Raw genomic sequence first — 227,558 nt, 5'->3', positions numbered from 1 at the left:
AATACAACTTCTTTAAGTTGTCCCACTTCTTTTTGGCCTGCAAGGTGGTGACTTTCCCTTGTAGGCCCATCTTCTCAAGAATAGTCCTGATCGCACACAAAAAAATAAGAGAAGAGAGACAACCATGACAACTATGATAATCCCTAAATCCAAAAGTTTTCACAGCAGAACACAAGAGGAATATCGTCTGGACATCACAGGTTCTGTACAGAATGAGGGTTATTGAAACCGTACTCAGATGAATATGATGTGTAAATTGATTTATTCGTGTACCTCCATCCCACATTCGCTGAATTTTTTACCCCGGTGAAGAGGTGATCATTTTCTCCTCGAGTTTTAATAAAGTCTGCCGTTTGCTCTTTGGTCCCTATAAACATATCACAAAAACGATTGGGAAAAATGTAAGCGCCAATGGAAAACCGTGGAACCCACCATACAAGCTAGTTTACGTCCACTTTTTATGAAGATTGTTTAAATAAATATTACAAGTCTATGCAAATTCACAACCCTAACAACATAACCGCTATAAAAATTTAACTTTTGTACCACCAGATTTTCACATACTTACATTTAAAAGTGTATTCGTCTCCCGTATCCTTTTGTGCCGCCATCGTTACGTGAATGAAGTTCTGTGCAATGAATTCTGGGCTGGCAAGCTGTCGAGCTGGTGGGTGACAGACGTCACCGAAAACGTCGAAGCACTTTTGCAAATATGCGATATCTTGACAAACAAAGCAGATATTTGAAGTTTACACACCCACATTCTCGCCTGAAAATATGTTAAAAGTTTATTTTGTGACCCAGAAAGATTAATAAGATAAGATAAGATAAGATAAGATAACCTTTATTAGTCCCACACGTGGGAAATTTGTTTTGTCACAGCAGGAAGTGGACAGTGCAAAAGTTATGACGCAAAAATTAGAATACAATAAGAATAAATACAGTACACAGCTGTACAGAATAGAATAAAATAATATACTATATACAGTAGAATAAAATAGAATAAAAATATACAATAAGATAAAAATAGAATACAAATGCTATATACAACTGAGTAAAAATACAACGATGCCAGAAAAGATTATTGCACTAAGAGTAATTTTAAAACTTAGTAGCGGCCGCCATTAGCCGGGAACTGGAGCTTGGCTGGGCTGCGCTATGAATTCTGGGATATGGTGGGCCACGAAGGACACACCCGACCCATCCTTCAAATTCGGGGAAAAGGAGGACTCGTTTATCGGCTGCATTCGGAGCAGTATATGAATTTGGACAGCCTTCGGCGCGTCGCTGTGACGTAATCGGTCTACAAATGCGGCCTCAGGAGGATGCAGCTCATGAATTTGGACACGACCCCTGTCCCTCCTGCACTTTCTTGCTCATTGTGTCAGATGTTTAGTTACTCCTCGGCCTCCTTTAGCAGTAATGATATCTGTAACAAATGTAGCATATTTGCAGCTCTGGAGGCCAGGATTACTGAATTGGAGACTCGGCTTCGCACCCTTCATTCACCCATAGCTAGCCAGGCCCCTGTAGCTGGTGCAGCCGAAGATAGCATAGGCCCCGCTAGCTGTTCCCCGGCAGACCCCAAGCAGCTGGGGAAAGAGGGCGGCTGGGTGATGGTGAGGAGGAAGCATAGTCCTAAACAGAAGCCCCAGGTACACCACCAACCCGTTCATGTGTCTAACCATTTTTCCCCACTTGGCGACACACCCGCCGGGGGTCAAACTCTGGTAATTGGTGATTCTGTTCTCAGACATGTGAAGCTGGAGACACCGGCAACCATAGTCAATTGTCTTCCAGGGGCCAGAGCAGGCGACATTGAAGGAAATTTAAAACTGCTGGCTAAGGGTAAACGTAAATTCAGTAAAATCATAATTCACGTCGGCAGTAATGACACCCGGTTACGCCAATCGGAGGTCACTAAAATCAATATTGAATCGGTGTGCAACTTTGCCAAAACAATGTCGGACTCTGTAGTTTTCTCTGGTCCCCTCCCCAATCAGACCAGGAGTGACATGTTTAGCCGCATGTTCTCCTTAAACTGCTGGCTGTCTGAGTGGTGTCCCAGAAACGATGTGGGCTTCATAGATAATTGGCAAACCTTCTGGAGGAAACCTGGTCTTGTTAGGAGAGACGGCATCCATCCCACTTTGGATGGAGCAGCTCTCATTTCTAGAAATATGGACAAATTTATTAAACCCCCCAAAATATGACTATCCAGAGTTGGGACCAGGAAGCAGAGTTGCAGTCTTACACGCCTCTCTGCAGCTTCTCTCCTCCTGCTACCCCCCCAAAAACCCATCTCCATAGAGACTGTGTCAGCTTCCAAACAGACAAAAAACAAACTAAAAACCAGCAACAAACAACTTAAACATAAACAATCACAAAGAAAGAACAATACAGTATCCACATCTGAACCAAAGAGTAAAACAGTGAAATGTGGATTATTAAATATTAGGTCTCTCTCCTCCAAGTCTCTGTTAGTACATGACTTAATAATTGATCAACAAATCGATTTACTCTGCCTTACAGAAACCTGGTTGCAGCAGGATGATTATGTTAGTTTAAATGAATCAACACCCCCGAGTCATTCTAACTACCAGAAACCTCGAAGCACAGGCCGAGGGGGCGGTGTGGCAGCAATTTTTCACACCAGCCTATTAATCAACCAAAGACCCAGACAGACTTTTAATTCATTTGAAAGCCTGATGCTTAGCCTCGTCCACCCCAGCTCTGAAACTCAGAAACCAGTCTTACTTGTTATCATCTATCGTCCACCTGGACCTTACACAGAGTTTCTGTCTGATTTCTCAGACTTTATATCTAATTTAGTTCTGAGCTCAGATAAAATAATTATTGTGGGTGATTTTAACATCCATGTAGATGCTAAAAATGACAGCCTCAACATGGCATTTAATCTGTTATTAGACTCAATTGGCTTCTCTCAAAATGTAAAAGAACCCACCCACCACTTTAATCACACTCTAGATCTTGTTTTAACATATGGCATAGAAACTGAACATTTAACAGTGTTTCCTGAAAACCCTCTGCTGTCTGATCATTTCCTGATAACATTTACATTTACAATAATTGATTACACAGCAGTGGGGAGTAGACTTTATCAAAGTAGATGTCTTTCTGAAAGCACTGTAACTAAGTTTAAGAATATAATCCACCCACTGTTATCATCTTCAATGCCCTGTACCAACACAGAGCAGAGCAGCTGATGGGTTTAGATTTTATTATTGTCATTTGTATTAGGAAATATTTAACCATATATTCTTAGAGGTGTATAATCAATTGTGTAGTGATAGGTTGTGTGATCTTTAGCAGGCTACAAAGGCTTGGTGTGTATTCCATACTGGAATGCACACCTACATCCTGGGAGCATGGGAAGAGGTCGTACCTTGTCTTATTGTTTTATGGTAGGATTAACGTAGCTACGTCTGTTCTAGTCTAAGTGCTTTTTGTTTAGATGAACTGCTGGACCTCCTCACCGGGGGGGGGGGGGGGGGGGGGGGGGGGGGTCTACCCTCTTCCTGACCAAGGATGTTTGCTTGTGTGTTTTTATGACCCTTTGATCAGCAGTACCACACACACACACACACACACACACACACACACACACAGTATTCTTTGTTCACATGTATACCTATGTGAGATGCTATATGTTAATGACCCTATGCATATTCATGTAACCACAATAAAAGGAGTGCTATGGGGAGCCTGGCTGAGAGTCTGATGGTGGTCAAGTGGAGGAACGACGCTTGGCTCCAGCCAGGTCTCCCTCATGCATGAGTAAACCAGAGAACTTTGGTGCCTTGTGTCTTGCTTTTTGCTGCGTAGCAGATTGTCCTTAACGTTCCAGCGGATGGGTTCAAGCTACAAACCTATCAGCAGCTATCTGAACGCTACCCCAACAGAGGTCGATCATCTTGTTAATAATTTCACCTCCTCACTACGTACGACTCTGGATACTGTAGCTCCTGTGAAAACTAAGGTCTCTAATCAGAAGTACCTGACTCCGTGGTATAATTCTCAAACACGTAGCCTAAAGCAGATGACTCGTAATCTGGAGAGGAAATGGCGTGTCACAAATTTAGAGGATCATCATTTAGCCAGGAGAAATAGTTTGCTGCTTTATAAGAAAGCCCTCCACAAAGCCAGAACATCTTACTATTCATCACTGATTGAAGAAAATAAGAACAACCCCAGGTTTCTCTTCAGCTCTGTAGCCAGGCTGACAAACAGTCAGAGCTCTGTTGAGCCAACCATCCCTTTAACCTTAACTAGTAATGACTTCATGAACTTCTTCACAAATAAAATTTTTATCATTAGAGAAAAAATTACCAATAATCATCCCACAGATGTAATATTATCTACAGCTACTCTTAGTACCATTGATGTTAAGTTAGACTCTTTTTCTCCAATTGATCTTTCTGAGTTAACTTCAATAATTACTTCCTCCAAACCATCAACGTGTCTTTTAGACCCCATTCCTACAAAACTGCTCAAAGAAGTCCTGCCATTAATTAATTCTTCGATCTTAAATATGATCAACCTATCTCTAATAATCGGCTATGTACCACAGGCCTTCAAGCTGGCTGTAGTTAAACCTTTACTCAAAAAGCATCTCTAGACCCAGCAGTCTTAGCTAATTATAGGCCAATCTCCAACCTTCCTTTATATCAAACATCCTTGAAAGAGTAGTTGTCAAACAGCTAACAGATCATCTGCAGAGGTTTATTTGAAGAGTTTCAGTCAGGTTTCAGAGCTCATCACAGCACAGAAACAGCTTTAGTGAAGGTTACAAATGATCTTCTTATGGCCTCTGACAGTGGACTCATCTCTGTGCTTGTCCTGCTAGACCTCAGTGCAGCGTTCGATACTGTCGACCATAATATCCTATTAGAGTGATTAGAACATGCTGTAGGTATTACAGGTACTGCACTGCAGTGGTTTGTATCATATCTATCTAATAGACTCCAGTTTGTGCATGTAAATGGAGAGTCCTCTTCACACACTGAGGTTAATTATGGAGTTCCACAGGGTTCAGTGCTAGGACCAATTCTGTTTACATTATACATGCTTCCCTTAGGCAGCATCATTAGAAGACATAGCATACATTTTCACTGCTATGCAGATGACACCCAGCTCTATCTGTCCATGAAGCCAGATAACACACACCAATGAGTTAAACTGCAGGAATGTCTTAAAGACATAAAGACCTGGATGGCCGCTAACTTTCTGCTTCTTAATTCAGATCAAACTGAGGTTATTGTACTCGGCCCTGAAAAGCTTAGAAATATGGTATCTAAGCAGATTCTTACTCTGGATGGCATTACCTTGGCCTCCAGTAACGCTGTGAGGAACCTTGGAGTCATGTTTGACCAGGACATGTCCTTCAATGCACATATTAAACAAATATGTAAGACTGCTTTCTTCCATTTGTGCAACATCTCTAAAATTAGAAATATCCTGTCTCAGAGTGACGCTGAAAAACTAGTTGATGCATTTATTACTTCCAGGCTGGACGACTGTAATTCATTATTATCAGGATGTCCAAAAAAACTCCCTGAAAAGCCTTCAGCTAATCCAAAATGCTGCAGCAAGAGTCCTGACAGGGACTAGAAAGACAGAGCAGATTTCTCCTGTTTTGGCTTCCTGTTAAATCCAGAATTCAAAATCCTGCTCCTCACATAAAAGGTCTAAAATAATCAGGCCCCATCTTATCTTAATGACCTTGTAGTACCATATCACCCTATTAGAGCACTTCGCTCTCGATCTGCAGGCCTACTTGTTGTTCCTAGAGTATTTAAAAGTAGAATGGGAGGCAGAGCCTTCAGTTTTCAGGCCCCTCTTCTGTGGAACCAGCTTCCAGTTTGGATTCAGGAGACAGACACTATCTCTACTTTCAAGATTAGGCTTCAAACTTTCCTTTTTGCTAAAGCATATAGTTAGGGCTGGACCAGGTGACCCTGAATCCTCCCTTAGTTATGCTGCAATAGACGTAGGCTGCCGGGGGATTCCCATGATGCATTGAGTTTTTCCTTTCCAGTCACCTTTCTCACTCACTATGTATTACAGGGAGTGCAGAATTATTAGGCAAATGAGTATTTTGTCCACATCATCCTCTTCATGCATGTTGTCTTACTCCAAGCTGTATAGGCTCGAAAGCCTACTACCAATTAAGCATATTAGGTGATGTGCATCTCTGTAATGAGAAGGGGTGTGGTCTAATGACATCAACACCCTATATCAGGTGTGCATAATTATTAGGCAACGTCCTTTCCTTTGGCAAAATAGGTCAAAAGAAGGACTTGACAGGCTCAGAAAAGTCAAAAATAGTGAGATATCTTGCAGAGGGATGCAGCAGTCTCAAAATTGCAAAGCTTCTGAAGCGTGCTCATCGAACAATCAAGCGTTTCATTCAAAATAGTCAACAGGGTCGCAAGAAGCGTGTGGAGAAACCAAGGCGCAAAATAACTGCCCATGAACTGAGAAAAGTCAAGCGTGCAGCTGCCAAGATGCCACTTGCCACCAGTTTGGCCATATTTCAGAGCTGCAACATCACTGGAGTGCCCAAAAGCACAAGGTGTGCAATACTCAGAGACATGGCCAAGGTAAGAAAGGCTGAAAGACGACCACCACTGAACAAGACACACAAGCTGAAACGTCAAGACTGGGCCAAGAAATATCTCAAGACTGGTTTTTCTAAGGTTTTATGGACTGATGAAATGAGAGTGAGTCTTGATGGGCCAGATGGATGGGCCCGTGGCTGGATTGGTAAAGGGCAGAGAGCTCCAGTCTGACTCAGACACCAGCAAGGTGGAGGTGGAGTACTGGTTTGGGCTGGTATCATCAAAGATGAGCTTGTGGGGCCTTTTCGGGTTGAGGATGGAGTCAAGCTCAACTCCCAGTCCTACTGCCAGTTTCTGGAAGACACCTTCTTCAAGCAGTGGTACAGGAAGAAGTCTGCATCCTTCAAGAAAAACATGATTTTCATGCAGGACAATGCTCCATCACACGCGTCCAAGTACTCCACAGCGTGGCTGGCAAGAAAGGGTATAAAAGAAGAAAAACTAATGACATGGCCTCCTCGTTGACCTGATCTGAACCCCATTGAGAACCTGTGGTCCATCATCAAATGTGAGATTTACAAGGAGGGAAAACAGTACACCTCTCTGAACAGTGTCTGGGAGGCTGTGGTTGCTGCTGCACGCAATGTTGATGGTGAACAGATCAAAACACTGACAGAATCCATGGATGGCAGGCTTTTGAGTGTCCTTGCAAAGAAAGGTGGCTATATTGGTCACTGATTTGTTTTTGTTTTGTTTTTGAATGTCAGAAATGTATATTTGTGAATGTGGAGATGTTATATTGGTTTCACTGGTAAAAATAAATAATTGAAATGGGTATATATTTGTTTTTGTTAAGTTGCCTAATAATTATGCACAGTAATAGTCACCTGCACACACAGATATCCCCCTAAAATAGCTAAAACTAAAAACAAACTAAAAACTACTTCCAAGAACATTCAGCTTTGATATTAATGAGTTTCTTGGGTTCATTGAGAACATGGTTGTTGTTCAATAATAACATTATTCCTCAAAAATACAACTTGCCTAATAATTCTGCACTCCCTGTAACAGACCTCTCTGCATTGAATCATATCTGTTATTAACCTCTGTCTCTCTTCCACAGCATGTCTTTATCCTGTCTTCCTTCTCTCACCCCAACCAATCACAGCAGATGGCCCCGCCCCTCCCTGAGCCTGGTTCTGCTGGAGGTTTCTTCCTGTTAAAAGGGAGTTTTTCCTTCCCGCTGTCGCCAAAGTGCTTGCTCATAGAGGGTCATATGATTGTTGGGTTTTTCTCTGTATCTATGAAGCGCCTTGAGGTGACTTTTGTTGTGATTTGGCGCTATATAAATAAAATTGAATTGAATTAAATTGAATTGAATTTTCTCTGCAAAAGCATGCAGTTTCCTGTCAGTACTTTTTGGCACAGACTGTACTCAGAGTTGGGCCTCTCTTATCCATAAAACAATATAATCATCAAATAGGCATTCAGATTATATATTTAAATCCCAACAAGGGACAGACTGGCAGGCCAGAAACTGGCAACAGTGAAGGTGATGGCTTGGCTGAGGGCAGATGTCGGTGGAGGCGATGAGACACATCAGGTGAAAGATGCCCATCAAGGTTTTCTGTACTGTGCAATCTGCACGCCTTGGTACTGACGAGTGCTTGTTTGTGTTACAGCTGCCTTCCCAACAGCTTGAACCAGTCTGATGACTCGTGTTTCTGAAACACTCAGCTCGTCTGGCACCAACAACAATGCCACGTTCAAATTTAAATCACCTTTCTTCCTCATTCTGATGCTCAGTTTCAACCTCAGAAGGTCATCTTCATATATCTGCATACCTAAATGCATTGAACTGCAACCATGCGACTGTCTGTCGTAACAGGCAGCTGAACAGGTGTACCTAAAAGTGTCATAAACACTGTTATCCTGATCTGCTGGAGCCTGTAAAGTACAGTACTGTGATAACAAAGGTGTGTTGCGTTTTCATAGCACAAAGCAGCAATGTGTCGTTGAAATACTCAAAGTGCTCAACACATGTGTTCGCATTTCTCCACAGAAACTGAGACACAGCTTGTACTACCCCCCAAAATAATTATTAAACAGAAAAATGCACCAAGTTTAACAAGAACCTTTTTTCTTGTTTCAGCTGTGTCAAACTGAGCGTGTGCAGAGGCTTTAATAACCTGCCAGCTGTCGTGCTAGGATCATTTAGCATGATTTTTTTCAAATCATCTATCATCTCATTTAACCAGTGGATGTTTTCTTACTTTCAGTGCTGCCAACATGAATTTGCACTTTTGCATACACCCATTCAACTCTTGAACTCTATTGTGCTTTTAATCTGTTACTGGCAGATCCAGTTTGTCACTCCACAAAAAAACTCATTGTCACAGTCTGGCAGAGGCAGACTGTATGTATTATGAAAAGGACCTAAAATGCGGACACCATGAAACAAAAACTTAAATGTTAACAGAAAGCGAGCTGTTTATTAAGGCTGGTGAAAACATTACAAAACAAAAGGCAGAGGAGAAGCTAAACAATAACCTAAACTGGGAGAGCTAAGATAACATAGAAACCCAAAACATGAACCCTAACATGGACACAAAAATACCTAGAGCACAGAACCTGCAAGCATGACACAAAGGACAACAAACGACCTGACAATGACACACTGAAAACAGAGGACTTAAATACACAGGAGGTGATTAGGGGAAGTGGGAACACATGGAGGAACAGCTGACTTACATGAGCCTAATGACAGGACAAGGGAAGTGAAACTAAATACAATGAACAAAGAACACACGACTCCTTCAAAATAAAACAGGAAACATGAGACAGACAGACACATACACTGATATGCACACACTCATCCCCCCTCCCTTTCCAAATGCCTTCGACGCTTATTCCCTTCCGATGCTGCACCCTTTACCCCCCCTGTTGCTTGTCATGTGTTTCTTTGGTGTATTAAGAGTTTTTTCATGTGCAGAGGTGTTTTTTTCTGTTCTCAAACTGATCTCCCTTTTTGTTTTGTCTGGACACTAGACGTCGCACAGCTTCATCATGCAGCTCTTCAGAGCGGTACCGGGCTGATTTGGCTCCTCTGCTACAATAAAATTTGCTTTCACAACAGCTTCACTTTGTGATTTACCAGTTTACCAGCAATGTAAACTGCTGGTAAACTGTTTACCAGCAATGTCTGTAAACATATATTCAGTCTCCCACCGGTGCTGAAAGGCTCTGTTTTCAGAATCAACTTTTCTCTTCGCCATTGTGAGCAGCTAGCTTCGCAATAACTGAAGTTTGACTTGATTGATGCGGGAATGTTCCCAGGTAGCCTAGTGTTCGGCAAAGAAGGCTGCAGCACTGCATTATGGGATCTGTTGTTTGTGTGTTATTAGCACCGCATATTGCCGGGCCATACATAACAGTAATAAAAAATCTATATAAAATGATCTCGCAGGCCGGATATGAATGTATGCCGGGCCGTGTGTTGCCCACGAGCCTTGAGTTTGACACATGTGCTCTAGATGAAGACCCCGCTCAACCTCTCATTTGCATTCCTGAACAAAGGCAGCACCCTCCTGTAAAGCAGCAACCGGAGAAGATGAAATCCGAAATAACTTCGAAATAAATAACTTTGGTCTTCGTGTACAAGCTCTAGTTGGTTTGCTTAGCACCACGGGTGATCAAGGACGGACAGAACTAAATTGTGGCTCCTATGTTGATCGCCTGCTTGAACAGTTGCCTGCAGAGCATTGTAGTCGCTTTAAACGGCATGTTTATAGGAAACAAGGAGAAATGACGTATAACTTACCTTTCTTATCGTGGTTGCAAATGGAGTGCAGGTGTCAACCAAGAAAGGACAGTCCTGTTTCGTCCTTCAGCCAGCCACGAGCTGCCTGTAAGTACACCTCTCCACTTGCAACAATATTACATGGGGCAAATACATCTGATGATCCTGTACAGGCAGCACAACCCATCCTAACGATTAAGGCTACATGTGCTGCTGCTCACCTGAACACCGCATCAGTAAGTGTCCTGAGTTTATTCACAAGACAAAGGATGAGAAAATAAACCGGGTAAAGAGGAACAAACGGTTTTGGCATTGTGCTAGGACTCATCAGGCTGCAAAGTGTGATCTGAGGAAAGCATGTGTCACCTGCATGGGACGACATCTACAGATCCTGTGCGAGGTAAATCAGAGACCTAGAACTGAAATTAATCCTGTAGTGAGGACGTTGTATTTTGATATACTGTTGACTGTCCTACTGTACTATTAAAAGTTGTGAAAGTGCTCCTGTGTAATGGCATATGACATATGCAGTATTTGATGATGGCTCCCAACGTACCATGCTTCTGACATCAGCAGCTCAGCCACCTAACTGGGAAAGCTGAGAATTTGTCACTTAGACCTGTCCGTCAACATGTTGAAACTATTCAGATTTTTTCTGTAAGTTTCAGGATCTCTTCCACTGCACACCCAGAGAAACACCCGTATTCTCTCTCCAAAGGAATTACAAACATCTTCAAGGCATCTCATTATCAGCTGTTAACAAAGCAGCTCGACTACTGCTCATAGGCTCAGATCATACTCGCCTCATCACGCCTACTGCACCAGTTAGCCATGGTCCATATGGCTCTTCTGCTGTGGTCAAAACCTGCTTAGGATGGACACTCCAAGGTCCGATCACAGACTTCCAATCACAGAGCAGTTCAGCGCAAGCCCAGTGTTTGTTCACATCTTTCAGTTCAGGTGTGCTCCAGCACAACCTTGTGTCCGCTATTGGCTCTGAGTCCGTTCAACCACCTCCTACTCTACCATCAACAGTTTCCACATCGTCGCCTGCAGTTCCACCATCACCAGCTCCACCGCCTGTGGCTGCCATTCCCCCACAGGTCAGTGAACCGCCCGGTCCTGCCTCTGCCAAGCCCCGTACACTGGGCCCTGCAAAACTGCCCGATGGTCTGCAGTTATGTACATGCGGCTGCATCCCACAAAGTTGGCATTTGGACCAGCTTCATCGCCACCGCTGGCTACACGATCAGCCCCTGAACTGTTTGGCCTTATCAATTACACCTATCACATGATCTGTCTCCATCCAGAACAAACCAAAGAAGCTGCTGAGAAAAAGCTCTATCGCAAAATCTACTCCATGAGAAAAAAGGATGAGTTCAAGTGCTTCCTCACCTTTTCTCTCAGACACCACCGGAGGTAGGAAAAAAGAAAAGATGATAAGAGGGCAGAGCACATGTGGAAGAGCACAGTGGGTGAGCAAATGGTAAATGGCCTGTATTTGTATAGCGCTTTTCTAGTCCCTAAGGACCCCAAAGCGCTTTACATATCCAGTCATCCACCCATTCACACACACATTCACACACTGGTGATGGCAGCTACATTGTAGCCACAGCCACCCTGGGGCGCACTGACAGAGGCGAGGCTGCCGGACACTGGCGCCACCGGGCCCTCTGACCACCACCAGTAGGCAACGGGTGAAGTGTCTTTGCCCAAGGACACAACGGCCGAGACTGTCCAAGCCGGGGCTCGAACCGGCAACCTTCCGATTACAAGGCGAACTCCCAACTCTTGAGCCACGATCGCCCCGGGGTAGCTCACTGGAATGAGAGGGTGAGTGTATGCCGAATTTTTTTTGACTGTTGTTTCTCACACTAACTTTAACACGAGCGCCCCGGGATTAACCTGGAGGCTATTTTAGGGACTCTCTCCGTGAGTGACGTAGTTAAAGACTGTGCGAGTGGATGTGTTCAGACCTGATTTTAGATAAAATAAAGTATCATTCAAATTCCTCCGCTGTGCAAATTTGGAAAGAAATCTGAATCTTTATTATCTGAAGCATCAGGGAAAAAACCTGCACGCTCCACAGTGTGTGAAAGATGTCTGTGAGGTTGGTGTTCACTGAGTGACAGATTAGTATCAGACTAATGTCATTACACAGGAATGTTGACAGGTGAGATTCACCTGCTGATGTTCTGCCATTGTTCTTCCTGTACATGTCAGCTGAAGGTCTCATAGTGATCTGGGACTGTAAAGGACACAAAATGAAATGTCTCATGGAGGGGGGAGTCAGAGAGGCTGAGATGATCTGAGAGGAGGAGGGAGGGGGGATATACCGGACAGAGGACGATGAAGATGGAGCTGCCAGGCAGGAGGAGAAGAGATAGATGTGAGCGAAGAATCTTGGATGTAGTGAAGGAGGACATGTGGCGGGGTGGAGTGACAGAGGATGATGCTGGGATAGGAGGACAGGAGGAGGTGGAGGCAGATGATCTGCTGTGGTGACCTCTAAAGGGAGCAGGAGGAAGAAGACAACAGGTTTATAGTTTATGGGTTTATGACCAGTGACTTTGCTCACATGCGGGGTCCCTCAAGAGTCCAATCTTGGTCCACCTCTTTTTTTTCCTCTTAGAAGTAGAGGACACGCTTATGTTCCATCCATCTTATCCTTTTCAGGGTGACAGGGGCCTATCCCAGGGCTCCATGGTACACCTGGACAGGTCTCAGGCTGTTGCAGGACTAACACATAGAGACAGACAACCAGTCACACTCACATCTATGAGCAATGTAGAGTTACCAATTACAGCTTTTATTCACATGTCAGTCTAAAACAGCATCAGTGTTGAGAGTCCAGCTAACACAACTTTTAATACTCCTTTTCTATAAATTGATACGTTATCTTAAAATCCTGAAAGAGCCTCAGTTGTGCCAAAAGCCTGATTTAATGAGCAAAAATTTTGGTACATTGATGAACAGCTAGCTTACATCGTATTTCTGATTGTGCTGCTGAATAGTACTGAGCTTCTCAAGATCAGCTGAAGCAAAATGACTTCAGGAAATCAGGGGATGCAGATAAAATGCATTAAGGCTGCCACGCAGACACTGGAGAAACTCAGGTGCTGACCATAGTTCTGACCCAAGAATAAATCCGTGCGTGACTCTACGCAGGAGGTCCATCAGGTTACTGGGAATAGAAAAGTTGTGTGTTTTTTTGTTGGAGTGAAATCATGATTCCTCTTATTCCGAGTCACCCCTCTCACGTCGCCCACATTGGCTTCTTTGCTTTTTCACTGTGTCTGATGTGAGGAAAATCAGGTGAGCTGCAATGTTGGGCGTGTCGTCAGACAGGTGTTGGTGTGGGATGCACCGCAGACAGAGAGGAGGAGGAGAGAGGAAGGTTATTTATGCCTCAGCAGGTCTGGAGGTATTTTACAGCGATGGCTTTCTACAAAGTGATGTGTTTGGCTGCTGGGCTGATGCTCCTGACCCAAGGTAAGAGCTCTCTGCACACACCTGCATCAGGAACGACTCAGAGGGTGAAAACACTCAGGAGCACAGCGCTTCACTTTAAAGTGACACTGCAGGAAAAGGAGGACTGGTGGTTTATTTTAGGTTCACAGATAAACGTGATGATCTGTTTGGTTTGGAAGCAGCTGAGAGGTTTTAACTTCTTTATTTCACCTTAACTTTTGTTGGTTTATTCAGTCAGCTTTGATTGACACACATCATTTATTCATGAGGATCTAAACGTGTGACAAAGGAGGATATCACCTTAACCTGATTAAGCTTAAACATTTCAGATCAATAACTGAGTTCCAGTACATGTACATATATCGTGTTTCAGAGCTCATGATCACATGATATAATAATATAAATGTCATATATAATACATGTTTTATTTAAAAATGTTCTCCTGATTCTTCAGTAGCAGTTTTACTTTCTGTCCTGGTCAATAAAGCTTCATTCAAACTTGGCTGTGATTCAAACCTCTCATAAAAGTTTCTTTATGAGAGGTTTGAATCTTTATGTTTATTAATGATTATTTGATGGTTGTTTATAACTTTAAAACTGCTCTCTGTGCGTATGACCGCTTTCTGCAGCTGCTGTCTTCACTACATGAATCACACTAATGGCATCTGAAAAAGAAACAGAGAGGATTATTTTTAATTTCCTCCAACAATAAAAGTTTGTTTTATAAATATTTGTCAATAAAATTAAAGCTACCCCGTCATTATTTAGTGACATTAAGTGTCGAGTGTCAGATTTAGTAAATATTTTAGATCTGCTTTCATGATCATATCTCAGTCTGCACAATGTGGACTGAAATGTTGTATCACTTTAGTTAAAATTTAAAAAATGTGTGTCTTTAATATTTAATTGGAAATATATTTAAGGGGAAAGCTGGCTGTCTTATTTCTTTAATTCAGTCATTCATGGGATTATTAGCTGCAGCTTAACCGACTGAGACGTTTCAAAAGGATGTTTGATCTCTGAGCTTTGGAGACGTTTTTTAAATGAAAAGTGTGACGGCGTGCGCAGCAGTTTGTCGTGCCAGTTAAAGATGTGATAACAGGTTTCATTCATCATAGCTCAGTGCAGGAAGTGCGTTAGATTCTGAGAAGGTGCCGCATCATTTGTGTCCAAACTACGGTGAGGAAAGACCTTTTCTATGAAATGATGGAGGGTGGAAGATGAAAATACTGTGTGTGCAGCCCAGACCAACACACACACACACACACACACACACACACAGATCAGGAAACTCTTTCGAGACAAACAGCACGATAACGATCCTCTCAGAAATGGAGGTAAAACCAGTCTATAGAACGAAAACATTAACAGTGTAAAAGGTAACCCCGCACACACACACACACACACACACACACACACACACACACACACACACACACACACACACACACACACACACACACACACACACAAACTACCTACAAAGATAGTCTAAGGAGCTTAGAAAGAAAAGCGTCTGGACTTCTTTAAGTTGCTTGAAGACGTTTCACCTTCATCCGAGAAGCTTCTTCAGTTCTAAGGTCAAATGGTGGAGAGTCCCAGATTTAAACCCAGTGGGAGTTTCCCCCCAAAGAGGGACAAAGGACCCCCTGATGATCCTCTACCTAATCACATGAGTTAAGGTGTAAAAACGGGTGTGGGTCCCAATCAGCCAGGGTTTCGGGTGAGCTCATTGTGAAACCTGGCCCCACCCTATCATGTGATTTCCTGAGGTCAGATGGCCCAGGATGTGAGTGGGCGTTAAGGCGTCTGGGGACGCTCCAACTGGTAGAGGATCATCAGGGGGTCCTTTGTCCCTCTGTGGGGGGTTACTCCCACTGGGTTTAAATCTGGGACTCTCCACCATTTGACCTTAGAACTGAAGACGCTTCTCGGATGAAGGTGAAACGTCTTCAAGCAACTCAAAGAAGTCCAGACGCTTTTCTTTCTAAGCTCCTTAGACTATGATGACCTGGATGACTGAGAACATTCACAGACATACCTACAAAGATTGCGTTTAACAGATGGATGAAGCTGCCCACTGGCGTCATTGACTGCTTTGCTCGGTCAATGATTAGTTGGAATTATTGGAATGGAGTCCAGTGGGTGCCGTCATCCGTCTGTTAATGAAGAAATACCACAAATGTAAAACTAATGGAGTAAACAACACATACAGTACATATAAATATATATGAATATGTATACAAGTTGAAAATTTCCCAAAATACATTCAATTAATTAACAGGTGGCAGCATAAACAAAGCTGGTCACATAATCAAGATTTTAAAGGGTCTGTTAGTAGAGTCGCCTCACAGCAGCCGTGCTATTGGTCAGATGATGTCATTAAAATTCTCCAACATGGGGACTGACTCACTGCTACAGCCACTACTGGAGCTTCTGCTGGATGCTTATAGCTAACCACAGACAATCAACTTTCCCACTATTATTAACGACAGTGAACTAATCACAGAACAATGAATGGAGATCTTTTGTTTTAAAATGGTTTGTTTTCTGTGTTTCAGAGTCTGAGTCACAGCTGGATGGTAAGAAAAAGCTTCTTTGTGTAATGATTTAGTTTTATGTGTAATAAATCTTTAGTTTCATATGAATATTAGTTTGTGAGTGAACTGTAGACTCCAGGATCACTGTGTCCTCACTCAGCAGTTTGTAGTGCTGAGAGTTTACAGCTCCTACAGTAATGCTCACTCTGTGTTTTAATGTCGGTCTTCAGTTTGTGGTAAGGCGTCTCTGAACACCAGGATTGTAGGAGGACAGGTGGCCCCTGTTGGCAGCTGGCCCTGGCAGGTCAGTCTGCAAACATCTGGGTCCCACTTCTGTGGAGGATCCCTCATTAACAGTCAGTGGGTGCTGACTGCTGCTCACTGCTTTGAAATGTGAGTAATGAGGCTGAAGCTGCACTCTAAACATGATTTAAGGAAATTATGGAGGGTCCTAATCTGGGGGCTGAGGGTGGTAACAGGATAAATATTTAACAGGGCAGGAAGTCAAACTTTATATATGTTTTCTCGTCTATAACAATTGTAACAACTGTGCACTGTTCGTGTCGCTCCTGATGATCTCAGCAGTACTCCAACCGGTCTGACTGTGAATCTGGGCCTTCAGAGTCTACAGGGATCTAATCCCAATGCAGTGTCTCGGACAGTAACACAGATCATCAAACATCCAAACTACAACTCTGGTACCAACGACAACGACGTCTGCCTCCTGCAGCTCTCCTCACCGGTGACTTTCAGCAGCTACATTTCTCCCGTCTGCCTGGCAGCTTCAGACAGCATCTTCTACAGCGGTGTTAACAGCTGGGTCACCGGCTGGGGCAACATTGGAAGGGGAGGTGGGTCACTGGTTAGAACAGATTAATATTGTCTGAGGATGACAGGAAACAAACAGCTTCTCCAAAGTATCCATAAAGGAGCCTTTGTCTGCTTATTTTATGATTCTGTTGCTGAAGAGAAGCCTAAATGTTTCAGAAACTATGATTTATGAATTTATTCAAGGTTCAAGGTTCTTTATTTGACACATGCATAGTTATACAAGTATAACACACAGTGAAATGTAGCCTGACACGCATCTCGACATGTGCAAAAACTTTAGGGGGGGGTGTAGAGGAAGAATGTATATATATATATATATATATATATATACATTGTGCATGTGCAGTAGTAGCAGCAAGCAGGTGAATTCTGTACATTAATATGAATAGACATCTGACTATTTTACAGGATAGACAATATCAACATATTTAAAATTAAAGGAATTGAAATGTACATTGTGCTTGGGTTTAGTGTCTGGAAGAGTCCTGTCTCAGTCAGTTATAGATGATGTGAGAGGGCGGGTGTGTGTGTTTAGGGCACGGATGGCTTGGGGATAGAAGCTCCTCTTGAGTCTCTCTGTCCTTGCCCGGATGATGAGGAACCTTCTACCAGATTGCAGAAGTTGGAACAGTTTGTTGCCAGGATGGGACGGGTCCTTCAGTATCTGCGCTGCTCTAGTCCGGCATCTCCTGGTGTAGGTGTCCTGAAGCGGGGGGAGAGCAATCCTGCAGCAGCGTTCTGCTGTACGGATCACTCTCTGGAGAGCTTTTTGGTCCTTCACACAGCTGTTCCCAAACCACGATGTCATGTTCTGTGTGAGGATGCTCTCCACAGCGCCTGTATAGAAAATCCTGAGGATCTTTGGAGAGACCCTGAACTTCCTCAGTTGTCGTAGGTGATACAGGCGCTGCCTAGCCTTTTTGGTCTGGACCTGAATGTGGGGAGCCCATGTCAGGTCTGAGGAGATGTGGACACCAAGATACTTGAAGGACTGCACCCTCTCCACTGGAGCTCCATTGATGATAATGGGCTTGTAGTCTCTGTGCTGACCCCTTCTGAAGTCCACCACCAGCTCCTTGGTCTTGCTGACGTTCAGCTGGAGGTGGTTGTCCTGGCACCACGATGCCAGATTCTTCACTTCATCCATGTAGGCCGCCTCATCGTTGTTGGAGATGGCACCCAACACCACTGTGTCGTCAGCAAACTTCACAATGGTGTTGGAGCCGTGGGTGGCCACACAGTCTGAAGTGTAGAGGGAGTAGAGCAGTGGCGAGAGGACACATCCCTGAGGTGCTCCTGTGTTGATGGTGATGCTGTTGGAGAAGCACCTGCCCACCCTCACCACCTGAGTTCTGCCAGTGAGGAAGTCCAACACCCATGCACACAGACGGCTGTTAAGTCCCAGATCCCTCAGCTTTGTGAACAGTCTGCAGGGCACTATTGTGTTAAACGCTGAACTGTAATCAACAAACAGCATTCGCACATAGTTACCCTGTTTCTTGTCCACGTGGCTGAGAGTGGTGTGTAGGACGTGGGCGATGGCATCCTCTGTGGATCTGTTGGATCTGTAGGCGAACTGCAGCGGATCTGTGGTGTCTGGGATGGAGGAGGAGATGATGTTCTTCAGCAGCCTCTCAAACACCTTCATTACTACCGAGGTCAGTGCAACTGGCCGGTAATCGTTCAGGGATGAGGGTTTGCTGTTCTTGGGCACAGGGATGATGGTGGATCTTTTGAAGCATGTGGGGACCACAGACTTCGCCAGGGACTCGTTGAAGATGTAAGTGAACACACCTGCTAGCTGGTCAGCACAGCAGCGCAGCAGACGGCCGGTGTTGCCGCCTGGCCCCGCCGCTTTCCTTGTGTTCACTCTCCTCAGTGCCGCTCGGACGTCACGCTCCGCGATGCTGGTCACCGGTCTCTCGCTGATGACGTCACTGTCCTCGAAAAGTCAAAAATTCACCAAGTTTCTGAGCCAACCTCAAAGGAAATGTTTGTAAAAAAGAAACTGGTCTCATGCAGTTTCGTTTTTGATGATAAACCTGTGCGCGTGGAGGGGAAACAGACTTTATAAACACTAAAAGAAACATGGACTGAATTATTTGGGAAATGTCTGAAGCATCAAAGATAGAGATACGAACCAAATGTCAAAAACACTTTAAAAACTGATTGTGCATATTTTTTTACTTTTAATCAGATTTTTCTGGTGGTTCAATATATACAGCTTTCTGTCATGTGACCACTGAAAGTTGGAAATCCTTTGAGTTAAAACTTATTCACCACCAGAATAAATGCCTGGAAGTGGAACGATGCTTTGTTTACTGTTCAGGTTTCTACCTTTAATCTGTCACACGCTGTTTATTAAACAGATTTTGTTTTTTTACCCCTTCAGTGCCCCTTCCTTCTCCACAAAACCTGATGGAGGTGGAGGTTCCTGTTGTGGGAAACAGGCAGTGTAACTGTAACTATGGAGTGGGATCAATCACTGACAACATGATCTGTGCCGGGTTAAGTGCAGGAGGAAAGGACTCCTGTCAGGTGATTGTTGTTACCTGTGTTTGGCACATTTTCACCTTCTAGAGTTTCTTCTCCTCAGCTAACAGTAAATGTTTCTGCTCTCAAAGGGGGATTCAGGAGGTCCAATGGTGATCAAGCAGAGCGGTCGCTGGATTCAGGCGGGAGTCGTCAGTTTTGGGAATGGTTGCGCCTTGCCTAATTTTCCAGGAGTCTACGCCAGAGTATCCCAGTACCAGACTTGGCTCAACAGCCAGATCTCCTCCAACCAGCCGGGCTTCATGACGTTCACGTCCACTGGGACCAACAGTGACCTCAGTGTCTCCTGCACAGGACTGCCACCAGTGCCAACCACCACACCTACTAACACCACCACCACCACCACCACTACAACCCCCACACTTCCAACAACCACCAATCATCCAACAACCACAACCCCCCCAGCAACCCCCGCCACACCTACAAATACAATACTTCCAACAACCACGCTGCATCTGACCACTGCCCAACGTGAGGACCCATCATGACAATACTTTATTAAAGAAAACATTCTAACCTTGAGTCTATTATACACTACATGAACTTGAACTGATGGGTTCATGTGGTTAAAGTTTTTAAGATTTCTTTGTGTTTGCCTCTGGTTTTGTCCTCAGCTGTAGTCTGTGGACAAGCTCCGAGGAATTCACACATTTTCGGGGGAACCTTGCTTGCGTCTGTGGGCTCGTGGCCGTGGATGGCGAGCCTGCAGAAAAATGGAAATCACGTGTGTGGTGGGACTCTGGTAGCCTTGGACTCTGTGCTGAGTGACGCCAGCTGTTTCTCAAGGTGAGTTGGAGCTGTAGTTTGGCCGGATGATCATACAGTTAATTTGCCTCGGACTAGGAAATATTCAGTAAATCTGAAGGCTGTTTAGATTTTTCAGTCATGATGGCACTCTGGCCCTAATAGGCCACATTTTTTTTCTGTGGTGTACTTCATTTCCTGGTAATTTAATTCTTTAAACTGCATAGATGGTTTAGGTACCATAGTGTACATTTATAAAAGATGACCCCAGTATCTTGGTGAGGCGTGTAATAGGACACACATTAAGAAGTTGCACTAATAATAATAATAATAATAATAATGGATTGCATTTATATAGCGCTTTTCGAGACCCTTAAAGCGCTTTACAATGCCACTATTCATTCACTCTCACATTCACACACTGGTGGAGGCAGCTACAGTTGTAGCCACAGCTGCCCTGGGGCAGACTGGTTAGAAGACGAACTGCCAACTCTTTGAGCCACGACCGCACTAAGCTGTTTCAAGCCAGCATGAAAATAATTACAGGAAAGGATTTAAACAGACACATTTACATGTAAATACATATTAGCCACCTAGCTACACACCTTCCTTGGTTGCTCATAACTTTTCTCTTTTTGGCAGTGCTCTCCCTGGTAGTACTGCAGCTTCTGCACGTGTCTATTACACACTTTGGTGGGATGTTGGTTAAAATTTTTAAAGATCTGCTGGGGATTAGACATTTTTCATGATGCTATTGATTGATAGAGCTCATAGTGAGCAGTAGACTCATTTACTTATTCAAAATCTAATTCAACAGATTTTATTTAATATATATATATATATATATATATATATATATATATATATATATATATATATATATATATATATATGGCGTAAATCTTTTTAAAACTGAACATGTCCTCATTCTTACAACTGATTCAGCGTGTTGTGGTCCATTTCATGGCAGCATTTTCTGGAGACTTCTTTCTCAAACAAACTATGTCTAACCGGTGTTTTGCCAGTGGTTACGGTGGATCGGCAAGCCACACTTTAACCCCTCCCAGCCTTGTTCTTGAGGTAATGTCACACCTGTGGTCATGGATGCTGCTCTGCTCTGCATGGAGTTCATGAAGTTAAATATATACCTCTTTAATTAGAACCAGGCCTGAATGTCACCAGGTTCAAATCTGTAAAACTTGGGTCCCATGAAGTTGAGCGTAAAGGTGTAGATCTTGTTTGAAGCTGATGAAGTTTATGTTTGTGTGCTTCGTTCCTCCCACAGCTCCCCTGTAGCGTCCGAGTGGACTGTCGTGTTGGGGCGTCTGAAGCTAAATGGATCCAACCCCTTTGAGGTGACGCTGAATGTGACAAATATCACTCTGAGCAACACGACCGGGACCAACATAGCCATCCTCCGTCTATCTGCCCAGCCCACCCTGACCGACTACATCCAGCCCATCTGCTTGGACAACGGGAGAACCTTCGCCGAGGGCTTGGCGTGCTGGGCGGCCGGTTGGAGTCCTGGAAGAGGAGGAGGTGAGTCAGCAACATGAAGGCTGACAGAGTTCTGCCCAGACTCTGCACCAGTCCATCTCTCAGATTACACATGTGGACCACTGCACTTACAGTTTCTTTAGTCAAACATCAGGATTTTCTTATCTTTCATGATGTTAGCTGAGGAAGTTATGCAGCAGTTTCAGACCTCGGTGGTAAACTGTGGGAACTCATCATCGAGTGAGAGCATCTGTACAGACGTGTTTGCACTGCAGCAGGTAAATGACTGGATTCTTCTTCTTATAACACTGTCTGCTGACATGTTGTTTAATTTGGATTTAGCTGTTTATTACAGTCACATGTTGAATTTGGATAGTTCATCATCTTGAGTTTCCAGAGTGCTTACAATCTTTAGAAACATGTAAGAAGTTCCAGCTCTGAAATTTCAGTTTTCATTTTTGGCCAGTTAGATTTAATTTAAGAGTGTCTCTGTATCTTTGTTTTAAACCTTTAAAAAACATTATTAGAGGGAAAAACATGGCAACCAAATAATATTAGATATGATTTTCTGATTTTAAATTGAATTCCCGTCTCTTTGTTCAGGGTGATTCTGGCGGCCCGCTGATGTGTAAGCAGGGCGGCTCTTGGTTCCAGGCGGTCGTGTTAACAGCTCCAAGCTCCTCTGCCAGGAGGAGACGAAGCTCAGTCATGACCTTCACCAGAGTGAGCTCCTTTGACTCCTTCCTGACGAAGACGCTGGGGACACTCTTGTCTCCAGCCTCCAACACCACCATCACTAACCCCACCAATGTCTCCGTCACCACCACCACCATGGCCACCACAACTCGCTCGAATTGTTTGTTTGACAGCAGCGAGGGTCGTCCTGCTCACTCCTTCATCTTTGTCTTCATCCATCTCCTCAGCCTCGCCTTTTGTCTCCAGCTCTGCCTTTAGAGAACCCAAACTTGATTCACATGATGTGATGGACACAGATGAATGTGAACAAGCTTGACTTTGAGACTTTACAGGCTTAAAACTTTGTCTGCTAATCTTTGAGTTTATTTGTAACTGGTTATCTAAGAGTTCAGTGGTGAAGCTGTGGAGGATCAAATTGGACGTGAAATTCTACTTGATGAATTATCATCACAATTAGAAGTGGCTGTCAAGTCCGTCTCAGGGCCTTTCTCAGAGCCAGAATTACAGACCATGTACATGCTAACATGGGCACTCCATCGTGGATGTTCAAGGCTTGGGAAATCTTTTTGTAGCCTAAGCCTGCCTTAAATTTCTCAATAACTTTATCCCTGACCTGTCTGGTGTGTTCTTTGGACTTCATGGTGTTGTTGCTCCCAATATTCTCTTAGACAACCTCTGAGCCGTCACAGAGCAGCTGTATTTGTACTGACATTAGGTTACACACAGGTGCACTTTATTTAGTCATTAGCACTCATCAGGCAACGTCTATGTGCAACTGACTGCACTCAGACCAAAGGGGCTGAATAATTACGCACACCCCACTTTGCAGTTATTTATTTGTAGAAAATGTTTGGAATCATGTATGATTTTCGTTCCACTTCTCACGTGTGCACCACTTTGTGTTGGTCTTTCACGTGGAATTCCAATAAAATTGATTCATGTTTGTGGCTGTAATGTGACAAAATGTGGGAAAGTTCAAGGGGGCCGAATACTTTTGTAAGCCACTGTATGTTCTTGGCAGCTGAGACCCCGCTTTACGAAAGGAGTTACAAATTGGAAGAATTTTGAAAAAATAGATGCTAACCCGCACCCAGAAATAAGCGGAGCACCTGAGAACCCGGGCATGCCATTACCAAACTCTGAGATGATATATTCCACCAGATGAAAATTCAGACTTTTTCTGAATTGGGTTATATTTGAGAAAAATATCAAATTCAATACGTCTAAGGCAGGCATCATCAATCTGTGATCTCAGCATGTTAGGATCCTCATAAAAACCATAAAAAAATATTTTTTGCTTATCAACATCAGCGGGCTTCTGCTCTGCATCACTCTTTTTCCTCCATTCAAAGTATGCCATATCATTTGGAAGATTGAACCATGTATAGGGATAGGAAATTTTAATGACAGCCACCTCCCAGGGCCCATCGAGATAGAGATACTGGGCGAGATCCTCACGGAAACTGCTACTCGTGTTATTTTTAAATACATTTAGGCTAGCGTTTGAAGGTAGTGTTACGTAAAAGCCTTGAGACCTGAGAGTCATGTCACCAGCATGAAATGAGGTGGAAGGTTTTTATTTTAGGTTTTTAAGGTCACTGGCTTTAATCCAGCTATTAAACTTTTCAGGCCAGTTTCCCCATTTGACAGGAAATACATTTGCCCCCTCTGTTTACGTTTTGTCAGAATGCTCTCTATATGATACAGCTTACCCACAACCACATTGATTTTCTGTGGCTCATGCTCGTAAAAACCACAGATAATTAGTTCCCCATCGTAATCTTTGATTTTACAAACCGGAGGATCCCTAGGTATGCATTGGTCTATAGTGAATATTTCATCCGTGAAAGTCTGTTCATAGCGTTTATCAAACACACCTCTAACTTGAGACAATCTCACGTGATCTCCCTTTTTAAATTTCGTGAGCTTATTTCTGGAACAAATAGAAAAAGTGCCATACATTCGGCGCCAGCTGCGGTCTCAAGGCTGGAGCCCAACAAAAACACCCTGATAACGACTGTTTAGTCTGTACCTTCTCATTCCATGCAAGGCCACCTGGGTTGGCTGGAAGACTGTTTTTACCTAGCCTGGCAGGGCGAAGGACACTGTCTCAGCTGAACTATGGACACACACACACACATACATATACAGTGATATGCACACACTCATCCCCCCTCCCTTTCCAAATGCCTTCGAATCTTGTTCCCTCCTGAGAACACGGCGAGTCTGAGCCCGCGCTGGAATGGTAGCGCTGGGCAGGATGGCTGCTGTGTTTGCTTCGGATTACTCTTCACCCCCCACCCGACCCTGTGGCTGGTCGCGTGCTCCATAATGTTGTGCTGTGGACATTTATGTGCTTCTTTGTGCAGAGGAGTTTTTTCGTTTTCTGTTCTCATGCTGTCCTCCCAGGAGCCCAGCATGAGCAGAGCTCTCTTTTTTCCTCTTGTACTTTCCCATTGTAGTGTATATTTCAGTGTTTTTCTGTAACGCTACCGATCTCTGACCTGTATCCCCATGTAATGTCTGTGTTGTGTGTGTGCAACCTGCACGTGGCGAATAAAGCTTTGATTGATTGATTGATTGATTGATTAAATACTAGTGGTGTGTTCTCTCAATGTACTTGACTGGGGGAACGATGATGACTGGTAACATCCACATATCTCCAAGTATTTACAGCCGTGAAATATCTGCTCGATGGTGTTACACCCCGGCCTAGGCAACCGGCGTGCAACGCAAGAAAATAAAAATAAGGAAAAGACACACGAGAAAAAAAACACTAAGGCTCTCCACCAAAATCCCAAAACGAAAGTATTGACAAATCCATTCACAGCTATTTACAACAAACTATTTATTTACAACACAGGGGGAGATCGCGACCATGACATACTGAAACACAAGGCTTAAATACATAGAAGGAGCAATCAGGGAATGGACCACAGGAGGGAAACACAGCTGGGGCAAATTAGACCTGACGAGACAAGGAAACGTAAACTGAACACACTGAGATAACACAGACTTTCAAAGTAAAGCAGGAAATACATGACAGTCACGCAAAAAACAAAACACTGACAACACCGAAACGTAACAATGGGCATAAGTGAGGCGGTGGACCCTGAAGACTTGCCGGGTGTCTGGTTTGGAGATTCCCAGGGAGATTCGCGAGGCCCGGGTATGAGTTCCATCCTTGAGGGGATGACGGTGGCGGGGTCGCTGGAGGCAGTGTGGCCACATTTGCCGGCAGGCTCGGGGGAGGCATAGTTTCAGAGCAAGGCTTGAACCAGGCATGAGCAGCAAGGGCTCTGAAGCTTATGTTCAGGTTCATTTATGATCTTAGGTATTTTATTGTGAGTTTTCTCACTTGATTATTAGATTCCCTCTTGTGTCTTTGCCCTGTGTGTCTGTTTATATATGTTGTGTGAGCCCTTGCGTCTTGTTTCCCTCCTTGTGTTCCATTCCAGATAAACACTCCTCTACCTCACTAACCCCCTAAAACGAGTGAACATACAAAACCGTAACAAGTTTATTCTTACTAAGAAACTTGCTTATGTATGTTACATTCTTTGTTGTTACTTTTTCATCTCAATAAACTTGCTGTGTGTTTCAGGTGTGTCAAACTCCGCGTGTGCAAGCGGCTCTTCACTTGCACTTTAATAACCTTTTTTTTGGCAGCCTTTAATAACCTACTTATGTAAACAACGTCTCATACAATCTCTGTTGACCTCATTTGTTTATCATCTATCGTCTCCTTTAACCAGTGGAATTGTTTCATCCTCAGGGCCTCTCCTGGCACTACAAACATGAATCTGCACTTCTGCATACCTGTGAACTCACCTGTGCTTAACTGTTCCTTATTCTGATTCTAATCTTTTAATGGTAGATCCAGTTTGCCGACAGACATGAAAGCATTGTTCCAGGAAATCATCTTTTACATAACAGTTTCCAAAAATACACTGATCACATGATGGCCAGAACAAGCCAAAGAACCTGCTGAGACAAAGGTACTGTGCAGAAGGGAGTATGGCTCTTTAACCCTTTAACAACCTGCTAAACCAAACGGTTGAGAATCATTTTAGGAAGGCATATTTTTTTGACATGTGATAGATGAATGAAATTTAATGTTTGATTTTTTTTTTTTTTAAAGTGCTCCACCAAACGGTTGATTTGTCACTTTATGGTGCTAATGCAAACATTAACCTAAATGTTATTAAAAGCTTATCAAACATCCAGACTACAACTCTGATACCAATGACAGCGACATCTGCCTCCTGCAGCTCTCCTCATCTGTGACTTTCAGCAGCTACATTTCTCCCGTCTGCCTGGCAGCTTCAGACAGCACCTTCTACAGCGGTGTTAACAGCTGGGTCACCGGCTGGGGCAACATAGGAAGTGGAGGTGGGTCATAAAGACACCCGTTCAGTTTTAGAGAAATAATCACTTTAATGCAGGAAACAAGTGTGCTGTCTCACAAGTATCTAGAATAAGCATATTCTTCTATAAGGTTAAGTCTGTGGAGACAATTCAAAACAAGAAAGAAAGATTATGTGTAACCAGTTGGAAACTATATATTAGTCTATTTCAATCAAAATCAATCCTTTTATACAATTTGTGTCTCAGACTTTGTTGGCACATTTCTACATTTACTTTGTTTTACTGCCACCAACTGTCAGCCAGTGGAACAGCACAGGATGAGCCACAGCAGACAGACATGTCCAACCTTTGAGGTGACGTTGAATGTGACAAATATCACTCTGAGCAACACGACCGGGACCAACATAGCCATCCTCCGTCTATCTGCCCAGCCCACCCTGACCGACTACATCCAGCCCATCTGCTTGGACAACGGGAGAACCTTCGCCGAGGGCTTGGCGTGCTGGGCGGCCGGTTGGAGTCCTGGAAGAGGAGGAGGTGAGTCAGCAACATGAAGGCTGACAGAGTTCTGCCCAGACTCTGCACCAGTCCATCTCTCAGATTACACATGTGGACCACTGCACTTACAGTTTCTTTAGTCAAACATCAGGATTTTCTTATCTTTCATGATGTTAGCTGAGGAAGTTATGCAGCAGTTTCAGACCTCGGTGGTAAACTGTGGGAACTCATCATCGAGTGAGAGCATCTGTACAGACGTGTTTGCACTGCAGCAGGTAAATGACTGGATTCTTCTTCTTATAACACTGTCTGCTGACATGTTGTTTAATTTGGATTTAGCTGTTTATTACAGTCACATGTTGAATTTGGATAGTTCATCATCTTGAGTTTCCAGAGTGCTTACAATCTTTAGAAACATGTACAAACATAAAGCAGATCTAGCTTTGAAGTTTCAGTCTTCATTATGGGCCAATTAGATTTCATTTTAAAGAGCTTCTCTATTTTGTGTTATTTTTAAGCCTTTTTACATTTTTTATTAGAGGGAACAACCTGGCACCCAAATAATTCTGAATTTTAAATTTGAACCTTCCCGTCTCTTTGTTCAGGGTGATTCTGGCGGCCCACTGATGTGTAAGCAGGGCGGCTCTTGGTTCCAGGCGGTCGTGTTAACAGCTCCAAGCTCCTCTGCCAGGAGGAGACGAAGCTCAGTCATAACCTTCACCAGAGTGAGCTCCTTTAACTCCTTCCTGACTGAGACCCTTGAGATGCGCTTGGCTCCGGCTTCCAACACCACTGCCAACCCCACCAATGCCCCCATCACTACCTCTACCAGCAGCACCTGTACCGCCACTATGGCCACCACTACAAATGACTCAAATAGTGTGTTTGACACCAGCGGGGGTCGTCCGGCTCAGGCCTACACATTTGCCATCTTCCACCTCCTCAGCCTCTCCCTTTGTCTCCAACTCTTCCTGTAGAGAGTCTGACCTGATTTACATGATGTCGCGGACACAAATGAATGTGAACAAGCCTCGACCTTGAGACTTTCAGTCGTAAAGCTGTGCCTGCAAAAATTTGACTTGATTCTTAACAGGTTATCTAAAGAAAGCTCAGTGTTGAAGCTGTGGAGGATCAAATCATACATTCTGCTGGACGAATCATCAGCACAAACATCTGGAACACCTGATGGAGAGGTTGACGACAAATCTTAGTTAGTGAGCAGAAGTCAGCAAATATCTGCTAAACAGATAAAATGAAATAAAGAATTTACATGTGGAAAACAAATGTTTGATATGAGGGATGAAAGAATAAAAAAAATTGTGGGGTAAACACAAAATGTGTCTGTTTTATTGCTTTGAGATGACGTGGAAATCCTTCCTGTTTGCAGTAGTCCTGGAAACATAAACAGGAGTACAATCCCTGAACATGCTCATGTACATATGGCACTGTGTGCAAACTCAGCTGTAACTTTGTAGCTACTTCCCGAGGAGGGAGGTTTTAGTGGGAGGAGATAAAACAAAAAGAAGCTTCTGTGGTGTAAATGTGGATTTAATAAACCATTCGTCAAAAACAAGGTACTGAAGGAACTTTCAGCAAAACAGACATCAGCTCGGCGTGACCTCAGGCCGTTTCATAAGGCACAAGGTCTCTTTTGGCGTTGATGCTTTTAATCCAAGACCCGCTGCTCAGGGATAATAGCACCGTTTTAGAGACCTACAGTCGACATTATCACAATCCACCAAGGGCGGACCCTGATCAGGAAGGAAGCAAAAACCTGCCCATTCAGTCAGCTCTGTGTGATCCGAGTAAGATCGATGCAGCTACTCAGATGAACACACAGATGGTCCAAAGGCAGTAATTATAGTAAATGTAGAGGAGGATATGTGATGGTGGTGGTGGGTAGTCTCTTAAATTAGCGGAAATTAGTGTATAGAAAAGGCCAGCCAACCATAGTGATTATGGAGCCACATTTACAGAAGAAATATATCAGCATACAGCTGCTGGTTAGCCTATCAGTGGCAAGGCAACCCATTCTCTGGCAATGAAAGAAAAATGTTCAGTCTCAAAAAGTCAAAGAGAAAAAGTCAGTGAATGACTCAGAAGAGAAGGTGTAAGGCCGGTTCTGTGTGTAGCCACCTCCATCTCCGCTGTAAATGCTATAACAAGTATAAAATTAGTTCGGTGGATGAGCACCTCCATCCTCGCCTCCTACTTCATCCTGATCTCGAAGCATAAACAGTTGCAGGTGTCGCAGTCAGGAACCTGGCAGGTACAGGCACAGTCCCACCTGGAGCACTGTAGGAAAGAAAAACACAGCAGCTCAGACAGGAGACTAACTTTCTGGGCAAGGATTTAACGGCAGCACCTGCTGTGTCCTGAAGAACCCGCAGAAACCAACAAGCACGCTTGTGTAGCTTCACCTGTCCCAGCAGGTGAACTTCTCCTGCAGCCAGGAAGTTGTTTTACCCACACACATTCATTATTTTAATTTACCATTATAACCCTGACAATAACACTTAGATCATGAGGCGTGTGGTGATGCATACCTCCTGATTTTATTAATGCAAACCAAACTATACATTTTGCATTAATGATACACTTTGATCAGCTAACACAGCTGACAATCTTGATCATATGTAAGCTCACTTTCTTCACATAAGGCAACAACAAGAAGCAGCTTTTTCTACAGCAGCACAGAGTTCAGAGGTCAGCTGTGGGTTTAACAGCCTGCTGATTCAAATTCTTTGTGGGTTGCAGCATGATATGGAAAATGCAGTGTTGTTTAACATTTACATGATCTGCAAACCTTTGTCAGTCACGGTGGGGCGGTCCAGCACCCGCTGAGGAACCTTTCCTTTCTGGCGACAGCTGACACACAGCTCTGCAGCAAATGTTCACCTCACTGTGAATGGGGTCACTGGCTTCCCAGTTCACAGACATTATCAATACACCATGTCATTACTGATAACATCTGAGATCACCAGGATTAGTGTCTCCAAAGTGGTTTGAGAAAGTGAAGGGTTGCTGGTTTGTCTCCAGTAATCTCATTTGGTTTAGGGGTAGTGGCACCTGATGTGACCACTACAGGAACAGTGAGGCTTCATTTTATTTACGTCAGTTTTTAATCGCTCTGCTTTTAATGACTATCATTGATTTATTTTATATAATTATTCACTGTAAAATGAACCTTCTGCCCACCTCATCAGCATCATTGTTTGAATGTGTCTGAGTGTTTTATCACATTTTACACCAACATTGAGGAGAGTGTTTCCAAACGTGAGCTGATGGTTTCTGTGCCGGAGCTCGTGTGACCGCCAGTGCTGCTGGTTTACTTACAGAAGCCGGAGAGCAGGATTCAGCCAGGAATGGTCCCACAGCCGGCAGGCGGCAGTCGCACATTTCACCCAGTCTGATGCACTGCTCGCACACAGAGAGGTCTGCACAGCATTCACTGCACTCTAAAGAACAGTAGTCCTTAAAGGCACACAGAAATGCAAAAATCTGTCACATGACCTCAGTCAGAATCCTGCTAGACCCCGGACGTCACGCTGTAACCTCAAATACAAGCTTCTTTAAATGCTGAATAAATAACCCTTCCACAGCTGGGTCGGATGATCTTCTCCAGAGTCCAGTCGTCTGTGTTACACTTTATAAACTGCATCTCTCAGAATCAGGGGAACAGTAAAAGTGCATGCCTGCCTGCACAGCCACAACCTGAATAAACCCACAGGGTTAACTACTGCAGCTCAAGCAGACACAGGCATGTTTCTGAGAACTACTGAGATATAAAAGTGTTCATAAGCTGTAAAATGATAACTGCCAGCTTTACAATAGAAACATTTCATGTATATTTTCCTATACCTGCATGAATCCAGCAGAGAATTTTATTATAAGTTCAAAGCTGACAGCACAGTGGGTAAAACACAGCCCATAGAGCAAAGACGGGTCCCTGCAAGGGTCAAACCAAAGCTAAGTACCTCACAGGGAACCATTTCTTAGTTTTCTGGTCTGTAAGAAGCATGAACAGAGCACCAACCTTGAGGCAGTATCGGATCCAGAGCCCAATCCCTAGGACGATCATGTACAGACTCACAGTGATCATCAGCACTGCAGGTAGAGGGATTGCAAGCCTCCAAACAGGCAACACCTGAAGAAGAAGACCAACTGAACATCAAACACAGTCGAGCTGAAGAGGCGTCACACCTGCCGTCCTCTGACAAAAAGTAATGGATTAAGGTTCCTCACCGGCATTGTGTTTTTCTGAAGTCAGAGGAGCCTCGGGAGTGTCTGAGGAAAACACAGAGACTTAAAGTTTCACCAGGACACAGGAAAAACTTTGCGTTATCTTCTGTTTCAGAGAAAATCAGCTGCCAGAAGCACCGCGGCTTGTCCACAAGCATTTCAGAAACCTGTGCTCAGCTCTTCTACGTTTGTGGACACGAGGGTGCTGCCGGAGCCACCCCCATCAGAGAGCCACGCGCACTACAACCACACAGGATTATCTCAGAGGTTTCTGTCGCTTTTCCTCCTAAACCTCTCCACCTGTTAAAATCGGGTCTGCAGCCACGCCCATCAGCTCCAGGTTTGTCCTCAGTGCTTTTTACCAATCTGGAGTGCTTCAGAAACCAATTTAATGGAAGGAAGTCTAACGCTGTTATTAAAGTCTGGCCGTTTCTGAGCTTTGAGTGATGTCCCTGTCTGTTGTTCTGATTCTATCTCATTTACTTTTCTTTTGTTTCCCTCTAAAGGATTCTGGCTGGTTCCTTGTTTACAATACTTCTTTAATGTATTTATTTATTTCACATTATTCTGTCATCTTTAGCTCGTTCTGTGTCGTTAGCTCTGAAACGTTTTTATTCCTGATGAATCCGTTTTGGCAATTACAGTTTAACTGCAGTTACCTGTTAAACTGAAGATGCTGCCGTTAATAAAACCATTTAAAAGCCTGAAACGTTACAGACGTTTTACAACGAAACAAACGACCGGAAGCTCCTCCTGCGCGTTCACGGCGCTCTCGGTAACAAACATGAGCGCGGAGAGTTTCGGTGAACTCACATTTGTCAGGTTTGATCGCTAAATGTGGAAGAAAGCAGTTTCTCTGGACCCACCGCACTGCTACTGCTCAAAAACAAGACAACGCTCGCGCTATGGCGGTGCCTGCGTTACCATGGAGACAGAGGGGAGCCCACCAGGAACAAAAAAGGCGAGCGCGAAAACCGTCCAGCTGTCCACAGCTTTGTTAAAACCGATTATTTTGTTATGAAATTTGTTTCGTGTGGTACAAATCTGACAGATTATGATGATGATTTATGATTAGAATAAAATGCAAATTCTGATTGTGGTTGAAAATTAGGAAAAACTTTTTTTAGATAAGAGAGAGATAAGATTGTGTTGATAGGAGTTATGTGGGTTAGTTCAGCTTCACAACTAGGGGGCTGTCTAAACCAAATTGTGATATATACTGTCTTATATTTACATGCATGGATGTGAGCCACGTTAAAATAAAGAAGCTTGCTCACTACTACTGATGTTTTAGAGGGAGTCTATGGCTGACGAGTGTTCCTGGTTTCCAAAAGAAATGCTTCCAGTTGCATTATGATTTGAAGACTATTTATTACAAACTGAAGATGTAACAGTTATCCAGAACTACCTGTGCACACGGTCAGAAAACCGTGAGACTCCTAACCTCTCTGTCCATGCTCCGCCCCTTCCCTCTTACACAGGGTTTCATGCTACTATCCGATCGTTAAGTGATGACGTGACGAATCCTACTTCCGGGCCTAAAGTAGTCTGCGTTTAATATGGCTTTTGTGTTGTTAACATGTTTAATGTTTTGTATTTTCTTCTATTTAATCTCAAAAAGCTCCTAAAACAGTCAGTGATCACTGTTGACCTCCCTCGGCTTTTATTACCGCTAGGGCTGCCACGATTAGTCGACTAGTCACGATTACGTCGACTATCAAAATCGTCGACGACTGATGTAATAGTCGATGTCTCGTTTGAAGCTTTGTAAGATCACAAAAGACGCAGGAATAAGTAGCAGGATTTAAGAGTGTAATAACGGATTGAAACAGAAGATGGCAGCACTGCATGTACAAGGATGCCAGCTGCCGTTAAACCCCAAAGAAGAAGCTGTGTCCCAGAATTCATAGCGCGGCCCAGCTCAGTTTCCAACAATGGCGGCAGCTAGTTAGTTTTAATATTACTCTTATTATTCTTTCTGGGTCACAAAATAAGCGTTTAACACATTTTCAGGCGGGAATGTAGCTGTGGAAACCTCAAATATCTGCTCAGTTTATCAAAACACCACATATTTTCAAAAGCGCTCCGACGTTTTCGGAGACGTCTGTTACCCACTAGCTCGATAGCTAGCCGGGGGCTAGGCTAACTAGAGCCGTGAGAACACGGACTCCCGGCAAATCGTTTTCAAACCCACTGCCGTCTTTCGCTACTCAGGTTAAACATATGAGTCACTTAGATAACTTAAAAATGTTATTGTTTGGCTTTTTTTTAAAGTATTTTATTTGTTCCTGAGTAAATCTGTTTGGATGAGATTAAAGTTATAGTTTTTACACAGCTGAATAAACGTCAAGCAGACAGCTGATCATCAGAAGTGTGAGATGCTGGAGAATCTACTCTGGTGTCCTGTTATATTTTAGATAGCAAGGAGTTTATTAAACTTCACTGAAACAAACTATCATCTTGTCTTTATTTTTAGTTAGCACATACCTTAAACACTTAAAGCTGTAAGCTAATGATAGTTATATAAGAGCAGATGCTGCTGGTGCAATAAGCTGTACGTTTTACGTCCAATGGATGATGATCTGATTAGTCGAATAATCGCAAAAATAATCGGTGACTAGTCAACTATCAAAATAATCGTTTGTGGCAGCCCTAATTACCGCTAATCATTTATTTAAGCTCAGTTTTTAAAACCTTAGGATGTAACTACAGCCCAGCCCATGCAGCAGTATATGAATGACTAACCTCGTATTGTGGATGGATTATCTCAGTTGTTCTCCTGGCTGAAGTTTGGTCCTTTTACAGCATCCTGCCATGCGATTACATTTGTTCCTGACCACCGAGAACACTCACGTTAACTTTTATCGAGTGGAAAAAAAGTTAGCTTGTTTATATTATGCTAACATAGCTGTGTCGCTAGCGGTCACTTAGCACATCATTATATACCAGCTAGCCAAAGTTCAGTAACCCTACAAACGTCCCTGCTGTTTAGTTTTCTGTCTTCATTTATGCTGGAAGTGATAACAGAGCTGTACGTTTTAATTTGTTTCCAAAACCCCGCAGTCAGGACATGCTATATTGTATTTAGGTAGAAGCTAGCGAGCTAACTTCCTGGTAACTTCTAACTCCGTTAAATGTCATAAATTCCGTTTTCATGGATGCCTGGATGTTAAACTCAATTGTTACACCTGGTAGAGCAGAACGCTGATCATTTTATTAAAGATGAAAGACTTTAGACAGTTTTTCAACTCTCAGTAATGCCATAGTGATCGTTTGATATATGGACCTGCAGCAGAGTTTAGGCCCAGACACGGCTAGTGACGTCAGACTGAATGACCGGATTGCACTTACATACTTAAAGTGAGAGGTACCCCCTTTTAGGTTCCAGTCTCAAAACAGTGACTTAAAATTACTTTATGTAAACACATATATTTTCACATTTATTAATCCTGAAAAAATGTCTTATGTAATGAATCTATGAATTATAAAACAAACATGAACTCAATCGTAAATAAAAATATAAAGCAGACGTCTGGCGCTTACAATAAAATAGAACTTTATTAATCCCTCGGGTGGATTCCTCTGGGAAATTCAGTTTCCAAATAGCACAGCACCAACAGAAGTTACAGAATGTGAGCAGAATATTATATATGTCCACATATATAAATACAGAGACGTGTAAATAAAGAGAATACAAAAGGGATAAATAGAATAAATAGGAATAAGAATACAAGGGAATTGCACATTTCAAGTATTGAAGTCTATTACACCGTTGGTTATTAACAAAAAGTATTGCACTGTGAAGAGGCACTACAGCTTAGTACAGATTAGTTGTCCCCCCCTCCTTTGTCCCCCTGTCTCCCCTCCCCTCCAGAGAGGAGTTGAACAGTCTGATGGCGTGTGGGACAAAGGAGTTTTTAAGTCTGTTGTTTCTTGTCTTTGAAGCAACCTGTCACTGAACAGACTCCTCTGGTTGTTTATGACTGTGTGCAGAGGATGCCCAGCATTGCCCATAATTCTAGCAGTTTTTTAGTGTCCTTTTCTCTGCCACTGTCACCAGAGTGTCCAGCTTCATGCCGACCACAGGGCCAGCCTCCCTGATCAGTTTTTCCAGCCTGGATGAGTCCTTCTTTACTGTGCTGCTCCCCCAGCACACCACAGCATGGAAAAGTACTCCAGCAACCACCGACTGGTAAAACATCCTCAGGAGCTTCCTGCAGATGTTAAAATTTAATTCTAATTTTGATTTTAAGAAGATCAATGAAAGATGAGAAAGAACAGGAATTCTCAGAGAAAAGACAAAAAGCGTCTCTTACTCAGGGGAACACATCGCTGCATCTTTCATGGTGAAGTTGGAGTTTGATAGCACTGAAACCAATAACTCACAAAAATCTTTCAGGGTAATGTTGTTTTACCGTTTGTGTAGTCTACACACTCAACCTTTTGAACAATAATTGAGTAACTGGCATTTTAACTAGGGAATGACTTACACTCGCTTCACTGGCCTCTTCATTAGGTACACCTTGGTAGTCCTGGGCTGGCCCCATTTTTCATATGGAGAGGGGGTCAATTAATTGATACCCAATCAACGACGGCACCAGTGGTTGTGAATTTTTCACTCACTCTGTGTCTACACACCTCTCTGCATTTAATTATTAGTTATTCTTAATCTCTGGCTCTCTTCCACCGTGTGTCTTTGTCCTGTCTTATTCCCCCTTATTCACCCCCAGCCTGGCTGACTGAGCCTGGGTGTGCTCGAGGTTTCTTTCTGTTAAGTTTTCCTTCCCATTATTGCCAAGTGCTTGATGTTACTGTTGTTGTGATTTGGTGCTTTTTAAATGAAATCGAACTGAAAAAAGACTACTCTACCTCACCAATACCTGAAAAATATTAAAGAAAAATATGATTATTAAGTCTGTGAAGGTTCTCAGTCATCCAGGTCATTGTAGTCAAAGGAGCTTGCAAAGAAAAGCGTCTGGACTTCTTTAAGTTGCTTGAAGACGTTTCACCTCTCATCCGAGAAGCTTCTTCAGTTCTAAGGAACTTGGAGTAATTAGGACCCTACACCACCGGGCAGAACATGTTCCCTCTAAGCCTGAAGGAAAAAAGAAGGAACACACACATGTAAAGGAAGCACTCAAAACGTGTGGCTATCCTAAATGGGCGTTCTTAAAGTCACACACACACACAAACTACCTACAAAGATAGTCTAAGGAGCTTGGAAAGAAAAGCGTCTGGACTTCTTTAAGTTGCTTGAAGACGTTTCACCTCTCATCCGAGAAGCTTCTTCAGTTCTAAGGAACTTGGAGTAATTAGGACCCTACACCACCGGGCAGAACATGTTCCCTCTAAGCCTGAAGGGAAAAAGAAGGAACACACACATGTAAAGGAAGCACTCAAAACGTGCGGCTATCCTAAATGGGCGTTCTTAAAGTCAGCAAAGAGGCACAGAAAAGAAGACCAGACACCAGCGAGGGAGGATAAGAAGGACAGACGCAACAACATTGTCATCCCCTATGTAGCCGGTGTATCAGAAATACTTAGGAGAGTTTTCTCCAAGCACGACATCCCGGTGCATTTCAGACCCAGCAACACACTCAGACAGAAACTGGTTCACCCGAAAGACAAAACGCCAAAACACAGACTTAACAATGTGGTGTTTGCTGTACAGTGCAGCATTTTTTATTTATTTTTTATTTTTTTAATGAGTGTACGTGATGTGTTGGTTGTATGTTTGTTGTTTGTTTTGACATACTGCGAATCAATTTCCCATCAGGGACAATAAAGTTACCATTGACCATTGACCATTGACCTCTACATTGGAGAGACCAAACAGCCACTTCACAAGCGCATGGCACAACACAGAAGAGCCACCTCCACAGGACAAGACTCAGCAGTCCATCTGCATCTAAAGGTCAAAGGTCACTCTTTCGAGGATGCCAATGTTCACATTTTGGACAGAGAGGACAGATGGTTTGAAAGAGGAGTGAAAGAAGCCATTTACGTCCACTGTGAGCGACCATCTTTGAACAGAGGCGGGGTTTACGACACCAACTGTCTGCCATCTATAATCCAGTTTTGAGATCCCTTCCCAGACGCCTTAACGCCCACTCACATCCTGGGCCATCTGATCTCAGGAATTCACATGATAAGGTGGGGCCAGGTTTCACAATGAACACACCCGAAACTCTGGCTGATTGGGACCCACACCCAGTTTCACACCTTGGCTCAGGCAATTAGAAGATCATCAGGGGTCCTTTTGTCCCTCTGTGGGGGGAAACTCCCACTAGGTTTATATCTGGGACTCTCCACCATTTGACCTTAGAACTGAAGAAGCTTCTCAGATGAGAGGTGAAACGTCTTCAAGCAACTTAAAGAAGTCCAGACGCTTTTCTTTCCAAGCTCCTTAGACTATCTTTGTAGGTAGTTTGTGTGTGTGTGTGACTTTAAGAACGCCCATTTAGGATAGCCACACGTTTTGAGTGCTTCCTTTACATGTGTGTGTTCCTTCTTTTTTCCTTCAGGCTTAGAGGGAACATGTTCTGCCCGGTGGTGTAGGGTCCTAATTACTCCAAGTTCCTTAGAACTGAAGAAGCTTCTCGGATGAGAGGTGAAACGTCTTCAAGTAACTTAAAGAAGTCCAGACGCTTTTCTTTGCAAGCACCTTTGATTATGATTATTAAGTTTATTCTTACTAAGAATGACAGTGATGGCAATGTTCTGGTTTGCAAAGAAAGGGTGGAGTCTCTGCTCATGTTTTTTTTGTTTCCTGGTTTATTGGTGTCACATTGTTGTCATTTTTCTATCTCAATAAAACTCCTGTGTTTCAGGTGTCTCAACCTGAGCTTGTGCAAGCTCTTCACTTGCTCTGGATTCAAGTCTTTAATAACCTGCTTATTTACAAAAAAGTGTCATAAGATCTATTTTGACCTCTTTGTTTATGACCTTCAGGTCCATTCCTGGCACTACAAACATGAACCTGCACTTCAGCGTGCCTGTAAACATGTTCCCTCTTCTTCTTGTTATCACTTACTGGCAGATCGAGCTTGCTATTTGCTTTCAGAAATAAAATGTTCACATAATGTTACCATTACAGTATTTCATGAGAACCATTTTTTAAAATCCCCCCACCCACCCCAAAACACACACATTTTCAGGGTAGATGTTCAGACTTGAATCACGAAGAATCGTGAAGTCACAGAGCAGGGTTTTTTTCCAAAACAAGTTAAATCAGCTGTTTAATCAAAGGGCTTCTGATGGTTTGTATTTATAAGGAGGAGGAAAATCACAGGTGTCTCAGTTCCATCCAGTATTCCAGTAATCCACACCAGCAAGCACAATGCCACCACCCTGGATCAGCTGAACTGTATTGATATTATCAGTAACACCTAAAAAGATTACAGTATAAATGAGGAAAAAACTGTTTGAACCCACATTATGAACCATTACACTGTTAAGGCTAATTAGTAAGATGTAGCTATGCCAAATCTGCTTGAGATTAGCAGAACAGAGGTAATATGAACACAATATATGTTACGCACACCAGTACTGAAAACTAAAGGCATCACAATTTGCAGAGGCAAATCATGCGGCGAGAGAGAGAGAAGTGGACCCAAGAGCTGGCACTGGTTACCCCGAGTGAGTGTATTTACAAGTGAAGGGTTACAAACAGAAGCAGGGGTGGCATGAACAGAAACTAAGGAAAACCTAAACTGGGAAAACTGAGAAACATGAAACTAAACCTGAAAAGCGAGGAGACTGAGGGTTGAGGTAACACAGGGCATGACAAACAGATGCTCGGACAAAGAGCAGAGATAAACACACACAAAAGGGGTGTCCAAATTCATAGGCTGCATCCTCCTGAGCTCCCGTCCTTCGGGGTCTACATGGGCAGGGGTCCTCAGAAGGTCGGATAGACCGGAAGTAAACGGCTGTGAAATTGGACGGTCGAGCCTTCAGATTTGCGTCACCGCTGTGTCGGTGGAGTTTAATAAACTCGTCCGTCTGCTCCTTGCTGTCTAAAATATAAAAGTACACTGACATATATTCTCGACGTTCTCACACTTCTGTTTAATCAGTTTTCTGTTTGACGTTTATTCAGCTGTGTGAAAATCCCGGAGGAACCCACCCGAGGGATTAATAAAGTTTTATTTTATCTAATCTAATCTAATAACTTTGATCTCAGCCACACTGATTTACTCACGAACAAACAAAGCAAGCCAAAACAATAAAAACACAAACCAGCACAAACGTTCGTCATAAATTTTGTTTGATTCCGTTAATGTGTGTGTGTGTGTGTGGGGGGGGGGGGGGGGGGGCTGTTGACCTCTAGAAATTTTTGTTGATATCTTTAAAGTGAAAGCGGCACAAACAAAAAAATTTGCAGCATAAACCAGCACAAGTGTTTGATACCACTTTTGTTGGATTTGAAGAAGGCGGGGGGCCAACTTCACTCACATCTCTAGTGTGACCCTCGAGCTCCCGGTCAGCTGTCGAGCTGGTGGGTAACAGACGTCTCTGAAAACGTCAGAGCACTTTTGCAAATATGTGATGTCTTGATAAACCGAGCAGATATTTGAAGTTTGCACAGCTACTTTCTCACCTGAAAATATGTTAAAAGTTTATTTTGTGACCCAGAAAGATTAATAAGAGTAATATTAAAACTTAGTAGCTGCCGCCATTGTTGGAAACTGGAATCGGCTGGGCCGCGCTATGAATTCTGGGATATGGTGGACCATGAAGGACACACCCAACCCATCCTTCAAATCCGGGGAAAAGGAGGACGCATTTGTCGGCCGCATTCGGAGGAGTCAATGAATTTGGACAGCCTTCGGCGCGTCGCTGTGATGTAATCGGCCCACAAATGCGGCCTCAGGAGGATGCAGCCCATGAATTTGGACCCCCCCCCCCCCCAAATATACACACACAAGGTAACAAGGAAATGGCACACAGGAGGGAGACACAGCTAAACCTAATTAGACCAATCACTTATTATTTATATAGTATAACCATAGAAAATGTAAATAATCTCTATTGTCTTTGTGACTCAAAGGTGTCTTCTTCATTTCCTTCTGAGAAAATCAGTTTTGTTCTCGTCTGCATAAGGGAAGTAACTGCACTCCTACTGAGCATGTGCAGAGTATTTAATATTGCCCTCAGTCTCCCCATGCCACCTCTACAAAATAAAGAAAACTGGAGCTATCACTGAGAAATAGAAGACTACACTTTCACGTTATATAACTGGCAGTGAACTCAGTTCATTTGTTCATTCGGGGAAACTTGGTGCAGTCTGACCGGTTTATTCCTGGGCAGGCTCATTGTTGGCACTTCCTATTGTGTCAGTCCCGCTGTCACTGCAGATAAATATGAAATGAATCTGTTTCCTTCACAGAACAGATGTGTTTTGTATCTTCATCTTGTGTATCTAGCTCATTCATTCACAAAAACCTGATTCAAATCATATGAAATAAGTGGATTTATCATACTGATGAGAGAAACAACCTGTCTTTGGATGGATGGGTGGAACAGAATCTTTTAACGAACACCAAAATGTTTGCTGTTTTTGTTACATTTTGTGTTTGACATAAAGAAAATAAATAAAGAAACTGATGTTGCTGGGTGATAAAAGTATATCTTTTGTAGAAACTGCAATCTGAGATATGAGACTGCACATTGGTCTCAGGGAGAATTCGATGGCAGTCAGTAGGAAGACTTTAAACATGAAGAAGAGGAAGCAGCTAAAATAAGAGATGGAGAGCTCTGGGTGGTAAGAAAAAGTTACCAGATAGCTGGGAAAGCACTGAGGGAAACATCCAAGAAGGTGTTTGGTGTACTGAAGAAGACTTGGTGTTGGAATGAGGAAGTACAGGAAAGCATTCAGATGAAGAGAGAAGAAGTGGGATAGTCAGGGAGCTGAAGGACATAGACAGGACTGCTGGAAAGGATTAATAAAAAGGTTCAACATTGCTGCCTGGAAGCTGAAATTCCTGGATCAGGTGAGCTGCAGTGAGGTGTTGGGTGTGTCGTCAGACAGGTGTCTGAGAGAGGTGTGCTTAATGCAGACAGAGAGGAGGAGGAGAGAGGAAGGTTATTTATGCCTCAGCAGGTCTGGATGTTTGGATCTTACAGCGATGGCTTTCTACAAAGTGATGTGTTTGGCTGCTGGGCTGATGCTCCTGACCCAAGGTAAGAGCTCTCTGCACACACCTGCATCAGGAACGACTCAGAGGGCCAAAACACTCAGGAGCACAGCGCTTCACTTTAAAGTGACACTGCAGGAAATCCTGGAATTTAAAAATTCACTTTTCGAAGCAGGAGGGAATATCACACTGGGTGGACGAAGGGAAAATAATCAAATTAAGAAAGGCACTGGAAAAATGGAAAAGTGGAATAAAATCTCCCAAAGTCACATAACTGGCAATAACTGCACATCGAAATAAAAACTTTCCCCTCTTAATACCTGAAATTCCTTTTTATGTTCCTTTCAGTTTCTTTTTGGTTACTTCACCATATTTTCTAATATGGGTGGTATTCGTCAACACTTAGGACTTAGAACAGGTATTACAGTGTAAATATGTGGCTCACAGTCCTTTGTAGATTGTACATTCCAACACATTCATCCCAGCACGCAACATACCGACGGCTGTGACAATTCATCCGTATGTTATGCGTTGGGAGGTACGGAGCCCCGCAGGGGACATGGGAGAAAAAAAATTAAGACAGACTTTTGCGAGATCTCACAAAAGTTTTGCGAGAGCTCGCAAAACTAACTCGGGATCTCGCGAAACTTTTTCAAGATCTCGCAAAAGTTGAATTCCAACAATGGCGGCAGCTACTTAGTTGTAATATTACTCTTTCTGGGTCACAAAATACACTTTTAAGATATTTTGAAGCATAATTGTAGCTGTGTAAACGTCAGATATCTGCTCGGTTTACAAAACATCACATATTTGCAAAAGTGCTCCGACGTTTTCGGAGATCTGACACCCACCATCTCGAAGCTGACGGGAGGTCGATACCTACTACAGCCGCGAGGAACACCGCTCTCCCGGCACATCGTGCCTCGACCTCTGGGTCGACTTCGAGTTGGCGGCCTCCGAAGAATGCAGCTAAAATTTTTGCGAGTTTGTTGTTAATTTTTTTTTTCTCCCATGTCCCTTGTGGGGATCCGTAAGGAGGCATGAGAGCGGGTTGGAATGAATCTATAGATGGGTTTTACGTGTGGCATGAAAATCAACCTAATAAAGCATTATGTACTTTTGATCATGAATCACTTTGGAAAACACTTTGTGATAGGGTTCAGGTTGTGGTTAAGGTTGGGGCTGGAATGGACGCTAGAGCCTCTTCCCTAAGCATGTCTTCTATTCGATTCAATTGAGAAACCAGAGTGTTTCATGAGGATGTGGAAAGGTACCTTTTGCACTGCTATGAGACGCCTAACGGCGTGACAAATATGTTGTGAGTTGGATATTCAAAAGTTATTTTTGTTGGTGATAACAAAATCAGAATTTTCTTTATATGTCATCAAATCATCAAAATCTTAAACCTTAGCCCTGCGGTGTAACTAAGATCACCTGGTCCAGCCCTAACTATATGCTTTAGCAAAAAGGAAAGTTTGAAGCCTAATCTTGAAAGTAGAGATAGTGTCTGTCTCCTGAATCCAAACTGGAAGCTGGTTCCACAGAAGAGGGGCCTGAAAACTGAAGGCTCTGCCTCCCATTCTACTTTTAAATACTCTAGGAACAACAAGTAGGCCTGCAGAGCGAGAGCGAAGTGCTCTAATAGGGTGATATGGTACTACAAGGTCATTAAGATAAGATGGGGCCTGATTATTTAAGACCTTGTATGTGAGGAGCAGGATTTTTTTTACGGTTCATTACAGTCGTCCAGCCTGGAAGTAATAAATGCATGAACTAGTTTTTCAGCGTCACTCTGAGACAGGATATTTCTAATGCTTCTCTTGCACATGAATGAAGGAAGTCACTTTATTTGGTACAATTATGTAGGCTTCAGTAAACATAACTTTAAAATACCATAGCAAGAATGTGAAGACATGTTAAGGTTCTCATGACTTATGGATAAATATTACTAATGCATTAGTATCATTACTAATATTTATCCACTCATGGGTCACATGAGAATAATTACTACAGCTGAGGTGATGTTGGACACCTACCTTTGGAAAACTATATTTTGATTGCGTGCATCTGTTTGTGTCGTGTTTGAATGTGAACCTTTAACTGAAGTCAGTGTTGTGTTTCTTTAAATTTCTGTGTCATACTCTCCTCTGACCCTGAGATGGATGAATGAACATAACACTGTCAGCCTCTGCAGTAATGTAGTAGTGGTATTAGTAGAACAACATCCACTGTGTGCACAGGCTGTAAACATTTTTATTTCTGCTCTAACGTTTTAATATGGGAGTCTGTGGGGACTGACTCTCTGCTGGAGCCTCTGCTGGAAGCTTTCAGCTAACCACAGCCAGTCAATTTTACCACTATTGTTTTCTGTGTTTCAGAGTCTGAGTCACAGCTGGATGGTAAGAAAAAGCTTCTTTGTGTAATGATTTAGTTTTATGTGTAATAAATCTTTAGTTTCATATGAATATTAGTTTGTGAGTGAACTGTAGACTCCAGGATCACTGTGTCCTCACTCAGCAGTTTGTAGTGCTGAGAGTTTACAGCTCCTACAGTAATGCTCACTCTGTGTTTTAATGTCGGTCTTCAGTTTGTGGTCAGCCAAAGCTCAACACCAGGATTGTAGGAGGACAGGTGGCCCCTGTTGGCAGCTGGCCCTGGCAGGTCAGTCTGCAAAGATTTGGGTCCCACTTCTGTGGAGGATCCCTCATTAACAGTCAGTGGGTGCTGACTGCTGCTCACTGCTTTCAAACGTGAGTGATGAGGCTGAAGCTGCACTCTAAACATGATTTAGTGGAATAAAGACATTATGAAAACTCCCCATCAGGGGACCAGGGGTGTAACACGATAAATAGCTAACAGGGCAGAAAGTCAAAGATGTCATTTCATTTTAACAATCACAATAACTGTGCATCGTTTCGTTTCCTGATCTCAGCATTACTGCAAGCGGTCTGACTGTGAATCTGGGCCGTCAGAGTCTACGGGGATCTAATCCCAATGCAGTGTCTCGAACAGTAACACAGATCATCAAACATCCAAACTACAACTCTGGTACCAACGACAACGACGTCTGCCTGCTGAGGCTCTCCTCACCGGTGACCTTCAACAACTACATTTCTCCCGTCTGCCTGGCAGCTTCAGACAGCATCTTCTACAGCGGTGTTAACAGCTGGGTCACCGGCTGGGGAAGTACTAGAGAAGGAGGTGGGTCATAAAGACACCAGATTGGTTTTAGAGTAAAGTTGATTATAATGCAGGGAATAAGAGTGCTGTCTCAGAAATATTTAGAGCAATATAATTCTTCTTCTGTGAGCTAAAGAGATTCTGATGACTGCAAACACATTATTTTTAAAATGTTTCATTTTTAAATTTGAATTGTGCCTTCAATAGAAAATAATGGCTAGAACAAACCGTCTGATGCCATCTGTATCTCAACGTCTTGGTATCTTTTCAGGCATCTTGTTGCCATAAATTCTTTGGCCTCTCGTTCAGAGAGGTAATCTTGTATTCTCTGGTTCCAGATGTTCTTCAGCTGTAAGAAGGCTTTTGCTTTGTCTGTTCTCCCAACTTTTAATGACACTCCCAATGTAAGGGAAGGAATCCATGTCTGTGTTACTACTTCTGAGACAGCTATATTTATTTCCATGATCTTGATTTTCTCTTTGCAGATGTTAAGTCTTACTTATGCAGAAACAGCTGCAAGCTTGCTTGTCTTATCTTTTTATTGCCAGGTAGCACTGCCCATCACTTTTCAAGTTTTTCCTGCTTACTGAATACATTTTATATTCAAATGTAAGCAACTTAGAAATGATATGCAGCAAGTCATTGTGTGGTGAGTTGTGTACCAGTCTTCAACAAAAGTCTTCCAACTCTGCCAGGCTCCACTTTGCCTTGTCGCATTTCTCCTTGTTTACAATGTCTTCATGAAACATTTCTCCATGTTGGTCATTGACATTTTTATGTTCATGCATCTATAAATTGTCCTGGCTGGCAAGGCAGGCTATGTGGAGGTGAGGTGAGGACCCGTGCAGGCAGAGGTTGTGATGAGTACGAGCTTTATTTACAAGTGCAGGATTCAACAGGAGCGGAGATAGTAAACACAGGGAACTAAGAAAACTCTAAACCGGGAAACTGATGAAACCAAACTGAAACTTGAATCCAGGGAGAAATCAGAGCTGACGAAACGAGGACGCAAAGACATATGACACATACCTTCAAAGTAAAACAGGAAGTTTGTTTGTGTGTGTGTGTGTGTGTGTGTGTGTGTGCGTGTGTGTGTGTGTGTGTGTGTGTGCGTGCGTGCGTGTGTGTGTGTGTGTGTGTGTGTGCGTGCGTGTGTGCTTGCGTGTGCGCGTGCGTGTGTGTGTGTGTGCGCGCGTGCGTGCGTGCGTGCGTGTGTGCAAGTTACAATTTTTTTTGTTAAGGTCTGTTTACAGATACAAAGCAAAAACTGGACGTGCCCTCGCTTGTGTGTGGGTTTCAACAAGTATGAATTTAGCCCCGATTTTTCTTCCCTTCAGCTGATTGGTCAATGTGATGTCAATCACAAATTTAACAGTCCAGTCAGAGAACAGATGGGTTTGCCGCTTTACTGAGCTTATTACTACAATTTATTTATGACCACAATTTGAGCCCATACAGTTCCACCTTTCCCCTCTAATTCCAGCCACTTACTAAAGTATGGAATACCACATTGGAGCCAGTTGGTCTGCCAGCCTCCCTGGTACTGCCGCCTGAACCCACTATCCCCTCTGCAGTGGAACCACAGACCACACCCTGCCACAGAGCATGTGATAATATTCTGGTGCTTTACAAGAACTACTGTCTGAAGACGGACAGACAAATAAGCTAAATTTTACCATGTGTGATTCACATTACTGTAAATTAGAGGTGTTTTATCCCACCGGCTTGCTCCTGAACAAAGTCAATCCGATACATGTTTCTGTAGTGTTAATGTTATGAAATGGCTGTGGCAGTCAGGATGTAGGACCCAAAATGTTGCAGTTGCAGAAAAAAAACCTCTATAAACAATAAACTTGCAAAAACAAACCCAAACCAGGAACTAATACTAAACACAAAGATACTGGAGACAAGAGACTAGGGACAAGGACCACGGAGGGAAAGAAACGGAGGGAGATCAGGGGCGGTTACCCCTGTACTGGCAGACCGGGGTGGTAGTTCCAATTTTTAGCAAGGGGGACCGGAGGGTGTGTTCCAATTACAGGGGGATCACACTCCTCAGCCTCCCTGGGGAAAGTTTATGCCAGGGTGCTGGAACCTCGGATACAGGAGCAATGCGGTTTTCGTCCTGGTCACGGAACACTGGACCAGCTCTTTATCCTCTCAAGGATACTTGAGGGTGCATAGGTGTTTGCCCAACCAGTCTACATGTGTTTTGTGGACTTGGAGAAGGCATTCGACCGTGTCCCTCAGGGTGTCCTGTGGGGGCTGCTGCGGGAGTATAGGATGTCTGGTCCATTGCTACGGGTCATTCAATCCCTATACAACCGTTGCAAGAGCTTGGTTCGCATAGCCGGCAATAAGTTGGACTCGTTCCCAGTGGGTGATGGGCTTCTCCAGGGCTGCCCTTTGTCACCGATTCTGTTCATAACTTTTATGGATAGAATTTCTAGGTGCAGCCAAGTGGCGAAGGGCTTTCACTTCGGTGGCCTCAGAATCTCAACTATGCTTTCCGCAGATATGTGGTTCTGTTGGCTTCAATGGGTAACGGCCTCCAGCTCGCGCTGGAATGGTTTGCAGCTGAGTGTGAAGCAGCGGAATTGAGGATCAGCACCTCCAAATCTGAGGCCATGGTTCTTATCCGGAAAAGGGTGAAGTGCCCACGCCGGGTCAGAGATGAGTTCCTGCCTCAAGTGGAGGAGTTTGAGTATCTCGGGGTCTCGCTGCATCAGTCCCTCGTGGTGAAGAACGAGCTGAGCTTAAAAGCAAAACTCTCAATTTACCGGTCGATCTACGTCCCTACTCTCACCTATGGTCACGACCGAAAGAATGAGAGAGCGGATACAAACGTTGGAAAGAGCTTCCTCCGAAGGGTGGCTGGCCTCTCCCTTAGAGATAGGGTGAGAAGTTCGGCCATCTGGGAGGGGCTCAGAGTAGAGCCGCTGCTGCTCCACATCGAAAGGAGCCAGCTGAGGTGGTTCGGGAATCTGACAAGGATGCCTCCTGGGCTCCTTATGGGGAGGTGTACCGGGCATGTGCCACCGGGAGGAGGCCCCAGGGCAGACGCACAACACGCTTGAGAGATTATATCTCTCGGCTGGCCTGGGAACGCCTTGGTGTTCCCCCAGAAAAGCTAGAGGAGGTGGCTGGGGAGAGGGAGGTCTGGGCTTCTCTGCTTAGGTATAAAGCGGAAGAAGATGGATGGATGGCTTTTAAAACATGAGGTTATTATAAAATGAGGTTGATACATGAGGAATCGTGGCTACAAGATCATTCTGGTACCAAACTTATGCTGACCACCTATATGTTCCACAAGCAGATAGGACAATAAATGTTGAACTTTTTGAGCAGATTTTTGTTTGATTTTTTTGTCCGTCTCAGTGTCCCTTCCTTCTCCACAAAACCTGATGGAGGTGGAGGTTCCTGTTGTGGGAAACAGGCAGTGTAACTGTGACTATGGAGTGGGATCAATCACTGACAACATGATCTGTGCCGGGTTAAGTGCAGGAGGAAAGGACTCCTGTCAGGTGATTGTTGTTACCTGTGTTTGGCACATTTTCACCTTCTAGAGTTTCTTCTCCTCAGCTAACAGTAAATGTTTCTGCTCTCAAAGGGGGATTCAGGAGGTCCAATGGTGAGCAAGCAGAGCGGTCGCTGGATTCAGGCGGGAGTCGTCAGTTTTGGGGAAGGTTGTGCCAGGCCGAATCTTCCAGGAGTCTACGCCAGAGTATCCCAGTACCAGACCTGGATCAGGACCCAGATCTCCTCCAACCAGCCGGGCTTCATGACGTTCACGTCCACTGGGACCGACAGTGACCTCAGTGTCTCCTGCACAGGACTGACACCAGTGCCAACCACCACCCCTCCAACCACCACCACACCTTCAAACACCACTACCACACCTGCAACCACAATCCCCACCACAACAACCACAGTCCCTGCAACAACCACCAACAGAGCCGCCATCATTACAACAACCACGCGACCTTCGACCACTCCCCACTGTGAGTGTCCATCATGAAAGCACTTTATTAAAAAATGGTTTGGTCTAACCTACCTGACCTCAAGCTGATGGGTTCATGCGGTCCAAGTTTTTAAAATTTCTTTGTGTCTTCCTCTGTTTATTTTTTCAGCACTGGTCTGTGGACAAGCTCCAAGGAATTCTCGCAACATGGGGGGACCCTCAGTGGTGGCTGGTTCGTGGCCGTGGATGGCGAGCCTACAGAAGAATGGAAGTCACGTGTGTGATGGGTCTCTGGTGGCCTTGGACTCAGTGTTGAGCAACGCCAACTGCTTCTCAAGGTCAGTTGAAGTTTGGACAGACAATGATACAGTTCATCCTCTGGGGACTGAGTAAATGACATGACTTTCCCTCCACCACAGTCGTGTTCACGTCCAGTTGACATTGATGACACTGTGCATCAGTCAAATGCTGATTAGTTGACAAAGTGGGCCAGAACCGGAAGAGACAAAGAGACAGTTGAGTTCACAAAAAGAGGCACAAGAAAATCATTAAAGATTTGAAAAAAATGCAGCATAAAGGGTACAGACAGCGGCTGCAGTGGATACTATTCATTGTTTTAAACCTTCAGTTTCACTTCAGCTCTTTGTAGTCTAGAATTCTTCTCCATAGCTGGCTGACAGACCAACAACAGCACAAGCAAAAGTTGTACCACGGACCAGTTGTACCACATATTTACATTTTATGTTGAAACATATTTTCCCTATTTGACAGCAAAGATCTAAGAGGCAGAGCCAATACCAAGATGATTAGCTCAGGTGGAATTTAAAAAATCTGTCTACCGTCCAAAATGGCTGGCTCTGATAATCACTATTAAAAACCTTTACTGGGACAAGACTGGCAGGAATCAAATCACCATCAAGCTCCAACATGATAAAGGGGGGTCCTGTTGTCCCTCTCTGGGGGGGACACTTGAATCTGGGACTTTCCACCATTTGACCTTAGAACTGAAGAAGCTTCTCGGATGAGAGATCTTCAAGCAACTTAAAGAAGTCCAGACACGTTTCTTTCCAAGCTCCTTAGACTACGATGACCTGGATGACTGAGAACCTTCACAGACAACATGAAGAAAAGTTTAGTTTGCAGCTGTTCAACACTGTTTGGATTACAACATGAAAAATCTAAAGTAAAGGTACAGAATTAAATTAAAAGCATAAACATGCAGATGAACAACCACCAATGGTGGTCAAAAAACATGGTGGAGATCTTTTTGAGACTGAACACTCTCTCTTTCCACTGAGTCAAAATTTTGTAAACAAACTTTATTCCACTGTGGATTAATCCACCAGTGAAAACTGTGCCCAAAAGACTGAAAATGTAACCATCCCTTTAAGGAAATGAGCGAGTCTTTAAAAATGAAAACTGAACACAGTCCCAGCAGATCAGATGATCTCAGTGCCAGCCCACATCACCTGATGGTGCCACACTTCCACACTTTCCACACATGTAGCTGCTCAGTCCAACACATGGTTAGCATTTAAGCTGATTCTGTGTTAAAACTAGTCCATGGGTACATTGTCATTTACAGTGCAACCTGATGTGCAGCTCTATAAAGATAAAGCAAGGCTTCGACTCAGATTGTTTTTTTCATCAGCAACATTTTCTGTGACGTGTTTTGTACTTTTTTCAAATTAAATCAAAGAGAAAAACTTCACCATTAACTGATTAGCTCTCTGGGTCTTCTAGTTAAATATATACCTCTTTAATTAGAACCAGGCCTGAATGTCACCAGGTTCAAATCTGTAAAACTTGGGTCCCATGAAGTTGAGTGTAAAGGTGTAGATCTTGTTTGAAGCTGATGAAGTTTATGTTTGTGTGCTTCGTTCCTCCCACAGCTCCCCTGTAGCGTCCGAGTGGACTGTCGTGTTGGGGCGTCTGAAGCTAAATGGATCCAACCCCTTTGAGGTGACGCTGAATGTGACAAATATCACTCTGAGCAACACGACCGGGACCAACATAGCCATCCTCCGTCTATCTGCCCAGCCCACCCTGACCGACTACATCCAGCCCATCTGCTTGGACAACGGGAGAACCTTCGCCGAGGGCTTGGCGTGCTGGGCGGCCGGTTGGAGTCCTGGAAGAGGAGGAGGTGAGTCAGCAACATGAAGGCTGACAGAGTTCTGCCCAGACTCTGCACCAGTCCATCTCTCAGATTACACATGTGGACCACTGCACTTACAGTTTCTTTAGTCAAACATCAGGATTTTCTTATCTTTCATGATGTTAGCTGAGGAAGTTATGCAGCAGTTTCAGACCTCGGTGGTAAACTGTGGGAACTCATCATCGAGTGAGAGCATCTGTACAGACGTGTTTGCACTGCAGCAGGTAAATGACTGGATTCTTCTTCTTATAACACTGTCTGCTGACATGTTGTTTATTCTGGACCGTGGATTTAGCTGCTCATCAGAGCCACGTGATGAATTTGGATAGTTTCATCATTTTCAATTTCCACAGGGCTTACAATGCTTGGAATCTTTATAAACATGTAAGAATTTCCAGCTTTGAAATCTCAGTCTTCATTATGGGCCAATTAGATTTAAGGCTAATTTAATTTAGTGCCATCCATCTTCATCCGCTTTATCCGGAGCCACCTCCTCCAGCTTATCCGGGGGAACACCAAGGCGTTCCCAGGCCAGCCGAGAGATATAATCTCTCCAGCGTGTCCTGGGTCTGCCCCGGGGCCTCCTCCCGGTGGGACATGCCTGGAACACCTCACCCAGGAGGCGCCCAGGGGGCATCCTTGTCAGATGCCCGAACCACCTCAGCTGGCTCCTTTCGATGTGGAGCAGCAGCGGCTCTACTCTGAGCCCCTCCCGGATGGCCGAACTTCTCACCCTATCTGTAAGGGAGAGGCCAGCCAGCCTTCGGAGGAAGCTCATTTCTGCCGCTTGTATCCGCGATCTCGTTCTTTCGGTCACTACCCACAGCTCGTGGCCATAGGTGAGGGTAGGGACGTAGATCGACCGGTAAATTGAGAGCTTCGCTTTTACACTCAGCTCCCTCTTCACCACGACGGACCGGTGCAGCGTCCGCATCACTGCAGCCGCAGCCCCAATCCGTCTGTCAAGAACTCTCCGTCTCTCCAAACTTCTCCCACACCCGAGTTTTTGCTTCAGCCACTTCCCGAGCCGCAATTTAGTGCCTTTGTATGTTTGTTTTAAGCCTAAATTTCTTATTAGAGTGAATGTATTCTGATTATTATTGTTGTTGTTGTTACAACTGTCTAAAATGTTTTTAACACCTAGTTGAATCTGGTCGTTTAGTTATAGGTAGTTAATATAATCTTGGTCCAAGGTTTTCACTGGGCAGGGATAGCTCAGTAGGTAGAGTGGTGGCCCCATGATCGGAAGGTTGGGGGTTCGACTCCACTGAACGGCTACCCTGAGGTACCCCTGAGCAAGGTACCGTCCCTACACACTGCTCCCCGGGCGCTGCATTGGTGGCTGCCCACTGCTTCACTGGGTGAATGGGTTAAATGCAGAGGAACTATTTCCCTATGGGGACTAACACATACACATTACATTACACACATTCTAGTAAACAGAGTGTCTCAAACTCTGAAACACTAACTTTCCTGTCTGTTTGTTCAGGGTGATTCTGGCGGTCCGCTGATGTGTAAGCAGGACGGCTCTTGGTTCCAGGCGGTCGTGTTAACAGCTCCAAGCTCCTCTGCCGGGAGAAGACGAAGCTCAGTCATGACCTTCACCAGACTGAGGACCTTTGACTCCTTCCTGTCTGAGACGGTCAAGTCACTCTTGTCTCCAGCCTTGAATATCACCAGTGCCAACTCCGCCAACCCCACCAATGTCTCCGTCACTACCACTACCAGCAGTACCTACACCACCACAATGGTTACCACTACTACTGACTCGAAAAGCGTGTTCAACAGCAGCGAGGGTCGTCCTGCTCACTCCTTCATCTTTGTCTTCTTCCATCTCCTCAGCTTCGCCTTTTGTCTCCAACTCTGCCTTTAGGAACCCAAACTTGATTCACATGATGTGATGGACACAGATGAATGTGAACAAGCTTCGATGTTGAGACTTTACAGGTTTAGAGCTTTGCCTGTCAATCTTTGATCTGATTCTGCCTTGATTGGATTTCTACAGAGAGCTCAGTAATGATATTCTGGATAATCAAAACAGGCATTCATACATGAAATACTCCTGGATGAATCTTCAGCGCAAACATCATGACCCTCCGACAGAGAGGTCGACTTCAAATCCCAGAGGGCAGTACAGTGCCATCATCCAATCCAATCATTGGAGGGGGTTCTACTGATTACAATGAAAGTATTTTTTTTAATATGCAAATGATTTATGTGCACTATGAGACATTCGTTGTGATGAATTCAGGCTCACGCTGTGCAGCCTGGAGAGTTGAGTTGAGTTCCTTCCACTGAGGAAGTTTTATTTACACAACCTCTGTAATCCCGATTTAGTTAATGAGCATAACACAGTGAGCTGAACAGATCAAATGACATGAAGGAATTACATTTGTCTATATTTAGTGGGGCCTTGTCCTTACACTGACCTCATTATGAGAAACTATAGACATTTAAGAAAAAGCAGATTAATGAAATGTGTTTCTGTACCTCTGAGGGACGACTACCTGGAGCCCAAGATTCAGGCTGGACTGGAAGAAATCCTCTAAATCTTGCACTGAACATAAAAATGTAGCCCAGCAGTTTAAACTTCATGTTTTTCTGAAACTGAACAGATCAGTAGGATATTTATCAGGTTTAGAGAAATATATTTGTGGATTTTTTCAAACACAGAGACAATGACCATCCCTACCTCATGTCCTGGGCCAATGTTAAGCACTTAATGCTCATAGAACCGAACTGTCTTTAAGGGCAGCACACATACTGACCTCTCTCTGGTATTGGATCTGTTATGGTGGCAGTAAAGTGAGTGATTATTGGAGAATGGTTGCAAGCTCTTTCACTGATTCTGCTGAAGTTCTACTTTATAATGTTATTTTTTTATTCTGGTGTAAATATCACTGAGATTAAAAAATGTCCTTTTCATGACTGACATGGGCAATGAAGCAACAAGGGTTTTATTTTAAAAAATGAACACCAGTTATCAGCGTCACATCTGCTAAAGCAGACAGCATGCAGCGACAAGGATGAGTACCCAAATAAGAGAAAGTAACTGATTTAATTGAAGGCGTGCCGTTTATTAAGACAGATCCACAAGAAAGGGAAAAAACATAAGTCTCAAACTAAACAGAGGAATGCCTAAACACAAAATAATAACCAGACCACTACAGAAACCTTGGAAAACATACACAATATATACACCAAGGGTAACGATGGAATCTGGTAAAGAGAAGAACAGAATACACTAACACAGCACACAGAACTATTACAATAAAACAGGAAACCACAGACTCACAAACAGAGGGAGCATGAGATGTAACTGGAAAACGAATAAATAAACATGGAGACAGAATTTAACCTACATAAGGGACATGACACACTCAGAAGGAACAGAACCATGACTAACAGTAAATCAAAGGATGTTAATAATAAAAAACATAACACTTGGTCACCAGACCCAGGGCCATGACCATCGGGTTACGGCTGTCTTTGGACAATGAACATAAAACATAAACACACAATAAAAAGTTTCACACAAATATCCAGATAACATGAAAAAAGATCAAAGCCTAGATTTATCCCATATTTGGGAAATTCTAACTGATCTTCGGAAAGCCTTGGAAAGCTGTTGAGACAGTATACAGCTGAGCATTATTTATTGTAAATAAATACAACTCAAACACACACAGGCCCAACATCAGCAGCTGACTGCAGGGCATGAAAAAGAGTCAAATTACACTTCGTTACGATCACGCACATGAAAATAACACGGAGCAGGTTTAATTTTCTGTCAGTTTTAGTATTTTATTTGATTACTATGTAAACAACGATGTGGGAGAAAGTTAATAAATGTTGGGAAAAACTAAAAAGCCAACACCGTCTTTGTCCTGTGGGAAATAACACAAACTGAATCGTGTGCAGTGTGAAAAGACAGCTTTCAGCGCCCCCTACTGGTGGATTTGTGCACATGCAGTGTTAGGCTTCTTTAATGAGAGAGATTCTGTTAAACTCTTACTCTACAAGGTTGGATGCATCAGTGATGAGCAGCTGGAGGAGAACGGAGCACTTGTGGATAATTCTGTGGAGCTGGGTGGTGCGGCCACAGACCATTTGTTAATTTTACAACATCAGAGGAATTTGACTTTGTCTGTGTTTTAATGTTACACCTGCCTGTTTTACACACCTGAGAGAATTCAGCCTGAAGTTTTAGACTGAGGGTGAAGTATCAGAGGTTATCTGTGACAGAAGGAGAGCAGCAAGAGGGAAGGTTTGAAGATGGCAGTGAGACCTGTTGTGAAGCACTGGAGTTGTGGAGGTCAAGCTAAAGTTAAGATGTTCACTGGCAGTGAGTGGGATGGAAATTCCTCCATCAGTGGGACAATTGAGAATCAAACAGGCTGGGATGGATTGAGCATGTGTAGAGGAGGGAGGGTGGTTAACTTGACAAAAGATGATAAAGATGGAGCTGCCAGGCAGGAGGACAAGAGGAAGACCTCAGAGGTGATGCGGAGGTCGGCCACTCAGGACCAAAATGTTGCTGTTTTTGTGCTTTCTATCAGCTTTTGCGATTTCTGAGCCACATGGACACCAGAACAAGCAGTGTTCAAGTATACAAATAGTAAACACTCCTAAATTACAATCATGATACAAAACCTAACCAGGAACTGCTGCCTTCTGAGTAGGAGGATGTAGGTAACACCATGCTGCAGATGAGCTGCATACAGGGCTGGACTGGGACAAAAAAATCGGCCCGGGCATTTTGACTAGAGACCGGCCGCCATTATAGGAAAAACCATAAAGCCTTTGAATGAAAACAAACGCTGTTGTGACAGTGACATACAATGTTTTCGTGGTATATATGCATCAATCTATCAATCGTTTGTTGTAAGATTCAGATAATTATTTAATAAAAGCTGAAAATTTTAAATGAGAATAACAAAGAAACTGAAAACGGAGATTTTTTTAAAACTCCTTTTTTGCGTTTACGTGTGGACGAGGAATACAGAGTTGGTCACGCAGCGTCAAAGGTATGTGCCTTTATTCACGACACGCTGTGGCCGCGTTATTGTTTACATGAGATGAATTGCAGAATGGCAGATAGAGACAAAATACTGTTACTGTTAATCTGACTGTCTGCAGGTTTTACACGCAGTTACTGTCCCTCCATTTAGAAAGGCAGAGGCGTCACGGTGTGATTATTTTACTGTATGTGTAATAATATTCAACGTTGCTATCAATGCATTTTTCAAAAAATGCCTCTCTGTGCAAAGTGGGTCCAAAAACACCCATATGGAAAAGATATATATAAATCTTATAAAGTTTTTATCTGTCTTGTGTGAAACTTGTATGAAAAGAATACAAGAGTGAAACCACATATAAGATCCCTTGAAAAATTATACAATGAAACTTGTATGTTTTGGATACTTACTAAAAAAAATATATGAAAGTAATGAGAAAGTGGCCACTTTCACGAGTAAATCATATATGTTTTTACTATTTCTTTTCCATATGGGCATGAACAGCTGTGGGATCCTGTTTGTCCGTGGTTTAAACAGCCCAGCGCTGCTCTCGACGCAGGGAAAACCAGTTCTGCAGGAGACCTACCTCGGCACTTGTGCAGGTGAAGCCAAAGGGAAGATTTGCTTCACCATATTTTCCAGTCTTTGGCTGATATATATATACATTCAGCGATGCTTCATCTCCTGCTTTGCATTTCTGTGGGCGCACTGTGCTAGCAGTGTTCAAGCGTTTTGTTTTTTCTCCCCCCCCCCCTCCCTTTCCATACCCCCCCCCCCCCCCCCCCACACACACACACACACACTTTGGGAAGGTCTGAGTTAGACTATTATTAAAAATTCTCTGCTGTGTAAATTTGAAAGGAAAACAGGAACTGAATTATGTAAATCATTGGAAAACAAAAAACGCTGTACACTCCACAGAGTGTGAAAGTTTGGGTGAGGTTGGTGTTCACTGATTGACAGATTAGTATCAGAATAATATCAGCATGCAGGAACGTTGACAGGTGACATTCACCTGATGGTGTTCTGCCGTTGTTCTTCCTGTGCAGGTCAGCTGAAGTCTTCATTATAATCTGGGACTGTAAATTGCGCAAAATTAAATGTTCTGGCCACCTCCGTTATTTTTATGTGGACTTTACTAACTGTAAAAAGTATAATATCACTGCAGATCTAACATCTAAGTGAACAAACGACAGGGCAAATTATAATTGCCACAATGAAACTGAACTACATTTGATTAGGTGACATCAGAAAAACGCACTTCTTACATCGATCTAATGAACGTTAGTAAAAAGTGTCCAAGGGGGGACAGAGGGGTGATTGGAGGAGACTTTAATGGGCATGTAAGTGAAGGAGACAGAAGGAAGAATGTGACTAGCCAGCATTAGATGGTATTCTGTAGTATTACTTTAAAAATCAAGACTAGGAAGCAGCTGAAGGCAAGGACTGAATGCTTGACGTTAAAGAAGGAAGAAGGTTGCACCGAGTTCAGGTTCTGTGTTGTAGGGAACAGATACCAGGTAGCTGGAGAGTGCAGCTGCACTGCTGAGGGAAACTGCCAAGAAGGCGTTTGGTGAATCCTCCACACAGAGGAAAGCGAGCAGGGAGACTTAGTGGTGGAATGAGGACATACAAGAAAGTATACGAAGGAAGAGGCTAATGAAGAAAAAGAAGGGTAATCAGGGAGATGAAGGAAGTAGGCAGGACAAGGTAAATGAAATGAATGAAAGGGAAGGTTTACAAGATGGTAGTGACACCTGCTGTGATGTATGGCTTGGAGACAGTGGCCATGAGAAAAAGGCAGGATCAGAAATGAATCCATCATAGAGACAGCAGAGAGGCAGCGATGGCTCGAGCATGTGCAGAGGATGGAGGGTGGATATACTGGACAAAAGGGTGAAGATGGAGGTGCTGGGCAGGAAGAGAAGAGGAAGATCTCAGAGAAGATTCATGAATGTACTTAAGGAGGACATGCAGAGGGTTGGTGTGACAGAGGAGGATGCTGGGTTTTAGTTTCTGACCCAAACCAAAATCAGGGAGTCCATCAGGGTTTTGGAAATAGAAAAGGTTGCTTTAAGTGAAGTCATGATTGCTCAGCTCCACCTTTTTCATGTCACCCATATTAGATTCTTTGCTTTGTCACTGTATTTCCTGGCAGCTTATCACCTCTTAAGTCCTACTCGAGATTGAGATAAAGACTGAGAGCATTTAGTGTGATGGCTTTTTAGTCAGAAGTCTGATGGCTTTTTGTTTGTGGTCTGACGTTTGAGGCTGAGAATAAATGCACACTGTTAAATATCAACACTTCACTGTTCTTTTGATTCCTCATAGGCATCTGATGGAAGACAACACACTGCTCAGTAGACCATTTTACACTTTATTCTCTCACAAAATCACTTCTACAAGGGAGATGCGTCCTGAATGACACTCTGCGTGGATCTGGTGATGGCGGTGTGCCCCTAACAACAGTGTTACACAGGCATTCAGTAGTCACGTTGCACAGCGCACTCAGAGGTTATTGTCTATTAGCTGCACAACATCTTTTCTCAGCTCTGGCGAGGCTGTGACCTTTCCCTACTCCCTTCCAGTAAATTTCTACTGGCAGATGGTTCCCTGTTATCAACTCCTGCAGACAAGCGTGGGTGAGGGTCTCCAACAATCTACCACTAAAGGACACGTAGTCTAAGGCCTTTATTATCAGGGCCGTGTCCACTTAATACTACGCTATATAATTATATGACACTTATTAATATAAAGCATAGCTTTGAGGCACTGAGTGTGAATGAGTGGATGACTGGGTGTGTAAAGCACTTTGGGGTCCCTAGGGGGGACTAGTAAAAGCGCTACACAAATACAGGCCATTTAACATTTACATTTATATTATTCAGCTTTTAAAATACTTCAGTCTGTAGCAGGATTTTGGTTTCATGATGTAAAATTAATAATTAATTCTAAAAATAAGTTACTCATCAGTAAAAAGGTTGCTGCCTGAAAGCCGAAATTCCTGTTTAATACAACATGTTTGATGTGAGGAAGATCAGGTGACCCGCATTGAAGCGTTGGGTGTGTCGCCAGACAGGAAACTGAGAGGTGTGTTTAATGCAGACAAAAAGGAGGCCAGAGGGAGGGTATTTAAGCCTCAGCAGGTCTGGAGGTTTGGATCTTACAGCGATGGCTTTCTACAAAGTGATGTGTTTGGCTGCTGGGCTGATGCTCCTGACCCAAGGTAAGAGCTCTCTGCACACACCTGCATCAGGTACGACTCAGAGGGCGAAAACACTCAGGAGCACAGCGCTTCACTTTAAAGTGACACTGCAGGAAGTAACACGACAGGAAAAGGAGGACTGGTGGTTTATTTTAGCTTCATCTTTATCTTGATGATGAAAGCTTAAACACAGATTAATATGACGATCTGTTTGGTTTGGGGAGCAGCTGAGAGGCTGAACTGCTTTCCATCAATCAGCGTCTGTATAATAATAATGGATTGGATTTATACAGCGCTTTTCAAGGCACCCAAAGCGCTTTACAATACCACTATTCATTCACTCTCACATTCACACACTGGTGGAGGCAGCTACAGTTGTAGCCACAGCTGCCCTGGGGCAGACTGACAGAAGCCAGGCTGCCATATCGCACCATCGGCCCCTCTGGCCAACACCAGTAGGTGAAGTGTCTTGCCCAAGGACACAACGACCAGGACAGAGAGCCCAGGGATCAAACCAGCGACCTTCCGGTTACAGATGTGCTTCCCAACCAAGGTCGCCCCTGTATCACAGTTATTAGAGCTGCTTTATTTTATTTTAGCTTTGATTCAGTTTTTAACTTTCATTTTCAATTCAATTTATTTTTTGATGATTTAATCAGTCAGTTTTGAGTCATACACAGAGATTTATTCATGAGGGTGTACATGTTTAAAAAAAACTAAAAACGTTTATTAATGATTATTTGATGGTTGTTTATAACTTTTCTATCGAACAATGGAGTAATTGTGGAGAGTGGAAAATGAAAGCAAAACTATAAAAACACTGAGTAGCTGAGATGAGAACACGCACAAACATAAACACACAAAAAGATCAGAAAACTTTAAAGAAAAGAGTTCACTGATCTTTGTCAGAAAACAACTACATGATAACAATCCTCTCAGAAGAGGAAAGCTCGCCAATCGAAAATGATAATGGTGTAAATGGTAACCACATACAAACACACACACAACTAGCTACAGAAATTGCATTTAACAGATGAAGGAAGCGCCCACTGGAGCCTTTGACTGCTTTGCATGGTTAACCACGACTGTAAAACTGGGGAAAACGAAACATAACACATAAATATATGTTAATATTTATATAAAAATATATATAAAGATTCTTCATAATACATTCAATTTATTAACATCTTACTGAAAAATTAGAACACTTGAAATTAACAGGCTGGCTTACTTAGAATAGCACCTTCAAACTAGCCAAATAAAAAAAGCAGAAAACAAACTCTTGGAAATACAGTCAAAAACTAACCACGAATAATAAATGAACTACTTACAGACACATGTGTCCACGGCACAAGCATAAGGAAGCAGCGTACTGGTCACATAATCAAGATTTTAAATGACACCTATTTTTCTGAAAAACAGCACAGTTATCTCAGACTGTATGGAAGCATCACACAGACACATTACTTTCCTGTTCAGTAACACCCAATCAAAATCCTAGAATGTTTCAAATGCAGGTTTGACAGGTTTGTGAGTGTACACTTTATCCAAAACCTAGTGACGGTTTACTCATGTTTACCACCGGGTGGCTGTAGCTCAGGAGGTAGACCAGCTCACCAACTGGTCAGAAGGTTAGTGGTTTGATCCCTGGCTCCTTCAGTCCACATGTCAAGAGTGTGAATGTGTGTGAATGTAGTTAGGAAGCACTCAGTGTAGAGAAAGTGTGTGATTGGGTGAATGTGGTATGTTGTACAGAGCACTTTAAGTAATCCGGGAGAGTAGAAAAATGCTATATAAGAGTCAGTCCATTCACTGTCTGAACATGTGTCATGTTACTTTTGCACTGTTTTGCATATTCTGACACGTGTTGTTATTACATGGCTTGATTAAGGTACACATTATTCTGACATCTGGGGCCAGAGCTGAAACTGGTCAGGGCCAGCACAGTTTGTCTACAACTGGCCCGTGGCTGTGCACAACTTACACATGGCCCACGTATCGCAAACAATGACGGCCCTTTGGTGGTCCAGATCAGGTTTGCCAGAGGTAGTCCACAGATGGGCCAGCACAGGACCACCAGTGTGTCTGCAAATGGCCTTGTGCTGACCCATGTGTGGGCCGTCATTCTTTGCGGTGTATGGGCCAGATCCAGGCCATACCAATTTTGCTATGTGGGTTGGAGGGTCACAGTAACCTCACAGCAGCTGTGTTATTGATCAGATTATGTCATTAAAAATGCTCCAACAGCCCAGAGGTCGAGTTCAGGTAAAGCCAAACAGACAGCTAGCAGCTACAGCCCCTCCCCAAGGGGACTGACTCACTGCTGGATGCTTTTAGCTAACCACAGATATTGACTATTGACTGACCCACTATTATTACAGACAATGAACAAACCACAGACAGATGAATGCAGATTTTTTGTTTAAACATTGTTTGTTTTCTGTGTTTCAGAGTCTGAGTCACAGCTGGGTGGTAAGAAAAAGCTTCTTTGTGTAATGATTTAGTTTTATGTGTAATAAATCTTTAGTTTCATATGAATATTAGTTTGTGAGTGAACTGTAGACTCCAGGATCACTGTGTCCTCACTCAGCAGTTTGTAGTGCTGAGAGTTTACAGCTCCTACAGTAATGCTCACTCTGTGTTTTAATGTCGGTCTTCAGTTTGTGGTCAGCCAAAGCTCAACACCAGGATTGTAGGAGGACAGGTGGCCCCTGTTGGCAGCTGGCCCTGGCAGGTCAGTCTGCAAACATCTGGGTCCCACTTCTGTGGAGGATCCCTCATTAACAGTCAGTGGGTGCTGACTGCTGCTCACTGCTTTCAAACGTGAGTGATGAGGCTGAAGCTGCACTCTAAAGATTATTTAACGAAATTATGGAGGGTCCTAATCTGGGGGAGGGGGGGGGGGGGGTGTAACAGGATCAATATTTACATTTACATATAAAAAAAAATTTAAGTGTTTCTTCATTTTCTGTTGAACACATTGAATTTTCATGTAATGAAATGTGGTATATAAATGAAATGATCACTTGCAAATATTTAACAGGGCAGGAAGTCAAACTTTATATATGTTTTCTCGTCTATAACAATTGTAACAACTGTGTACTGTTCGTGTCGCTCCTGATGATCTCAGCATTACTGCAAGCGGTCTGACTGTGAATCTGGGCCTTCAGAGTCTACAGGGATCTAATCCCAATGCAGTGTCTCGGACAGTAACACAGATCATCAAACATCCAAACTACAACTCTGGTACCAACGACAACGACGTCTGCCTCCTGCAGCTCTCCTCACCGGTGACTTTCAGCAGCTACATTTCTCCCGTCTGCCTGGCAGCTTCAGACAGCATCTTCTACAGCGGTGTTAACAGCTGGGTCACCGGCTGGGGCGATATAGGAAGGGGAGGTGGGTCACTGGTTAGAACAGATTAATATTGTCTGAGGATGACAGGAAACAAACAGCTTCTCCAAAGTATCCATAAAGGAGCCTTTGTCTGCTTATTTTATGATTCTGTTGCTGAAGAGAAGCCTAAATGTTTCAGAAACTATGATTTATGAATTTATAGAAAAGACACCAAGTTTCTGAGCCAACCTCAAAGGAAATGTTTGTAAAAAAGAAACTGGCCTCATGCAGTTTCGTTTTTGATGATAAACCTGTGCGCGTGGAGGGGAAACAGACTTTATAAACACTAAAAGAAACATGGACTGAAATATTTGGAAAATGTCTGAAGCATCAAAGATAGAAATACGAACCAAATGTCAAAAACACTTTAAAAACTGATTGTGCATATTTTTTTACTTTTAATCAGATTTGTCTGGTGGTTCAATATATACAGCTTTCTGTCATGTGACCACTGAAAGTGGGAAATCCTTTGAGTTAAAACTTATTCACCACCAGAATAAATGCCTGGAAGTGGAACGATGCTTTGTTTACTGTTCAGGTTTGTATCTTTAATCTGTCACACGCTGTTTATTAAACAGATTTTTTTTACCCCTTCAGTGTCCCTTCCTTCTCCACAAAACCTGATGGAGGTGGAGGTTCCTGTTGTGGGAAACAGGCAGTGCAACTGTAACTATGGAGTGGGAAGAATCACTGACAACATGATCTGTGCCGGGTTAAGTGCAGGAGGAAAGGACTCCTGTCAGGTGATTGTTGTTACCTGTGTTTGGCACATTTTCACCTTTTACAGATTATTCTTCTTAGTTTTTCAGGTGCACACAGATGCAGTCAGTTCTATTTAACATACCTGATCTGCTAAGAGAGACCATATTGAGCTGTGTGTAATTTACTAATAGAACAGATGCTGTTTTTTTAACTATAACCAGGAAATCATATATGTGGCTCAGTCATGGGGAATGAGACAGGACACAGGAAAGATTCTTGGGTTTTTTATTTTCTGATTGCATTCAGAAAAGCTTAAATTTAACAATAAATCGGGAGAGATCCCACGTTGGGGTCCCATGTTTAACAGAATATAAAGTATACCATATTTTAACAAATTCAAAGGTAGGTTTTGAATTGTCACTAACCCAAAACCAGTGGAAGCAACTGTCAGGACACTTAACCACTGCAGGCATGCACTCACTTAACTTGGCTCACAAAGAACACTGACGTGGAGTCTCACGCAACGATCCCACGCCGAGGAGTGCTCAGCCACACTCTTGAGTAGCTCCCTGATGAGGCTTCGTTAGCTGCAGGTGGGGCCAGCCTCCAGATGGGACACACCCACCAAGCCTACCTGAAACCCTGTGCTCAGCCACACTCACAGATACACCCACTTGCCTATACATACAAGCATGGAGAGCACAAGAACAGCACAGTCCAGCAAACATACATCATATATTATATTGGTCCATAACTGCTCATGGACCCTGGGTCTCTCAGATCCAGGTCACTGACACAAGCTATGCGTTAGGACAAATACACACACACAGGAATCATACAGCAAGCTAGCTCTCACAGTACATGACCATTAAACACACGCACGTGACACATTTCAGAATCTCTGTGGAATGCCTCCCACTCACAGCTCACTGTCTGTGCTCTAGTTTAAGGCAGCTCTTGAAGGGGCAGTATAGAACCAAAAACCCTGATCTAGTCATCACCATGACAGCTCTACAAAAAGACCTCTGAGTCGTACCTCTGGTTATATTCAGGAAAGGTTTCCAAATTCAACATGTGAAGCACAAAGAATAACAAATGTATTTTCGTTGGGAAAGGAACTCACAGAAATGCATAAGCAGTTCATTCCTCTTACATGCCATCTTCTCACTGCACCCCCTTAATAAACCCTGATGGTTCTGTCTAACAGTAAATGTTTCTGCTCTCAAAGGGGGATTCAGGAGGTCCAATGGTGAGCAAGCAGATTGGTCGCTGGATTCAGGCAGGAATCGTCAGTTTTAGGGAAGGTTGTGCCAGGCCGAATCTTCCAGGAGTCTACACCAGAGTATCCAAGTACCAGACCTGGATCACGAGCCAGATCTCCTCCAACCGGCCGGGCTTCATGACGTTCAAGTCTACTGGGACCAACAGTGATCTCAGTGTTACCTGCACAAGACTGCTACCAGTGCCAAACACCACCAATATCACCACCACCACACTTTCAACAACCACTAACCGTCCAACAAACACAACAAGACCTACAAACAACACACTTATAACAACCACCAACCGTCTAACAAACACCACAAGACCTGCAAACACCACACTTCCAACAACTATCAACCGTCCAACAAATACAACCACAACTACGAACACCACACTTATAACAAACACTACAAGATCTACAAACACCACATTTCCAACAAACACCACACTTTCAACAACCACCAACCGTCCAACAAACACCACAAGACCTACAAACACTACACTTCCAACAACTATCAACCGTCCAACAAACACCACTAGCTCTACAAACACCACACTTTCAACAAACACCACACTTTCAACAACCACCGACCGTCCAACAAACACCACAAGATCTACAAACACTACACTTCCAACAACTATCAACCGTCCAACAAATACAACCACAACTACAAACACGACACTTCCAACAACAGCCACCGACCGTCCAACAAACACCACAAGACCTACAAACACTACACTTCCAACAACTATGAACCGTCCAACAAATACAACCACAACTACAAACACCACACTTCCAACAACCACCAACCGTCCAACAAACACTACACTTCCAACAACCACCAACCGTGCAACAAACAGCACAAGACCTACAAATGCCACACTTTCAACAACCACCAACCGTCCAACAAACACCACCACACCTACAAACACCACACTTTCAACAACCACCAACCGTCCAACAAACACCACAAGACCTGCAAACACAACACTTCCAACAACTATCAACCGTCCAACAAATACAACCACAACTACAAACACCACACTTTCAACAGCCACCAACCGTCCAACAAACACCACAAGACCTACAAACACCACACTTCCAACAACTATCAGCCGTCCAACAAATACAACCACAACTACAAACACTACACTTTCAACAACCACCAACCATCCAACAAACACCACAAGACCTACAAACACCACACTTCCAACAACCACCAACCGTCTAACAGACAACACCACACCTACAACCACCAACCGTCCAACAAACACCACCACACCTACAAACACCACACTTTCAACAAACACTACACTTCAGACAACCACCAACCGTCAAACAAACACCACAAGATCTACAAACACTACACTTCCAACAACTATCAACCGTCCAACAAACACCACTAGCTCTACAAACACCACACTTTCAACAAACACCACACTTTCAGCAACCACCGACCGTCCAACAAACACCACAAGATCTACAAACACGACACTTTCAACAACCACCGACCGTCCAACAAACACCACAAGATCTACAAACACTACACTTCCAACAACTATCAACCGTCCAACAAATACAACCACAACTACAAACACCACACTTCCAACAGCCACCGACCGTCCAACAAACACCACAAGACCTACAAACACTACACTTCCAACAACTATGAACCGTCCAACAAATACAACCACAACTACAAACACCACACTTCCAACAACCACCAACCGTCCAACAAACACTACACTTCCAACAACCACCAACCGTGCAACAAACAGCACAAGACCTACAAATGCCGCACTTTCAACAACCACCAACCGTCCAACAAACACCACCACACCTACAAACACCACACTTTCAACAACCACCAACCGTCCAACTAACACCACAAGACCTGCAAACACGACACTTCCAACAACTATCAACCGTCCAACAAATACAACCACAACTACAAACACCACACTTTCAACAGCCACCAACCGTCCAACAAACACCACAAGACCTACAAACACCACACTTCCAACAACTATCAACCGTCCAACAAATACAACCACAACTACAAACACCACACTTTCAACAACCACCAACCATCCAACAAACACCACAAGACCTACAAACACCACACTTCCAACAACCACCAACCGTCTAACAGACAACACCACACCTACAACCACCAACCGTCCAACAAACACCACCACACCTACAAACACCACACTTTCAACAAACACTACACTTCAGACAACCACCAACCGTCAAACAAACACCACAAGATCTACAAACACTACACTTCCAACAACTATCAACCGTCCAACAAACACCACTAGCTCTACAAACACCACACTTTCAACAAACACCACACTTTCAGCAACCACCGACCGTCCAACAAACACCACAAGATCTACAAACACGACACTTCCAACAACTATCAACCGTCCAACAAATACAACCACAACTACAAACACCACACTTCCAACAACCACCGACCGTCCAACAAACACCACAAGACCTACAAACACTACACTTCCAACAACTATGAACCGTCCAACAAATACAACCACAACTACAAACACCACACTTCCAACAACCACCAACCGTCCAACAAACACTACACTTCCAACAACCACCAACCGTGCAACAAACAGCACAAGACCTACAAATGCCACACTTTCAACAACCACCAACCGTCCAACAAACACCACAAGACCTGCAAACACGACACTTCCAACAACTATCAACCGTCTAACAAACACCACCACACCTACAACCACCAACCGTCCAACAAACACTACACTTCCAACAACTATTAACCGTCCAACAAATACAACCACAACTACAAACACCACACTTCCAACAGCCACCAACCATCCCACAAATACCACAAGACCTACAAACACCACACTTCCAACAACTATTAACCGTCCAACAAATACAACCACAACTACAAACACTACACTTTCAACAACCACCAACCATCCAACAAACACCACAAGACCTACAAACACCACACTTCCAACAACCACCAACCGTCCAACAAACACTACACTTCCAACAACCACCAACCGTCCAACAAACACCACCACACCTACAAACACCACACTTTCAACAAACACTACACTTCAGACAACCACCAACCATTCAACAAACACCACAAGACCTACAAACACGACACTTCCAACAACTATCAACCGTCCAACAAATACAACCACAACTACAAACACTACACTTCCAACAACCACCAACCGTCCAACAAACAGCACAAGACCTACAAACACCACACTTTCAACAAACACTACACTTCAGACAACCACCAACCGTCCAACAAACAGCACAAGACCTACAAACACGACACTTCCAACAACTATCAACCGTCCAACAAATACAACCACAACTACGAACACCACACTTATAACAAACACTACAAGATCTACAAACACCACATTTCCAACAAACACCACACTTTCAACAACCACCAACCGTCCAACAAACAGCACAAGACCTACAAACACTACACTTCCAACAACTATCAACCATCCAACAAACACCACTAGCTCTACAAACACCACATTTCCAACAAACACTACACTTCCAACAACTATCAACCGTCCAACAAACACGACACTTTCAACAAACACCACACTTCCAACAGCCACCAACCGTCCAACAAACAGCACAAGACCTACAAACACGACACTTCCAACAACTATCAACCGTCCAACAAATACAACCACAACTACGAACACCACACTTATAACAAACACTACAAGATCTACAAACACCACATTTCCAACAAACACCACACTTTCAACAACCACCAACCGTCCAACAAACAGCACAAGACCTACAAACACTACACTTCCAACAACTATCAACCATCCAACAAACACCACTAGCTCTACAAACACCACATTTCCAACAAACACTACACTTCCAACAACTATCAACCGTCCAACAAACACCACACTTTCAACAAACACCACACTTTCAACAAACACCACACTTTCAACAACCACCAACCGTCCAACAAACACCACAAGATCTACAAACACTACACTTCCAACAACTATCAACCGTCCAACAAACACCACTAGCTCTACAAACAGCACACTTTCAACAAACACCACACTTTCAACAACCACCAACCGTCCAACAAACACCACAAGATCTACAAACACGACACTTCCAACAACTATCAACCGTCCATCAAATACAACCACAACTACAAACAACACACTTCCAACAAACACTACAATTTAAACAACCATCAACCGTCCAACACTGTGAACACCCGGCTTATACTGACGTGCGGCTAATGCATATTTTTTTTCATGCGTTCAAAAACATTTTGCCTGGTAACAGTAGACCAATGAAATTGATAAGTAGTATATATACGGTATATATTTTTACCGGTTGTTAAGAGACGTTGTAATGTTGTTTGTGTACTGTTCCGTAAAAAAACCCATAAGCAATGTAATTTGTGTGTTACTGATACCTACGTATACTTGTAGGTAGTCGTGTTATAGGCACTGTTCGAGGAAAAAAAGCATTTGCAGTATGTATTTTTGTATGTTACCATAACGTTTATGTTACCATGTTTATGTTACCTTACGGATTAAGATCTGGTGCGGCCTGTAGAAGTACAAAATTGATTTTCTTTCTAAAATTAGAGCATGCGGCTTTTAATCAGGTGCGCTCTGTAGTCCGGGAGTTACGGTACAAGTTCGTAATAAAGTGCAAAAAAGGTTAAGATTATAAGTGATGTTTAAGTTAAAAAGTAATAGGCCAAAGGTCAGATTAAAAACAGGTTAAATAGAGATTTACTAAGAACAAGGAAATGATGTATATAAAGATCAAACAAGGAAATAAATCAAGAGCGTGAGTAATGAGAAATTCAAACAGCTTAACCTCCTAAGACGCAAACTCTTCCACAGCATGTATTTTTAATTTCTCTTTGATATTCGGGCATATTGGAGCCTGATGAATGTAAAAACAAAGAACTACCAGATGTTTTTACCTGATCTTTGTTTCTAAGAAAAATGAGAGCCACATATGAGGATATTAACATTTCGATAGAACAGCAGCAGTATAATGTCCTCATAAGCGATTAACAGGCCCTTGTAAATTGAGTATTTTGGTCTAAATAAACTAAAATATGATGTCCACATATGTGCACGCCAGGTCCTAGGAGGTTAAAGTAAAAGGCTAAGTTTTAAAAATAAAATATGGATTAAATAACATGATGGTGAATAATCATTGTCATTGTCACTGTAAGAAGGAGGGAATTCTCCTTTAATAAACACTAGTGGTTCTCAACAGTAAAGAAATAAACACATGATAACCACATAAATAACTACAATCACACGATCAAGGTTTGTTACGGAAGCCAGAGAGTGAAAAATAATTTCTTGAGTAATTGTTTCTGAAGTTAAATTCTAAATTGAACTTCATTTTTGTTTGATAAATGATTAAATGTTTCTGGAAAATTACACTCTAAACTGACCTTTTTTTAATCTGATATTTTAGAAGATAAATATTAAACTGACTCTTATTTTTGTTTGGTAAAAAGTTAACAACTATAGAGTTAACTGCTAATTGGGTTTTGTATTCTGTTTTCTTTAAGTTGATTTCTGATATCAGGAAAAAGCTATAGAATTAACTGGTGTGTTTTCTTTATATATATATATATATATATATATATATATATATATATATAATATATATATATTTGTTTCTGCATTCTGATTTTGAGCTATTTAAATAAAGTTGAATTGAATTGAATTGAATTGAATTGATTTGAATTGAATTGAATTGAATTAACTGATTTTTTTATTAGTTCTTAATCAGTTGATTTCGGGATTCATTTCTGTTATTGATTGATGACAAGTTAACATTCCCCGACCCTAAGGCGCAGGGAACAAACCCTCTCATCCATCGGGAAAAACCCCAACGTACCGGCAGCAAGCCGAGGGGATATTGGAATACCCACCCCAGCCCGCCGCCTCTCACCAGGGGCAACTCCAGACTGAGACAGAGTCCAGCCCCTCTCCAGAAGACTGGTTCCAGAGCCCAAGCCATGCGTAGAGGTGAGCCCGACTATATCTAGCCGGTACCTCTCAACCTCACGCACTAACTCAGGCTCCTTCCCCACCAGACAGGTGACATTCCATGTCCCTGTTGCCAGTCTTGGCAGCCGGGGGTCAGTCCGCCAGGGCCTCCGCTCCTGGCCGCCACCCGGCACACAATGCACCCGACCCCTATGGCGCCTCCTGCGGGTGGTGGGCCTGCGGGAGGATGGGCCCATGTCTCCTCTTCGGGCAGTGCCCGATCGGGCCCCAGACGCATGCCTGGAACACCTCACCCAGGAGGCGCCCAGGGGGCATCCTTGTCAGATGCCCGAACCACCTCAGCTCGGTCCTTTCGATGTGGAGCAGCAGCGGCTCTACTCTGAGCCCCTCCCGGATGGCCGAACTTCTCACCCTATCTCTAAGGGAGAGGCCAGCCACCCTTCGGAGGAAGCTCATTTCTGCCGCTTGTATCCGCGATCTCGTTCTTTCGGTCACTACCCACAGCTCGTGGCCATAGGTGAGGGTAGGGACGTAGATCGACCGGTAAATTGAGAGCTTCGCTTTTACACTCAGCTCCCTCTTCACCACGACGGACCGGTGCAGCGTCCGCATCACTGCAGCTGCAGCACCAATCCGTCTGTCGATCTCCGGCTCCTTTCTCCCATCACTCGCGAACAAGACCCCGAGATACTTGGAGGCTCCCACCCGATGAAGCCAACAGAACCACATATTCCGCAAAATTCAGAGATGAGATTCTGAGGCCACCAAAGCGAAAGCCCTCTGCCACTTGGCTGCGCCTAGAAATCCTGTCAATAAAAATTATGAACAGAACAAAGGGCAGCCTTATTGCCGGCAATGCGAACCAAGCTCTTGCAACGGTTGTATAGGGATCGAATAGCCCGTAGCAATGGGCCAGACACCCCATACTCCCGCAGCACCTCCCACAGGACACCCCGAGGGACACGGTCGAATGCCTTCTCCAAAAAAGAAAAGTAAAGTGTGCGTGTGAGTCCCCATAGGGAAATAGTTCCTCTGCATTTAACCCATTCACCCAGTGAAGCAGTGGGCAGCCACCAATGCAGCGCCCGGGGAGCAGCGTGTAGGGACGGTACCTTGCTCAGGAGTACCTCAGGGTAGCCGTTCAGTGGAGTCGAACCCCCGACCTTCTGATCATGGGGCCACCACTCTACCTACTGAACTATCCCTGCCCCATAAGTCCACAAAACACATGTAGACTGGTTGGGCAAACTCCCATGCACCCTCAAGTATCCTCGAGAGGATAAAGAGCTGGTCCAGTGTTCCGCAACCAGGACGAAAACCGCATTGTTCCTCCTGCATCCGAGGTTCGACTAGCGGACAAACTCTCCTTTCCAGCACCCTGGCATAGACTTTCCCAGGGGGGCTGAGGAGTGTGATTCCCCTGTAGTTGGAACACACCCTCCGGTCCCCCTTCTTAAAGATGGGGACCACCACCCCGGTCTGCCAGTCCACGGGTACTGTCCCTGATCTCCACGCAACATTGCAGAGGCGTTTCAACCAGGACAGCCCTACAACGTCCAGAGCCTTCAGGAACTCGGGGCGGACCTCATCAACACCAGGGGCTCTGCCACCAAGGTGTTGTTTAACTGCCTCAGCGACCTCGCCCCCGGAAATTGGCGGGTCATTCCCCTCATCCCCAGACTCTGCTTCCTCCTCAGAAGACGTGTCAGTGGGATTAAGGAGGTCCTCGAAGTATTCCTTCCACCGCCTGACAATTTTCTCAGTCGACGTCAGCAGCGCTCCGCCAGCACTATACACAGTGCAGGTAGAGCACCGCTTTCCCCTCCCGAGATGCATGTCCCACCGGGAGGAGGCCCCGGGGCAGACCCAGGACACGCTGGAGAGATTATATCTCTCGGCTGGCCTGGGAACGCCTTGGTGTTCCCCCGGATAAGCCGGAGGAGGTGGCTGGGGAGAGGGAGGTCTGGGCCTCTTTGCTTAGGCTGCTGCCCCCGCGACCCGGCCTCGGATAAAGCGGATGAAGATGGATGGATGGATGGATTTTCTTTGATTGATTCCATTCGTTTACGCTTATACTTTTCAGGGTCGCGGGGATGCTGGAGCCTATCCCAGCTTTCATAGGGCGAGAGGCAGGGTACACCCTGGACGGGTCGCCAGTCTGCCACAGGGCTAACACACAGAGACAGACAACCATTCGCACTCATATTCACTCCCGCATTCACACTTATGGGCAATTTGAATTAATCAATTAACCTATCCCCACAAACAGCATCTCTTTGGACTGTGGGAGGAAGCCGGAGTACCCGGAAGGAACCCACGCAAACACGGGGAGAACTCCACACAGAAAGACCCCGGCCTGATGGTGGAATTGAACTCAGGACAGTGCAGCAATGGTGCTAACCACTGTGCTGCCCCTGTTTGTATCTGTTTAATATATAAATAATTGCGTGAGTCAATTGCTAAATTCATTTTCTTTTTTTTTCTTTGATTCTGACATAATTCCTGTTGAGTTGATTGTTAAATTGAATCTTAGTTTTTTGTTTCATTAATTTCTTATCGAGTATTGATACAGATTCTTTTTGGGTTAATTTCTAAATTCATTTTTGACATTGTTGCTTTGATCTTTTATTAGTTTATTACAGTGTGTTTGTTATTATTTACCAACTGGGCTGGACTGTGATTGCTTTAACTCTTTCACATATAGTGGTCACTACAGTTACAGCTATTCAAAGGCTGTTTTCTTGTATTTGTGTCAGTGTTGATGGTATACTTGCAGATAAACCACTACATTGGACACTGATGTGTCACTCCATACCCTGCCACCCACTGGTCAGCCAGTGGACATGTGTAAGTGTAAAAATCTCTTTGCAAAGTATATACAGGGAGTGCAGAATTATTAGGCAAGTTGTATTTTTGAGGAATAATGTTATTATTGAACAACAACCATGTTCTCAATGAACCCAAAAAACTCATTAATATCAAAGCTGAATGTTTGTGGAAGTAGTTTTTAGTTTGTTTTTAGTTTCAGCTATTTTAGGGGGATATCTGTGTGTGCAGGTGACTATTACTGTGCATAATTATTAGGCAACTTAACAAAAAACAAATATATACCCATTTCAATTATTTATTTTTACCAGTGAAACCAATATAACATCTCCACATTCACAAATATACATTTCTGACATTCAAAAACCAAACAAAAACAAATCAGCGACCAATATAGCCACCTTTCTTTGCAAGGACACTCAAAAGCCTGCCATCCATGGATTCTGTCAGTGTTTTGATCTGTTCACCATCAACATTGCGTGCAGCAGCAACCACAGCCTCCCAGACACTGTTCAGAGAGGTGTACTGTTTTCCCTCCTTGTAAATCTCACATTTGATGATGGACCACAGGTTCTCAATGGGGTTCAGATCAGGTGAACAAGGAGGCCATGTCATTAGTTTTTCTTCTTTTATACCCTTTCTTGCCAGCCACGCTGTGGAGTACTTGGACGCGTGTGATGGAGCATTGTCCTGCATGAAAATCATGTTTTTCTTGAAGGATGCAGACTTCTTCCTGTACCACTGCTTGAAGAAGGTGTCTTCCAGAAACTGGCAGTAGGACTGGGAGTTGAGTTTGACTCCATCCTCAACCCGAAAAGGCCCCACAAGCTCATCTTTGATGATACCAGCCCAAACCAGTACTCCACCTCCACCTTGCTGGCGTCTGAGTGGGACTGGAGCTCTCTGCCCTTTACCAATCCAGCCACGGGCCCATCCATCTGGCCCATCAAGACTCACTCTCATTTCATCAGTCCATAAAACCTTAGAAAAACCAGTCTTGAGATATTTCTTGGCCCAGTCTTGACGTTTCAGCTTGTGTGTCTTGTTCAGTGGTGGTCGTCTTTCAGCCTTTCTTACCTTGGCCATGTCTCTGAGTATTGCACACCTTGTGCTTTTGGGCACTCCAGTGATGTTGCAGCTCTGAAATATGGCCAAACTGGTGGCAAGTGGCATCTTGGCAGCTGCACGCTTGACTTTTCTCAGTTCATGGGCAGTTATTTTGCGCCTTGGTTTCTCCACACGCTTCTTGCGACCCTGTTGACTATTTTGAATGAAACGCTTGATTGTTCGATGATCACGCTTCAAAAGCTTTGCAATTTTGAGACTGCTGCATCCCTCTGCAAGATATCTCACTATTTTTGACTTTTCTGAGCCTGTCAAGTCCTTCTTTTGACCCATTTTGCCAAAGGAAAGGACGTTGCCTAATAATTATGCACACCTGATATAGGGTGTTGATGTCATTAGACCACACCCCTTCTCATTACAGAGATGCACATCACCTAATATGCTTCATTGGTAGTAGGCTTTCGAGCCTATACAGCTTGGAGTAAGACAACATGCATGAAGAGGATGATGTGGACAAAATACTCATTTGCCACCTTGAGTGGTCCGCGTTTTCCCACGCAGTGAACAGTGGACGCTAATGTTTTTGTCACTATTTACGGAATCAAACCCAAAGTAAGGTCAGTACTTCCATGATTTAAACGCTGCACACATACTCTCCTGCGCACTCCATATTATCCATTATTGATCTGCACACGTCTGTTACCATGGACGTCGCACACGCTTAAGTCATGACGCACTCTCACAAACAAAATCACGGTTTAGTAATGCAGTAACACAGCGTGCTTATGGGAAAGTAACAGTAATCTAATTACTGTTTCACAATAGTAATGCCTTACCTTACTACTTACTTGAAAAAAGTAATCAGATTACAGTAACACGCTACTTATAACGCGTTACTGCACATTTCTGCTAATGAGAAACTGGTCTAACATAACTACCAGAGAGGATGTAACCACAGGTAAGCAAACTCAAACTGCACAGATGTCAGGAATGAGGAAAGCACACGTATGCTGGGGCTCTGGCCTGAAGGAGATCCCTCCTCCTCTTCCCATATTCCCTTCCATAATTCCTTCCTTCCTCCAGACAAGCTACAAGGAGATTCCATACTGATTCCTCCAACAACAAATCAGGAGATTCCAGTAGGAGAACAGCAGACCAGAAGAAAGAAGAGGATGAGTGAGTCAGACTCTGAGAATCAAAAAGAAGTCAACGACAATGACCAAGGAGGAGGAGGAGACTGTGGCTCTCAGTAAGAAATATTCTAAGAAAACTGAGGGACGTCATCAGTACAAGGGAAAATCAAAACTGACCAAAGAAATTTAAAAAAACAGAGACTGGCTTGCTGAATGCTGAAATAGTGGGACAAATAGAAGAAGAGGACACAACTGGATCAGAGCTGGAGCTGAAAGAAACACATGGTTCACCAGTAACATCAAGAAGCCAGGAGGATAAAAACTGACACAGAGGATGAAATTGATTATCAAGAACTACCTGCATCTATCAGCAGAGGTAGCCATATGCACTAGACCAGACTGGATGGAAAGAAGAGATATCAGTCGCTTGTTGTGCCAGTCCATATGAGAACCAGTTTATCTCAGAGATACAGAAGGACTGGTGAGAAATTGCCATCTTTATCTGCTGGAGCACCAGCCTGGATTTTGACTTTTGAAGATAACACAGAAGGAGAGATACTTGCCATTGGAGACATTTGTGCCTTGCTTTTTCAAACAGAAGGGGTACCCAGTGCACAGAGACTCTTGGAAGGAATTGGGTTTGGCTCTGGAACCCATGATAGCGATTGCCTTGATCCCTTTCAGTAATGCCCTGTGGGAACATATGGAAACCCTGTACCCAGGAATGAAAGATCTAAGGGCATTTAAAGGATTGCCAATGAGACCTTGACTGAATATCTGGACCGGGTAGCCAAACTCTGGGAAAATCCAACAGGAGTGCAGCCTGATAGGACTGAAGCAACCTTACACTTGGCAAGAAATCAGTGTGAAATTGGTTAGCCAAGATCTGCACAAGATTTGCTTGATGGAGTGGTTCAACTGAGTGTTATGACAGATTTCTTATGGAGAGAGCATTTCCAACATCTTGTCAGGAGACACAGAGAGAAGAAGATGAAACAATGAACCAAAAGGCTGTTTAAGCAACAGATTGCAGGAAAGGACTCAGAGGTTAACAAGAACAAAGTTAAAGCTAAAAGATTGGTGGCTGTGTTAGTGGACTTAAAAGAAGAAACACAAAAAGCTGTGGCTGCTGCATTGGCTACACAAGCACAGACTGAGCGTGAACCACAGCTACGACAACAGCAACCAGATCCAGGCCCAAGATCTGTACTGAAAGAGGATGCTTTAGAGGGGAATACAGGCCAGGTGTGGCCTTGGAGCATCCAGATCTCACATTGTATACAGAAACAGGGGTGAAAATCTGCTGTGGTGAGTCAGAGCCATGATGGAGAGACAAATGAAACATTAGTACAAGGAATCATCACACAACCTGCATTAGCTCAGGTGGCAGAAATTGTGGCTCTCACCAAAGCACTACAACTCCCACAAGGAAAAAGAGTAAGCATCTATTCAGCTTCAGTACTTCATGTCAATGGACCTTAATCGGTAAGACTGAGGGTTTGTATTTACAGCCAATACTCCAGTAAAACATAAAGAACAATCGGAAGAACTGTTATGAGCTACCAAGGGAAGTGGCAGTGATGAAATGTAAAGGATATCAAAAGAACCAAACATGGGCGGCAAAGGAGGAAAAGAGGATATCAAGGACAAATGGTTGTTCTGGCAGAAGAATCGCTACCATCACTGACAGAAGATGACATCAAGATAATGCAGCAGCTACAACATCAATAAATGGATGAAGAAAGAAGCAACACAGAACAGTGGATTCTGGAGAGCACATGATAGGATGTTAGTTGTCCCAGCAACATTTTCTCAACTATTGTTAAAATAAGCACTTGGTGCTGCACATGAGAGCAGAAGAACTCACAAGAACATGGAGGGCCTGTGGTGGAAAGCTATGTGATGGAATGCAACACCTGTAATGAACACCACCCAAAGCAGCTGCACCAGTGTTCAAAGGGGAGGTTTCCAATACTGGATGCCTCTTTTAAGGGCATCAAAATTGATTTTACAGACATGAGAGGTGACCAAAGGACAACAAGGATACTGATATCTTCTTGTGATGGTGGGCAAACCAAATGGGATATGAAGTTATGAAGGACCAAGAACCATCAGATCAGACAACGGACCCCACTTTAATAATAAACATCTGGCAGAGGTGGGTTGCCAGGTTTTTCTTTATCCCTTATTTACAAAAGCAGCCGCAAGCCTTTTACCAACACCTTGCCAGTTTCCCTTCCCTCCATCCATCCTTCGCAAAATTTAGCAACATGCTTTCATGGCACCAGGATGCTAGGTCCTTCCCTCATATCCAATCGCACCAGCAAGGTTTTCTACGAACAAGTCGCCAGTTTCCCTTTCCTGTATCCCATATTGGCAAAATGCAGCAGCATGCTTTTGGCAACTGGACGCCAGGTTCTCTTCCTCTATCACTCCTATGCTAATACAGTAGCAAGCTTTGGCACCGAGTTGCCTGGTTCTTCTTTATCCCTCATTCGCATACTCAGCAGCAAGCTTTCTAATATAGAGTTGCCAGTTTCTCTGCATTTATCACAGCAAAAGCAGCAGTGAATCCTTCTACCACTGGGACGCCAGCTTCTCCGCATCTAGACAACTTTTCTAAAAACGATCTTTCAATGCATCAACCCTTCCCAAGCTGCTGCTGTCACTTCTGTTCATTTCCGAAATAAGCACAGTAGTTATCACTACCTTATCTGAAGTAATTAACCAGCTAAGCACCCCCTCTCCATCTTCTACTCAAAGACAAGCTCACGCAAGCCTTACGAACCTCCAAGCCTCACCTCAAATCTCAAAATCCAGCATACTTCTCTGTCAGAGCTTCAGTTCAAAGTCGAGCCATGTCGCTACCTGATCCAGGGTTCCGCTCATTCACCTATTAAGATTCCCATTGTTCTCAATTCCCTTTGACCTCTTCTTCTGCCATTCCTTCCTAATTGTCCGAGCTGATCCACTCCACTCCATGGAATCCTCAACTACCTTATCGAGAGCTGTTCAGCTTCGCTAGCCTTCCACCAGTTATTTTCCTCTGCTCTGGGTGGCGAGGCCACTCGGCGTTCACTTTCCCTACGCTTGCCTCTGTCCTGTTCTCCTTCTCACCCCAACCAGTGAATAAAGGTACAACACATGTCACCAAACATGGCACATACACCTCCCTTCTCGGCCAACAACATGTCCAGGCCCATTCGATTTTGCACTCCCATCAGCGAGGTCGGCCCCAGCTGCTCTGCGAACCCCTCCATGGCGTCTCTGGTTAGGTTAGAGAGTCTCAGCACATTGTAATGGATATAATTAATGCGGTTACCCATATAACTATACTTTCAAACCCTGCAGCTATTTCATCAACTAATTTATATTCATTTGGAGCTAGTGAATTGACAATATAAAGCACCTTGATGTGACTGCTGTTCTGATTTGGTGCTAAAATTTAACTGAAGACTTCTCAACCTCACCAGCCCCCAAATGAGCACATAAACAGATATATACCAAGTTTATTCTCACTAAGAATGACAGTGATGGCAATGTTTGGGATTTCAAAGAAAAGATGGAGCGTCTGTTTTTTCATGTTACATTCTTTGTTCTTATTGTTTAATGTCGATAAACCTGCTGTGTGTTTCAGGTGTGTATAATCAAGCAGCCAATTCCTTGCAGAGCTTTTAATAACCTGCCAGCCTTTTACAAAAACTCTCATACAATCTCTTTTGAATTCATTTGTTTATCATCTATTGTCTCCTTTAACCAGAGGAATTGTTTCATCTTCAGGTCCTCTCCCGGCACAATGACGTTGCACTCCTGCATACCTGTAAACTCACCTGTGCTCTTACTGGTAGATCCAGTTTGCTGACAGACATTAAAGTATTATTCCAGGAAATCATCTTTCACATAATGTTATCATTACAGTGTTTCCTGAGAACCAGTTTTCAAAAATTCACCCTCTCCCTTCCCACACACACAGGAGTGCTTCATGTTTTATTATATTGTTAATTGGTTTTTTTGCACTTATCTCACCTGTGACCTGAATCCTGAAGATAAAGAAGTCACAAAAAATTAAAATCACCTGTTTAGTCAAAGTGTTTCTGCTTGACTGTAATAATAACTAAAGATCCAGAAAATCACAGGTGTCTCAGTTCCACCAGCATTCCAGTAATCCACGACATGAGCATAACACAACAAAGGTATGGTGCGGTATGGTCCATAGGGGCGACCGTGGCTCAGGGGGTTGGGAATCGCATCTGTAACCGGAAGGTTGCCGGTTCGATCCCTGGGCTCTCTGTCCTGGTCGTTGTGTCCTTGGGCAAGACACTTTACCCTACCGCCTACTGGTGTTGGCCAGAGGGGCCGATGGCGCGATATGGCAGCCTCGCTTCTGTCAGTCTGCCCCAGGGCAGCTGTGACTACAACAGTAGCTGCCTCCACCAGTGTGTGAATGTGAGAGTGAATGAATAGTGGTATTGTAAAGCGCTTTGGGTGCCTTGAAAAGCGCTATATAAATCCACTCCATTATTATTATTATTATTATTATTATTATGGTGTCTGTTGGCTGAAGGCTAGCTGGTGCTCCCGTGATTATCCTGAATCAGAAGGATGGTCTTACATCCAGGGACTGAGTTGCAAAAGATGCAGTTTCTCTAATACTCAGTGTGATGGTACATAAGGGTTTCTGCAAAAATGGAAGAAAATAAAACAGAAAATAAAAATAAGATCACAGTACAAATGAGGAAAAACGTCACAGTGTTTGAAGCCACATTATGAACCACCTAAACTGTTCAGGTAGTGAATAACTCGTAAGACGTAGCTACGTCAAATCTGCATCAGCGTAGCAAAACAGAGGCATTATAGACACAATAGATGTGACGCACACCAGCATTAACAAATAAAGGCTTTCACTCAGCCGCTGTTTTTCATGGTCAGCCTGGGAGAAAACCAGTCAGTCAGCTAGGCTACAATCCCCTGACTGGGTGAATTTACCTGAACAGTTTATTTGGTTCATAACGTGGCTTCAAACACTGATGATGATCGCTCGATTCTATAGTCGGTATCTGTAGCCAGTCTTGTCAACGATCTCACTGAGGGGGTTTCGTGCCTTTGCAGAACAGCAGTGGGGACAGAGCATCTCCTTCAATCAGCTGTCCAAGCCTGCAGTGAGTCTTTGTTTGTCACTTTCAAAGGCCTCCGGAATTAAAATAAATAAATAAATAAAAATCCCAGTTATCCAAAGTTTTGGCAGCAGAAAAAAATATTGTACATCCAAAAACAAATTTCCTTATGAGAAAATTAGATTGAACCTTGAGCATCTCTGCATAAGTGAGATAACTGCACTTCACTTCCACAGGCTTACTGAGCATGTGCAGAGGAAATGTAATATTGCCCGCAGTCTCTAGTATTTAGACCACCAGTGTGCCCCCCACCCCTCATATACAAAAAAAGGGGGGGGGGGGTGAGAACTAGGAGACTGTAATTCCACGTTATGTCACTGACGGTGGATGCAGTTCATTTGTTAATTCTAGGAAACCTAATGCAGGCTGACCAGTTAATTCCTGAGCAGGGTTATTGTTGACACTCCCTATTGTGTAAGTCCTGCTGTCAGTGCAGATAAATGAAGCACAGAAAGGACTTTTTCTTTCACAGAACAGATCTGTTGTGTTTCTGTCCTTTATAATCTCTGAGTGAATCATGCAGCACAAACAGAAACTGCTTCTTTAAACAAACCTTCAGTGCTGACATTTGAACTTTACATTCTCAGTCATTAGTCATAATTTCAAAATTAAGAGTTGGGTCATTGTTCTTCTGACGTTATTGTGTTGCTGTTTAAGTTAAGTTTAAAGAAAATGCTGACAATGCTGACAGCTGTCTCCACTCTGTGATTGGTTGTTATCAGAGTTACAGCCGAATAATAAGAGACAGGTTCACTGTTTTTTGACTCGCACATGCTCAAATTTTTAAGAGCAGAATAAATATAAATATTTATAAATAATAAATATATTTATTATTTAGGTTAGAAAAAGCAGAATGAAATATCAAGAAGAAATGCTAAATTGTGAAGTTCAGTTTGTTCAGCATCAGGTTTTCAAGTCCAGTAATTCTGCTGGACAATTAAATTGTGTCTTACGCAGAACCTGCAATCTGAGATGTAAGACTGCACGGTGGCCTCAGGGGAGATTTTGATGGCACTCTGTAGGATGACTATAAAAATCAAGAAGAGGACGCGAAAGACAGAGATGAAGATGAAATGGTGGAAGTTAAAGAAGGCAGAATGTAGCACAGAGTTCAGGTTCTGGTTGGAAGGGAAAAGTTGCCAGATAGCTGGGAAAGCGCTGAGGGAAACATCCAAGAAGGTGTTTGGTGTACTGAAGAGGACTTGGTGTTAGGATGAGGAAGTACAGGAAAGCATTCAAAGGAAGAGGTTAGCAAACAAAAAGTGGGAGAGTCAGGGAGCTGAAGGAAGTAGACCGGACTGCTGGCTGCTAAGAGAGAGGTGGCAAGGATAAAGGAAAAGGCTCACAGTGAACCGTATGTGAGGCTGGACACCAAGGAAGGAGAAAAGGACGTGTACTGATTGACTGGGAGAGAAATCGAGCTGGAAAGGATTAATAAAAAGGTTCAACATTGCTGCCTGGAAGCTGAAATTCCTGGATCAGGTGAGCTGCAGTGAGGTGTTGGGTGTGTCGTCAGACAGGTGTCTGAGAGAGGTGTGCTTAATGCAGACAGAGAGGAGGAGGAGAGAGGAAGGTTATTTATGCCTCAGCAGGTCTGGAGGTTTGGATCTTACAGCGATGGCTTTCTACAAAGTGATGTGTTTGGCTGCTGGGCTGATGCTCCTGACCCAAGGTAAGAGCTCTCTGCACACACCTGCATCAGGTACGACTCAGAGGGTGAAAACACTCAGGAGCACAGCGCTTCACTTTAAAGTGGCACTGCAGGAAAAGGAGGACTGGTGTTGTGCTTTAGCTTCATCTTTATCTTGGTGATGAAAGCTAAAACACAGATTAATGTGACGATCTGTTTGGTTTGGGGAGCAGCTGAGAGGCTGAACTGCTCTCCATCAATCAGCGTCTGTGTCACAGCTGCTTTATTTTATTTTAGCTTTGATTCCGTGTTTAAATTTTATTCCAATTCATATTAAGAACTTGAGACTTATAATGTTTTTATAATGTTAACATATTAAGTCTTAATACTCAAGAAGAGATATTACAGTTCAAATATGTGGCTCACGTCCTTCGTAGATGACATTCAGCTGTTGTTTTTGTTGTGATAAGAAAATTCAGTTTTATTTATATATCATCAAATCACCAACATTTCAGGGCGTGATATGGTACTACAAGGTTATTAAGATAAGATGGGGCCCGATTATTTAAGACCTTGTATGTGAGGAGCAGGATTTTGAATTCAATTCTGGATTTAAGCGGGAGTGTCACGGCCAGCGGAGCTGACTGTGCGAGAACGAGGGCCCAGGTGCGCACACAGAAGGAGACGGAGCGGAGAGTTAAACCAAAGCCAAGCCATTTTATTTTGGCTGATAAATATGAATACAATACAAACTGGGTGACAAACTAAACTGCAACCTACACTGGGAAAACTAAACACGATAACTATGATAACTATGTTTACTGTGACTACCATGAGTGCTATGACATGGTGACACAGACGTTCTGACAAAGACAGAAACGTACACACACACTAAATACACACGAGGGGCGATCAGGGGAAGTGAAACTAAATACAATGAACAAAGAACACCAGACTCTTTCAAAATAAAACAGGAAACATGACGGAGGCAGACGTAATACTGACTTGACAACATGAACAAGGCAGACTGGAACATAAGGGGTGACGACACAACAGGATCTAGATCGACAAGGACTAAAGACTGGACTGGATGACTTAACATAAAAGAATGTCAAAATACAAGGCAACTGAAATCCGAACTAATGGTAGAGACAACAAGAACTTAGCATGTCTTCTACAGTACATGCCAATGATGCAAAATGAACAGAAAATGCTGGGTCCCAGCCCATGACAGGGAGCCAATGAAGGGAAGCCAATACAGGAGAAATCTCTCTCCTTCTAGTCCCTGTCAGGACTCTGGCTGCAGCATTTTGGATTAACTGAAGACTTCCTGATAATAATGAATCACAGTCGTCCAGCCTGGAAGTAATAAATGCATAAAGTTTTTCAGCATCACTCTGAGACAGGATATTTCTAATGCTTATATTGGATATAATATACATGAATGTAAGAAGTCACTTTATTAGATATAATTATGTAGTTAGAACTTAATTACAGAGTATTAGGGCCACATTAGGAAAAAACATTACTGATCATTTTAAGAATAAAGTCGAATTTTCAAGATTAAATTAGAAAATCTATTTTGAAAAAAGTTGAAATGTGGAGATTACACTTGTTTCCAGATAAGATAACCTTTATTAGTCCCACGCGTGGGAAATTTGTTTTGAGGCGATCTGCCATGGTTACCCTCTAAGTTAGTGAAATTGTACTTCAGAATCGGTTTTAGTACCAAGGAAATAATTCTTCTTATAGCTCATAAAGTCAGATGTGGCCATATTTAGACTTTTCGTTACCCTCGTTGTTATCTGTTAAGTGTTACACCCCAGCCCAGGGAACCGGCGTGCGACATAAGGAAAACAAAAATAAGGAAAAATGCCCCCCCACTCCCTGCTCTTAAGGAGGACGAACCAACAAAAAACAGCTACCACGGATTTCACAACAGCCAGTCAGTTTATTGAGTCCCAAAAGGTAGCAGGCATCAGGGTGAGCATGGCCAAAACAACAAACAAAAACTCTAGAAATGAAATGCAGCTGGCTTACCTTCACAGAAAACCCCAAACAAATATTACAGGTGTCTTACCTGCCTCTCTAACCAAAAACAGGAGAAAAGGTTCCCAAAGAAAAATGGCTTCTCACCCCTACAGCTACCGAGTAAAAACAGTATCGACAACTATTTACATCTATATACAACAAACTATTTACAACACGGGGGGAGATCACGACCATGACAAACTGAAACACAGGGCTTAAATACATAGAGCGAGCAATCAGGGAATGGACAACAGGAGGGAAACACAGCTGGGGCAAATCAGAACTGACGAGACAAGGAAGCTTAACCTGAACACACTGAGATAAGACAGACCTTCAAAGTAAAACAGGAAACACATAACAGTCACGCCTAAAACAAAACACTGACAACATCGAATCGTAACATAAGTGATGACGTATCAACCCAACTTTTGGGTCCAATCGTCCACTGCGTTAATTAAGGCTGTTGTCTTTTTAATGTGCTGCGATGCTCTGTATCATGTTTTATTTAATATAAACAAGCCCCTAAAAATAATTCTTGGTCGTTGTAATCATGTAGTAATCATGTGCAGCACGTCCATAAGCTTTAAACTTATGATGTAACTGCAGATCATGTGTTCGTGGACTCCCAGACACCAAAGACTTGAAACCACAGCAGCGCTGTTATTGATCAGATGATGTCTTTAAAAATGCTCCAAAAGGCTTGAATTGCACCAAAAGTCCAGACGTCCAGTTTGAAGACTCAAAATAGCTGAGGTGACACTAACCAAAATGTTTTCCTGTTTTTCAGAGTCTGAGTCACAGCTGAATGGTAAGATAAAGTTTCCTTTTAACTTGTAATGTTTAATACATCATGAGGATGAATATTAGTTTCTGACTGGACTCTAGACTTGCAACGCAGTGAACTCCTGAAATCAGATTACTTTTTACTGCTGTTAGTCCAGGATCACTGTGTCCTCACTCAGCAGTTTGTAGTGCTGAGAGTTTACAGCTCCTACAGTAATGCTCACTCTGTGTTTTAATGTCGGTCTTCAGTTTGTGGTCAGCCAAAGCTCAACACCAGGATTGTAGGAGGACAGGCGGCCCGCGCTGGCAGCTGGCCCTGGCAGGTCAGTCTGCAAAGATCTGGGTCCCACTTCTGTGGAGGATCCCTCATTAACAGTCAGTGGGTGCTGACTGCTGCTCACTGCTTTCAAACGTGAGTAATGAGGCTGAAGCTGCACTCTAAACAAGATTTAAAGAGATTATAAAAGGTTTTAATCAGGGGGTGAGGGTGTAACAGGATAAATATTTAACAGAGTAGGAATCAATAATATCATTTCTTTTTAGCCATCGTAATAACTGCATGCTGTTTTGTGCTCCTTGATGATCTCAGCACCAACCTGAGAGGACTGACTGTGAATCTGGGCCTTCAGAGTCTACAGGGATCCAATCCCAATGCAGTATCTCGAACTGTAACAAAGATCATCAAACATCCAAAATACAACTCTGGTACCTACGACAACGACATCTGCCTCCTGCAGCTCTCCTCACCGGTGACCTTCAACAACTACATTTCTCCCGTCTGCCTGGCAGCTTCAGACAGCATCTTCTACAGCGGTGTTAACAGCTGGGTCACCGGCTGGGGAAGTACTAGAGAAGGAGGTGGGTCATAAAAACACCAGATTACTTTTAGAGTAAAAAATCTCCACACTGAAAGAAATAAGTGTGCTTTCTCAGATGGCTCAGAAATACTTCAAGCAATAAAATTCTTCTGCAAGCTAAAATGTTCTAAATCTGAGTTTGATGACTGGGAACACATTGTTTTTTTAAATGTTTTAAAAGGGCTTAAGTACCCAGTCGAGTAATCCGGGAATTGGAGACAGGAGGGAAGCACAGCTGGGAGGAATTAGACCTAACGAGACAAGGGAAGCAAAATTGGAAACACTGACATGAGACACAGATTTTCAAAGTAAAACAGGAAGCACACAATAGGCACAGACATGACACCTACACTAAACACGAGGGAACAAGAACAAGAACTAAACTCATAGCCAGAATTAAACTGAAACATAGAATAATAACAATCAAAACAGCACAACCAGAGAATCAGAACATAAATCATAGAGAATAATACCAAAATGCAAGAAACTGAAAATGCTGCGTCAAAATGACCCAGAACCGTGATAGAGACCTTCAAATAAGCCATTCCTCTGCAGTTGATCTGTTAGCTGTTTGAGATAAAACAAGCCACTGCAGTCAACAGGCCTGCAAAAGGAGTGCATCCAACCTGCCCACTCACCTCATTTTTTGGCCAATTTTACGTTAGAATCTTTCCAATTTTTGTCTCGCCATGTGAATACTGGTGTTGTTTCTCCATTTCACAGCCAAAGCGTCATTCCCCAGTGTTAAAATATCACTAGACAAGAAAAATATTTTTGATACGGAAGGAATTACAGCCACACAATAATCCTGGTATCAAATGAGGGAGACCTTTCATCGACTTTACTTTTTCTGCTTTATACTTTTTTGCCTTAGCGTCCGCTCCTTCACCCAACCTGATGGAGGTGGAGGTTCCTGTTGTGGGAAACAGGAAGTGTAACTGTAACTATGGAGTGGGATCAATCACTGGCAACATGATCTGTGCCGGGTTAAGTGCAGGAGGAAAGGACTCCTGTCAGGTGATTGTTGTTACCTGTGTTTGGCACATTTTCACCTTCTACAGTTTCTTCTCCTCAGCTAACAGTAAATGTTTCTGCTCTCAAAGGGGGATTCAGGAGGTCCAATGGTGAGCAAGCAGAGCGGTCGCTGGATTCAGGCGGGAGTCGTCAGTTTTGGGGAAGGTTGTGCCAGGCCGAATCTTCCAGGAGTCTACGCCAGAGTATCCCAGTACCAGACTTGGATCAGGACCCAGATCTCCTCCAACCAGCCGGGCTTCATGACGTTCACGTCCACTGGGACCAACAGTGACCTCAGTGTCACCTGCTGAGGACTGCCACCCAGTGGCGGTCCTAGCCTGCTTGGTGCCCCAGGCTAACCTCCCCACACGCACACACAAAACGTGTCAGGTTTTGTATTGTTGATTATCATTTGTGCTTAGAAATATCTACTTATATATTCTTAGAGTTTTATAATTAGTTGTAGATTGGTAGAGGTTTGATCCTTAATAGTCTGCAAACTTTGTGTGCATCCCAGAGCACTCTGGGAGCGTGGGAGAGCTCGTACCTTCTCTTATTGTTTTATGGATTAACGTATCTATGTCTGTTTTAGGCTAAGTGCCTTTTGTTTAGATGAACTGCTGGACTTCCAGACCAGCAGGTTTAGGGAAGTCGTTCATGGGGTCACACACACACACACACACACACACACACACACACACACACACGCACGCACGCACGCACGCACGCACACACAGGCAAGGTACTCTTTGTTTGTATGTAGACATCATATGTTAATGACCCTATGTATATTCATGTAACCTCAATAAAAGAGCAGTGTTACGGGGGAGCGGACGAGAGCGACTGGGGTCAAGCGAAGGAACGGCGCCTGTCCGGTTCTCTCCCGTGCACGAGAAACATGAAGAACTTTGCCTACTCGTGTCTTGCTTTGCTGTGTAATTACATTGTCTTCAACGTTCCAGCGAATAGGTTTAAGCTACAAACCCCTAACCCTGACCTCAGTGTCACCTGCAAAGGACTGCCACCAATGCCAACCACCACCCCTAAAACAACCACAACCACAGTGCCCACAGGACTGAATCGATTTGCTTTCATAAAATCGCCTCTAATATTTATCAGTTGGAGTTAAAGAAATATATTTTGGGGATCTCGGGAACACAGCGGCAATGATCATCCCTCTTGGACTGATTTGAAATATAAAAGAAATTCAAATAACCTTTTGTTGTTTTTTCTTTCTTTTGTTGAGATGAAAAAAGTAGAATCATTTAACATGTTTGTGGATTTGAAATGAGAGCTGGAGTTTGAACTGAACTGTCTTTGTCAGCAGCACACACACCAAGCGCTCGCCGTGTTGCTCGCCTGGTTACGACGATGTTCTCATTAGCACATGGATGCAAGCTCTTTCTCTGATTCTTCTTCTCATTATCGTGATTTCAGTAACCACTTCATAATATTATTGTTTCTTTATCCTGGTGTAAATGTCATGGAGGTTTATAGAGAAAGGCTCCAGCCAGATGGGGGATTCAAACCCAGGCAGCAGTGCTAACGTATTACATCATTACAGCTGAACATTATTTATTATTTATAGTAAATAAATAAAACTCAGAAGCATACAGTCTCAAAAGCAGCAGGTGACCAAAGGAGAGAAGAGAAAGAAGATTCAAATTACACTTATCACAACATCATCACGACACCTAACATAAAGAAATAAAGAGCAGGTCTGATTTTGTGCTTGTTATAACACTTTATTTGATTATTGTCAAAATGTTACTAAATGTTGGGGAAATTAAAAAGCTGAAAGTGCTTGTCCTGTGGACCTCAGGGAAATGACACACACTGTGTGCAGTGTGAAAGCAGATCTTTTAGCACCCCCTCCTGGCAGATACGTGCATGTGCAGAGTGAGACCTTCAAACATAAACTCGTTTCCTGTGGATAAACTAAGAGCAGTGACTGACCAACAAACAGCTGCTGACAGCTGCAGCCTCGGTGTGTCACGACTGTAAGAGAAGCGTAGTTTTGGATCTCGGTGTCGCCGTGCCGGCTTCTTTTATGAACCGCAGAGATGCAGCTTAAACTCTGACTACATGGTTGGACGCATCGGTGATGAGCAGCTGGAGGAGTACGGAGCACCAGTGGATGATTCTCTGGAGCGGTGTGGAGCAGCCACAGACCTTTCGTTAATTTTACACCATCAGAGGAATTGTGACACCTGCCTGTTTTACACACCTGAAAGACTTCAGCCTGTAGTTTTAAATGTTTTAAATTGAGAGTCGAGACAAGTGTCAGAAGTGCTCTGTGACAGAAGGCTCTCGCAAAGATTAAAAAAAACATATCTCTCTATAACAAAATGCAGCCCAAAAGAAAAAGAAAGATTTCTGCTGTGTGGGATCATTTTGATCTTTTCACTGCAAATAAGGTAACTGTTTGTCTGTCGTTGTTTCAGTGTAATCTATCAGAATAGGAACAACAGCAACGTGACCTGCAGTGTAAAATATTTATTTCATGTTATGCAGGTTAAATGTCGCATCTGTTCTGCGGAGCTTTCTTACACAAACAAAAGCACCTCCTCAGTGTTTAGGCGTTACAGAGCCAAACATGAAAATGAGGAGACAAGCACACCGAGAATGAACACAGGTCGGCCTATACAGACACTGAACAGCTTTATTGTCATTTTTCATTAATATGTGTTCTATTATTTTGAAATCAAGCATCTAGGATGACTGTTCTGCACCAGGCAGTCCTGGATTTTATTATAAATGGCTGCCAACCCCTTAGTATTGTGGAGAGTGACGGGTTCTACATTAATGAGAATATGCAGTTGTGCGCATCTGTGTTGGGTGTGAAACACTTTCCACAAAGTCACACTGCAGACAATTTGGCCCAATTCAAAACGGTCATGATGGATGACTGGGCCATCACAAATAAGGTGTCTTCTGACCAACGCAGCACCAAACATGACTGCAGCAACAAGAACTCTCCAAATTCGACTTTCAGTTCACATTGCACACAAACGCAATGTATTAGTCAAGAAATCACGTGATCAAATCCCTGAACTTTCATCCATAAGAGACAAATCTAGACAGATCGTATCATTCTTCAGATCCAGCACTGCAGCCAAAGAAAAGCTTGCTCAAGTGCAGCAGCAGGTGGGACGGCCCGTCTTGAAACTTATCAACGAGGTACCAACACGTTGGAACAGCACATATCAGATGCTGTCACGGCTTCATGATGAGAAAGAAGCAGGCTGGGAATCTGTTGCTTCTCTTCCAACAGATTTAACTCCACTTACGGCTGATGAGTGTGACATCGTAACAGAAGCACTTCTTGTGTTGGTCCCTTTCCACCAGGCTACAGTGGAGTTGTCTGAGGGGAGGTTCAGGATCAAAGGTGATGATGATGAAAATGCTATATTGTGCACTTGAGCAGAACTCTTTACATCTACACACACAAGCAGCCACCCATCTCCATGACCAACTGAGGTGTCGTGTCACAGACACCGCTTCTAATCTGGAGTCATTAAGTGTGTTGACCCTATCAACACTTTTAGACCCCAGATTTAAAACACTCGGATTTCATAGTTCCTCCAAGTGTAGTGAGGAAGTCAATCGCCTGAAAGTGGAGTGTGCTGCAGTAATTGCCTGCACAACATCTGAGCCACAGCCTGGACCTTCATCAGAGCAGTCACCTGTTCCAGGCAAGTTCAGTATTATCAGTTTATTCGTACATTTATTTTGATACTAATGTGTGCTAATTTGGGGTAGATGACAAAAACTAAAACAGCCATGCATTTTTTATTATACCTGTGGCAGCGGCTCAATGGAGAAGTTGGCAGACAACCCAACAACCCAACAGCAGACTCCATTACTGAGGTCCAGCGCTACTTGGCGGAGAGAAACATTCCAAGATCAGAGGATCCTTTAAGGTACTGGAGGAATAGGAAGACATCTTATCCGAACCTTTCCCACCTGGCTTTACAGTTTTTGTACCCCAGCTTCATCTGTGCCCTGTGAGCGTGTTTTCCAAAGCTGGGGAAATGGTGTCAAAAAAATGCAATAGGCTGAATGTAAAAACAACTTATTTTTCTGAATAGAAATTTATAATAAACTCTCCAGTCAATTACATTTAAATGGGTAATATTACATTCACAATACTTTCATTTAAATTTTCACTTAATGTCATTCGCAACATATTTTAAAGATGTCTACAACATTTGAAATGTAAAAGATATAAAATGATTCCATGGAAAGTACCTTACAGTGTATACAAGTATGACTAGGTCATTGAATCAGTGTCTGTTGAGAGTAGGGCTGGGTATCGTCACTGATTTCTAGAATCGATTCAATTCCGATTCACAAGGTCCCGAATCGATTCGATCCACGATTCGATTTAATTCGATTCGATTCGATTTAAATCTGGGAAATTTTGACAGTCAGAAGTATAATTCAGATCAGAACATTTACATATTTTTGTACCTATAAAAAGGAAGCTGACACTCGCAAGACTTTATCCAAGGTGTGAGCATCACAGCAGATGCCTTTGTGTCAAAGTAGCTGAAGATAAAACACAGAAAAACATGAAGGTGATTTTCCTGGCCTGGGATTTTATACAAATATTCTGCAGTACATCAAAAACGAAAGAAAACCATTAATTAATGAACATTACCTCTGAAGTTACAGCGGTTTTATTACAGGTTTTCTTTTCGGAAGAATGTAAAAGGGGAAAAAACAGCGGCCGACAGCCTGTAAACAACAGTAGACTTGTGCGTAACAAGCAAGCGAATAATGAAGAAAGGGAAACTGTTCGAGAGAGAGAGAGGGAGAGGGAGAGAGAGAGAGAGAGAGAGAGAGCTGCGCATCGCAATGGAAGCAAAACAGTAAAAGAGTGAATTCATGACGATGTTTATGTGAAGCGTTTGGATCTTCTTTAGCTGCTGGTTCGGTCAATATTGTTTGGAGAGAGATCAAACTAACAGCTTTAGAATCAGCGCATAAAGGGCGTGAACACAAAGCGCCGACCCGCCGACAGATCAGAATCAGCGAGCTGTCGGCTTTCAGCCCCGACTGTGAGAAAGGCGACATCTAACTGATTCTGATCCGCGGGTCGCGCTGTGTGTTTAAGTCTATGTGCAGAATCCCTGTACCTGCTCTCATTTACTGTTTGGTGGTTCTTGAAATTTTGTGAGATGTCACCAGAGATTCTGGCATTTCGGACAAAATAAATTTATATTAAAAAATCGATTCAGGATTTTAATGAATCGATTTTACGTTATCCAAGCCAGAATCGATTTTAATCGATGAATCGATTATAAAAACCCACCCCTAGTTGAGAGTCTCAAGTAAGTTGCCTGCAATGACATTTAAGGTCCAGCAGGTGTCAGTATGGAGCAAAACAGCAACACTGTCGACAGTATCGAAGTTCGGGGAATGTGCTGAAACGCTTCACGAGGCCTCATCTACACATCACTAGCAAATATGCTTGTTTTTATTAAATACTTTGACGAGTCTACTTTAAACAGCTGTGCAGTTACAGAAATAAAGCACCAAAGTAGCATATCCTTATTTTACACATTAAACATGTCCACAGATGTGTTCTCCACCTCAGAGCTCAAATCTGCTGCAAACTGAAGTAGTAAAAGCACCCACACATGACAGGCTTATCAACTGCAGAAATTTTATTGAACCAAATGTGGAACTTGCAAAACACTCCATCACAGTAGCACAGTGCGACCTGGCCATGGCTTTGTGTTCGTTTTAAACCATTATTATTTCAGCATCACTACATCTGAACTTGTTTATAAATTATTGCATTTCAGGAAATTAATAGATTCAAGTGTCCATAAACCACAGGTTCAGTACCAAATTTGCTGTGGGGCTGAACCAGAAAGCTGGTTGAGGACCAGAGCAGGAAACCCTCACTAATGAATCCCAAAAGAAATGAAACCAGCTTGGACTAAATTTCCCACCCTGGTGTAACTTTGCCATCTGATCACAGTGAACAGACTCCACCTTCCTTACAGGCCTCGCGTCAGTCAAAGTGTGATACTTGGATTGGCAAAGAGAAGAAAATGCACCCAACAAGAAGCCCAAATCTGCTGGATGGTGGTGAAGATGGTCACTTAAATGCTCTCCACTCAGATGGATGTAAACAATGGCAACTTATGAGGCAGGACGAGAGGAGGTAAAGATCTGGAGCTGGCCAACTACAGAAACCCCTTTCTGCTTTTAACAGACATCCTCAGCACCTCCTCCGACCTGCAAACACTGGGACCCTCCTGCACACCCAGCCCCCACCCCGTTCCCCATGACACCACTCGACTCCAAAATATGGAGACTCATCGTTTTATTGAAACACCTTAAGAGTACAAAACAAAAACGTTACATGAGACTGTGCCGCCGTACTGTGGCACAAGACCTAAAAGAAAAAATTTAAAAGGAAATAAACAAAAGGGACGAGGAGGTGGAAGTGTGTGGGAGGGTCATCACCACTCATCCCTGATGTTGTGTGGAGCTGCAGTGGTGTGTCTTTGTGAGAGTGAGCCTGCCCCCTGGTGTTGTAGGGGGGCGGTGGTGTTACAGAGTCCCATGTTTGTTTCAGAGGTAATTCACGTGTTAGCTAACAGGAGCTGGTGGGATTGCAAAGAGGGGAGGGGGGAGGAAGAGCAACAGCAGCACATAGGAGGGGGTAGAGATGTAGCGGGGGTGGGGAGTTTAATGGCCTTTGAGGAGAGGGGGGGTGGGTCGAGAGCAGCTCCTAGAAGCCGTGGACTTTGAGCTGCTCCTCCTTGGCCAAGTCGATCTACAGAAGACAAAGGGATCCAATTACACTCAGCAACTTTGAGAACAAACATCAGGGGCAACATCTGGACGAAGACCTACCTCAATGAGGAACTGGCAGATATTCTTGCGCTGGTCTCCCTGAAGCTGGATCACTTCACCATACTCTGGGTGCTCAATCACTGTCCCATTGCAGGCAAATTTCTGTGGAGACAAAAACATGTCAATCAGCAAAAACGCTGCAGCAGCAACAACCAGAACCACCTCCAAACTCAGAACAAAGCAGCGCTGTGGCTGTACCTTCTTGAAGGCCTTGACTAGCTTCTTCTTGTCATAGTCGGCAGAGATGCCCTGGACAGTGGTGAGGGTCTTCCTCCCGTTCCGCTGTTGGATTCTTATGTGGATGTAGTCCTCTGTCCCGGCTGGGAGGCGGTCATCACCCTTAGTTGCATCAGCAAAGGGGTCTGGAAAGAGCAGAACACAATGGAATTATGAACACATAAGGCTGGCAGCTCACCCGGCTGATTTACATACAGATTGGCTGTCCTGCTGCCAAATCCTGCCCGTGTTTACCACTGGGGGTTCATATTTCAAATGAAGAGCTGCACAGATGCAGCAGGTCGGGCTAGCAAGCTCTTAACCATTGCCAAATAACAGCAGAGTCATGGCAGGGTGACTTCAGCGGCACCACCGAGCCCGCGGTATATCACACCCGAGACATTTATCCGATATTTTAACGCCACCAGTAAATAAACAAAAGAAGAAGAAAAAAAGGCGGCAAAGGTTTCTAAGAAAACAAATATGTAGCTCGAAGCGGCTTTTGGGCCTAATGGCGGCCGTTTTGACGTTAGCAAGGCCGCTAAACAGCGTTTTTCCACAAAGTTAACACATCCGGGCAGACATTTCCCATTTATTTTCTCCAGTTTCACGCTTTATTTTGATCGAATTAGTTAGGTAAAAAGCAGGTAAATGAAACTACGCCACAGGAAATAAGCCTCGGCCCCAAGCTGAAGCTGGACGTTAGCACCGTGAGCTCTCGCCCTTCCCCCACCCTCTGCGACTGCTCTCTTCGATCAAAAACCACTCACCAAAAGTTTGGAGGTTCTGGATAGCGGACATACGATAAGATTTGCTTTCCTTTCGGATAATAACTTGGTCAGCTAGCGGTCCGTCGGCTGCTTTAGACTCTTTTGTTCGTGTCTTCTGAGGTTCTTGGGGACGACACACGGCTCGGCCTCGGCAGCTTTCACAAAATGGAGATCGCGTAAGGTTGGCAGTGCTGGAAAACAACCCTTTATAGCTCCGCCCCGAAACTGGCGTCAGCACGTCTTTGACTAAGAACGGCACGTCGCAGGCAGCCACGCCCAGAACTCTTTCTCAACTTTACCGGAAGGGTGACGTCATGTCGTTAGATTTCAGTCAAATTGGCAACTGGAAAATTACAAATAAACATATAATTATATTTAAAAACGTATACACACACACACACACACAAATATATAATTCGAAAGTGGACATTGGTTGTACACAGATGTTTTGTTTTGGCAGCAACTTAAACAATTGAGTTAAATTAACTCACTTAACTTTAAAACATGAGGCAGTTGTGTTGAATACACCCAAGGTGCTTATATTAATCCAAGAGAGGCCAGTCTCTTTTTTTCAGTTTAGCTTAATAAATAAAATGATTTTTTACGGTTTTGAGTTCTAAAAACTTTAATATTTCTCTCATATTTGTTGTGACTTCAATTTCATTTAATCAGAAATGTTTTTCCTTTGTTTTGTATCTTATTGTCATAGTTAATAAATAGAATTACATTTCTTAGATTATTTCAAGTTGTAGTGTCTTTATTATTCATTCATTAAAATTCTGATTATAATTTGTTCATTTAAAAATAAAATAAATAAATAAAGGATAACATAAGGATAACACCGTAGCTGCCTCCACCAGTGTGTGAATGTGAGAGTGAATGAATAGTGGCATTGTAAAGCGCTTTGGGTGCCTTGAAAAGCGCTATATAAATCCAATCCATTAATAAAGTGCACTTAACTGATCTAAGAGCTGGGAAATCTACTCGACACAGGGGTGGGAAGTGAACTTAAACAAAACCTACATCAGCTCGGTCTCGTTTGGTTGGTTGTAACATTCGTATATGTTGTTTCTTTCACTCCATCCATTGTTGTCTTTTTCTGTATGACTGGATAAATCAGACTACTGTGTCTCCCTCCTCAGAGTATGGATTCTCAGGTATTCAAGTTTGTGAATGTAATAGTTTGACCCTCCTTCCATACTTTCTCTCGTTTTACTTAAACTGCACTGAAATTCAAATTTTATTTTTTATAAAGCCAAAAAGGAGAAGATATCCAAAAGTTAGTAGTATAGTATCCTATAGTTCTTTGATCTAACACTCACTCAGCTGACACATCAGAGCCAACCTGTGGCTCAGTCACCTGTGAACAGGTGGACTGGAGGAGGTGAGGATTGGCGTACTGTGCCCCTCCTTCATTTTTCCTCTTCTGCATATTCTCCTACAGCCAACAGTTTCTACCAGCATCCTGCTGAACAATCGCACCGGAGGTGGTCATTCACCCGCCCGGACTGATCCCATTTGAACAATTTACGATGATGTAAATGAATCCATCAACAATAGAGCCATGTTAGTGCATTCTTCATGTTGAAAAGAAAAACATTTTAGACATACCTATTCCTTTATTAGTAACCCATCTATTTAAGAGATTTAGTCACAGGCCGTATTTCATGTTCCAGCTGCTACAACTCTGGAATTTCCCAACTGTTGGGATGATGCTGGGACAAAATACCACACTTACAATAGTTACTTAAAATGTCTTGCAGTTTTTATCCAAGTCTTCGTCTTTGCTGTGCAGAAATTCACATCCATAACTTTGACTTGTTTGGATTCCTTTGCAAACTAAAACGACAGTGAGGATGACTCCTGTGTGAAATCTCCACACCACACGTACAGCCGAATGATGAGAGGACAACTTTATACACAAAACATCAAATCTTTATTGAAAGTCACATTTGTGTACAAGAGAAAAACCGTGTCTTTGTACAGAAGCCGAGACTGAAGCAGTCGTTAGCGCCGCGGTCACAGGACCAATCAGGAGAACACGGACACGTCGGCGCAACACGCCACCTTAACAGCTAACCAGCAAAACTCAACTGCTACACAACTGCGCCTAGTGCACAAAGAAACACACGAGCAGGGTTAGCATTAAAAAAAGAACAAAGGAGTCAGTGTGTGTCTGTCCTGAAAAGGTTGGAATAACCTGACAAACACTGAGCTGCACAAATGTCTAGTTTGTGTTTTTTTAAATGCGGAAATTCAATGAAAAAGCTAAATAAACACACTGAAAATAAGAAGCTACAGTTCTACAGGGTAAAAGTGTTTCATGTCACTTTATCAGACAAGAAAAGCAGATGGAGGTGCGACAGAAAACAAATGGATGCTTAAAGTATAATTCTGGCTTGGTTCGGGCGGATTTCCGTCACTTTTTCAGAGATTTGGGGATTTAAGGAGCAGCGCTGGACGGCCTGAGCTTCCCTGCAGCTTTGGAACACTTAAAATGACTTGTGTGTGACTCGTATTTTCATTAAAGCCGTCTCATCAATAGAAATGTTGATTTTGTTGATAAGTAGGTAAAGTTTATCTATTAAGCGCTTTTCGCAGACAGGCAGTCACAAAGCGATGTACACGAAGGTTAAAATAAAGAAAACATTAAGTAATTTAAAAAAAAAAGTAGTTTGTGTGTCGCTGAGGAGCTGCTGCAGCTTCCAGGAAACGCAGTAAAGGACTTCACCGTTTTCCTTCTGCTGATTTAAATCACTGTATTTCTTTAAGGTGAGCTCATCTGAGGTGTCACCTGCTGCGTGTAACAGCAGGCCACACCCCCACGCAGACTAAGTCCACATACAGCTGTGAACACAGCCATCTCTGGAATTGCATCAGGAAGTGAAACTGCCGAACCAAACACGCTGCGCTCGTCGTGGAAATGGGCGCCGTCTTTCCACACTACACCAGGCTCCGTTCACAAAAACTGGAATTTTAACTCACAGACACTTTAACCTGCTTTGTGAGTCTTTGGTGTTTTAACAGTGAATTCAGATGCTGATTTAAAGAGCGATCACTGGACTGTGGTGGTTCTGACTGCAGCTCTGGGTTTGAATCTGGACCTGCAGGGAGCTCAGTGTTTGCTCAGGTATAAACGCTTTCCCGTAGCCCCACCCCCAAGAAGATCTACACATAAATTATCCTTTAAGCATTATTTTGTGGGCCTGTATCACAAAGGGAGATTACAGCTAATTTCAAGCTTAAATTAGGTTTTCTGTTATCATAAAGGACAGTTTGGACACAAAGGACAGACCTTTGTGTCCAAACTCAACGAAAAACATCAGATGTATTATTATAGAAGGTTTATTAATATTAGAAACTGAGGCGATTCACCCATCAGGCCTGAGTTTTGTCAGCAATAATAGTACACAATTCATCAGTTCACACATGTGACTGTGTTGCAGTTATGACACCTTTGTGATACAGGCCAGAGAGGAGATGATAATATGAGAGGAGTGGAACATTCTATCTTATGAGCTTTCATTTTTAAATCCAGGTCTGAACACACCATTTAAACCGTAATCGGGACATGAAAAGGAAACAAAATCACAATAAATCAGCGAAAAAAAGGAAATGAACCAAAGCACGGAAGACAAAATAACCTTTCACAGCTGGACTCTGGTGCTTGCGTGGGAGCCGGTCCGGGAGGTCACACGTCTTTAACCGAAACTGTGAATCAAAGAAACATCAGGAATAAAAGTTAAAGAAAGTACCAGCTGACACAGAAAGAAGCATTTTATACGAGGCTGATCAGAAACGTGCAAATTTACACGTAAAATCCAGATCACTGGAGCAGAGATCGTGATCGCCTTCTGTTCATCGAACTCTCATTTTACTCTCTGGCTGTGATCACGCAGAAATATTTGGCGACTTATTTTAGGGTTAGCTACTTTATGCCCATCTGAGAAAAACACAGCACACATGTGGAGGAAGCCCTTGCTCTTATTTTGAAAGTTCGGCACCTGCTTGTGGACCAGCTCGCGGTCGTTGTTGCTCAGCTGCATGAGCTCTGAATATTCTGGACTGCTTTGGACCACAGCAGCTGGTTTTACTCCTTCTTGCAGGCAGCTGGAACCAGCTGGCTCTGGTGCTTCACATCTCATTTTACTTCCCTGCAGGACGTCCTGCTCAGGCCGCTATCTCGAGCTCTGCAGACTTCAATGGCACCGCTTCAGACCACAGCTGCTGTTACCTAATTCTTCTTCTGCTCAAACAAAACCTGCAGCAGCTGGAAAATCATTGAGTTCTCTGAGTCTGCAGAGGATGATGAGGACTGCCAGCAACAGGACAGGATGGACCGGTTAACGAGCGTCCACTGGAGCCGATTATTGCTTTAATATGCATGGCATGAAGTTCAGGTCACAAGTGTGGCGCAGTTCCTTTTGCAAGCACAAGCATGCGTCGCCTGCACAGCTAAGTGTTTGAAGTATCTGCGCAGGAGTAAAACATGAATACTACTGCAGAAGGCGTGGGCGTGCGCACCGTCAAGTACAAACATCTGACTCTCCAGCGAGCCCCTGACTGTGTGGATGAGCACACGAACTTTCAAAATAAGAGCAAGAGTCACCAGATACACCTGGAGAGGCCAGCTCATGTAAAATCACCCTTCTCTATCTAATGTGCACAAATTCAAATGAGGTGGAGCTAAGAGGAAGTGATGCAACCCTTCGAGCACCACAAACCGCCGCTCCTTTGTGCGCAGTCAGAACAGCAGACACACATACCTCAACACCACCAAACCAACACTGACTGCCTCCACCCTGTTGCTGCAGCTCGCCACACACCTTGTACCTGCTCAATCTGCCTCAGCTCAGCTCAAACACCACCTTAGCAAACAGGATACCGCAGCTTGGGGAGGAGAGAATTCCACATTTTGTTTTTTTAAATACACAACTTCTATTACTGAAAAGTTTAGAAACTTTTGTTAGACTGGGAAAAAAAAAATCCCCTGCTGATCATCTGAGGGAAAAATGTGTGTATCTAATAAAATGGCCGCTAACGTTTAAACTCACCTCTACGAGGTTTCATTTCCATTTTCTGCTGCTGACTTTGGCTGGCTTTTAGATCTCGACCTGGACCCTCTCTTGGAGGAAGGGGTGCGGCTTCTGGACCTGGACCTGGATCTGGACCGGGACCTAGACCTGGAAGGAGAGCGCGCCTTGGTCTTCTTGGTCCTGGGAGAGCGGGACTTGGACCTGGAGTAGGACCGGGACCTGGATCTGCTGTAGCGGGACCGGCTTCGAGAAGGCGTGCGGCTCCTGCTGCGGGATCTGCTCCGTCTCCTGCGTCTCGGGCTGGGGGAACAGCTGGATACATTCAGTGGGTTGAGTTACAGTCAAAGAAAAAAACAGCTGGATCTGAACTGAGGAGAACATGAGCTGCAGGGCTGGAGCTACAGTGAGCAGAGCTGGCAGTCAGGAGCCATCTGGTTCTCCTGGTTAGCTCTGAGCCTCCAATCAGCTGGTCTGAAGAAAACTTCCGGTCTTTATTTTAATCAAATAACTCAAATTTCTGGATAATTAAATGCAATCATTGATAAATGGTGGGAGTCTTAATTACAGTGTTGTGGGGAAAGTAAATGATCCACATTCAGTCACGCTCGCTCTGCACACCAGAGATCCGGCCTCTCCTTACCTTCTGCTCCGCCGTCCGCTGTACCTCCGGCTCGGTCCTCCTCCTCGCCGTCCTCCGCCGTAATGGGAGTCGGGGGGTCTGCCGTACCGGGCCATCTGGACCCGCAGCTCCCGCCCGTCCAGCAGCGCGCCGTCCATGGCGTCCATCGCGTCTTCGGCGTCCCGTTTGTCGTGGAACCGAACAAACGCGAAGCCCCGGCTTTCCTTGGTGTAGCGGTCTCGCGGGATGTAGACGTCCCCTACCCGGCCGTACTTCTCAAACACCCGGCGGAGGGCTTCGGGAGAGGTCCGGTACGTTAGATTGTCCACTTTGAGGGAAGTCATGCCGTCGACGTCCGGCGGAGGCCTGCCGTAACTCATGCTGCCTGGCGCGAGAGGCCCGGGAAGCTCCCAGAACAGTCCGGAAAGTAACACAGATTGCGCCTGCGCGGCTCAAAACGCTACGCAGAGACAGAACGGAGCGATTTAAGCAGAATCTCGCGGATCTGGCTCAGTTTACTGCCGCCAAAAACACAGAGCACGCCACAAATTTCTCCGAACCGCGCCGAGCCAGCAGCGACTAGAGCTTCTTCTTCCACGCGGAAAACAAACGGAGTGTAATCCGCTCCCGAGCGCCACGGTGCGGTGATTGCAGTCTTTACACTAAACACGAGGAAACAAAACAAGATGTTTTTATTGGGTCATTCTACGATGTTATGTTCTCTCTGATAACTTAACAACCCTTTTAGTGGAAAGCTACAACTGTAGCTGCCTCCACCAGTGTGTGAATGCGAGAGTGAATGAATAGTGTTATTATAAAGCGCTTTGGGTGCCTTGAAAAGCGCTATATAAATCCAATCCATTATTATTTATGTAGTGAATTATGTTGTTGAAAATTTGATTTCAAACTGTTGTCTAAAACACAAAATAATTCCTGAGAACTTCCAGAATGGCATTTTCTCTTATCTCTCTTATCCCAACTTCCAGAAAAGCAAAGTGCATAAAAAAATAACAAAATAAGTTAAAGTTCACCTTTAATTGTGTTGATATCTCTCTTATAACTGTTTATCAACATCTTTTATATAACAGTAATCACAGGCTGTAAGTATCCCACAACATACATGCAGCCCTGTTACTGAAGCCTGTAAAGAAGAAACAAAACAGTGAGACTACAAAGTCCTGCGCTGACACCAGACGTAACCCAGAGACAGTCCTCTTTGATATATATTAGTTACAACATTTATATGTATATTTATTACTTTTGTAATAGTTTGAGCTAATATAATAAATTGTGTATTTGAGTAAAAATTTAAAAAATCAACAACCCTGAAATTAATAAATACAAAAGCCAGTGTAACTACTGAGAAGTTGGGCTAGGTGCATTTTGAAAGTGTCTGACTCTGATAACAATGTCATTAAAACTGTTTCATTAAAAAAAAAAAAAAAAAAAAGCTTAGCTTTGATGGATATAACTTTTTTTTATTTTCACATTCATAAATGTAAATTTCTAAACAGAAAACCTTATTTCCTTATTTCCTCACCTTTATGATGGACGTCCACAACTTTAATTTAATAAGCCCTAATGAAATTATGTTTTAACACTATCAGACTTCTAATTAAAGACACAGTTAGAACTTCACTAAACTAAACATTAGTTCATTCATTCATGCTTGATACAAAAGCTTCTTCAGTTTTTGCTATTTTCCTCTTGTTTTCTGCTCCCACTCACGCACTTGTCTCTTTTGTGTTTAAGCTCTGATAAGTATGACTGTATTGTATTTATTGTATTAAGTTAATGAGTTTGCACTTTGTTCTTTCTTCGAATAAAGATCTATATTAAAAAATTAAAACAACAACAAAAACTCAGAAGCGCGGTTAGCCCACAGCAGAAGCTTACCTGTGTGTAGAAAAAGCAGTAGGTGCTGATGATGCCACACCTTCAACCGCCACAACCTACTGCTGGCTTCATGCCCCAAATCAAGATGGCGGATGTCGTAAACTGGACAATGTGATGTCCACGTTGCAAACATACAGTTTTTTCGTGCGTGTGTGCGTGCGTGCGTGTGTGTGTGTGTGTGTGTGTGTGTGTGTGTGTGTGTGTGTGTGTGTGTGTGTGTGTGAGAAAAATAATATAAGTATAAATATAAGTATTTTACGAACATTTTATTCTACAGCTCCTCAGACGCCTAATCATTCTTCTGGACGAACTCGAGAGCTCCCCTACAGAACAGGAAACCCAGACGGTTTAAATATAATAGATGTAATATTAAAAAGAAATAAAACGGAAACGGAAACCAAGAGAAACGCCTAGCTCGCGGGTTCCACAAGAGCGGGTTGCGTGAGTTTCTTTCTGCGCATGTGCAAGTTTTTAGCCGTTTCCTTGTAGCAGCGCCTGTTAGCCTGTCAGCTGATTTCACTCACATGACTCTCGTTTTAGTTTCAGGTCAGTCCTGTTTATCGGTGCTGTGAAAGGGCTCCGGGAACCAGCTTTCCACGGCGGAAACATGGTGTTAAAGTTGGTTTAGGATCCGAACGGTGATAATAAATGGCTGCGGGGGTTCCCACGAAGAGCTGACCGACTGAGTGAGGAGAAAAGCGGGCAGGTTAGCTCAGCAGCGTCGGCAGATTTGGTGAGCTGATCACGGCTAATTTTCCGGGCACAACTGCTCTGTAAGCGTGACACTTAAAAAACTAAAAATAGTCTCTTGTCATTGGAAATAGTCTGGAGCATTTCCGCATTATGCATTTCTAGCAACGAGCAGCAGACCGAATCTCGTTTAGAAATGTCTAAATTAAACGCTCTTTCCTATAAAAATAAGATAGCACACAAGTGAGAGCACACAGCTGTGTTCATTCACCCCAGACGGTCTTCTTTATAATTCGGCGTACATCACATCAGTCACACTACACTGCTTTGAAGGCAGTGTTGCTTTTTATCTTAATTTTTTATCAAACAAACGCAGAAAATGGGTGTTTGCGGTAAAACAGGCGGGATTTAAATGTCGCTTAGTTTTATTGCTGTTGACTGATTAAAGCTTCATAGAGACATATTCTGACATGTACTTCTTTTGTTTCTATTCTCAGATGAGCTCTTCACACCAACAGTAGATTATTATTATTATTATTATTATTATTATTATTATTGGTTTTTACTTCCTCTGGGAGTTCAGATAACCTCCAGAATGAGTCCAGAAGGGAAGAAGCTTTTAAACATCATCATCCTCGGTTTCGGCTTTATGTTCATGTTCACAGCCTTTCAGACATGTGGCAATATAGAGGTAAGTTTGTCACTGACCGCACTTCTGTCAAAATTAAGTAAACTTTACATATTATAAGTCATTTTTTCTTTATCTTAACAGCAAACAGTGATCAAGAGCTTCAACAGCACCGAGTTCCACGGGAGCGGATACACGAGGTAAACAAGTGTCGGCTGGTGGCACTTTCTCAAATCGAATCAGTCGCGGCCAGAAAGCGCTGAGGGGTTAATTCAATCTAAGGTTAATCTTATTGAACCGTCAGAGTTTTCAGGAACCTTCCAGAAACCAAGAAGTGAGGAGACCATAATCACCGTCAATTATTTAAAGCTTCCAGCTGATTTTAAACAGTGAAAAGACGTCACATTAAAGTTTAAAACGGAGACGTTTCACTGTTTTTGTTGTTGTTGTTTTAAATCTATACTCATTTCAATTCGGTGCCAGCAGCAGAAAAAAACAGAAAAGCGTTCAGATGTCTGCAGAAGGCTCAAAAAACAACTTTCACCAAAAAAAACAAGCTAATGAAGGAAGTTGTTAACTACCAACCATGTGATTACAACCACATTTCCCATGATGCCGTATGAGTGGATCAAGCAGATCATCCGGAGTTTGTCAGTGTTCTGTGACCAAAGAGTTCAAGAGCATTTAGATGAAGTAGAGGGCTTCGTTAGTACGTAACGTTAACAGAGGCACAGCCTTGAAAACAGCTGATTGGTGGAAAGCACTGCAAGGCCGTCAGCAGGAACCTAAACCGCTCGTTTTTCTTCTGTGCTGGTGGTTTAAAGTTTGGTTTTGTGCACTTCGCGTGGCTTCAAATTTTAAAAATCCATCAATTAAAGCGAGGTGCCTGACTGTGCTCTACCTCTCGCAGCATGGCCATCATCTATGGCGTTTTCTCTGCATCCAACCTCATCGCCCCGTCGGTGGTGGCGGTCATCGGGCCCCAGCTCTCCATGTTCTTCAGCGGGCTTTTGTACAGGTACCTGCACACTCGCATCCACTCTTTTCCACCCCTTCAATAGAAAGCAAACCTCCTAATTCATGCACTGTCGTCTTCCACAGCCTGTACATCGCCATGTTCATCTACCCGTACACCTGGAGCTTCTACACGGCGTCCGTGCTGGTTGGAATAGCAGCAGCAGGTAAAGCAGCAGCATCCCTCTAGCCCTGATATTTGGAAAAGAAGCTTGGTCTGTGCACATATCTGACATTTTGATTTCTGCACTCTAGTGCTGTGGACAGCTCAGGGGAACGTCCTCACCATCAACTCCACGGACAGCACCATTGGAAGAAACAGTGGTATATTCTGGGCGCTGCTGCAGTTCAGGTAAACCTTCAGGAGTACATAGTCAGGATATAAGCGTCGATGACTCCATGTTGTCCCCAGTTCGGTCTAACAGCCAAACCACTGCCGTACTTTCCCATAAACCTCAGAACGTTTCAGATTCTGCTAATTACCACGTCAGCAGGCAGACCATAGACTGTATATAAAAGATGGATGTAGGTTTGGGGTCTGCCTGATGTCCAGCCGGGGGCGACTGTTGTGCCTGTAATAAGAAATCTGATTGGATATAAGCCTTACTGTCACTATGAACAGGTCAGAGGTCACCCAGCTGTACGGGAACCACGGTAACGATGGCGAGCTTTATGGCAGAGCATGTTCAGTGCAGCATGCTGGTAAATATGATACTGTGGTGCTCGTGAACAGCTCTCACCGTGAGTGGCTCACGTGAACAGGAACGGTGGATTCTGAAACTCATGACGCTCTGTGGGAAGTTCAGTCACATGATGATTTCTGTGCACACCTTTTTAAACATCCTCCCTCTCTCTGCAGCTTGTTCTTTGGAAACCTCTACATCTACTGCGCCTGGCACGGACACGTCCACATCACAGGTCTGAATCCAGCCGTTTTCTTTGAGCTCTCTGCCTCACACTTTTATAGCATTAACTTCCTGTGTGGTCGTCTCATGAAAAGCGTCTGACTCATGCTGTTCCTCTCAGACAAGGACCGGCAGACGGTGTTCATCTCTCTGACGGTGATAAGCCTGGTCGGCTGCTTCCTCTTCTTCCTCCTCAGGAAGCCTGATTCTGAATGCTCTTCCTCTGCTGAGGCGACTGAGCCGCTGCTGCAGGAGGAACCCTGCGACAACACCGCAACCAGGTGAGCACTCAGGTGACATTATGGTTTGTGTCTGTGTACGCAGAGGCGTGTGCAGCCTCGTGGGTCAGGCGCTGATTGGATGGAACAGGACGAGGAGCAACAACAGAGCAAAAAAACCCCCAAAAACGCTCAAAGATCACGAGAGACTGCACACGCCGCTGCAGCGGGACTCTCGTTGTTTCAACCTTCAGCTCTGTTAGAGCGCCTCTTCACTGCCCCCTGCTGACAGAAAACAGCTACAACATGCAGACTGTGGTCTGCAGGCGTAGGGCCATCGCTCAAGAATGGAACGGATGTCATTTGGGTGACTGAGTTCAGGAAAAGATGGAGATGTCTCTGCGTGTTGCTTTTTGTTATTAAAGACCTGGAAATGATGCATTTCAACAAAATTCAGTTTTATTTTAAATAATTCTGCTTTTTAAGACTTTATTGTGACAGAACGGTGGACAGGCGGCAGGGAAAGACGCGCAGTAACACCGTTTCTTTTTCGTTTCTTTTTTTTCTTTTTCACCATGACCTACTTCGACTTCCTGGTACCAGGATTTTTTTTTTATAATGCCTGCTCAGCCACTGATTGGTCAGGGAGGGACGTGACTAGAGGAGTCATCAGTGGGGCCATCAAAGCTCCATTTTTAAAAAAGAAAAAAAAATCCAGCAGTGAAGGAAGTGTGTGCACGCGCTGCCCGCCGCCTTCGTGGGCTCTCGTGTTTCATCCTGGGAAAAAGCTGCAGAGCGAGCAGCAGGTGGACCTTTAGCTCGATGTCCTCCATTGTTGCTCGTGTCTCATTGAAATGAGGGCACAGGACTTTCTGCCCACTTTGCCTTAATGACCCAGTTGGAATGGAAAATGAGTGAAATGCAATAGAGCTGAGTCGAGTAGATGCTAGCGGGAAATGACCCTGGTGTGGATTCAGACCCCACCTCTGCATCAGCCTCACCTGCTCCACCCGGCGAGCGTTCACGTGTTTACGGCTGCTACAGAAACACATCTCCCGATGTTACACTCACTGACAAATATATGGAAGCTTTGAGCGTTTTCACTGCTGTCGTTGTGGTTTAAAACACAAACAGGCTGTGATGTGGAGTGGGCGGGTCCGACTGTGAAACTGCAAGCTCATTGGCTCATCACTGTCCAATCACACAGATTGGCTGCACGTTCAAACACGGCCTGGGATGGCTTCACTTCACTTAGACACGAAGCTCTGATCTCAAACAGTGAAATGATTCGTAATTTAAAGAAAATGAGAAAAATGAGGGTATGTAAACTTTTTCTCAGTCATTAATAATTCAGGTGATCAGTGTGCTGCGTGAGTTACAAGTACATTCAAAATTAAAATTGAGATGCGTTTTAAATAAGAGCTCCGTGTATTATGGGAAGTAGATTGTTAATGTTCAGGAAAATTCTTTTTCTTTCTTTCCCCTTAAAAGCTGGATGGGTGCCGTGGTTCTCTGGTCCACGGGAGGAAGGATAATTATTTCAGAGGGACTGTGGAAATGAGACGGGCGACCTTTAACTGTAAACACCATCCTTTGTGGTCTTTTGTGCATTTCTTGGGACACCGTCTCCGGGATACCAAGGCAGCTCAGGAAGGAGGGCCCAAATATAAATATGAACCTTAGAAGGTCGAGGGGCCGAAACTTTCACGGTGACTGTTTAAATGAGCATGATGGACCTCCCCCTCTCTCTCCTCTCTGCAGCTCGGGATGCTCTCACCTCTGCTCTCAGGCGCTCGACGCGTTTGGTGAGTTTCTGAAAAAATACCCTCGCTTTCTCGCTGTAGCTGAAACGTCCCGAGCGGCGTGTTAACCTCTGCCGTCCTGTCTGCAGTCAAATCGTGTAAGCTGTTCATCACCAGAGAAATGCTGCTGCTGGGCGTCTCCATCGGATACACAGGTGGGTGGAGACGAGCTGGGCGAGGAGAGGACGGTCTCCTCCTTTAAGTCACAATCAGATATGTGTTATGAAAATAACTGAATGCAAAAAAGCTGCTCAGTGCACATTTAAACACGACTGATACTGAAGCCCCTCGAACTGACCCGATGCCTGCGGCTCCGTCAGGTTTGGAGCTGACCTTCTACAGCGGCGTGTACGGCACGTGCATTGGCGCCATGATGAGGTTCGGCCAGGATGCGAAGAGTTTGATCGGGATCTCTGGGATCTGCATCGGCGTGGGCGAGATATTAGGTGAGTCATCTTCATTCGTCTGAAGGGAAAACGCCGCAGGGCGAGAACAAGGAGACGAGCTGAGTGTCGGGTCTCTCCGTCAGGTGGTAGCGTGTTCGGGATACTGAACAAACGCATCGGCTTTGGGAGGAACCCCATCGTTCTGCTCGGGTTCGTCACCCACATCATCGCCTTCTACCTGATTTTCCTCAACATCGCCAGCGACGCTCCGCTGGCCCCGGAAGAAGGAACAGATCTGGAGGCCTTCATCACCCCCAGGTAAAGAAAAATCACGTGAGGCGCTGAGGTGTGAGTCATAACGACAAAATTGACTTTTAAAAAAATAATTTGTTATCAAACTAATAAAAAAGGAGAGATGTTGATGAAAAAATATAAAAAGGTTTTAATATATGATTATTGATAAATGTGTGTGCATTTAAAATAAAATCGAAATGACTGAAATAATGCAAATGAATGGTTGTTACCTTTTCACAATAAAAGCCTTGTTCTCTTTCCCCGGAGCCTCCGTTACGAGCCCTCTGACTGTGTTCAGACTTTGGTTTTCTAAACTTATTTAAACGATGCTGTCGGGTTAACGTTACCATTTGTGTGCCTCAGCGTGGGCGTGGCCTTGTTCTGCAGCTTCCTGCTCGGTCTGGGTGACAGCTGCTTCAACACGCAGCTCCTCAGCATCATCGGCTTCATGTTCCACGACAACAGCGCCCCCGCCTTTGCCGTCTTCAAGTTCATCCAGGTGACACAAACGCTGAACAGGAGAGTGTATTGTTTTACAGCTGAGTTTTATTTTGAATTAACCTGTGTTTGTCATTTCCTGTGCAGTCCATCATGGCCGCTCTGGCCTTCTACTACAGTAACTACCTGCTGTTGCACTGGCAGCTGCTCATCCTGGTCGTGGTGGGGTTTCTGGGCACGATAACCTTCTTTAAGGTGGAGCACATGGCCAGCTCCAGCAGGCGGCAGTCGGACTACGACAGTATCTGAGCCGGGCCGGATGACGAGGGCACAGCTGGAGTTTTTTCGCTCTCCACTGCTGGAAAGGAAAAAACCTCGCCCAGGGACGACCGGCCCACAGACTGATGCTAGCTGTGGTACATTTAGATTCTGAACCCGGGACCAAACGCTCCTCCTGATCTCAGCATTTACCCAATTAAATCAAACGGCATGTGTGACGGTGGTGTGCACGCCTCATATACCTCGTTTAGTTTCATAACCAGACTCCTCCTTCTTGTGCACTCGGTCTGTAAATAAACTCTATTCAAGGCAAAGAGAGTAATAATCCCACTGCTCGTGTTGGCGTCACGCTGTTAGTCCTCCTTCAGTGGACCAACTTCCATCTTGACAACAAATTCTGTGAAAAGCCCTCGGTCATCTGTTAGAAACATACAGGAGAGCTCCACGGAAACCACACCCACCTGAGGGGGAAAATGGCGTCCAGATCACTGAGCCAATCACTGAGCAGTTTTAAAAGGTTAAACATATTTGTAGGGTTTTTTCTGGATTTGTTGACAAGAAGAAAAAGGTTTAAGTTAAACGTCTATACTCTATCTGCACAAATCCAGCTCTGGTTACAGCCAAATACTGAAGGGTTGTCACTCATGGGTGTCTCATAAATATTTTCTTCCTTCTAATGTTGGAGTGAAGCGGTCACAGACTGCGATTCACGCCACATGAGGCAGTTTTACTGTTCTCGGCTGTTCGGCTTTAAAATTAAGCCGTTTTTATTTAAAGAGAAACAAAAAGAAGTCACTTCTTCTGGTGTCAGATCCACGTTCACCCCTCGTCTTCTGTTCTTTTACACGACTGGTTTCGCTGTAATGAGATCCGTGTCGTCAAAGTGCATCTCTGCGGTCCAGGAAGCAACTCTGAATCAGGCGTGGCTGACGGCGCTCGGCTCAGACTGCAGAGCAGACGATGTTCTGTTCGTGCCTCTAAGGACAGGAAAAAGTTTTTGTTTTTTTTCTTCCTCATCTTTGCTGCTTTTCTCACCTCTTCGTGTTTAACAAAAAGAAAATAAAGTCAAAAACATGAGAAACAATCATGGGGAGATATCCAGGGTTTTCCTGCATATAGGGGTGAAAAATTTGTCCTTCCACTAAAAGAAAATCACCAAAACTGATTGTTTTTAACAGCTTTTACGCTAGAAAAAAAAAAAAAAAAATGAAATGGCCAATAATAAGAGGACATGCACTTATTAATGTGGTCTAAGGAAATGCAGACTTTTTACACTGACTGTACGTAGAGTGGTCATGCCTACATGTGCAGCTCACTTCCTTAAACCACATTTTAACTCAACCAAATGAACTTCAAAATTTCCCCATTTAATATTAATGATCGGGATTAAAAATATGATTAAACTAAAAGAACACAAATATAACAAACTGTGCCCTCGTTCATCTTTCTACTCGTCATCTGACTCCCCTCTGCCCGTCTTGAACTGAACTTAATCGTTCCTTTGGTTCAGGTTTAGTCAAATGATAAATTCTTGTTTAAAAATAGTTAAAGTGCCACAAAATGAGTCGAAGCAGTTGTGATGTTCTGTTAGATGGTGCAGTGAGTTGGTATAGCCTTTAACCAGTTAAATCATCATGATATATTCTCACTTATGATGGTGGACTGTAGCTCAACACGTGAAAACACTGCCACCTAGTGTCTGCAGCGTGCACAGGGTAATCACAGAAGGTATCTTTATTGAGGTCAAGCCTGTCTGGGCTGCTGCTCAGTGCAGATTCACAGTTTCACTCTGGTTTAAACTGATGTGACGCCAAACAGACACAGCGTGACATTTGAGCCTTAATGCTTTTTGTAATGTTGCCATAGTGACGAGGAGCCACTTCAGACATGCTGTAGTTTCTTTTTTTTTCCTGTTCCAAGTGTCAAACAACGAATGGCCGTACACTATTGTAGTTAATTTATTGCTGGGAGTCGGGTTTGCTCAACTTTGGTTCATGTTGCTACTGCAGTGAACGCAATCAAAGGATAAATAAGGGAAATGTACCAAGATGATGATTTTATACTTGAATGTAATTAAAAATGACACCCAAACTTCTGCCTGCATGTTTTTCTTGTCAATAAAATACTGTTTTCTGCATTCATTGTGTTTACATGGAGAGCTCCACAGCTTTAAAGACGGAAACACGAGATGATCTGAACAGAGCCGTCGGTCACTTCAAACACACCTGGATCCTCACTGACTTTTGAGTTATTTGTGTGTGTGACGCTAAACCAAAGAGAAGCAGTAAGTCAGTCCCCGCAGACTCCTGTGTTAAACCTCTGCAGCAGCAATAATCATGCTTACTGCCTGATACACAAACTGTTCTGGGAGAGAGCTGATGTGTTTCCAAGGGTGATGGAAACTGAAACTCAAGAAAAAAATCTAAAAGAATAAGACATCTGTGAGCTATATCAGCTCTGTGATATGAATGATTTTCACAGTGATTTCAGAGCAGACGGTGATGATGTGAGTCTGTGTTTTTCTTCTCTACTTATAGAGACTTTGGCTGCGAGTTATTTGCCTTCAAATATGTCCTTTTATTGTTCATTTTATTATGATACTCATTAAATAGCTCCCCTGACAAATCCTACCCATGCCACATAAAAGAATACGAAAACCTGATGCAAGTGATTAAATCTCATTTTCAACAAACCAAAAACTCAACAATCAGTTTCTCCGTGGAAGCGAAGTAAAGCTGGAAACTGAAGATAAAAGTGAAGTGTAAACTAAAAACGATTAAAAAAAATAAACTCATCCTAAAATAGTCCCGGACGTGCTTTCGTTTCCATTCGAGAGCTCTCAGAAATCCGCTTTTCCTCAACACAGCCTTAGGGCTGCTTGTTGCCTGGCAACAATCAATGCTACGAGCTTTCCAACGTGGGACTGCCGCGCGACGCGACGTCAAGTAAGAGTAAACGGTCAACACCACATCCGGTTACCGTCTTAACAATAAAAGTATAACTGGTAAATATTGCTGGCAAGATTCACAACAGAGCCGAAAGACGTGGCGCTAATCTGCATATTTATATAATAAAACCGGTCATGTTAGCATGATTAAGATTTTTGTTTCCACAATACGGGTTTTAGTTTGCATTCAAACTTTATTTTGAGAGGTCAGCGTTTGTGCATCCGGCAAATATGGCTAGCTTGTTAAGTGGGGGTTGCTGTTTTCTGTTGAACGTGACGAGATTCCAGCACAAACCCGAGATTACCGCCGCTGGTGGGATGTCTGGCTGAAACACCGGAAAACCGACTCTAGGGAAAGACCACTGACACTTGTAATTGTTTTTATTATAAATACCGGGTCTTGAGTAGCTAAGGTTTGAGCTAACGTTAGCTTCACGGTAACGGTTTAACGGTCCGTCAAACATGTCGGAGGAGGTGAGTCTGTACGACCTGCTGAACCTATCCATCGGGACCCCCCAGAAGTCCTCCGTGAACTTCGGCGCCCTCCACTCGCTGCTCCTCGCCATGCTGAAACAGCTGAATCTCCGGGAGGTGAAGACCCGGTGGAGGGACTCCTCTCCGGGTTATTGGAGCCCTGATCTCACGGCGGCAGAGAAGGAGGTTCAGGTGGAGGTTCAGCCGGACACAGACTTCCAGAATCGGGCAGCGACTCCCTCATGCCCGGGCCCGGTCCCCGACCAGCTGAACCTCCTTTCCCGCATCCAGACATGTGAGGACGGCCTCTCTAAGGTGAAGTACTCAAAGACCACCTTAAAGAAAAACCACCTGTGATCACTGAGAAATACATCAGAATCTGTATGATGATATACAATCAGTGGAAGATTAAATATAAATTCATACACTTCATACATTTAAATGGAGAAACCTTGTGCTCGATGACACTGTGTTCATAAACAAAACAAAATAATAAAACATAAATATTCCTTCACCTGAAGTTAAATGAGCAGGAAGGCAAAGTCACCCACTCAGTGGCTCTGATTCACTCTTAAACAAACCAGTTATCGTTCGTCATGTGTCATCCCAACCACCTGAACACAGAGTTTTCGAAGTAAAGAAAGGTTTGGTGCCCGTTTCCAATAAATCAAATTACCGAGGTTTACCTCAGTGACCTCACAACCAATGGCCACCCAGTAATAACCATGGTTCCCACAGTGTGCTGGGCACCAGTGTAACATCCATAACCTGCAGTCACTGTCCTGTGTTTGATGAATTGTTAGAAATTACTGTCTGCTTAAAAAACAACAGTTCCTCAGTTTATGCTCCTTTTCTGGCAGTGCTGAGAACGCAACTTTATTAACATCTGCAGCGTGGACGTGTAACAGTGATTAACAGGCAGTATGATGTGGTGACACCACACTACTGTCGTGGTCTGCCTGTTGGTACCATGTATTAAACAATCATCACATTTTTGCGCTCTGGGCCGCTTTAACTGCGCTGACACCTGTAAACGTGCGTGCGCCTGATTTCTTTGGTGGTTTTGTCGCCTTTTTTGCATCTTAAAAAGAAAGAAATCCTTGTTTTTCGAGACACCGAACATCAGTGCCAATGCTGTTGCCTGATGTGGTGGGTGATGCAGTAATGTTCAGAGACGAGCTAAAAGACTACATTTGTTTGTTTTTAGTGAATAGGTATTGTTTTCCTGCACAAAGTGAGAATAAAGAAACAATAAAGCGTCAGTAAAGACGACACACTGTAGATAACTATATGACGCTGCCCCTGACCGTGGCCCAGCGACTTCTTCTCTTCTTCCATGTCTGGCTTGCAGTGGTGAACATTTCAGCATATTACTAAGCCGCTGATGATAGAGCAGAGCACAATGGGAGATGGGCGCCACCCTGACATCTCAAATGACCCCGGAGTGTCCCCGTTCAGGTTTCTGCAGAGCTGCCGCCGGCAGATGAGCACATACATCATCATCAGGCCGCCCAGCAACATTTTGATCTTAAAAACGTCATGCAGCGTGGAGGACGTTAAAGGTCGGAGGTGTTTGTGGTTCACACGTTGCTGCCTCCCCCTTCCCCTCCTCCTCCGCCTTGCACTCTCCTCTCTGCGTGATAGGGGGTAATTAGTCCCCTGCAGAGATGCCTCTGGTTGTCAGGGGATGAATAGCTCTCAGGTGAAGAGCGGGACACCGAGCAGGTGCACGGAGGTGCGGCTGAATCATTCATGTCCTCTGTGGGCTCGGCCCGGGTCAGCTGCTGTTTCTGCTGGCGCGCCCTCTTCATCCGGCTGCATGACCTCAGTGTGTTCTCCATGTGAAAGGCCGGACGGCAGGCATCACCCATTAATCTGACAGACAGCTGTTTACCTGAACATGGCTTTTGGTGCATCGGGGTTGGGGGGGGTTCTAGTTAATGAGTGACTGATCTGAACGAGGCTGGAGTGTAACCAGAACACAGACGGAGCTCGGAGCCCTCACAGAACTGTTCCGCCATGTTGGCGAGTCTTTTTCCTAAATCAGTTTGAGAGACATCAGCAGGTTCTCGTTATTTAGAGAAGCGGTTATGAATATTTTGGATATGCAAGTGATAGGACTTCATCTAATGATGATTTCATAATGTTCTCCATTTACTGATTGAGTTTTTGCTTTCTGAACATTTTGGTTGTGCTGAGTTAAAGGCCGCCACTAGCCATAACATAGACTGTAGATAAATGATGGACAAAGCTAATGTGACCTGCTGGTTTTGGTCTCATTTTTGCCAGAAGAGACCATATTTGTTCCAGAGCGAGCAGCGTGGGAGACTGCACAGGAGCATCACACTGACTTGGATACCTGCTGATCAGTGCTCGGTAACATCCAATTAAAATCCTCAAATTTCACCCAAACTGGAGCTCAGACTTGTTGGACTGCACAGCAGCCTTGTTAGCCAAAAGTCATCCCAGAAAGCAGCGAATCAGAGTCTGTGTTTTATACCAAAGCATGAGTGTCGTAAAGCTGAGCAGGTAGCTTTGGTGCTGAAAGCGAACCAAGCAGCGGGAGAGTTTTCCCAAAGCGTAATGAAGAATCCGGATTAGCTGTATGGGAATGTGATTTGTTTTAAAGTGTTCGAACCGTCCCGATGACCCCGGACACAAGGTGAGGCTGCACTCATTAACCAGCTCTGAGTCACTGAGGCCCGAGCCGTGGGGGGTCGCCATGCATCACTCGGCACATTTGACACAAGTTAAACAGCAGCTCGCACACAGCTCAGGAATTTCCTTTGCTTCGGCGTGAAAGGACAGATCGAACCGTGTCCGTTTGCTCTGCAACACACCTCACGCCACCCCCACAGGAAGTGTAAATGACCCGCAGGTCAAAGAGCCGATCATCAACCCAACGCACTTCACGCTACATCCATCAAATTAAATTAAAAAAATAACAACATCAGAGCACATCAGCTTCCCTATTCTGATGATTTCTCTCATTATTGGACAATTATTGTACTACAGCAGTTATTTCATAATGTACGTCACTGCCACACATGGACATCCACAGAAAATGAGTCCAGCATCTTGTACCACTAACCCAGGCATCAGCAACCGCTGCTGTGACAGCGCCAGTATTCATCCAGATCATCCATAATCTATATCTAATCCATACATCAGCACAAATCGCAGGACCAGATGCGAGATAAGAAAGAAAAACCAGTTTTAAAAATCTCCCAGATCAGTGAAACAGCAGAACAGACACGCCCCCACCCACACATCTGACTTCCTGTGACAACTCCTCTGCCAATCGGTGAGCAGAAAACCACCAGGCGTCACCTTTTACACACCTCCAGGATGAGAAGCAGTTTTTTTGTAGTGAAAATGTGCGGCGTACTGATTCGAAGCTGTGTGCTGTGTCTGCAGTCGACGAGGCTGATCCTGGACCTGAACGAGCAGAACGAGCGTCTGAAGGAGCAGATGGAGGAGCTCTGGCAGCAACACGAGGTCGGGCCGTGCACAGCGAAACACACCGCAAACACCACGACCGATCAAACAGCACAAAGAAATAACACTGAAACGTTTTCAAATGATTACAGTCAATTAGAGCAAAAACAAAAAATCACAAACGCTGGGACAGATTCTGTCACCTGCACCGATTCCAAGCTGCTCTGATGAAGCTCCACGTACGGATGCTGCTGACCACAAACCAGATGGTCCCGCTCCTCTTCAGCCCGCAGGACCATCTGGAGTGAGATCGGGCCAAATTCATTAAACATTTTTAATTATGTTTAATTTTTCAAACTTATTCTATGAAACTCTGATCCAGGTTTTATGGAAGTGCTTCTACTTTCAATAATCAGAAATCAAACAGTCAGTCAGAAAACTCAAAGAGCCTGATATACTTTATTTCTACTTTATACTTATTTAGATATACTTTATTTCTACTTTATACTTATTTAAATATACTTTATTTCTACTTTATACTTATTTAGATATACTTTATTTCTACTTTATACTTATTTAGATATACTTAATTTCTACTTTATACTTATTTAGATATACTTTATTTCTACTTTATACTTATTTAGATATACTTAATTTCTACTTTATACTTATTTAAATATACTTAATTTCTACTTTATACTTATTTAGATATACTTTATTTCTACTTTATACTTATTTAGATATACTTTATTTCTACTTTATACTTATTTAGATATACTTAATTTCTACTTTATACTTATTTAAATATACTTAATTTCTACTTTATACTTATTTAGATATACTTAATTTCTACTTTATACTTATTTAGATATACTTAATTTCTACTTTATACTTATTTAGATATACTTAATTTCTACTTTATACTTATTTAAATATACTTAATTTCTACTTTATACTTATTTAGATATACTTAATTTCTACTTTATACTTATTTAGATATACTTAATTTCTACTTTATACTTATTTAGATATACTTTATTTCTACTTTATACTTATTTAGATATACTTTATTTCTACTTTATACTTATTTAGATATACTTTATTTCTACTTTATACTTATTTAAATATACTTTATTTCTACTTTATACTTATTTAGATATACTTTATTTCTACTTTATACTTATTTAGATATACTTTATTTCTACTTTATACTTATTTAGATATACTTTATTTCTACTTTATACTTATTTAGATATACTTTATTTACTACAGAAGTAATATTAGACACATCTTATAACGGCATCACTCAAATAAACAAAATGAAACATTTTAATGTGGTAAAACATGACACACAATAAAGGAGCCCAGTTTAACAGAAAAAATGAAATACGCAGAATAATAAAGCTCCATAAACAAAAAGTAGAATAGAAACCTGCAACTAGAAATAAAACAATAAATAGAAACTGTCAGAAAAAAAGTTCTGGTCTGACTGGATAGATTTATGAATCTGAACCACAGAAAGTTTCTCTGCTGTCCAAAAGTCTCAGTCAATGTTCAGCTGAAGAAAAGAGCTCATCATCATAGCAAATATTTCATGTATGTTTGACTTTTAGTGGCTCTGCAGGGAAACACGCTGATTCTGAGCCACGCCGTATTTTCAGCGTCTTCTCGCCCTCAGGCCTCGGCGATGGAGCTCAGCTGATGCTGGATGTGGATTCGTGGGATGTTCTGATCTCTCCCTCTGTCCTGTGTTCAGATGGTCGGTGACGCTTTGGGGACGGCCGCTCGGGTGGAGAGCTGCTGCCACCGTGTGGACGCTCTGGAGGAAACTGTGGTGAGGGTTTGTCTGAGGGGAGGATGTGACACTGTTTAAACTGTTGGCTACTGGCTTCTGTGTAATAATGTAATTCTGACAGTTTAATGAGGACATGCCCAAACCTCGTGATTTCACTGTTGTTACAGAAATCTCTGAGGGACGCAGTTCTACCCGGCAACAGAGAGGGCGAGACAGAAAAATTCCAGAAGGTGAGAAAGAAACAGAAACTTGTGTTTCATCAGAAACAGACGAGCTTACAGCCAGATGTTTAGAGTCCTAAAGTTATTTTAGTGTCAAGGAAAGCAGCCATGTTTGTGTGCAGAGCCGAGCTGAGGCCTCAGCAGGTGATTATTTATCAAGAAACAAACTTCCCTGCTGTGTTCCTGACCAGCGGTATGGATTCGAGTACAGTGTTGATATTTGTCTGCAGTTTCAGAGTGTTTGTCTCTGACTTCCTCACAGGAGCCTGGAGATTCAGGGGTCGATAATCAGCTCGTGGCAGCCAAACAAACCTCCTCGCCTTCCGGCAGTGACCTCACCGAACCTCCTCAAAGCAGCACACCTCCCTCCTCCCACCCCAACAAGGTCACCGTTGGACCAGCAGCTCCAAGTTCTCCAAATAAATCCGAGTGCTCTTCGGTCCAGTCAGGGCCGCCTCCACAGGCTGGTGTTAAAGCAGACTCTGCTGGTAAACCTCCAGCTTCAGATTCCAACTGCTCCACACCATCCACAGAGGCAGTGGAGGCCCTGAGGAGTGTGAGCCAGCTGCAGGAGAGGCTCGTCCAGGTGGAAGCTCACGTAGCGGTGTTAGAGAAAGGAAAGGCAGACCAGAGTCAGCTGGCTCAGCTCAGAGAGCTCATCGCCACCAAAGGTGACGCCATACAAGCTGTTAGAAAGTCTCTCATGAACACAGCTCTCATTTAAAGTGTTCAGATCACAGTGTGAGATCTGAAGTCATAGCATGAAGAATATATTAGAGCTGCACCAACCTTTGATTTTATTTTATCTTTCTTAAATGTTTTTACAAATTATTTTGTTTAAAAATGTCTTAGCCTCCCAAAAATCTATCAGCAGAATGTGAAGAAACAGCTGCTATGAGTTTGTGCCCGAAACATCTGTTGTTGTGTGGCCACACTTGTGTGTAATGCCTAATTGTACCACAAGGTGGTGCAGTCTTTCTTTAACCTAGTACGTCAGCGAGAGCACTTCTTGAGGGAGCGGGTATAAAGAACACACACATCCCAAAAATGTAACACCCCTCCTGGTAAAACACTGCCCCCAGTGGTAAAAGTTCAAGTAAACTTTTATAGGTATTTACAGTAATTACTGTAATTTATCCTGTAACTATTATTTGTACATATTACAGCTCAAACTTCATGGAATGAATGAGAATTTCAGCACTTTTAGAGCATCTGATTTCTGCTCCCAGACTGCGATGCTGATGTTATGTTGAACATTTAGGTTCCCATGGAGACGCGTTCAGTAACCTGATGGATCAGCTAAATGAGCAGAGAGGTTTGATAGACCGCCTGATGAGCGACCGAGGAAAGGTGAGTAAGAACCAACCGGAACAACCCTCTCCTCCTCAAACATCAGCACAAACGCTGCCGTGTCACTTCCTGTCTGTCTGCTCTGATGGTTAAATTTGTCCGTCTGAAGCTGGACACCTTGGAGGACATGCTCATGAGCCTGATGAGCCCACACAAAGAAAGCGCCTCCGAGGTAACTATCGAGAGGGCGGAGTTACAAGTGTCAGAGAGGGCGGAGTCAGAAGCTTCAGAGAGGGCGGAGTCAGAAGCTTCGGAGAGGGCGGAGCCAGAAGTGTCAGAGAGGGTGAAGTCAAAGGCAGATTCAGAGAGGCTGGAGCAAAAGGAAGCTTCGGAGAGGGCGGAGTTACAAGTGTCGGAGAGGGCGGAGTCAGAGGTTTGCAGAAGAGTGGGTTCAGACAGCGAAGGTTACCGAGAGCTCAGAGAGCAAATATCCCACCTCAGGTAAAGACACACAGGAGGGAGAGCCAGTTTTACATCACCCGACAGAAGTTTTAAAAGGAGCCCTGACCATGAATATACATATACAGCTTCCTGTAGTAACACCAGCTCAGCTATTTTAAGCTCGCTTTAACTGTTTAGAGAAAAAATGGCAAATTTAGGAGAAAAAAGTTTGAAAAATTTCGAAGTCTTGGCTTGAAGCTGAGGGCAGTGAGAGAAGCGTGAACGTGATGTAACTGAGGATGTTACTCAAACTGCCCCTGCAACACGAAGGCAGTCGCAGCTACGGAGGCGAGAGGATCTGTGTATGCGTTTAACTCTGGCCCCGCCCACTTCGCATCACCAGCAGTTATTTCGTCCTTTGCAGCCGGAGTTGTTAAATGTCAGTGTCCTTTAAGACCGAGTTCATCAGCCAAGAGCTCCTGAACCAGCACTCCTGCAGCGCCTCGAGGCGACTGTTGTTGGGATTTGGAGCTTTATAAATAAAAGATTTTTTTACAGCCTAAACGAGGGCGGTGTTGTGGTGACAACGATGATGGCGCCTGACAGAAACTAGACCTAAAACTGTTATTTTATAATGAATTCACAAGAATTCACCGACTTTGTTATCAGGTCGGTTTCATGTTCACGTGTAAACACGATCAGTCTTTCCTGTCACAGAGGAAACACTAGTGGGATGCAGTTTGTAGCATCATTGCGTGCATTTCTGGCCACTTCTTCTTCTGACATCATTTTTTGAGCTGCCTGGAAGAGAATGATCCAACTTGCAGAGAGAAACTCGTTAAACGCGCTGAATCAGGGCTCCTTTTAGTCTTTCGAAACTTGTCAGGAGTTTTATTCACCCGGGTCACTTTAGTCGTTGTGCTTTCATGATGGCGCCCTCGTGTCCAGGACGCGTGTGCAGTGGCTGGAGGAGGACGTGAAGCAGACTCAGTGTGAGGAGAAAGCGGCAGACCAACAGCTACAACGTCAGGTCAGGCAGGAAGTGCTGAAGCTCAGGAGGCAAACTGGCGCCACCTACAGGGAGGGAACGGAACAGCAGCACACGTGTAAATAGCGAAGTCATAATTTAGGAGTTTTGTTATGCTTGGCACATTTGGAAAAAACAATCAGAAAAAATATCAGAAAAGTTGTTTGTTTTGGTCAAGGAGCCGCGTCTTTAGTTTTCGGTGTCAGGTGTTTACCTGTAGGTGGCGTCTGTTTCCTGAATGTCATGCAGGAGACATCATGTAGATTTCCACACTGTAAAAAAAGTCTCGAATGACATTGTGAGTCTGAAAACATTCCAGACAAAGCACGAGCAGAGGAAACAGAGAAACAGTCAAAGATGCCCTGGTGTTTCAGGCGACATGCATCAGCCTAATCTCAGTTCTTTGCCCTCCGACCTCAGCTGGACGACCTGCGGGGAACGCTGGAGGACACAATCTTGTCCTTCACATCTCAGCTGTCCACGAGTCTATGCGATGAGGCCGTGCAGGCGGAGAGTGGTGGTCCGAGCGTCCGTCAGAGCGAAGAGTGGTCAGCTCTGAATGCCAGAACAACAAACATTGGAGAGAAGCTCAGCTTTCTGTTCGAGCACTACCAGCAGCTGCAGGACGCGGTGAACAGACTGATCCAGCAGCAGGGCGGAGCCAGAGAAGGGCCGCCGCAGGACCGAGAGGCAAGCCAGAGCAGGGTGAAGCTAGGGAACATTTCAGATCTGCACGCTGGGTTTAAGAGAGTGCTGAAAACACCTGACTTTGATTTTTACCTTTTAAGGTCACGTCCAAGCTGCTCCTACCTTGGCTGCTGTTTTTAGATCTCTCCATAACTCACAGTCTAAGTACTGTAGGTGGCTAAAAATCTCACAACTTTCCTCATGATGTTCTTCCTCAGACACCACAGGAAGTTCTAGCTGGCTCTTCCTGGTGGACAGATTCGTGACGCTCAACACTGTGAGCGATGCGGTCCTCACCTGAGATGCCGTAAACTGCAGATTGTTGCAGACGCATCAAAAGTCTGCAGGGTTTGAGGTTTTTGATGAAACCGCAGAGCGTGCAGGGTACGAGGTCTGGATGGACTGCCAGGAAGTGATCTAAAAATAGCAGCAGTGGTGGAAGTGGCCCAGAGGTGCTCCAGGAGATGATGTTAAAGGGGAGGTCAAAGTCCTGGAACCTCGTCTGGAAACTAAACGTCACTGCTCCGATATACACAGAATACACCGGGGTTAAGCTGTCTGCAGGAAGATCTCTGATTCCTTCTGTGTGTGTGTGTGTGTGTGTGTGTGTGTGTGTGTGTGTGTGTGTGTGTGTCAGAACGTGGAGCTGGTGAACGGCGTGCAGCAGGCGATGCTGCAGCTTCAGGCCGACTGTAAGAAGCTAAACGAGACGATGAGATCGCTGCACGAAGACAGCAAACGCAAGCAGAGACACATCGAGGTAAAACATGCAGCGCGTTCCTCGTCGCACGTCATTCAGTCTCAGCTACCACAGCATCACACAACAGGAAAAAAACGATGGCGTTATTTTTGTGCCACTATTATGAGCGCACTTAAAAAACATTTGCAGGTGCAAGTGTTGCATTTTGAGGAGAAATTTTGAGCAAAGAAAAGCTATTTCAGTGTTTGCTATTATCCACACACACACACACACACACACACACACACACAGCAGCCCCTCTCGCTCAGTTTTTGCGCTCGCTCGCAATGTGTCGCTCGTGCTCTCAACATTTCTGCCCGTGCGCGCTCAACTCTTTCTCTACACCGTTATATTTGTGCCACAAAACCAGCCAATCACAGACTTGGATGCACAAAAATCTGATTGGTTGTTTTGGTCTCCAATCAGCTCAAAATGACGAAATGCAATATCCCAGAATCCATGTCGTCCAGAACTCAAGCGAGGCAGTGGCAGAGTTTGAAATATTACTCTGTCTGGGTCACAAAATAAACTTTAAGATATGTCTGGACGACATGGATTCTGGGATATTGCATTTCGTCATTTTGAGCTGATTGGAGACCAAAACAACCAATCAGATTTTTGTGCATCCAAGTCTGTGATTGGCTGGTTTTGTGGCACAAATATAACGGTGTAGAAAACCAGCATCTTAATATGAACTGTGATGACACTTTTTACTTTTAATTGAAGGTGTAAATGCACCAAAAAGAAACCAGTGTGAGACCACGCTGTTACTTACTGCTCCACTCAAACATCTCCACCAGAACAAACCGCAGAGGTAGGAGGTGCTGCGCCGTGTGCGACACGTGACGGCAAGAAAGAGTTCTTGAAACAGTCATTTAAGATTCAAACTGCAGGTTGCTCCCGAAACTGCTTTTATCCAAAGAGTTTTTCATCCGTACATATTTTGTCTTTATTGTCATTCTTCTAAAAATGTAAAAGTTGAATTGAACAGCTGAGGAGACGAGCTGACGGACTCTCGTCTCTGCAGGAGCTCTACAAGACGACGGAGGAGCTGGAGGTGAACAAGGCCGACAAGCAGATGGTCGAGAGTGAAATCGTGAGTTGGCTCATTTTAACCTCCCACCTGTGGGAGGAGTCAGACTCACCTGCTTTAGTTTCAGATGTTTGGGTGTGATCTGTCCCTCCATTTCACTGCAGGGCAACCTGCATGTGGCGAATAAAGCCTTGATTGATTGATTGATTGATTGATTGATTGATTGATTGATTGAGACGTGTGTGAGGCGACTGTTTCAGGACACCTGTCGGCCTCCGCCTTCTCGCCGTTGACCTCCCGATTCTCCCTCTGTGCCCGTAGAGAGCAGACAAATCGGCCCTGGAGGGGAAAGTGAGCCGGCTGCAGCTCGACTCGGTGACGGAGCAGCTGAGCGGGATGTTCCACGAGCTGCTGAACAAGGTGACGAGTCAGGAGCAGGACTGGCACAAACTCATGGGCAAGCTCTCCACCGAGATGGAGTGTAAGGTAGGAGAGCCACGCCTGCAAACTCAAACTGATCCGAGATCAGAGGGAAGGGTAATGGGTTTAAATTTAAAAACATATTTTGTCTTTAAATCGTGACGACGTCTCTGCTACAGCTGTGACAGAAGCTGCAGTATTGGAGATTTTACGCTTCGGTCATAACAGGCTGATCCGGGGCGTCACATGTGTGATGTAGGGTTTTCAAATTAACACCACAGGAGCATCTGTTAAAGATCTCAGACTGTCTATATGTCAGCTTGGGTCTCAGACTCCGCCTCTCTGGGAACCATCTCCCCTCACCACACTCCCTGCTGGTGGCTGATGCCCTCAGACGTTGGTGTGTTGGTGGTTCTTGGTGTCTGGGGCTGGGCGCTCATGTATGTACCGACTCACTCCTGGTGGCTGATTGGCGGGGCCTGGCGCCTGTGGCCCGGCTGGGCCCCTTCCAGGGGGTGGGGTGTCCTCAGGCCTCTGGGCCTGAAGCTCAGTCCTCTCTGGCTCAGCTCACTGCTGGCAGAGCCCGCGGGCACGTCACTGCAACACCTCTGGCCTCTGCTCCGTGGCTGCTGGGTGACCTCTTGTTTGGGGCTCTCCTCAGCTCTTCCCAGGAGGGTGGCACGGTTGCCCCCCTGGTGGTCCTCCTTGGGTCCTTGTACTCTGGGGGCCTCTGGATGTCTGGGGCCTGGATCTCCTCCATACCTGGTTCATGCCCTGGGGGACGGGGCTATGGCTCCCCACACTCCCTAGCAGATCGTTGCATGGAAAACCTTTGGAATACAAGCGTGCTGATGCACACAGGTGTTCGCAGACACAAACTACACCTTTCTTGGCTGCTGCCTCAAAGCACATTGTGCGCTGCACTCTAAAAAGTAATTCAGAGGCTTTTAGTAAACATCACTATAAATATAAGTTAGATGAGCCTGATCAAATCTATGAATATCCTTTTAGTAATTATTTGAGTTTGATAAGTTGAAATAAATGTCTAAAACATTAACGTATGTGTTTGTGTTAAATTAAGGTATTTATTTACATTTATCTCAGACAAAAAATTCAGTATGTGGTTCACAGAATACCTTCTTTACATGTGCTTAATATTTTTGTTTAACATTTAATCAAAATATTTGAGAAATATGTATCTATACTCATCAGTATCTTGTACTAAAATCATTAATTATTCAAATCAATATTATTTATTGTAAGAAACTACAACTGAAAAGTAAAACATGATAACGTAGAGTAATTGAGTACCATGAGCCTTTTCCATTGTTTCGTTCATTGTGTTTTTTAAATACTCTGAGCGTTTGTGTTTGCGCTCCTGGTTTGACATTCATCCTTCAGGTATGTGAGGCTTTGAGCTGAAAGGGGAAAGGCTCTTGTCTTTTTAGTGCTTGTTTATTTTGATTTTTTGCCATGTTTATGAAAATAAAATTTTGTTTGGAAAAATGTCTAACATGTGGTCATCTTTCATACATGTATTATGAAAAACACAACTACATATTAGTTTGTCTGGTTTTTCAGACTTAGACTACCAGTGAAATACAATAACATTCATATTTGAATATTTGAATCTTGTAATCAGAAGGTTGCCAGTTCGAGCCCCGGCACCAACAGTCTCGGTCGCCTACTGGTGGTGGTCAGAGGGCCCGGTGGCGCCAGTGTCCGGCAGCCTCGCCTCTGTCAGTGCGCCCCAGGGCGGCTGTGGCTACAGTGTAGCTTGTGAATGTGTGGATGTAGTGTGAAGCACTTTGGGGTCCATAGGGACAAAGTAAAGCGCTGTACAAATACAGGCCAGTTACCATATTTAATATTAAGTACAATTTTGATCACGTTCAGTTTACAATATGAAGTAAATGGAACAAAACTTTGGATTAACTGACATCTATATTTACAGTTACATGACCAAGCATGTCAGTGTTATTTACTCAATTTTTTCATGTTTGTGTAAAACTACAATTATTCATTTCAACTTAATATGTTTAAGCTTTAGTTATTCAATTGATCAAGTATATTGAACAGGTTTGACCGGTTTCCAATCTACTCAATATTTTTAAGTGTAAAAGTGTTGCCTCAAAAATTTTAAGTAAATGTCAGTGTCCATCTTACACAATAACATGTAATATTTAGTATCTACTGTTAGCTACTGTTAGCTAGTTTATTGTGATGGTGCTGTTTTTATTAAGATAAGATAAAACTTTATTAATCCCTCGGGTGGGTTCCTCTGGGAAATTCGGTTTCCAAAAGCACAGCACCGACAGAAGTTACAGAGTAACAGAATATTATACACACACACACACACACACACACACACACACACACACACACATATAAATACAGAGACATATATAAATAAAATATATGAAGGGGATAAATAGAATAAATAGGAATAAAAATAAAAATACAAGTGAATTGCACATTTCAAGTATGGAGTCTATTGCACCGTTGACTATTAACAAAAGTATTGTACAGTGAGGTGAAGAGGCACTACAGCGTAGTTGTTCCCCCCTCCTTTGTCCTCCTGTCTCCCCTCCCTTATTATGTTGCTCTTTGTTGTTTGTTTTCTCCTCTGGTTTTCTTTCTCTCCCTCTCTTTCTTTCATTCTTTCTCCCTGTCCTATCCCCCAGTCATGTCTGTCCCGTCTGTAACAACTGAAAATAAAATAAAATAAATACATAATTATAATAAAGGTCAATCAAATGGACCAATATGGCAAGGCCATGATGATCCACTTGGTAAAGTAAATCCTCTTGGCATCTTTCTTGGCCTTCAGACAACGATTCTGACGGCCAAAGATCCAAACGGGACAAAAAAAAAGATCTGAATCTCAGTGACCTCAAAGTCAAGGTGTTGTTGTTTTTATTAAGAAAACCAAAAGAAGGTGGAAATATTTTTATAATTTACTGGAAACTATGAATGCTAGAAGTTTTCTAGAATTGATTTTAAAATAAGAGTCATGGTTCTGATCTGATGGTTCTGATCTGGTCCCTCTGCAGCTGAACCGGATCGAGCTGGACTCTGTGAAGAAGCAGCTGGAGGATCGCTGGAGGAGCATCCACGAGAAGCTGCAGGCTCAGGCGGCGCCGGAGTACGAGGACGCCGCCGGGATCAGGAAGTGAGAACACTGCACTCTTACACGCAGTACAGCTCACGATCACAGGTGCTTCCAGGAGATCCAATCAGGAGAAAGAGGGCTTTTAGGGAGGGGCTAACAGAGATAGGATGAATTGAAGGATTATTTTGACCTGTCAGTCACGCACAGCTGCTCTGACAGACGATATATGTCCCTAACATTATTATTATTGTTAACATTATTGGCTTTGGTCTGAATGTCATTTGTTGCTAAATGTTCCATAATTAGCGTCTGACTGAAACATCTGCAGACAGTGTTTGTTCAGATTTCGTCTGAATCAGACACGTGAGGTAACAAAGAAGGAGGAGCATTTTTTATGAATGTCTTCAGAACATTTTAAATATGTGCAGCAGGTGAAGGGCTGAGAAGCACTGAAGATTTGTTCTTGTGTTTATTTCCAGACAGCTCGTGGAGAGATTCCACTGCCTCTCCTGCGACCGGCCCATCGTGAAGCACACGCCCGGACCGTGAGTGAACGCCTCTCACAGAGTACGTGACCCAAACCTCTGAGCTGCTGTCTGAACTCCTCCCCTCTCCTACATTTGTACCTTTTCTTTGAGGGTTAAAGGCATCTGGTGACGCTGCCCTCGTTTCCTGCATTCCCCTCGCACAAGTCCATCCGGCCGTTCACCGTTTACACCATGGAGCAGTTACGCCAGCACTACCGGAGGTGAGTTACCTGCACACACATGGTGAGGCTCCTCAGTGTCTTCTGTTCTGATGAGCCCCTGTCACCGCCTCAGCCAGCAGCCAGGCACCAACCGCTGCAGGTACGAGGCAGCTAAGGCGTGCAGGAGCAGGGAGGGGCTTCAGAGGAGCCGCGTCACCGCGTGCAGGCAGATAGAGAGCGTAGAGATGCAGGGACGGCCGCAGCACGGCGATGGCACGAACACAGCGCAAGGCCAGCAGTGAGTCAGGGCAGGGGTGGAGCTTAAAGTCTGCGGTTGCTACAGGGTTAACGTGGAAAGAGCAAGACTGTAATTTCATGCGTTCACTCGATCACTGAGTTTGAACCTCAGTGCTGCCGTTACTGTTCTGCAGCGTTTCTGAGGTGAAGCTACAGAAAATCAGCACGTACATGATGATGACGTCATTAGAGGTCAGTGAGCAGATCTGTGATTTCTGTGTTGATCACCGTTCCATTTCTCTGTCCTCACGCCTCGGGCAGCGAGCGCATATCTGAGCTGACGGATTACGGTCACCTGGCTGCGGCGCGGAGCTGCGGCGGGAGTCACCACACCAACGCTGCAGGCAGCCAGCGCCGTGGCGGCCCGCAGTACACAAAACTCCACGGTGAGGTGGACGGTGCGATGCAGGTACGTCTGAGGAAAACGGGCCTGAAACTGCAGCGAGGTCTTAAAGGTCTGTTTGAGGTTTCACAGTGTGTGTGTGTGTGTGTGTGTGTGTGTGTGTGTGTGTGTGTGTGTGTGTGTGTGTGTGTGTGTGTGTGTGTGTGTGTGTGTGTGTGTGGTGGGTCAGTCGGAGGAGGTGGATATCGTTGGACTGGACGGGCGCATTTACAAAGGGCGCCTGAACGTCCCGGCCTGCAGGAACTCAGAAACTAAACTGCCAACGATCCCCACCAGAGACGGTAAACTCTGAATCCATCACACGTCACTAACGCTGCGTCACGCTCCGAGGGAAAAATACTCACATCTGAATAACACACAGGCTACACAACACAACCCCCAGCAAACACCTGAAGCTCGACTCCAGCAGACGTTTGCACGGAGTTCAAGTTAAAAATTCCAAAAGAAGCAGCCTGACAGCGCTGCTGTGAACACACAACAATGACACCTGGTTGTCATGGTGACTCCAGGTTTGCAGTGCTTGTTCTTCTTCGCTTTGGTCACATGTTCCACCTGCTCCGTGTCTGCAGGCGTGTATAAGAGTAAGGACAAAGCCAAGCCTGCTGCCTCTCCGGAGGTGGGACCCAGCACTCCTCTTCATCCGCCCTGCAGTCCCAGGAGCGCAGCGTGCAGCCGCTCGGGTGAGTCATTCACGCAGGTAAAGGTGTCATCAGTACCAGTTAAAACAAAAGAAGCTAAGAAGGTGAGGAACACCTCGATCTCTTCCCCCGGAGAGTAGCAGGAGGAGGTGGCCGGGGTGAGGGAGGTCTGGGAGTGTCTGTTGTTTCTGCTCCACCTTTAAAGTTTAAACTGAAGTGAATCCTTCTGTGTCGACAGCAGAGCGCCTGAGTGTCTGTTGCTTATTCATCTGATGTCTAAATGTCCTGCAAACACAAACCTGGCTCCTCCTCCTCTCCTTCCTCTCCAGCATCCAGCTGCTCCGGTCGTGATTGGCCCGTCTCGGCTCTGGGCTGTGCGTCTCAGAGCTCCATCGCTCAGGGTTCAGCTGCGGCTGACAGCACCGCAGAGCCTCCAAGCAACGAGCCCCTCAACCTGTAGGGGGCAGCGTCTGCCTCCAGGTTGTGTTTAGTTTGCGAGTGCAGACAGAGGTTCGGGTAACCTCCTCCTGCTTATCGTCCAGACTACACATCCCAGAACCCCCCGTGATGTGGCTCTGTACTTATTTTTTCACTTTGAATATTGTTGTTAACAGATAATAAACTTTAGTGTGAATTTAATCACTTTTTAGAACATCAGATATTAAACATCAAACAGATGTTATTTATCATAAGTGAGCCACGTTTAACGTTTTATCTTAAAGGATCCTTTTGATGTAATTCACAGTAAAACGTCACCGAGTCTGTCTGAACATGGTCTTTGTATGTTTATTTGAAAAACAGAGGATTCCCTCTTAATCAAACCACCTGATCAACTATTGATTACTGAAATAATCAATAGTCTTTAAAAGGCTTCAAGAAGGTCAGGGGAGGTATAGAATTATTTTACCTTTCTTTCACCTCCACACCCATTTACTCACCTTAGCTCGTGTGATTAGATGGGGACAGTCCCATAGGACTTAAAGTCTGGGACTCTCCACCGGTCGCTCTTAGAACTGAAGAAGCTTCTGGAAACTTAAAGACGTCCAGACGCTTTTCTTTCAAAGCTCCTCAGAAAACCTTGTGTGTAGATATATATATATATATGTATGTATATATGTATATATATACATACATATATATATATATATACATGTATATATATATATATATATATATATATATATATATGTATATATATATATATGTATATGTATGTATATGTATATGTATGTATATATATATATATACATATATATATATATGTATGTATATATGTATGTATATATGTATATATGTATGTATATATGTATGTATATATATATATATATATATATATATATATATATATATATATATATATACATACACATATATATATATATATATATATATATATATATATACATACACATATATATATATATATATATATATATATATATATATATATATATACATACACATATATATATATATATATATATATATATATGTGTATGTATATACATACACATATATATATATATATATATATATATGTGTATGTATATATATATATATATATGCCTTCTTGTTCCAGTAGCCCACTGGAACGCCATAACCAAGTGGCCGGCATAGTGTACAGGAACATCTGTGCCGAGTATAACCTGGAAGTCCCGAGGTCAAAATGGGAGATGCCCCCAAGGGTGGTGGAGAATGACCGAGCTAAGATCCTGTGGGACTTCCAGATACAGACGGACAAAATGGTGGTGGCTAACCAACCGGACATAGTGGTGGTAGACAAACAGAAGAAGACGGCCGTAGTGATCGATGTAGCGGTTCCGAATGACAGCAATATCAGGAAGAAGGAACACGAGAAGCTGGAGAAATACCAAGGGCTCAGAGAAGAGCTCGAGAGGATGTGGAGGGTGAAGGTAACGGTGGTCCCCGTGGTAATCGGAGCACTAGGTGCGGTGACTCCCAAGCTAGGCGAGTGGCTCCAGCAGATCCCGGGAACAACATCGGAGATCTCTGTCCAGAAGAGCGCAGTCCTGGGAACAGCTAAGATACTGCGCAGGACCCTCAAGCTCCCAGGCCTCTGGTAGAGGACCCGAGCTTGAAGGATAAACCGCCCGCAGGGGCGTGCTGGGTGTTTATATATACATACACATATATATATATATATATATATATATATATATATATATATATATATATATATATATATATATATATGTGTATGTATATATATATATATATATATATATATGTGTGTATATATATATATATGTATGTATATATATATATATATATATATATATATATATATATATATATATATAGTGAGAAGGATCAGAAACACTGATCTAAACATGCAGAGCTCTCATAAAGCCTCGTGGGCCAGAGAAGAGTTGTGTTGTTGTCGTGTTGATCTGTCAGCGAGACGAGGATGGTAAATGGTGTGTATTTGTATAGCGCTTTACACTATACACAATCATCCACCCATTCACACATTCAGGACTCAGCTGTTGCATCATGTGGGGAATTACATCATCACTACCAGCAGCAAAAGTACTTCCTGTTAACAGGAACACGAGGCCGCGAGCAGGAAGGACACGCTGATGAGTAAATACAAAAGCAGGAGGGAGAGGTGCAGTTACAACTCCTGAAGCTTCCTGTCTTTCAACACATTAGGTCTGTGCTTCAGTCCGACTCCAGGCAGCCTGGAAAACCTGGGAACTCTAAACTGTTTTCCCGTCCTGGAAAACTCCCCAAGTTTATAGATCAGGACCTGAATAAAAAACACTGTAAATACACAATGTAAACATAAAGTCTTTATGAGGGTCAGATTTTTCTTTCCCCTCAGTGATGTTTTACACACATCGTGTCTGAAACCAAACTTTTACTCCCTTCATGCATTAAAGTCTCTGTGCAGAAGCTTTTAACGCAGACTGACTTTGACTTTTTCGTGCTTTCTTTTTAAACTACCAGTCACATGAGTGACTAACTGGGCTTTAAATCCAGGCGTCGTATCAAAGGCGCTGTCAGGTGAGGCTGTGGCATCAGAAGCTGAGTTCAGGTGTCAGCACGTTCAGTGTGATTCAGGAAGCCGGGTCAGTGTTCGTACACGGACATGCTGGCGTTCAGCTCACTCAAGCCTGGGCTGTGGCCCCTGATGTTCTGTTTCCGTTCAGTCGGGGTGCTGGAAGCCAACTGAGATTTCTTTTACATACGTTTATTTTCATTGGCAGCATTTAATATAAACACGTGTCGCCAGTGTAACGTGAGAGAAACTAACATCGGCCATCATCGGTCTCACACCAACCTGCCCTTTCCCTCCTGCTGCCACCCCGTCACTCGTCTCCACCTGGTCTCCAGGTGTTTAAACTCCACCTTCACCGTTCCACCATCTATTCAGTCCTCTTCTCCACCAAACCCACTGAGAATATGCTGTGAATATTTTGTCTTCAGCACCAGTGTGAGCAGACTGTGGTCACTGTAGGCTGACTGCTTCATGATGATATAATGTGGAAAAATGTATTTTATAACTGATCATTTGAAGGTTATGGCTGATGCCTGGCTAAGAGCCCAGCAGGGTTATTAAATGTGGCCAAGCAGGCCTTTAAAGTTCACATCAGTCAAGCGGAGGACGCTGTGAACTCGTCAGACTGGAGCCGCTCCAACAGTAAAAAGTTCCTGAAATCTCGTCCCGTTCGTGTAATGGCATATCCTTCCTTATTTACATGTGTCACATAGCTGCGTTCGCTTCACTTTCAGCAGCGGCTCATTAATCCACGTTACTTTGGTTCTTACTGACTCTTCAGTTTGACACCCGGCCCGACCACATCCTTCCTCAAACTCAAATGCAAAGAAGTACAACCGTCTTTCTTTCGCTCTTACAGTAAAACTAAAATAGGTGTGGCGTGACTAAACACTGCCAAGAAAGACAGAAGAGCCCAGAGGAAGTACACATCAGAAGTTGTTTTATTAAACATATAAATACAAATTTAAACAAAGGAAGTGAAAAAAAAGTTCATGAGCGAAATCTCTAAAACAGAGTCGTGGATCAGAGTCTGTGAGGAAGTGACCAGAGCTAAAAACATCTTTTAATGACCCTTCGATCAGTTTGTAAAGTCCTCGGCTGGATTTGAAAGGCCTAAAATATGTTGCAAAAACAAGAGTAGGAGCAGAGTGGACAGGCCAGTTAATCCACGCTGCGGGAATCTCAAACAGAGCCTCCGAACCCCGCGGATCGTCGGCAACAACAAACCAGGCGGGAGGTCACCTTCCAGCCGCTCCTCATTTGCCTCAACTCCTCCAGAACGAGTTCAGACTGGAAAAAATTTGCCCTGAGGTCAGCGAACGCATCATCAGAGATAAGACTTTTAGGAAAAGGTCTCTTTAAAAGCTTGGACCCTGAAAGGCGTCCACTGACCTCCGCGTTTCACTGTGGAAAAGCTGGCGGCGGCTGTGCGATCCACCAACGACTGAGCCCATAAACCAAAGCTTTGGTGGGTTCAGTCGCAAATGTGAAATTTTGTACTTGGAAAAAATCTGATTTTCCAAGTTTTTTTAAAGCCAAACTTGCGTTTACTGACATGATGGACTGGAAATCATTAAACTTTAAAAGGGATCGATCAGCCGATCATTAGTTGATCTTCAGTCCAAATGTTTCACGCTTAAACTTTTCCAACGACTCAGCTGTAAGACTGTTACATTTACATCTTTAACTCTAAATACTCGGTTACGCTTCCACCAGTGGAGCCGATCGAGGCTCCAACAATCGAACCAGTGTCGATTAAACTGTTAACGATTGATTAAGAATCTGTTCTTAGTTCATTTTAAGCAAATCTCTTCATAAAGTTCAGTTTCAGGGTTAACGCGTGGGCTCCTCAGAGGGTTGGATTTCTGCAGAGACGAACAGCTACAACCTGACACCATCGCATTAACCCAGACGAGTCAAACACGACGTGTTTGACTGTGGCAACAATTTTCCCACCATTTCAGCGCCGCGACGTTCTGCTGAAAGTGTCCTCGCTTTGTAAAAAGGAATTTGGCGTAAACAGCGTTTGGACAGCGTTACGTCACATTAAAGTCTGACAGCGTGCAGGCGTTGCCGTAAAGCTGAGCGTTTAGCCTGTTAGCTCACAGCGCTCGAGTTCCCTCGCATCATTTAAATCTGAGAGTCTCCGATGTCAGAGACCGACACGCCCCTCCTGCAGCGAATAAACGCTGTTCACGAACGGCTGATTGTCAGAACAAAACCTGAAAACTCCTCACTCCTCTTCCTCGTGACGTAAACGCAACTTTATTTTGCTCGCCGTGACGCATGCAGGACTTGTCAAACAGGAAGTCCTGCGGAGTACATTCAGAGCGAGCGCGGGGCCCCGCCCACTCACACAGGTGGAGGTAGGAGCGTTTGGTTGTCTGAAAGGTTGTGTGGAAATTGCCGAGTCGACCTTTAACCTCTCGCAGACACATGGCGGAGGAGCCGACATTAAAAAAAAAATAGAAGCGCTCTCAGAAGTTCAACTGGAATCTTTTTATTTACAACCCAGAAAAGTGGACGCTCGAGTTCTGCTCTCTAATCCGGCTTCACATCAGCAGCTCATTTTTGACCTTCTTCTTCTTCTTCTGTCATTTATTCGCCGCACTCAGCTCATCATCACAGCTGACCCCACCCACAGACGTTGGCGAACATTACTGAGCTCGTCTACATCGGTGCATCTAGATCAGTGCAATGAAAAAATATCAAATCTGCTGCACAATAAAGATCTCAATCCAAACAAAGATATGAAAAAATTTTTTTAAAAAAGGAGGAGATATTTAGGTTTTGTTTTTTTAATTTGTGCCCCGAAGCACTTGCACGCACTGCTCATGAAAGACTGATGTGGCTTCTGGGCATGAACATTGAAAATGATGCATTCCTGCTAATGCCCAACAGGGGGCGACTCTTTTACTTACTGCTCACTTGACCTCTGACCTCAGCTGTACTTTCCTGATAAGTTTATGGTCAAAGTCACTCAGTAAGTCGCCAACTGAATGTTTTAAAACAGGACGTTTCAAATTAATGGGTGATGTCCATCTTTTATATACAGTCTATGATGGTGTTACAGTTTCCATGACAAAACACAAACTTGATGATTTAAGTCCAATTTTTGATTTAAATAGTAAAGAAAAGCCTGAATCATTCTGAAAGAACCTCAGCTGTGCACAAAGGTAACGCTTTGACTGTCAGATGAAGACTGAGGACGTCACGTTCTGTCCAACCTTCTCATATCTGCGGTTTATTTCATCACATCAGCAGATGTGAAAGAATCAGAGCAGGTGTTTAGTTTTATTTATTTGTAAGTGGAATTAAAAATCTGTAGATTCAGGAGGTGGAAACGAGGAATCGTGAAGCAAAGAGAACGACAAAAAAAAAAAAAAAGAATCATTGGACATAAACAAGATTACATTTATTTTAAATTTTCTGCCTCAGGCACAGTTTCTCACTTCCAGCTGTGTTCACATCTGGCAGGTGTGCAGCAAACTCAACATTTTTCCATCCAGCTCAGAAAAACCTCCTTAAACAACTCGGCACTCAGTGAGAAGCACAAACTGGGATCGTCTCTGACATCACGTTAGTGTCTGCAGCCCGGGCGGAAACTTTGTAGCTGACCTGTTGATGCACATCTGTACTCCAAACACACACACGTCTGATTCGTCCTCCTCTTGGTCTGCTGGTTTATTGTCGACTTCCTGTCTGATTTTTTTCTGACAAATGAAAAGAGAGTCTCTAAAAATCACGTCTCATGGCTCCGATCCTCGGTAAGTGCTCTGTTGGGGTTCTGCTCAGAGCGTGGCTGGGTTCAGTTTCTCAGTGTCCTCGGAGACCCTCCAGTGTCGCCCTCCGGCTCGCAGCAAAGCCAAACTGCTCGTGTTCAGTTCAGAGAAACGAGAAACAAGAAATCCTCCCCCCTCCCGCCCCTAAAACCCCAGACCCTCCCGCCCTGCCCGAGCTCACTCAGCCCGCCGCTCAGCCTCATCTCTGTCCATGAAGTGCCGATACAACAGGGGGCTGCTGGGAGCCGTTGGGCTGGGAGACGGGGGGCCACATAGGAGTCTGTTGCATGTGGTGGTAGTGATTGTGATGCATGTGGTGGCCCGTGGGCGATGACGGGGGCAGCCAGGCCGGCTGGTGGCTGGGTGGCGAGGACGCCCAGAAGGAGCCGAATCCCGCCGTGGAGGAGTGAGTCGGTGGAGAGCACGCCATGGACACCTGGGAGGGCCCACTGCCGGAGCCACACTCGGACGCCCGCAGTTTGGAGAACATGGTGATGGCATCGGGGAAGTTGGGTGGCGTGGCGGGGGTGTTTCTGGGAGTGCACATCTGCAGGAAGAGGAGAGAGAGGGAGGATGGTTTCAAAATAAAAGCCTGGAGGACTTGTTGTAAAACTTCAAATGCTTTAATGTGAAGTCAGAAGAAGAAAAACCTGAACTGTAAAGAGTTGGAGCTCTGCTGACACACACACACACACACACACACACACACACACACACACACACACACACACACACACACACACACACACACACACACACACACACACACACACACACACACACACACACACACACACACACAGCGAAGGAAAGTCAAGAGGGCCATTGGATGACCCAGACTTTCTAAGGCTGCTGGAGGCGGAGCCACACATGCTGCTCAATGAAAATAAGATTATTAAACAGCTTCGTTTTAATGAGGTCAGCAGCTGCGAGTCTGCAGACAATAAACCAACACGGTGGAACCAAAACCCGAGCCACGACGACACGCTGGCTGCACCCATATTTATATATTTTTTTTATGTTTATGGTTTACTGGGGGGGCAATAACCGTCTGTTGGCAGGTCGCAGGAACTTCCTGGAGTCTCCACCAGCGCCTGAGATAAAACTGACATTAATTACCCTCCATATGTGGTACAGATGGTTGAACCCGAGTCTCAGGTGCAGACCTTTTAGCCCTTCCCCTTCCTTTTACGGCGTGCGACACGCCCATCTCATGAGGTGATGTTTAGCGACGTCAATTCGGAGCACACCGAAACAAACAGAGTTGCGCCTGCAGCCACAGATCTGTGTCACCAAAACAACAGCGGGATGACCACAGTGACTTTTACGCTGCCTGTTGGAGCTCCGCCTTCTCACATGTTCACGTTGAGCCGGCGAAAGGCCTCCTTCCCGACGTAAACAGCCGGGTGTGTTGTTTCAGCGCTGAGGTGCACGGCGTGCAGAGGCGGTAAACCTGCGGGCATTTTCCTGCTGCTGTTCAGGCCTGATCGGCGTGTTCGTTACAAACGGCCTCGCCTCTGTAGATTTCCCGTGAGCCTCGGAGAACCGGTTCTGTGGTGTGCTGCGTGTTGATGCATCGCACCGATGACGTTGGACCAAGAACAACACCAGCTTGCCGGGCGCCACGTGACCTCACACAGAGCCAAATAATCAAACTTTTACTTACGAGTCAAAAATGATCCTCAGGAACAGGATTGATTGGTTCTTATTAACTCTCTGAGGCGCTGCTGCACGTGCACACACGCTCTCTCATTAATCTCCGAGGCGTCTAAGAAGGAGAAGAAGCCGCTCGGCTGGTTCCCGCGGAGCTTTTTATTTCCTCAAGACTTCAGTGTTATCTTTAATAGTTCATCACTTTACAGACACACGTGGATTCCCATTTCCCCCATACTCCGAAAAACTGTTTGTACTCAAAATATTTTTTACATTTTTCTAAAATATTCCACTAAATTTGTCAATATTTGTTCTTACGGCAAAAAGTCCAAACTCTGCCATTTTCTGAGCCTCAAACAAACTCATTACTTTCACAATAAAGGCTCCACATCGCTGCTCCCTCCTCCTCCTGTGCACCCCGGGAGGAAGTTGGGCAGCTGATGCTCGCTCAGAGCGCTGAGTTGCTTCAGTGCAGATGATGAAGATGATGTCACCCAAAATAACAACAAAGCAGCCTGCTGCCTCAACATGCCCCCCCCTCCCAACGCGTGCACACAAACCAGAGGAGGAGGAATGAAAACAAAACACGCCTGCTGCAGGCGTCCCAGCACGACCGAGGATCAGATCCAGGGAGGCAGAGGCAGGAGATTTAATGAGAAGACACACGCACGCACACACACACACACACACACACACACACACACACACACACACACACACACACACACACACACACACACACACACACACACACACACACACACACACACACACACACACACCTGTCTGCTCACTGTGACGCAGGTCTGCACATTTTCTCTTTATAAGCTGGTAATTATTAAATTACAGGGCTGCAGTTGGAGATTAAACAGTTATTATGGCTGCACACGCCCGTCGTCCTAACAGCGCTCAAACACAAACACAGCGTCTGTGCGAGCAGCTCGCCCTCCACCTTCTGCTGCTCTCTGTGACTAAACCAACCGGCAGATGCAGGAAGAAGGAATGGCGTGGACCATCGAACTGCTTCCTGATGTCTGAACGGCAGCCTGTGGATCGCCACGCTGAACCATCCAACCACAACCACAGAAGACTTTCATAAAATCGTTGTGTTTAGTAACGTTTTCACGCACTTACCATCTGGTGGTGATGCCCGGGGACGTTGGCCTCCTGGAAGAAGGAGCTCAAGGCCGTCTGCAGACAGAAAGAGAGGCAGAAGGACGAGTTACGTTTCCACATGGAGAGCAAGCAGGACGCATTCATTTCCCCCAAAACCTCAGACAGGAAGGGCCGCCCCATACCCCCACCTTTCACCATCGTTAACACAAAGGGCTAAACGTATCATCTCCACGCTGGGACCTGAAACTGAGTCATCAGACCGCAGAGACTCTTTTTTCTGCAGAGCTGCTGGGAGTGAAACCTCGAGGGAGGCGAACAAAAACCAGACTTTCTGTTTCTGAAGAAATGATCTGCAGCTTCCTGCAGAGCTGACAACATTTTTAAAGCCACGGAACGAAAACGAGCTTATTTCACAGCCAAACCACCTGAAGCAGCCGAGGTCATCGCGCCTGGAAGCTTTGATAACATACCCAATAATCACTGAAACAGGAAAACTGATCAGTTATAAAAGGACTGACTTATTTATGATCATGGACTCATGTGTCACATCATTTTTCATTTCCTGTCTCGGGGCATTAACCGCCAGAGACAACCTCACAAAACCCAAAAAGACGTTTAGTTTCATGTTTGCAGAAACACGCTGAAAGTGTTCGGATTTAAGCAGCTGTGGCGCAGAAACACTGGCAGTGAAGTAAGAAACAAAGAGTCTCATCAGCGTCTCCTGTTTCGTCCTGTGTGACATTGAGCTGGGTTGGACTGACTCAAACGCTCGTATCTCTGAAGGTCTGCAAGTTTTCAGAAGACAAAACACGAGCACTTGTCGAACTTTTCCAGCTTTCCCTCACAGCAGCCTGAAATGTAAACAGTGCGTCTCCTGATTGTGCAAACAGGGAAACGAGTTGGCTTCACGTACGCATCGTCTTTGTTGTGAACTCAAACGCACGCTGTGATTGCAGAAGGAGAAACACCGGGCCGACCCAACGCTACAAAACATTTCCCGAGGACCCAGGGGACCCCCCCCCAGCAATGTTGCGGGGGGTGGAGTCATCCCACAGGTGGGAACTGACCAGGAGGGGACCACTTTAGACTTTCCATTCCCAACACTTAAAACTGAGACAGCCAGTTTCTGCACTAAGGACTCGAACGCCTCGGAGCTCCACTGTTCCCAGCATCTTCGACGTGCAGGAACATTAAAACCAGCACAATATTTAACCGTGCATAACAGATAAAAATCACTGAATGTGGTGTTTGCTGAGTTCAATGTCTGCAATAACTGTGGGACTGCAGAGCTCCTGTGGTCTGAACAGGGAGCGTGAGCTTGTTTTGCAGCTCAGTTTCTTCTTTTTTGTTCCCAACACTTGAATGAATGCCGTGCCCTTCCCTCCCCCTCCCCCCAGCCGTGGTTGTTTAACAACAGCGGTGGCGCAGGAATGTCTGCCGTACAACGTGACACCCATCTCAAAGAGCGAAAGTGCTCGGCCGCTATTGTGCAAAGAGCCGCTCTTTGTCTCGTCTCGTTTAATTTTCTGGTTTGTTGCAGGAAACTCCGTAACCTGCGAGTGTCTTTAAAAGTCCTTGCAGAGGGAAAACGGTTCACGGCGGCGTGACGGCTTTTACTTTCACTCTAGTGCCTCATGACCAAGGACAAAAAAAAACAGAAGCTCCAACAGAAAAAGAAACTTCCTCTTTCAGCAAAGGGGCAAACCGGGCGGTTCGACAGGAAGTTAATCAGCAGCTATTTTCACTGTCATTGTAGTAATTTTACAAAAACAGCATGAACACATTTCCTGCTTCGGGCTCCTCACGTGTCACTGTGTTCGCTCAGAACGAGTCAACACTGTACAAACACAGTCAATCAACACAAAACACTCATCTGGACCTGCCAACGTCACTCAGCGCTCAGGTCTGTTTTCAAAAGCTTTCTTTCCCCTCAAACAAACTTCTTCCACCAACTTCGTTACTCCAGTTACTCGTCCACAGGTTAAATCTCAGGATTATTTAAGGTCCGTGCGTCTCTTCTAGGGCTGCCACGATTTGTCGACTAGTCACGATTACGTCGACTATCAAAATCGTCGACGACTGATTTAATAGTCGACGCGTCGTTTGAAGCTTTGTAAGATCACAAAGACGCAGGAATAAGTAGCAGGATTTAAGAGTGTAATAACGGACTGAAACAGAAGATGGCAGCACTGCATGTACAAGGATGTCAGCTGCCGTTAAACCCCGAAGAAGAAGAAGAAGCAGCTGTGTCCCAGAATTCATAGCTAATAAGCCCAGCTTAGTTTCCAACAATGGCGGTAGCTAGTTAGTTTTAATGTTACTCTTATTATTCTTTCTGGGTCACAAAATAAACGTTTAACATATTTTCAGGCGAGAATGTAGCTGTGTAAACCTCAAATATCTGCTCAGTTTATCAAGACACCACATATTTTCAAAAGCGCTCCGACGTTTTTGGAGACGTCTGTTACCCACTAGCTCGATAGCGAGCTGGGGGCTAGGCTCACTAGCGCCGTGAGAACACCGGACTCCCGGCAAATTGTTTTCAAACCCACCGCCGTCTTTCGCGACTCAGGTTAAATATATATGAGTCACTTAGATAAATTAAAAATGTTGTTGTTTGGCTTTTTTTTCTTTTTTTTTTTTTTAAATATTTTATTTGTTCCTGAGTAAATCAGTTTGTCTGAGATTAAAGTTATAGTTTTTACACAGCTGAATAAACGTCAAGCAGACAGCTGATCATCAGAAGTGTGAGATGCTGGAGAATTTACTCCGGTGTCCTGTTATATTTTAGATAGCAAGGAGTTTATTAAACTTTACCGAAACAATCTGCAGATTTCATTAAAATTCAATAAACTGTCATCTTGTCTTTATTTTTAGTTAGCACAGACCTTAAGGAACCGCGTGACCACAGACCTTCAGCCGGCTGTGAAGAGACTAGGGCTGCCACAAACGATTATTTTGATAGTCGACTAGTCACCGATTATTTATGCGATTAGTCGACTAATCAGATCATCATCCATTGGACGTAAAACTACAGCTTATTGCACCAGCAGCATCTGCTCTTATATAACTATCATTAGCTTACAGCTTTAAGTGTTTAACATCATTCAATCTTTCCCCATAAATGTAAACTTTGAAACTTCTACTCTTGGGTCTGTATGATGTCAGTGAGAGGCAAGTGACACAGGCAAGATAAATACAGATTATTTTTGACCTGTGAGTCAGCAGGACATCCAGCGTGAACGTAAACACCTGGACGATTGTTCTAAAAGAGGAAATTGTCCACAGAGACTGAACGAGTTTGTGTATCAGGCTGTAAACCTGTTGATTTCTGCTGGAATGCTCTAACATGGGAGTCTATGGGGACTGACTAACTGCTGGAGCCTCCAGTGGACGTTAGAGGAACTGCAGCTCGATTCTCTTCATTCAGCAAACACCAAAACAAAATAACAGCCTGCTGTGGGGACATGTTAGCGTGGGACTGAGGTCTGACTGCAAGTCCGGCATCTCAGACGCGAGGAACGCCCACATCCTTCACACCAAGGTTGCGCCTCTAACCCGTGCTTCTCCCTCAGCGTTGTCTTCCAGGATTCAGCTGTATTATGTTGTCCAGGTAACGTGAAGGTTAGTAACTCACCCCAGAGACACAACAACACTCCTTAATCCCAGTTTCCAGTCACACAAAGTAGCAGTGCACAGCACTTTTTCCAAATAAACAAGTCAGCCAATCAGAGTCATAACCCCAACTCCTGACAGTACTCCAAACATCACCACCGCCTCCTCCCCTCCCGGTGCAGCACCTGGCTGCAACAGACAGAGGCGTGGAAGCTCAGGTGACCGTTAGCTGTTCAGCAGGTCAATGCTGCGGATGGGTGCGTTTGACGAAATGTCAGATGTTCTGGGAGGTGGTCAAGGAGAAATCATCCACACAAACGCAGACAGATGGGAGCAGAAGTTGTAAACAGGACCTGGGTACACCTAAATCTTTTTTTTTATCCTTTATTTATTTCATTGAATAAGAATAACGTTCACAAATTGCTGTGAGGTGACGCAGCACAGAACCGTAGTGAAACAACTTTTCAGGAATGGCTGATGGACTGCCAATCCTGCCTTATCAGGCTCAGCACAGTCTGTGCATTTCTGCTTTTTAAAGGTGGGCCAAAATAAAAATGTCAGGCTTCTTCCAGCGATCCAGTCTGAGATCATTCAATTAACATTTTGGATCCATGAAAAGGAAAATCCCCAAATCTTAATCCGATCCACAATCTGTGATCGGTGGTTAGAGAGAGGCTGAGGAGGATTTCAAACACGAGTGCGAGTGTGTTTTCTTCATAAGCTGGCGAAAATACAGCGCTCTGTGCTGCAGCACATGAAGGAAACAAGCTCAGGCCTGTTTAGCAATGAAAGAGGAAACCAGTGAGGAGCAGAGGGAGCCTGACTGTCACTTCATAGAAATTTCCAAGTTTGTTGTTCAACAAAATCTGATCAATAGTGGCTACTTTTCATTTTCCAGTGAGCACAGAGCCTTCTGTAATGACTTACAGCTGGCCTGTGTATTTACACTGTACGCTTTGTTGAATTATTAGCCTGACCATCACAGGCCCAGTAAACAGTCACGTCCCCGGCATGCGTATCAGATTAATATCATGGGACCCACTTTCTTCATGAGAGGGGAAAAAGAGGAGAACCAGCAGCTCAACCACGCATTTTATGACTCCCACTAAACACAACGAGCAGCTAAAGGCTCGTCTTCTGTTATCCGCTGGCCTGCCTCGCCCTGTTAGAGGAGGACTTCTCGGCTTTGAATCATAGTTAGAGACACGAGCGCCACGTTGGGAAAACTGCGAAGAAACAGCTCAAACTGACCTCCACCAGCCAGCTTCAACTTCTAATAGGTGTTAATGGCACACGGAGGTCCGTGTATAGGAACAGCTGGAAGGATAATGCATCTTAATCGGTCTATATATAACCGAGAAGCACCGGGATCAATGTCAGGGCGCTTAGCGGGGAGCACGCACGGTCTGACCTCTTTATCCGCTCCGTGAAGCGGACACAAACACGCAGAGAGCCGCTCGCTGTGCTTCCAGAAACTCACACAGGAAACGTGATGAAACGATTGTTTTTGAGCTGGGCAGGGAGGGGCTGATCCATCAGATCACCCCGCGAGCTCTGACGGTAAACAAGCCTGACCTGTAGTTTATGATCTGTGAGTAATGCGAGCGGATGAAAAACAGCGCATCTTATCTTATCAGCATCTTCACGCCAAAATAAACACCGCTCTACTCTAGCCTTACACAGCCCTGGTCCAACCCGAGCGCACTACCGCTCTGCCCGGCTAACAGCAGCTAGCTTAACGGCGAGGCGACGGAGAATGTAAACAAAAAGCATCGAACACCACGTCCTCAGCGCGGCTAGGCGGCTAACGCTAGCCCCGGGAGCGCATGGCAGCGAGGCAGCACGGGAAATCCTCAAAACAATCACCACAGCGAGTTCACGGGTACCTCTTTGTACACCAAATCACGCGTGGGGGTTAATAAAAGGACTCAACGTGTAAATAAACCTCCCACTCACCTCGAACTGCCAGTGGGCCGCCTGGAGGAGCTGCTTCGCCTGATCCGCGGCGCAGCCAGCCGTCAAAACAAACTGGTTTATCATCACTTGGTGCCTCAGTTCTTCCATATTGACCGACATGGCTGCTCCCGCGGCTCCTTTACAGACAAAAACTGCCACCTTTTTTTCTAAAAAATAAAAAAAATGATAATAACTAAACCCGGACCTGAAGGAAGCCCCGCGAACCTTCCGTCCTTCCTGCTCGTCTGTCCGTGAGTCTCCGCAGCAGCAACAACAATGTTTTCATGTCATCGCAACAACAAAGAGCAACGCGTCACTGATTGGACGACTCCACGGCGAGAGAGTACTACAGAGGCGCTGATTGGCTATCGATGAAACGAGTTTAAATTTCTTCGGTGCGCTGGTTTTAAGTGTTAGGACTGTGTCGGTGGGTGGAGTCTTAAATAGGGGTGAGTGAAAACCGTCCACGCCGCCCTCAGTGTTTGTCGAGTAGGGTTACACAAGCGCTTTCATTTGTGTTCGTTACGCTGACGTAATGTTCGATCGGCCAGTTGCCGTAAACTCACAGAGCCGATTGGCTGCTTCCTCACGAGCTTCACACGTGTAAACACTGTAAATATTTTGTTTTATTTTTTGAAACATATCCCGTTCATAGAGTCAACCCGAGAAAGACATAATAAATTAAATACATTTTTAAAATTTAATTTTATAATTTATTTAACTGACTGCCTATATTTTTCTCATATACACCACAAAAACCTGATATATCAAAAATACATTTTAAATTAAATAGGCTACTATAAGGAGTGTGTTACATAATACACGAAGGTTTACTTTGCGTTTGCTTTTGTATTTATCAAAACTGTAATATATACTGTAGTAATATGAAACAACACATTTCGAACACAACCGATTTATTCAGTAATTTGTTTCCACAGTAATGCAGAATATTCATGAGAATTACAGGGTATTTTAAAGATATGTGTTAATTTACAAACGTTTTGATGTAAGAGATTTTTCTGTTATTAGTACATAAAGTCCAGGATTTAAATAATTTAATTGCTTTTATTAATAAATTTTTCATATAAAGAATATTAAATCCATGTTGGAATCCAACTAACTTGAATTTGCCTATTAACAATAATAAGACTCATCCATCCATCTTCATCCGCTTTATCCGGGGCCGGGTCGGGGGGGGCATGAGTAATAATACTGATATGTACGTGTCTGTTATTCATGTATGTCTAGTTTTTCACTACTTTTTCTTTTTCTGACCACATACACATGTCTTAAATGTGTATGCTCCATATAATATGTCATATCCTATAAACGTGACTTACATTGATGTTTTTCTGAAATAAGGAGCTAATAATGAAATTGATTTTGCCTTCACAAACATCTTAGTTGTTGTTGTTATTGGACAATAAACCAAAATTAACATCTCAGGAGCACATCAAAAATAAATCATGCTGCTTTATAAATGATGAAGCATAATCTATTTAAACACTAACGTGACAGCGAGAATGTAAAGAAGGACATGAAACTGATCTTTGTATTGATATCCTGACCCCTTTTCACCACATGAGCTTGCAGAGACGTTTCTAGAAACTTTTAAATGGTGTGGCCCCAGGGTGGCAGACTGTAGTTCCTCCAACATCCACTGTCAAAAAGCTGACCGGACTTCTGTAGCTTTCGTGAGGACATTTGATTTCCCATCCGAGAAGCTTCTTCATTTCTAAAACCAAATGGTGGCATCTCCATCTGTGAACAGTTCAAAGATGGATTTGTAAGTTACAACGCCAACTGTCTGCCACCTACAAAACAGTTTTGAGACCCTTCCCAGGTGCCTCAACCTCCACTCACGTTTTGCATCAGTTGATCTCAATGATGATGGTGTGAGGGAAAGTCTCACAATGGATTCACCCGAAACCTCTGTTGATAATGACCCACGCCCTTTTTTCACACCTTCGCTCATGCTAATAGTGGGTCAACGACCCTCTTAAGGGATAACTCCCATAGACTTTAAACGCCTCCACCATTTGGTTTTAGCACTGAAGATACATTTTGCTTGAGACCCCAAAAGATTCCGTTTTGATTCATGATCAATCGTCCAGGTAAGTAAATCCCCAAAGTTTGATTCTGTTCATCTGGATGTAGAGTTTTCAAACGTTTCGTCACTCATCCAAGTGACTTCTTCCGTCTCGCTACGTCCAGATGAACAGAACCAACAGTGATTCACTTACCTGGATGACTGAGCAGGTAAAATGTCTTCACAGAATTTTAAAAAGTCTTTCCAAGCTCCTTAGATTTCCGTGACCTGGATAACTGAGAACCTACACAGATATATGTGGATGCATCTTACTAACCACTAACTTAGCACTCCAACATCTAACCTAAACATGGTCACTTCTGGCTTCAAAAACCAAGATGGCTGCAGCTAAAACTCTAACACAGAGACTTCAAACATAGAGTCATGTTCCAGAGAATAATTCTGCCAGAGATCAGTAATATCTTCCCCACTCGCTGTCTGAGGAGGGTGCACAGTATCCTGCGGGACCAACATCACCCTGCGCGCCACCTTTTCCACCTGCTGCCCTCAGGGAGAAGGTACAGGTCTATACAGGCCAGAACATCCAGACTGGCCAACAGCCTGTATCCACAGGCTGTGAGGCTCCTGAACTCTCTGCCCCCCTCTCACGGACAATAACCATATCCAACTTCTTAATAGCAATGAACTGGTTTGCATTGGTGCATCATATCTTTATTCTCTCCCCCCCCCCCCCCCTTTCTTAAATAGACAACCATCATATCTCACAGTACAATAATATTGAACGGGTTGCATTGTTGCATTTTGTCATGTTTCTCAGGTCTTTGTCTGAATGTCCTATGAACATTACCTGTCTTGTTCTCATGTTGTTGCTAAGGATTGTCTCATTGCACTGAAGTCACACTGGGTTAAATATTTACACTTGGGTTTTAAGGGTTTTTTTTTTTTTTTTGGTTTTTTTTACGGGTTGTACGGAAGCCCCAAACGCAATTTCATTGTTCTTTGACAATGACAATAAATAAATACTTGACTACTTGACTTGACAGGGGGTACATCCATCTTTGATATACAGTTTGTGGTTTCCACTGGTAACATGCTGCATTTTTCTGCAAACACTTTTAAAATTTAAAAAGCCTTTTGCATGATGGGCTACAGATAAAAGGAACAAGTGTTTGTGCTTGGATGAGCGTCGTGGCTTCGACACGAAACACTATCAGCCTGTCCCCTCAGAGCTGAGCTCCAGAGGACCCACAGTGACGGTTCTCCTGATGAACACTGATAATCTTCTTATCGGGGCAGAGCAGCTCTCGGCTGCAGGCTGTCCGGCTCTCTTTCTGCCATCAGGTGAATAATTCAGCCCTGCTGCAGGTGAAGGAGCATGTGGCACAGGAGGGCATCTATTATGTATTATTGGAGGAAAGAGGAAGACTATAGGGACACAAAGCTCCTGACAGGCTTCAGCAGGTCTAGTGGTTCTGTTTGCTCATGAGAACATCACAGCAGATGGACCTGCTCTCCTTTTGCTTTATTACCTGTCAGGTATCTCAGTTCAGGAGCTGGATGTGCAGATTAAACATGGCCAAAGTTTCAGTTAATGAGGTCAGTGTGTGTGCTGTAATCCTCAGGATTCAGACTGCTCTGAACGCTCAGTTGGTCACAGTGTTTTCTAATCTTGGCTCTCTGTGATGTCAGAGAGGGAGGATACATATAATTTAGTCCAAAGACTGTATATAAATGATGGATGTAGCCACTGTGATGGCCCCCACTGGAGGCTTCGCTGGTCTGATAGTCTTTGTGTCCTTGAGATACTTAAAGACGACAGGTCGTGTTAGTTGGTGGTGTGATGTTTGCAGCTGCTGCCCGAATTCCTCAACTTTTATTTCTGTCCAGTCTTAAACTTGACAAAGAGCCCTCAGCTCTGATGATCATGTGAGTCCTCATTGTGTCAATTACACACAGACAGGGGGGCATATACACAGGAAACAAGGCTGGTCCCCAAACTGACCCCTGGCGCACATCGAGCCAGGGCGTCCACGAAAAATGATTTTAGTGCAAAGACGCCGACGTCCCTTTCTTTATTTTTATTCTCTTATTCTGTAATATTTTTATTTCTGATGCTTGTTTCGTGTTTGTTGTGCTCAGCCTGTCTTTTATCTGTGGAGCACTTTGAACTGTGTGAACATGCTGTTTGTGTCCTGATTCGCTGGCTGAGGCGACACCATGTTCAAAACAAAGTGTGTCGGTTCTTATCTCTGAATAATTCCTTCAAATGCAAATATTCCTCAGATCTTTGGAATTCTCTTCAGAAGTGGCGTCAGGGCAGTAAAATTAAATCGAATGTTGTGAAAAGTGATGTTTTATCAGCGAGCGGAGACTTTTTAACCTGCATTTATCTCTGGTGCAATATTTGTCATCTGTTAACATATTTATTGAATTCTCAGTGACTCACAGCCACTAACTGACCTGACCTTTAACTTGTACTCATCAAAGGAGGGGGGAACAACTAAGCTGTAGTGCCTCTTCACTTCACTGTGCAATACTTTTGTTAATAGTCAACGGTGCAATAGACTCCATACTTGAAATGTGCAATTCACTTGTATTTTTATTTTTATTCCTATTTATTCTATTTATCCCCTTCGTATATTTTATTTATATATGTCTCTGTATTTATATGTGTGTGTGTGTGTGTGTGTGTGTGTGTGTGTGTGTGTGTGTGTGTGTGTGTGTGTGTGTGTGTGTGTGTGTGTGTGTGTGTGTGTATAATATTCTGTTACTCTGTAACTTCTGTCGGTGCTGTGCTTTTGGAAACCGAATTTCCCAGAGGAACCCACCCGAGGGATTAATAAAGTTTTATCTTATCTTATCTTATCTTATCTTATCTTATCTTATCTTATCTTATCTTGTCTTATATTCTCGGTGGGGGATGTTTGCTCATAGGTGAGGGTTTGTCTCTGAGCGGATGTTAAAAATGAACCTGAGCAGTAAAACAAAAGCACATTTGGATTTCATCCAGCAGGACGAGATGCACTTTTATCCGCCTGCTGGAGACGTGCAGGGCCCCCGATGCACCGTCGTCTCTGATGAAACGGGAACATCAAGCTTTCTGTACCATTGCTTTTTTTCTTTTTCTTGCTTCCTGGAGCTGCTCGTGCTTCATGGTTCCCGTCTGAGCTGCTGCTGAATGTTAGAAAAGTTCAGCTGGGGGTCATCTCACCACCACAGCAAGAGCGGGGGGGTCTGTGAGAGTCAATGGTTAACAGCCGTCTGCACAGCTCAGTATTTACAAAAACACAATGATTATTGACGGAAGTGCTCAAGTACTGCAGAAATACTCAGTTACACCCTGAACAGCAAACTCACCTTTTAAACGAGGTGATTCATCCTTTAGTTTTACTGCACAGTTCCCACCTTCACTGCGCTCTGTGTGATCACAGCTCAAAGCAGTTACTGCAACCATCCACAGAAAAATGAGGCTTCAGTCATTTTTCAGTCAAAACTACAGAAATAACCCCAAAAATCTGCAGTTCTACACTTTAAACTTTAAACGAGAAGCTTTGAAGGAAAGTCGGTTACTTTATAAAAGTAATACATGAATCGGTTTCTTTAATTATCACAGGAGTCGTTGCACAGACGTCTGACAGATCCTGTCACGTGTTCCTGTGATGACAACAGAGAACAGGAAGTGCAAAAAACCCCCAAAAAAACCACTGCGAGAGAGAAAAAAACCCATCACTACTGCACAAAAGCATAACAAGCACAAAGGAGAATACATTAGGAAATACAACAATAGTAATAACAACACAAATAAAAGTATAGTGAGACCTTCTCTATAGAGAAATCACAGTATAAGGGAATAAATAAAGGCAATAACACAGTAATAGAAAAACAAACAAACAAATGCTAAAAAAAAATCTATAACTAAATAAATAAGATGAATAGAATTAAAACTGCAAAAATTATGTACAAGGCCAGATACAATATGTTACCAGGAAATATACAGAGGATGTTCTATGACAGAGAAGGAGACTATGAATTGAGGGGGAAATTGAATCTAAGGATTCTTAAAGCACGGTCAAAGGTTAAAACCTTTTGTGTCACTATTTATGGGGTAAAACTGTGGAATAGTTTTACTATAGATCTACAGCAATGCTCAGGAATTAGTAAGTTCATGAAAATACTTCGAAAACTGATTTTGGAAGAATATGATACCGATAAAGATGATCACCCATTGTATGTATAAAAATATCAAATTATATCCAAATTATATCAGTCACGGTAGCCATGTTTCTCCTCGTGTATCGTGTGGAGTATGTGATGATGGGAATTAGGTGAATTATGTGGGATCAATAAGATGTTGAGCAGGGGTAGGAATTAATAAGTATGTTCATACTTCTTCCTACTCCTTTTCAGACCAAACATTGTTACATTATGTCAGACGATTTTGTTTTATTTCATTATTTTTTTTTGTTTATCTGAACACATACGTGTGTGTGTATATCTACATATATATTCGTATCTGTAAATGAAAATATATGTAGTGTGTATATATTGGTTTTTTTTGTTTTATATGTCTGAAACAAATAAAGATACAATACAATAGATTAATAGTGTGTAAAAGTGGAGGTGAAGATGTGTTCATGGAGTTTCCTCTGTTTCCGAGCGGGAATCACTGAATCCTGCTCAGCTTTGGAAGAAATCAGTGGAGAAAAAAAATATGGATGCGACATTAATGTAGCAGGAATAACTTTTTAATGACGGCACAAATATAAAAGCGTCTCAATCGGTTCAGTTTTTTCCTCTTTCACGTCTCACGTGTATATGGCGCCCTCATCTGTCCAATCATAGACATTACACCAGAGTGCATTTAAACAAAACGATACAAAAACGAACAGACAAACATATATACCAGATTTCAGAAATTAAACTGAGTGAAATGACGATGGAGTTTTTATTATTAATAAACCTCTAAATAGATTTTCATTTGTGTTCAAAGGGCTCAGTTTTATTCGACATTTTATCTTTTAGATCTTCTTCCTGCTGCCCGACTGTTCCAGTCCAAAGTGACCATTACATTTTATTTTTACTAAACCAGCAGCTCAAAGTGATTAAAAATGCATTCAAAGATCACAAACTTTGAAGCAGAGTTGTAATAAAATATTTGAATCTGGAACAAATTTCAGTTAATATACTGAGTATGTGTTAATAATTCTGCTGTCTGTCATTTTCTTTTGGAACACATGAAAATAAAAATCAGAATAGCGCTTGGTGTCTCTGTTTGTGTTTTTGCATGTATTTGTGCACATTTTGCCTCGTGTTGTATTTATCTGGTTTTACATCATTGTGTGTTTTCTGTCTCCTCTTTGTTTCACAGCATTTGTCACTGTGGACGATGTTTCGAGTCTGTTTTCTCAGTTTTTGACCTTCTTGTTTCCATTTCAGTGTCCCTACAGTCATGATTTAGTCTTTATTGTGTTTTTTCTGCTTCAGATGAAAACATGTTTATGTGTTTATGGCAGTAATCCATCTGCATGTCCAAGGGCCCATCAGCCAGTCTGTGAAGTTTAATGACAGATTTCTGTAGTCGCTCTGAGTCCAGATCGCTTCTCCCTGCTCCTCTGTTCTTTAAAGTTAGTCTGCTTCACTGGTCCCTCTTTGACCTCTGACCTCTGTATGAGAACAGGTGAAGAAGGCTAACAAAGCAGAGAGTTGGGACAGAGACAGGACTACAGGCATAAAATCAAAGTAAAATGTGAGCATCGCTCATTTTTGACTTTCACGCCAAATAACAAATGTATTCTAATAAAACTCATCCATTTAAGTATGTTAAGGTTTAAAGTTAATCATTTACTCCCTGATGTTAGCATTACTCACGCATCAATCGAAATATCTGTGTCCTGAATGAAAACATCATTTATCTCTAGAGGTCCACAATTCAGCTTTTATTCTGAAGCTCCCACTTCCTCCCTTCACACCTGAAGAGGTTTGTGAGCAGGTGAAGCTCTGTTTCTCTGACTCAGCCTGCAGCTGTCAGCAGCCTGTGCAGATCAGTTGAGAGCAGCTTTGAGGAGATGAGGAAGCCTTTTTATAGCTTTACAGTTTTGTGAGGGGCCTCAGGAAACCACTCAGCCACACTAACAGAACATTCAGGGGCACCGAGCTCTTTGTTTCGCCTTTCTCTCCTTTTCTGCCTTATGGACAAAAGTACATTCCTTCACACACGCCTCCGCCTGCATCAGTCCAGACGCTCGGTCCAGCTTTTGGTTTGTCTCGTATGTTACATTTATTGTGCAGACAAACAAGCAAGCCCAGTCAGGCACAAGAAGTAACCGTATTAAAGTACTCGAATACTCTCAGAATCAGACAAAAACCTCGTTTTGCAGTAAAACGTCTCCTGTGGCTGATGCCTGATTCTCAGTCCAGGCCTCTGAGGTCAGACCCAGGGGTGAGGAGTCGTTATGTGAGGGAGAGACTCCAGTATTCTTGTAACATGTGACCATGAAGACAGAGGCGAAGCAAGCAAAGAAAAACAAACCAAGAAGTTCAGAGCGCAACAAAAACAAAAGGACAAGGAAATCCAAAGAGACGAGCCGGTGAGGACAAAAACAGAAACACAAAGCACTCACCCTAAATATGAAGACTGACCCTGTTCTCATTTTATAACCCCTCCTTTGGTTCCTCCACCAGAGACCTGGGGAGGCTTCTCCTCCTCTGTGACCTGGAGGAGGACAGAGGAGGGAGGAGTCTGCAGGAGGAGCTATCAGTGAGGATGCACAGGTGTATCCTGTGGAAGTGTTTTAGGTGGAGGGAGATGGGCACTTTGAACAGCGGGTCCTTTTTCTCCACAAACTGTTTCTGTTATTAAAGACGATCAAATGTTCCCCCGTCAAAACCAAAAAAACACTTTTTATTATTTTCTCCTTTTGGTCGCGTCTCAAATGAACTCTCAACAGTTTTCAGAAGATTTGTGGGGAGTTATTATAGGGTTAACATAGAGTTATCATAGAGTTATCATAGAGTTATTATAGAGTTATTATAGAGTTAACATAGAGTTATCATAGAGTTATCATAGAGTTAACATAGAGTTATCATAGAGTTAACATAGAGTTATCATAGAGTTATCATAGAGTTATCATAGAGTTAACATAGAGTTATTATAGAGTTAACATAGAGTTAACAGAGTTATCATAGAGTTATCATGGAGTTATTATAGAGTTATCATAGAATTATCATAGAATTATCATAGAGTTAACATAGAGTTATCATAGAGTTATCATAGAGTTATCATAGAGTTAACATAGAGTTATCATAGAGTTATCATAGAGTTATCATAGAGTTAACATAGAGTTATTATAGAGTTAACATAGAGTTATCATAGAGTTATCATAGAGTTATCATAGAGTTAACATAGAGTTATTATAGAGTTAACATAGAGTTAACAGAGTTATCATAGAGTTATCATGGAGTTATTATAGAGTTATCATAGAATTATCATAGAATTATCATAGAGTTAACATAGAGTTAACAGAGTTATCATAGAGTTAACATAGAGTTATCATAGAGTTATCATAGAGTTATCATAGAGTTAACATAGAGTTATTATAGAGTTAACATAGAGTTAACAGAGTTATCATAGAGTTATCATGGAGTTATTATAGAGTTATCATAGAATTATCATAGAGTTAACATAGAGTTAACAGAGTTATCATAGAGTTATCATGGAGTTATTATAGAGGTAACATGGCATTATTATGGACTTAATAAGTTCCGTGTTATGGAAGAGTCCCCCTGATGACCCGAGGGCTGCTCAGACTGTTTAGATCCTTTTTAATATTTTTACTCTTTTTCAATATTTTAGTTCACCTCCTATTAATTCATTGTGATATTTTTATTGTATTATTTGTTTAAATGTTAAAACTCTGCTTTAATTATATAATGTCTTTATTCTTTCACCTTAGTTCCCTTTATGTTTCACTGTTAGTTATTATTTTGTATCTCAGTGTTCCAAAGACAGTCCTGCTGTGATACTACATGAGTATAGTGTATGTGTGTGTGAATGTGTGTGTGCGCACTATGAGTTACAGCTTTATTGTATAAAAAGTGTATATAAATAAAGTTTTGCTTGATTGATTAACACACAAAATTTACTTTCAGGTTTTAGATTTTTTTTTGTTATTGTTGTTTCTTTATTTTGACAAATTTAGAGATTTATTGGGGAATTATTTTATGAAAGTTCCAGATCATGACGAGAAAAAAGATTTTCTTGATTTAAATCTGTTGTTTGAGAGTAAAAAGTTTCATCGGCTGGTGAAACGTTTACAGAGGAAACATTTTTATTTTCAATAATCGGGTCTTTTGTATAGTTTTAAAAGACTTTATTTTCATGTTTTAAATGTAAAATCTTCATCTCAAAGAAATTAAAATCAGTCAAATAGTTTATCCCTTATGAAGCTCCACATGCTCGGACTGTTCAGAGCAGCAGGACAACAGAAAAGCTGGTTTTACTTTTTGAAAGCTTTTTGGAAGACTTAATAATATGGAGTCTTAATCTGTCCTGAATGCAGAGGAGTAATAAGTGCGGTATTAAATATGATAGAAATGATGGATGTGTGGGTGGATGGTGCATCGTGGCCTTGGAGCAGCAGGACCTGAGCTTCCATCCTGATTTAATATGTTTTTGCATTCATTCGCTTTTTAAAGAAAGAAAAAGTCATGCGGAGTTTGCTTTTAATAAAACTGCAATAATCCTGCAGTAAAAGTCCCAGCAGGTCCCCCGGAGCGGCCCCGGGCCTCAGATTGAGAACCCGCGGCCACAGTTGACTTGAGCGTGATTAAAAATGAAGCGCCATAGAAACGGGGAGGCCAATGAAGACGCGCGGAGCTGTTTACAGGGGGTGTAGCGTTTCTATGGTTGCCGGTCAAACCTCCTGCAGCAGGTATTAAACTGGAGCCCGCAGCGCGCTGACAGCCGCCACAAACCTCCGCCGAGCAGGAGAAGCAGGACTCCTCCCCAGGTCTCCGTGTGGAGCAGCAGGTGCGCAGACTCACACTCGGCCTCCATCAGTCTGGATTCAACGGGCGCAGCTCAAAGGTGAGTCTGGATCTTTATTCCGAAGGTCATTTATCCTCTTTCTCTCAGCAAGCAAATCAGTACAGAAATGTAGAAATCACACAAGAACTGTTCAAAAGTCCTTCAAGAGTTTGATCGATCGGAGTACAAGAAGCGCAAATCTGCGGATTTTACTGCGCGTAAAAACTTATGAAAGTCCAGAAAGCGGAAAAAATTCAAACTTTATTAAAACAGGACGCGACAACTGAGACCCCTGCGTGCGCGAGCGCGAGCGCGAGTGTGAGTGTGTGTGCGTGTGCGTGTGTGCATGTGTGTGTGCGTGCGTGTGTGTGTGCGTGCGTGTGTGTGTGCATGTGTGTGTGTGTGTGTGTGCATGTTTGTGTGTGCGTGTGTGTGTGTGTGCATGTTTGTGTGTGTGTGTGTGTGCATGTTTGTGTGTGTGTGTGTGTGTGTGTGTGTGTGTGTGTGTGTGTGTGTGTGTGTGTGTGTGTGAGAAAAAGTTTGTCCACATCCTGCAGAAAGATGTTGTGGTGTCAGAGTGACGTAACGCTGAGCTGTTGCTTTGAGTGGGTGTCGGGCATGAATGCGTGGATGTGGATTGAGTGCGTGTCCCTTTGCGCGCACACAGAGCTGTTCTCGGGTCATTGTTCTGGCCTTCACTGAAGTGTCGGGTGTGTATTTACAGTCCTGTCAGGAGGTAACAGAGGGAGGAGGAGGAGAAGTAGCTGACACAGAGGAGAGAGCCATGCTGTCCCTGAGCTGTGCCGACCCGTGGGCCGAAGGCTCCGTGGGTCTGGAGGAGGAGGTGGTGACTGCGGCGGCTCAGGCTGAGGAGCGGGACGGAGTCAGCGGCACCGACAGCAGCAGCTGCTCCGTCAGTCTGGACGACAGCCTGACCAGCCTGCAGTGGCTGCAGGAGTTCTCCATCCTCGGCACCAACGTGCCGCATCACACGCACCACCAGCACCACCTGTTCGGCCACCAGCAGCTGGGCTCTGACGCGCCAGCCTCCCCCCTGGCCGGGGATCCCGCCTCCATCGGGATGCCGCTGACCCCGGGGAAGCCCACGGCGGCGGCCTACAGCAGGATGCAGCCACTGCCCGGCATCGTGGCGCACGGACACTGTCCGGACGACGTGGACTACAAAACCAACGCGCACATCAAGCCACCGTATTCCTACGCCACCCTCATCTGCATGGCCATGCAGGCCAGCAAGAAGAGCAAGATCACGCTGTCCTGCATCTACAAATGGATCACCGACAACTTCTGCTACTACCGCCATGCTGACCCCACCTGGCAGGTAACGGACCCCCCACCCACACACACACACAGAGGCAGTCCACCTGAGACAGGATGTGCCACCTGCTGCACTCATTGTGTGAAAATGAGTTTCTCTCAGGTCACATCACAGCTGGATGTGTTTCTGTTTGAGAACAGAGGTCTGGGCCTGCTGCCACTTGGCTTTGTGTGTAATTAATAACTGAGGCCTAAAACACTCAAACTTTAACAGGATTGCACTTTTTGTTTTCCTTTTTTAAGCAGCATAATACCTGAAATCAGCTCAGTAGGAGTAACCGAAGCAGATTCTTTCTCATGAAGGCAGCAGCAGTTTTTCAGAAAACTTTAATTCTGTTGGATCAATGATTGATGAAGCCGTTCGCTGCACTCCCAGAATTTCAGCCTCAGACATTTCAGAGCATTTTGTTATTGTAAGGCAGTACATGGGGCAGATAATATTTAACAAAGGTCACAGGGTCAGCGCTCTGTTTAGACCTGAGTGGAGAGGGGCTGGATGGTTGAATGCAAGGATACATTATAACTGACTACAATGCTCTGCTAGCTGTACTTCCTGCACCACAAAAAGCTAAAGTCTGTTGCTGAAAAGACACTTAAAGGTATCTGAACCTAAAAAGCTACATACCAGCAGCTTTATAGCAACTCATGTGTGTTAAAATAAAGATGTAAATATTGTTACCCAAGCCAAAAATGGAAGGATGCCTGAAAATAAAAGAATTAAATTAAGATTAATTTTAAAGGATCATAAAAGGAAACATGAGCGGGCAGGTTAGCTCACAGGTTTAGCAGGTGTGCTAAAGGCAGCATACTGGGATCAGCTCCAACCTGACATCCTTGGCTCTCTGATTTCCTGGCTTGAGGCAAAAAAGGACTTCAGATATAGTACACATGTACCTGTATTACTTTAAAGGAGATTTCTCTGCCATTTATTCTTAGCATGAACATTTAGGAATTCTTTTTGGCTTTTTAGTAACATCCAATTAGTCCTAGAATTTCACTCACTAAAACTGGAGCTCAGACCTGTTGGACGGTCTGTTAGTGCAGTAACTTCACAGCATCCATATTATTGGTTAGATAATTAAAAAGGCTCCAAAAGGCTCCAACAGCACAAACATGGTCCAGAGATTTAGTTCAGGGTCTCTAGCTAGCTGAGGAGAAGCCTAGCAGACAGCTAGCAGACAGCCGCCTGTGTCACCATACACCTGTCAGTCACAGAGGCCACGCCTCTAATAATGCAAACTGTAATCCAGAGTTATCCAAACATTCTCCCTTGTACAGTTATGAGGGGGGAAATTATCTACACAGACTGAAACAGTTTTTGTAAACATGTTACTACCATTATGCTAAGCTAAGCTAACTGTTAAGCCAGGCTGCAGCTTCAAATGTGCTGAACACAAATAAGAGCAACATCAATCTGATGATCTGAGCTGAATGAAGACAGTGTGTGAGCTGTTATTTAAAATATACATTCCTCCTTCCAGAACTCGATCCGACACAACCTCTCGCTCAACAAGTGCTTCATCAAGGTGCCGCGGCAGAAGGACGAGCCTGGGAAGGGGGGTTTCTGGAAGATTGACCCGCAGTATGCTGAGCGCCTCTTGAGTGGTGCCTACAAGAAGAGACGAATGCCGCCCGTCCAGATCAACCCGGCCCTGCGGAACAGACTCGGGGTGAACATGCAGCCTCAGCCCAGAGGGCAGATCGGGCTTTCCGTCAACCCAGAGTCCCAAAGGCTTCTTCGAGAGTTCGAAGAGGCAACGGGGGCTGATCAGAATTGGGACCCCCATCTGGCTGAGGGGACCATGCTGGGGTCCTGGCCAGTGGTCAGGGGAAGGAGTGGGCTCAAGAGGAAGCAGGGCTCTAGAAATGGTGCTGCCAAAGCCCCCCGTCGGTCCAGCTCCCCTCTGCTCTCCATGGATGAACAGAAGGAGATTGGACCTCTGAAGGGAGACTTCGACTGGGACGCCCTTCTGGATTCTGCCCTCAGCGGGGAGCTCACTTTGGAAGGTGGTGAGCCTCTGAGCCCCATCATGAAAGAGGAGGACCTAACAGTGCGGGGAACCCACATTTCTCCTGTTGAAGCCCCTGCAGGCTCAGCAGAGGCAGAGAGGAGTAACAACATGTCTGACTTTGATGAGGAGACCTTCCTTGCCACAGCCTTCCTGGAGAACCCCTGGCCAGAAGAGGAGGCGGATCATGGCCGCAGTGATTTCCTCTGTAGCTCCACCGTCAACTTAGACCAGCTGTTTGGGCTCGAGGACCCATTAGGTGGGGACCCCAGCAGCAGGATGGACACCCTCCTTTAAGGAATAATTTCCAGGTCGTCTTACAAACTAAGAACGCTTCTCAACACAACCTGGGAATAAAATACTCTTTTTTTATCCTCATGCAAGCTTAACCGTCCTTTTCAAGATGTTTAAAGTATTTTTAGAGAAACATTTTTACGCAGGTTCAATGCTGGAAATAAACACTCAATGCCTACCGAACAATGATGCCACAATGTACAGCAGCAGTTCATATTCCACAGAGAAACTACACTGAATGTTTTTTTCCTTTTTTTTGTGAAATGACAGTTTTCAGAGTGAAGGCCTGGACACACCAGAAGGCAGCACGGTAATTTTAGCGTCATGTTTCCCTTCGTGTGTTTGTGAGAACACGGGGCCAGGGGTGGACGGTGTTCCTGCTAAACGAGTTTCACATAATGATGTAAACATTTGTTTAAACTACATTTCCAGCGGTCATTACCCCTCACAAGCACTGATTGCTGCCATTCAGTAAGCTTCCAGAAGTTGGCCAATCATTGAGCTGTTAGGGAGGGTGTAGTTTAAAGATGCTGGAGCTAAATGCAAGTAGACTTTATTTCTAGTTTAATGTCCATTCAAACTGATTCAGACGTTTATGTTCTTACATAGAGCTCCTACAGATAATGCTAATAAGTTAGCCAGTCACTAGTCCACTCAATCATAACAGGAAGATGAGAACCCCCAAAATAAACTCTCTCAAAACTACACAAAAACACTGACAGTTCGTTATGTTTTATACTCGGTTTACCACTACGGAAAAGTGTGGATTTGGCTGCATGTGGTCTCTGGCAGTTGATATTGTGAAATTACTTAGAATAGGAACACAATGCCACACCACAACCTTGTTGTGCTTGCTTTGGTTGCTAGCAGGTTGCTCTTCCCACCAGCAGTTTGCATGGAACTTGTCTGCAAACACACGTCAACTACTCACCAAGCGGTAATGAAACTGTGAGAAGTGCGACGCTAACTGGAATCAGAGGCCATATGGCTTTTCATTTTGGCGATAAAGCACAACTTTTATTTTATACAATCCACCGGCAACCAAAACCACTCCATCTGATCAGAGAGGTCCACATTTTCTTTCAGAAATAAACAGCTAACAGCATGAATCCACCAATCGGCACAATTTTATTGGAATAAATTGATCTCTGGTGTGACCAGGCCTTACAGACGACACAACATGGTCTCTGTTTACATCACGAAAGTGTTTTATTGTGAAAAAGGAGATCATGTTGCCTGAAAGATATTTTCAGTGAACAGTTGATCAACTAAGACTTTTTTTTAATTGTTAAAGTGGAATCAGGAGTAATGCTACGACAGACTGATGATGAGATTTTTGCCAAATTATGTTCTGTGTAGATGTGATTTACTCATTTAGTTTTCTTGTCTTTTTTTGGCGTGGGATTTTTTTGGTACTAACTCTTTATTTTCAGAATGAACTAGCACAACTTTAACAAATTATTCATGTTAGCTTAACTTTTTCCAGAAAAACAGACTGACATATATGGCTTGTAGAAGTAACGGCTTTCTTTCTTCCTTCCTGTGACTTTGTAGCCGGTAGATATAAAGAAACGCAGCAGAGGACGCATCACAGCTTCGCGGTGTAAAAGTTAAAATAAACACAAAGCAGCCTGAGGCAAAATTCTCCAACAAAGAATCATTAGGAGCTTAAAATGCACAGTTTAAAGAGGCCACGGTGGCTTGTAAATGAATACCTGACCTTCTATGTGCCAAGAACAACACTTGGGACTCGACGGGGCGGCCGTGCGCGTTTTACTGCAATGAGGAAATGTTTTTGTGTTGGTGTGCGATAAAGTTGGGGACTGCTGGACGTGAACAAAAGAGCTCGCTGGATTCAGACTAAACCAAATCACGCTGCATAAGGACGGGGACAGTCTTTAACTGCTGAGATGCAGTAACTGTTCTCTAAACATGTGTGAAAGTGCAATCATTGTACAGTGATATTTGTTATATGTTACAGTCATTTGTTGGAGTCCATTCATGCTGTTTACTTCAGAGAGACCAGGCTCACTGTTTTGTGTATTCGGAGGTGTGAATACACTCGAGGGACTCTCAGTAAAACCAGCTATGGTTGTGTTTTAGCTCGTCTCAATCAAATAACACTTTAAACCACAATAATGGGATCTTACCTCATGATTGGTTCTATGCTGATGTTTAAACGCTCATGTATTCTTCTACCTTTTTGTTTTTATTTTATTTTTCAACTTTTCTTTGACAATAAAAAATGTTTTACTGCATCTCGCCTGTCTACTTGACACATTTCCTCATTTTTAGTCATGAAGGCTCTTTCAGTTTGACTGCCAAAAAAGGCAGTTCACGGTCCTCAGAGGATAAACTCTTCTATCAAAAACCTCCAAGCCTCTCACTCATCCAGTCACACGTAAAGTTAATGTAAAGGCTGAAATGTTTTAAAGGCATTCGTGGTCCCCAGAGGATAATCAAAATGACTTTTGAATCTTTAACTTTTCTCTAGTCCAACCACGAGGTTATCGTCTAAGAAGAACAGCTCCACGGCTCTGGTGGGGATTCCTCTGGCATGTTTAGATATTCGTGGTCCCCAGAGGGTGAATCTTAATGATCTCAACTGTAACAGCTAATCTGTAGCACAGTTATTCTGTAAAGTCTGGAAAGGCATTTGTGGTCCTGGGAGGGTGACTTCCTGCATGCTAACGGTCTGGACTGCTGTGACACTCGAGCTTTAACTCAAATAATTTTGGTGATGCCATGACCACAACTAGACCAAGCTTTCACTCATTTATTAAAATACATCAACTCCTGCTTGTTGGATTGGTACATAACTCATTCAAAGTCCCCCGAGGGTGAATCCTAAGGCTGGTGGTTATGAAACAGGAAGTTTTTCTCTTAAAACAGTCACTCTGGATGGATTGTGATGATAGTTTCTACAGATATTCATAAAAGAGCTTTTTCTTTTTCATCAGCCGGTCTATGACTGTGATGGTCGAGGTATTCAAATGGGAACAGGACAGCCCTGATGTTTTGTCTGGATATTCTTGGTTTCTGCAGGATACATTTGAGTGATTTTCTGATAGCTTTTCACTATGCTGTGTCCTATCGACTCAACAGATCAGTCTGTAAGGAGTAGTGGTTTGTTCCCTGAGGATGAACCCCATCCTTAGCTGTTGGATGGATGTGATGAAGATTCATGCAGAGCTTCGTGCCATTTTCCACGAAGCGCTGCGCATTTGATATTTTCCAAGAGTATTATTTTCTACGATCTACTTTATGGATGCTGAAATATTCGGCTTCTCGATAGTTTGTATTTTATTTTATTTATTATTTCAGCTTTAGTTTTTATTATTTGAAAATATTTCGTTACATTGACAGTTTTAGTATGTTTTTATTCAGTCTGGATATCACAGTATAAACAGAACATTTAAAAGCAGTGGACTAAACCCTCATCAGACAGTAAACAAGTTAACAAATACCAAATCCACAGATATTTCTGCTGTAATTTTATTTTACTGTAGTTTCCAAGATCACTAAAATTATTTTAGTTGGTTTAAATAGATTTTTTAAATCTAGCGTTTATGTTTACATGGGTCCGATTTTGAGCGCCCGAGGATAACCTTAAATGACTTTGGTCCTCTGTTATATTTAAAATCCATCAGCAGCTTTTTTTCTCGGGACTTCATGTTCCCCTCAGGATGAAATATTATAATTTGAGACTTTTCATTGAGATGTATTTTAATTTATGGTGCAGTTTTACCACATTTATTGGCTTATGACCTGAATGAAATGACGATGAGCAAACAGGGTAATCTGAAACAGTCGCCGTGCTGAGCTGCTAATCATCAGCACGTTGTCATTGTGAGCATGCCTCCGGGGCTGTTTCATGGCTACGTGGTATGTCTTGTTTTCTCCTGCTCGCTGTCTGTTTCGGCCCTCACCCCCCTCTGCTTTAGTGCGCCTGGGCGTGAGATTTACGCTGCTCTTTTCCTGCTCGTCTCTTTTGGGGCTCTCGGTGTGTTCAGGCAGTAGATGGGTAATAGTAGCGGGGGGTGGCTGGGTTTCTGTTTCAGGGCTTTGTCTGTGCTCAGTCAAACTCTTGTTCCCCATGAAGCTCAGATCTGTGGTCCCTCATTGGGGCGGTGTGGGGTCTAACGGGGACAAGTGTCCCACGGCCCCATATATCACGGCCTGTCTGCCCCGCTGTAGACCACACCGTCACTCCCTGACCCTGCCGCAGATTAGCTAGGTGGCTCGCGTTCAGAGCATCAGCTGAATAGCCGCAGCAATCAAATGCAAATACGTAGAATTTAAGAAGCCTGCGTTCCCCCCCGGGGTCGTGAACAGACGGGCTCTCTGTGAGCGAGCGTGTCTGTCTGTGGTCACTGATGAGGTAATGACGGCAGAGGGATGAAGGGAAAAGATAAAGTGCTGTAACGCTACACCTCTGCATGATGGACACCCAACACTCCTGTGGAAGAGCAGGATCCTGCATCTTCATGCCCAGCCCCGCAGCCTTTTTCCTGGAAAGGGGAGCTGCTGTCCCCCCCCCCCAGCCAGAGCTCCATGTAGGCCCCCCGCAGCGCTATTACCTGCTGGACGGAGCTCTCCAGCTGGATCGCAGGGCTCATAATTATAATGCAGCAGGCTGGTTAGATGAGATGCCGTGGTAACCTGATGCAGGTATTATTCTCCGGCCCTGCTGACGGCTGCAGGTAAGAGGAGCCACCTGCTGAAACGCTAACCCTCGCCGCTTCTTCCAACAAGAAACGCTGCAAACTGAAAGTGCTAAACGCCAACACCCGATGTGGCCGGGCTGACGATGCAGCCACTTACAGCAGGCTTCAGCAGAAGAGAGCAGGGTGCCTGCCAAAACCTCAGAGAAAATGAGGTTTTCTAATCATTTAGATTAGAAAACCTCATTTTCATCAACCTCATTAACCTCAGATTAATAGTTCCTTGTATGTGAAGATTGTCCCTTATTTTCTTGTTTTATATGATTGTAAAATATGATCGAAAGCATTTAGTTCTGACACAGCTGACAGGGATGATAATTGGCAGGTTCACAGACCTGACGGTTTCTGAAGCCTCAGGATGCGGATCAGAGGTAAAGCACGGACCGCCTCGTCCTTCCCAAACTAGCAGACTTGAAACCAGCAGCTGACACCATTACGACATTTAAAAAAGCCATCTTGACATGTTTTTGGATGCTTCACATTCAGCGCAGACAACGGTGCAACACAACAATGACACTCGAGTGAGATTTCACGACGAATCACCTGGTCAGCCTGTGACTGTCCGGGTGCTCTGAGCTCAGGTTTAGTCAGTCTCAGCTCTTGTGAGCAGTCAGGATGTCTCCACTCCTGCAAGCTGCACTGCCGAATGAGGGATCTGCAGCTTATCTGCAAGATGTGAAACGGTGGACAGACGAGAAGCGGCGGGGAATACATCTTTTTTCACACAGCTAATGAAAAGCCTGTTGCCGGGGTAACTGCTGGTACCATTGTCATGTAGGACTGGAGGGAGCGGGGATGGGTGACGGTCTGTTCCTGGTGCTATGGAGGCTGTCGGGTTGATTAGGGCTGAGGAGGGATGTTGTGGATGGAGCCCCAGATTTATTGCAGCAGGGTTTTTGTGAAAGTTCACTTACCTCACCAAAGTGAGGCTCCAGAGAACAGACCCCCAAAGTGCAATGGCACAGGAAGAATTCTTCAGCTCCTTTACTTATGTAAAAGTACCAATATATCAGATTAACAACATGCCGTTACAAGGAAAAGTCCTGCTTTAAATCCTGCTTAAAGGAGAGTTTTGGCATGCTTGTTCGCACTCTTTTCTCTTTGTTAAATATCATTTCCACCTTAAGAAGCATCTGCGAGTTCATGGAGGAGTTCATGGAGCAGCATCAGGATCTATGGGTCCCTTTATGAGGTCTCACTAATGAAAATTACACAAATTAAAAAATGAAAAATGTTTTCTCCCCATAACTTTGAAAATACTCACAGTGTGAAGGTAGGACTCCATGCAACTTCAAGACAGTCGCTCCACCTCAAATCCTGCTCCATCATTTGCATGAAGACTATGGTCCAAAGTTTGAACAAATATAGTGATTGCTGTCAGATTTTAGCTTCCTTTACCAAATACTTTCTTAGATATATGTTTCTGAAAAATGCTCCTTTGAGCCACTCACAGGCCAGTGTTTTGCGCACTGAAACTCACGTTTGAACATGAATATCTCAAAAACCATTAAAGATAAAAGTCTGTTTTTTTCACTCATCTTTATATCAAAGTAAATCAGCATCTGTAATTTGGGACACATAACACCTCAGGCTAGTAAAAATATTTTAAAAAATGCATCACTTTGCAAAGTAGCATATTTGAGCACACATTAATTTAAAAAAATTCACATTGCAAAAGACAAATAGTGGTAATTTCTGAACAGTATATCATCATATTTCATAATAATGCAAAAATAAAAGACACAATTCTCTTAACTTTAATTTTTTTTGTCACAAAAACAAAGAAAATTGTATTTTTATTCAACTTTCATGTTGGATTGAGTAAATATTACAGTCCGTACCACATAAACAAAAATATCAACAGATCGAACTTTCCAGATTTACACAGAAAATAATTAAATATGTGGACATTTGTAATTTAAAAAATTGTTTGGACAAATACAATGATTTCTATGAAATGGTTGATGTTGAGGGGTCCATCACAATGTAGGTATAAAGGACACCTTTCATGTGCTCTAACTGGATTTGAACAGTGACCCATCTCACATGCTGACATGAGCCTTGAAGATCTGCCCGAGATGCACGTCATTAAATCAACGATCGGAGGCACCAACACTCATTCCTGCCCCTCCACAGTCAACAGGTGACTTACTTACATGCAAACTCCTCATCAGGACGATGGAAGAGTGCCGGTGGCTCAGTAAACACATAGAAAGCATTTTACTGCTGCAGCTTCTCCGTCACCTGATGTGATATTTATTGCTCTCTCTTCCTGCTGTTTGTGTTGCGTTGAAACATGTGAAGACGGGTCTTATCTTACTGTCACAGCAGCGCATGAAAAATCAACACCATAAAATCAAACAGAGTGGCTCTCAGCTTTTAGGGGCTGCTCGTCTGTTTGCTCAGACTATGCTGTGAAAACACCTGTGATCAGGTTTGAAACACCCAAAGAGCACATCAGTCGGCATTTTAAATACAATGCACTGTAAGCTAAATAAACAGCTATAAGGCAGATTTGGTGACATTTACTGTACATCTCCCACTGAACTTTATCTACATATTTACATTCTCTGAGTGTATTTACTGTATATAGCAAACATTTGTAAACAGTAGACACAACTCTTGTTTTTATTTGTACACTATTTATTTCTATGTATTTATTTTATTTTCCTTGATGATGATCATGATGAAGATGGAGCTGGCACAGCTGGCAGCCCTAACCCAATTGAATAAAGTATTATCAATCAATCAATCAATCAATCAATCAATCAATCAATCAATCAATCAATCAATCAATCCTTGTGCGGACGTAACATGTTAATGTATTGTTTGAGAAAGTTTAAATAAATGAGTTTAATATGAAGCAGCTTAATGACAGGGAGCACATGCTTTTAACATCAGCCATATTTGTTGTGGTTATGATACTCAGATATTCCCGGATGATCTGATATGGTCGTGTTGGTGTTGATCCTGGAACAACATAGTAAATATTAAGATGGCGCTGGAGTGACGGCAGCCTTTCCAAGTAGCTCTATCTAATCTAATCTAATCTAAATGTTGTTCCAGGATCAACATTGCAAGTGACCAATCACGTTGTTGTGACGTTATTCTTTGGCGCGCCAAGCCATTCATTCATTTATGAAATTCCAATGTTGCAAGGACAATATCAGTTCTGCTCAGCGTTTATTAAAGGGTCAGGGTCCGTTGATCGGCGGACAGAGGCGCTTTCTCGCAGCTTAAGTACAGTTTTTTGTTTTACGGCGTTTTTTCCCGAAGTCGCAAAAGTATGACGTCACAACATTCTGATTGGTCACTTGCAATGTTGATCCTGCAACAACATTTACTATGTTGATCTGGGAACAACACCAACACGACGATATCAGATCGTGCGATATTCCCAGAGGTTGTCCTGTCATGCTGAAGCTTTGAAGCAGGGCTGAAATCTCCTCTGTACACACACACACACACACACACACACACACACACACACACACACACACACACACACACACACGTGCTGCAATAAAGTGTGTGTAATTATTTTACGTTAGAAAGTACAATTTCTCCTTGCGATTTCAAAAAAAACAAAAAATAATTCACAAAATTAATGCAGGATCTACAGAAAATGAAAGAGCGATGATGTAATCGCCCAGAGTGATCTGTAATCTGGTGCCGTTGATTATGGGCCTGATAAGTTACCCTGTGTCTACACGGCCACCCTGTAGCCTCAGGAGAAAGCAGGAGTGTGTGCTGGTGTTTTTCCTCTAGAAGCTTCTGAGCTCTCTGCGGAGTTGTACTGGTCACTCCACAAACAGCTGTGTCATGTTGGTCTTCTGCTGCCTCATTCTTTCCTCTGAAGCCGCGACAAAAGGACGTCTCCCAGCCCGGCACCATGAATGGAGAGGCCCTCCCACTGTTTCCCTGCCCTTTGTCTCCTTGTTGTTACACAGAGAGTGTGTTGCTCACTGAGGCTGTGATGGATGTCGGATTACCCCTCAGACTGTGTCTTCCTGACAAAGAACACACACACACACACACACACACACACACACACACACACACACACACACACACACCACACACACAGTGTTCCTGAAGATCCTGCACACAATGACCTACAAATCTTTGCCCTGACCTCCACACCCTGAACTCGTCACATGCATATGGCACCAGCACAAATGTTGATTTTAATCCATCACTGAGCTCATATTTAATTTAACGACTCATACCATGAAACACCAGCGAGACTGAAACCAGAGTTTTGTGGAACCTGTTCAAACAGATGCTGTTTTTTCAGGACGACTTACAGTTGTTGCCCGTTGCTTGAACACTATAAAGCCATGCTTAGACTAAAGTAACACAACTTGAAGCTTGTGTCACCAGACCGCAAACACATGTACCCATACCTTAAACAAAAGCGCTGCTTTGCACCCTAGTTGCAATTATGCAACACACATGGTCCTGCATACTACACTCTATGTCATACATAAGACACTTCGTTCACAAAATGAAATTTCAGGGTGCCATTTGGAAAACACATGTATCCAAAATACAAAACACATCGGGTAATTGCAACCACTCAAATACACACCTGAAGGCACTTACTTGCAAAACTGAACACCAATTAGCCAACTACAAAAAGCCCTCAGTTTAGCCAATTCAAGAACTTTGCAAGCATGGATGGAGGGAGAGCAAGAGGAGGAGGAGGAGGAGGAGGAGGAGGAGGAGGTCGAAGAGGCCATGCACGGACCCATATTTCTGATGATATAAGAGCAACTTTGGTGGACCATGTCATCAACCACGGCCTGACTATGAGGGAAGCTGGGCAGAGAGTCCACCCACATCTAAGCCGCTTCACAGTGGCATCTGTAATACGAACATTCAGACTAGAAAGCAGGTCTGTCTTCACCTCTCTGCCTTCTACTCTACTCAGATGGTTTTTATAGTACTGTTCTACAGTATATCATCATATCAAGTGTGCAGGGTACTGCAGGGTGCTAATGCTGCTTTTGCAGCCAAAGTGGTGGTTTCTGTGAAACATAGCACGATTACTTATATTGAAGTACAGTGTTGTACAGTGGATGACACAGTACATACAGTAAAGTACTGTAAGAAAATAAGCAAAGCGATGACAGTATGTGGTTGTATTTCTCTAGAACGACTCGAAGACCTTCTGGGGAGGACGCCAACGCCTGTTCACACAACAGCAGGAACTCGCCGTCGTGGACCTAGTGAGGGCAGACAATGCCATCCGTCTCCACCAGCTACGAAAGCAAATACTTGCAGACAGGCGATTGTTCAGCAACATAGACCATGTGAGCATCACCACCATCAGACGCATCTTGGGAAAACTCAGCATCACCATGAAGCAGCTCTACAGAGTCCCATTTGAGAGAACCAGTGACAGGGTCAAAGGACTTCGAGCTGAATATGTACGGGTACGTGTAACTGTCCTTTACATGACAATACAGTATTGGTGAAATCCAGCAGCAGCTGAATATGTACCATATCAGTACCACATGGATCCATCCTGAGAGCTACACATGTAGCTGTGTGATGGGTGAGGGTGCTGTATGTGTAGCACTGTAGTACAGTAATATGTTCTCTTTGTTTTACAGAGAATCTCGGCCATGGATGGAGCTGCACAGCCTCATGAATTCATTTTCATTGATGAAGCTGGATTTGACCTGAGCAAAACAAGATGACGGGGTCGTAATGTAATTGGCCAAAGGGCAATTGTGCACGTCCCAGGGCAGCGCGGGGGAAATATCACATTGTGTGCCGCCATAAGCCTTCAAGGGCTTCTGCACCATCATGCAATACTAGGTCCATACAATAGCCAACACATACTCACATTTCTAGATGCTCTCCATGATATAGTTGTACAGAACAGACCAGATCAGCCCAGGTTTGTGGTGATATGGGATCATGTCAGTTTCCATCGGGCTGCTCTGCTCCAGGCCTGGTTCTCCAACCACAATCAATTTGAAGTGGTATGCTTGCCCCCTTACTCACCATTTTTAAACCCTATAGAGGATTTTTTTAGGCTTGGAGATGGCGAGTATATGACCGCCAACCACATGCCCGCATGCCTCTTCTGCAGGCAATGGAACAGGCCAGCGGCGACAGTCAGGTGACAGCGATCCATGGATGGTTTTGACATGCAAGAGGATATTTTCCCCGGTGCCCAGTGGGAGAGGACACTGCTTGCGATGTTGATGAGATCCTGTGGCCAGACCCCAACAGACGGCGGGATCCATGAGCCCACGTATGCACAATTGTCATAATGTTTTGTGTGTACAGTATAGTGTTTTTTCTATTACTGTATTATGTTTTTTTTGCTTGATCTGAATTCATGGTGCTGCAGTGGACAATACTGAGTAGGCCTATTTGCTTTTTTGGTTGTTTGTGTCTCCTGAAAATATGCCTTCTGCATAAACAATGGAAATCAAAGACTGCAGTGTTTTATATGAAGTAGACTAGTGTGTCCCCTGATCTGTAAGTGTTTGCATGTGATGCAAGTGTGTGTCATTTTGTCAACAGAGTTACATTTTGTCAAAGGAATGTTAGGTTTCGACAGCGGAGTTTCAGTTTGGCACAGATGTGAACGGTATATTTCCCAGTGTTGTGTCATGTTTACTTGTGTTTAGAGTTTTGGCACAATGAGCGAAGTTTTGCAAAACGTGTTCAAGCAACGGACAAAAACTGTAAAATAATATCAGCTTTTCTGAACTTACACCTGACTCACTGAACATGGAGCTCAGGGGGGTCAGTAGAGCCGGCCTGACCGTCCATCTGAGCAGTGGAGCGATTCACTCATAGCTTTACACATAAAAAGGTGCCAAAGATAAAAAGTCTCTTTGATTTTGTTATGAGAGAAATTCTAATCTTTTGTCTGTTATTTAGTTTGTAAACCCTACAATAAGTTACTAATTGATATCACCAACACACAGTTACATTTGAGCTGCAGACAATCAGGGGGCCCACGCTGACCCCCGCCCACCGCTGTGTGCATCAGAACTGGAGCACAAAGCAGTGGAAGAAGGTGCCCTGATCCGATGACATCACAACGACCAGGTGCACGCTCACCTGGAAAACACCCAAAGGATCAGTTTCTAACATCTGGGTGCAGATACCTCGCGGTGGCGTCCATGCCCCGATGGGTCAGGGGGACCAACGCAATATCAGACATGTGGTTGCTGTACGTTTATCTTTAGTGTGCAGTTTCATTCAAACTGTCTCGCACTTTGTAACCATGTGTTTTGAAAAGTGATAAAAAAACATAAAGTTATTATTATAAAAGCACGGTGGGTGTCAGGTTGTGCAGCATCCTCAGAGGCCGTGGAGATGTGGACTGCTGGATGGATGGATGGAGTTTCTCTTATCTAACTTCCTGTCATTGTTGTCTTCGAGGGCTCCGCAGCGTTCTGCTGTCCAGGTAACATAAAGGTTGGTGACTCATTGCAGTGACAGGACAATGCTCTCTAAATACCCGAGTCAGTTACCAAACATACTCTCGGCTTACATGACATTTCACACCAGCCACGAGCATTGTTTCCTTCACTTGCAGCAGGTCGTCATCTCATGCGACGATGGTCCAAAAACTGCAAGTGTTAAGCTGCTCACAGGTTCACCGGTTCCTGCACAAACAGCAGAAGTCTGGAGACATGGAAACAGTTTGGTTTTATGGCGTTGGTAACGCACACAGATGAGCTGGACACTGATACTGAGGGAAGATGTGCAGGAGGAAGATGTGCAGGAGGAAGGGTCACCTGATACCTGTGTGGAAATGTCCGGAGCCAGAGGGGAGGTGGAGGCGGCGGGGACGGACTGAAAAACAAACATAAACAGAGCCGGGCGGGGGGGGAGCGGCGTTCTTGGCGGCTACAGTTTGACCTTGGCCGGGCATGCCCGGGCCTGCCTCTCAATGCTGGGAGGGAGCCTCACTAAAGCCAGCTGCAGGACTTGGACGGCCTCAATGAGAGCAGGAAATACCACCCCGGGCAAACAAGGGCGTAGCACCCTCCCTCCACCTCGCTCCGTCTTTTAATGACGCCTTTCTTTTTCCATTTCTCAGCAGTCATCGAGCTTGGCACGCTGCACAAGCACCACAGATGCTCTTCTCTCGTTCCCGCTCCTCACTCGCTGCTTTCCAATCTTTAATTTGATTTCTTTATTTCTTTGTTCGCCTCACAGCAGAGGGAAAGCTTTCAAACGCTGCTGCTTTGCATATCTTAGACTCTGCCCTCAATAGGTGAGCTGCCGAGGCGACGACACCCCGGTCAGCCTCGGACCCCCTCGCTGCTCACACAGTCGGGGTTTACTGCACCGGTCTGAAGTCCGTCCATTCCCCCCCAGCAAAGAGGCTTCTCTGGATGCATCACAGGCTGAGTTGATGAGAGTGGACGTGGGACAGAGCGAGAAGCCGGCCCTCCACGGCGTTTCCCAAACAGCTCACAGTCGGATGTTTCTGGCAGCGCTCTTTAGCATCCAGCTCTTTATCCCGATGCTATCAGTCGGACCTTTTTAAAGGGAGCTGGCCGATCTTGGATTTCACACAGCAGTGAGCTTCATCACCGTCCTGTGAAACCGAAGAAAGGTCTGGCTCCGTTTGCAGGCCTGCAGCCTTTCAAAGATCCTTTCACACACCAGGCTTGGTGTCTGATGCAGCATCCCCAACACGTTTACACCTGATCTCGTTTTTACAATGAATTCATTGGTGTTTCTTCACGTACTCAGTTAATGAAGCAATGAAGCACTGGTAGCTGCCACATAGCACCGTTTTGTGCTGGATGTGGCTCGTCGGCCTTTAATGAACTGAACGAGGAAACGGGCCAGTGTTGGCCAGTGCTTCACTTTTATTTAGAGTAATTGATCGCCAACAGGATAAAGATGGCCCCGCCCCTCCCCGTGCATGGCTCTGTTGGAGGTTTCTTCCTGTTAAAACAGAGTTTTTCTGTCCTACTGTCGCCCGTTCTTGCTAACAGGGGGATTTGGCACTATAAAATAAAACTGAACTGAATCAAATTGAGAATATGATGAGGTTAAATTCGTGCAGAGTCAGTCTTCAGCCCTCTGTGGTGAAACGCTGACTGATGCAGATCATTGGATGAAGCTGGCCTTTCGAGACATTTTTAGAATATGTTTTTGAAGTTATGAAGAAGGACCGACACTGTCCAACGTCACTGTTCAAAGCTCTACGAGACACAGACACCCACTGGACACCTTGCTAGAATCCGACCTCCTGCTGAAAACATTTCCTCAGAGATTTTGGTCCATGGTGACATCATCACACAGCTGCTGCAGATGTGTCGTCTGCATCCACGATGAGACTCTCCCGTTCCATCTTAAAGGTGCTCTGTTAGACTGAGATCTGAGTACTGTGAACTCATCGTCATGTTTCAGAAACCAGTTTGAGATGATGACAAAGACCCTGCCCGTCACTGTGACTTGATTAACAGCCTAAATTGATCTGAGGTCAGAAAAAGTTATGCTGACCTCACAGTTGGGAAGCAAAAACATCCAGTTTTCCTTTAACTTAGCTGTGGACTTTTTCTTCCTCCTTTCCCGGATCTTCCCAAAATTAAGCCACAAGCGACATTTAGTTCCAGGTTTGGTTTAATATGTGATCTAATAACGTCTGCGGTCCTGGAATGATTGACTCGAGGAAAGCTAAACTGACAGTTCAGCTCCTATACAGTTTCACTGCAGGCCTCCGCCAGCCTGCAGCCAATCAGGAGGGAGTTACGGCCTCCCCTTCAAATCTGTTCAGCATGTATCTGCACGTCCGCTGCCGCCTGCCCGTTATCGTGATGTTAAAGTCGCCTTTACAGCTGGGTGAGCTGAGGAGGGGGGCGGGCTGCTGTGTTTGTGTGGGGTGATCTTTACACCCCCCGCCGGGGATCAGACAAACACTTATTAACTGAGAGGAATGCAAACAGACGCAGGACAGCAGCACGGAGGGCCGGGGGGAGTAAAAGGGGAAAGGGAGAGTGAAGACTCCTCCTCCTCCTCCCACATTTACTCCTTGTAAACCACCTGCTGATCAGGAGAAGCCTCCAGAGTTTTCCAGAGGAATGCAGTTTCAGTGAAAGACGAGACAAACAAGTATTCAGGCCTTTAAAAAGTCTGAATATTCAAACTGATGCTGTTCCAACATTAAATACCCCTAAAATCTTACTCCAGGCATCCGTCGGTCTAAAAACAAGACCAAGTAATCTGTTAGTGAATGAATTTACCTGAAAACAGCTGCAGAAATATAGAACAGTATATTCTTACACCTGCATAAAAGTGTGATGGTGTGTTTATTTCACACAAATCCTGAATTAAGAAACTGATCTGGAACTCCAAATGAACAATCTGAAAAGAAAAGATCTGAAAACACTGAAATAATTTAAATAACTTGTGATTTCAGTTTGATGCAAACTTCTAAATATAATAAGAAGAAAATCTGATTATTACAGACAAAGCAAATAAAGTAATTTAAAGAAGGAACATAAAATTCCTGCCTACTTCCTCCTTTGAAGCTTTGAATCTACATATTTGCTGACACCATGTTGGATTTTTGGATCCAGAAATGACCAAAAATCCTTGAACTTCACTCACAAACCTGGAGCTCAGCTTTGTTTGTCTGTTGCTACAGTAACCTCACATAGTATTGGTCACATGATGCCATTGTGGCTCCAACAGCACAAACACGGTCCAGAGGTCCAGTTCAGGTGAAGTTAGCAGCTACAGCCACCTGTCAGTCACAGAGGCCACGCCCCTGATGATGCAAACAGTTTGTGTATCAGGCTGTAAACATGTTTAGTTCTGCTGTAAAGTTTTAACATGGGAGTCTATGGGGACTGACTCACTGCTGCCTCTGCTGGACATCAGAGGAACTGCAGGCTCATTGTTAAGCCTCTGAGGTTGCTGCCTCTGATCGTCCCGTAATAATAATCATAATATTACAGTTTAAAGCACCGAAGCAACCGGTTGAAGCACAGTGAGACTCAGAGATCATTGAAAGCAGCGCTGAATCGTCCGCAAACACACGTTGAGGGTTGTTGGGAAAAGTTAGAATCCATTAGCAAACAAAGATACGACACCTGACGTCCCGAGCGCCTCTCGCGCAGTCAGATCCTCCGGCACTGACCTGCTAAAGCTGTGGTCATTAGTTCTCCTTCAGCAGCCACCCTGACCCACGACGTCCAGATGTTTACGAAGCTCTGGACCAGCCGGTCAGGATTTCACGTTTTCTGATGGACAAAGTTCAATGATGTGAAGATGAGTTTTTATCAGCCTCGCTCAGTTTTTCACCCACAGATTAATAAACACGTTGGAGTATGTTAGTCTTGATTTTTCACACAGAACAGATTCAACAGATTCCTCATTAAATATCAGAATCAGAATACTTTATTGATCCCTGGGGGAAATTATTTTTTGTTACAGTGCTCCATTATAAACCAACATTAAGACAAGACAGACAATACGCTAACTATGAATAGTACAATATATACATATATATACATACATACATACATAAGTCACTTATAAATAAATATTTGGAAAAGAAACATGTGTAGTTGTAGCAGCAAACAGTGTGTTAAGTGGATGCGTTGTACAGGGAGATGGCCACAGGCAGGAATGATTTCCTGTGTCGTTCAGTGGTACATTATGGGTAATCTCAGTCTCTCACTGAACGAGCTCCTGTGACTGACCAACATGTCATGGAGTGGGTGGGAGGTGTTATCCAACATTGTCTTTATCTTGGACAGCATCCGCCTCTCCGACACCACCTTGAGGGAGTCCAGCTCCATCCCCACAACATTGCTGGCCTTACGGATCAGTTTATTAAGTCTGTTGGCATCTGCGACCCTCAGCCTGCTCCCCCAGCATGCAACAGCATAGAGGATCGCACTGGCCACCACAGACTCATAGAAAATCCTCAGCATTTTCTGGCAGATGTTGAAGGACCTCAGTCGCCTCAAAAAATAGAGACGACTCTGGCCCTTCCTGTAAAGTGCTGTGGTGTTTTTAGCCCAGTCCAGTTTATTGTCAATGTGTACTCCAAGGTATTTATAGTCCTCCACAATGTCAACACTGACGCCCTGGATTGAAACAGGGGTCAAGTGTTTCCTGGTCTTCCTGAAGTCCACGATCAATATGACAGAAATATGACAGATGTTCAACGTCCTCTCAGACTTTTGGACCTTTAGTGTGTTTTTATTGTGTTACTGTGAATCACATCAGAGGAGGACGGCGCAAAGAAACGTCACAGAGACGTTTTACTGCTTACGAATAATCTCACGTTCATCTTTGTGTACTTTTAGTCATAATTGAATCAACTGTGTTTTCCCCACGTTATTCTAAACTTCTCTGTGGATATAAAAGAAATATGAGGAGAAGAAGAAAGTATGAAGTTATTTAAAACTGTGTTTGGAAACTTTCACAGTAATTTGTGTTGTAGCCTGAGCTGTGTTTGCACTCGGACTAAACGTTGGTTCCTCATCTTTTAGTTCCCATCTTCTGCTGCGCCGTCCTTTGTTCTGCTCCTTTGCTCCACGTGAGCAGCGCCGCTGACCTTTCGCCGTGACCTTGCTTGGCACTCTTTCCGCCCCTCTGTGTTTTAGTCACTCGGCGTCCTCGGGGCGTGTTTTGCAAGTCAACAATTCACATAAAGCAGGACACAAATGGCCGATTTTCTTCAGTTCCTTAAAAACCAGAGGATTAAGGAATCAGGGATGCTGAAAGGCCGCCACACAGCCCTCGGACTCGGGAGTTAAGCGGCTGTGAATGAGATGTGGCGACTCCAAAACAAAAGCTACTGTGTCACTCAGACGGGAACGCTGACGTCACGGCTCACAAAAGACGGAGGCTGTAAAACACCACCTCCGAGGGCTTCTTCTGGGCTTTTTTTTCTCTGTTTGAGCCAATCAAATATCCACGAGCGCTGCTGCCAAGTCCTCTCTCCAAGCAAACAGAGCCGAGAGCACGGCTACATTTTGATCCATATTGGTGGTAAAATATAGGCTCTCTGTCTCCTCGTGGGTGGCCCGGTTTGGCCAGAGGACACAGGCCTGCAGATTCTCGTAGTGGTCTCCATGGGGATGAGCAGGACGTGGGGAGGTATCTGGCTTACTGGAAACGTGGTTTATTGTTGACTTTCAGGAATGAGGAGGGGGCCGCTGCTCTGACGGCGGGGGTGACACATCCCGGTGGAGTGAACGCTCACACAGTCAGGCCTCACTTAGACTCTGGACGGGTTTCTGTGGACAGATGTGGCCCAAACACCAGCACACACCAAACATCTGCAAAGTGGATGTGACGCTGAGCCACATGCAGACTGTATATAAAAGATGGATGCAGGTTTTTAGTGAGTCTCATTCTGCTCTCAGGTGTTTGCTTTGTCAGCCGCTCGCTGTCATGTTTGTATTTTCAGTGTCACACTGAGCTCATCCGTCAGTCCTGTTTCTTCTGTGCTGCTGAATTAATTTTAACTCAGAGCATTGTTGCAAAATCGTCCCTCTCGTTTCAGTCCATGAATGAAACGAAGGATCGCGCTAACATGTTAAAACCTGCAGAATTTCACAGCTTTTGAGTAAAAAGCAGAAAAAGGATCCTGAGAAAGCAGATGAGTCAAATCTGTCATTTTTCACCCTTCAACACCAACCGTCATCCGTCCACTTCCTGACTGAGCAGGTTTTCCATGTATGGATTCTTCTTTTCCTCCACGATGCTGTGGGAATATCCCAGTATGACACCGCTGGGATTCATTGAGCTCGGATTGCAAAGGAGTGGGTCAGAGAGCGTGGATCGGTCACGACATAGTTCAGCCTTTCACCTTGTGAGAACCTCTGGGATGACATGATGTCATGGTTAACGTGTTTGGAGTGTGTATGAGTGGGTGTGAAAGGTTTCACAGTGTGAGTGTGTTGAGGTGTGGGTTTGTAGGGTGTGTATGTATATGTGGTAGACATGTGTTCATGCAGCTTTTATAAACAAACACACAAACATCCTGACAGTCCTTCTGAGTTAAAGGCAATAAAAATGTACAACATAAGAGACGCTTTTAAATATTTTACTTTTGGTTGTGACACAGTGACGTCAGAGGAAGAGCAGCTCACAGAGCCGACGCCGAGGAGCTACACGCTGTGTCCCAGCGCCCTCTGCTGGGCATGTCAGGAAGTGACGTAAAGCTATTTCTTTTGTAACCTGCAGTCAGCGGGTGTTGTGTTGGGCTTGTATTCAAATAAAGACACGATCTTTATAACTCAGTGCTCTCAGTATAATCGATCCACTGCTTAAAGAGATGTGACAGTTCTGTAAAAAGACATTTCTGCTGCCCTCTTTGGCCACATCTGTGCTGGAAAACTGATTTTTAACGTCACTGAATTATTTTCTCAATAAATTAAATTTTATTCGATTTTTAATTTATTTTGTATTTTTATTTTATGAAGAAGCCACGTTGCAAACACTGCGTACGGAATCCAGCCCGAAAGTTGTTCCTGCATCAAAATGACGTGAATTCATTTACAGCGGACAAAACTCTTTACGACACTTAAACCGAGCCAGCCTCTGGCGCCGGCGATGTGTCCCTAATAAAGTGTCGGAAGACTGTGAGCAGTAAATATTTTGCAGCCGTTTTTTCCTGCAGTCATTAAAGGAAACATGGCTCCACTGTTCCTGTTAAACGTCTGAGAATAAACGCGCTTTGTCACCTCCACCATTTACAGATATTTTAAACGAACTGAAGCTTTTCGTGACGTGAAACTTGTTTTTCTGTGCTGATCGTGGAAAACTTTGGCATGTGTCAGCAAACCGCAGCTGCTCTCGTCCTGTTTTGATCAGCTGACCTGCCTCGGTCACATGACTCGGTCCTCTTCCTCTGCTCGGCTCCTCTGAGCACCAGCGCGATCACACACCTTAAAGCGCCGCTGGATCACAGCTGCAGGGCAGGTGGAGGCACCGCGGGTGGAGGCGCCGCAGAACTCCGTGTGAAAAACGCAGTTTTAGGTTTCGGCTCTGTGGCGGCTGGAAGAGATCAGCCTGTGTTCAAACAAGAGTCCCACTGAGGGTTTGACGGAGGCCGAGACGGAGGCGTGTTTCTGGGGTTTCACCACTTTGTGTGTCACGGTAGGTAAAGAGGAGAAAAGTGAGGACGAGTTAAATTTTAAATACATTTAAAAGCAGAGTCGGGGTAGAGTCATGGAGCTGACTACAGACAGGCAGATAAGAATAGTTTGGCTTATCTCAGGATGTTTCACAGAGACCATAAACAAGATCAGAGGTCAAAGTCAGCGGCTGCACCCACAGCAATAAGATCAGACCCTCATTACACCCTGCAGCTGCGCCTCACCTCACCTGCATGTTACAAACTTCTGCTTCTGCTTTGGTTTTCCATCGCAAGCTTGAAGCACGTCCTGCTCCTAATTCCTGTCATGCTGGACTCAACTAGGGCAGCTTTGCATGATTCACAGTTCATAATAATCCTCCTTTAGCTGGTTACTTTTTGTGAACTGTAAAGTTTGCTTCTCCACCTGAGATGCCTGTGTCAGGGGAAAACTGATAAACCGGAATAAGTGTGCTCGCACTGTAAGAAGCTGTGGTCGTGTTTAACATGAACATCGAAAGATTTGTGACAGAAAACGGTTTGATTTGTTCTGCTGTGTTTCCCAGTCGTCTGTGGCTGAGCGGGCGGTGTTTGCGGTGTCCGCCTCACCTGCTGAGAGGACACAACAACCAAAAGCATGCCGTCCAACAAATCGGTGTCAGACGCTCCCATCACTCAGTTCATCAACTGCAGGATCCTGAGGGACAACGAGCTGCAGAGGTACGACACACAAAACAACACTGCAAAGAGAGCCGGTCTGAGCCAGGAAACCCAGCTTCAACTATTCTGCTGAGACGAGCGCTCAGAGCTCCTGACAGCAGTATACTCAGAGCGCCGGGTCGCAGCTCGTGGGAGTGTTTGGGGTTTTGAGCCTTTGCAGCTCAGATAAATTCAAACTTGTGCGTCCAGTTTTGATTTGATGAAGTCATTAATGATGTATGCTGTACCATGGACCAGGATGTCGTGACTGTGTGTGTGTGTGTGTGTGTGTGTGTGTGTGTGTGTGTGTGTGTGTGTGTGTGTGTGTGTGCGCGCGCGCGCGCAGAGAGGACCTGTGGGTGCGTGAGGGGAGGATTTTAGACCCAGAGAAGCTGTTCTTCGATGAGCAGGGATACGCTGACAAACGTGTGGACTGTGGGGGCAGCATCATCGCGCCGGGCTTTATAGACGTCCAGATCAACGGTACACACACACCCACAGACACACACCTTTGCATGTGTTTCAGAAGCTGCGCTGCTGCAGTAACTTTGATACCTGGTCAGACGGCGTGCTGGAACAAAGATGACAGAACTGCACAGCTTCAAACTCTTCTTAATGTTCAGTCTCTGGAGTTGAAGGTGGTGTCAGTGGCATCTGAGCTGACGCTGCAGTTTTTCAGAGTCATAGAGAGCATTGTTGCTGCTGAGGGGGCGGGGCTAGTTTACCCCGAGGGGAGTAACGGCTCGTCTTCCTGCTGCAGGAGGTTACGGCATCGACTTCTCGCAGGCGTCTGAGGACGTCAGCGATGGAGTTTCGTTTGTGGCCAAAAAGATCCTCGAGCACGGCGTGACGTCCTTCTGCCCGACTCTGGTCACCTCCCCTCCCGAAGTTTACCACAAGGTCACTGCTTCATTTTTATCAGTTCAAGTTTAGACGCGCTCGCGTGTTCAGGGGTTCCTAGTCTCTCCTTCAAAGTCATCTTCTGGAGCATCTCTGGACAGCTTCTTCCAGGCCAGCTTCTGCTTTCAGTTCCTTCACTGGAAGGTTCTGCTGCACCGCCTCCACCCGCCATCTAAAACCAAACCTGGAAACAACCAGGACGGAGCAGGGAGAGCACTGAGAGTTAAACTAAAACTGGAGATCAGGGTTGGAGGCAGCAGCACTGGAAGGTTCAGAGGTGCATCTGAAGCTGATGAAGTGAAGGCAGGTGTGAGTCGTGCATCTCCCTGAACACGCTGAGCATTTACACGTCGGGGCGCTAACGATCGGTGACGTGAAGCTTCTACGTGTAAAATCACAGCATCATCAAAATGTGTGTTCCAGGTTCTGCCTCAGGTCAAAGTTCATGATGGAGGACCACATGGAGCTGGAGTTCTCGGTGAGGTTTTACAGATGCTGTTGGTGAATGTTTGTTGTGTTCTTTGTTTATCCTCATTGATCAGAAGCTGCAGACGTGTTTGCGTAAACGATCACGCTGCAGCGGTACACGAGCGCCGACCGCGGCCGAAAATGGTGTCTGTTTCACTTCCTGTAAACTTCCGTGTGCAGGTTTTCACCTGGAGGGTCCGTTCATCAGCGCCGAGAAGAAAGGAGCCCACCCGGAGAAATACCTCCGCACCTTCAAGTCCGGAGGCCTCGAGCACCTGATGGAGGTCTACGGCAGCCTGGACGACGTTGCCATAGTGACGCTTGCTCCTGAGCTGCCCGGCAGCCAATCGGTGGTGAGGGAGCTGAGCCAGAGGGGCATCACTGTGTCTTTGGGTGAGCATCGTGTAGTCACGGCAACGATTATACAGCAAAGTGATGATGATGTAAATAATAAAACACGAAAGTTTCATTTTCAGTTTTATTTACATCATTTTTTCGTTTCTGTAATATTTGACATTTTATTTCTTAATTTGTCTTTTTTTGCATCCTTGTATTTTTTAAAATATGATTTTATTTATTTTAGATTATTTTTATTTTCTTTAAACATTTATTATTTTTGAGTTTTTTTAAAATTAAAAAAATCACATTTTTAATTTATTATTTTATTTATTTTCATTTTTAGGTGTTTTTTATTGTTTGCATTATTTATTTTAAGTGTGCTTTTATTTTGTAGATTCTTTTTAAAGATAACTTTCTAAAATGTTATTATCCTTTTTTCATTTCCATATTATTATTCAATCCTTGTTTACTTATACACTTTTCTCGTGTGCTTGTATTTTTTATTTTAATGATTGATTTCATTTTTATTTCCTGTTTCTGTTGAAATCGTGTTCCGGTTCGGTGCTGTGCGCGGTGTTAGCGTGGGCCTGTCAGTCCTCTGTAGAGCACCTGGAGCTGCTGTAATCGTCTGAGAGCGCTGATGTGAACAAAGTTTGCTCGACTGGTTCTTGCAGGTCACTCGGCGGCCGACCTGTCGCAGGCCGAGGAGGCGGTGCAGCAGGGCGCGTCCTTCATCACTCACCTGTTCAACGCCATGCTGCCTGTGAGTCCCAGCTGCTGCTCGTCTCTGAGTCAGTTTCTGTTCAGCCCGGTCGGTTTCACGCTCTCAGTAATCCTTCTGTGTCTGCTGTGGTCCAGTTCCACCATCGTGACCCGGGCATAGTGGGTCTGCTGACCAGCGACAGGATCCCCGCAGGCAGGGCGGTTTATTACGGCATGATCGCTGATGGCATCCACACCAACCCTGCAGCCCTGCGCATCGCTCACAGAGCTCACCCGTCAGGTCTGCCCGAGGTTTCTATTTCAGATCAGCAGCCAAAAGCACGAAAATCTCCCCAAATCTATTCCTAAATGTATCAGAATTTTCTTATTTTGGTTCCAGAGGTTGGTAAAAGTCTGCAAACGTGTTTAAACGTGTGGCATCACCTGGGAGTAGATGGATTTTGGACTTTCCCGTGTCTTGTGTGCTTCATACTTTCAGGTCTGGTGCTGGTGACGGACGCCATCACCGCGATGGGTCTTCCTCCCGGCCGTCACACTCTTGGCCAGCAGGTCATCGAGATCCAGGGTCTCCACGCCTACGTGGCAGGTCTGATGCTCTTCAGACGTTATTAGCTAACAGGCCCGTGGTTTCCTGAGCGATGCTGCAGAAAGGAGCAAACGCATAACTAGAACCAGAGATCGGAGAAGTCAAATAAATCGTTCTCGCGACGGTTTCATGTGTAAAACTCTGTAACGTCACTCTTTATGTGTTCAGGCACCAAGACTTTGAGTGGCAGCATCGCCACGATGGACATGTGTGTGCGCCACTTCAAGCAGGCCTCAGGTCAGTTTGTGTTACTTTAATGACTAAAACCAGGAAGTAGAATCATAATGAGCAGTGGCGCGCTGCCTCATGTAAACTCCAGCAGGTGAGACCCGGTTGCTGTGGCGATGCAGGTCAGATCATCATTGCTCTCCACTTCCTGTTCTGTCCTCCAGGCTGCAGTGTCCAGGAGGCTCTGGAAGCTGCCTCCCTGCATCCGGCTCAGCTTCTGGGAATCAGCCCCAAAAAGGGAAAGCTGGACTACGGCTCCGACGCAGGTCAGAGCCGACTGCATCTTTATTTCTGCCTCCCTGCTGTTAGAGCTGCTGTAGTTCCTCCTTTGTGTCCTCAGCGTTTTCTTGGGTGTTAATTTGGACTTTTTTCATGGTGGGGGGTGGGGGTGGGGGTGGTGGGGGGCTGTATAACAGTTGACCAAAGCCTGCAGTTCCTCTAGTGTCCAGCAGAGGCTCCAGCCAGTCTCCATAGACTCCCATGTTAAGCTTTACAGCAGAAATAAACACGTTTACAGCCAAACTGCTTCGAGAACTTCGAACTCGCTCTGTTTCAGATTTACAATAAAAGTTTTAATAAGAGTAAATAAAAAAACCATATGAATGTTGGGTGAATGTTTAGCCTCCATCTTGCACATTGTCAGTTGTGCAGCGCTTCAAAGGTCAACGGCGTTGGATTAAAGTTTAACGGCTGTAGCCGTGAGGTTCTCTGGGATCGCGCCGCCGCGCTCTGACCTTTCCTGGAGTTCATGTGCTTTCCTTTAAGTGAGGCCAGCGGCTCGATTCAGGCTGAATTTGTGAGACTTACAGTTTAACTGATCCTTCAAAGCATCGATGTTCGTCCAGATGTTCAGGAGGAAACCGTCTGCGACTGACAGAACTCCAACTTTCCACCGTCTTCTGATTCTTTTCTCTCAGCAGCGCTGCCTCCTGTCTTTCTTACACTCTGCACTATTTTGTTTTATAGACCTCGTTCTGCTCGATGAGGGCCTCAACGTCAAAGCCACTTATATTTCTGGAGAGGAGGTTTGGAGAAAAGGACAGTAGGAGATGAAGAAGGAAACTGGACCGCCTGTGCCTTTGTACATGATCGACATGTCGGGGTTTTAATGGACTGCCTGAGTGCACCAGGCACTGCCGGAAAACTGGACCAGAGTGAAATATTTCTGCATTATTAGTTTATTAAATGTCAGATGATGTGGAAAATGTTTTCCTGCTTTTCAAACTACCAAAGATTTCTGTTTATTACCCTGAAAGTCAGCGTGCTCATTGATCGTGTGTTGCTGAAAGTCTGTTGTGTTAAAGCAGCTGTATGACCTCTGCAGGGTCAGGGGTCACAGTGGATGTCACTGCACACCCTCAGTTTCTGTAAGCGTCTCTTTTTCTTTGTTGCAAATTTTACTGACACCATCAACAGAGTGTGGACAGACTGCTGCTGGTGTGGCAGCAGATTGTCTCATCGTGAGAGGGTCTGGTGGTCTCTGGTTTGAACGTTTTCAGCCTTTAAAAGAAGAAATAGTCACATCGTGGACTCATAACTGTCCGCGTGAGACCGACCTGGTGACAGGCTGTTCAGGAACTCAAAAGTAAGGGTGGGAAACTCCTGCTCAGGAAACTTTGTCATGAATCGCTCTCACGGGTGAAATGCTGCCCCCTGGCGGTGAAAGGTATAGTTAAAGGATAGTGAGAACCTCTTTACCCCTCAGGTGTCCACGAGGGTAACCCTCGTTTCTCTTTCCTGATCTGAACAGAAAGAGAAAAACCTGGAAATGAATCTGATGGTCGTCAAATCTGAGACAGATCGACAGACGCTGGCAGAGTTCAGGCTGTGCTCGCTTTAACCTTTGTGACACCAGACAGATCTGAGAGTACAAAAACTGTAACAAGCTGAGTGTTTACAGCAGGGTGAGCCTGAGCTCACTCAGATTATTCGTACACACTCAGAGCTCACAATTAGAAACACCGGACATGTTTAATCTGAAAATCCAGCACAGGAACAGGAGGGACGGTGGAAAGGACAGTCCAGTTTAATAATGACACAGTATGTAGGCTCAAACAGACACGATGTCCTTTGCAGTAACTGTGTGTGTGTGTGTGTGTGTGTGTGTGTGTGTGTGCGCCTCTCAGACACTCTTTATAAAGTAAAAGTCCTGCTTTCATTCAGTGAAAGTAAAAAAATTGTAAAAATACCGAGAGACACTAAGCAGCACAGATAAATACAAACTGATGACAGACTAATCTTCCATCTTGTAGTTTTTTAAAATTCTAATATTGGTGAAAATTTTCAGGGGAAAGGTTTAAAGCAAAGTCTCAATAAACGTAATTTTTCCTTTGATTCCAGTTTTATTTTTATTTAAATGTTTTTTTAGTTTGGATGATCACAGTGTGACGTGATTTACCTGAAGCACCAATGATCGAGCAGGATCAGGTGATCAGGGACAGAAACATAACTCACATTTTACTGATTTTGCGCATGAGTGGTAAAACTTCTCAGCGCGTGTAAAAACCTCTGTGTCCTGAAGTTACGTTTCCACGCTTTGATTCAAATTTAGCGCCGAGTTACACAGGAAGCATCAGTGATTCATAAAAACTAAACTTTGATTGTCAGTGTTTCCGTGCCGGTGGGAGCTGACGAGGCTGATCACATTTCAGCGAGATTTACGGCGGAGGCTGGTGCGCGAGAGCTGGACCGGTTCATCCTCCAGGACAGCACTGCGGGAGGAGATGGTCATCTTCCCGGAGAAGAGGCGCCATGCCCCGGCTGGCTGGCTCGGTCGGTGTCCTGTCCTGAAAACGTCCCCGCAGAATACAACCGTCCACGAGCCAGAGCGAAATAAAGAGGAAGTCACTTTCAAAATAAAAGCTCAGACACATTTTGTTTTAACAACAAATATACATAGTAATGTAGTTATAGAAGGGTATGAAAAATTTCACAACTTGCAGTATCTTTTACAAGTCATGCATACAAATACAAGTACGTAAACAAAAAAGTATACTTTAAGAGAAAACAAACAAAATAAGCGATTAAAAAAGAAAGAGGTGCTCAAGGTATAAACAAACAACATATAAATGAAGTGAAACTGAACAGTCGACACAGCTCTTGTGTTTTACATGCTTTGGAGTCAGTGCTGTCCTTTAGATTCTCTAGATAATTGGAAAGCAGGGCTTTAAAAACAAATATGTTTGGACGCTGTTGAGAAAATTTTGTGCAATGTTTGTGAAGTTCAGCAAAAATAATCAGAAGACTGATAATATATTTTTTTTCCTGGATTTATTTTATCGGTATGTGAGAGGCCAAATAGAATATGTTGAAACTTCAGTTTCAATTTTGGTGTTTATAAAATTATTTAGATCAATACAAAACATACGTGTATACGTGCATTCCCAAAGTACATGACATATTGTTTCCTCTGCACTGCTGCAAAAAGTACAAAGAGTATCAATATTTTTCTTAAATTTAACCAGATATGTCTTTACCGGATAACATCTATGGATCAACTTAAGAGTAACTTCTCTGACCTTATTAGTGATAATAAATTTCCTTGACAGAATCCAAGTGTTTTTCCAGTTTATATCATTGTAAATATCCAATAGAATAAAGCTGCAGGTTTGGAAACAATATCTCTTTGAATAATTTGTCTAATACATTGATTTGTGGCTTTATCACTCAATAAAGGACAGATGTTACCGATGTATATGTTAGTGGGATTTAGTTCTGGAATAACACAATTTCTACCTTTAGGAGCAGACACCAGTAACCTTCTCACCCCATCTGGAATTGCATCAAAAACTACAGCGTATTCTTTTGGAGTGACAGCAAAATCATAAACAGACAAAAATTCCTTATAAGAAAATAATTGACCATTATCATTCAGTAACTGACTCACAAGTAAATTTTTTCTATCAACCCATTTAAAGCTCAGACAGATCACAGACGCTTAAAGCGTGCAGTGACGTCACTTTTGCTTATTAGAAAGAGTTTGAAGGGAGACGGTCCACTAAAGCACTGCAAGTAAAATCTGTCTTTCCAAGTAATGATCATTTACATATTGTTTTTACTTTATAGGACACAAATGTAATATTCCACTGAACGAAAAAGAGTTGTAACAGGGGCAAAAATAATAATATTAACACGCTGTACCTCAGAAAAAAGAAAATATTCATTCATCCCATTATTTTTTAACAGCATGTTTTTCTTGTAAATATACAAAACATATAAATTCCTGATTACTGAGAGTTATAACCAAGCAGTAACGTGAAGCACCAAACCTGCAGTTTCTCTGACGTCCACTAGAGGCTCCAGCAATGAGTCAGTCCCCATAGACTCCAGTGTTAAAACTTTACAGCAGAACTACGTTTACAGTCTGATATACAAGCTGATTGCATTGTTAGGGGCGTGGCCGCTGCGACTGACAGGTGGATGGTGACACAGGCACTGAAATGTTCTGGGCGGTCCCGGAAACCAGGATGAATCTTTCTTGTCATTGCACTGAGGTACAGTTCATTTCTGTTCAGTGATAAATCAGATGACATGTAGAATGAGGCCTTAACGTGGCTTCCTTCGCAGATTCCTACGCAAACGTTCAGCCTCCTCTCGGGGTTTAGTAATCTTCTTCTTGCTTTATTGGGATTTTATTTTGAAGGTGCGGAGAGGAAGTGGTTCTTCCTCCCCGCAGCTTGACGGTGGGGACCGCGAGGAGCTCGATGGTGACTGTGCACATCGCTGTGTGAATGACAGAGGATGCATGGAGGTCTCCGGCAGCTGGCAGCCACAGATCCGTGTCCTCCTAGGTGCAGCAGCGGCGGCAGCGGGCATCCTCTCCGCGGTGAGTCTGCAGCTCTCCTCCGGGCTGCTCTTTGTTTTCATGCCTGCAGTCTCTCAGCCAGCCACCAGCTGTACTGCAGGTACACCAGGTTACCTAAAGTCTGCATGTGAACTTCAGGTATCAGCAGGGAAGCCTCTGCAGTGAGGGACAGAGGGAGGCACAGCAAACTGTCTCTGATCACTTCATTTAACAGCAGACATCTGCGGCTTTAACGCTCGGAGCGTATCTTTATCATTTAGTCATAAACACCAAGGAGGAGAGAGACAGTTTGAGAGCAAAGCTTTCTCTTCTGGGAATAAAATCGGAGGATTTTGGTAGAAGAGCGTGCAGCAGACTCTCAGTCAGCGTTCCGATCAGGAGCATCTGGATCTGGAGCTCCTGATCGTATCTGAAGTCCTTGTTCAAGGACACAACTGTGGAGCGAGCAGGAGCAGCTGGAGCCAGAGACACACTGATGAGTCTGATGAAGATGAAGCTGCTGATTAACATTTCATATAATCCTCCTCTGGTTTAAAACTGAAGTATGAGGATAAAAGTGATTTAGTTTAAAAATCTGTTAATAGTTAATAATAATCATAACATCACCCATTATTTAATTTTTCATGTATTACACATTTATCTTATCATAAATATCATACGTGGATATATAAGATCAGTGTACGTAACGTAGTCTTCAGACGGCTCCAAACAACCAGTTTCACAGAGTTTTTTGAACTTTTGGATCTGCATGATGTCAGAGAGCAGACAAAAGCTCCACCCACCACCTGTTTAAATGTTGCAGTTGCCCTAAAAGGGGTGGGGCTAAATCTTGTTTCAAACAGAAGAACTGTGAATCATGCAAAGGTACTTAAACTTTCCAGCACAAACTCAGCCTGACGTGCTTACTGAGGTCATAAATCAACAACTTTATTCAAACTCATCGTTACAACAAGAGGAGCTGCCACCTGCTGGCCGTTACAAATAATGCACGATTAGAAAGCTTCAGCACTTTTTCCATCTTTTATTTTCAGCGCGACCAAAACCTCACAGTAAAACAAAGAAACGGTAATTACTTCATCCCTCCTTTACATGCTCAGCCGGCGTCTGTCCACTTATGCTCAGTAAGTAAGGGAGGGAGGCTAATGACTCGTTGCTATTTGTGAATGAAGCTAAATGTGATTTTCTCTCTGGGATAATCTTTCTCTTAATGGTGGAAGTGGTGAATGATTAGGTTTATAAGGATGGATCTGCATCAATCAAACGTGGCTTTTAAGTCTGCTGCAGAGTCATTCAGACTTTGCAAATATAATTTCTTTCTGAAGTCACTCAGAAAAGAGTTTAGAACCAAAATGTATGCACAGGAACTCCAGCCTGCTCTGAATGCTCAGTTTATCGCAGCTTTCTCTACTCTTGGATCTGTATGATGTCATAGAGAGCACATATTCCGACCCACCTGCTGTTTAAACCTTTTTTTTAATGATGAACAACCAATCAGAATAAAGATGTCTTAAAGGGGGAGGGGCTTAAGCGCCTCCTTTCAGACAGGATGAACCGAGGGCTGCGGTGCGAGATAAAGAAGGATTATTTTGCTCTGTGTTTCATGCAAAGCTGCTGTAAAACCCAACAATAAAAAGATGAATGAGCTGAATGGAGACACTTAAAGTTTTGTGACACTGGTCAGAAGTGACGCACAGAATCCCATCAGCAGTGTGTTCGGCCGGGTTAACGCTTCAGTCCCAGCAAACCAAAGGAAGAAGAAGCCTGAAGACGTGGAGGAGCTCGTGCACATTAGCAGAAACGAGACAGTCAGTGAACGCAGCAGCACTGTGTTTGTGTTACTGTCCTCTGTGCATGCTCATGCCCCCTCTGCCTCCCCCTCTCTTTCATCAGGGCACTTCCACCTGAGCCAGCGGCATCATGGGAAGCTCCTCCTCCTCCCTCACTGACGAGGCGGAGGACGATGCGGCGCCCCGGGGTGCAGCTCTGCCTCCCTCTCCCATCATGGGATGCCTGAGGAGCAGCCAAAGCACATTCCTCCCTCGGCAGCTTCCCAGACCGGGCCGGCACAGGGAGCGCAGGTGAGACACGAAGGAGGCGTGGCAAAGACGTAACGATGAGATGAGAACGAGACCGTGGCTCTTTTTCAGTTTGTAATATCTGCAGTGTAATATCCTCTGCAGCGGTCCCACTTCTGCTCTGATTTTTTATCAGCGAGCAGGTTTGTTTGTGCCTGCCGGTTTGCTGGGAATCAGAGCTGCAGATAATCAGCGCTGTGCAGCTCCACAGAGACCTGCAGAAACCAGAAGAGGCAGATTTAACCTCTCCTCATCCTCCAGGCTGTCGGCAAACACGCATCTTTGCTAGGCTGCATTTTAACCACATGCTAATGAGCAGAGCAGATTTAGTCTCTTACAAGCATTTAGTTCCTGCAGCTGGGGGTGCAGGGTTAGGGGGTTAAAGTGCAAAGCCGACATGAAGAGCCCTGAATATGAGCTGTAAGCCCAGAGTCTGAGCGCAGGTGCCGCCCTTTAAACTGGCCGATGGTGAGCTAAAGGTTATCAGACCTGCTAACAATGTCTGTAATCCTCCAGGTGTTCAGTAACCATCAGCTTTACTCGATGTCCAGACCCGAGGTTGGAAATAGGGCCAAATCTAAAGTTGTAGATTTGAGTTTTACAGACCGAAGAAGAATCATTTTATTGTTTCTGGGGAAAAATAAGATAAATCGATCTTGAGAAAAGTGAAAATTGTCCTTCTGAGGTAACCGTCAGTTCCCAGCACAGGGTTTAACATGCTGTGTTCAGATGCTCGCCAAAGAAACACGTTAAACAGAATTTAGGTTTAAAAAGGAAACGGGCCACAGAGTTGACGCTGTGTGGCCGTCTGATCACAATCATTACTAACCAGCTGGAACTATACGATGTATATTTCTGATCTCGACCTCAAAGTCACCAAACCTTTCAACAATGTTGAAATGTCTGGGATGCAATCTGGAAGTTTGAATCCAAAGAAGCAAAAACAAGGGAGGAAAACCACAGGAAGCAAAGCGGAGACGCGAGGCGGCGCGAGGGGAATAGGACAGATGGGCAAAGCATCGTCTGTGTTGGGAGTCAAACCCATAAAACGCTCAGCTCAAGGCTTCGATGTCACAGAGATGGACTCTGGAAGATGAACATTAAGATCAAAGGCGTGCAGCAGTCCAGACTGAAGAACTTCCTGTTGCACAGGGGGCGCTCTTACGCTCCTCCAGAATAAACCAATCTCTGTCCTAGCAAATTTTCATCATGCTGTTGATAGAAGAGTTCAAGAAGTTCGAAATAGTTGAGTTTTTAGATTTCTCAGAAGTTTCTGCTGTAGTAAGATGCCACACGCTGCTTTACGGCATCTTCCACTTTGATTTGGGGCATGAAGCGAAGAGGCTGCAGAGAGTTCGTAGCGTCACCTCCAACCACCTCAGTCAGCTGCTTCTGCTGGGCTTTAGCTGCAGCGGGCACCATCCTGAATCGTTAACCGACCAATCAGCACAGATTAGCAGAACGCTAAAAGCTGATTACTGTTTAATTAGGAACCGAGAAAAAATGAAGTCATGTTATTTGAGTTCAGCTGGATCATTGCTGCATGTGGGCTTCATAGATAATTGGCAAACCTTCTGGAGGAAAACCTGGTCTTGTTAGGAGAGATGGCATCCATCCCACTTTGGATGGAGCAGCTCTCATTTCTAGAAATATGGACAAATTTATTAAACCCCCCAAAATATGACTATCCAGAGTTGGGACCAGGAAGCAGAGTTGCAGTCTTACACGCTTCTCTGCAGCTTCTCTCCTCCTGCTACCCCCCCAAAAACCCATCTCCATAGAGACTGTGTCAGCTCCCAAACAGACAAAAAACAAACTAAAAACCAGCAACAAACAACTTAAACATAAACAATCACAAAGAAAGAACAATACAGTATCCACATCTGAACCAAAGAGTAAAACAGTGAAATGTGGATTATTAAATATTAGGTCTCTCTCCTCCAAGTCTCTGTTAGTACATGACTTAATAATTGATCAACAAATTGATTTACTCTGCCTTACAGAAACCTGGTTGCAGCAGGATGATTATGTTAGTTTAAATGAATCAACACCCCCGAGCCATTCTAACTACCAGAAATCTCGAAGCACAGGCCGAGGGGGCGGTGTGGCAGCAATTTTTCACACCAGCCTATTAATTAATGAAAGACCAAGACAGACTTTTAATTCATTTGAAAGCCTGATGCTTAACATTGTCCACCCCAGCTGTGAAACTCAGAAACCAGTCTTACTTGTTATCATCTATCGTCCACCTGGGCCTTACACAGAGTTTCTGTCTGATTTCTCAGACTTTATATCTAATTTAGTTCTGAGCTCAGATAAAATAATTATTGTGGGTGATTTTAACATCCATGTAGATGCTAAAAATGACAGCCTCAACATGGCATTTAATCTGTTATTAGACTCAATTGGTTTCTCTCAAAATGTAAAAGAACCCACCCACCACTTTAATCACACTCTAGATCTTGTTCTAACATATGGCATCGAACCTGAACATTTAACAGTGTTTCCTGAAAACCCTCTCCTGTCTGATCATTTCCTGATAACATTTACTTTTACAATAACTGATTACACAGCGGTGAAGAGTAGACTTTATCACAGTAGATGTCTTTCTGAAAGCACTGTAACTAAGTTTAAGAATATAATCCACCCACTGTTATCATCTCCAATGCCCTGTACCAACACAGAGCAAAGCAGCTATCTGAACGCTACCCCAACAGAGGTCGATTATCTTGTTAATAATTTCACCTCCTCACTACGTACGACTCTGGATACTGTAGCTCCTGTGAAAACTAAGGCCTCAAATCAGAAGTACCTGACTCCGTGGTATAATTCTGAAACACGTACCCTAAAGCAGATGACTCGTAATCTGGAGAGGAAATGGCGTGTCACAAATCTAGAGGATCATCATTTAGCCTGGAGAAATAGTTTGCTGCTTTATAAGAAAGCCCTCCGCAAAGCCAGAACATCTTACTATTCATCACTGATTGAAGAAAATAAGAACAACCCTAGGTTTCTCTTCAGCACTGTAGCCAGGCTGACAAAAAGTCAGAGCTCTTTTGAGCCAACCATCCCTTTAACGTTAACTAGTAATGACTTCATGAACTTCTTCACAAATAAAATTTTTATCATTAGAGAAAAAATTACCAATAATCATCCCACAGATGTAATATTATCTACAGCTACTCTTAGTACCATTGATATTAAGTTAGACTCTTTTTCTCCAATTGATCTTTCTGAGTTAACTTCAATAATTACTTCCTCCAAACCATCAACGTGTCTTTTAGACCCCATTCCTACAAAACTGCTCAAAGAAGTCCTGCCATTAATTAATTCTTCGATCTTAAATATGATCAACCTATCTCTAATAATCGGCTATGTACCACAGGCCTTCAAGCTGGCTGTAGTTAAACCTTTACTCAAAAAGCATCTCTAGACCCAGCAGTCTTAGCTAATTATAGGCCAATCTCCAACCTTCCTTTATATCAAACATCCTTGAAAGAGTAGTTGTCAAACAGCTAACAGATCATCTGCAGAGGAATGGTTTATTTGAAGAGTTTCAGTCAGGTTTCAGAGCTCAGCACAGCACAGAAACAGCTTTAGTGAAGGTTACAAATGATCTTCTTATGGCCTCTGACAGTGGACTCATCTCTGTGCTTGTCCTGCTAGACCTCAGTGCAGCGTTCGATACTGTTGATCATAATATCCTATTAGAGCGATTAGAACATGCTGTAGGTATTACAGGTACTGCACTGCAGTGGTTTGTATCATATCTATCTAATAGACTCCAATTCGTGCATGTAAATGGAGAGTCCTCTTCACACACTGAGGTTAATTATGGAGTTCCACAGGGTTCAGTGCTAGGACCAATTCTGTTTACATTATACATGCTTCCCTTAGGCAGCATCATTAGAAGACATAGCATACATTTTCACTGCTATGCAGATGACACCCAGCTCTATCTGTCCATGAAGCCAGATAACACACACCAATTAGTTAAACTGCAGGAATGTCTTAAAGACATAAAGACCTGGATGGCCGCTAACTTTCTGCTTCTTAATTCAGATAAAACTGAGGTTATTGTACTCGGCCCTGAAAAGCTTAGAAATATGGTATCTAATCAGATTCTTACTCTGGATGGCATTACCTTGGCCTCCAGTAACGCGGTGAGGAACCTTGGAGTCATTTTTGACCAGGACATGTCCTTCAATGCACATATTAAACAAATATGTAAGACTGCTTTCTTCCATTTGCGCAACATCTCTAAAATTAGAAATATCCTGTCTCAGAGTGACGCTGAAAAACTAGTTCATGCATTTATTACTTCCAGGCTGGACTACTGTAATTCATTATTATCAGGATGTCCAAAAAACTCACTGAAAAGCCTTCAGCTAATCCAAAATGCTGCAGCAAGAGTCCTGACAGGGACTAGAAAGAGAGAGCATATTTCTCCTGTTTTGGCTTCCCTTCATTGGCTTCCTGTTAAATCCAGAATTGAATTCAAAATCCTGCTCCTCACATACAAGGTCTTAAATAATCAGGCCCCATCTTATCTTAATGACCTTGTAGTACCATATCACCCTATTAGAGCGCTCCGCTCTCGCTCTGCAGGCCTACTTGTTGTTCCTAGAGTATTTAAAAGTAGAATGGGAGGGAGAGCCTTCAGTTTTCAGGCCCCTCTTCTGTGGAACCAGCTTCCAGTTTGGATTCGGGAGACAGACACTATCTCTACTTTTAAGATTAGGCTTAAAACTTTCCTTTTTTCTAAAGCATATAGTTAGGGCTGGACCAGGTGACCCTGAATCCTCCCTTTGTTATGCTGCAATAGATGTAGGCTGCCGGGGGATTCCCATGATGCATTGAGTTTTTCCTTTCCAGTCACCTTTCTCACTCACTATGTATTAATAGACCTCTCTGCATTGAATCATATCTGTTATTAACCTCTGTCTCTCTTCCACAGCATGTCTTTATCCTGTCTTCCTTCTCTCACCCCAACCGGTCGCAGCAGATGGCCGCCCCTCCCTGAGCCTGGTTCTGCCGGAGGTTTCTTCCTGTTAAAAGGGAGTTTTTCCTTCCCACTGTCGCCAAAGTGCTTGCTCATAGGGGGTCATATGATTGTTGGGTTTTTCTCTGTATCTATGAAGCGCCTTGAGGCGACTTTTGTTGTGATTTGGCGCTATATAAATAAAATTGAATTGAATTGAATTGAATGTGTGGGGGCTAAAACGTGAATCCTAAATTGTTTTATCCTCTGAGATTGATTGATTCCCGCTCACTGAGGTCTATTTTCTCCCCGCTAAATTATCCAGCTTCTCCTGCAGCACATGCAATAAACACACTCATACCATCCAGACACTGAGAGTACGTACACAAGCACCGACACACAGCTTCAGGAAACACACAACAAACAGAGAAGCACAGGAGACGAGAACAAAGGAGAAAAACATCTTCAAACCCGCCGTGACCAGAACAGCTGGATCCAGCACCACCACAGCTCTCCCAGCTGCTTTTGTTAATGAGCGACTATAGTAAGGCTGAATCTATGTCCGTCGTTTAGACGTCACCGTGAATATTTCATGAATCGTTCGATATGAATCAAACCGCAGCCTTCCTTATTAATTATTACTGCATTTATGTCAAATAAACCACCGGCGCTCGGCTCACTGTGAGTCATCTTAGCCTTCGGGAGCCTCGGCCGGGAGTCGAGTTACTCGCTGACAGGAAACGGAGCGCTGATGGGGAAATCCCCGGTGGAAGAGCTGGTCTGAAGAAGCCCACTCAAGCTTTCCGCTGGGAATTCAGCTCAGCAGGCCACTGCACTCCCCGTCTGATGCACAGAGATCAAAATACCTTTCATAGATGTGGAGGAGAAGGAAAAGAGGCCGGCCGTGGCATCTGGAAACACACACAGCAGAACAGAAGAAGTTCCAGGGTTCTCCGAGGAATCGCCTCCTTAGAGCTGCAGGAAGTCCAGATCTCAGCAGGTTGTTCCATGATCCACAAAACAATCTGATTCAGGTTTAGAGCTGCCTGCACCTTCAGTGTTTCTCCTCCTTATTGAATGAAATGAAATCAGTTTTCTTAAATCATTTAAGAAAAATGAAATGAAATTATTTAAGATCAATAGCAGAGTACAGGAGTTGATAAGGCGCCAAAATAAAGTCAATAAGAGAAGTAAAAATTAAATTAAATAGAAGTGAAGAGCAGAAGTTAGACTGCTGCAGAATTTCATCATATCTGCAGCTCCGCCTTCTGTTACTACAGTAACCCCACAGCAGACAGGCTCCAACAGCACAAACACGTCCAGTTCAGGTGAAGCTAGCAGACAGCTAGCAGCTACAGCCGCCTGTGTCACCATCAGTGTCGGGGAGTAACGGAGTACATGTACCAGCGTTACGTATTTAAAATAACTGTATTCTGTTACAGTTGAAAAAGGTGGTATTCAGAATACAGTTACTTTGTTTAAATAAATGGATTACATGGCGGTCTTTTCCTGTTTCATATGTTCGGCTGTGTCCTCTCTATTTTGGTGATTCCACGCCGGTGGAAACCCAAACAAACACGCATTAAGAGGCTCTAATGTCTGTGTCTCAGTCTCACGGCCCACGTCACCTCTACTTGCAGCCGCATAATGATGTGAAAAAATATTTATTCTGACAAGCCCAGAAAAAATATTTATTTAAATATTTTTTTAATTATTATTCAAAAAATGATTTAATATGAAGGCAATAGCAGAGTGTTACAGGCATCGCCCTAAAGCACGCAGCCTGATGGGCAGTGTAGTCCGTGCTGCAGGGAGAATGGACTGCCATACCCGTGATGTGTCTGTGAGCGAGGAGGGAGAAAAAGGAAAAGTAGGAGCTGTCACCGAGCAGAAACGGGAGCTGGAAGCATGTAAATATAATAATAACCACTGCAGCCAAACAGAGCCTGACAAGCCCAGTTGTAAGTAAGCTGTTAAGACTCGACTGTACACCGTGTTCCTGTTTTCCTCTGAAACAATGAGCTCCGTTGCAGCAGCCTTTCAACGCCTCTCTCTGTCTCTGCTAGCAAAGTCGACCCAGACAACCAAGTAAAACTAGTTTTCAGCTACGAGCCGACACGAGCCCGATGTATCAGCCAGAGGTCCTTTACTACGGTTCGGAGCCGCGGACCTGTTTTATATACGCGTGGAATAGTTTTCTACACGAGATCGCTGCAAAAAGTGCAGCCTTACCTAATGTCCACCTACTGTTACTCATTTATATTAAGATTTAAACCTTAACCGTCAGTAATAGTAATAAATCACAGCAATAGCTCATTCATGTAGTTGTAAACAGCATGATAATATATTAAGTAATCCAAAGTATTCAGAATACGTTACTCTCATTGAGTAACGTATTCTGAATACGTTACAAACTACATTTTGGGGCATGTATTCTGTAATCTGTAGTGGGATACATTTGAAAAGTAACCTTCCTAACACTGGTCACCATCCACCTGTCAGTCACAGAGGCCACGCCCCTAACAGTATAAACTTTAAGCCTTAATACAGTTGAAACAGGTGAGTTATAAAATCAGGTGTTATGAAGGAGGAAATGATGGACAGAGACCAGTTTGTGTTTCTGGCTGTAAACATTTTTATTCCTGATGCAAAGTTTTAGCGTTTCTCAAACAATGTCATGAGAAGATGCTGCACCAAAAGCTTTGTGTTGATTGCTTTGGTTGTCATGGTTACGGTAGTTTTTCGCATTTGTCTGCAAATATTTGCTAACTGCTAGCCAAGTGACTCGCAGTTAGCTGTTCAGTGCAGCTCAAAGAGCAGCAGGAGGCTGTTTGCAGACGAGTTCCAACTACAGCCGCAGCAGTGTGCTGGCATCGAGGGTGGTTGCTGACAGCTCTCCGGGCCGTTCATTTGATTACATCCAACAAAACTTCTCAAAACCTGAGTGGGTGACTCACTTCTGGAGTCCCCAGTGGACGTCAGTGGAACTGCAGCCTTCACAGGTTGCAGGCCGTTTCCCTGCATCGGTTCCTTTTTCAGCCGCTGTAATTTGCAGCTAAAAGGCTCTCATTGTGTCCGGATTATGAGAAACATTTCCAGGAAATTGGATCCATCCGTCACTTTGTGCAGCAGCTGTTTTGGGACTACTTCCATCTGATTTGGTTTAAATTGAGTTGAATGAATGAGCATACAGCATTTATCTGCATGGAAATATGGGCCGATGAACGCACAGGGGATCTGCAGAAAATGAGCACCTCCAACTTTTATGACCTTAGAAAGTTCTCATGTTTATATCTTGTCAGTAAAAATAACTCGGGGTTTTCTGTATTGCACAGCCTTCTGCGTGGGTAACGAGCAGCTTGTTTCTCAAGCACACAAACAGCAGAGGTTCTCACGAAGGCCGGTTGTTGATTAAAAGTGTGTTTTGTCCCGAGCGCGGCGTGCAGCAGCCGTCACCTGCCTCTCACAGACAGCTTGTTCTGCAGTAAATCCTTCAGGTCAGCTGTGCTGGAAGTTTCAGGCTTCATGCCAAACTACTTAGAAAAGTGCAGCCAGAAAATGTGGGCCAGCCTGAACACGGCTGTGACGCTGGCTCCCGAGGTCTCGTTCCTCCCTGGACACCAGGGTGCAGATTATCTGGGTCTGCTTTACAGCCGAGCATGAATCTGAGATTAGAACCGTGTTTTTATTCTATATTCACAAAGACGCTGAGCAGCCTGCTCGCGATGAAGCCGGCGTCAGGGAGGCAAAAGTGGAAGAGCAGATTTTGTTGTTTCATTTGCATATTCGTGCATTTTAATATTTTCCCTCCAGCACAGCAAAGGAAACTGTTATTCACTCACTCGTTTATATTTGGATTTCTTCTCATATTTTCAGGATTTTTCTTCCATTTTCATCTCTCGGGCTTTCACAGATAAACACACTGAAGCTCGATGTGGCTGTGGTTTGCTTTTAGCAGATACTCACGGTGGAAATTTTCACCAGTGTCATGAAAAACACGGCAAAGTTTATCTAACATTTCCAGACATCATTCTTATCTCAATGAAGAAAATGTCTGAGACTGATCAGCTACTCTGCTTATTTCAAGCTGTTCATTTAATTCTTGATCTCTAGATTCAAAATAATCCAATATGGAGGGCAGGGAGTGCAAAGATTAATATTTAAAATTAAACTAAACTTAACTAAATATAAGGAAATAAATAAGTAAATTGTTATACAGTGTTCCCTCGATATAATGCGGTTCACCTTTCGCGGCCTCGCTGTTTCGCGGATTTTTTTGGGTGCAATTATGCTTTTTTTTTTCTTACAACACATTGTATTGTCAGTTAAAGACACGCTGCATATGAATACTGCTGAAAAAAGCTGGAGAGGATGAGGACCCAAAGATGACGAAACATCATCCACCCAGGAGACGCTTTGACCAATATCTATTTTTAACAACTGGTGTTTGCTGATGGATTTTATTTGTAGGAATAATATATATTAATATATATTAGTCCGACTCATATGTTGATCGATATTAGCTTTTTGCCGATATAATAAATCTGCATTTGTAACGGCTGATAAATAAGAGTAAAGAAGAGACAATAGAAACACTCTTCAAACGTCTTATTAGTGTTGATGTTGCATAGTTTGTCCACCAGAGGGCGCTCTGCAACTTTTTTGTTTTGAATGCCTCAAAAAAGGAGTCAACAAGTAATTCATGACTTGTTGTAGCAATGAAACACGATTATTTTTTAGCTAAATTTTTATACTATATTGGTAAATCATCATAAATGGATTTTGATATCGATATCGGTCTCAATAATCTTACATCGGTCAGGTTCTGATGTTAATGTCCTCCCGTTTGATCACATGACTCTGTTTCTCTCTGTAGTTTCTCCTCTGGATCGATGCCCATCCAGAGGAGTCAGTGGGCGTGCGGCTGCTGCACTTTCCTCAACGCCGCCGGCGCCCCCCGCTGCTCCATCTGTGAAGCTCCTCGGCAGGGACCCGATGCCCGGTGGATGTGGCCCGGAGCAAGCAGAGAGGACGACGGTTGGGCGTGCCCACGCTGCACACTGGCGAACTCCCCTGACAGCCTGGCCTGCAACCTCTGCGACTATGCCAGGGCGTCCGCGGAAGCCCAGCCCCGGCCTCAGCGCTCCAGCAGCTGCTCCGGCCCCCTCAGGATGTCCTGGACGGAGACGTGCCGACCCCAGAGCAGGAAGCAGCCCGGAGACGCCGACAAAAGCAGCCTGGCATGGGAGTGCTCGAGGTGCACGCTGCAGAACACGCCCACCTCTATGTCCTGTTCGGCCTGTGGTGGACCCCGCAAACTGTCCCTCCCTCAGATCCCGGCCGAGGCGCTCCTCGTGCCCGACGTCTGCGAGGATCACGGAGCACGGCGGGCCGAACCTGCAGCGGCGGCGCTCTCGCTATCGATTTCCACCCGAGGGGAGAGTTTACATGCAGAAGCTTTGCATCCGAACACCTCCTCCGTGCTGACTGCGCCCCCTGCTGGCCACAACAATCCAGTGCCCTGCAGCCGCAGAGAGGTGCCCCCTCCAGATGTTGGCCTCAGCCAGGCTCAGAGCACGTCTTCTCCCTCCATCCTCGCTGTGTCCCATCCCTCCACCCAGCCGGAGCTGCTGGCCGGCAGGAGACTCAGCATCCTTAAAGAAGAGATGTCCCCGTTGTCACCTGCATCAGACGCCTCCATGTCATTCTCGCTCGCTGTGAACAGGATGGAGGAGTGGGCGTGTCCGGCGTGCACACTCATAAACCGGCTGGAGTCCAAACACTGCCAGGCCTGCCACACCCCTCAGCAGCTAAAAGCAGAATTGTTCCCAAGGAGGAAGGAGAGCCGGCTGGTGGAGGCGCTGCGGCAGAGTGACGAGGGCACGGCCAAAGAGCTGTGGGAGAACATCGTCAGCTTCTGCAGAGAGGTGCGTTTAAAGCACACACCCACCTTTAAATTTAAGGTAGAAACAAGAGTTTATGCTGATGTTACTTCACTATCATGGAGGTGGACTGACAGTCTTCCTCAGAGCCAAAACGACCTCCACCCAGAGTGCAGAGCAGCCTGAACTTCGCTGTGTTCAGCTCTGGATCTGCATCAGAATCTCCGACATTAACGAGAAAAATTAAACAGGTTAAACAGCAGATGGAGGAGTGGGCGTGTCAGGCGTGCACATCTCATTGCATCATCGTCTTCTTCTTCTCCCAGAACGCGGTGACGTTTGTGGACGACAGTTTCCCTCCTGGTCCAAAGTCCGTCGGCTTCCCGTTGGACGACAGCGTCCAGCATCGGGTCAAGAAGTGGCTTCGTCCACAGGAAATCAGCTGCGCCGCCTTCAGAGACCGCGGCGTGAAGTGGACCGTTTTCCGCACGCTGCGTCCGTCCGACATCCTGCAGGGGCTTCTGGGTAACTGCTGGTGAGCTGATTATGCTGTCACAGAGTTTATTATTGATTATTATTCCCAGGATTTATTTCTGGATGATTGTTTAAGCACATTAAAGGAAGGCTGTGTTCGGGGAGCAGGTTCCTGAGCGCCTTGGCTGTTCTGGCGGAGCGGCCGGAGCTGGTGGAGAAGGTGATGGTGACCCGCTCGCTGTGCGCAGAGGGAGCCTATCAGGTGCGTCTGTGCAAAGACGGCTCGTGGACGACAGTGCTGGTGGACGACATGCTGCCGTGCGACGAGAGCGGCCACCTCCTCTTCTCTCAGGTGAAATTGTTCACGTGATGTGTGGTTGGTGTTGGAAAAAGGTCTCAGCTCAAAACACGGGGAAAAGTCCAGAGTTTTTCAAGGTAACTTTATTTATACCCAAAAGCAAGGTAAATTTGCTCTACAGAAAAATGACAGCATTTGGCATCCCTTCAAAAAAAAACACACATACCTAATAAAGATATAAACCTCACTGTAGCACATATATAGTAATTTAATATCTCGAATCAAAAACAAAAACAGTTCTTATTTAATTCAGTGACAGCAACGGGGACAAAGCTATTTTTCTAACGCTTTGTCCTGCATCTCGGAAATAGAAACCTCCGTCCTGAGGAAAGAAGCTGAAATTCACCTCTTAGAGGATGGGAACCATTTTTAAAGATTGGTAGAGCCATCCTCTGTACCTGCTTGGAGCACAGGGAGGCTAAACAAGACTCCCATCTTTAAGTTATCCTCTTCTTCCTTTGTACTCTGCGGCGCCACCCAGTGGCCTGAATTACACCTTACACAGTGAATTACACATTAAAAGAAGAGGCGATTCCTGTAGCATCATGGGTATTCCTCCATATCTGAGGCATTTCTGTTTAAAGGCACTTTGTGTGATTGCCCGCTGCAGAATTCTGCTTCACCACCAGAGGGCAGCGTTTTATTACTGCCTGAGTTCGGATGTTTTATCTGTGGAAGAATATCCTTTAGATTTTTTACAGGTTTCGACTGCAGTAAAATAATTTCTGTCCACCACACCGTACTTCACGGCATTTTGAGTTCAGGCATCAAATGAGCAGCAGTTAGCTAACAGATGTTTTATCTCTTGGAGTAGGTGAAGAAAACTATCCCTGGATTACTTTAATACTTTAATGCATCTTAGAATTTGGAGGTTTCTAATGGAAGTCCTGACGTGTCCACTCTCAGGTCCTGTTAGCCTGCTTTTGTCAGTAATGATGAGATCAGGATCAGGAACAGGCTTCGGGTTCTCTGATTAGCTGTGAGCACATATGTGCACTTCCTCTTCTTGTCATCATGTTCAAGCTTTGATCCTCTCCATCCTCCCCAGGCCCAGAGGAAGCAGCTGTGGGTGGCTCTGATTGAAAAGGCTCTGGCCAAGCTCCACGGTTCCTACTTTGCTTTGCAAGCCGGCCGCGCCATCGAGGGCCTCTCCACCCTGACCGGGGCCCCCTGCGAGTCGCTGGCCCTTCAGGTCAGTGCCACCAACCCCAAAGAGGAGCCCATCGACACGGACCTGATCTGGGCCAAGATGCTGAGCTCGAAAGAGGCCGGGTGAGACGTTTGTGGGAAGGTTGAAGTGCTCTGAGAGGACGGAGCTGTTTCTTTAAGCTCGGTTAACCCCGCCTCTGTTCGTGCTGCTGTTAGGTTCCTGATGGGGGCGTCCTGCGGTGGAGGTAACATGAAGGTGGACGACGCGGAGTACGAGTCTCTAGGTTTACGTCCGCGACACGCGTACTCTGTGCTCGATGTGCGGGACGTTGACGGCCACAGGTGAGGCTTCGAGGTCGCTCCGTTGGTTACCGTTCTCGTTATCTCATTATAGTTTAGTAAAAATAATAATAATACATTTTATTTAAAAATAGCGCCTTTCAGAGCACCCAAGGACACTGTACAGCAAATAAGAGATATATTTTAAAAAAACCCAAAAAAAAAAAAAAAAAACCCAGAGAAACTGGAAATATGCACAATAATAAGAGTAACAGGTAAAAGTTAAGAGCAGGTTTAAAAAACATGAACACAGAAGCTGAGAAACCTGCAGATCCTCCAGCAGAGAGCCATAGTTTACAGCCTGATGCTCAAACTGATTGAATGATAAAATATCTATAACTCACCTGTTTGAATTGGATTAAAGCTGAGTTTAGCGTTAATAGGGGTGTGGCTTCTTTGACGGACAGGTGGATGGGCGTTTGTCCCCCTCAGTAAAAACTGGAAAGACTTCCTTCCATATATGGTGTTGGAAACCTGGTGCCTGGTTTTGGAGTTTTTCCATAAACAACGTTTCAAACATAAATTAATGCAGAAAAATTCACCACAAATCAAAGAAGCCCCGCCTACTCAGCTCCACCCTCTCGTCCACATACAGTCATTCTGTGTCCAAAACACTGACGGTCAGACAGACCCGCTGATGACATCACTCTCTGAGTCTCTGCTTGAAGTTAACAGTTACAAAGTCGACCAAAGAGACGCCACAAGACCGAAAAGGAGACGCAAAGCAAACTGAGCGCAGAACAAAGTGCAGCAGGGAGTCGAACACCCGGCCACACGACGTGAAACCTGACCACACACACGAGCGCACATCCATCCTGAACAGACACAAATAAGAGCAGCAGAGACGAACTGCACAAACAGCAGAGACTCGATGTCTGCAGTCGTGTGCCTGCATCAGTCAGAGTGACTTGCTCCTGCGTGGGACAGGCGGGGGTGTTTTCTCCAAGCCTGAGCCCGGAGGCTCTGCTCTTATCATCCATCAAAACTCCCACAGTATAAATGCAGCAGGTCTGCAGACGAGCGCTGCCTTAAGGACACATTCAGAGAACAAATGTTCCTCTCAGCGTCACTCCATTAACCGCTTCATCATTCACACGCATACGGGATGTTTCCTCAAACCTACAGCGGCGACTGCTGCGAGCTACAGGGAGGAGGATCCGCAGGAGGAGGTGGCAGGAGTCGAACTGCAAGAGAAACCCTGGAGGGAACGGGAGGCTGATTACTCACAAACGGATGTTTTTCTGTCAGTGGGGTTGGAGGTGGAGTCTGCAGACGCTTGAAAAAGTTTGAAAGAACAGCTCTGCGATGTCTCCGTGGGCGTCAGACCCATCTCATTAACCCAGCAGCGTGAACATTTAGAAGACGTGAAACACATACCGCACATCACTGTGAGTCATCAGCATCTTCTTCATCGTACTCCTCGAAAAATTTAGAACCGCCTCTGACCGTGTGCACGAAGCAGTGATGAAGAGCAGGCTGTTCCTAAATGTTCACGCATCTTTAAGCTTTTATTAAGCGAGGAGCTGCATACACACTAAATCTGTTCAATTCAATTTTATTCATATGGCGCCAAATTACAACAACAGTCCTCTTCAAAGCGCTTTATATTGTAAGGTAGACCCAACAATCCTATGACCCCCTGTGAGCCAGCACTCGGTGACAGTGGGAAGGAAAAACTCCCTTTTAACAGGAAGAAACCAGGTGGAGGAATCAGTGCAATCTGGCACTTCCAGCTGGTTTTAAACCGCATAACCTGCTCCAGACCAGGTCACATGTTCAGCACCAGTTACCATGGTGATATAGCCAGGTTATAAAGGCTCGCCAAATCTGACTTTAAGCTAGCGAGCCTGTTAATCCCATTGTGTGTGTCAGGTTACTGCAGCTGAGGAACCCGTGGGGTCGCTTCTCCTGGACCGGAGCCTGGGCGGACGACTGGTCAGACTGGCCTCCGCAGCTGAAGAGGGAGCTGTGCGCCCAGCGAGCCGAGGACGGCCTGTTCTGGATGGACTTCTGGGATTTCACCAGGTGACGGCAGCAGCGTGTTTTTGATGTCTGCGTTAGTTTTATTCCTGGTCTGAGCAGGAAGACCTAAAAACAGAAGAAAACTTTACTCAGATGTAAAGTGGGAAAAACAAAGAGTTCATTTATGACAAATGACAGAATACAAAGTGTTCATTAACATCCACCCCGCCTGCTCTCTCTGCCCTCTTGTGCGTTGCTTTGTGTAATCTGTGACTGTAAAGTCATCCTAACTCTCTTGCTAAAGGCTCTCTGGTGACCTGCAGAGTAAAGAAAAGCATCAAAACGCTGAACAAAAACAGACTCGCTGTTCTCTCCTGTCAGGTACTTTGACTCCGTGGACATCTGTAAGATCCACTCAGACTGGCAGGAGGTTCGAGTCCCCGGCGTTTTCCCCCGAGCCGCCGACGTCCCCGTGTCGGTGGTGTCGATCACGGTGCTGGAGAGGACGGCCATGGAGCTGGCTTTATTCCAGCAGGGCAGCAGGTAGGACGCGCACCTGTGCGGCTTTTCGTAACGTCACCGCTGTCACCTGAGCACCACAGAGGTGATAGTAAAGATAAATAAACGTCAGCGATGAAGTAAAGATGGTGAAATAAAAGAGCCGTGTTTCAGGCGCTGGGACACGGCAGAGAGCCACCTGCTGGATCTGTGCGTGCTGGTGTTTCGGGTCGCCTACGACAGCGCCGGCACGCTGACGCTGGGCCGCCTGCTGGCTCACAGCCGCCGCTCGGTGAGGAGGTTCGTGGGCTGCGATGTCATGCTGGAGCCGGGCGAGTATGCCGTCCTCTGCTGCGCCTTTAACCACTGGCACAGCTGCATCACCGAGGGCGGAGGTAAGAACACGAGCACTCAATCTCCATGATGATTCTATATTTTGCAGCCAAAATGTGTCTTCTTTAAAAAGTGTTTTTACTCCAAAGGAGTCGGAGCTGGAAGATGATCCTGGTAGAAAATGTAGTTTAAATGGAGCTTCAACTGGTTCTGAGCAGACACATATCCCCCACATGCTGGTTAAAGCCCTGAAAGTTTACCCAGAATGCACTTTTTAAAGTTCTGGGGTTCGGCTGCTGAACAAAAAGCAGACTGCACCGTGGAGTGGACGTGAAGTTGGTTTCGTTGCAGAGCTTAAATCTGTTTTCCAGCCCTGAAAGTTTTGTGGCGATGGCTCCTGCACTCATCAGGTCATTAAGACTCAAAATGCAAGAAAAGGCTGAATTTTAGCCCCTCAGTGCAGAGCATCCAGCTCCATGTAAATGCTGCATGAACTCATTAAAGAGTTCAAAAGAGGTCAGGGGGAAACTGACTCAGGGGGAAACCGACTCAGAGGGAAACTGACTCAGGGGGAAACTGACTCAGGGGGAAACTGACTCAGGGGGAAACTGACTCAGGGGGAAACTGACTCAGAGGGAAACTGACTCAGGGGGAAACTGACTCAGGGGGAAACCGACTCAGAGGGAAACTGACTCAGGGGGAAACTGACTCAGGGGGAAACTGACTCAGGGGGAAACCGACTCAGGGGGAAACTGACTCAGGGGGAAACTGACTCAGGGGGAAACTGACTCAGAGGGAAACCGACTCAGGGGGAAACTGACTCAGGTGTACCTGAAGCGTCGCAGCAGGCGTTACACCGTCATCAGTGAGCCGCTGTTGTGCTGTTTCAGTGAGCTGCGGCAGGTCGGAGGCGCCTGGCTACGTGCTGGCGGTCTACAGCTCCAGACTGGTGATGGTGGAGCAAGTGACGGCCTCCAGCACCACCATCGCCGACGCCATCATCCAGCTGGCAGAAACCAAAGGCGAGCGGCACGAGGTGAGAGAATCTGAGAGCTTTGAAACATGTTTGTCACCTCTGACGTCCTCAAAGACTGAAACTCATTCAGATGTGTGTAGTTCATTCAGTATTTATGAGCTCTTAAATCTCTCGTCTTCATTTCATCGCTAACGATTTCAAATCGACTTCATTCATCATTAAACAACATCCACCCTGACATTAACAGGAAGTCTCTTTCATTGCTTCAAACTTTGACCTGTAATGGAGAATCACTGTTGTGTGTCAGGGTCGGGAGGGGATGACCTGTTACTACCTGACCCACGGCTGGGCGGGGCTTATCGTCATGGTGGAGAACAGGCACCCGAGGCATCACCTGCACGTGTCCTGCGACTGCAGCGACAGCTTCAACGTGGTGTCGACGCGCAGCAGCCTGAAGACCATCGACAGCATCCTTCCTCTGCACAGGTGCGCCGCACGCCGAGCCTCACGCTCCCACCCGGGAACGCCGCGACATTTCAGCGCAACTTTCAAAACGCCGCTGTACTTCATACACACTTAAATCCCAGCTGAGACCTGTTTGTAGTGGGACGCACCGAGACACGTGCCACCGTCCACAAACCTGTGGATCTGACTCTATCGGGAAATAGTCACAACTCAATTATGTGTTAATATTTAATTTCCTCGCTCTGAGAAATTAAAGGGGCGGAGCATGTTTGTACACCTGTGACTTGGTCTGTGTTTGTCTCTCAGACAGGTGCTTGTGGTTTTGTCTCAGCTGGAGGGGAACGCTGGGTTCTCCATCACGCACAGACTGGCTCACCGGAAGGCCGTCCAGGCCTCTCTGGGGAACTGGAGCCCCTCGAAGGCGACGCACAGTCCGGCTCTGAGCCCCGAGACCGCAGGTCTGCACCGGCCTCGGCCGCTATGACGAGCCGGGAGGAAGCATCTCGATGGACACAGGAACTCATCGGACCGCTGCCTTGATAGAGAACAGGGTTATTTCCCACGGACACCGAGTCTGTTAGAGTCAGAGCTCCTCATCGGCAGAAGTTATCAAAGTGAGGCTGAAAGAAAACAGGGTTAACATCAGAAAACACTTTAATTCTCCTTAAATCTAAGTTTAAACCAGTCTGAGATTACTTTAAACTGAATTTAATTAAGATGAAATTCATTTTCTACGAACTGTTTAAGGACCAGAGTTCACACATCATCTGTCATCACCAGAATAACACGCCACGTCTGATTGGATGACACGAACAGAGATGGCGACGCGTCACACAGCGACGTGACGGCTCGTCAGAGCGCGGACGAGCTCAATAATTCGGTTTCTCTTTCTTACAGATGTGGAACAGATGTTCCAAAGGTTCAGACATCATGTTGCTGTTAATCCCATCTGTTGGTTTGAAATGGAAGCAGCCCTCCCATTGGCTGGTTCACATTTGGTAAAAGGATGAGTATTTACTCTTTACTCTACAGACTAATTGCAATCATTCATCCACACACTTGTTTTTTTATTCTTTAGTTTTAAATATTTACGTAACTTCACATCTGGAGCAGCCAGGGATGAACCACAGGCCTGAGGAGCAGGTGTACCTCCTGACTTCAGTGGGAGTTTCTGTAGCCTGTCCGATCGATCTGTGTTATTATTTCAGAGGTTGAAGCATTTGTCTCTTCACAGATCTTTAAATGTCTCCTGCTCATTTCTGCCTCCATAGTTTTAATCTCGGACCTTCTTTATCTGCTGCTGACTCTTCGTGCAGCCGTTTGAGTTTCTGTCCCTTCAAGGCCCTACTGCCTTTACAGCCGTTTTGTTTCTCATTGGCCAGCTTCTGTAAGCCTGCAGAGGGGCAGCACTTAGTGTCTGTGAGCTGTGCTGTTCCTGTAGCAAAGGGAGAAGCTGCATGAGAGCCAGTTTCCCGTCTGCAGGGATGAAGCTTCTTCTTTTAAGCCAGTCTGGAAGTTAGTGCCGTCTCAGCTCCTTCAACATAAAAGCACGCTGTAACCTTTTCTTCTTCTTCTTCTGGATTATTGCAGGAAATCGTCTCAGTGTGAAATGCTATTTAATACCTTCCCTTTTTATCACTACAAACTGACACTACGTTTGTGAGCAAGCGGTCATGATCAACCTGTGAATGTTCACCTGTAAGGCGGGATTCACACCTGCACGCTGCTCCAACACTTGAAGGTGGAGCTCCTGATTGCTCTCTGCTTTGACTCCAACATTTTGATGCTACTCCCTCAGGATTTCCATATTGTGATTTCATTGGCTAGTGGCAGCACTGGAGTATTTGTATAAGCATGACTTGATTGGCTGACACCAGGTGAAGCTCGAAACACCTCCGTGTGAATCCTGCCTAACATCTGAAAGTGAAGGTCAGAAATTTGGTTTCAATTTTATCTACATAACACCAAACAACAACAGCCACCCCAGGTATTTGTATTGTAAGGTAGAGACTCTACAATAATACAGAGAAAACCCCAACAATCAGATGAGCAAGGACTTTGGCGACAGTGGGAAGGAAAAACTCCCTTTTAGCAGGAAGAAACGTCCAGCAGAACCAGTTTCATCTGCTCTGACCTCATAGTTGCACAGAGTTTAAATTAAATTTTGAATTTAGTCTAAAGTAACACGTTTTTTGGGGTTTTTTTTGCCCAACTCTGATTGGATGAGCTGGACCTGCAGGTGTCTTCCAGCCCAGGTGTCTGTTAACACTTTGACTTCTGCCTTGGGAGCCGCAGAGAAGTGAACCCGGAGCCGCACCCCCCCCCCCCCCCCCCCCCCCCCCCCAGAAACACCACATTTAGAGCAGAAATCACACGATGCACTTTATCCGTCACATCAGAGCATGTTCAGGTCCACGCTGTCTTTGCTGCAACCACTGACACGTGATTGGAGGGCAGCCGTGGAGATGACGTGGTGTCCGCGTGATGTTTGAATGTTGTGTTTTAGAGTCACAGCGCAGAGCTGCTGTGTGAAGCATTAGCACTTTATCAACTGTATGCTGGAGTCTCTTTTATTTTGAAGGACGTGTAGGAAACAGTTTTATTCTCGTGGATTTAAAACTACCATCGTGTTGACAGAATAAAAACTATGCAAATGTTTGAAAGCTGTCTTTATGCTTCAGAAAAACAAGTCGAGCTCTTTATCTGCAGCTTCTCTTCTCTGATAGCAGGGTGAAAATAGACGTGTATGCATTCTGATGTGGTTAGTGTTACACTGAAGCTTTTTAAACGTTCAGGTTGACTTTTACTCCGTATTCTGTTCGCTCAGTAGCTACTTTAATATAAAGTTTATATACTGTATGCATAGCAGTATGAATGTAAATAACAATAGAAAAAAATATGCGGGTGAACTGAAGGAAATAAACATTTGAAAGTTTTCACATCTTCGTTTTTTCATTTTTTGAGACGCAATCAGCAGAAAAGTCTTTTAATGCAGTATTTCACAATAAACAGTTGCATGGCCCTTTACAGTGTGGAGAATTAAATACACAGAATTATCTAGAGTTCTTTTTTATAATTCGTGAGTGCACTAACACCCATCACTGTGTCACTTTTGACACCACAATATTTTAAAATCCACTGATTCCCAGGAAAGCTCTGGATCAACTCTTCCTAGTACATCTTTGCTGTACAATCACTTTGATTTTATTTTATAACCCTTATTTATCAATATATATTTAAAACTAAATGTGCCGAATACGTTATGAGCCACTTCTTCTTCTTATATATGCATTAATGTAGAGCTTAATCGATTATTTCTGTCCCTAAGTAATCTTAAAACAGGACTGAGAACCCATAATCAGCACGTTGTGGCTTTAACACGTATTGTAACCTTTATTTTTACATATTTGTAGAATTAACAAGACCGAATTAGTTATGAGGAGGTTCTTCTTTATGTGCACCATTTGACGTACTGACATGTGTCACTGAATTACTTTGATGATGAACAAATCTTAAAACTCGAGTGATTCGAAGGCGAGTTTGGCAGCGTTCCGATTCCCGCCCCTAGTACACCACGGCTGTAATGTGAGTTTTGTTAATAATTTTAAACATGTATTTATTGACATATTTGCAGAATAAACGGCGCCGAGTTGTTTTGTTTGTCACGTACTCATCACTGTCCCTAAACATATCCATAAATTACTTTCAGAGAGAAAAATTATTAAAATGCGAAATATTTTAAGGTATTTTCTGTCCCAAAACCCACTTCCGGACGTGATGACGCGTTTCTCATCACGCTCCAAACCAAAACATCTGTTGGCAGCTCGTAGCTGTGAGCTTTATCTTGACGTTTTATTTGATATAAAAACGGCATATTTACACGTCACAGAGGAAGCGTGAGCCCTTCGAGGTCCAGGTGGTTTTCAGCCTCCTCAGGTGTGTAGCCGTGACGCTCAGGTACGCTTTTAGCTAGCGCTGGGTGTGTGTGTCGCATCTGCTACAGCTAGCTGTGCTGGCTGATAGCAGACTTCGTTGATTAGCTTTATAGCCCCGTTTTAATTAAACAACGTGGCTGGAGACCAAAGCTCTGAAGAACCAGGTCAGAAAAAGAGGGAAAGAAACATTAGCATGCTAGGGCTAGCTTCACATTAGCATTTCCTCCTGTATGGTGTGTGGGCGGTGAGAGCTCAGAGCTCCGTGAAAAACGGGTTAGTCATGTTTTCGGTGTCTGTGGTGATGCGCAGTAAGAACTAATAAATGCACTCAAACTGACATGGTAGGATTACAGGTGTAGTTTTGTTTGCCTGTGCACAGTTGTTTACCTGCACAAACTCAGTAATCAAAGTTACAGCATTGTTGCATCTAGTCAATAATATCCTGATTGTGTAAGCAAAGTCTGATCTCATCGTCCAGTCAGGACAGGATGCTGTTCATTAGGATCTAGCTCCTGCCAGGTAAAGGTACCAAACATCCTCTTACACTGACTCACTCCCTGGATCTTTCCCCTCCAGTTTCCTCTTCCTCCTGTTGGATCCCAGTGTCAGGATAGGGAAGCAAAGCAAAGCAGCAGCTGCTGGTGGTGCAGCCGGCTCGGGTGACAAAATGTCCGAAAGTCCGGAGAAGGACGCCTCTGTGTCGGCTCAGGAGTTGAAGGAGCAGGGAAACCGTCTGTTCCTGAGCCGCAAATACCTGGAGGCTGCAGCCTGCTACACCAAAGCCATAGTAAGGGTCAGGCGATGGGGAGCGTGCTCGCCTTCCTCCCTCTGCTCATTTTCATATAAACACACTTTTCCTGACTTCCATGATTTTCTCTGAGAAACCGAGGAATCAGTCTGATCAGTGCCGCCTCCTCCGTGTGTCTGTTCTCCATCAGAGCCACAGTCCCTCCATTCCGGCGTACTACACCAACAGAGCGCTGTGCTACGTGAAGCTGCAGCAGTACGACAAAGCTCTGGCAGACTGCAGGCAGGCTCTGGAGCTCGACAGCCAGTCGGTCAAAGCACATTTCTTCATGGGACAGTGTCACCTGGAGATGGAAAACTACGACGACGCCATCGGCAACCTGCAGAAAGGTAGGGATTTAGAACACGCCTGCTTCTTTTTCAGAAATGAAGAAAGCGAGTCTGCAAACAGTGGAACACTGCATTAAAAAACCTCTTTGTTTCCTTCTCCAGCTTATAATCTGGCAAAAGAGCAGCGGCTGAACTTTGGCGACGACATCCCCAGCGCGCTGCGCATCGCTAAGAAGAAGCGCTGGAACAGTATGGAGGAGAGGAGGATCAACCAGGAGAGCGAGCTGCAGTCCTATCTCACCAAACTCATCCACGCCGAGAAAAAGAGGCAGGGCCCGAGAGAAACGAGCCGTCGGCCGTTTGGTCGCTGTAACGAGGGCTCCTGGAGTAAAGTGTGTCTGTCTGTGTGGTCTGATCCTCAGAGAACTGGAACGCTGCAGACAGAAGCAAGAGGAAAAATCCGACGACAGCAGAGTCCGTCAGCGTTTCAACGAGATCCACACCAAACACGTAGGCTTTTATTGTGAAATTCTCCTCAGTGACATCAGGAGCGTCCTGATAGTGCAAAACATTAAAGCTGAAATGCTGCCAGCAAACAAATTCTGATTTATATTATTTATTTATCTGCAGGACAAATACCTGTCGGACCTGGAGGAGCTGTTCTGTCAGGTCGATGAAAAGAGGAAGGTCAGTGATGGTCCGCCGTGTTTTCCTCAGTCGGACGAGTCCTCGTACAACGAGCCGGTTTAGGACAAATGAGTTTGTTTTGGTGTTTGACAGAAGCGTGAGATCCCAGACTTCCTGTGTGGAAAGATCAGCTTTGAGTTGATGAGGGAGCCGTGCATCACTCCCAGCGGCATCACCTACGACCGCAAAGACATCGAGGAGCACCTGCAGGTAAAAAATGCCCCAACTCGCTCACGGCTGCTTTCATTGACTCATTTTCAGCACGAAAAACTCATCAAATCCTGATTTTACCAGCGAATGAAGTTTAACCGAAGTCTGTAGTATTGTGATGACGACAGGACGCACGGCTCTCTGTTCTGTTCCCACAGAGAGTCGGACATTTTGATCCAGTGACGCGCACGCCGCTGACCCAAGATCAGCTCATCCCAAACCTGGCCATGAAGGAAGTCATCGATGCTTTTATTTTGGAGAACGGATGGGTGGAGGACTACTGACCCAGTTTGTTCAATTCAGCTTTATTTTAAACATCCCAGTCACAGCAGCCGTCACTCTGGGAGTTTTTATCATGAGAGGTAAAGACAGCTGCTGCGTGAGGTCAACGGGCCAATCATCTCCTCTTTATTTCCTGTCATGTTCCAGTGCTGGATGTTTGTATTAAACATGACGTTCGGTGTGTGCGCTAATCCCCGTGAGCCAAAAAGTTTAAACTGCAGATGTTTTTTTCCTGCACCGCTGAGCTAAGTGGGCTAAAGTCCACTCTCGAGTCCAGTTAATGAGCAGAGTGGGTCCACTTTAGTGTCCACAGAAACAAAACCCACCACTTCCGCTTTAATCTGATTAAATACAGACTGAAAACGACGCCCTGCGCTGATGGCGTAGCAGTCTGAGAACCACATGACCACAATCACGCTGCTGCACAACAATCAGAGGCCCAGGCTGCAACGCGAGGTGAGAAAAGAGATCAACAGGTGTGAAATCATCACTCGCCAGCCAATCAGATCTCTGGAAAAAGGACGTAGGAGAGAGCGCTGAGCCGACACCGTTCTTTATGACTGTACGCTGCTGAAGGTATAAACATCGCAGGTTAAACTCTGGTTTTACTGGTTCGCACCCACGTCGCAGCTCCGAACGCTTCGGCTGTAGATCTTTAATGTTTGAGGAGACGAAACTGGAAAGTCCTGAAAGGTGGTGTTTGTCAGGCCAGCGCTGCATTCACTGACACCTGAGCAAACATGAGACATCGCACCATGCTCAGTATTCTGTACGCCGGCCCGTTTTCACTCGTTTCATCCTCGATGTTTTTGCTATTTTATCGTTTCTGCTTCAGATCAATCAAGTTAAACCTGCACGGTTGTTTAGTGGGAGCAGATTTCACAGGGAACGGTTTTCAGATCCAGGTGATGCAACGTCTGTACGGGAAAACTCTGATCAACCTGCCGATGTTCAGTAGAAATAAATGTGAATAAATCTTTCGTGTTTTTGTATTTCAGCCTCAGTTATTCGTGCTCGTCTCGCTCAGTGACCACAAACAATCCAAAACCAGCTCAAATAAAAGACAAAATGAGAAAAGCTCCAGAAACACTCACATCTTCAACCTCAGCTCTTTTTGTTTTACCCGGTGAGAAGCAGACACTACGGAGGCCTGCAGGGGCCAAACATATTAAAGGTTTTGCATGAATAAAATAAATGGGCACATTGAGAACGATTGCCTCAGATTGTTAAACTGTATATAAAAGATGGAAATGATTACTGACTCCGCCCACATCAGGGCCTCTGTATTAGCGTTTTGGCTTTTTGGCTCCAGATGTGTGGAGATTTCACAGCTGTCACATGCTTTTTGCATTTTGGAAGAAATTTTCCCCGAGTGCTTCCCTGACCGTTAGAGGCAGCCGGAGAGTGGGAGGGCTCAGTGTTAGAGTCATGTTACAGTTTGTTCAGATGTTCGGAATAAAAACATTTAAAACAAATCCAGTTTAGTTCCTCGGTTTAATTCCCAGGATTTTAAGTACTTTATTGCTTCTCCGTGACCCCTCGGGGTCGCCGTAAAAAGGTTAACATGACAGAAAATCAAATCTCATCAAAAAATGAAAAGATGTTTGCATTTGATTTCAAGTAAAACCTGTTGCAGCACACGGTGATCAGAGCTGAATTCAGCTTCCAGAGTGCAGAAACACAGCGTGATGGTCAACATTACAACAACCTGCTAAAATAAATGAGTAATCTGTGATTGTGATCCCCCGAGGTCTGCAGAATTAAACTGCAGACATCCTAAAATGACACAAATCTGTTATTTGCGGTTGAATCCCTCTGTGAGTCAGTTTTCTTAAAATGTGCCAGGAAATCCTTAAAGACGTCCTGAGAGCTCAGCCCAGGAAGGTGGAGATGAAGACGCTTGTGTCCAGGTTTAGAGTGGCGTGCCACCAACGGTCGGGGAAATACAGCACCTGGAGACAAACATGCAGAAACGCACCGTTAGCGCCGCGCTCACGATCCAGTCGTTCAAATGTAACAGGCGGCGCTCCGAGGGCTCAGTTTTAGAGCCGGTCTCCCGTCAGGGGCTGGAAAACCTCCAGGACGGCTGAAAACTTCAGAAGCATGAGGTGTAATTAAATGTCCAAGTAAGGAAACAGCCTGAGTATCACTGCTCTCACATCTGAAGCGTTGCTGAATCCCGTCTCTCTTAAATCAGCTGTTTAGCTGTGGCGTTCTGAACGGGTCACTGCTTAGTTCGCCGGCATCTGGGGTCAGAGTCCAGACGAAGCTTTTTACTTTACACACATGAACTAACTTTCATGTTTTTACTGAAATGGACGCTGAGATAAAGCGACCCTGCTGTGTGTGCTTGGGGCGAGTCGTGAGCAGGTTGGGCGGCGTTACCTCTCCGGGTCGGATGGTGCACTCCAGCGGGGCCTCGTCCTCCAGCAGGTTGGGGTACGTTTCTGTGACCCAGGACAGAGTGGTGCGGTTCGGGTGGAAGTGAGGCTCCTGATCGGGCGGGTAGAGGAACCACCGCTGTGTGAGGAGTAATTCAGAGGTTAACAGGAAACGCATCACTCTGTGAGGAAGCAGTTTTAGTTTACTTCAGTTTTATTTTGAAAATCTGACACTGAGACGCTGCCACATGACCCGCAGATTTAAGCACGCATTTACACAACCACACCTCATCCACTTCGTTACTGGAAATCCAGCTCTGAATGGCTGAGATCCACCAGAGGGCGCCACATGTCCACAAAGCCACTCCCCTCCCCACACAGAGCCTCTTTAATTAGTTTAATTAAACAGCTGGTTTCCTCTATGGGCTCAAAATGTGGTCATAAATATTTTGTACTTGTAAATCAGGATTTGTGTGTGTAAAAAAGATTTGTGTGTGGACTTAGCCAAAAAACCCCTGCAAGTTACAAGTACGAATTTTGACCCTATTTTTCTTCCCGTCATCTGATTGGTCAATGTCATGTCAATCACAAATGTAACGATCCAATCAGAGAACAGATGGGTTTGGCTGTCGAGGGGCGCTTTTTTTGAACTGCAGGTCCTTGAAGGGTAATACAGTTTGAAGCTGGAGGACCTCTATATAAATATCCGATAGCAGCTAGGTCCCCTAACTTTCAGCAGCTGTTGAAAGGATAAAGTTGTGGTATATCAGTGGTTAGAAACACCATTATTACTTTAGGATTAGTTTAACACAAAGTCAGGGCTGACCCAGGACCATTGCTGTGAGTCACAGTGCGCAGCATAAAAGTCCTTTCACATCGGACGCAGGATGTGCTGCTAATGCTAACTGCTAACTAAAAGCAAAGGATCCAGAATTTGTTGCTGGCTGCTGGGCTCTGTGGGGTTTTGCAGCAGCTCTACCTGTACTAGATGCACCTGCTCCTTGTCTTTTCTATCTCTGACTTTATGTGAACTACAAGAGTTTCTGGGGTTTTTTTGCTGGTTCCTCAAATGTTCAATAAAAACATGTATGCTAATTCATAACGAAGAAAGCTTTGTAATGAAGACTGTCATTTCCAAAACACTGCCCGCCCCCACCCCGCGGTCCACAGCGCTGTTGAAAAGGCTGTGGAAGTCCCTGTATTAAACACGTAGACCTGTGACACAAAAATCACCGAACTCGGACGACCACAGACTGTTTTCCTTCGTGGTGATGAAGGAAAACGCTGGGTTGGCATGTAAAAGAGCATTTATTCCCTTCAAAGACCTGCAGTTCAAAAAAAGCGCCCCTCGACAGCCAAACCCATCTGTTCTCTGATTGGATCATTACATTTGTGATTGACATGACATTGACCAATCAGATGAAAGGAAGAAAAATGGGGTCAAAATCCGTACTTGTAACTTGCAGGGGTTTTTTTTCTAAGTCCACACACAAATCTTTTTTACACATACAAATCCTGATTTACAAGTACAAAATATTTATGACCACATTTTGAGCCCATATTCCTCCCACCTTCCTTCCGTAGATGACCTCGGAGTATCCCGGGCCGTGCCAGTGGAAGGGGACTCCTGTTCCAGGACCTGAAGGAGAAGAAAGCGGAGCTACAGTTTGGATTCCACTCTCGGATATTTCTGAGATTTCTTTCATTTTAAAAGAATTTTCACAGTAATGGTCCTAAAAAAGCAGATTATCATAGAGAATTATGTGTCACACGAGTCCTGTCAGGTTTATCAGATCTTTTTCCTTCTCTTGATTTTATGTCATTCCTCGTTTGTCTGCCGCTCTCTGACCTGCGATGCCGAAGCTGTACGCTCCGCTGGTGAGCGGCAGGACGTACGGCGGAGACTCGTAGTGCTCGAAGAGACTCTGCCACTCGGTGAAGTTATTGTCCCCGAAAAAATACAGCGTGTCTGCAGGAAAGTCAAACATTATTCAATAAATCTCACAGCATAAAAGTCACAGCAGCGTCCAGTCGAAGAAAACAGACGGAAACAGATTCATAAGGAAAACAACAAAATATTTTTTAATTATGAATGAAAACAAACCATGTTAATAAAAGCAAAATAGTAAAAATAGAAAACATTTAAAATAAAAAATAAAGTGACAGAAAATTCAGAGTAAAGTAAAAAAATAAATAAATAAACAAGAGTAAAATAAAACTAAAAAAAATGAAGTGAAATAAGTTTTAAAACTAAATAAATAAATAAGACATCACTAAATGAGAGGAAATACAAACAATTAAAACCAAAAAATATGAATAAACTAAGAAATCCTTTTTAAAAAAAGCAAAGTGACCAAAAATGTTTAGAATTAAACAAAAAATGACGAAACCTAAAAAACTTGAATAAATGAGAGAAAACAAAAAAACAAGTTTAACAAAGCAAAGCCAGGAAACAGGAAACCAAACGAGAGCGTTTCCTGAACACCTGTCCCGGCGGCGGCGGCTTTAAAACTCACCGCTGCCGAGGGCGTCCGCAGACTGAGGCCTCAGAAACTCGTCCACGTACTCCTGGAAGGGAACGTCCACTGAAACAGATCAGCACAGTCAGGAGCAGGAAGTGAACAGGTGTGTCTGCGAGGCCACACAGGTGAGACGGGCGTACCTTTCCTGTAGGAGTAGGTGTTGGCCGTGCTGAGCCTCACTCTGTGGGCGCCGTACTCTCTCAGTAAGCTCGACTTGGAGCACAGAAGCCTGAATTTCTGAAACAGATCCAGCGTGACCTTTCAGGCTGTTCACCTGTGCTCACCTGCCTGCAGCTCAGTCATGTGATGCTTACATGTAGATAAGATGTCTGTTTTCAATACGTACGGTGTTGTCAGTGAGGCCTCTGAGGATGACCGGCCTGCCGTACGCGTACCTGCAGGAAACACAGTTGAAGGTTAGTGCTGCTGTTTACACGGTGATGTCATCAGTGAATGTCTGCTGAGAAACAGCAGCTTACTCACGCACCTCTCCATGAACTGCTGGTACGAGAGCGACGAGCCGTGCAGCACGTCGATGTTACACCGACCTTCATCCTGAGACCTGACGTCTGAGGCCGAGAACCTGAGCAGAGCGGGGCGCGCAGGTAAGAGCAGAGCTCACCTGTGGAGCTGCTTACACGCTCTAACATTCATTCAGCAGCTCCTCAGTCATTTAAATCTGTCTCCCTCGTTCCACCTTAAAAACCCAACATTCATGTCACATTCGAGCTGATGACCTCCAGGATGCGAGGAGGAGGAGCTATTAAATAAAACTGAGGCGTAGACTCAAACCCAGAGATCGTCCTTTTATAACATTCCTCAGACCTCATAGCAGCCATGTTATTGGTCACATGATGTCATTCAAAATGCTCCAACAGCACAAACACGGTCCAGAGGTCCAGGTCAGGTGAAGCTAGCAGACAGCTACACCTGTGTCTCCATCCACCTGTCAGTCACAGAGGCCACGCCCCTAATAATGCAAACTTTAAATAGGTGAGTTATAAACACAGGTGTTATCTACAGGCTGCAAACATGTTTATTTCTGCTGGAAAGTTTTAACCTGGAGTCTATGGGGCTGACTCACTGCTGCCTCTCCTGGACGTTGGATGAACTGCAGCCTCTCAGCAGCTCACTAATCTGAATCCAGAGTTTATCTTTAAACGATAAAATAATGTTCTCGTTTTAATTTCCACCCTCGGATCTGCTGAAGTGCAGCTGGAAGCTAAGATGGGAAAATCTGAAATTGTGCTTTTATATTTTATTAAACAATAATAAAAATAACGTGAAATGATTTTATTTATTTATCTGTGCGGGGACAAAATCAGCTGCCATATGACGTATTTAGGAGCACGCGGACAGTTTAATACGGTTAGGTTAATCGTAGTCATAATCGTCTCTGACCGGGCTCGTTCTGCATGAAACGTATGACGTCATCAGTGCCACTGAAATCGCTCCTCGTGGACACAGCTGTTAACTTCACAGGTTTTTGAACGGAGTCTGGTTGAAACTACAGCGAGGGTTGTTTGAATGAGTTTTATGCAAACGTGTCAGGCTGAAGCAGAGTGTAGCTCACCATCCTCCTCCATCCTCATCTTCCTCCTGCTGCTGCAGCTGCGCAGTCACTGCGGCGGTGAAGAAGATAAAAGCGAGCCGCGCCGCTTTGATCTCCATTCTCCCCAAAAGCCTCCGCGAGCTTCGACCGAGCTCAGCCCCACAAATCAGCCTGTTTCTCCTCAGTGTCCCACATGAACGTCAAGTAAGCGCCGACTCCTACTTCCTGGACGACAGCCAATCAGAAAGGACCACATTAATCAGACCGGTTGATGCGTTCGAGGTGCGTGGAACGTTTGAGCGCCTCTGTAGATCGGTTTGTAGTCCTCAACTCTTTATTTATTTCAAGAGGCCCGTTTCCCTGCAGCACTGCTGTGACCCACCTGGCCTTGATAAAGTCCTGCTGTTTGTTGCTGCTCTCATGCAAAACAGCACAAACTGCAGCACATCTATTTGCATTCTTGTTTGACTAAACAAAAAATTTGCTTTCTAATCTGAGACCTAACCATCGACTGCACGCCTCCAATTTCTTCCTCTATAATCTGTTTCCTGCTGGCTGCTCATTTGCATTTTGTATTTCTTGTATTGTGTTGTTCCAATACACCTGCTTTACATCTGATAAATACAGACTGCAGTATTTAAACATCAGCCGCCTGTTCAGAATGAAATTAAACACATTACACATCAGTTGAAATGTCTCATGATTCAGAGTCAAACTTGTTAGGATACAAAACCAAAGCAAGAACCATAATTCTATATTTATTACCATGTCACTATTTATTTAAATGAGTTAAACAACATGTAGCTGTACTGATGACAGAGGAATGTATATTTATTATACTCAAATAAATAAAAGGATTTCTAGAGTCTTAGCTTGCAAATTAAACTCAGGACTGTAAGTGCAGTCAGAGCCGTGAATGTGTGGACAGGGACAGCTTTTGAGTTTTACACTCAGGATGCGATTAAAGTTCAGACCTTCAGCTTCAGAGCTTTAACACAAATGTTCAGCAGTTACAGACATTTTTATACGCAGCACCGTTTCAGAGACTCGGACACGAATGAAAAATTGAGCGATGAGCACTTGATGGGCAGGTGAGGCCTGTCGTCATCACACAGCTGAAACATCCATGAAAGTTAAAATCTTTGAGGACCAACAGAAACATTTTCCTTCTAAAGCGAAGAGGGAAAAATCAGGAACTTTTCTCTCATTTAACTCTTTATTTGTTACTTCAGTGTGTATGAATAGCTGCGTGGAAGGTTTTTTATCAGCAGGAAGAACTGAAATGCATGAAAATGCAATTAAAACTCCAAAATTGACGCTCTCCTTCACATTTTCTGAAGCTGTCCAGTGTCCTTGCCATGAGTCTTTGCCAGGCCAATTCTGGCCCCTGGGTCTAAACAACAAAAGCCCCCCCCGGCTGACAGGTCAGTGGTTGCTGACAGCATAACAGACACATACAAAGATTTCTTCCTTGGGACTAACTGTGCTCGGTCCTGTTATAAATCTTAATGGCCCATAGACAGTGCAAAATGTGCTTCTGGGTCTAAAAAGTGACGCCACCATGAAAGTCTGCAGAAAGACTTCCAGTCGCATGTTGATGTCACTGATTGGTCGACTCCGTTTCTATTGTTAGACTGATGACGGCCAAAGAGACACAGCAGCACGTTTAAACATCCCTGATCATTTTAATAAGCTGTGCAAAAGTTAGTAATAGTAAATATTCCTCTGATTTATTGGCCTTAAAGAGCAGATCACAGTTACTGGCACTTGGTTCAAACATTTTAAAACATTAAACTTAATTAACGAAAAGAAAGATAAAAAGAGATTTTTTAAAAGTCAAAATGGTTCATATTTACTTTAGTCATCAGTTTAGTTCAGCTTGAGATTCCTTCATATTTAAAAAGGAGTTTTTATCTCCCCACTTTCACCAGCTGGTACTCATGAAACTGTTGAGCTGCTTTAACCAGAAAGTGCCCTGAGATAGTACGTGTTACATCGAGCACCACATAAACAACATAAAGCTGAATTAAAAAATGTTCAGTTCCTACAGTAAATGTAGACACTGGCTGAAGTTAAATATAACATTTTAAAAAAATCACACTGATATTGATTGTTTAAAGGTGAGTAGTAGAGTAGAGAAAGAGAAAGTAGAACATTTTTGCACCAGTATTTTAGTTGAACACACTCAACATAACAGCTGTCGTTATGTCATTGCTCATTTATTGCTTTTATATACTGTAAATTTGATGTGTCCTAGCACATGGAGTTGTTTTTAATTAAACGATTCATCATTTTTCATGTTTCTTTAATTTATTACTGAAAAGCTTTACAAGTCATTAATAAGATTATTAATATGTGTATACATATTCTTTAAGTTATTTTCTTCCCTATTTGATATAAAAATGGAAACAGCAAAATAAACTGATGGATCAAATATTTCAATTTAATTAAAACATCAATCAAATACAAGATGTAATTCTTCTGAAGATTTTTAGATTTTATTAATTTGCGTCATTTAAAGAAAGAATGCATTAAAAAAATATACAATTGTAGTTCTTTTTACTTTTACTTTAATAGAATATTTTAAGACTAAGGGGTAATTTTTTATAAAACACCATGATTTTTATAAGGGTGCACAGGCTCCATGAAAGTGAAATATTTTACTTTTTATAAATATGCTTTGTTAATTCAGTGATACTAAAAAGTGTCAGGGTCATTATTCTTCTGGTGGGATGATAATTTCCAACACAGTTTACTTTATTTCAGAATCCGTTTTAATGAAACTACACAGATTGGTCCATCTAAATGTGAGCTAATCAGTTTTAAATGAATTAGTATTGCTTTGTAATCTGTTTTTAGGATTGGACAAACAACAATAAAGTCACACATTCCCAAGATTCAAGTTCTCTGTAATGTTATTAAAAGAGCAAAGTGAACTGGAAACTAATGTGAATGTTTGATATCCTCAGGTGAGGTTTTTAAGTTTTTAAAGAGAAACTGATCTTGAAGTAAGTGTGATATTTCCAGTGATATTCAGCAGAAATGATGCATTCCTATGAGAGGACAAAGAGAGAGAAGAGGATGGGGAGGATGGAGAGCAGCAGAAGAACTGAGAGGTAGATGAAGTGAGCCGAGGAGGGCACAAAGGTGATGAAGCCCGGCTGGTCGGAGGTGATCTGGCTGTTGATCCAGGACTGGTACTGTGATACCCGAGTGTAGACTCCTGGGAAATTGGGCTGAGCGCAGCCTTTCCCAAAGCTCACCACTCCAGCCTGGACCCAAACGGAGCTGTTTTTAACCACCAGTGGGCCTCCAGAGTCACCCTGCACACATCAGACATGGTGGTTATAGTTACAGTAACTTGAATTTTTCTATTTATGTGACTGTTTGATTGTTTTTGCTCTTTAAGGATTCACACAAAGCTGCCCTTGACATTGCTGACAGAGTCAGTGTTTAAAAAAACAAGACGACTGTTTCTTTATTCATTTTTTACAGGAGCCAAAAAACTGAAGAAATCAGTTCATTTTTTGAACTATTTCACACTGACATTCTTTCTGCATTCCACTATAACTTAACTTAAGCAATAAAAAATCTAATTAAATTAGTCTTTTTTTCTTCTTCTTACAGATCTTAACATTTGACTTAAACATCATTATACATCTTCTTACTCAGTTCATTTTGTCGTGGTTTCTGTTTTTGTCACAGTGTTTTGAGTTTTTGTGGGTTCATAATTTATTTCTGGATTTATTGTGTGATTTTAGTCTACCGTAATTCTACATTCTTTAGTCTTTAGTACCTTAGTTCTTAGTTATTCAAGCTTCTAGTTTTTAGTTCCTTATTTAATATTGCATCTGGCCCGTCCTGGTCTTGTATCTGTGTGTCCTCCCTATAGTGCCCCCTGTATGTAGTCAGTCTTTTCTCTGTTTTGTTTCTCTTTCTGTCTCAGTGTCAGTCTGCCAGTCCCTCGTGGTGAGTGCTTTGTGTTTAGATTTGCTTCCCTCTGTATTGTATTTCCCTGATTTGGTTCAGCTGTGTTCCATCTCGCTGATTCATGTGTGTAGTTAAGACCTCAGTTCTCTGTTATGTTGTGAGCGCTGTGTGTTCTGTATTGCTTCCACAGTTTTCAGTAAGTTCTGACTAAGGACTCTGGGGGGTTAGCATACAATTTATTGAAAACAACACTTAGACTAAAACAGGTTGTTTTACAGCTGATCAAAAGTTAAGGGCCACATCTCCAAAAAACCCTGTAAACCCCCCAAAACAGAAATTAAAGTTCCAAACATGAAGTAATGAGTAGTTCCACCGTTATTGTTGATCACTTCAAAAATTTGTTGTGGCGTGCGTGATGCAAGTGTTTCCAGGAGGTGAGTGGGAACATTTCTCCAAGTGGTGAAGACGGCCGTATGAAGGGCATCTTCTGTCTGGATCTGTTGTCCATTTTTGTCAACTTCTCTTCCCATCCATTCCCAAAGGTTCTCAACTGGATTTAGATCAGGGGAAGACGCATGATGGTCCAAAAGAGTGATGTTATTCTCCTGGCCCCTTGTCCTGCAGCCATCGTGTACTGTAGCGTTGTCCTGTTGAAAAACCCAGTCGATACCACACAGACGAGGGCCCTCAGTCATGAGGGACGCTCTCTGCAACATCTGGACACAGCCAGTGGCCGCACTTCCTGAATATCCGTCGTCCCACTGAAGGAAAAAGCCCCAGACCATTATGGCGCCCCCTCCACTGTGGCGCATAGAAAACATCTCAGGTGGGATCTGCTTGTCCCATTTCTTTTTGTTGCATGGTGAAGCTCTACTTGGAACTTTGTTAAAATCCAACCTTGCAAAGTAAGATTTTTTTTTTTTGGCCATTTTTCAGGTGACCTTAAACATTTGATCGGGACTCTATTTACATATTTCACAGTTTCCACTGCTTCTAATTTCATTGGTGATTTACATCATAGTCCCAGACTTGATTGTGGGTGTTAAGATGGACTCAGACTAACCTGACAGGAGTCCTTTCCTCCCTCTGTCAAGCCGGCACACATCATGTTGTTTGTGATTCCACTGTAGGACTTACTGCAGTCAGCGTTGGACACAATAGGGATGCTCACCTCCTGCAGATTCCCAGGGAAGGGAAGTGGATCTGGAAAAGAAAACAGAAATATCAACATTTAGGTCTGAGGTGTGTAGAAAGTGCTTCATATGCACAGTCCATTAAAAAAAAGTGCAGCACACACAGTTTCTCTCCTGTGTGACTGGACATTTATCCTTTGCATTTTTCGTGTGTGGCGGAGACGTGGAGGAGGGGTGACGCAGTGAGCTCGCAGGGCGCCAAGGCCACCTCATGATGGTATTTCGTGTCGTTGGCTGAAACGCCATGAAGAGCAAACTGAGCTTCGACGTGCACGAACCATGAAGGAGGGTCGTGAAGCCAAAAATCCAGCAGCTTAACCGCCACAGCAAAAATTCAAACGTACAGCTCTGCTATCACTTCCACTATATATGAAGACAAAAAACAGCAGTGACTTTTGTAGGGTTACTGAAGTTTGGCTAGCTGGTATATAATAATTTGCTGTGTGGTGGCCAGCTACACAGCTATGTTAGCATAATATAAACAGAGTGACGCTGGAAGAGCGCTAACGTTTTTCCACTCAGTGAAGGTTCCTGATGGTTAGAGACAAATGTAATCGCATGGCAGGATGCTGTAAACAGACCAAACTTCAGTCAGAACAACTGAGATAATCCATCCACAATACGAGGTTAGTCATTCATATACTGCTGCTGAGCTGGAGTTACATCGTAAGGTTTTAAAAACTGAGCTTTAAAATGAACAGTGGTAATAAAAACAGAGGGAGGTGACAGTGATCACTGACTGGTTTTAGGGGCTTGTTCAGATTAAATAGAACAAGATACAAAACATTAAAACATTTTAAAAACACAACAGCCTTAATAAATGCAGAGTAGTTTGGACCTGGAAGCAGGGTTCACCACGTCATCACTTAAAGACTGGATATCCCAACTGCCGTGAATGTTTTAATGCAGTACAGTTGTTATTATTATCATTCAGCACATCCCGTTTATGACAGTGAAAATAAATAACATTCATATAAGAAATAAAATTGTCTCGTGTAAACTGTATATGGTGTTAAATAGGCCTATACTACTGTACTTTAATGTTGGTCATAAGGGTGGTGCTTCAAGAGCCATATATTTTATGAGGTGGTTCTCAAAAGTTGAGAACAACTGGCCTAACATATGAAACAGGAAAATACCGCCGTGTAATCCCTTTATTTCAACAAAGTAACTGTATTCTGAATACCACCTTTTTAAACGGTAACTGTAACAGAATACAGTTACTCATATTGTGTATTTTAAATACGTAACGCTGTCTTTACATGTATTCCATTACTCCCCAACACTGCCGGCTCTGGTCATATGGTAGCTGAGGGTGGCTCCAGCCCCGACCCTGACCCTCAGAGAGATTAAGTGTACTGGATGCACACTCACCTCATTATTTAAATCTTTGGCCAGGTGGAAAAGTAGAATATGTCACCTTAAAATTAACAGGAGCTGAGGATAATCAAAATCAGTCTATAACAGGGCTGCCCAATCCCAGTCCTCGAGAGCTACTATCCTGCAGCTTTTAGATGCATCCCTACTCCAACACAGCTGAATCAAATGAATGGCTTGTTATCAGGCCTTTGCCAAACACGATGGCATGCTGAAGAGGTAATGAAACCATTTGATTCAGCTGTGTTGGAGTAGGGATGCATCTAAAAGCTGTAGGATAGTAGCTCTCGAGGACTGGGATTGGGCAGCCCTGGTCTATAACAATAAAATGTAATAATTCTGAGCTGTCACTTAATCCTCACTATTGGAACCGATCCTTCCCCAGCCAGTGACCCAGGTCGTCGTCCCAGCAGGGAAGTCGCTGCCCTTCTCCGCCAGACAAACAGGTCTGATGTAGTTGTTAAATGTAACAGCTGAGGACAGCCGCAGCAGTGCGATGTCATTGTCACTAGTTTCGGAGTTATAGTCGGGATGGTTGATTATCCGGGACACTGACTGGGAAACCTCATTGGGATTATTGCCTCCCTGTGACTCGCGTCCAAGGTAAACAGTCAACCCCGGTGTGCCATAGCTGAGAAAACCAAGAAATGAGTATCTTAATGCTTTGGTTCAGAAGGTGAGGGGTGGGTCATGTGACACAATGAAAACCCACCTTTGGAAACAGTGGGCAGCAGTCAGGATCCACTGGTTGTTGATCAGGGAGCCGCCACAGAAGTGTGAACCGTAATGGTGCAGACTGACCTGCCAGGGCCATGCCCCGGCAGTAGCATCCTCGCCTCCTACAATCCTGGTGTTGAGTGGAGCAACTCCACAAACTGTAGGCAAATGCATATATGCATTTAGTAAACTTTCTCTGGGTAAGCATCTGTGTATTCTGATTCAAAGCAGCTTCAGACAGTCAGCACATAAAAAACATGAGTGAAAGAAATCCAGTGGTCCACAAATGAAACCTCAGCGACTGTGGTCAACAGTCTGTCCCATGTCAGATTATTCAATTCAGATTTGCCCTTTTTTTCTTTAGGCTAAACACCCTAGGCAATCTTTCCAGTACAAATGAGAATTGTATCACTAATACTGTCCTTTACATACATGCCTCTGCAGGACAGCAGTACAAGAACTGCAGTCTCCATTTCACACACTTAGACATGCCCAAATGTATTGTTGAATTTAAAAGCATCGTAATGAAGGAGCTTATGCTGATAATATGACCTTACAGGGGATTCATTTCTGATGAAGAACTTACAGAAATGTCAGTGAACTGTATTATGGATATATGGATGACATCCTGCAAATGTGCAACTTT

The 227,558-nt window shown here is 44.1% G+C and overlaps 16 protein-coding genes and 3 long non-coding RNA genes across 32 annotated transcripts in view; 11 read left to right on the top strand and 8 right to left on the bottom strand.

Moving 5' to 3' along the window:
* Positions 1 to 13,588: 13,588 nt before the first annotated feature.
* LOC113021430 (transmembrane protease serine 9-like) lies at positions 13,589 to 54,195 on the top strand. The gene is made up of 22 exons (XM_080300660.1): positions 13,589 to 13,872; positions 16,413 to 16,433; positions 16,622 to 16,784; positions 16,974 to 17,242; positions 19,615 to 19,760; positions 19,847 to 20,246; positions 20,390 to 20,561; positions 21,805 to 22,058; positions 22,197 to 22,294; positions 22,620 to 22,967; positions 26,924 to 27,104; positions 27,380 to 27,397; positions 41,850 to 42,005; positions 44,338 to 44,358; positions 44,547 to 44,709; positions 44,892 to 45,160; positions 48,518 to 48,663; positions 48,750 to 49,140; positions 49,270 to 49,438; positions 50,993 to 51,246; positions 51,385 to 51,482; positions 52,748 to 54,195. Exons 1-22 carry the CDS (start codon positions 13,785 to 13,787, stop codon positions 53,129 to 53,131), a joined length of 4,209 nt encoding a protein of 1,402 aa, XP_080156786.1. The 5' UTR covers positions 13,589 to 13,784; the 3' UTR covers positions 53,132 to 54,195.
* On the bottom strand, positions 27,130 to 32,757 carry LOC145428214 (uncharacterized). Of its 2 annotated transcripts, XM_080300074.1 has the most exons (6): positions 32,634 to 32,757; positions 31,824 to 31,865; positions 31,615 to 31,725; positions 30,915 to 31,052; positions 29,772 to 29,873; positions 27,130 to 27,602 (listed from the first exon to the last, which is right to left on the bottom strand). In XM_080300074.1, exons 2-5 carry the CDS (start codon positions 31,827 to 31,829, stop codon positions 29,787 to 29,789), a joined length of 342 nt encoding a protein of 113 aa, XP_080156200.1. In that variant the 5' UTR covers positions 31,830 to 31,865; positions 32,634 to 32,757; the 3' UTR covers positions 27,130 to 27,602; positions 29,772 to 29,786. The 2 variants fall into 2 exon arrangements, with proteins under 2 accessions (XP_080156200.1, XP_080156199.1); XM_080300073.1 differs by lacking the exon at positions 27,130 to 27,602 and having other exon boundaries at positions 29,109 to 29,873; positions 32,634 to 32,755.
* Positions 27,398 to 28,914, top strand: LOC113020182 (chymotrypsin-like protease CTRL-1). The gene is made up of 3 exons (XM_026163938.2): positions 27,398 to 27,617; positions 27,756 to 27,853; positions 28,184 to 28,914. Exons 1-3 carry the CDS (start codon positions 27,398 to 27,400, stop codon positions 28,553 to 28,555), a joined length of 690 nt encoding a protein of 229 aa, XP_026019723.2. The 3' UTR covers positions 28,556 to 28,914.
* LOC145428219 (uncharacterized) lies at positions 32,641 to 38,678 on the top strand. The gene is made up of 3 exons (XR_013908452.1): positions 32,641 to 32,781; positions 35,881 to 36,012; positions 38,345 to 38,678. It is a non-coding gene; the product is annotated as an uncharacterized LOC145428219 (long non-coding RNA).
* A 5,230-nt stretch (positions 54,196 to 59,425) lies between the features above and the next one.
* Positions 59,426 to 88,324, top strand: LOC113020181 (trypsin-like). 2 transcript variants are annotated; one of them, XM_080300069.1, is made up of 6 exons: positions 59,426 to 59,502; positions 61,933 to 61,953; positions 85,797 to 85,959; positions 86,137 to 86,405; positions 87,279 to 87,421; positions 87,508 to 88,324. In XM_080300069.1, exons 1-6 carry the CDS (start codon positions 59,448 to 59,450, stop codon positions 87,727 to 87,729), a joined length of 873 nt encoding a protein of 290 aa, XP_080156195.1. In that variant the 5' UTR covers positions 59,426 to 59,447; the 3' UTR covers positions 87,730 to 88,324. The 2 variants fall into 2 exon arrangements, with proteins under 2 accessions (XP_080156195.1, XP_026019722.2); XM_026163937.2 differs by lacking the exons at positions 59,426 to 59,502; positions 61,933 to 61,953 and adding exons at positions 82,644 to 82,775; positions 85,552 to 85,572.
* On the bottom strand, positions 59,442 to 60,929 carry LOC145428221 (uncharacterized). Its single transcript, XR_013908454.1, has 2 exons — positions 60,813 to 60,929; positions 59,442 to 60,574 (listed from the first exon to the last, which is right to left on the bottom strand). It is a non-coding gene; the product is annotated as an uncharacterized LOC145428221 (long non-coding RNA).
* LOC113021429 (uncharacterized) lies at positions 62,109 to 70,528 on the top strand. Its single transcript, XM_080301074.1, has 4 exons — positions 62,109 to 62,173; positions 62,612 to 62,880; positions 63,475 to 63,620; positions 64,808 to 70,528. The coding sequence occupies exons 1-4, from the start codon at positions 62,109 to 62,111 to the stop codon at positions 69,095 to 69,097; spliced, it is 4,770 nt and encodes a 1,589-aa protein (XP_080157200.1). The 3' UTR covers positions 69,098 to 70,528.
* LOC145428220 (uncharacterized) lies at positions 88,025 to 92,102 on the bottom strand. Its single transcript, XR_013908453.1, has 2 exons — positions 91,892 to 92,102; positions 88,025 to 91,444 (listed from the first exon to the last, which is right to left on the bottom strand). It is a non-coding gene; the product is annotated as an uncharacterized LOC145428220 (long non-coding RNA).
* A 1,639-nt stretch (positions 92,103 to 93,741) lies between these two features.
* eif1 (eukaryotic translation initiation factor 1) lies at positions 93,742 to 95,537 on the bottom strand. The gene is made up of 4 exons (XM_026163941.2): positions 95,281 to 95,537; positions 94,493 to 94,656; positions 94,295 to 94,396; positions 93,742 to 94,214 (listed from the first exon to the last, which is right to left on the bottom strand). The coding sequence occupies exons 1-4, from the start codon at positions 95,309 to 95,311 to the stop codon at positions 94,170 to 94,172; spliced, it is 342 nt and encodes a 113-aa protein (XP_026019726.1). The 5' UTR covers positions 95,312 to 95,537; the 3' UTR covers positions 93,742 to 94,169.
* Positions 95,538 to 97,193: 1,656 nt separating this feature from the next.
* On the bottom strand, positions 97,194 to 101,578 carry srsf2b (serine and arginine rich splicing factor 2b). Of its 6 annotated transcripts, XR_013908447.1 has the most exons (5): positions 100,957 to 101,578; positions 100,335 to 100,628; positions 100,107 to 100,170; positions 98,925 to 98,991; positions 97,194 to 97,390 (listed from the first exon to the last, which is right to left on the bottom strand). XR_013908447.1 is itself a non-coding variant. In XM_026163939.2 (3 exons), the coding sequence occupies exons 1-2, from the start codon at positions 101,313 to 101,315 to the stop codon at positions 100,337 to 100,339; spliced, it is 651 nt and encodes a 216-aa protein (XP_026019724.1). In that variant the 5' UTR covers positions 101,316 to 101,574; the 3' UTR covers positions 97,194 to 98,991; positions 100,335 to 100,336. The 6 variants fall into 6 exon arrangements, 2 of the variants coding, with proteins under 2 accessions (XP_026019724.1, XP_026019725.1); XR_003272167.2 differs by having other exon boundaries at positions 97,194 to 98,991; XR_003272168.2 differs by lacking the exon at positions 100,107 to 100,170 and having other exon boundaries at positions 100,957 to 101,575.
* Positions 101,579 to 103,271: 1,693 nt separating this feature from the next.
* On the top strand, positions 103,272 to 111,622 carry mfsd11 (major facilitator superfamily domain containing 11). Of its 2 annotated transcripts, none has more exons than XM_026163935.2 (14): positions 103,272 to 103,564; positions 104,105 to 104,212; positions 104,294 to 104,349; positions 105,060 to 105,167; positions 105,251 to 105,330; positions 105,419 to 105,515; positions 106,023 to 106,081; positions 106,190 to 106,349; positions 108,048 to 108,091; positions 108,178 to 108,243; positions 108,409 to 108,534; positions 108,618 to 108,792; positions 109,132 to 109,267; positions 109,354 to 111,622. In XM_026163935.2, the coding sequence occupies exons 2-14, from the start codon at positions 104,117 to 104,119 to the stop codon at positions 109,513 to 109,515; spliced, it is 1,365 nt and encodes a 454-aa protein (XP_026019720.1). In that variant the 5' UTR covers positions 103,272 to 103,564; positions 104,105 to 104,116; the 3' UTR covers positions 109,516 to 111,622. The 2 variants fall into 2 exon arrangements, with proteins under 2 accessions (XP_026019720.1, XP_080156194.1); XM_080300068.1 differs by having other exon boundaries at positions 104,019 to 104,212.
* Positions 111,623 to 112,408: 786 nt separating this feature from the next.
* Positions 112,409 to 129,905, top strand: LOC113020176 (glutamine-rich protein 2). Of its 5 annotated transcripts, none has more exons than XM_080300060.1 (18): positions 112,409 to 113,221; positions 116,324 to 116,404; positions 118,101 to 118,178; positions 118,307 to 118,369; positions 118,626 to 119,031; positions 119,622 to 119,710; positions 121,539 to 121,823; positions 122,443 to 122,565; positions 123,572 to 123,640; positions 123,899 to 124,063; positions 127,051 to 127,169; positions 127,589 to 127,654; positions 127,756 to 127,857; positions 127,931 to 128,095; positions 128,356 to 128,503; positions 128,667 to 128,778; positions 129,067 to 129,177; positions 129,465 to 129,905. In XM_080300060.1, the coding sequence occupies exons 1-18, from the start codon at positions 112,895 to 112,897 to the stop codon at positions 129,593 to 129,595; spliced, it is 2,640 nt and encodes an 879-aa protein (XP_080156186.1). In that variant the 5' UTR covers positions 112,409 to 112,894; the 3' UTR covers positions 129,596 to 129,905. The 5 variants fall into 5 exon arrangements, with proteins under 5 accessions (XP_080156186.1, XP_080156188.1, XP_080156187.1 ...); XM_080300061.1 differs by having other exon boundaries at positions 112,410 to 113,221; positions 118,623 to 119,031; positions 121,539 to 121,808; XM_026163930.2 differs by having other exon boundaries at positions 112,410 to 113,221; positions 118,623 to 119,031.
* A 5,645-nt stretch (positions 129,906 to 135,550) lies between these two features.
* Positions 135,551 to 144,587, bottom strand: ubald2 (UBA-like domain containing 2). The gene is made up of 3 exons (XM_026163924.2): positions 144,280 to 144,587; positions 138,727 to 138,783; positions 135,551 to 136,486 (listed from the first exon to the last, which is right to left on the bottom strand). Exons 1-3 carry the CDS (start codon positions 144,397 to 144,399, stop codon positions 136,139 to 136,141), a joined length of 525 nt encoding a protein of 174 aa, XP_026019709.1. The 5' UTR covers positions 144,400 to 144,587; the 3' UTR covers positions 135,551 to 136,138.
* Positions 144,588 to 154,012: 9,425 nt separating this feature from the next.
* On the top strand, positions 154,013 to 161,250 carry foxj1a (forkhead box J1a). The gene is made up of 3 exons (XM_026163638.2): positions 154,013 to 155,414; positions 156,079 to 156,693; positions 158,171 to 161,250. Exons 2-3 carry the CDS (start codon positions 156,139 to 156,141, stop codon positions 158,993 to 158,995), a joined length of 1,380 nt encoding a protein of 459 aa, XP_026019423.2. The 5' UTR covers positions 154,013 to 155,414; positions 156,079 to 156,138; the 3' UTR covers positions 158,996 to 161,250.
* Positions 161,251 to 178,431: 17,181 nt separating this feature from the next.
* Positions 178,432 to 185,087, top strand: amdhd2 (amidohydrolase domain containing 2). Its single transcript, XM_026163922.2, has 12 exons — positions 178,432 to 178,833; positions 179,377 to 179,530; positions 179,856 to 179,992; positions 180,270 to 180,409; positions 180,833 to 180,887; positions 181,058 to 181,270; positions 181,891 to 181,979; positions 182,075 to 182,219; positions 182,418 to 182,525; positions 182,694 to 182,762; positions 182,918 to 183,019; positions 183,720 to 185,087. The coding sequence occupies exons 2-12, from the start codon at positions 179,448 to 179,450 to the stop codon at positions 183,797 to 183,799; spliced, it is 1,221 nt and encodes a 406-aa protein (XP_026019707.2). The 5' UTR covers positions 178,432 to 178,833; positions 179,377 to 179,447; the 3' UTR covers positions 183,800 to 185,087.
* A 2,263-nt stretch (positions 185,088 to 187,350) lies between these two features.
* LOC113020173 (calpain-15-like) lies at positions 187,351 to 209,988 on the top strand. Of its 2 annotated transcripts, none has more exons than XM_026163921.2 (13): positions 187,351 to 187,578; positions 189,448 to 189,635; positions 199,490 to 200,540; positions 200,822 to 201,030; positions 201,138 to 201,321; positions 202,376 to 202,599; positions 202,693 to 202,818; positions 204,688 to 204,840; positions 205,159 to 205,320; positions 205,450 to 205,670; positions 206,499 to 206,644; positions 206,892 to 207,070; positions 207,360 to 209,988. In XM_026163921.2, the coding sequence occupies exons 2-13, from the start codon at positions 189,475 to 189,477 to the stop codon at positions 207,490 to 207,492; spliced, it is 2,949 nt and encodes a 982-aa protein (XP_026019706.2). In that variant the 5' UTR covers positions 187,351 to 187,578; positions 189,448 to 189,474; the 3' UTR covers positions 207,493 to 209,988. The 2 variants fall into 2 exon arrangements, with proteins under 2 accessions (XP_026019706.2, XP_026019704.2); XM_026163919.2 differs by having other exon boundaries at positions 187,352 to 187,578; positions 207,356 to 209,988.
* Positions 209,989 to 211,636: 1,648 nt separating this feature from the next.
* Positions 211,637 to 214,232, top strand: LOC113020171 (E3 ubiquitin-protein ligase CHIP-like). Its single transcript, XM_026163916.2, has 7 exons — positions 211,637 to 211,771; positions 211,923 to 212,121; positions 212,224 to 212,389; positions 212,484 to 212,571; positions 212,692 to 212,748; positions 212,842 to 212,958; positions 213,117 to 214,232. The coding sequence occupies exons 1-7, from the start codon at positions 211,652 to 211,654 to the stop codon at positions 213,240 to 213,242; spliced, it is 873 nt and encodes a 290-aa protein (XP_026019701.2). The 5' UTR covers positions 211,637 to 211,651; the 3' UTR covers positions 213,243 to 214,232.
* A 483-nt stretch (positions 214,233 to 214,715) lies between these two features.
* Positions 214,716 to 219,932, bottom strand: jmjd8 (jumonji domain containing 8). The gene is made up of 9 exons (XM_026163918.2): positions 219,717 to 219,932; positions 218,631 to 218,726; positions 218,490 to 218,538; positions 218,284 to 218,380; positions 218,138 to 218,206; positions 217,471 to 217,590; positions 217,193 to 217,260; positions 215,626 to 215,760; positions 214,716 to 215,192 (listed from the first exon to the last, which is right to left on the bottom strand). Exons 1-9 carry the CDS (start codon positions 219,812 to 219,814, stop codon positions 215,112 to 215,114), a joined length of 813 nt encoding a protein of 270 aa, XP_026019703.1. The 5' UTR covers positions 219,815 to 219,932; the 3' UTR covers positions 214,716 to 215,111.
* Positions 219,933 to 220,892: 960 nt separating this feature from the next.
* LOC113020170 (serine protease 33-like) overlaps positions 220,893 to 227,558 on the bottom strand; it is a 12,568-nt gene continuing 5,902 nt past the window's right edge. The window contains exons 3-6 of the mRNA XM_080300059.1: positions 226,908 to 227,070; positions 226,558 to 226,826; positions 224,689 to 224,828; positions 220,893 to 223,018 (exon numbers count right to left, since the gene is read on the bottom strand). Of these exons, the coding sequence (XP_080156185.1) occupies positions 222,749 to 223,018; positions 224,689 to 224,828; positions 226,558 to 226,826; positions 226,908 to 227,070 (842 nt within the window). The 3' untranslated portion in view covers positions 220,893 to 222,748. The remainder of the gene's footprint in view (positions 223,019 to 224,688; positions 224,829 to 226,557; positions 226,827 to 226,907; positions 227,071 to 227,558) is intronic.

This window comes from Astatotilapia calliptera, chromosome 4 (genome assembly GCF_964374335.1).
Source record: "Astatotilapia calliptera chromosome 4, fAstCal68.1, whole genome shotgun sequence".
NCBI classification, from domain to species: domain Eukaryota; kingdom Metazoa; phylum Chordata; class Actinopteri; order Cichliformes; family Cichlidae; genus Astatotilapia; species Astatotilapia calliptera.
This window is presented reverse-complemented; position numbering and strand designations above follow the sequence as displayed.

Excerpts from the sequence above, each read along its gene's own strand:
- LOC113021430 (XM_080300660.1), top strand. The coding sequence starts at position 13,785 with ATGCCTCAGCAGGTCTGGAGGTATTTTACAGCGATGGCTTTCTACAAA. Across the intron at positions 22,968-26,923 it reads TTTGTCTCCAGCTCTGCCTT|CTTATCAAACATCCAGACTA; the intron begins TAGAGAACCCAA and ends TGTTATTAAAAG. Across the intron at positions 45,161-48,517 it reads GGGAAGTACTAGAGAAGGAG|TGTCCCTTCCTTCTCCACAA; the intron begins GTGGGTCATAAA and ends TGTCCGTCTCAG.
- LOC113020182 (XM_026163938.2), top strand. The coding sequence starts at position 27,398 with ATGAGCCACAGCAGACAGACATGTCCAACCTTTGAGGTGACGTTGAAT. Across the intron at positions 27,618-27,755 it reads GAGTCCTGGAAGAGGAGGAG|CTGAGGAAGTTATGCAGCAG; the intron begins GTGAGTCAGCAA and ends TCATGATGTTAG. Across the intron at positions 27,854-28,183 it reads ACGTGTTTGCACTGCAGCAG|GGTGATTCTGGCGGCCCACT; the intron begins GTAAATGACTGG and ends CTCTTTGTTCAG.
- LOC145428214 (XM_080300074.1), bottom strand. Across the intron at positions 31,053-31,614 it reads GGATCCGATACTGCCTCAAG|GACTACTGTTCTTTAGAGTG; the intron begins GTTGGTGCTCTG and ends TGTGCCTTTAAG. Across the intron at positions 29,874-30,914 it reads AATCCTGCTCTCCGGCTTCT|TGCTCCAGGTGGGACTGTGC; the intron begins GTAAGTAAACCA and ends TCTTTCCTACAG.
- LOC113021429 (XM_080301074.1), top strand. The coding sequence starts at position 62,109 with ATGCTCACTCTGTGTTTTAATGTCGGTCTTCAGTTTGTGGTCAGCCAA. Across the intron at positions 62,881-63,474 it reads GGGCGATATAGGAAGGGGAG|TGTCCCTTCCTTCTCCACAA; the intron begins GTGGGTCACTGG and ends TTACCCCTTCAG. Across the intron at positions 63,621-64,807 it reads GAGGAAAGGACTCCTGTCAG|GGGGATTCAGGAGGTCCAAT; the intron begins GTGATTGTTGTT and ends CTGCTCTCAAAG.
- LOC113020181 (XM_026163937.2), top strand. The coding sequence starts at position 82,646 with ATGCAGACAGAGAGGAGGAGGAGAGAGGAAGGTTATTTATGCCTCAGC. Across the intron at positions 82,776-85,551 it reads GCTGATGCTCCTGACCCAAG|AGTCTGAGTCACAGCTGAAT; the intron begins GTAAGAGCTCTC and ends CCTGTTTTTCAG. Across the intron at positions 85,960-86,136 it reads GCTGCTCACTGCTTTCAAAC|CACCAACCTGAGAGGACTGA; the intron begins GTGAGTAATGAG and ends TGATGATCTCAG.
- eif1 (XM_026163941.2), bottom strand. The coding sequence starts at position 95,311 with ATGTCCGCTATCCAGAACCTCCAAACTTTTG. Across the intron at positions 94,397-94,492 it reads TAGTCAAGGCCTTCAAGAAG|AAATTTGCCTGCAATGGGAC; the intron begins GTACAGCCACAG and ends TTGTCTCCACAG. Across the intron at positions 94,215-94,294 it reads TCTGCCAGTTCCTCATTGAG|ATCGACTTGGCCAAGGAGGA; the intron begins GTAGGTCTTCGT and ends TGTCTTCTGTAG.
- srsf2b (XM_026163939.2), bottom strand. The coding sequence starts at position 101,315 with ATGAGTTACGGCAGGCCTCCGCCGGACGTCGACGGCATGACTTCCCTC. Across the intron at positions 100,629-100,956 it reads AGCGGACGGCGGAGCAGAAG|CTGTTCCCCCAGCCCGAGAC; the intron begins GTAAGGAGAGGC and ends GAATGTATCCAG.
- mfsd11 (XM_026163935.2), top strand. The coding sequence starts at position 104,117 with ATGAGTCCAGAAGGGAAGAAGCTTTTAAACATCATCATCCTCGGTTTC. Across the intron at positions 105,168-105,250 it reads TTCAGCGGGCTTTTGTACAG|CCTGTACATCGCCATGTTCA; the intron begins GTACCTGCACAC and ends CGTCTTCCACAG. Across the intron at positions 105,516-106,022 it reads TGGGCGCTGCTGCAGTTCAG|CTTGTTCTTTGGAAACCTCT; the intron begins GTAAACCTTCAG and ends CTCTCTCTGCAG.
- LOC113020176 (XM_026163930.2), top strand. The coding sequence starts at position 112,895 with ATGTCGGAGGAGGTGAGTCTGTACGACCTGCTGAACCTATCCATCGGG. Across the intron at positions 121,824-122,442 it reads GAGAGGCAAGCCAGAGCAGG|AACGTGGAGCTGGTGAACGG; the intron begins GTGAAGCTAGGG and ends TGTGTGTGTCAG. Across the intron at positions 128,096-128,355 it reads AACACAGCGCAAGGCCAGCA|CGAGCGCATATCTGAGCTGA; the intron begins GTGAGTCAGGGC and ends CGCCTCGGGCAG.
- ubald2 (XM_026163924.2), bottom strand. The coding sequence starts at position 144,399 with ATGTCGGTCAATATGGAAGAACTGAGGCACCAAGTGATGATAAACCAG. Across the intron at positions 138,784-144,279 it reads CGGCCCACTGGCAGTTCGAG|ACGGCCTTGAGCTCCTTCTT; the intron begins GTGAGTGGGAGG and ends TTCTGTCTGCAG. Across the intron at positions 136,487-138,726 it reads CCGGGCATCACCACCAGATG|ATGTGCACTCCCAGAAACAC; the intron begins GTAAGTGCGTGA and ends CTCTTCCTGCAG.
- foxj1a (XM_026163638.2), top strand. The coding sequence starts at position 156,139 with ATGCTGTCCCTGAGCTGTGCCGACCCGTGGGCCGAAGGCTCCGTGGGT. Across the intron at positions 156,694-158,170 it reads ATGCTGACCCCACCTGGCAG|AACTCGATCCGACACAACCT; the intron begins GTAACGGACCCC and ends TCCTCCTTCCAG.
- amdhd2 (XM_026163922.2), top strand. The coding sequence starts at position 179,448 with ATGCCGTCCAACAAATCGGTGTCAGACGCTCCCATCACTCAGTTCATC. Across the intron at positions 181,271-181,890 it reads GGGCATCACTGTGTCTTTGG|GTCACTCGGCGGCCGACCTG; the intron begins GTGAGCATCGTG and ends TGGTTCTTGCAG. Across the intron at positions 181,980-182,074 it reads TGTTCAACGCCATGCTGCCT|TTCCACCATCGTGACCCGGG; the intron begins GTGAGTCCCAGC and ends GCTGTGGTCCAG.
- LOC113020173 (XM_026163919.2), top strand. The coding sequence starts at position 189,475 with ATGGGAAGCTCCTCCTCCTCCCTCACTGACGAGGCGGAGGACGATGCG. Across the intron at positions 189,636-199,489 it reads GGCCGGCACAGGGAGCGCAG|TTTCTCCTCTGGATCGATGC; the intron begins GTGAGACACGAA and ends TTCTCTCTGTAG. Across the intron at positions 201,322-202,375 it reads GCCACCTCCTCTTCTCTCAG|GCCCAGAGGAAGCAGCTGTG; the intron begins GTGAAATTGTTC and ends CATCCTCCCCAG.
- LOC113020171 (XM_026163916.2), top strand. The coding sequence starts at position 211,652 with ATGTCCGAAAGTCCGGAGAAGGACGCCTCTGTGTCGGCTCAGGAGTTG. Across the intron at positions 212,122-212,223 it reads CATCGGCAACCTGCAGAAAG|CTTATAATCTGGCAAAAGAG; the intron begins GTAGGGATTTAG and ends TTCCTTCTCCAG. Across the intron at positions 212,749-212,841 it reads AGGTCGATGAAAAGAGGAAG|AAGCGTGAGATCCCAGACTT; the intron begins GTCAGTGATGGT and ends GGTGTTTGACAG.
- jmjd8 (XM_026163918.2), bottom strand. The coding sequence starts at position 219,814 with ATGGAGATCAAAGCGGCGCGGCTCGCTTTTATCTTCTTCACCGCCGCA. Across the intron at positions 218,539-218,630 it reads TACCAGCAGTTCATGGAGAG|GTACGCGTACGGCAGGCCGG; the intron begins GTGCGTGAGTAA and ends TGTTTCCTGCAG. Across the intron at positions 215,193-215,625 it reads GCACCATCCGACCCGGAGAG|GTGCTGTATTTCCCCGACCG; the intron begins GTAACGCCGCCC and ends GTTTGTCTCCAG.